Raw genomic sequence first — 239,608 nt, forward strand, 5'->3', positions numbered from 1 at the left:
CCGGATGACAACCCGATTTAAACATATTCAATTCATCGGGAATCTATTCAACTTTTCAGCTCTCATCTTTAAAACCAATGGCGCCACCTCAAGGCATAAAAGTATGTCTATCACAAGCGCTTCACGAAGCTTCATTTCCATCTTTTGGTTTTTGCTCCCCATAAGTATCGGAAATAAAACCGGGCGCGAGGGCAGTTTTTTGTCGTTGTTTTCGTCCCGCCTTGTCCCCAGATTCCCGACGTCTACGGGAAGACGGCGGCGGCCCTCGTCAAGGCTGCAGCTGCGTCTTTGCCCGGAACAATCGGCGGCGGGTTCAAGGCGGCGTTCCCTCGCCGCTCCGCCGTCTCCGACGTCTCCGACGTATGATATTTAATTAGTAGACTATGGCACTTAAAAGGATCCAAGGACTTTGCTTGAAAACCCAAAGAATCGGCCTTTTGTCCCTGGTTGAAAAAATAATAAAAAATCTCGCAGTAGATTTCCTCTAATTGCATTCAAAGAGAAGTATAGGTCTTTACGCCGCCTTTCCAAAGCGCTTTGAAAGCATTTCATAAAAGCTCCTTTTCTGCGGCGCTCGCGTTTCGATGGGCGTTATTGTCAAAAGCCCGCCAAGGCTGCTGACCCCCGCCGTTGTGCCGACGCCCACTCAGCGTCGGCCGTCCACGCGCTCGCTAATGTAAACGCTGACTTGTTTTTCCCTATTTGCATTTTTGTCGTCCCGCGCATCCCCGTCGCATTCCTTTCACTGTCCTTTTTGGCCAATCAATCGATCGATGATTGATCAATCAATCATTGATTGATTGGTTTGGCATTGATTGATCAATCCATGATTGATTGATTGGTTTTCGTCCGAGTGCGGGCGGGCGACTTTGCCCGTAACGGTTTGGAAATGTGATTTCGCAACTTTACCGTACGTTCAACTTCCAATATCCGTCTTTTTATACATTTAATTTTATATATTTAATTTTATACATTTAATTTTATATATTTAATTTTATATATATATATATATACGTGGTCTTCTTTTAATTGCAATTAAAACAAAATTACTATATATACAGTATGTGATCCTTTTTTCTGAAAAAAAAGTCTTAAAAAATGCCTTACTATACTGTTCATTGTCTTTCAGAAAAAAAAACCATCTTACAATACGTGGAAAAAAAATATTTATTAAAAAAACAAAATATTTAAAAAACCTTTAAAATGCCTTACTATATGTGGTCTTATTTTATTTCTGAAAAAAATAAGCCTTTGAAATACATGGTTTTTATTTTTATTTTTTTAAAAGGCCTTACTATGCATGATTTTCTTTTTTTTAAATGGCTTTACTGTCTTTACGCAAAGACTGAAAAAACGACTTTACATGGTCTTGATTTTTAAAGGCCTTACCATACATGGTATTTTTTAATTCAAAGAAAAAAAAGCCCTACTTTACATGGTCTCTTTTTATTTACGACTTACTAAGCATGGTATTAAATAAAAGCCTTGCTTACCATCTTTTATCTTTTTTAAACGTGTTACTGTACATGGTAATTTTTAATTAAAAAAACCTTACTATACATGGTCGTTTTTGTGATAAAAACGGCTCTTTATCGGCTTGTTTTTGTTTCAAAAAACATGGGTCATTTTCATTAAAAAAACAAAAAATCCTAACTAAAAAGTGTTAAAAAAACAAAATGGAAGCCTTTCACCGAATGAATGAATGAAACTCTCCAGGGACCGCATTTTTTGTCACTTATTTATTTCCGTTTTTTTTTCTTTGATTGTCCTTGTCACCAGTATGACGTGTACTGACACTTTTTAGAGCCACATTTGGCTAATAAATACAATGAAATGTTAAAACGCACAAATTTAAAACACAAAAATAATCACAGGAAAAAAAGTGAGCGTGTGGAAAAAAACAAAAAAAAAGTGAAATTTGGGAACTTGAATCCAGTGCTTAGGATGTGTGACGCTTGCCTTGTGGAACTCCCCCCCCCCCAAAAAAAAAAAAAATTATAATAATTAAAGAAACACTCAAGAACAGAGGTAATGAGTGTAGAATATGGAAAGCTGTTGAAAACGGCAGATTAAAAGAGACACCACAACCGGGAGGGGGGGGGGGGGGGGGGGGGGGGGGGGGGGCACGCTCAAATGGGGGCGCTTCACTCAGACCATGCCCAGGTCTAATGCTGCTTTTAAAAATTTTTATAATGCAGTTTCGGCCTTTTTTTTTTTAACTAAAAAAATAATAATTTCACAAATACTAGGAAAATATAAGCTTTTATAGTCAAAACTATCTGCTTTCTGATTGGCAGCGAGGGATAAACGAAGCCTCATGAAGCACCTGTGATATTTTTGACACCTCTAGATGGCGCTCTTGGGTTCAAATACGCAGTGGAAATATACATTTACATTGGGCTATTATTTAAAAAAAATAATTTTCAAGAGCACCATCTAGAGGAGTAAAAAAAAAAAACTGCTTCATGAAGCATAGTAAACAAAAAAAAAAAATCTAATCAAATTTGACCAAGTGGTCCCACTGGTATTAGTGTATGGGATATAGCTCGTGACCTAATGTATAACAAAAAAGCAAATAAAATAAAATACAAAATTCAAAAACTGAAAATGAGGCAGCGTCGGTTTATTTTTCACGCCGGTTTCGACAAAATGACCGTTTTGAAGCGTGAAAAACAGAAAACGAAATCAAAAATTACGCTGCGAAGATTTGTTTTGAATTTTTAAAAAAAGGGCAACATTAAGAAGTGATGTCAAAAACGGTGATGCGGTGTCGATTCATCTTTCGTAGTTTGTAGCATATAATTCGTAAAAAAAAAAAAACCCCAAAAACGATATTTCGACCACGGTTTTCGGCTCGTTATTTCTCTATGTACAACAAAAAAGACAAACACACACAAAAAAAATTGAAAATCGAAAATTTAACCAGGGGATTCTATTCTATTTGCCCGTACACAAGTACAGTGGGCCCCCGGTTTACAAACTCCCTCCCGAACTTTTCATCTTACGAATGTGAACCGCGGCGTTTTTTGTCCTCCTTTTACGCACAAAGCTTTCGTCTTACGAACAATCCAACATGCCCCAACATGCCGGTCACCGTGTCCGTACTATTTTTTTGGCTTTGCTGCATCAACCAAATCAACAGTTCTCGCACGTCACGGTAACGCCGCTATGCTATTGCTCTTACAATGTCACAGTAACTGTCTCGGTCACGGTGTCAGTAACGGAGATGCCGATACGCTATTGGTCGATTAAGTTCGCGGTCCCGGTCTCAGTCACGGAGATGCGGATATGCTATTGGTCGGCGTCGCGTCAATCACAGAAATGCCGGCCGGCGTGTTGTGAAGACTTTGCAAACTTTATCTGTTAGACGTGGCTTCTAAAATTAAAAGTAAAGTAAAAGTAAGAAGATGATGACAATAGAAACCAAGCAGGAGTTATTAAAAAAAAAGGAAGGAAATCCCCGGTTATATGTACCATTTTAGCATGCATTCACAAATTAACATGGGTTTGGATCGCCCGTCATACGAGCAATTCCAGTTACGAGCGTAGCCGCTGAACGGATGAAGTCCGTAACACGGGGGCCCACTGTATTATGTTAAAAACATCCTTGTTGATATTGTCAATTTTTTGTAAACTGCTTATCATTAATACTAAGGGACTTTTACAGTTCTTTAACAGTTAATCACAATAATACTAATAATAATAATAGCAGTGTGGAACATGGGCATGGTCTTAAAGAAAAAATGAGCGCCTTTTTCCCCTCAGCTTGTTTTAATAAATTACTTCCAAATATACACAAAAGATAGATAAAAAAAAGTACCATAAAAAAAAACACACTAAGAGCTAAGATTGTTTTTCTTTTTCGAACAAAAGTTTGGTGTAAGTCGCTTACCCACTGCCGACACATACGGAGCCAAAAAAAAATAAAGTTTTCGCACCTATGTAAAACACAATTCAAAAATAAAATAAAGAGACTTTCTCTTCCTACAGTTAGCGCCATCTTCGCCCAATAAATGTTACGTTCTCGTTCAACATGGCGGCCTTCACCAATTCGAGAAGCTTCAATGAGTAAGACTTGATTTTTTTTTTTTAGTAGTATTTTGTGGAAGTTAAGACTACACCATACTGAGTGAACGTCAATATAAGTTTGGCACATTTTTGTGGAAAAAAAAACAACAACAAAAACCTGTGGCAATAACAAGAAGTATTAATGTATGGGGGCGGGACTTGCTCCCTGTTTGATTGACAGTTCCAACACTATATATTTCTCGCATCGTACAAAACAAAACACATTCACAAGCTGGCACATCATACCTGAGCTGGGCTAGATATATCCATCAAATAATAATAAAATGTTGTGTCAGCATAATAATTATTATGATAATAATATTAATAACAACAATGTTATGTGCTGTTTGTTTGAGACATGAGACTATAATGATTATAAGAGCTAAATAACTTTTTTTATGTAGTAAAACTTCGGAAATTTCAAGTTGTGCCAGTCAAGAGATTTTTTTTTTTTTTTTTTTGTACAGGCAGCGAGCAAGCGGCCCGTCCGGAAAAAATCAGATCGATATTTAAAAAAAACAAACAAAACGCACACAAACTGTCCAAAGAACATCGAGAAGAAAATAAAAATGAAACGCGCTCACTCCTTTGAAAACATTTAAGACCAAAATAGTTGCTGAACAGTAGCCATTGGAAAACGAAGCTTCGGGAAGCGCTTGTCGTATTCCTTTGACCTTTTTTAGATGGTTGAAAGCGTGGCTCTCAAACATGCGGGCCGGAAAAAGCCCGAAGACGTTGGACCCGCTCCGCCAGACGTTTTTCGAATCACTAGAACTGATAAATTCTATATTTTCTTGTGTACATATCTGTAAAATATATTTTGGTTGCAAGTTCAATTAAGTGTGTTTCAGGTTTCCCACATTGTGAGCAGTTGGCGAACGCAGCGCTGCTGTAACTTGCTCCACCTGCCGGCAAAAACTAAAGCAAAACATAAAAAGATCTTCATACACGTAAGTTATATACTTGTTTTGTGTTAAGTGTGTTTGTGATTTCCCACATTTTGGGCGGTCAGTGAACGTCGGCGGGCATTGATTTGTAGCTTTCCTGGGCTATAATGTTCTGGTTTAAAGCTAAAGGCTAACGAAATGGAACTGCATCACATTTGGACTTTGAATCAAGAGCGCCATCTAGAGGAGTTCGAAATGATCGCAAGCGCTTCACGAAGCTTCATTCGGCAACGGCTACTGTACGAAACATGCATCGCAAAAAACAAGATAAATGAAAAAAACGCCGTCGCGCGATCCGGCAAAGTCAGTCGGCGCCGATGTCCCGCCGCGTCTCGTGCTCGCTGCTGTAGTCCGACTTGGGCTCGTCCTCGTAGTCGTCGTAGACGTCCGTGTCGTCGTCGCCGTTGGCGGGGCGGCCCGGCTCCGACTTGACGGCGCGGTAGGCGGCGGGCGCCGGCGGCTCGGGGCTGGCCGAGTTGCTGGAGCAGTCCGAGGTCAGGTGGGGGGAGGGGGTGGCGCCCGCCGCCATGGCCATGGAGCCGGGGAAAACGGCCATGCCGCCCCCCGGGCTGTTGGCCAGCTGGAGCGGAGCCTGAGGCCTGACGGACAAGAAGCCATACGGTTGCAGAGGACGGAACGGCAAAGGACAAGATTTGACGAGAAAAAATAATCAAACGCTCATTGAAGCCCTGACCCGAGTTTGGTTCCCTAACTCACTTGAAACGCCACCTTGAAACCGCAAACCCTAAATTAATACACAACTCCTTTCGAAACTCCAAAACTAATTTCAAATTCTACTTTGAAACCCTGACATTGGTTTGATATCCTACTTGTGAAACCCTAACCCTAATTTCAAACCCTACTTTACTAGGTTAACTGAGTTTTAAAACACGACTTGGAAATCCTAACCCTAGCTTGGAACCCTAACCTTGGATTGAAATCTTGCTTTTGAAAACCTAACCCTAGTTTCAAACCCTACTTTGGAATGTTAACTGTGTTTTAGAATCCTACTTGGAAACCCTAACCCTAGTTTGAAACCCTAACCTTGGATTGAAATCTGCTATTCAAACCCTAACCCTAGTTTCAAACCCTACTATGGAATGTTAACTGTGTTTTAAGACCCTACTTAGAAACCCTAACCCTAGTTTCACACCCTACTTTCAAACCTTAACATTGGATTGAAATCCTGTTTTTTAAACCCTAACCCTAGTTTCAAACCCTAACTTGGAATGTTAACTGTGTTTTAAAAACCTAATTGAAAACCCTAACCCTAGTTTGTAACCCTAACCTTGGATTGAAGTCCAGCTTTTCAAACCCTAACCCTAGTTTCATACCCTACTTTGGAATGTTAACTGTGTTTTTAAACGCTACTCAGAAACCCTAACCCTAGTTTCTAACCCTACTTTCAAACCCTAACCTTGGATTGAAATCCTGCTTTTGAAACCCTAACCCTAGTTTTAAACCCTAATTTGGAATGTTATCTAAGTTTTAAACCCCTAATTGGAAACCCTAACCCTGGTTTCAAACCCTACTTTGGAATGTTAACTGTGTTTTAAAACCCTACTTAGGAACCCTAACCCTATTTTCAAACCCTACTTTCAAGCCTTAACCTTGGATTGAAATCCTGCTTTTGAAACCCTAACCCTAGTTTCAAACGCTAATTTCAAACCCAAACCTTGGATTGAAATCTTGCTTTTGAAACCCTAACCCTAGTTTCAAACCTTAATTTGGAATGTTAACTGTGTTTTAAAACCCTACTTGGAAACCCTAACCCTAGTTTGAAACCCTAACCTTGGATTGAAATCCTGCCTTTCAAACCCTAACCCTAGTTTCAAACCCTACTTTGGAACGTTAACTGTGTTTTGAAACCCTACTTTCAAACCTTAACGTTGGATTGAAATCCTGTTTCTGAAACCCTAATCCTAGTTTCATACCCTAATTTGGAATGTAAACTGTGTTTTAAAACCCTAATTGAAAACCCTAACCCTAGTTTAAAACTCTAACGTTGGATTGAAATCCTGCTTTTCAAGCCCTAACCCTAGTTTCAAAACCTACTTTGGAATGTTAACTTTGTTTTAAAACCCTACTTGGAAACCCTAACCCTAGTTTGAAACCCTATCCTTAAATTGAAATCTTGCTTTTGAAACCCTAACCCTAGTTTCAATCCCTACTTTGGAACGTTAACTGTGTTTTAAAACTCCACTTGGAAGCCCTATAAACCCTAACCCTAGTTTCAAACCCTAATTTGGAACGTTAACTATGTTTTAAAACTACTTGGAAGCCCTTATCCTAGTTTGTAACCCTACTTTCAAACCCTAATCTTGGATTGAAATCCTGCTTTTCAAATCCTAATGCTAGTTTGAAACCCTACTTTGGAAGTTTAACAGTGTTTTAAATCTCTACTTGAAAGCCCTTACCCTAGTTTCAAACACTACTTTCAAACCCGAACGTTTGTTTGAAATCTTGCTTTTAAAACCCTAACCCTAGTTTCAGACCCTACTTTGGAACGTTTCTAGAGTTTTAAAACTGTAATGGAAGCCCTGCTCTGAAACATCAATCTTGGTTTGAAATGCTACTTTTGAAACCCTAAATCGAATAAAACTCGACTTGAAACCCTGACTGTAGTTTGACAACCATAACCCGAACTTCTCGGGCTAGTTGAATGCTTTTTCTAAAACACTTCATCTATTTTGAAACCCTACAGTGAAACTTTACTTTGAACGCCCAACCTATTTAATCATATCTCAAATAAAACGCAAGCACAAGAGTTTATTTATCAACAAAATGAAATATTTCATGCTTTTTTTTTTTTTACATTGTATTCATTTAGCTACATAATGAAACGATTGTTTCATTTCAACTGTAATCAATTTGTCGAAAATATTTCACTACATGAACATTTTAAACCATTTTTATTGAAAACGGTAAAACGAAGTACATAATCCTCAAAATAATTGAACTCATTCAATCCCAAAGACGTATTTTTACGTATATTTCATTTGTTTCTAAGATGGCCCTCATTGAATAAATGAGGTACAAAAAAGTGAAAATTCGTACCTGGGATTGATGGTCGGGACTCTTTAAGACGCATAATTACGTCTTTGGGATTGAATGAGTCCGAAATAAGGATGAGTGACTTAATAAGGATTAATTCCAGCAGACATCCCTGCTTGTATATCGAAATGATTTGTGAGACGAAGAGAGGTGGCGCAATTCATTCAACGTTTAAAAAAAGCTTGCTCCGATTGAAAGCGCAGACCTTCTTCTCTTTGCGTTAGCTTTCAAACATCTGCTTCCATTTCATATTCCGCGGCGTCTGCCTGCGTCCCATTCCAGCGGCCGCAAGCTAGCCGCCATTGTCCTCTTTTCAATAAATGACACGCCATTAAAAAAAAAAATGTCTGCTAAATCCATCGTTGAGACTTTGGCGGCTATTAAGGTGCCCCGCCGCCTGGATTCCATTAGCGCAATTGCCACTGTTCTCGCCTTAAGCTTTTGAAAGTTTACCTTTTCAATGTTAAAAAAAAACAAAACACGCAGATACTTTTAAGTCACTCACTGCTAGCCAGGTAAAAATGGATCTTTTGACGTCTATAGCCGTCATTGGCAACAAATGAGTTAAATGTTCTTTTGCGTAATGGCAGAATAAGTCACTTATTTGCAGCAGGTAATACGTCCTTATTCTTGGATATATGCCAGCGACAAGCAGAATAATTAACGTATCCGCTGCTAGCCCAGTAAAAATGGACCTTTGACGTCTATAGCCGTCGTTGGCAGTGAATGAGTTGAAATCAAAATGTGAATCCAATAAAAGAATGTAACATTTTCAGAGTTTTCCAAGATTTTCAAAGACTTCACTTTATCAATTGTGTTCTTATTTTTAACTTTAATGCTAACTTCCGAATTACAAATACGGCCACCAAAATAACTCGAGTTTAAAAGGACATGGAATTAACATTATATCAAAATTAATTTTCTTGACACTCAACCAATTTGCGTCCGCCGTTGTGTCCATTTTGTCTCCGCGGGACGACAAAGTTAATCGCATCCAGCCAAACCCTCGGATAGATCATCGTAAAGCTCCGCGTGTCCTCGATCGGGGACGCCAGTACTTAGTAGGGTCAACCTAACAAACGTCCACCACCGTGGACACGGGTGACCGAGCCGGCTCTCGGGACGACGCGATGAGATCCGCGCGTTTGGCGAAGCGCGCAACGATTGAGACGGACCCCCGATCGGATCGGAGAAGACAAAGGCGGACTCACCCGACAAAGAACTGGCGCATCTCCTGACGGCGCGAGCGCATCATCTGCTTGTACTCGCCGATGCGCAGCTTTTTGCCGTCGATGATGCAGGTCCTCTTGGGACGCGGCTTGTACTTGTAGTTGGGGTACTTCTCCAGGTGGATCTTGCTGAGGCGGGCCTGCTCCTCGTAGTACGGCTGCTTCTCCTGGTTGCTCATCGACTTCCAGCGGGAACCTGAAGGGAACGCAGCTTTGAAATTTCACACTCTACAGTGTGCTGCTTTTTGTTAACAAATTAAGTTTAGTGTTATTGTTTTTTTTTGCGTGTGTTTGTCAAGATGTGTAGGCAAAGAACTGCTTGTAGCAAATGAAACTAAAACATTTTATTTATTTCTCGTCCAGTCGTGAACACTGTGCTGCTTTTTGTTAACAAAATGAAGCGATGCGTGATTGTTGTTTTTTTTTTTTTTAAATATAATTGTAAAGATACAGTGTACTGTTTCTAGTAAATGAAACTAAACATGTTATTTGTTATTTCTTGTTAAGGATACTCAAGTTGGTAAAAATTCAAAAACGTTTTGGTAAACAAAAATGTGGGTAAACTACACGTGATTATCTTTTGCGTGTCATCCTAAATCTGTGTGGTCATGTCACTAGCGTAAGGCGCCATATCCTGTCCCGGATAATCCAAAGGACGGCCGTTTATGCGTGTTTATCACCAAGCTAACTCACGCTTTAACACCGCCGAAAAATAGCGAGAAGAGTCCAGCTGTGTTATGATGTTTCGCGGACGTTCATTGTACACATCCAAACAGCGCATACTGCCACTCTAAACAAGTCTTCAGCGGGGTTGTGAGAACCATTTTTAGCAAAAAAAATAAAAAATTAAATGAGGTGGATGCAGTAGGTCACATGACTTTGGGACACGCTCGGCTAATAAGCCAGCTAAGCTATACGCTAACCTTCCAGTTGAGCTAACTAGCTGTGAAAAACAGTGTTAAAATCTTCACGGTGTGAACAAGCGACGCCGTGTGAACTGTGGCCGCCCTGGAAGATAACATCGTCCGTTTTGACACTTTCTACCGTGGCCTCCGTGTCAGATTTTAGCCGGGTAATCGTCTGGGTGAAGCTCCCGTAAGGCGGAACTGGAAGGAATCGTGAATTTTCTGTTCGCACAAAGTTGTCGCTCTTAAATGTGAACAATCTCATGGGAAGCAAAACAAGATGCGTGTGTAAGTATGTACTCTACATTTCACATGTAGCGACACCAAAGGTTAGCTCGCAGCTCACAACAACTCCGATGGATAGAATCGCGCTAGTTCCTCGTCGCTAGGCAGAATTAAGCAGGTTCAAACACAACCCACCAATCAAATAATCGCCAGTCTTGAAGTTGTGTGACAGTGTACTGAATAAAGTGCCATTTCGTGATAAACTAGCCAATTGAAATTATTCCAACTAGCTAACTCGTTAGCATGTCTACTGTTAGCGTTTTAACAATTTGCAGACAATGCGCATGAATACAAAAGCTAAATTCAGCAAAATAAAAGTTAACGAAGTCCCAAAGTAATGGAGCTATTGTAAAAATTGGCTGATACTTTTCAAATTTCTTGACCAATTTAAACCATTTCAACTAGCTAACTCGCTATCATGTCTACCGTTAGCATTTCAGCGATTCACAGATACAATACGTGAATATAATAGCTAAATTCAGCAAGAAAACAAAACGAACCTTTAGACTGTTACCCAATTCCCAAATTAATGACAATATTGCAAAAATTGGCTAATTGTTTTCACATTTCTTGACCGATATAAATCATTCCAACAAGGTAACTCGTCAGCATGTCTACCGCTAGCATATGAATATAAAAGCTAAATTAAAAAAACAAAAACCTTTGTTGGTCCCAAATTCCCAAATTAATGGTGATATTGTAGATTGTTTTACTAGTAATTTCTTGACTGATTGGAGCTATTATAACAAGCCAACTAGTTAGCATGTCTAGTACATTATTACAGCACAAAACCTCATATCTTCAATGTGTGCACTGATTTGAGCAATTCTCGCAACATTAGAGAACTATAACTACTTTTTTTCAAGTCTGCATCAGTTCTTCAGCATTTGCAAAGAAACCTTTGCAGAAAAAGTAAATAAATAAAAAATGCCACTGGGGGACACTGTGGCCTTTCTGTCTACTCTGTCCACCATGAGGCGTCTTCAAAGGCAAGTACAGTAGCTTGACTTTATTTTCGTTTTATTGGAGACGTTATTTACTCTGGCGAGTCAGTTAATAGCAAGAGCTCACCGAGGATCTTGCTGATGTTGGAGTTGTGCATGTCGGGGAAGGTCTGCAAGATCTTCCTGCGCTCGTCCTTGGCCCAAACCATGAAGGCGTTCATGGGCCTCTTGATGTGCGGCTCGTTGTTGCTCCTGCCGCGCGCTTCCCGGAAAACACGAGCCTCCGCGATGTTGCTTCCTGTCAACAAAAGCAGCAAAAAATAAAGACATTTTGACAAACGAGAACCTATCCAGTGATCTCAGTGACCGATTACCGATTTATCAATTTATGCAATTAGTAAGTGCAACTTTGCCATGTTGTCGCCATATGGGTGAGATTTCAGCTCCCTAGTGTTATCATATACACACAATCATAAAGTTGCTGGATTGCGGATGGTGCGCATCTTCTGGTATTTAGGGTAAAATCAACTCGCTTATTTTTTCAAGCTGCGTTGCAAGGAAAAGCAAAAACAACTGCTTAGTGCAGTTAGAAGTGCTGCCTTCACTGACCGCTCACAATGTGGGAAATGTGCAACACACTTAACCCGCAACAAATATATCATTTACAGATATGAACAAAGAAAATAGGAAGAATTTCGGAAAATGAGATTCTTATTTACTAAAGCTTTTATAGTGTCGCAAAACTTAGAAAATACCAGAATTTGACCCTAAAATTAGGGGGCATCCTATACAAAGGTGCGTCCTGTATTTGGGGAATTACGGTAATGTGTGAACGTGGATAAAGCATGACCACGTCTCAGGACTACATCCCAGAATTTCTGCAACATTGAGAAAGTAAAGCAATCCAAAAGAATTCATCTGAAATTTGCCAATCATGGGTAAACCCACGCACACACACAAAAAAAAAGTCCCGCTTGCAAGTTTTTGCGTCTGGAATAATAAAAACAAAAACGTTCAAGAGGCTAATTTGTGTACATTGCGGAGTTGTGTTTGCTAAACTTGACAATAAATATTTGCGCGGTTTGAATACCTGAATGGGACACAGTCAGGCTACAATGGGACAGCGACCTTATAAGGCTCACGCATTTTCAGCTTGACCTTTTTTGGTTAAAAAAAAAAAAAAAGCACAAATGAGCTCCTTTGGAGACCAATTTGTGGAAAAGTAAATTGCTCACACTCCTGCAATTAAGTAGAAGTAAGATCATTGCTGTGCTTTGAAAAAAAACCAACAACAATCAAAAGAAGAATTACAGACTAAAATGTGCAAACGTACACATAGAAAGTAAATAATACAATGGCCATTTTGAGAACTTAATACAAGGATATTTTTAAAACCAAGACCTAGCTAGAATTAGCTCTGATTTTATGCTATCAAAACATGTGCCATGGCTTTTGACGAAAATTTTCAACAGACTAGAACTACAGGCTGAAATGTGCAAAGTTATAGAAAGAAAATAAGTGAAAAAATATTAACCATTTTGAAACAAACACAGTTTTTTTCCCTCTAAAACCAAAGGCACTAGCTAGTATTAGCTCAGGCTTTATGCTATCCAAAACATGTTTCATAGATGTTTGCAGTTTTGAATAGGCTAATAAAAAATGCAAACGTTTTTTTTTTGAGTGTTTTGGTGATCTTGTAAAAGTAGAACTACGGTTTGAGACAGGAATTAAGTAAGGAGTCACAATACTCCAGCAAAATACCTCATAATCTTAATGAATAAGGATCTTTGACTTGACCATGTTTTTGTAAATCCTATTGTCACAAAAAAAAGAGTACCAAAGCTATTTTTACAAAGTGAGGAATATTTTGAAGTTTGTATTTCGCTACGTGGACGGCGAAGGCCAAGCAATGTTTGACGATGAAAACTGACCGTCCAGATCCTCGGGTCTGGTCAGGTCGATGACTCGATGAACCATCTTCCCCGCGTCCTCCCCGAGTTTGCCCAGGTGGTGACTCAGCGTTTCGTAATGCAGTCGCTCCTGCGGAAAGCCGGAAAACAAAACAAAACGCTCAAACGCCTGTTGTGGCCTTCAAGCTAGCGCCTCTTTTCACCTTCTCTGGGGTTTATTCCAGCTCCTGTCGCAAGAACATTTTGAACGTCTTCAAATTTTCCTTGCGACAAACACAACATGACAGCAACTTCAAAATAAACTGAACATTTTACGGATGTCGTGCAAGAGCCTTGTGGGGCTTTTATTCTGAAGAGTTTTCTCGGAGCGCCTGTAGCGTGAAGACCAGACGTATGGTGCATTCAAATGCAGTCAGACATTTCAAACTTGTACAGAATAAAACACCGTTAAAGCATTAAACATCAGTAATAACTGCAATAATAATGATAATAACATATATATATATATATATATATATATATATATATATATATATATATATATATATATATATATATATATATATATATAAAACCCACACCACGAGGGAGAATAATAAATATAATAAAAACGATGAAAAAGCACATCTATAGTGAGTTAAAAAAAAGGCTAAACCTTGAGAACGCAACAAGCTAACGTTGCTTCGTTTTCCACTGACAAATTCCTTCAAATTTTGAACGAATTTTCGACAGAAACATCTCTCAGCCTTCTCTCCCGCTCTGTATCATTATACGTATGGGCTTCTAATTTGAAGGTCTTTGATGGTAACGGCGATAAAAGTAATTGGCGGGTTGATGCGGCTGCCGCTGGCCCGCCGTCCGCGCTTTCGCTTAGCATCTAATATGAAGTTCCCGCGGTAGCTAAAATGACAAAAGTGCGGTGGAAAAGACGGCCGCGGCGGGCCGCTCTTCCTCCCAGCGTCCCTCGTCCTCCTCCTTTTCTGGTGAGAGGCATTTTGTTTGACGTAAGACATGGTTGCCGGCTGAAGTCATGCTGGCAGAGCGGCTGGAACTTGTGGGCCACGCCGTACGTGAGTGTGTGTGTGTGTGTGTGTGTGTGTGTGTGTGTGTGTGTGTGAGAGGGCCAATGTCAGCACCGCGACGGGGCTGTAATCAGGGCGGCCGCAGAACATGTGCCCGGGCAGTGCCGCGTTGACCGCATGGAAGCCGGCGCCTAACAAAGGCGGCGCACGACAACGGCAGAGTGGAACGGAAAACGCTTCGAATGGTTCGCGTCTCAAATTTTTTGGAGGAAAACGTGTACTATATACAGCAGGGATGTCAAACCCGTTTTCATCCGGGTCCACGTTGTAGTTTTGGTTTCCGTCCAAGGGCAAAAAGTATACGTATACGAAATATAATTGGGAAGCACTGCCGGAACGGGACGAGCTAAAGGACGGAAGGCAGTTAGCTTCGACTTTGATGATTGGCTTAGCCTGGACTCCCGTGTTGCAAAAGGCTGCAAAAGTCACAATACTCTAATTATGACGTTCCTGTTTCAGCTTGATAAATACATAAATACAGCATAGTTACTTTTGCTATTATCACATTTTTGCACATAAATAAGGTGTAGCCCCGCCCCCCTCCCAAAAAAGTTAAATGTACGGTTAGGGTTGATGCCACTGAACATTTTGAGGGTTATTGTAAAAGTCTTCAAAAGTCACAATACTGTAATTATGACAGGATATGTTATATTTCAGTTTGATAAATATATAAATACAGCGTAGGTACTTTTGCCATTATCACATTTTTGCACATAAATGAGGCGTAGCTCCCCCCCAAAAAAAAGTTAAATGTATGGATAAGGCTGAGGCCACTGAACATTTTGAGGGGTTGAAATGAAATATATCTGAGGATGTTATGAGCCTTTCAAAGTCAGCCCAAGTTGGCTGATATTAACACCCGGGGGTTCAAAAAAATGTTAAAAAAAAAAGAAACTTTGATGTCAAAAACGATGCGTCCCATGGACGTACTTTGATTTGATTTTTGTCATGGGCCATTTTGTAGCTGCAGCTTCCCTTATTACTATGATGAAACATAAAAAAATATGAGGACGTATTTCCTCGGTAGCTTCAGGTTGTTGAAATCGCTCCTGTGTTTTTTTTTTTTTAGTCCTTTTCATGAAAAAACATGTTTTTGCTCCAAACAAAAAGTTGCGCGGCTTTTAGAGGAACTAGAAACAAACGGCGGCGGCGCGCCTCCGCCGCAGCACCATTTAAGTATGAATGCGAGCGGAAGAAATAAAAAGCCGGCGCAGAAAAAAACAAACAAGCAAATAAAGAGGAGGACTTGAGCGCGTTGACTAAACAAGGCCTCCGTTAATGAAATGCCATGAAGGACACTTTGCGGAGAGCGTTAATTAAAAAGGAGCTCACAAAGACCAGGCGGCCTTTTAAAACATTTCATAAACAAATATGTTAAGTTTCCACTCAGAAGGCTCTTCGCCACAAATTCAGGATGCCGCTGCCAACCGTCAGGCTGCGCAACCTTGTGCAAAAACCCTTTCAAAATGATCAGTGGCCCCATGAGGTCACTCCAATTTTTGGGGGCGTTTTTGGTGTTGTCACTTTCGTTTCGTCATAACTCAGCGCCGCTCAATTTATTTTCCATTTTTTTCTGATCTTTTTCTCAAAGCGCGCCTCCGTTGAATAACTATAAATGAGAAAATTATCTATATCCTAAAACATTAACAAAAGGAAAAAAGCAATATCAATCAACTTCTTAAAAATGTTAACGTTTTACAGGGTTTATTATATGGGTTACAGGTTAGTCTGAAACTGAAAAAAATATCAAAATGCCTGAAATAAAAAAAAGAAAAATTCATAAATAACTAAAAACCATTTTTGACCACCTGAATTGTTTGATACTGAAAAAAAATAAAATCAATAAATGAATACAAATCTTGATTTATCTGGAATATTAACACAGGAGAACAGGTTTTTTTTTTTATACGGGTTAGTCTGAAACTGAAAAAAGTGCATCAAAAGTGCCTGAAAAAAAAGACCAACTGAGCTGTTTGATGCTAGAAAAAAAAATCAATAAATAATAAGAAGATGTACCAATATACAAGTATATGCAGTGGTAATTATATATATGTACAGTGGTACCTCTACTTGGAACTTCTCCAGACAAAGCGAACATCTACAAAAAAGTGACACTAATTGTTTTTAAGTTATATACCATAATCGTAGCAGTTGGGTCCAGAAAACAATTGTTTTTTCTCCATGATCTAAAATGAGTTTGACCCCCCCCCCCCCCCCCCCCCCCCCCCCCCTGCACAAAAGCAGCAAGAGAGACTGCTCTTTTTTACGGTGCTAATTTTCTCCTAGAACTCAATGTTCTCTCGGTCTTGAGAGCTCAAAATTCTAAAATGGCAGATGAAAAAAAACGACTTTGATTGACAGCGCACTTTTCTTGCAATATTTTTGGAAGTGCCCCATCATATGGCGGCGCCAATCCCTTCGTCCTTACACCTTGTTTTGCCGCTGCGAGCTGCCGATCTCGACGACGAAAGGAAAGCCAAATCCGTGTTGAAAAGAAAAGGTGACATTCAATGCTAGCTAACAAAGGGCAAGCGTTTGCTCATTCGGCGCCGCGCTTGTCGCATTGTTCATGAACTCACCTTTTCTAAGCCAATCGTGAGCAAAAGCCATTCTTGACAACAGCACAAACAATCGAGTAATGGAGTGACTCTTGAGTGGGCCGGGGGAGGGTTTTTTTATCACACGCACTCACACACACACATCTGTACGGATGTCATTGTGAGGGCATCCGTTGACGTTATGCATCTCCAAACCCCTAACCCTGAACCTCTAAAATCATGTCTAGACTGTCCAGAAGAGTTCTGAACCCACGGGGACCTGCAAAACGATCACCACACGTGTATGAGGTCCCCGCAAAGGGAGTAAAACCCAGAATTTGGTCCCCAGCATGTAGGAAAAACCAAGGGTGTTTTTCTATCATACTGCACCTCCAAGCCCCTAACCCTGAAACTCTAAAATCATGTCTAGACCGTCCAGAAGAGTTCTGAACCCACGGGGACCTGCAAAACGATCACCACACGTGTATGAGGTCCCCGCAAAGGGAGTAAAACCCAGAATTTGGTCCCCAGCATGTAGGAAAAACCAAGGGTGTTTTTCTATCATACTGCATCTCCAAGCCCCTACCCCTTAACCTCTAAAATCATGTCTAGACCCTCCAGAAGAGTTCTGAACCCACGGGGACCTCCAAAACGATCGCCACACGTGTATGAGGTCCCCGCAAAGGTGGTGAAACCCAGAATTTAGTCCCTAGCATGTAGGGAAAGGGAAAGACAAGGGTGTTTTTCTATCATACTGCATCTCCAAGCCCCTAACCCTTAATTGAACCACCACAACAGATTTCTTAACATTAATCCTTACCCTAAATTCAACCAAATTCATAACTAAACACAAGTCTTGACCCTTAAACAGAGGTCTGAGCTTGTGGGGTCCACCAAAATGGAGTAAATACGTGCATGATGTCCCCACAAGGGAATTAAAATCCAAAATTTGGTCCCCAACATGTAGGAAAAAGCCAACCTTGAACCATCAGAACAGATTTCTTAAGCTTAATCCTTACCCTAACTTCAACCAAATTCAAAACTAGACTGGCACAGTCGCACGCCGAGGCTATTTCCATGCTTTGGGGCAGCCGCGAGCCAGCTGGAAGCAGCGGAAGGGTAAGGCGATACTGCGCAATGCCGCTAACTGGCCCGGCCTCTCGTCTGCACGCCGGATAGAATGACATCAACGCGCGCGCGCACATACATACATGTGTGGTTCCATCCATGGATTGTTCGAGACACAGTCAAGCCTGGAAGAATCTTTTCTTTTTTTTTTTGAAGTGTGTCAGAGGTGCGGTTGTTAGGTAACCAAATTGCAACAACAAACACGACTACGGTCGCGCGGCTGTGCGCAAACCGCGTCTTTAATGACAATTAGTGTTCCAGTTGACGCTGACGTGCGGTCGCTCCACAATGTTGTATGTGTCTGTGTTTACGTTCCGAAGAGCAAAGACACTTCTTTGTTGAGGCAAGTCTGCGATTTTAACGATGAGCTTACCAGTCCTTCTCAAATTGAACGAAAAAATTGAATTTGATTTTGCTGTGTGAAGTGTAATTGCAACTCCACGGCAGCAGGCGGTGCTGTGGAGTTGCAATGACTTATTATTACTTTTCAAAATCATATTAATGAACATTCATTATATTTAAGAGCAAAGTAGCACGGTTTTATATCTTTTTCTTCAGGTTAAAACGTTTAAGGTATTGGTGCTCCTGCGTTCATGTTCCAGATGAATTTACATGAATTATTTATTGATTGAATATTTTTTTCAATACCAAATAGCTCAGTTGGTCAAAATATTCCTAGTTTCAAGAAGGATTGGCTTGGTGAAGCTGATTCCTCTGGATGTCACTCCTGATAGAATACAGTTCCATGGCACTAACATGATCTTCAAACTAAGAGCATCATCAAAAGGAGTGAAACAAATATCACAAGAGCTTCATGAAGCACTTGCGATATTTACTGATTCCACGAGATGTCATTCGAGTACATTTCCATGGCACTGTTCTTCACCTTTAAACCAAGAGCACCACCTAAAGGAGTATAACAAATATCACAAGTGCTTCATGATGCTTCGTGAAGCACCTGTGAGATTTGCTAATTCCAGGTGATGTCATTTGAGTTCATTTCCATGGCACTAGTCTTCATCTTTAAATCCAAAAGCACCACCTAAAGGAGTATAACAAAGATCACAAGTGCTTCACGAAGCTTCATGAAGCACTTGTGATGCTTTTTGACTCCTCTGGGTGGCACTCTGGATTTAAAGGCGCACTGCAATTTGGACCAAGAGCACCATCCGAAGAGTTCAAAAAGTATCGCAAGTGCTTGGCGAAGCTCGGTTTTCACCTGACTGCCAATTGGCCCACGTGACCCACCTTGTTGCCATTGTTGAGGCTCATGCTGTTCAACGCCGACAGTTTGGCCTCCAGACTTTGGTGTCCAGGAGGCGCGGCGTGATGATGATGGTGATGGTGATGATGGTGATGAGGCGGGGGCGGAGGCGGCGGCGGAGGAGGAGGAGGAGCTCCCTGCTGGTGCTGGATCTGCTCCCTCATGCTCCTGGCCTCCTGGATGGCCTTCATCACCGCGTCCTGATCCCCGAAAAGCGCCGTGGAGTTCAGGCTGGACAGGATGTCTGAGGATAGCGATCGATAATGTCATCGTGGGATTTAGTGGTGAAAAAGGAGCCGACCAACCACAACGGCGGAATTTTGTGAGGTTCCCGCACCCGCTACCGGGACCAAGACAAATAAAAAGCGTCCTAAAACTTCTCAATTGAGATATTTACGGATCGGGGAACGCGGAAGCCGCGGGAAAGCGCCAGAAATTCCTCGGCCGCGTTAATTGCGTCTTGCGAGTTTAACGAGATCTTTGTCGCCGTCCGCCCGCGTTTGCCGGCCGGGGACGCCCGTCCCGGCCTCCGTGTTTACGCCGAGGCGGATGCCGAGAAAAAAAGAAAGCGGGCAAATAAAAGGACGCCAAAGTTTCCGTCGCCTTTGCCGTTTTAATTAGCGGACGAGCGAGGAAGCACTAAACGCTTGGGTGGCCGTTAAAAAGCGGCTAGAAAATAGCACGGTCTGGTGAAATTGTTTTCATGGGAAAAAAAAAGAAAAAAGAAAAGCGGGCGGGGGGGTAATGAGAGGCTTTAGATTAGCCGTAATAACAGATAGCGGATAGGTAGTCTCGTAAAAAGCTCGGCACACAATAACGTGAGGAAGCTCTTTAAAAAAAAAAAAAATTCACTGTTTCCGCTTGCTGCCTTTTCATGGAGGCTAAATACAGGGCTCGGGCCTCTAGTAAAAGACGCCCCGAGGTGTCTGCAGTCTAGCGGGCACGTGCCACCCGGCCTAGCAGACGGGGGCGGAGCCAACAAGCAAAACTTCTTTTTGTTACCTTTGGATTCGCCTGTTTTGGAATGCGACAGACTCTGAAAACTGACCCCCAAAAAGTTTGCAATAAAAAATATTCAGGGCCAATATGTGATTATTTTAACTGCTTCGCTGCCGATGACGGCTTTAGACGTCAAAGATCCATACGCAAGAAGTAAACCTAATTATCGATTCATCTTTAGATTATTTTGTCAATTATTCGATGAACTGGATTAAAAAAAATAAGATTCTTAAAAATTGTGTGTGTCAAAACTTTTTTTAAATTTTCAACTCATTCTTTAATTCTTCTCAAGTATCCATTTGGGCGAACAAGTTAACTCTTTCATGCCAATGTTGACCATAGAAGTCAGAGGGAATAATCGATTAATCTTTTGATAATGGCGCCGATTAATCGAGGAAGTGGATTTTTAAAAACGCGATCGTGGTCATGATTTGCAATTCTCTAAAATTGAGGAAAAGTGTTCTTACCCAGGGAAGCGTTGCGTCCCATGGCGGGAACCGGGCTGGGGATTCGAGCCTTGGCGGCGCCGGTGGGACTGCTTTTGTTGCCGGAGAAAAAGGTTTGGGCGGTGGGCGACGTGGGCGACATCTTGGACCGGGCCGACAGGTTGAGCGGCTGCGTGGAGCCTTCCTCCAACTGAAATGACACGTCCGTCCACGATTTCAACTCATTCAATCCCAAAGACGTATTCACACGTCTTTTGAAGTTCTGGCATTCGTTCCCAGGTACTAATATATATATTTTTTTTCCATAAATTTTAGGAGTGAAAGAAGATCTAAAGAAGAAAACGGATGACATTAAAAAAAGTTGCGGATAAGCAGTAGTGAAGTATTAAATGTCTGGACTCTTCAAAAACGTAAAAATACGTCTTTGGGATTGAAAGAGTTCATCATAGATTTAGAAGTTTGTGTCTTTTCATTTTTCGCTTGCTATATGGAGCGTATTTGTGTGTGTGCGTTGGTTCGACTGCGACTGCATGCCAGTGGGCTGAGTGTGCGTATGCGCACGTGTGCGTGCGGTTATGCGCGTGCTTAGTGTCTGGCGCGGAGTTCAGAAGGCGCTGCGTTAGCGTTTGAGTGCGGTGAGCGCTGACGTGCGCCCATTGTGACTCGCAGCTGCTAACCCACGCACACACACGCGCGCACGCACACATGTGGCTTCCATTACAGCGCCCGGTCGTCAAATAAAGACGAGGCGTGCGCTCTCTCCGCAGTGAAGAGGTCTGGCCCGCAGCCAATCGGCAGCCGCTGTCACTTTGTCACTGTCTGCGCGCGCGTGTGTGTGTGTGTAACGACATTTTAATATTAAAAAAAAAAAAATTGGCACTCGCCTTGACTTGCACGAGGGGACTTGACGCCCGTTTGTCGCTCTTGAGGGCGGAGGGCGAGAGCGGGCCCGACGCGTTGGGCGCCCCCGGCGGGACGGCCGCCATCTTGGCCCCCGGCGAGATCTGCATACTCGCCAGCTGGGCGGCGTACAGCTGCTACGGGGAGAAAAAAAAAACAAAAAAAAACGTCAAGAAAAACCGAGGGACCGTCAGCGTCGGTCGTGGCTTTTTCCTCTTTGGTTCCGCCACACACACACAAACACGCAGCAAATCACACGTCCACAAGTCACTCCAGTGTCCCGCTAACGGTTTGAGCCGATTGTTTCGCTTTAATTGGCGTCCAAACACCAAGTGCTTGCTGGACTATATCTTTAGAACACACACGTCGTGGCGCTTGTGCAAAATAAGCTGCGGGGAAAGCGCTCCAAATAAAAGCGCTCCGCTTTCGCTTCTCGAAAAGATCGTCAAACTTTGATGCTGCGCTCCGGCCGCGCCAAGATGGCCGCTTCCCACTAAAACGGCCGCCTTCACGTACGTAATCCAATATGGGTCCTTGAGATTTTTTCGTAGAGTCCGCTCGATTTTCCATACTGTTGCTAGAAGCACGTTTTTATTTACGCTTTTTACTGCGAATATTCAAAATGATGGGCAAACTCTAAAACGGATGACATCACGTTCCTTTTCTGACAATATATATAGCTTGCTAGCAAGATAGCTTGGTAGCGATTTATGTTCATATTCAGACGCGGGAACGTTACCGGACTTTTTCGACATGTCCGCTCAATTTTTTAAGCTGTTCCTGGAGGCACAATTTTTATTACGGTTTTTATTGCAATGCTTAAAACGATTGGCTAATTTTGACGCCGCAGAAAAATGGCTGGCTACAACTAAAACTTCATTTTCATGTACTCAGCTAGATGGATTGTTTGCTAGCGTAATAGCTAGCTAGCTTGATAACGTTTTATGTTCATTTTTAGACTTGGCACATACTTTTTAGTGCAACCTGTTAAAATGGACACAATTTTTCAAAATATTAGAGACATGTTTTTATTGCGAAAACAAAATGACTGGCCAATTTTTACGCAAAAAGCAGCTGATGGTATGTTCATACTCGTCTAAGCTCGATTGATAGATAGCTTTAGCACCATAGTTAGCTTAGTTAGGATTCTAGGCCGGTTTTGAGATCATGTGGTGCATTCAAGCAACAACCGTTTGTGTATGTTTGACAAGAAGCTAGGCTACACTCGTAAAATTAGCTTCCTTCGCTAGCTTAATGAAAGTCCCGTCTGATATCAAGGAGCTTTCTGCACACGAAAAAATGAATCCCGTTCCATCTGAGTTCCAAAATACCGTTAGCTTCTCCGGCTAACTAGCTAGCCCATATGGCTTGAGTAATAAAGCTTTTCCGAAAGCTGCGTGCTTTCACTCTTTTTGCCCTAGCATCCGTCCCGTCCCGTCTTTATCCCCTAATCCGTCTCTGGGTCGAAAAGACCCCCACTTTTCCACTCCGGGTTGGGCAGATCCCATTTCCCCGTAGTCAAAACTGCGAAGCTGGCGGCTGGTTTTCGATATTAAACACAAACAGAGAAGGGGGCCTCGCCGCCGCCTGAAACAAAGCCTGTGATGTCACAGCGCTTTGTTTTCCTTGGAACGCTTCGGCGGGCCCTCTAAATCCCCGTAAGAACGCGGCGCGAGCGGGACCTCGCTCCTGTCAATCAATCGGAGCCGTTTGGCCAGATTTCTTGACGATGCTAGCGGGGAGACTTTTAACTCTTTCAACGCCAAGCGTTATTGGAAAAGGCAACAACTTTGGTCGCTATGGGGAGCAACACTCCCCTCAAATGGTCACGCTTCATTACTACAGTGGTCAATAAGCTTCAAATTAAGAGGAGCGTCGGCCATGAGCGTCATCACGCTGGACATCAAAGAAAAATTCAAACGTAGTCACTGGCAGACTTATTTTACACGAAGAGAATAAATACCTGTCAGTAAGTGACACACTCTAAATTGAAAAAAAAATGTATCATAAAAATCAACAAATATAAAACAAATCCCTCACTCCTAATGAATGTATGATAATCAGCAAGTTTTTGTGCAAGTGTATATAAATATTTTTCTAGCACGGTATATGACACACTCAAAACTTTTCAAATGTGTCATGCATTCAAAGTCAACAAATAAAGAAGGCAAATACAGGCCTTCCCAATAATAAATGCCTCACCCCTAATAAATGTGTGATACTCTGCAAGAGTTTTTTTTTTTTGCATGTGTATATAAATATCTAACGGGAAATAACACACTCTAAATTTTAAAAAAAGGGTTATGCATTAAATATGAATAAAAACAAAATGCATTTGTACAAATACAGGCTTTCACAACAAAAAACGCCTCACTCCTAATAAATGTGTGATACTCGTCAACTTTGTTTTCATGTGTATTTATAAGCAAATGACTCTAAATAAAAAGAATGTAAAAGGTATTAAAAATCAACAAATATATAATTCATTTATTCAAAAACAAGCCTTCCCGACAACAAATGCCTCACCCCTAATAAATGAGATACTCTGCAAGTTTTTTTTGGATGTGTACATAAATATTGTATCTCTAAGGATATTTCTAGTACAGTAAAAGACACAATTATTTTTTAAACACATGAGGTATTAAAAATCGACTAATAACAAATGCATTTTTACAAGATCAGGCCTTCCCAACAATGAATACCTCACCCCGAATAAATGTGCGATAGTTTTTTGCATGTCTTTATAAATATTTTTCTGTAGAACAATAAAGAATGCATTTGTACAATATGCCTCAGAGTAAATGCCTAACCTCTAATAAATGAGGTTTAATCAAAAAGTTCTACGAACAATCCTGATGATTGCGTTTGGCGCGGTTGTTGTTTCCAGAACAATGTCCAAACACGCGGTGCCGGCCTCGCAAAACATTCCCGGCATAATCGGGCCCTCGTAAAGGCGCTCCCTGCGCTTCCTCTCTCGTTCGGGTTTCCTTCTGCAAGCGAAGACGTGTTACCGTTTCCCCGCGCAGAGGCAATGGCGGCCAACGAGGGCCCCGCTGCACGCCGCACGAGGGTTTTGTTTTTTCCAAGGGAATGCCAAACATTTTCCGTTTTTTTTTGTTGCAAATATAGGCTACTATAACCATTAGCGCTAAGTGCTATTCTTCCGACGCCGGTGTCAAGCGGCAGTAAAGTGCGTGATGAATTGCCCGGCCAGGTGTTGCGCTTTCGGGAGGGACGGAATTCCTTCGGCTGTGATTCATCGTCAACGAGAGGCTTTTGTCTGACAACGGGCGGGCGGGCGATAAAAGAACAGTCGCTCGCGTGCTAGTCGTGGCTCCCCGAGCTTGCTGGCGCATGCACAAAAGAAGGTTGTTTTCAAACACCTCAAGACCTTTTTATAGGAGGGAGGAGAAAGCCTTTCATTCTTATCATTACTCTTATTATTTCGGCCTTATGGGGGGCACGCGCTGATATTTTGGCAACGGTAACCCTTTTCTGGGATTTCGTCCTTATTATTTTATCAGCTAAGATGCCTTGGGGAGGGCATGAAATCTGCAGATGTCTGTCTGTCTATCTATCTATCTATCTATCTATCTATCTATCTATCTATCTATGCTAGCTAGCTAACGTTTTATCTATCTATGCTAGCTAGCTAACTTTTTTATCTCTCTTTGCTAGCTAAGTAACATTCTATCTATCTATCTATGCTAGCTAGCTAACGTTCTATCTATCTATCTAGCTAACTATCTAGCTAGCTAACGTTTTATCTATCTATGCTAGCTAGCTAGCTAACTTTTTATCTATCTATGCTAGCTAGCTAACGTTCTATCTATCTATCCATTCATCCACCCATCCACACAGCTTACTAGCTAGCTATCTTTTTATCATTCTATTAAAAAATATAGAACATCATAAAATTAACCACACGATTATTTTAGATTTTTTCAAAGTCTCTCATTCTCGGAAGCTCATGTGCAGTTCAGTGATACGCTAGCTCTACTGCTTGCAGAGTTGACAACAAGAAAATAAGTATGGAAGTATGAATGTAAGTATGGAATCAAAACAACTTTTTGGTGGTTGAAATGGCATTCATTTCTGGCATTGAACTTTTTTTGCAGGGGGGATCTGTACGTCGTCAAAACGTCCACAACGCAGGTAGCGCTTGGACAGCACCGCTCGACTTTTGGACTTTGAGGACCTCGGCGACAACGGCAGAGGCGGCAATGATGTGATCTTTCTTAGGTCAGCCTTGACCCGTCTCTCGCCCGAGTGGTTTCATGTAGCGGGTAGAAACTGAATAGTTTTTGTGTCTAGCTATGGATATAGAGTCCAATAGAAGCTCTTTTTTTCCAGTTTTTCGCATATCACTTGAACTCAAGGTTGCGCTTGCGCGAAGGAGTCTTGTTGTTTCCTCATCTAAACACAGTTTTTTTTTTTTTCTGCAACATGTGATCAATGTGATGGGGACGATGTAATTTTCTAAGAGGCTGCTTTTGTTTGCTTTGTCGCGCGTGCTTTCAACGAGGATGTAAAGGACAGAGAATGCCACTTCTTCTTTGAATGCGGTGCCTGGGTCAAGGCAGTTTACCAGTTCTTTTTCTTTTTTCTTTTGCAAAAGCGTTGTTGTTTAGGAGAAAAAAAAAAGTCATCGCCCATTAGCATTTAGCTACATAGATCGCTAGATAGGTAAATCTCGAGGTGGAAAGCTAGCTCGCTAGCTAGGTATCCAAGGCTTTGATGGAAGGCTTTAATTCTTATTGATATTCTTATTACAAATAACCTTTAAAAAATTCTAATTACTATTGTATACTGTCAAATATGTATGCTGCCATTTTTTTTTCCTAAATAAAACAACCTCTTCGATTTTAATTTTTTGGGGTGACTAAGCCCCTTTTAAAGGCTCTAATTCTTATTAGTATTCCAGCAACTAATCTTTACTTTTGACCCCATTACTACTGTCTCATTGTGAAGGCTTTAATTCTTATTACTATTCTTATATATTTTAAATTTCTCATTAGTATTGACTTCTGGCAAATATGGTGCCATTTTACTGTATTTTACTTCTTATTATATCAACCTCTATTTTATTAGATTTTTTTTGGCAACCAAGCCCTTTTTAAAAGCTTTAATTCATATTACTTCATATGACTTCTCATTAATATCACCAATGTTAGCATGCAGAATTTGTTCAATCACTTCTAACTATTTTATCTTTGTTCTGTGGAAATGTGGCCAAATGAACCCGTTAGAAAGAGTAAACATTAAAGTGCGAGTGAATTGCGTCTCCTTGTATGCCCAACTTTGCGGGGTGTCACCTGGAGCTGAAGCGGACTGAGCCCGGCCGCCGCCGCCGCCGCCGCCGCCATGGTGGAAGGAATGAACTGCATGGGGTAGTTGTCACCTGTAGAGAGCGCACGCACGCACACACACGCGCGCACACACACACACACACACACACACACAGCAGCTTGATGTTTCTATTCATACGGCGCTTTTCAGCGCATTCTCCCGAGGTTGCGCCCTAAAAGGCTTTCCGTGTCCGAGCCTTTGTTCCACTCAATAATGGCTTTTTAACAACTGCCCCTGAGCCCTTTAAAAAAAAAAAAAAAAAAAAGTTTAATAATAATGTTTGCCTCTCTCGGGACAAGTGCGCTCATGTAGGAGGAAATCTTTCCAAATGGTGGAACACCTGGAGGGACGCCAGCAAGAATGTGTGTGTAGCTTGCTGCGCATCTGCGTGCGTGTGTGTGAGTGTGTGTGTGGAAAAGCTCCAACTTGCTTATTTGTATCTTGCCTTTTTTTTTTTTTTTAATGAGCAATCAATCTACATCATTATGATGTGTCTTTTATCAGGTTGTCATGTAGCTGGACGCTGTCCAGAAATGTGTGTGTTCACCTTTGTTTGTTGGGTTGTTTTTCCAAGTTTTGAGAGTGTGTTGCAACATCAGTTTCGTTTTTTTGGTTTTTAGCTTTATATGTGAGGCCATGTCCTTATTGTGTGTGTTTTTCTCTGTACAAGAGTTATGTTTCATCATGTATTTATAATGTGTTTATTTCATGTAATTTCTGTCAGTTCATTTATTTTTTTTACTATTTCGCTTTGTATGTTTTTCAATGTTTTTTGTTTATAATACATTTTTTCATGTATTGTGTTTATTATATGTACATATACATGAATATACATGTTTATTATACTGTACTTTTTTAATTTTGTTTTTTACTATTAAGATTTTTTCAATTAATATCTGAGTCATTTCATTTATTTTTTGTTTGATATACGCACATTTTTTTTCCATTTATCATGTTTTATTATGTATTTATCGTTTGTATTTCTCGTTTGTTTTTGTCTTTTTGCCTATAATGTTTTATGTCTGTTTGTACATTTGTTAGGAACTGCACTTGTCGCGGTATCTCTCTGCGTATTTTCCTCAGCCGCTCTCGATAGATAGATCTCGTAACATCATCATTATTTATTTTTGGCCCGTCTGGCAGAAAATTGTGTCACAATGCGTGTCCGTATGAAGATTTAAAAAATGAAGACATGCGTTTCACTAAGGAAAACAACAAACTGAGCACCAATTTGCTTCATGTTCCAAATAATTTGCTCTTCATTTGAAAAGAAAACTTTTCCTGTAAGTGCGTCAAAAAGCTTTTTATGAGCTTTAACCGTAAAAGTAATAAAATCGTATCAGCGCTTTCTTGTAGTACCCATTACACACACTCAGTGCAGGCCCGATGCAGCAAAGCAGCCCCAGACCAGGATGGAGCCTCCTCGGATGTACTGCAACTAGTTTTGCGCGTGCAATACGGAAAAAACAAAAAAACAATGTCGTTACTGCAAATGATTGAAGATGCTCGATTATATCGTCACGCTTCAACGAGCATTTCCGGGGCCGCTTTGATACAACAGGCGCTGGACGCCTTCAATCCGCGCACACGAGAAGCAAACCTCAGGAAGATCAAGGCCTTCGCCAGCAAATCTTGCCATGTTCTCTCAGACGCTTCAAATTGTTTTTACGCGCAAAACGTGTCCGTGCCTACCCGGGAAATGTGTGTGTGCGACACGCGCCGCAGCGCAGATGTTTTGTGCAGCTTTCAGCACGCGGTAAAAAGAAAAAAAAAAAGAAGAGACATGACATTCCAAGCTGGGCTGTGTCCAATGTATTGTTGAGCGCCTTGTAAATCTCTCCGCCGGTTTCCAGAACATTCCTCACCTGACACACCTCATTAACATGGAGCGGGTTCCCAGCGCGTGCGTGTGTGAGGGACGGCGTGGGAGGTGCCGCCGATAAGAGCCGTCTTTGTCAGCGAGGCGGATTGTTTATCCAGAAAACATTTCTTTCCTGCACATTGTTGCGTGCGCGTACCTGGCTTGTAGGACATGCTCGGTGGGAAGAGGAAGCCTTGCTGCGCCGCCGCCGCCGCCGCCGCCGCCAGAGATCTCTGGTCGTGAGGGAACACCGGGATCATGAGGGGAGGCATGTGACCTTGGACCTGGGAGGCGGGCCGGAGACGCCGGCACATGTGGACGGACACGCGGACACAAATGAGAAAAAAAAAAAAAAATCCCCAAAAAAATATCAGCTCAAATGCTAGAACGGGACGTGACGTACGCCTTGTGTTGGGATCGGTTTTAGAGACGTTCGATACCGCTTTTTTCAGACCGATACCAGCGCAAGTACTCGTCTCTTGAGAAAAGTAGCGATACCGCTCGTGCTTTTCATTGACAACATTTCCCGCGTAAAACAAAGACATCTTCCCTAAAATCAAGAAATTGAGAGCAATTTGCTATTTTTATACTTTCGACTTTGTGATCGTACTCTAGTACTTTAGAAGGTAGGATATATATTTGAATTTGCCCAGTATACGAGGAAATTTTTGTCATTTTATTTGTGTTTTTCACACACATACACATAAAAGCACCAAAATCCACCATTTTTTTTTAATCATCTAAGAGTGTGGCCATATCGCCAGAACAAATCCATCCTTTTAAGGCCGACGAAAAAGAAAAAAAAACAATCGGTTTTATGGATTTCTTATATTACAAAAGAAACAAACTAAAAAAAACAAAAGTAGAATCCCTGTAATTCTCATAATTTGGCCATTTGGTATGTTCTGGAAATGTAATGAACATACCCCAGATCATAAAGACCTGCTTTTCAAATTAAGAGCAAATTAATTGAAGCATGAATCAGCATCTTGCTATAGTAAATATTATGAAGTCATCTTTATTTTGTGAAGTCTTGTGAATTTGCGCATGGTCACGGCGCTCATTTTTCCTCATCCCGAATTGCTTAGCAATTTTTTAGGGGGTCAAAATATTTCACAATGGGATACCCCCCCCACAAAAAAAGGGGGTGGTGGACTGTAGAGTAGGAAAAAAAAAGCTGCTATTCATTGTGCTCCTCGGGGAACAGCGGCAGCACAAACACACAAAGATCTCCTTTTACCCAGAAGGTGCCGGGGGTCCGGGCCCCGCTCGGCCCCTAGGAAAACACTAGGGCCCCTTCCTCACTACGCACACATACACACACGCGTGTGTACATACGCTGCTGACATACTATTAACAGCGGTCTCGTGGGCGAAGGCAACCAAGACGTCTCCATGGCGACCGCTCACGTGACTGCTTAATTGACAGCTTTGTTTCCAAAAGCTTTCAAACGGAACGTTTGGGAACCTTTGCAAACAGTAAGTGTCAAGCCAGGCGACCAATCGCAGCTCAGCTTGCAAATGTCACGTGACACGACACGGAGAAGAGGTGAGCCGCCATTGGTTGACGACTGGGAGGTAATTTTTCGTTTTTGGGACCAAAAAACGGAGTGCTGTGACATCCGCGTAGTTTTTTTTTTAACTCATTCAATCCCAAATACGTATTTTTAAGTTTTTTTTCTTTAATGAGCCCAGGCATTTTATTTTAATGTTTGGCGAAAGGAAGTTCCAAAAATAGCAGGTGCAACACTTAAATATTGAAATAGCCAACCCTAATCAATGCTTTTGGTAGGTTTGACACCTCTGTTCTAGGAGTACCGCTACTTTTTTTCTTTTCGTTTTTTTTTAACTTTTTTTTTTTTTTGAAAGCCTGAAAAGATAACATCTTTATAAGAGGATTTTTTTTGCCATCTGCGTAAAACTTACCAAACTAAAGGCGTCGGAGAATTTGAGCAATAAGTTACTTCCTGTTCCAGTTCATTTACGATTAATTAGAAAAGAAAAACGTGTATTTTCCCTTACATTGAAAAGCGTGAGATTTCCTTTTCTGATACTTGCAGAAATCCTAATTAAATTCTCACACAGACAGCGGGACGAAGCTAAATCTTTAGTCATAACATGTGGGCGGAGCCTGTGGGCCAAGTTTGACGGCTTGCCCGAAAACGCAAAACGCAAAGTCATCTCACGCGTGTGCCGATAAATTGCTCTCATAAATAAAACAAATGTTGGCTTCATCATCCGTTGCGTCATTTTTTTTTTCTTCTCCTCATCTTACGGAATCCCGCACGTGGGAGGAACCCTTTTAATTGCGTGTCAGTGCAAAGAATAACCACGAGAAAAAAAAAATGTTTACAGGTTTCTATAGTGATTGAAATAACAATGAAAATATGAAAGGATAGCATAATAACAGAACAATACGTAAACAAGCTGAGGCAGAAGCGCTTGCATGAGAGCTGGAAGCGAAGAAGAGGAGGAGCGTGGCTTTGCGGTCATTAATTAGCCCCGTTAGCTCGGGCCCCGAGCGCCTTTGCGGGTCCCCGAGGGAAACGGGCCACATATGACAACCATTACGGCCCTTACGTTATGATAAAACATTGGGTTTTCAATCTGTCCAAAATGGACAGTCTTTCCAATTTTGAATGGCAGTAAATGAGCCTGACATGGGTTAAAATTGACACCTATAGGGCGTAGCTCTTGTTTTCCTGTATGCAAACATTTAGACGGGTGTGTGTGTATGTGTGTCACTCCGAAGCCCCAAAATGCAACTTTTGTAGGAAAGAAAATATTACTGTAGGATGACTTTGGCAACAAAAGTTGGAGGATCCATTTATGAAAGAATTTCTGAAAGGTTAGAGGAAAATGGAAGGTCGCTGTGGAGCGTGTTAACACTTGACACAAGGACATCATCAATATAATAGCGCTGAGAAAAACAGCCTTTATACTTTGTTACCTTCGTCCATAGGCAGACTTCAAGCCTGCTGCAATACAAAGCCGCCGGCTCTGTGTGTTTGTGTGTGTGTTTGTGCGTGTGTTTGTGTGTGCGTGCGTGTGACCATATCCATAAGAAAAGGGGGGCCTTCGGAAGTATTTCTTTAAGCCGTGGACATCCCCCCACTGGTTCTCCACACCATTTAAAACCACATGACAGGAAGCCCGGGTCACTTTGAACTCTGCAGCACACACACACACGCGCACACGCAAACACACACACACACCATTTTACGGGAAAAACGCCTCTGAACTCGCAGTATTGTTTGTGTTGTCTTTGGCTTTTTTTTTGGTCCTGTCTCGTTTTAATCAGTCGCATCCCCTGACCCATACGTCATACCATGGAGTAGGGATGGCTTAGTACCGTAATTCCCCAAATATAGGACGCACCCTTCATTGGAGGGTCACATTCCGGTGTTTCCTATCTTACCGTTACAGTTTGGTAACAATGTAAAAACTATAGCAAAACAGAACAAATCTCATCTTTGGTAAGTGCGTTTTAGATTTCCCACATTGCCGGCGGTCAGCGAACGCTTCACCAGTGTAACGTTGAATGCGCTCCAAGCAGTTTGTCCGCAGCTCAAGTTTATTTTGCCATAAATACCCCAAGTTGCGCAGCATCTGTGTTTCATCAAGTTTATGACTTTGTGTATATGCCAAAAGGCCAAAATTAATAAACGAGTCAAATGAAATACCTTTTTGTGTTCTCTAATCGGTGCGCTATTAATCGACATCATATCTTTTACACGATTGAGTAATTTCCTACGCGTGAACAAAGACGTACTCGGACGGTGGTTCAGTCCGCTCGCTTCTTTTCATGAAAATAATGCTCAGCTAACACCAGCTGCTGTTGGCCGCAACAGGCTATTGGCTGCTATGAGCTAACCGCCCTCTAGCTCGTACCATTACGGTAATAAGGGTAAGTGAGAATACGAAGAAAATTTCCATATTGAGAAACATATGCCTGTCTTGAAAATTTGAAGCACGAAAAGCGCTAGCGGTATCTGTATCGATGATGATCCAAGAATTGAGGATTCGTGCTGCGAGACAAAAGCAAACCAAACCAAACCAAAGGATCAATACACGGCATGCGCGGCCGCGTGCATCCGACAACAGCGAGGCTAAACTTAGCTTGGGACTTTGAGGCCACAGGGAGCGAGCGTGCAAACGGGCGGCGAGAGACGCGGCCCCGACTGCGAGCGGAAACCGGGCGTCCGTTTCCCTCTGTCGATTTGATGAAAGGTGGGGGCGGGGCGGCCGTCTTCCGCCGAGCCGTTGGATCTCCTTTAGGTGTGATGTGGTTAACGAGCTCTTGTGTTTTGAAAGGTCTTTCGGCCGGGAGGACGGCGCGCCCCCCCGGAACCTTCATAAATCTGCCATTTGACTTCATTAGGCCGGGCGAACCGCGGGGGGGCAACGAGCGGGATCGCGGCGCCGCCGCTTTCAAGCCGGCTCGGAACGGCCCCGGAGGAAAGGATGGCACGCGTGGGCCCGACGGCCGAGAGCGCCGCCCGTCGTCATGGCAGCGGTCCAGGGCCCCGTCGCCGCGGGGGCTCCCGCGCCCCGCCCGCCGCAATTTATTGTTGCAAACTTTCGAGATCTGGCCCTGAGGTGGAGGATGAGATTTTTCCCCTGGTCGTCTTATCCGTCGATGGTGGCCGACAAAGTCCTGCGTTGCCTTCAGGGAACGTCTGAAATCACCTTTCCCCCTCACAGCTGACTGATTTGTTCAAATGCCCTTAAACGCTACATTCGCTGTCTGTCTTATTTACTGTATGTATGTATGTACCTATGTGTGTATGTACTGTATGTATGTATGTACAGTATGTATGTATGTATGTACGTATGTGTGTATGTATATGTATGTGTGTATGTATGTATGTATGTATGTATGTATGTATGTATGTATGCAGCTCTGTATGTATGCATGTATATTTAGTATATATGTATGTATTTATGTATGTATGTACATATGTACATATGTACGTACGTATGTATGTACTGTATGTATGTATGTATGTATGCATGTATATTTAGTATGTATGTATGTATTTATGTATATATGTATGTATGTATTTATATATTTGTATTTATGTATTTGTATGTATTTATGTACATACGTACGTATGCAGGTATATACATATGAACATATTCATGTATATTTATGAACATATAGATAGAAATGTATATGTACACATGTAAAGCAATGTACTGTATGTATGTATGTACCTATATATGTATGTATATTTATGAATGTATACATAAATGTAAATGATTTTTTGTATGTATGTATATACGTGCGTATGTACTGTATTTACATATATATTTGTATATTTTTGAATGCATACAAAGAGTAATGTATATATGTATTAATGCATGTATTAATGCATGAATATATACACGTATAGAAATGTATGTACATATACATGAACATATGCATGTATATTTATGAATGAAATTATGTATGTATGGAAACCTCTTGAATAATGAATGTATGCATGTCTGCATGTATATATGCATCCATCCCTCCCTCAATCTGTCCAACTTTTAGCAGTAGCCAGCAGTATTTTGTTGTAATTTTCTGCGTTAGTTCATAATGGCCTTATATTGTTTCAGCTTATTTAAGCATAAATCAAGAGAGGAGTCCAAAGAAAATACGCATGAAGAAAAATGCTGTTTGCCACCCAGCAAATGAAGTCTCTATCCAAAAGACGCCATGTTCGGAAGCGAGAAAAGAAAGCGGCGGAATGAAAAGAAGAGCGAGGACGAGCAGGAGGACGGACGGACGGACGGGCGGGCGGGCGGGCGGGCGAGCGGGGGCATCGATCGGCGGCGGGGTGATCAATGCCAGGGTGAGCGACCCGGTCAAAACGCCGCAATTACAGGGTCACCCGACGCGGCGCCGCTTCTCCACGCGGAGAATAAAAGGCCAGGTCTGGACCTGCCGTGTTATTAGCGCCGTCCAACAACACGCCGATCGATGCGCGGGACAATGGACGCCTTTGAAAGAAGGACAGAGGGTGAGGAATTAATCATTGGCTTCCCTGGATGTACGTGTCGCTAGCTTTTACTCGTTTTGTTTTGGGTTTTTTTTTTTGTGCGTGTGACTAATTCGTATGACTATTATGGTTTAAAATGTCCATTTACATTAAGATGTATAAAATATGAGTTGAAAGACTGCAGGGGACATTCCTTTTTGCTCGTTGGAGCTACCCTGCCTAATCCTACCGTCCTCACTAGAGGACATCTGGGCCTCTCCAATGATGTGTTCACTTTGCTGAGACAAAATGGACACAGTGGACAAGACGTCTCTGTGGTGGGGTATGGCCTTTTTTGGAGGAAATATATTGCGCAATATATTTATTTCCATGTTAAACTTGTTACATGTTAACTTTCTGCCAAAACGGAACATTGGCGCCAAGGAACGCAGCCTTTTATCGTGACAAATAGCACAGAAAAAAAGCCGGTGTCCAAACGTGTCTTTTAAGTGACGGAACTATGAGATCTCGAACAACTGACCTGAATCTGCTGTTGGAGAATGTTGATCTTGTGTTGCTGCTGCAGAAGCTGCTGCTGTTGTCTGGCAATCTGCAAACACGCACACACGAAAATACAAGTATCATATAATATGCAGATCAAGGAAAAACGTTTTTTTTTTTAATGGCGTACTAGACCTTTGTGTTGCTGAAAAAAGTAAATTTAATCACAAATAGCCTGAAAAATGACCATTAAAAATACGTAATAAACACAAAGGAGATTTTTGCTATTTTTTGACAACAACAACAAAAAAAAGCGGGCAAGTTCAGGCCAATCAGGCATGTGTAGCGCGCTAGCCTTAGCGCTCGTCGGTCATCACGCCTTCTCGGCTTTTGTGTTGCTTAAAAAAGTAAATTTCTTCGAAAATAGCCTGAAAAACGACCATGAAGAATAAATTAAATATAATTAACCAACACAGAGGAGATTTTTGCTATTTTCTGGTCAAAAAAAAGCGGCCAAATTCAGGCTAATCTGGCAGGCGTAGCGCACTAGCCTTAGCGCTCATTTGTCGTCACGCCTTCTCGGCTTTTGTGTTGCCTAAAAAATTACATTTAGTAAAAAATAGCCTGAAAAACGACCATTAACAATAAATGAAAAATAATTAACCAACACAGAGGAGATTTTTGCCCTTTTATGGTAAAACAAAAAAAAAAGCGTCAGAGTTCAGGCTAATCTGGCAGGTGTAGCGCGCCAGCCTTAGCGCTCATCCGTCGTCAGCTTCCCCACTTTGTTTTGCCTGAAACATCAGAGAGCCGTCGCCAACGGTGCAGCACCTGACGAGGAGGAAAAAAGCGAAAGCGTGGCCTCCGGGACGGCTCGTCGGGGAGATTCATCGGGCGGCGTAATTACAGGACGCCGAATGGAAGGCGGCAACCCATTTGCGCACTTGTCATATTTCATTAAAGGCAGGTTTTGTCCGCGGGGCGTCGGCGGCCTATCATGTCTCAACAGCCAGATGAGCGCTGCGTGTCAAAATCTGGCTTTTCGATCTCGCTTTCCTTTGTGGGAGGAATGTGTTGTGACGGGCGGCCCGTCGCGCGCTGACCGCGCGCTAACGCGCCGGGTGCTAACGAGGAGCCCTTGGGTTTAATGGCCGCCCGCTAATTATTTATTAAGCGTGACACCTGCAAACACTTTTCGCTTCAACTTGATGTGCTAATAACTCTTTTAGGCTAATAGCTCATTTGCTGGGACAGGAAGGAAAGAGCCAAAGTGCCACGTTTCCATTTTAGGACGGCGAGCTTTTTGTTTGCTCGTCAAGGGGCCTCACGCGAGGCGCCAAAGCCCGCCGCAGGTGAGAGAGAGACCAGATATTTCGTCAAAATAGTTTGTCCGACGCCTCCTTGACCAAATCCTTTGATCTTTACATCGAAGGTGCTTCACATCAAGAGGAATGCGTCGAAAGAAGACGCTGGGGAGCTGAAATTTCACCCCGATGGCGACAACAAGTCAAAGTTCAACATGGCGGGACCACCTAGTTATCAGACTAGCAGCAGTGAGCCATTCCTTGGAGAAAATGATGTCCAACTTGCGAGAGGTTTGGAGAATTTTTTTCTATGAGAAGACCATTAAAAAAAAACAGTCCTGTAACAATGTCAGATTTGGTAGTTTTGTTCAACAGCTGTATTTTCCAGGAAAATAATTATAAAGTTGTTACAGTTTTTTTGCGTGTATTGCTAAATAACCCACGCTAATAGAGAGAATCATTGTTGAAAAATACAATTGATCACAATTAATTCTGTGAAAATGTGTGATTAATTTATATATATATATATATATATATATATATATATATATATATATATATATATATATATATATATATATATATATATATATATATTGGTGGCGTCAAGCGATTGTTCCGTTTTAAAGGAAAACGCATTTGTACTTTGAAGGCGTAATGTTTTCCACACGCAGGCCGAAGCAGCACGGTACCTGTTCCTGCTGTTGTCGGGCGAGCTCCATCTGCTGCCGCTGCTTCTCCAGCTGCGAGGCGGCCATCTTCTTCTGCTCGTCGTGGGCGCACAGGAGCTGCTCCCTCAAACTGATCAGCTGGCCGATCATGGCGGACAGCTGGCGCTCCTTCTCCTCCAGCGACTCGGCCGTCCCTGCGCCGCCGCACAAAACCCAGCCCATGAGCCGGTGCGGAAAGGGGACGCGGACTTCTTTTTGCACGCGCCACGCAAATTCTTGCTTTGAGGTCAAATAGTTTTCGAATGTAAAATCACGGCGTTGGATCCAAAGGTTGAGATATGATGAAAAATGTGGCAAATGCGCACTTGTTTCAAGTAGCGCGCTTTCTTCTTTCAACCTTGCGTAGGTATTTCCTTTTTTAAATTTTTTTAATTTTTTGCTCGACAATCGAATTTGCGGCCGGTGACGAGACTTCGGCGGGTTTGGAGTGCTCTTCGCCTTCCGATGCCGACGCTCCGCCCGCCCGCCAATGTCACGGCAAACTCGGAACAATGCAAACTTCGTTTTCGCACGCGCTGAACAAAGAGGCGGCGGAGCCGTCATGCCCGCGCACGCCGAGCGTCGCGTTATGTCAAGCTTTATCGCTCGCATACTTGGCGGCGCGCGGGAGAAAGTTGAGGCAAAGGGACAAAAACATTTCACTGTATTCTGACATGAAAGCCACTCTTTTTTTTCAACAAAAAAAGGGAAAAAAAGACATACGTTGGTCCATGCGTCTTTGGTGACCGTGCAACTTTTCTGTAGTGTGTGAGAGGCTTTTCAGTGAGAGTTTTTTTTGTTGTTAACACATTTAGGAGATTTTTGGTGAAGTTAGGGAAAATTTGAAGGGGGGGTTGTGTTTTAGGTTGTATAAAGTTTTTTGGGTGTGAATTTTTCCTTATGTGTGAGAGGCTTTTTGGCGAGAGTGAAACGTCTTTCTGCGGGTAAAAGTTGTATTTTATTGCAGGAGATTTTAAGAGAAGTCATGGAGAGATCTTTAGGGTTAGTATACGGTAATTTATGTGTGTGAACGTTTGTGTGTTTTTGTGGGAGAGTGTTTTTCGTGAGAGGCCTTAGGTGAGAGTGTTTTCTGTTGTGTATGAGAGGATTTTTGTTGTGGTGATTTTTGTTATGACACATGTAAGAGATTTTTGGTCAGACTGGCGGGTTAGAGTGGTTCGCATGAGTTTTTTGGGGTGGGTGTGAGTTTTTTTGCAGCGTGTGAGAGCCTATTTCATGAGAGTGCGAGTGTTTTTATTGTTGCAGGCAACGTTTTATTTTATTACATGTAAGACATTTTTGGTTTAGTTAGTGTGCAGTAGTTAGTATAAAGTTATTAGTGTGAGTGTGAGAGTTCTGGTTGTGAGAGACTTTAATGAGAGAGTGTTTTTTGTTGCACATGAAGTTTTATTTCATTACATGTAAGACATTTTTGGTGTAAGCCGGGGAGGGATTTTTGGGGTTAGTGTCGTTAATATATGGTTGGTGATTTGTGTGTGTGTGAGTTTTCTGTTTGTGAGAGTGCTTTGATTTTTTCGGTACGTTTCTGTTCTTTATTATTACAACATGAATTTATAAACATTATTTTGGGTTTATTGAATAAGGCAGGGTTAGGGTTAGTAACTTATTTCTGCATCAGATTTTTTAAGGGAATATGAGTGTTTTTATTTATTTTAATTTTCTCATACATTTATAAACATTATTTTGGCACTACTTTATGAGGCACTTGACGAACGTCACCAAAAAAGTGTTTTGTTTTGTTTTTATCATCAATTTCCTGGAACTAGTGTCGACTTGCGCCACTATTTTCACCGCCCAGTTGAATCGCGTGGAAGACAAAACTGCAAATAAAGTTTGTTGCCGGAGTTTGAAGGAAAAAAAAACAACAAGTGGGATATGTGTCTTGATGATTGGAAGTTGGAGTGTGTGTGTGTGTGTGTGCGCATGTGTGTGTGTGTGCGTGGGTGGGTGTTTGTCTACAAGGTCCTGCCCTGGGGCCATGTAAGAAGACTGAAGGGTGGCCCCGACATTACCTGCATACTAACAAAGTCTCCATTGTAGTGTCCTTTTGTGGGGGCTCCCCCAGTCCAATGTGCCCCCCCCCACACGCACACACTGAGAGAATTAGCCCTTAGCGCCCCTGTATCAAAGGCAACATTCTCCTCTTCTTCTTGTCTCTTTGTTTTCCGAGCTTCTGCTGGCTTTTCTTTGGGTAGCAAACAAGCTCACGCGTTAGAATTGGAACACTGCCGGCCAAACAAACTCGCGAGTCCATCCTGTTCCGTACCGCCAGCCCAGTTAGCCAAACCCTTTTTTGTTCCTGAGTTACGATCCTGCGCACACACGATGATCTGGGCGGGCCAAGAAGATCCAATTTGGAATAAAGCAAATGTACATATATGGACCACAAGGCAATCTCAAGCTTTTCTTTTGAAGTTTTTCCTCAGAGCGTCGGTTGCGTTAGCTTGACACGTCGCGGACGTGCCGCTGACGTGAGGACGACACCACCGCGCATTCAAGTGCATTATGTTGTTGGAATGAACGTAAACAACTGTAACAATAAAAAAAATGTAATCGTTAAAAAGTAATAATCATAATCTAAAAAAATGCTACACAAAATTCAAAAAATGCTCCTCAAATTAAGTAAATGATGCCTGCAAATGCATCCGCTCGCTCTTGCTACAAAATCTCAACGTGATGGTGCACATTTACGGCATTTATTATCAGGGTTAAAAAAAAACCACTTCTTCAATATGCGCAGGTTTATATTGTCTTGCGGTGGTGTAAAATGTCAACGGGTGACGTGGAAGCAAAAGGCGCATTCCCACAAATCAAGTCGAGTGGTTGGCTTGTGTGTGTGTGAAGCAGATTTTGGTGGCGCGCCGTGCGTGGCTAACGGGCCGTGCTAACGGTCTCGAAATCATCTGTTCACACACACACACACACACAAAAAAAGCGGCTATCAGAATGGCCGGCGTTGAAAACGAGCGAGACCGCCCCATTTTTTTTTTTTTTAAGTTGTTTGGTGGGAAGACTGCCGTGTTGTCTTCAACATATGTTGCCATCTACTTTTATAGGTCGTCGTGTGAATCGCCATTTTTCTTTTGTGGATGAAGCATGTTGAGACATGAAGCAACGTGTTTTCCCCCTTCAGTTCCACTCGTGTGAAAGTAAGTAAGTCAATATTGACTTTTCGATTAAAAAACATGAATATCATTGATGCTGTACTGCAGTAGGTGTCACGTTCCGTCTGTCGTCAAACTAACGACTTTGTGCGTGTTGGGGCTTCGTTCATCATAATGTTCAAACGCAGGGCAGACACTCCCTCTATGCATACATATTGTCGCGTACGACACGTGCGCTCATCCTTCAGGATCGCGGCATTAAAATGACACGTTATGCTGATGATAACGGGAAGCTGGGGCTCAAACAGCGACATCAACAACAACAACAACAAAAAGTTGGTCAAAAATCCCCCCAGCGGCCATGCGGCTCTACAAAAACAAGGATCATTATTATTATACTTAATCACCAAAAAAGAAGAAGCAGAAGAAGATACATAATAAGAATAAGATTAACAAGAAGAAGAGGAATAATAATGAAAAGAAGAAGAAGAAGCTGAAGAAGAGGACTAAAAATAAGAGGAATAATAACAAACACAAAAATAATAAGAGTAACAATAAGATGGAGAAGATGGAGAAGATGAAGAAGAAGAAAAAGGAGAAGAAGAAGAAGATGAAGAAGAAGAAGTGGAATAATAATGAAAAGAAGAAGAAGAAGTTGAAAAAGGACTCGTAATAAGAGGAATAATAACAACAACAACAATAATAAGAGTAACAATAAGAATAAGAAGATGAAGCTGAAGAAGAGGACTAATAATACGAGGAATAATAACAACAACAATAATAAGAGTAACAAGAAGAAGACGAATAATAATAATGAAAAGAAGAAGCTGAAGGAGAGGACTAACAATAGGAGGAATAATAACAACAATAATAATAATAAAAAAAAATGAATAATGAGAAGAAGTGGAGGAAGAAGACGCATAATAACAATAAGAATAATAATGAGCGACGCCTGCGCAGAAAAGCCAACGTGACGTTGCACTTTTCCGCCATTCGTCGTCAGGGTAGGAAAAAAAAAAAACATTTTTCCGCGGCGTCCGCTTTCAAGTCGAGTGGAACGCATGCGGCCAGTACGCGCATAGAGCGGAAGAATTACGGCATGTTTGCGCTTTTTATTAGCGCTTTGATTCCCGCGTTTACATACCACCTGCCTTGTTTGTCCCAGAACACACATTAGTTTTGCTTGGAAAGACGCGAGCCACCTTTGACGTGGCCCAGCAGCTCGGCGGCGTCCAGGCGGTCCACGCGCTCCTTCCAGTCCTTGGACAGGACGCCCTCCGTGCACGTCCACTCTGAAAAACAAAGCGCCGCATTCATTCCCCGCTTCTCCACGTTTCGTCAATAGTGCCGGATGCAGAAAGAAAAAAAGGAATTCAAATCACATTTGTGGTGCCACCGTATTTTTCGCGCAGCCAAAGGCCTTCCATTTTCTCAAACGCAGAGAGTGCGCCTCATAATATATAAATATATATATATATGTATAATATTGTATTATTAAAAAATATGTATATATATATATATTAGTAATTGGCAAATATGATTATTCATAAATATTATGTATAAATATAAAAAATAGTATCGAATATCTTACATTTTTACCGCTGCATTTTAATTATGAATGGATTTTTTTACAATTTATATTTTTAACCACCACCACAAAAGAAAGCGCAATTTAATAAAAAGAATCCAGAAACGTTTTTACAAAGTTTTTAAATGAATCAAACAATATATTTTAAGCTTTTTGGTTGCGATTTGATTCAAAAACTGACGTTCCATCTTTAATTGAATCATAATTATACTTTTAAACTTTTGATTCATCTAGGCATTGATTTCAACCCAAATCTATTCCTTTACGTGGGCGTATATTACAGAGTTTTATAGTAGGTACAAATACGTATACGGGGGGGGGGCAATGGCTTAGCCCCTAGTGAACTCGAGTTAGTTATCGATCCAATAGCCACCTAGCAACAAATACGTAAACCTACACAGAGTCGTATTGGCGCGTACGTATATTTAGATTACTGAGTTTTACAGTGGGTATAAATATGTGGTATTGCTGTATATGTATACCAGGTGGTATTGGGATGTATGTATATTACGGAGTTTTACAGTGGATACAAATATGTATACCTATACCGGGTCGTATTGGCATATACGTATATTTATATTACAGACATATCATATTACAGATGGTCATATTGGCGTACATGTATATTACAGAGTTTTATAGTGGATACAAATACGTATACCTGGTGGTATCGGCGTATATTACTGAGTTTTACAGTGGGTACAAATACGTATAGTTATACCGGGTGCTATTGTCGTATACGTAAATGTATATTACTGAGTTTTACAGCGTGCGCAAATATGTAGACGTATACCGGGTGATATTGGCGTATATTGGCCGAGCGGTCTTGGCGTATACGTATATTAGTGAGTTTTACAATTGTTACAAATGCGTATAGCAGGTGGTATCGGCGTATATGTATATTACTGAGTTTTACAGAGGGTACAAATACGTACACGGGATGGTACAGGCGTCAAACCAAGAAAAGACTTTGAACTCGGTTTTGAGAGCGCTTGGTCTCCCCAAGCAGGCCGCCCGGACGAATCGGGCGGCGGACGGTGACGCGGGGAATCAAATCACTTGGAGGGGATTTATTGGCCAAACGGGGCGGCCCGGCGTTCCCGGGGAGCTCCCGTCACCGCGCCGGGACGCGTAACAAACGGCGGGCGCGATTTATAGATGCACTTAAGCGGGAAAAGGCAACTTGCGCCTGCAATTTATGATACCTCCCATGGCGGTAAACACAAGGTGCGGGGAGGCGGCCGGGCTCCTTACCCTACATGGATTTTTATCTGCCGGGATCAAGTGCTGTTTAGAGAAGCCGCCCGCATCAAAATTCCCCGCTGTCTCTTCGTCGAGCGGAGGAAGAGCGAGCCGGCTGACGAGCGCCTTTCCCCTCCTCGGGCCTACTTTGTGGACCTAAGCCGGCGGGTACCGATCCCCGCGCGCGAAAAATGCTTTCCATCAGGAAATAACGCAAAATAAACCACGTTGAGTGGACCGTAACTCCAAAGGAGAAAAAAATATGTCAGGCACAAGGATGCCAAATACAATTTTGTCTGAATATTTGAAGAATTAATGGAGTCATCCGCTCTAAAAATATTCAACATGACAAGGATTTTCACGCAGAGATACTGCTCATCTGGAGCTGGAAGAGAAAACTGGCCTATCACGCAGAACTCAGTGAATGTCCAGGAGAAAAACAGAAAATGTAATCCACTTTAAAGCAAAATATTTTTTTTCTTACAAATATTTGATGAATCAAACTAGTTTTAGCCTTTCATACAGAACCCAGAGAATGTCAAAGAGAAGAAATGGGAAAAAAAAAATCCTAATCCTACTAATGACTGCACCGGACTTTCGAAACACCTTTTCACACAGAGATGCAGCTAAACTGGAGCTGGAACAGAAAACTAGCTTGAGCCTTTCACACAGAACCCAGCAAACGTCCAGGAGAAGAAACAGGAAGCCAGAAGAAAAAAATAACGTGCTTTAATCCCAAATAAAATTCTCTCCGATTTTTCAATGAATCAAAAGAATAAGCGATTCTAAAAACATTGGATAGTGACTTCCCTACTTTCAACATGACTGGGCTGGATTTTCCTAAGCACCATTTCACACAGAGATGCTGCTAAACTGGAGCTGGAACACAAAACTGAGTGAATATGAAACAGGAAGCGAGAGACAAACAGGAAGCACGCAAATAGCAGCTGTCCTCACAGCTGTCCTGCACCACTCATGTCTGTGTCAAATCATAGCTAACATATGTCCAACAACGGGACGCACAAACATCGCAAAGTCATCGCACTGCTAATTGTGCATTCACACACACACACACACACACACACAGTGCGAGTGTTGTAAATGGGCGGCTGTGCGCTAGCGCGGGCTCCATTTCACACGCGCACTATTTTCATCTGTCAGATGGCACCCACTCTCGCTGGGGGCGTGTAAAACGGGGATATCTTAGCTCCATGCAACTTCCTTGTCCGTCACAAAAATAATAAAAAATCAAAACAAAATCATGCTTCAGTTCTTCTGCAACTAAAAAGGAATCAAACAATTTAATAAAAAAAATGTAATGTCAATGAAACAATTTGAGCAAATTATGTACTTTATTAATTGTATTGAAATAAAAAAATAGCTGATTGTTCGATGTAACGTTCAAATTTTGATGATGTAACAACCTTTCTTGTGGTTTTAATGCTCTTCGGCAAATGTAGACTTCAATTTTTTGTATCTTTTCCTCAGAATCTAATTAATGCCTTTCATTGTCATTAAAAAACCACATAGAAAAAGCGTATTTGTGTATTACTTTTTTATATTTAGATATAATAGTAATAAGGATTGGCCCATCCCTAATATATATATATATATATATATATATATATATATATATATTGTTGAATGAAAAAGTGACTTAAACATGAAAGGTTTTATGGCAGTGGCATAAAAGGGATTATCTGAACCCTGAAGCCCGACCGGCAAGATTCCGACAACATATGATAAAAATGATATTTTGTCTTTAGGAGATGAGAGCCTCTTATATCGTCGGGGGCAAAATTGCTTCTTTGTGCTGGGCGCGCTCCCGAAAACCTCAAGCGTTCAGGACCCCGGCTTCTGGTTCCACTTTAGTACTGATACATGAAACCCAAAGCGCATGCCAACACACACGCACATAAGCACAAGCGCTTGCGCACGCACACACACACACACACACACGTGTGCTGGAGACACAATACACGCGTTGTTTTGGGCCACGGGCCCTCTGGGAGAACCGCTGATTTGGGTCACGGAGGAGCGACATTCAAGGGCTTCACCGGGGCAAATTTTAACAAGGGGGGGTGTTAAGAATTCCCCCCGCCAGAAGAAGAGACAAAGAACTTTGCTGAATGTTAGCATGTTTGCAGGCTTTAAAGGGTGCGCTTATATATTTATCCAACAGGTGGCGCTACTACCCCCCCATTCAGAGCATGCAGCAAAATCTCTGTATTGGCTTTGAGTTTCTTATGAGTCACTTTTTTTGTAATTCTGTTTTTTTTCCGCTTGTTTAAATGAATTACATGTTAAATAATACATGAAATAACAAATAAAATAATAATCTTCAAATATTGTGGAAAAATTTGAAAAAAAACCTACATATTTTAGTTTTCATTTACATTTATCGTTGAATGCTATATATATATATATATATATATATATATATATATATATATATATATATATATATATATATATATATAGTCTGTTACAGAGAAGTCACAATGCTAATCTCAACACACACACACACACACACACACGTGCGCACGGGCGGAAAGTGTCAATCTGGCCGAGCGGAGGCAAACACGGCGCCCCCGAGCCAAGACCTTGTTAATTAGCCAATGAGCTTAGCCGTGGGCCCGGCCCAACTGGGCCGTTAAGCTGTCATCACAACGACTTACACCTGGCTCGTCGGACCCCTAAGCCCCGACGCATGCACGGGGGTCAACGTGGGCACGGTCCCGCTCGGGGGGGGCTTCCGAGCTAGCGTTCGTCGAGAAAAGCCACCGATAGTCAGAACCGAAGGAAACCTATAAGCCTTGTGCAGTATTTCGTGCGATCCCTGCAGCTTTGCGTCCATGGGATTTCACTAGAAAGTGAAAACGCATTGAAAGAACACAATAGGGAGCTGAAATTTCACCATGTCGTGACATGTCCAAGTTTCACGTGGCGGGCAACCACTGAGTTATCAAAGTACTGAAATAATGCATTACTTGAGGTACTGAAGTACCAAAATAATCAATGACTTTAGGTAATGTGTACTAAAGTTGTCTATTACATTAATTACTCCCGTCAGAAAGTAATCCATTACTTTGGGTAGCAAAGTACTGACGCAATCAATTACTTTAGGTACTAAAGTACAAATATTAATCAATTACTTTAGGTAATACGTACTAAAGTTATCTATCGCTTGGATTACTCACGTAAGAAAGTAATCAATGACTTTGTTTAGCAAAGTACTAGGGTAATCAATTACTTTACAAATCAATTACTTTAAGTACTCAACTCTTAAGGTAATCAATTACTTTCGGTAGCTAAGTAATGGCGTAATCAATTACTTTAGGTAATAAAGAAATGAAATCAATGATTTCAGGTAATGAGTCCTACAATTGTCCATTATCGTAAGTACTTATGCAAAGTAATCAAACACTTGAATGTTTGAAGTACTTGATTACTTTAGTACTTAATGACCTAAATTATTTGACGATTACATTCATTTGGTACAGGCAGTTTTCCAACCGAGACTAAATGCAGAAGCTGCTCGAGACTTTGCGGGTAACCGAGGGGGCGTCGCCGTATTCCGTCCGGGTCCCCAAACGTACGAGCGTCCGCCGCCGTTTGTTGACGCGGCGGCGCGTGAGTGTCACGCGGCATCAACGTCGCCCGTCCACACGCCGCCCGCTCCGAGCTCATGAAAACAAACATGAGCCGAGCGTCCATCGGGAAACGTGACAACATTTGACGTTTTCGCCTGAAATCCCCGCGAGCTGCGGACGGGCTGACGGGAGGGGGGCGGAGCTTTCCGGCCGGGTGGCGTGACTTCCCCGTCGGCCCCCGTGCCCCAACCCGACATTATTTCGGGCACTTTGATGCTTGGCTATTGGTTATTTTTTTCAGTTTTAACCTAACCTGTCACCTGTATAATGCTGCAAAAAAGTTGCTATACTTGATTTTATGATATGTAGTTATTGATTTATTTATGAAATAATAAACATCTATGTATTCATTAGAATTACTGTAATAATGATTTCAATTCTTACAATTGAGAATCCCTTTATTTAATATTAATTAATGATATTTTTTCCATTGTAAAAAGTAAAAAAAAAAAAGGGGAAAGAAAGAAAATAAATAAAAACGGAAATCCCCGCTTCAAGCTAATGCGGAAAAGTGATGGAATCTGACCTTCACCTCTTGGATTTTGAAGCCGTCTCCTCATTGAGGACGCCTTTCCTGCTGCGCGCCGCCTTAACGAGCACTCCATGGCGTAAAATCCAGCGCCCGCTGTTCATTAGCGTGCCCGCTAACAGGGACTTCGCCCACCATCTCGCGACCGCGGGTCGCGTTTGATGGCGTTAGCTAATGGGGGGCGGGCCCTTTCCGCCAAGGAGGACGCCATTGTCTACCCGTCAATCATGCGGCTGGGAAAAAAAATAAACAGCGTCTCGGCGAGAAGCCGTTTAGCGAGGGGGCCCGATGGCCGACGACTCGGCGATCAATAGCGATTGATCGGAGCGATTGAGCGACTAATGAGACGAGCCCTCGCCGGCTTCGCGGTCATCACTTTGCAGCCGCTAAATGAACTTTTAAGGCTGAAAAAATGGATCCGTTGGAGAAAAAAGACAAAAAAGTCATTAGGAGGAAGCTGAGAGTCGGGAAGGAGTCGGGAGCCGCCGTGGCGAAATTGGCACGTGACAGCTCCAATGGAAGATAAATGAGAGCGCTCGCTAATTGCGACGCAGTCACTACGTCGGGCCCAAAATATTTTTTTCAGAACAAAGTCGATGAGGGCTTTTGGGGAGGGTGATTTTTGTTTCAGTTTCAAAAAAATGTATTTCGATTATTTGCTCATTCACTGCCAATGACGTCTATACACGTCAAGTATCCGTTTCATCTGGCAGTGAATGTGTTTGTAAAACCACTTTTATTTATTTCCATTGTGTTTTCATTGAAGCACATTTCTGAAATGCTGTCTCTCATTTTAAAAATTGTTTTTGACCCATCTCAGATTTTTTTCCCCTTGAAAACATGAACAGACACAACAGTCATTTTTTTAAAGGGTTGATGAAGTAAAAATAAGCCTTAAAGTAATCCAAAAATATTTTAAAATCAGATTTTTTTTCAATTTTAAATACGATCAATTGTTGTTGTTTTTAAAATGCATTTTCATTCATTCATTCATTATTCATTTGTTTTTCATTTTCAAAATAATTGCCAACAAGGAAAGAACAGTCGTATTTATGTTTGCATTTTTTGAATTTGAATTTATGGATTGCTGTAAGTAAATATAATTACCATTCCAAAAAATATTTGCTTACAATTTTCTTGAATTAGTAAATGAGACTAAGCGGGAAGGCAAGACATTTTGCGAAAGGACAGGACGGGACACGTCGACCTTTGAACCTGCGGCGCACGCGAGGACGCCGTCTTTCAAGTCAAAGGATTCCGTACGGTATGCGGCCCGAGGCCGGCGCCTTTCACGACCGAGTCAAAGAGAGATGAAGCGGCGCTTTCATATCCAGACGACGACTTGTACGCTCGCCTCCGATGGAGGACCCCCCCCCCCCCCTCCCCCCACCACCCACCCCCCCGGAGATGGGAAGAGATCTCGTACGGCCGAAAAAGGACAGGGAGGAAAATGTCTCAAATCTCTCAGTTGAATAAAAGCCCCGCCCCGGCACCGAAGAGGCGGGGGGCGGGGCCACCGCGCGGCCTTACCGTCGGCTTCCGTCTTGGTCATCTCCACCAGCTTCTTCTGCTTGAGCGTGTCCACCACGTCGGCCAGGCTGCCCTTGCGGCGCTCCGGCGTCCCCGAGGCCGGGCCGGCGCCCGCCGCCGTCTGCTCGCCGCGATCCCGGGGGCACTCCTCCGCCTTGGGCGGCGAGCCGGACGGGCGGACGGCCGAGGAGCCTTGGTTTGCGCTCTCCGTTTCCTGAAGGCCACAAAACATGTCCTTACTCCCCGTGCTTGGGGCAAAACTTTTGCGTATTACAATTTTCTCGATTACTATTAGTATTATTATTATTTGCTTTCGTTATTACATATATTTCTCCATTCATTTCTCTGCGATAATTATATGGCTTTTATTATTATTAATACTATTATCTTGATTACATTTGGTTATACTCTTATTTTTGTTATGATTTTATTGGTTTATTTATTTATTTATCATACTGAACTTTTTTATCATCATGAATATTTTTTTATTTTAATATTATATATTTTATTTGGTTTATTTATTTATCATAATGTGAATACATTTTGATTTTATTATTATATTTATCGATTTACGAATGTGTTTATTTATATTTAATTTGGTCAGATTCTTCTTATTATTAATCTTTTTTATTTATTCATATTTATAGTAATTATATTAGATTTTATTCTTCTTATTTGATTTTTTATGTCAGCATTCTATTTTCACAGATGCATTCATTAATTTAAGAAATACAAGTAATATAATTTCAAAATGATTAGCTTTAATGTTTTATTTCCTTAAAAAATATTTTTTTAAATACAGAATATTTTTACAGTTTAAAATTTTTCAAACAAACTATAGAACACAAATTTCTACAGAAAAATTGTAAAAATAATTAAAAAAAAAGTGTTTGTTTATTCTTTTAAGTCTTTATTTAAATTTGCTGGTTTTAGGGGTACTTGGGTCCCCAAAAATTCCCATCATTGAAAAAAGTTTGAGAATCACCGGATTAATGGACGTGTACCTGTCCAGCATATTTTCTAGAGGGGGAAAAGGATCTCCCCAAAAGACACACACACGCAAACGCATGCACACACACACACACGCGCACAGCAAAGGGTGAAAAACTCCAGGAGGACCCTCACCGGGTTGCCTTCAGCAGTGCCTGCAGCACATGGCCACATCACTATGCAAGAGTTGTGCCCCCCCCCCGCCCGACTCACCATCGCAACGTCGTCCCAAGTATCGCCGTCGGCCCGCTCGTCTCCAATCGGCTGCGGGCGCTCGGGCGGGGACGGCGACGGCGTCTCCTTGGGACCGAGCCCGTCCAGCCAGGCGGCGTCGGCGTCCCCGCGGCCCGCCGCCTCCTCGTCCTCGGCCGGCGCGGGAAAGGGAGGCGATGCTCGCATGGAAGACATCATTCTGTGGAGGGAGAAAGAATGGCCCGGCCTTAATATCGGCCGATATAGAATGATGTCCTAATTAGAGTATTATGACTTTTTGCATTAAGGGAGTCCAGGCTAAGCCAATCAATGAAGCCATTGAAAGGCTTGTAAATGTCATAAGTTGGCCGCAAGTGCCACCCGGTGGATTTGGGGCGTCAACACAAAGATTTCTATTGTGACTCGTACGCAAGTTGCCGTTTAAAGGATTCATGCAAAAATCGGGGGCAAATGCATGATAAAACATAGGGGTTTCAATAAGTCCAAATGTGACAATATTTCCAATTTTGAATGGCAGTAAATGAACCCGACATGGGCTAAATTTGATACGATAGCTTGTACCTCTCCACCTCCCGTTTGCAAGCACTTTTCTTGATCTGCTTTCCCTTTAATATCACACATCAGAAAGCCCAAGTTGGGTCAAAATTTTCCCCGGGGTTAATTAGCCACTAGCTAGCTAGCAGCCTGAGAGTGCGCACGTGAGATTATCTATTATCAGCCATCGGATTTTCGATATTGGTCAGATCGCCAAATATTGGTGAAGCTCGGCCTATCCCTAGCTTGAGGCTACTCAGAAATGCACGTGACACCATATGAAGTCAAATGTTGCTAGAAAGCAAAGCGTGGGGAGTCTCTGTCGTCAATACCAACTTTGATTTATAAAAGATATGATGTGCAACATAAAAATCTCTACGTTGATTTTTGATCCAGACGAATCCAAAAAGATGATATTCTGTTTTGCGACCTTGATGTTGCGTTTCCGTCCAATCGCGGAGTGCGCCTTGCGCAAGTCGGCCAAGTGACTTCAAAGGCTAACGCTGACGTCCGAGCGGCAAAAACCAGGCTCGCTATTTTGGCAGGAAAGCTTGGTCTTACGTCCCCAAGGGAAGGGGGGGGGGGCTTCTGGAGACAAACAATCGTCCTTTGTGGGCGGCTGGGCGACCTGTGAGACAGATGAGAGCGCCACCCCCCCGGAAAAAAAAAGTAAACGTGCACAAAGCAGCATTGAAACGCCAGCTCCAATCTGCAACTTATAGAGGAAGACTTCAGGTGGGGGTGGGGCAAAAAAAAAAATTTTGCGCCCAGAGCTGCGCTCCAATTCCCTCATACGAAATGCTGCAAGGTGAAAAAAAACAAACAGCCTCGCCACCTGCGCAGCAACTCGTCAAAGTCAACATTCGCAACTGCCGCGCGAGCGTAAAAAGAAGTTGAGACTCGGTAACAATCAAAAAGCGCAGTCGGCTCACGGGAAATAAGGGAGATTCCGCCGGCTGCTGTCGATTATTGACCGAAATGTATTTCCCGCGTGGAAGACTCGGACGTTGGTTCAATCCGCTTGCTTCTTCTATTGAGAATAACGTTACCCCCTCAGCTAACACAAGCTGCTGTTAGCTGCAACAGGCACTTGATGCTAACAGCCACCTGACGTCCCGCTTCTCTGGCTCCGCCCATTACGGTAATTATTGGAAGTGAGAATACAGCCGATATAAAAACGCACACCTGGCGGCAAAACTCGGATCATGTGGCTGGCGGATCAATCTTCCTCGAATTGTATTGAATTAAAAATAAAAAGTTACCGTTAATAGGACACGCCCATAAGTGCGTCTTATACTTGGAGGATTACGGTAATTCCATTTTGCTCCCGTTTTTAGAAAATGTTGGTGCATCTTCTCCACGGTAACATAGAAACGACCAGAACTTGACCCCGAAATGAAAGGTGCGTCTTATGCACATGGTGCGTCTTATATTTAGGGAATTACGGTATCAAACTTTTGAATATGAGCACAAGAAAATATGCAGAAGACGAGAATCATTAGTTTTTGATAACGTTATCACTTATACTAACTTTTGCTAAGGTAGAAAAGACCAGAATTTGGCGCCAAAATTAATTGTGCATCTTATACATGAGTGTGTCTTATACTGGGAATTATGGTAAATTTTTTTTTTTTTTTTCAATGGGCCCAAGCAGATAGAAGCCTTTTTTTTTCTGGAATTTGCTGAAGTGATTTTTTTTTCTTTTTTTGTTCCAGGTGCGACCGAAAAGCAGCCGAATGTGCGCGCTGGACAAATAAAGACAAGGGAGACAATGGGCCTTGTGTGTCTCAAGCCTTGTTAAAGGCTCCCCCCCCTCCCGCCACTGTCACCCGAAATAGAAACTTACAACAGCGACACCTCTTTGACGCCAAAGACTGCTTTTTGTACTCCTAGAGGGGGTGGAGAGCAAACAACTTTCATGGGCTCAACTACCCCCCCACCCAGACCCCCACCCCAAGAAAAAAAATAATAATCCATTTTGATGTATGACCAGGCACAAAAAGTTGACATTTTGTGGCAATTCCCTCTAAATGTGCTAAAAATGTGCTTCAATACCAGTTTCACAGATGGACAACAAATGAACGTAACTTAAAACAGCATGCACAAAAGTCTCGTGTGAAAATTAATCGAATTAATGGATGCCACTTTTAATCACTCGATACCCTTACTTTAAAAGTGTCAAAAAATGTGAATGTTCTCGATTTTCTCTCTAATGTTCTAATTTGTAAATCCTACACGATATCGACTAGAGAGCGCCGATACCTTGAAATAAGGCAGAGTAGGACCCAACAATACTCGCCCATTCCTAAATTTCATTATTGAATACTCATGTAGCGCCATGGCTAGAAAAAAAGAAGAACAAATACTTTAATTTCATTCAATTTGAACAACTCCCCCCCAAAAAACTCCGTTTTGGGAGGGGCGTAGCAAATGCACCAGCGGTATCGATACTTGGCATCGGTCGAGCCGTACCAGCAAAACTGGCGCGGAACCCCTCCCGAACCAAATTCCGATCGAGAACGGAGAATACTGTAGGGCGGTTTTGCCGAAGGACCTCTGCTGAAGAGAGCGGCGTTTGTGAGGAACAAACGTCTTTTGATACGCGGCGGCAAAGCCGGCGCACTTGAGCGCGCGTGCAATAAAGGCCGTCTCTCATCATCTCATGAAGCGCACTTTGTTGCCTTCGTTAGCACCGGGACGGAAAAAAAACAATCAAAGGTCGGAATGTGTTTTTGCAAAGATAAATATGATGTTTGTAGAGTGGGTGTTGACTATGCCCAGCAAGCGCACGCGTTGAGCAACGCCCCGCCTTGTTTTTCCTGGCGGGGGCAACACACCCCGGCTAGCGCAAACACCACGCCGCGCGTACGTTCGCCCGCTTCCCGCCCACGCCGTTGGGGGGGCCGTTGGGGGCGGGGCGGTCGGCGCCCCCGTCAAAAACAATGAGAAAAAAATTCATATGCGATCAAGATTAAAAAAGAACAATAAGCCGTAAATGGATAAACTATTGAGGCAAAATATTTTAAAGTAAGATAAGAAAAAAAAGTGGATATAATACACAAATATTACATATCATATTATATTATATTTTGGGGGGGGGGGGATAAAAATTTTAAATTAAATACAGTAAGAAAAATATAAGGGAACAATAAACAATTCCAAAGTAAAAAAAATAAAAAAATACAAAAAACAAACTAGACAAAACATTTTTTATGCATAAAAAGAGAGCAGAAAGAGCAGAAAATAAAATACAATAAGAAAATAAATGATGGAATAATAAAAAAATGTATGTAATTACATTTTTAATTGTAATAAAAATATTTTCAAAAATTACCAAATAATTCTACAATAAAATGTTGATTTAAAAAATAAAGGTGGTGGGGGAAGAAAATTAAATAGAAAAAAAGCAAAATACAAAATACGATATACATATATATAGTATAACAGAATATCAATTAAAAAAATGGAGCACACATAGTTGTTGTTGTTTTTTTTCAACAAAATGAACTTTTGAAAGTGATTTTGTTTCCTATCCCAGACCACATGCATATTTGCGTGAACGCTGATGTAAAAGGACAAGTCGGCACCGTGGGCTAGCATGACAAATGCGCACAAACAAAGATGCCACTTTGCTCTTTTATTTTCTTGTTCGTTTTTTCTTCGGCGAAATGCTCCCCGGTCCTCAAGAAGCGTCCGCAAACAACCCGGCGCCGCCTTTGTGTCGGACCGGCGCGTAAAAGTTTGATGTAACAAAAGAATTGGCAGTCAAACAGGTGGCTTTTAGCGCGCCCGCGAGGTGCCAAAGACGGCTAATCCCAGATTAGGAGTGACAAGTCATTTCGCTGGATGCTCCCATGCTAATCCCCGAAGGCTCCGCCACGAGCCGCGCCGCTTCCGTCCCCTCTCGCGGAAGGAAGCGCTTCGGCCCGTCTCGATTTGCCCTTCAATTATTGACGCTTTTAAATGCGTAATGTGCGCAGCTGGCGCATGCGAGTCATTTTGAGGTCGACGCAACAACTGATTGTTTTCAGATACGATAAAATACCGTTGGCGGTAGTCAAGGAGGCGTTGATAATTGGAGGACAATAGCGTAATTCCCCAAATGTAAGACGCACTTTTTTTCCCAAAAATGAAGGCAAAAAATTTGCACAAAAAAAAAAAGTCAGTGAAACAGTGAAAGATGATCAGTGTTATAGCGAGGGAACACCGCACTACTAATTTTATGGCATAGTATGGACCCAACAGAAATTGTGTTGCTCATCTTCCTGATCTGGCGTTGGGCAAGTGTGGCTGCCGAGGGTGAACACACTCTCTCTTATGCGCGCGCGCGCACACACACACACACACACACACACACACACACACACACACACACACACACACACACACACACACACACACACACACACACACAGGGGGGAGGTGCGCAGGTCGGCTCTATTTACTCGACAAGGTGTCCATTGTGCATTATCAGCTAATAGACATTGTTTGGCGGCGCACATGGCCTGGCTTCAAACCGCTGCGCAAGCTAATCCGGCCAATCAGGGCGCCCGTTATTCACACCGATCTAATCCCTCAAATCGGGGCAAATATTTACAACTCAAGGACCTTGTTCAATATGACTGACGTGCCAATTGCCGGCAATGTCCGAACGCCCGTTTTTCCACACGCACATCAGCAAAATGGCAGAGCTGCGGCAGATTACAAAAAAGATGTTTTGCTTTCATACAGAGAACCTGCAAAATTGCTGCATCCTGACTTTAAGTGAAGGTCCAGTGTTTAAAACACAGAAAGAGGCTGGCAAAGCCTATATATAAAATAAGGTTTGTCTGCCTTTGCCTTTAACACAGAACACAGCAGTCCAATAGTTCATTTTTGGACAACAGTGACAAACAGTAACACACAGTAAATTTGTTTTTACTTTAACAGTCACTACCCTCACTTACACAGTTTCAACACGGATGCCAAATTAGAGCCCAAGTAAATCCGAGATTTGCCGGTCTTTGCTCAAAACTGCCAAATCAAAGCCCTAATGGAGTTGCAAGATTTGCTGGTCTTTGCCATTAACACAGAACACAGTAGTCTCAAATAGCTTTTGCCAGAATATAGCAGACACTTGCTTTCACCCCACAGCAAAACTATTTCCTTTTGATTTTGTTTTAACACGAAATACCGCTTTTCACACCGATATCCAGCAAAAATAGTCAAATCTAAGACCTGATATAAATTCTGCTGTTTATTCAGCAACTATTACTCTCAAGTAAAAAAGGCAGGAAAAAAACTTAGTAGTAGTCTTTTTCCACACAGAGCGCCTCGAAAACTGCAGCACGGCTTTGCTTTTCACACTGAGCTCAGCGAAGCGTGATACTTGCATAGGTAGTTGCGGAGGTGTACCTAATCAAGTGGCCAGCCGCAGCTCCCATTACACTGGTGTAGACCGGCGCGCTGTGATTAGACTTTCCTTGCGGGGCCAGACTAATTGATGGTGACACACAACAAATGGAGGCGGGATTACGGGATTCACGCACACACGCTTTCTCACTCAGACACTCGCGGTTCACTAACACACACACCCGCTCTCACACAAACCCTGACAAAACTCCGGCACCCAAACACAAAAAATCTCTCACGCTCTCACTAGCACACACACCCTTTCAAACACTTACTCTAACACGCATTTACACACACAAATTTGCTGACACGCACTCTCAAAAATACTCTCACATATACTCTCACACTCGCAAAGCCTCCAGTGTACTCTCACACTCTTTTGTGCACGCTTACTAACTGGGAATTTACTTTTCCTATATTTTGCACTCTCACTCTCACAGTACATGGCACACATATGCTCACATTCTCACGCACACTCATAGGCACTCACAAACTAATGAACAAACTCTCATACACACTCTCGTGCTCACAATGCCTGTGGTACACTCTCACACTCTTCTGCGCACACTTACTGGCGCGGACTCTTACACATTCACGCTCACCAACTCATATATCTCACACAACAACAGTCTGACACTCTCATGCGCTAGGACACACACCCTCTCACATTCTCACACATGCACTCTCAAAAAAACACAAACTCACAATCACTCTCAGTGGGTCATACTCACACACACACGCATTCCGTCAAATGCACTCTCACACACACTCTCATATTCACAATGTCTGCTCACCTCTACTCATGCACACATATCATGTATTTTCACACCCACTCTCACACTCTTGCAGTCTCTCTCTTCCTCACTCTCTCTCTCTCTCTCTCTCTCTCTCTCTCACACACACACTCTTGTGCTTTAAATCACAGGCACTCACGCGCACTCTCAATCACTGTTCCACACACTCGCTCAAACTTGCTTCCACAAACAGATATGACGCACGCTCACTCTCATATTGCCTCTCACCAACTCATATTTTCACACCCTCTCTCACGCAACACTCTTACACTCATGCTCTCACACACACTCTCACTACGATTAATTTTCTCTCACTAAACACAGTTAGAAAATGCATACATATTCGGGATGGGGACACAGTCAATAACATGACAATGGAGCCACAACTTTCAGCATTTGCCACAATTCAAGCTTTGGTCGCGTCGCATGAGCAAGGCCGAGGCAGGGAGTGCGGCCTCGAGTCCAAACGGGACGTCGCCCTTTCCGCTCGCGTGCCCGTTTTCGGCCTACGGCTGCAGCGTGAAAGGGCCTTTTTGATTTGACGGCCCCGCCGAGTACGCGGCAAGCTCCTTTACGCTCGGAATTCTCGGGCTAATTGTTTGACACCTGGCTTTGCCTTGACGCTAAACGGGAGCGTCTCCGTCCACAATAGAGCTAAGTGGGATCAGGACCAAGAGGCTTTGTTCAAAGCTGGAGCAAATCCCATCATGGGAGAGGAGCCGACGGGAAAATGGGCAGCTTTGCTCCCGCCGTAATGTCACCGCGGTCAGGTGGATATTTCGCATGGCGATGAAAGTGAGCTGAAATATTTACCGCCGCCTCTGTCTCGGCCGCGTCGCGCCAACGGAACGTACCGACCCGAAGTCTTCTTTACGCGCTGAGCCGTCTTCGGCTAAGCAACGGATCGGATTGACACCGGTTGTATGATTCATTGATTTATCGTATTATTAACATTAGAGTGGATTAAAAAAAATACATATTTTTATACAACTTTACATTTATACATACTTTGATCTCGTCTCGTAAGGTGACTCGATGAGGTCGGGTATAACTTAAGATGGACGGGCGCTTTGAAGAAAGGTGGTGAGAACCAGGACTAATTTTGGTGTGTGTTGGTTAGTGTCGGGGTTTTCTGTTTCTTTCTGTTCTGGGTTTTTGTTGAAGTTTGATTTGCCTTTTTACGTTCTGGGTGGTTTCGTCTTTTCTTCATAGTTAGTTCATGTTTCTGCTCCAAATGTGATTGTCCACCCGTCGAATCGAATCAACTGGGACATCCTAACTTTTACATGATTCTCTCCTGTCTGGGAACAAGGATGGACTCGGGGGTTTGTTCAGTCTGCTTGCTTCTTTTATGGAGAACAATGCCATAGCAACCCCCGCTAACTGCAACGGGCACAGGCTGCTAACAACCAACTCGTCCCGTAACGGTAATTATGCTAAGTAAGACTACAGTCCAGCTAAAAATGCACATATGTGCGTCAAAACTTGGCTTACGTGGCTGACGGCTCAATCTACATCGAATGGAGTCGAATAAAAAACAAAAGAAAATCGAATTTTAAGTTCGCGTTTATAGGACGCACACGTACTTTTCGCTTTTATTTTTGGGGGAAAAAACGCGTCATATTTGGAAGATTACAATATTTTGAGATCATGGAAGACGAGAATATAGATAAGTAGGTGGACGATTCGGAACAGGCTCCCCTGAATTTTTACACGGACGAGGACGTCAACAAAACTACGCGGAACGAACTCCAACTGAACTGATTAAGGTCCCGTAGAGAGGCAGGGTCGGAGACGAAGGGCCCCTTACGACGACTGCGAAGATCGGGCTCGTCGGCCAACGTCACATCAGGAGCGCGAGGAGACAAAAGCGCTCATCTCCAGGAAGACGCCGCTTGCGGTTTCCTTGGGGGAGAGGAGACGCGAGGGGAAAAAGTGACTCAGGCCCACGGCTTCCTTTCTTCTGGCCGCAAAAAAAAAACAACAAAAAAAACAAGAGAATATGTGGAGCAGACCCCCGCTTCCAAGGCGCTCGGAGAAACGAGAGCTCCGGCGGTTTGGGAGGAGGCCACGGGGCACTCGCCTCCACGGGTAGCGTTTACTTCCAACCGGGTGACCGAGCGCCAAACGGGAGACCGGCCAGACGGGCCTCAGACACATGCCTCGCGCTTTTTTTTTTTTTTTGTGACTTTTTCTCAGGCGCTTATCAAAGGAAGGAGCAGAGTCATGACAGGCATGGCAAATACGTCAATATTAGAACAATATTACAAGAATTTGAGTTTATTATAAACATATAATAATATACGGTATATATAATTATATATTATAATAATATAGCAAATATGATAACAAAAGCAAAGAAAATAAATAAATGTGGGACGATCGATTCGAATATACAAAACTGTGTATTAAAGTGTACAAAAATTTGACCATTTTTGGCTAGAACGGTGAGAGTAATGTAACAATCAATATTTGAAAATAATATATAAGAAAAGTAATCACCAAAACAAATGCAAAAATTATCAAGAGGCTGCATCTATAAAAATAGAATAAAATAAATACAATTAATAAAAAAATAAATACAAAAAATAAAATAAATAAATAAATAAATAAAACAAATACAAAAGTAGTAAATGAAAAATAAAAAGTTGAAAAATAAAAGTTTTAAAAATGAATTAAAACGGAAGAAAAGATTTTGGAATTTCATACAAACACATTTGACAAAAAGTAAAAAACATGTCCTGCAAAAAAAAAAAAAAAAAATTCTAAAAATGACACAAAATAACAACTGTCATGATTGTTTTTTAAATAAAAATAAGTTCTCATTTTTAGGGCACACCCTCACTTTAGGCCTTGATTTTTGAGGAAAAAATTGCATCCTATATCTGGGTAATTACAGAAGCATTGCTTTCAATTTCAATCGGCTTTTTTTCCGGCACATTGCAGCCAATCGTTTCCTGTGGGCCTTTTTTTTTTTTTTTTTTTTTTATTTAAACATATGGGACCCACGTCCGAGTCTTATTGACGCTGCTCAGCTCGCGTGTGTTACACACAAGCAAAACGGGTGTCCCTTTTTTCTCCCACCGGCGGATAATTGCCTTCCAAATGGGAACGGTTAGCCAAACGTCCAAAGTCAAAGGCCCATCTAATGCCGACAATCAAGTTCCGCGCTGCTTATCAGCGCGGCTAATGCGCGGAGTGACGCTGAAAGGAGCTCATTCTAGCCACGCCGCCAAAAACAGGTCACCTCAGCGCGCTCGTTAGCTTGTTAGCTCGTTAGCTTGGGGCGAACGAGATCGGGGGGAAAACGCCCGCCGCTTTTCCTTTGATGCTCTTCAAATAAACGCACAAATAAAATAGGAACATTCTGGAACGTTTGAAGATCAGCTGACAATGGCGCCCCCTAACATTGTAAACGTGTCGTTAGCGTCACCAACGTTGACCGCGGTGACCGCGAACACGCACGCAAAATATTTCCCTAACTGGCGCGAAGCCATTTCGATGAAAAAAACAACAGGAAAAAAAAACAGAGACTTCGAATGGAGTGCCATTCAAGCTCATTCAATCCCAAAGACGTATTTATACGTCCTCATTCCCAGGTACAATATTTTCTTATTTATTGCGGGGCTTAAATTCCCCAAAATTATACATATATATATATATATATATATATATATATATATATATATATATATATATATATATATATATATATATATATATATATATATATATATATATATAGTATTAAATTTACACTTTTTATCTAAAACCAGGAGAAATAGTTGCGGCTTATAGTCGAAAAAATACAGCGTGTGTATATATATTTTTACATACAATCGTGAGTAATTTAACATTGATTTATTTAATTCCATATTCAATTAATTAAACATTCAATCATACATTGATTTAATTCCTGACAAATTGATTTTATTAATCAAAAAATGGTTTCATGAAACATGTTTTGATTTAATTTCGGCACTTTGAGTCCTCCATATTGAAGGCGACCCGCACCGAAGTCGGCGCTGCCGTCGGCGAGGCGCGATCAAGGCGGCGAGCGCCACATGAAAGACGGCGAGAGCGTTGGTTCCGCGTGGCGCTCGGCGCGTCATCCAACAAACATCATCCCGCTATGCCGATCATTATTCAAAGCAACCCGGCTCGTTTGACCGCATGCTCATTATGGTCACATGAGCAGTGGATCAACAGGTCCCGTTTTTATCGCGCACTTAAACATTGTTTCTTTAGGGAAATGTGAAAAAAAAAAAGGAGTGAGGCACTCTTGTTAACTTTGACACAAACAATTGGTCTATTGTCTAACAACAAATAGGGTTGTCCAAACCTTTTTCATTTAAACAAGGGTGTGTAGACATTTTATAACCGCTCGTCAGGGGTAATCATGTTGTATCAAAAAACACATAAGATCTGAAGCAAACAGTGTGAAAATTGCATAGCTGCCACAATGCAAACATGGACTCAACACAACATTGTGGAGCGACCACCTGTCAGATGTCTATTGCATGGCTATTTCTCGCTGAAGCTGCTGTCTTTATGTTAAGGCCGATTCATAGCAGCCGCGGCGAAGCAGATGAGCTGTGTAGCTCAATCAGAATATTAATCATAGAGGCACACAACATTGTGCGCTGGCCACAGATCAGGGTCAGCTGGAGTGATCATCATTTTTTAGCTGTCCGCGCACTTAACAAGTGACAAGGCAGAGAAAAATTATGTGCTGCAGGCCTGATGATCAACATGAACGCACACAACGCTGTGGCACTGCTACATCAGCCACAAAAACACTAAATGCCTTTAAAAGACACTATTAGCACTCAACATAAATTCTGAGACAAAAAAAATGAGACCCGAAGCTCGCTTTCACCTAAACATGGACACCAACACAACATTGTGGAGCAACCACAATGCAAGTATATTGGACGCTAATGATCATAATGTGTCACACCATAGTGTGAGATTTGAGATAGACTGGAAGGAAGAGCTTGTTCATATCATAAAAATTGACAGATACAACATTGTGGAGCGATTTGAAGTCAAGGAAATATGACAGTTATTGTCGCTAAATATGCCATCTCTACTAAGATGCAAGTTAGACTGAATGGAATCTTGAAGTCGTGGGGACATGGTGACACACGTTACTGTGGAGCTACCACACAGTTCACACAAACACAAATTGCCTTTAAAAGACACTATGACACTAAAGACACTATATATGACTTAAAGCTCCTGACCTAAACATGGACACCCAACATTGTGGAGCAACCATAATTCAAGTATATTGGAATATTGAAAGAAGGTGTCAGAGCATAATGTAAAATTTGAGCTAGACTGAATAGAACGTCTCTTTCAGAACACAAACATCGACACAAACAACATTGTGGAGCGACCTCAAGTCAAACGTGAAACGTGTTGCTAAATATGCCGCCGCGACTACGATGCAAGGTAGACCAAATGGGATCTAAGAGTCAAGTAGTTCTATATAAACCTGGATGCGCACAACATTGTGGAGCATCTCGGTGCTGCTGTTTTGGTTAGCGACCGCCTTCCAAAGAAAGCCTCTCAAAATCCATTCAGAACTCTCATAGAAAAAAAAAACTACTTACATTTTGACTAAAGACAAGTGAGGGGGTCTATAAATCAAAGCCTTTGAAACGGAACCCCCGCTCGTCAGCGGGACGCAGATTAGCGCCCGAAACCGGACACCGCACCCCGTCTGTCGGCGGTCCGAGCGGCCACTCCGTGACCCGCCGCTGACACGGCTCACGAGCCGCGGCGGCCAGCCTTGATAAATATCCTTAAACAGGAGGATTACCCATATGGCGGGATCGCTCTTTCCTCCGACCTGCGCCATCTGCGCTTTTAGTACGCGCTAACGCGAGCTTGTGTTAGCGGTGGACTCCTGAGAGAATCTTTATGAGCGGCGTGGGGAGAGTTCATTAAAAAAAGCGCTGTGTTGAGAGCCTGCTGGCGCGGCGCCCGCCGGTCCCGCTCAGCCTCCGAGCGAAAGCCGCTATTGAGCGGGCGGCGCTAACGAGCGACGAACCGGGAGAGGAACCAGAAAAAGGCAACTCACACAATTAAGAGGCTTCAAAGACTCCGACGCGCCCTCGTCTCACTTGCGGATCGCTTCAAAATTCCTGAACATCACCTAAAAAGACAAGAAAAAATTTCTTCATTCTCTCAATTTCTCAAAGATATATGGAAATATAGAAATATACAGTGTGTGTGTGTGTGTGTGTGTGTGTGTGTGTGTGTGTGTGTGTGTGTGTGTGTGTGTGTGTATATATATATATATATATATATATATATATATATATATATATATATATATATATATATATATATATATATATATATATATATATATATATATATATATATATATATATATATATATATATATACGGGCTAACTAGCTAGCTAGATTCTCTAGCTAGCCAGAAAGCAGTTAGAAATGTTATAGATAGATAGATAGATAGATAGATAGATAGATAGATAGATAGATAGATAGATAGATAGATAGATAGATAGATAGATAGATAGATAGATAGATAGATAGATAGATAGATAGATAGATAGATAGATAGATAGATAGATAAAAAGTTAGCTAGCTAGCATAGATAGATAGATTGATAGAACTCAAGCACACATACATACACACACAAACACACACACACACACACACGAGTTTAAAACAGCTTTGATTGTACAATGTGAGCCTAATTGATAACAATGACGATCTAAAAAGCGCGATCAGATCTGTGATCTTTTATTGATGTCAAGCAAATGATTCTCTCCCTCAGAAGCGGCGCGTGGTAGGTTCGATCGGTCGCTAACAAGTTCTTCTTCATGCGATAGCAAGTTGTTCAAAGACAACAAAAAGACAAAACAAAGATTTTAGACGCTACTATACACATTGAGATTTTTTTTTTTTCTCGACTAATCTAAAAGACATCAGGCACAAGGCTGATATTTCCCTTGAACTGGATCTCCTATTCTGAGTTTGTAGCAAGCGAAGCGATTGTTGAGCATTCATGCGTGTCATGCGTGTTGCCAGCATGATGAACGTGTCGCAAGGACGACGTGCGCACTCTAACTGAACCTGGAGGCTGAGAAAGTTAGGGGGAAAAAAAATTAAAATAAAACATCCAGCCTGTCTGAATTTGTCCCATCATGTCCACGTCTGTTCTTCAGCCAAAAATATCGACGCGACTACAACTGACAGTCTTGCGTTTGTCAACTTAACCGCCGCGTGTCCGGGGATGCTTCAATGCGTGATAAAACATGGGGTTTTCAATATGTCCAAAACGGACAAGATTTCCAATTTTGAATGGCAGTAAATGAGCCCGACATGGGCTAAATTTAACATCTGCAGTGTGTACTTCTTGACCACCCGTTTCCAAGCATTTACAAGGGATGGTAGGACGAAATATTGAAAGTTGTCATGTAATATTTTAGCCTCCTTGTGTGATTTTCCTTTGATATTTTATATCAAAAACATTGAAAAGTCACTAGGCGGTGTGGATGTTTTTTGATCTTACAATAAAACAACTTGAAAATATCGACGTCGACCCCGATCACGAGATCGGAAATCGGACCTGATGATTTTCACCCGATTGGAATCAGGGTTGTTTTGCTTTGTTTTGCTTGATACGTTAAAACTACTTAAAATATTGATATCGCGATCCCAATCACATGATCGGAAATTGACCCTGATGACATCATTTTCAGCTAATCAGAATCGGAAGAATGTTTTGTTTTTTTTAAACTTATTTACAACAGATTTTTTTGTTGTGTTTTTTCAGTTTTCTCTCTCTCTCTCTCTATATATATATATATATATATATATATATATATATATATATATATATATATACATATATATATATATATATATATGTATATATATATATATATATATATATATATATATATATATATATATATATATATATATATATATATATATATATAGATGATTAAAATTAGGTAAAAAAAATAACGTAAAGGATAGACAGCATTAGCGGTTACAGAAACTTTGACTTTTATGGGCCCATGCCTAAGCGCGATATGTTTGCACGATCCATAAATAAAGGAGACCCGTTAGCGAAGGTAGCTGTTGTTAGCATAGCGGAGGTGTCAGACGGAGGGAACGGGAAGAGTGCCGCCTGCACCTGCGCCTCGACGAGGGCGAACAAACGCGGCCGGCTCGCAGCTGTCAGCGCCACTCGCGCCCGGCCACAATGGCCGCCGCCTATTTGAAAGCGTCGCCGGCAGGAAGCGCGGCGGGGATCCCGCTAATCACGCGGCCAATTACACCACAATGGGCCGCAGTTGACCCATAAACGCATCGCTCCTTGCGTTTATTTACGCCGGATGAAAAGTGGGGAAAGCGAGCGGCTTCCAACTCAGATCGCAGCGAAGAAACGAGCACGCTTTGGCGGCTTTTCACCAGGAAAAGGAAAAGCTGGAGAAAAAGATAAATGCGGTTAAAATGAATCTATTGACCTTAAGTCTTTTTGAGCCTCCAGGGCCGCCGTACTTACTGCGATTGGCAGTCCAGGGTTAAAAATGCAGGAAGGACCGTTTTGGAGTTGATTTTTTCTTTTTAGAAAAGTTTGTTCTTTCGTTTGGATGCTGGAGTTCTTTTATTGTTTTTAGAGCTGGTTCGTTGCTTTTGATTACTTTGTATTTTGAATTTATTTTTGTTTAGTGATGTCTTATTAATTCAAATATTTCAGGTATTTTTTAATTTAGTTAAACATTTATATATACATTGGTAGTAAAATGTTTTCATTTTGTTTACAATTTTTCATTTATGTTTGTTCATTTATTCTTTTTTTTTAATTTATTATACTTGTGTTTTTCATTTGTGGTTTTGTTTGTTATTTTACATTAATTACACCGTACGGCTTTTAGTTTGCTTTTTTGTTCATTAAATAAAACAATGCATTTAAATACTAAATTTTTTTTGTTTGTATACATTTTTTTCATTTGTTGTTTTGTCATTTATTATACATTTTCCGTTATTTCATTTATTGAATGTTTTATGGTTTATTGTACAGTTTTTGCGGGGAGTTTCATTGTTTTCTTTTCATGAATTATATTTTAAGCTTGTAAACCTTTACCACACATTTAATGACACTTTTTACAGGCAGGCATTTGCTCCCTTTTTAAACACTCATATCTTAGAAATGGTTGGCAAAAAAATTGCCTAGAAAAATGAAACGTTTTATTGTATTTGTCAAGTGCAAGACAAAAGAAAGCTTGACTGAAACCGTCTAACGTAAACAACAATTTGAGCCTCCTTCTTCCGCAAAGCAAATCCAAATTGAATTTGCAAAAACAATTGTTGCCACACGTATAGAAAGAACTTTATGGAAATTTTGAATGAAAAGTATTCCTTCGAGTTTTCGTTGGGTGCGAAACCCGATGACCAGCGCAGTGCAATACAGAAAAAAAAACGTGGAGGCAACTATGACAATGACAAACATGTCTTGGCTTGACGGCTGACAAAGACGGATGCTGCTTAATTACTAAGAAAGAATGCTTGTATAATTGTTGACAATGTTGGGCAAGCGCCAATGTTGAAACGGGGTTGGGCCACAAGCGCCAACTCCTTTATCTCTCGCAAAGGTTTAGGGTAGGGCTCGGCCATTTGGCACAAAAAGAAAATGGACGTTTTTCTTATTTTAACACTCAATTTTGATTGAAATGTTGGATTTATTAAAAACCAAGTTATGTTGAGACAACGATAATGAATATTGAGAAGTATGTAGTCCAAATCTTTGATCGTTCCATCAAAGGCGTTTCACATCTAAGAGATAGCGCTGAAAGACAGCAAAAGGAAGCTGAAATTTCACCCAGATGTTGACAACGTGTCAAATTTCAACATAGCCCCAAAGCTTTGTTATCACACTAGCCGAAGTGCGACATCCCTCGGCTAAAAAAAAAAAATTACATAACAGTACACCGGCAGAGATATTCTTTATCCTCTGAAAAGAATGACAAACATTGATCCATTTCATGATCACGATTTATAGATGAGAACAGGATTGATTCCCAAACGTCTGATCATGACATCAAAGGCATTTGCGGTCAAAGAGAAAGCATTGAAAGAAGACAACAGGGAGCTGAAATTTCAACCAGGTGGTGACATGTCAAAGTTCAACGTGGCAGTTATCACACTCGCAGGAATGTGCCATCCCTTGGCTAAAACACCGCCTGGATGATGTGGAACAAACTGACCCAAAAATGATCAATATTCTGCGCAAGGGTTAAGGAAAGCAGACAGTAGGGAGCTGAAATTTCACCCAGGTGGTGACAACATGTCAAAGCTCAACATCGCAGTTATCACACAAGCAGGAGTGTGTCACTCTTTGGCGAAAATACTAACAGAAAATGTCCCATAAATGATCAAAATACTGCACAGGGGTTAAGGAAAGAACATACTAGGGAGCTGAAATTTCACCCAAAAGCTGACAACAGGTCAAAGTTCAACATGGCAGTTATCACACAAGCAGGAATGTGTCTTCCTTTGGCGAAAACACTGCCAGAAGGATGTGGAAGGTCCCAAAAATGATCAAAATACTGCGCAAGGGTGAAGGAAAGAACACACTCGGGAGCTGAAATTTCACCCAGACGGTGACAACAGGTCAAAGTTCAACATCAGCTATCCCACTCGCAGGAGTGCGCCTTCCATTGGTGAACATACTACCAGAAGGACGCGGAAGACCGAATGATGCCAAAATGACCAAAAAAGGTCAAAAAAGTGCACGAGGCTTGAGAAAAGAGGTCCTGGGCTCTCGTGCGGCAGATGTGCGCCTTTTGTGAAAAGTCAAGCGCGCACGCAAGTTGCTGTGAGCACCGACAGCGCGGATGTTTGCATGAGCGCGAAAGCTTTTGTGCAGCGCGCCTGACAAAAGGGTAAGTTGCGCTTAAGTGACAGGACAGGACGCATTCCCCGCCCTGACTCGGCGGCCGGGGCCGGGGCCCGGGGCCCGGGGCAAGCGCCGGCACATACGTCCGCACCTAAGCGGCCCGAGGAGATGACGTTATGGGCGCCCGCTATTGTCCCGCGTCTGGTAGACAAAGCTGTGCAAACGCCACACCTTTGGCGGGACTGTAAAAACAAGAGGTGAATGTCAAAAGCCGCTCTTTTGTCCCGCCGCCGAGGAATGCGCAAACACGCTCGCTTGGCGTGACTGACAAGAAAAGAGGGCCCGGCCAAGGAGTCGGGAATCGGGGGAAAAAAAGGAAGCCCCCCCCCCCCCTTCAAGAAAAGATGCCATTCAGACAAAACATGCGCACGCTCCATGACCTGTGACTGTCAAGGGCAGGAGACACAAACTTTCAAGTTTGCCGCCTCTGAAATAGCACGCTTTAGGTTGTCCTGTTTATTTCACTCTTCATGAATCAAGGATGAAGCCTGCTGGGGAATCCAAATTTAGAATTCTTTCTTTTTAACAATCAGGAGCTAGAAATGATACATTGGAAAAATTGTCAATAAACTCACAGAATTTTAAGAAAATGATATCTTGAAACCGAAAGGGAGACATGTAACAATAGCACCCGGTGTATCGGTGCCTGGTATCGGTATTGATGACTAGTCTAGACATAAGAAATAATACTGCAATCAGTCTGAAAAAAGAGGTATCAAAAATCCCTGACACACACACAAAACAAAACACACAAACAAAACAACTCCAAAATGCAGTATTTTAGCCATAATTATCATTTTGCGGGCCACATCAAATGACGTGGAGGGCCAGGATTTGGCCCCCGGGCCTTGAGTTTGACACCTGTTGTTTAGATCAAAGCCAAGGCCAATCAAGAGTTTATAAGAACAGAGTTATGATTATTAAACTTTTTAGTCAAACGGTTTCTGGATAAGATAGCTCAAAATCCCCGGGCTTAAGAATATGGCTGCTATAAAAATGCACATCTGTGCATCAAACTTCCTCGAATGGCGTCCAAAAAAATATATATATATATTTTGAAGTTATTCCTTACAGGACAAAGCCATACTTTCATTTATGGGGAGAGTGCATCTTCTATTTGGGGGATGAAGTTTTTTTTGGGCCACGCTAATCAGATCGTCTGGAGCCTCCCTCCCCAAGGCAGAAGCGAGCGCCGCGCCATACAATCCCAGGCAGTCATTCATCACGGGAGTCAGCCGCCGCCGCCGCCGCCGCCGCCGCCACTTGTTGAAAATGAGGATCAGATGTGTGAAGCAGCGCCGGGGGAACGGCGGCCCGGCCCGGCCCGGCCCGGGGAGTCAACCTTGTCACCGCCCCAACAAGGCTTTAACTGTCACGCCCAATTCATATGAATGGGGATGGTGACCCCCCCCCACGCGCACACTCCAATTTACAAGTCCAGCGCCGGCCCGTAATTAATTGGCGCCCGCGTAAATGTAAATGCGGGGAGCGATCGGCGAGAGAGGCCGAGTGATTTAGACGACTGCGCGCCATAAAACAAGCGGGCTGCTCGTGGGAGTCCGGCGGCGGCTCGGGAGCCTTTGGGTATTTTCCAAATACCCACGTGATCAGTTTATTATTTCAAAGTGGACTGAGGACCTTTGTTTGGTCAATAATTCATGATAGCACTGATTTGAATAGATTCATATTTTTGGAACGAGGACAACGATTCACAAAACTTGCACTAGAACCCCTCGGGACCATAAATGGTCCCCAATATGAAAGTGCTGAAACAAATAATCAAATGGTCTTTGCTTTCAATGCATCCATTTTTTTTTTCATTAACTTATGGTCTGACTCGGGGGTGGCGAACATACGGCCCGTGGGCCGATACTGGCCCAAATTGAAAGCATTTTTATTTTTGAAGCAACGGCAATGTTCTTGAAAAATTCACACTAAAACCCCTAGGGACCATCAACATTATAAAAGAGGCTAAATGCTCACATTTTTCTTTGGTTCTTTCATATTTTTCGCAACACGTCAAACCTTGCAATATCAGATCTAACGATACTGTTTTTGTCACGACAAGCACTGCTTTTTTTCAAGGATATGTTATTTCACCCCAAATTCATTATTACGTCAATAATTTACAGACTTGCTGATTTGAATGCATTTTTGGAGCAATGGCAGTTCAGAAAAAAACCCTAAAATTGGCATTTCATTTGAATAGGGAAAATCGATATCACGCGGTAGCTAATGATCTGTTTGCAGAATCGCTGGTGTGCGCAATCTTGCGGGCTCGGTGCGCGAAAGTCGCCACGCAGACTTCTCGTAAGCAACTTAAGAGCGGGCGGGCGGCCGGGCGGGCGCGAGGAAACGCACAGCCGCCACAATAGAGTCTTTATGACATAAGCTTCTTTCCACGACAAATGGGATTTTTCCTATAGGCGCCCTCCACCAATAACAAGTGACATCACAGGCACGGCCACGTATGTTTCCCATATTAGCGCCGCGGGAGGGTGACGCTCCAGTCAAGCTGACTTAGCGTTCCATTTATTTATTTATTTACCATTCCCCGCGCACATTAAACGCATCGTTTGCATTGGCGCGATTGTCGTCCCCATATAGTCGTCTCTTTGGCTTGGACGCCAAACCCAAGTGGGGCGGACTCAGCGACGATAAAATTGTGTGAGTCTGTGTGTGTATATATATGTATGTATACACACAGCCAATCGCAGGGCAGGAAGCGTGAATGGTTGTTGCCAAACCGTTCACGCACCCAATCACAGCTAAGGACGATTCGGTATGTCCAATGCACTTGCCGAGCATGTTTTTGGAGTGTGGGAGGAAGCCAGAAAGGCCTGGAAGAACCCAGGCAGGCTCGGGGAGAACATGCAAACCCCACGCGGAATATCTATATCTATATCTATATCTCTCTCTCTATATATATATAGATATATATCTATATATATATAATTTATTTTATTTTAATTTAATTTTTTAATGCATTTATTCATTGGAGTGCCTGGTCCGCGCCAAGCTCGGATTTCACGTTGGAAACCGGAGGCAGGGGCGCAGTCAGCAACAATATGGCAGCATAGCACGCGGCTTGCGCTAATCCAGCACTATGTCCGGGGCACATTACGCGCATGTCAAGCGCTGTGTCGTTTACTAATACGGGTCGCCGCCAAATGCGGCGCGCCGGGAGGACTTCTGGAGCTGTCCGTCAAAAAGGCTATTTTGGGAGCGTGGCGTGGAGAGCGGGGCAAAAAGTGGCGCATTTTGCTCTGATGCTGACTGCGGTGAGGTCATGGAATTGATTTCCACTTGTTAAACCGAAAGTAGAAAAAAACAACTTACTTGGCCGGGATCATCAAATGTGTTTGTTTGTTTGTTGTTATTTTTGCTTATCACTTTTACATGCGCTTCACATGAAACAAGAATATAATTATTTTTTAGAATAATATAATAGAAGAATATAATTATTATTTTTTATTTTTATATTTGTTTATCACATGTTATTTATATAAAATGCATTATATTTAATTATTGTTCATGGCTTACAAAAATAAGTTTTTTGCTTCATTTTTTCACTTTTATTTTGATTTTTATGGACTGTATTTATTCAAACATTTTATACATATACAGTATATACATACTGTATACATATGTATTAGCATTTGTGCTTTTAGAATTTATTTGAATATTTTCTGTAATTACTACACACAGATATATTTTATTTTTTTGTTTTCATTTTATATATATATATATATATATATATATATATATATATATATATATATATATATATATAAATGAACATTTATTCTATAAAATAAAACCTCAGCTATACATTTACTAAAATAAAAATACATTCAAAAATACATATGTATATATAATATATCTGTAATACATATATAAATTCTGAAATAAGAATTTACAATCAGTACAGCGAGAGCCAAAAACAAATTCTATCTATCATTTACACAGCTGTACTTTTATGTGTTATGCTTATGTTTTATAGCTTTTGTTTTCAAAATTTTTCACAGTTCTGCATTTTGCAACACATCTAAGAATAGTGAAGATGGTTTTACTGCTTTTACAAAATTTACAAAAACAAGAATTGACAATAGCTACAGCGAAGGCCTAAAAACAAATGATATTTCCTCACATTAGGAAAAAAAAAAAAAGTGTCGAAAGCTGTTAGTAATATATTGGCCTGTGCATCATTATCTGGATGTGAGCGACAGCAAACTATATAAATACATTTTGTGGTCCAAAGTGGTTTTTATCGCCGGCGTGGTACTGATTAGTCAGAGTGAGTAGAGTGTGCCAGCAACAATGAGGCACCGTGACGACGGCGCCACCAATATTTCATCTTTCTTTTTTTTTTTGGGACGCTCCTAATAGAAACCTGCTGCACCACAATGGGCTCCGCAGTCTGAGTCAACAATGCGATACACAATTACGCATCACTTTCAGCGTTAACAGTCGGCCTTCTTTGTTTTGAAGTGATTCGCTTTCAAGGGACACTGTGTAAAATTTAGACCGTTTGAATGCAAAAAAGAATCAATTAAACCATTTCAAAACTTGCAAATGAATGTGTTCTTAATGACCAACCGTATGTTTGAAATATAATCATAGGTCGAGTTCTCATGAAATGATATTACATGAAGGGTGGTACTTTACCGGAGGCGGCCATGTTTATTATAGCTACGGACAATGGTAAATGCGGCACTTGCAGCATTTCCTGCTGCCCATAAATCTTACACACTATCCCTTTAAGGCCCAAGGCGCGCAGCCTTGAAAGTGGTTTTCAAGTGATCATCAAAGCCCGCACACCGCAGCATGAGAGGGGAAAGTAGAGCTATTGCGAACATGCTAACAACTGTTATGCTAACGAAGAAAGGTACTAACCTAAGTAGGGAAAAAGATGAGGACATAATATGAATTCATACAATGCTAACATGTCAGTTGTTACGTTTACATTGTCACTAACCCAATAGCAGCTCTTAAGCTAACGATATACCAACCAGGGTAGAAAAGAAGATATAATGATAAAATTGTACATTTCTCCATTGGTTCCTAACCCTAACCCTTTACACAGTACTAACACGTTATCAATTGTTATGCTATTATTACTGCTAACATGCTAACGTAGCAAAATACAAACCTGAGAAGAAAAAACATCGTCGCAGTGATAAGAATTATACATTTCTCTCTTTCTTTATGTATTATATACAAAATGAATTTATACAGTACTAACATGTTAACAATTGTTAACATTATTGCTAACACACTAACAGAGAGCAAAATACCAACGTGAGTAGAAGAAAAAGGTGTAGGCAGTGATAAGAATTGTGCATTATAGTATTTACGACATGAATTTATACAATGCTAACATACTGACAGCATACTGACAGTATGCTAACATACAGCAAGATAGCTATTAGTAGAAAAAAAATGCTGAAGTATACGTTATCGTCATAGCTGTGGGGCATTTACAATGAGAATGAAAACAATGCTAACGGTCAATATGCTAACATGTAGCAAGTTCGCATTTAGTAGAGAAAACGCCACTGCGGATTTATTAAACGCCAATATGTTAACGGCAGATATGCTACGGAGCAAGTTAGCAACACAATGGTTTTGATTAGCCGAAATGCTAACAGTTAACCCGGCGTCAACAATGCGCCTTTCTTTGCTAGTTGAGTGCTTTTCAAAGTACAGTATTTTTACTTGAAAGTCAGAATGCCTGCGTATTGTTTTTTTTCGACATTGAACCCCACCCATCTGGTTTTGGAACCGGATAAGACCTGGAGGATGTTTGCCAATGACACCCATTTTTATCATATCGCCGCACTTGCATCAATGTGCTGCTTAGGGTCAAATTCGGTTTTACTTCTTTTATGTTGTCTCATGTCGGCATTTCAATGTGTTCATGACAATCGTAACTTTAATGATCGTAACTTTAATGACAATTTGATGTTCTGTTTTAAACGAAAGATAGTCAAAAGACTTTTTTTTCATAGAAACTAACTTAAAGCACGTGCATATATATACATTAAAATATAATAATTCTATTATTTTTCCCCTGGGTATTTTCCTGGGGAGAAATGATGCTAACAGTTTAAGTGCTAACTCATAACAAAGTGAATAGAAAAAAAGGATTTAAAAAAAAATGTGTTTTGTCTTTAAAACAAAAGGTCATAAAACATTTTTTTTTCAATAGAAACTAAATGCACACGCAAAAATTTACATTAAAATATAATCGTTGAAATATTTTTCTCCTGGATATTTTCCTGGGGATAATTGACGCTAACAGTTTATAGCAACTTGAATAGGAAAAAAAGCTAAGGAAAGAAAGAATGAATGAGTTATTATTTAAACAAAAGACCATCAAAAGATTTTTTTTTTCAATAGAAACTAACTTAACGCACACATTAAAGTGTAATCATTCTAATATTTTTCCCCTGGATATTTCTCTGGGGAGAAATGATGCTAACAGTTTATGTGCTAACATATAGCAACTTGAATAGGGAAAAAAGTCTGAGAAAAGAAAAAAAAATGTTTTTTTTTGTTAAACAAAAGATAAACAAAAGTTTTTTTTCAGAAGAACCTAACTTGAAGCCCACGCAAAAATCCACAGTAAAATATAATTATTCAGTTATCCGCTAACAGTTTGCGTGCTAACATACAGCAAAGCGAATGGTGAAAAGCTGAGCTAAAAAAAAGCGGCGCTGCCTTGTGACGGCCACGTCGGGAGTCCGGCGCGCATGTGCGCGTTAGGTCTTCATCGAGCCGGGCCGCAACCATCTTTCTTTATTCTTCGTGTAGCAACGTTGCAATTTGGGTGTGCCCGAGATAAGTATACACTGTATAGGGCCGCTAATGTGCACTTAGAGCAGCCTTGGAGCGCTCGCCGCTAAATGTAAAATTTGTGTTTAGACAACACATGTAGCAGCCCTGGGCCAATCATTAAAAAAAGAAGGCTTTCAAAACAAACACACACAAGTGCTTCAATTACGCTGCCGTGTTAGCGTGTTAGCATTTCCTTTCCTCGCTTACGATAGCGCTAGACGACAAATTCAAACTCCTTATTGAGCTCATTTGGCGCCATCCAGTAAAGTGACTTCCTCATTTTTTTTTTTTTGTATGTGTGTGTCGTGTGGGTCCATATAACTCGTAAACTAGCCGCCCAATGAATGGCGGAAAGCCCAAATGCGCACTTGGTTGGTTTTAGCCGCAAGCAGGAAATCCAGACAACTAAAATGGCGAAGAAGAGTTTTAACGCTGTATCCGATTCGTCATCACGGGTAAAATCCGTCGGACTTTCTTTACCAAGGTTGCTGGCTTGCTACATGTTCGCATTTGACCAATTCCCGGAGAAAAATGCTCGCAGAACATGGGGCGAAATGGCAAATCCAAAACTAAGCTTTGTTAGCATAGCAACCCCTAGCATTTTAGCCATTTTCATCCTAAATAGAAGTTAACCGCAGCAAGATTGATCCTGCTGTTAGCTGGGATACGAATTGTTAGCATGTTAGCATTTGATCAATTCGCATTTCAAAGATGGACTCGGAAGTTATTTCGGTCTGCTTGCTTCTTTTATTGAAAACGGATGTTCCCAAATCAACACTCGTTGTCAGCATGCTAGCTGTTAGCATTGTTAAAACAGCTCCAAGGCAAAAACTGTCCAAAATGTTGTTGTTTTTTTGGCATGATCCTGTTTCCCTGACAGAGATCAAAACAACAAAGTATGAATATTTTTGCATATGCGGCGAAGGCGACTATGTGATCCGCGTCCCGGCTCATATTCGTCCACGTGCGCGGGGCGCCGACGGCCTGACGCGGCGCTTGACGGAGCCCGACACTTGCCTGTCAATCACTCCGCTAATGTGCACTTGTCAGCTGCTTACATTTGAGCGCTGCAAGTCCCAAAAAAAAAACCAAATGTCTAAAGATATTTGTTGCATTCATGTAGCCATTTTTTTTTATTAATTCATTAATTCACTTTTTTTTAAAACAGTTTTCTTTTTTGTATTGGTTAATTCAGTCATTTAGAAATCTGTTTACAAATAAATATTTTCTATTTTAAATAAAACTACAAACTATAAAACATATATATATATATATATATATATATATATTAGAGAGAGAGAGAGAGAGAGAGAGAGAGAGAGAGAGAGAGAGAGAGAGAGAGAGGGGGAAAGGAGGGAGTGTGGCAAAATATGGGAACATTGTAAACTCAGCAAAACCAAAGCATTTTAAATTGAGTGAGTTGTTTCATGTTCCAATTCATTTGCTCTTAATTTGAAAAGACATATATCCCGTTCTTCCCACGGCAATACAACTGTTAACACCTGCAGATATGCTGATAGTGACGTGCCCCTTAACGTGTCTTTGCGTACCCCCATTTGAGAACAAATAATCGAACTGAGTCCTTCTCAACCTTTTTTCAATTTTGCACCTCCTCAAGTTTGGAAATGCATTTGTGGCGGTATCTCTCGGCATATTTCATTCCTCCTTGGTCACCTCGAAAGTAAATGGTGTGGGATCAGAGAACAGCCAACTACCACTGAACTTTTAAAAAGTATTGTTAGATGAAAATAAAAAGACTTAAAACTGAGAACTGTCAACCATTAGAACTACGTTTGTAGTGCTATTTCCAAGAATATTTCCCAGGTGATAGATTGCGTAACATCTGTATTATTTCTGGGCTTGTCTGCTGAAAATTTGCGTCACAGATTGCTATGTGTATTGCTATCATATTTTAAAAAATAAAAGGCATAGGCTACACAATTTAGCATTATGTCGCTTCATGTTCCAACTGATTTGCTCTTAAGTGGAAAAGAAAACGCTACGGTTCCTGCCCTGGCATTAAAAAGCAAGTGAGAAGATTAGCTCAGAGTATCTCAAATAGTGGGGGGCGCGAGGTGATTCCAATGGGGGGGGGGGGGGGGGGGGGGGGGGGGGGGGCATTTTTGTTGGTTTTTTTTTTGTTTTAGACTAAGCTGTCAAAATATAATTGAGAAGCACTAGATTACCTGATAGCTACGGGAATTCTGTGAAAATTCTCACGGCCCCCCCCCCCCCCCCAAACAAACAGTGCATCCGTTTGAGAAGCAGTGTGTTAGCTTATCGAAAACTGAGGTCCCGCATTATGGGCAGCGATGTGAGTGGCAGCCCAGGCAAACGTTTGTCCGCATTTCGGAACCGTTTCAGGGAGGATTTTCCTGCGCTCGACTAATTGGGGAGAAGAAGAGGAGGGGCGGTTGGGGGGGGGGCTCCTTTGCTATGCAGGCCGGGGACAATGTGCTGAATTGGCAGCCTATATATAAGTCTGCCATTTGGACGCACTAATGCCACTTTACCTTATGAGGGAGCGTCGGGTCGCAGCACCTGCTCGGCACAGAATGCCGCAGGAGATCAACTTCTGACACCCCCCCGATATAAGACCCCCGCTCGGATTGTTTTACACACGGGACGGAAAGCGTGCGCGCGCTGGCCTATATTAGATTGTCTCCTGCAAACAATCCCCGCACAGGAAGTACTACAATGCACATTCGAGGGCCTCAAATCACACTTTTTTTTTTTTCTGTGACGGAAAAGACGCGGCGCCGTTATCTGGGAGCCGTAGCGAGGGGACCACCCCGAGGAGGCCGCTATCAGCCGCCTGCAGACCCCCCCCCCCCCCGCCGTGTCCTCCCGTGGCCTCTGCCGGCCGACACGCGCTGACTTGACAATATCGGGGCGCAACAATCGGCCTCATTGTCTCGTCCTCGTCTTCTTATTCCGCGGGTGTCCGCGTATCTTCGTTCGGGGGCCGCATACGTCAAAATGGAAGGATGCGGGGGGCCAATTTTGACTAACTGTTTAAACATGCCAAGGGACCGATTATATATTATATTAATTAGTTCACCTAACTCCTTCATTTCCAGCTACATATCTTTCTATCCATATTATGCTTTTTGGGTGCAGTTTAGCCTCCAGTCTGCAGTTTTTTTTAAAGTCACCAGGGGGCAATCTCCCTGTAAACGAAGGGAGGCAAAGATAACATTTCATCATCATTCAAGCTGCAGTACAAGGGAAGGAAATCTTGAAGAAATTGAAGTAGATGTGATCGAAGTATTGATTTACAGTTTGAATTGCTATTCTACTCGCCACCGGGAGGCACTCTCCACGAGTAAACGCCATCGGGCATGTTACCCTTGTGTTGTTTCCATATTCTAAAAACCCAAGCGTGTCGGTGGTATGCCGAAAATATGTTGGCGCTGCTCTTCCTTCCATGATATCGCATAAATATTGCAGGCACTTTGACAACAAAAGTTTGAAATAAAAAGAAAAATTGGAGTGATTGCGCCGTGTTACAACCTGCATCTTATGCATCCAGTGCAGCCTACGCATGACAAATATGGATGTTCCGTTGAATTTTTATCGATGCGCCCCATAGTCCGACAAATAGGGTACGCGGCGCGGGCCGCAGAAAAATGGATGGCGGGCCGCACGTTGGATGCTACCGTATTTTGCTCTATTTTTACGCGTCGCGCATGCCTTTGGAGGGAAAAAAAAAGTGAGAGAGGGAAGTTTGCGGGACAGGAGCAGGGCCCACTTGATCCCCGTGTTCTTTCCCCCCGGATGCATTGTAATATTGAAATGCATATTAGCGTGAAAATGCATATTCACACGATGCGCAGAAAAGACGGCAGTTTAACGAGTACATTTCCATGCCAGCAAACAGGCTTGAAAGAAATTCTCTTAGGTCAACAATGCATTACAAACATAACATCCACTTTGAAATCTTCTGCCTGCGTTTACATTTTCAATTTTTCATATTCATGTCACCGTTTATGCCGGATTCATGTTTATTATCAACACTTTGACATGATAGTGGTGTGTGATTAGTCACATTTTTCTCAAATGACGTATAAAAACGTTTAAGTCAAATTGCGCTCTCTTTTAATTGTTTGTCATTATTATTTTTAAATGTATTATTGACTTATTATTTGGTATTATTTGTTATTTTATTTCCAATCTTTGTCGATTTTTTGAACATTTTGCAGTGACAGTCTTCAATTTTTTTGCAGTGTTGGAGTCGTTTTTTATTGACATAATTATTGTGTAATTATTGTCTTATTGTCATATCGCGGTCTATGTTTTTTTGGTCTATTTTTAAACATTTTGTGGTGACAGCCTTTCAATAATTTGCAGCAATGGAATTATCTTATTGTCATAATTAAATGTTTTATTTCAAATTCAACATTTTTCAATTATTTCATGAGTCCGTATGGTCACGTTAACATTTTTCATGTCAAGCGGAACATTTTGCGATCTATATATTATTTTCTTTTTTCTTAAATATTCTTGTTTTCATTTTATTTTGTTTTTAATATCAATTGTTTATACTTGCATATTTACCAGCATATAATATAGGAATAAATACATATACTATATGTATTTATTCATATGCATAGTGTATATTAAAAACACTTCTACATCTAAGTAAACATCAACTTAAAAAATGCTTTCAATGATGAAAGTCATTCATCATTTTATATTTGTGTGTATATATATATATATATATATATATATATATATATATATATATATATATATATATATATATATACATATATATATATATACATATATATATACATATATATATATACATATATATATACTTATATATATATATATATATACAGAGAGAGAGAGAGAGAGATGAGATGACAGACAGAGATGTATATTTGTTATCATTTATTCATCACACACCTTATACGACTTTTTAAATTGATTTTTGCAAAATAAAGGAGCCCACGAATGATTATCGCTTCGAGCTTTAACTCATTTGAAATAAATCAATCATTTTTTACTTCATAATGATCATTCGAAATAGTTGAGCGCAACATTAGAATGTTGACTAAAATTGGAATTCATATTTGGACTTTTTATAGTATCAAGCTGCACATGGAGACTTGAAATGTCGCATTTTCTGGGAAGAAATTGCAAATGTTTGGACTCCCACTCAGCATATGTGAGCCAATGTGGCACCCCGGCGCTTCCAACTAGGATGAGTCCACCCTCACTTTGAAAGTCAACATTTCTTTCGCCAAACGGGAAAGATTTTCACGTCTACGCTTAACTCAGGCCGTCTTATGATGAAAATTAAATCCATTATCGCCGCCATGCTTTCATTTGAAATCACACCTTTTCAGTAGTCGCCAATGACAACGTATGGTCATTTTGGACAACTTTTTCAAAACTTTTGCAAGATTATTGCATCAATAGTTATTTTACAGCTACTAAAAAAAGGAACTCTTTAGCAGTATTTGTCTATAGAAAAGAATAGAATAGAATAGAATAGAATGCCTTTATATTGTCATTGTAGTGGCTACCAAATTAGGAGTGCCGATTCTGATTAACAATAATTACAATTAACAATAAACAAAATAAATAGCATAGCATACTATAAAAAGCAGTTTCACACAATATAATTGTTATTTTCAGAGTTTTTGTTGTTGTTATTCAGAGCGTTTGTATTGACATGCTGCCTTCACAGACATGTGAAATCTCTTTTTTTAATCAGCAAGAGAGTTGTTTTTTTTTATTACTAAAAAATAATAAAAAAAAGAAAGATGACTAGTTGCAATATCAACATTTTGATGAAAATTAGACGGTTGACATACTGGCATTCATCTTTTATATATTTATTTTTTTCTAAAATATGAGTTACAAAAGATATATATATATATATATATATATATATATATATATATATATATATATATATATATATATATATATATATACTCTAAATTCAAAACTTTTTGCCTGTGCCGAGTCGTTAATTCTTGCTGCAAGATTTCGGCAACGACAAAAAAAAAGTGGCTTATCATTGTTGATTGGTCATAATTTTCACGGTGTGAAGTGAATAAATGACACAGCATGATCGCTCAACTTTCTGCGTCCGACTTGACGCACGTAAAAGTCCGCGAGTGACACGTGACTTGCTTCTTACCTGCGCGCGTTGCGAGGAGACTCTCGTGCAGCAAGCGGGACTCACAACAAGTCCAAAAGGTCCAATCGGGTTCCTAAAGTCACCATCGCGCACTTTGGAGTGGTGGTGGGGGGGCACCAGAAAAAGTCCTGGGGCACCCGGAGAGAGAGAGCGAGAGAAAGTGCGTGCGTGTTTACGTGGGAGAAAGTGTCAAGTTGGGTCCCGGTCCCGGTCCCGGTCCCGTCGCGCAGTTGTGCTTGTTTTGGGGCGGGGAAAAAACAAAAGAAAAGAAAGTTAGTCCTTCCTTGCCGGTCCGGCGCCTTGCGGACCTCAAGTGAAGAGTGTGTGACCCACTGACTGATTGAGAGACACCCAGAGGAAACATGGCCCCTCCCCCCTCCCTCCCTCCCTCTCTCTCTCTCTCTCTTACTTTCTGTCTCGCTCACTCTCCTTGGGGGGGCGTTCAACAACTTTGGGAGTAAAAGTTGTCTTTCGGGGCTCTTGATTGCCATTTCCTAAAATAAAAAAAGGAAATAAAGTAAAAGGCATGATTAACTCACTTGCTATGTTTGTTTGCAAGAAAGTGAAACAATGTCCCTGGGTCCATTTGACCCGGCTCATGTTTTGTCACGCAAACATGGGCAAAATGTGAATGATATGTCATTTTAACCAGTGTTTTATGTTGATTTCTCAGAAAGAGCAATAAAGTCTCTGGGTCAATTTGACCCGGAGGTATGTTTATTCACCCAAAAGTTTCAAAAACTCACATTTACTTTTTTGTGGCAACTCACCCACAGAGTTGCACAAAGAAGCCATACTTAATTCATGTCAATGTGTTACATTAATTTCTCTGGAATAGTAAAAATATCCTGGGTCACTTTGACCCAGTGCGTATTTTGTCACCTAAACGCAACTGTCAATATGTCATTTTAACCACTGTTTTGTGCTCATTCCTCAGGAAGGGCAAAAATTGTCTCAATGACCCGGAGGTGTGTTGTGTTATCCAAAAGTATCAAAACATTTTTTTTTTTGGGGGGGGGGGGGGGGGGGGGGGCATTGACATAATAACGAAAGCAATACCTAATTTACACCCGTGTGTTAACGTTTTGTTTTGTTTTGTTTTTCCTCTGGAATGGTAGCAACATCGTAGGTCAATGCAATGATCACAAGGAAATATTAAATGTTTTAACATGAAAAAAGTAACGTGAATATTGTGTTTTTTTTATTGCACTTTCATCTAACGGCCGCTAGAAATCATGAGATACGTACATCTATGACTGAAGACTGAAAAATGCACGCGGCTTTAAAGGCATACGGTATTGCACTTACTCTGGCGACATCTATTGGTACGTTGCATGCATTACACCCAGACGGCGTTGTCTGAACTGGAAATTATTGATAACGTTACGAGGGCGATGGTCTATCAAAATGGGTGTAAAAAAAATTAAAACTTCACTCTAATATTTTATGTGCTTCTCGTATTCCAGCATGACACAAATTTGCAATGTCAAAGGCTTTTTTAAAACATTCTATTCGTATATATATATATATATATATATATATATATATATATATATATATATATATATATATATATATATATATATATATATATATATATATAGTATACAGTACAGTGTATATATATCGGAGCGGTGCGGGTTGTAGTTACACAATGTGACCACAGGAAGCAGCGGAGTTTCATTGCTGCGCAGCAATCTTTACAGGAAGTGACGACACATACACTGCCAGTCATCGCCGTTGCTACACGGCAAGATTTGTTATTTATGTAGCGACTATACTCGCGTAACACACAAGATGAGTTCTCCGTGTGAGAAACACGGCACTAAACGACCCGCTTCCTCGAACGAAGTGAGTCAAACGCTCGGAGATCGATGTTCATCGACGGGGTGAAAAAGACGCGAGATGACCGTTAGCCTCGCGTTAGCATGTCAGCTAATGTCCGGCGCACACTCGCTACCTTGAACGCACCGCGCTCGTCAACAAAAGATCCCGTTTTAAACAGTAGTATCACGAGATTCGGTCAAATGATTGCGCCCCCTCAAAATGACGCCGTTTGCACCTGCAGGAAGAGTCGACCCAGTGGGACTCCGCTGATCTGGGAAGTGACGAGCGAAAGCAGAAGTTTCTCCGGCTGATGGGCGCCTCCAAGGTGGGCCCCCCTCGCAAGCTGGCGTTTCTTGCAAATATTGCAGCCCATCTGAGTAGGCGCTGGAGCTGCTCTTGCATAAGTGCTTATTCATACTACAAAACATTTTTTTTTGTCAATGGACTATTAACTCCGCACATTTGTTGTCATCTTTTACTCGGAGTATTCGAATTTAACAGACGTCATGCGTTTGTACTTTTGTAGAAAGAACACACCGGGCGTCTTGTCATCGGAGATCACAAGTCGACGTCACACTTCCGCAGTGGTAAGGCACATCAAGAAAAGATTTCTTATGCGTTTTTAAATATACTCACAGACATTTAACTTTAAAAAAGTTGTCTCCAGTTAATTTGATGATTAAATCATGTTTCTACTGAAAATGACATCACATGCCCAATCGCAGCTCAGCTTGTAAATGTCACATGACCAACAGGTGGTCTGTGATTGGTCATTGAGCACAGGTGGTGTCGTTTTCAGATGACGAGAAATGGAAAATGTGTTTTTAAAGGAGTTTATGGTATATGGAATTTTATCTAGTTCTCAAATGTGACAATATAACCTTTTTTTTTTACCGCTGAAAATGGCTAATTAAGTGGGCCATCCATATAAAAACCTAAAGCAATTTGCAGTCCGATAAAAGTAATTTTGCATTCGTTTACGTTCACATTATAGCCAAATAACAAAATATGCAATCACGCCGATAGACACGTCGAGCACATGACAAGAGACAGCCAATCACAATTTGTAATTCATTTGCCCCTTTAGATGGTGCACAGGCGATTTTTAAAACGCTAAAATTGTAATCATCCCCCAAAAAATTTTGTTTCATAGTCCCAAAAATATGATTACATTTCGTCACTCCAGTATATCCTATCCTGTAAGAAGTCATTACTTTCCTACCCTATTGACAAAAGCAATACAGTGTTGGGACGATTCAAAGATGTAATAGCGTTTACCTGCCACTAGAGAGAGCCAACGCAGCACAATCCAGTTGCTGACTGCCGACACTCGCTGATGTTTTTGTTTTTTTTGTTTTGTTTTATATTCTAGGCATGAGGCACGATTTAACACCATCTTTTTTTTTCCCCCCGCCCGCTCGCCGCGCAGCTCTGTCCACGCGCGGACATTTGGCGCGCGCGCGGGGGCCGTGACCACTGTGTGCTCCGCAGGGACGGAAGACAAGCAAATCAGCGATCGTCTGGAGATGCAGTACCAGCGCGGCATGGACGAGAAGCTGTCCGGACGCAACCGCCGCCACTGCGGACTCGGCTTCAGCGAGGTGACCATACAACTATTTAACTGGCGTCCAAAGCCTCGTGAGCCAGCCTATTTGTGTCCACTGTAGTGGACATTTGTTTTTTGCTCTTTATCTTTGGACCCATTGGCGCTAGCCTAATAAGTCCTATTGTGCTCAGTGGAGGACATCCCGGACTTTCCACTGATGCCTCATTCGTTTTGAGACAAAATGGACACCACGGGTGGACGCAAATATCGGCCGGCCGGGTTTTAACCTCTTGCTCGCACCTTTGGCAGCCGGAGTCGAGTGACGTCCCACCGGAGACGAGAACGTCCCCCGGCGAGTCCGAAGACCCCGAGGGCAAAAGCCCGTTCGAAGACCCCGAGGGCAAAGGCCCGTCCGAAGACCCCGAGGACAAAGCGTGCGACGCGAAACCGTCCGAGACCGCGACGCAAGAAAACGTCAAAAGCATACCAGAAAAAAGCGCGAGCGCCGAACGGAAAAGTGTTTATAAAATGTCCTTTGTCAAGTCATCTTAGGAAGGATTGAAAGATTTTTTTTAAGCGTCTATAATTCAATTTTTTTTGTAGCATGTCCTAGAATCACTACTGTTTTGTTGGAGACATTAAAAATCCCAGGTTTCCACTAATTTCTTTGTTTATTTTGTAAAGGATTGATCGTCCTTGTTAGTAGCAAATACATTGTGTGACCACTAGGTGACACTACAAGCTGGTCAAAAAATTTCATAATAAAATCGTGTTGTTCTCCATGCATGTTAATTGTGCTGCAAGTCCGACAGCGGTCCTTCAGTGGCTATCCTGTAGGGGGCGGTGTTGCTGGTCACTGGCTAGCAGCAGCTTTGGCTGAGCAGAAGGAGAAACGATACATTAAATTGCTGATAATCGCTAACCAAACATTTATAGAAACAAAATCGCATGTTTTCAGTGCCAGTAGAGGGCGCCCAAATGTGATTTTTAATAGCGAGTCCAAACCTGCTACAAGTTTGCTCTTCTTGGACGCCTGTGAAGCCAGCGCCCGCGACGCCTTCATGATCTTCTCCTGCTCTTGGAGAACGGCGTCCAGCTCGCTCAGGTCCAGCGGCGCCGACTGCAGATTCTGAACACTGCACGCAAACGGCAAGTCGCATTTGGGAGCTTTGTTCCAACAGGTGGATCAAGCAGGAAAATGATTTCAACCCACTTGACGGAATGGATGGATGGACATAAAGAGGTAGGAATAAATGGACAGATGGGACGAACGAATGGACAGGTGGCTAAATCATTGGGCCGATGGATGGACAAACGGATGGACAAATAATTGGATCAATGCATGCACAAACAGATGGATTCATGGACAGATAGCTGGACCGATGGACAATCAAATGGACAGATGGTCAAATTGGATGGATGCACAAAAAGATGGATGGATGGAGGAATAGACAGACGGACAAATAATTGGATGCATAATGGACTCATTGTAGGACAGCTGGACAGACAGACAAATGGTTAGACAGATGAATGCCAGTGTGGATGAATGAATAGGGAGATGGACAAACGGATTCACTAAGATGATGGATTTGTGGACGGATAGCTGGACAAATGAATGGACAGATGGAGAAATGGAATGACGGACAAATGAATGGCCGGATGAAAAATGACCAAATGGATAAATGGATGGACAAGCAAGTAGGCAGATGGACAAATAATTGGACAGATGGATTTACATATGCATGATGGATTCGTGGAAGGATAGCAGGATGGATGGACAAATGAATGGACGATTAATGGACAGATACATTGACAGACAAATGTCACGATTGACAAATGGAGACAATGGACAAATCAAATAGATGGATGACTAAATGGATGGACTCACGGGACAAACGGAAGAATGGACGTATGGAAAGACGAATGGACGTAGGACACAAGCTACGCTTTTATGGAATACTAAGAGACAGACGGAAATGAAGGTCCTACTGCATGGACGTAGTTCTCGGCGTCCCCAACGAAGCGAGAGGTTGTCTTACTTGGACTTGGCCAGGACCTTCCTGATGCGTTCCGTACGAAGACTTCGCTCCTCCTCTTCCTGGGGGCTGAGCGGCTCCTCGGGATCCGACTCCACGTAGCGCTCCGGGATGGAGACCTTCTTGGGCTTGGACAGCTGCGGGCCGCGAGACGGAGGCGCGTCATCGTCCGCGGTTTGCGCACGGCGGGCGCGGCCCACCTCTCTGCCGATGTCCAGGCGGTAGTCCACGGGCTCAACGTCCGCTTCTCGGAGCAGCGTGGCCCTGGCCGTCACCCACTCGCCTCCTCCGTCCGCGTGACCTCGGTCGCTTTGACCTTCGGCCCCGGGACGCTCCTCCCGCAGATCCGTCACCTGCCGGAGGCGGGAACAGGCATGCGGCTCAACTTCTAAATGACAACAAAGGCACTAATCATAATAATAATTCAAATATTAAAATGAGCACAAGGCAGACAGAAAAAGTGAGTTACGTTTCTGCAGCCACGAATCATCCAATAACCCTCCTGTGATGTTTGTCCGAGAGGAAGCGCAGTGACGTGCCCGGGTCAATTTGACCCGGGGAGTTTATAGTCACACAAACGTGTCCAAAACGCGTGTAATCCAAATCCAATATTTGGTTTTGACCAGTGTTTTATGTTCTTTTCTCAGAACAGCAATAATGTCCCTGGGTCAATATGACCCGGAGGTCTGTTTCATTGTCCAAAAGTAAAAAAAAAAAAAAAAATTGATGGTGAACTCCACTCACATAATAACAAAAGAAATACTTAATTTATACCTGTGTGGTTGGTTACTTCTTTGGAATAGTAATAACATTCTGGGTCAATTTGACCCAGGGTCATGTGTAATCATCCAAATGTTTCAAAAACACTTTTATGTAGGTGTCTAATCCAGCTAACTGATAAATCTTGAAATTCCATTTTTGTCCCCTCAGAAACAGCAACAATCTCTCTGGGTCATTCTGACCCGGAGTCATATGTAATTAATCAATCCAAAAGTTTCCAAAACACTTTTTTCTATTTGTGTAATACAGCTAAAAAACAAATCTTGTTATCCCTCCCTCAGAAACATCACTTACGCTACATTCCTGGGTCATTTTGACCCGGCTTTTGTTTTTACAAAAAAGTCGTGAAAATGTGAGTGCATTGTAACAAAAATGATATATATGAATAAATGTGAAAAATGACTATCTAGATGAACTTTAAAATGTGTCAGCTTGACCCGCAACATACCAGGAGGGTTAAATCGTCCATTTCAATTTGGCGTCATTAGGCAGGCACCTGATTAGTATCTTCCAATTGCGGTGTGCGCGGCGTTGTGTAGCGTGTGCGGTACTTGTGTGAGTAATCATCCAAAGCCATGCAAAACGCCAGCTGGTCCGGGTACAGCCGGCGGCAGCTGGCCACGTCCGCGCCGGCGGCCGTTCGGGGAAGGGCAAAGAAGAAGAAGAAAAAGACAGGGCCAAGGAAAAGCGTGCAGACGCAAACAAAATGGCGGGCCTGGGAAGCCGCACACTTTTTTTGGGGACGGATAAAGTGTTGCTCCTCGCTCGCATACGCCTTTCGCCATCTACTTGAATTAAACGCAACCCGCGAGTGAGAATTGAAAGCAAATAATCTTGAACTCCTTCGCCGCCGTTGACGGCTTTAGACGTTTTTACTGTGCTGGCAATGAACAGGTTTTTTTTCTTACATAAAAAATGTTTATTTAATTACACTTTTTACTCATATTTGAACGTTACCCTCGAGTGTGACAAAAAAAATGGCAGGTGTAGTTAACGCTCACTGCCAATGACGGATATAGACGTAAAAAAAAAAAAAAAAAAAACATTTTTACAGTGCTGGCAGTCAACTGAGTCATGTGACATCATCGGTTTAAAAAAATGTTCATGTAAGACAAAAACTGGAATTGAGGACAGTCACGTCACTTTTTCCCGCATATTTCACCGGTGTGGTCAGGTCAAAATGAGACGTTTTTCCCTCAAGGGAATGTCGACATGAAAACGTTCGTATTGATTTTTTGAGATACCATAGAGAAGATTTTTTGCCACTTGCTGGCGACTGAAAATGACATCACAGGAAGGTGCGGCCATGATGCGCAAGCTACGAATGTTAATTAAAATATTATCACAATAATATTGCTGTCGGAGTGCAAGAATAATTTTAAGTTTATTATGTTGGTTGAAATCGATGAAGCTGGACAATTTCAGGCTAGTCATGTGATGTATGCATTCTGAGCCGTGATAGGCCATCACCCGAAGCAACCGTGATGTCATCACCTGTCGACAGCCAGTGTCAAAATGGCCGCCCTCATATTCCACAAACGCTGTTATGAAATCAGAATCACAAAGCTAGGTTAGCATTATTACCAATGATGCTATGCGAAAGTCAATCCTTTCACTTTTGTTTTTTAACAGCCTTCGAAGTGTGCGGCCTCTCAACATGGATGCTAATGTCATGAATACAAAACTGAAGACGGGACAGCTGTTTTTGGCCCCAGTTGACATCTCGTGTACTTTTTTTTTTTCTTCCCAAACACACAAAATACTCAAATTGTCATTTAGCCCAATGGGCTAGAGTTAGCCACGTAGCCTTGAGTCCATTTCACCTGCTTTCCATTTTGATTGCCGCAGTCGTCCGCTCCCATGTTAAAACTACTCTCATATACAATATATATATTACTTCTATTATTGCATTTCCGTCAACAAGAATACATTTCAGAATCGCCGCAAACCCAGCGTGGCTCATGTAAACAAGAGACCACAAGCTCTGCTAGCTCGTTTTTTTTCTTAAAGGCATAAAAGTATTTCAATGTTGCTGGAATAAATAAAATAAAACTATAAGGTTTCATATGCTGGAAGATGATGAAGAATTGCTTACTGTGTGGCGATTTTAACAAATTCAAAAGAAAAAAGTGCTTTTTTTAGCATGTTGTTATCATTAGCATTTAAAAAAACAAATGCTGAACAGAAGTGCCACGTCACAGAAAAGTTGAAATCACAGTGCCTTGTAGCAAATGGCGTGGCGCGGCTTATAACCGTTTCAATTCGGGGAAAGATACGCAAAAATCTGATGATTGCATGATTAGCGCATTCGTGCATTTCCTTATTTAAAAAAATATATCATCATCTCATGTAATGGGAAAAACAGCTCCCATTTTCTTTATATTTAAAATCACACACACACACACACACACACACACATTAAATATATATATATATATATATATATATATATATATATATATATATATATATATATATATATATATAGAGAGAGAGAGAGAGAGAGAGAGAGAGTCTAAGAAAAATAAATACATATGTAGCGTTCCTAGTGATATGATTTGGATCAATTTTTAGGCTGTAATGTCTGTTATCAAATTTGAAAAAGGTCATATTGGGACACCCTACTTTAGATTTTTTTTTTTTCGTAACACTACGACGTTGATTTAAGGAGTGTTATAATGTAAAGCCTTTTTCGATGACCATAGTGAAGCAGTTGCCGCACGCTAGCATCGTCAATAGACAGTGAAAGATGCTAGCTTTGTCATTCAAACGAATCGGGTGGCTAAAAGAACAAAGCATTCCGAACTAAGGCAAAAAAAAAAAAAAAAACGCGCGAAACAAGGCACTTTGTTTTGACGAAAACAATGGATTCAATCTTTAGCCAGCAGCATTTCCTGTCCAACCTGAAAACATACGAGCTATGGCCTCTAGATAATCTAGATCTATATAGCAAATCTCTACAAAACATATTCCTATATAGTGAAAATATCCCTCAGTAGATAAATATTCTCTAGTCCACATTCAAGGTCCGGTCAGCGGGCTCCGTTTTCGTTGTTCTTAACAGCGTTAACCAAGCTAGCCCGTAGCTCGTTAGCTCATGCGTCTTAGCGCGTTAGCGTCCCGGCTAAGTTACTTCTGCGGGGGGGCGCGGAGGCCGCGGCCGCCGCGGGGTGGAGGTAACGTACGGAGGCGGGCGGGGGCGCCGGCGGGGCCTGCGAGCGCTCGCCGTGGCCGAGGTTGCGTTTGCGCTCGCGCACCAGCGCCCTCTGGTGGCGCTTCATGCGCTCCAGCTGCTCCTCGGCGCTCATTCGGCTGCCGGCGCGCTGGGGGGGCGGAGGCGCGCCGCCGGGGTACTCGGACGACAGGCAATCCAAGGCACTCTTGGGACGCTCCTGCGGGGGAAAACCTGACGTGAATTCTTCCGGTGATTGTTCGGTTTCTGAATTTGTTGAAGCAAAAGCCGCGGTTTTTGCAGCTTGTCCTCATATAAATTGGAGCATATACATATATAGCATGTTAACATTTCAAACAGGGTGAACATTTTAACTGTAAAACAAATACATTTATAAATGAAATGCAGATGTAAAAATTTAAGATGGCGATTATTTTATTATTTATTTTTTTCATCCCCAAAAATAAAAACTCGCGGATTATGGGCTATATAAGGCGCACTATCAGCTTTTGAGAAACGCTTTAAGGTACGCCTTGTAATGCGGGTAATCCGGAACCTAAAAGAGTTCAATACATGAAGCGGTATCAGTGTGGAGGGAAAAAAAAAACGCACTTCCTTATTTAAAAACAATGTAAATAGCCTTGTTATTTAAGTGTAATTGCACTGTCGGCCACTGGAGGGCGGCCTAGATATTCTTAAAATCATGTGAAATCTTCTTTAATCCCGCCTACAGAATATGAGGCTGTGGGTTCCTTTTCTCATTTTCAAGTTTGGGTACGATGGTCGACGCTTTGTCGTATCCTAATGATCGGTGTCCACACTAGTTTTCTCGTGTCCACACAACGGAAGCGCTAAAAGCGGGTTTAGCAGGCGTGCCGACGACTCACCCTGTCCACGGAGACGCCGGGGCATCTCCTCAGCGTGACGAAAGACGACAGGGCGTCCGAGGGCTCGGCCGTCTGCCACGACGCGCCCGACGCACCTGCTCGGGCGCCACGGGATCAACACAAAAACTACGACGCCACAAACTTCGCCTTACCTTTATGGTCGCGATAGCGGCGGTCCGCCTCCGCGTTGTGATGATTGATGGCCAGCAGCTCCGGTTCGCTCACGTACGAACGCAAGTCGGTCTGCAAAGGCGCACCAAGTCCATACGCTCGAAATATTGAACGGACATCAGTGGAAAAGAGTGTCATTGTGCCCCGCTACCCGGAGCTGTGCCGAGACAATTGGTTTGTCGTACGCTGTCTTCGACATTCCGTTAGGAGTAAACGCGCGCGCGTTTACTCGGAGCCCGCGAAGAAAAACTTTCGAAAAAAATTTCTGCAAGGGATGTAACTGCTGGTACCTTACAGTCCCCGTTGAGGGCATAGTGCCCGCCCTCTCGGTCCCGCCTCCTCTCGTCAGACTGCCGCTTGAGGCCCCGCACCGACATGTGGCGGATGACGGCCGACGCCTCCTTGGGCAGCGGCGGCACGGCCGGCGGCGTCTCCTCGTAGTCGTAGAGGCGAGGGAGCGGCGGGCGGGGCGGGGCGTCGTCCTCTGCCTTCAAAATGGTTTCAATCGAGTCACATTTACTTACGCGCTGCAGCCCTTAATCACCACAAAGTCGAGGGGTAACAAAAAGAATAATCGGGACCGGAGAGGATCAACGGCGGTGACGTAGGACTGACTGGGACTTACCCACTTTGGCACAAAGTTGGGAGGCAGCGTTTGCGAGAAGACGCCGGGGACGGAGCTACGGGGAGGCGGATGCACGTCGGGGCCGGATGAAGGCACGCTGGGCTCCGACACGCAAGGCATTAACTTCCTCTCTGCGAGGAACCACACACAAAGGTACACAAATCGCTTCGAGACTCTCACGTGAGGAGACGAACGTGTGAGGGAGGGGGCGGGGCGTGAGCGGATGCGTGACGGGCTGACTGTGGCGACGTTCGAAGAGATCTTCATGTTATTCCGTATTTACTCTGACTGTGTTGCAAAGCATTTATTCAGCAGTATGACCTTGTTTGAATCGCGAAAGACAAAGTTGCCCGTGGAAGGAGCGAGCAGAGACGCCGTGACCCGACTACAGGACGGGACGACCTGCGGGTGGCGATTACGTTCTCGGAGAAGAAGATAGGGTGGCGACCTTTGGAACTAGGGGTACTCTAATCAATAAAAAAAATGGACGGGATGCGTCAGAGCGGTAGGAGACTGAACACATCTCTGTCCGTTCTCCTCGTGAGCAAAATAATCTAAAGCCTCTTGTCTTCCTTGCGTGTTATTTATGAAATGTTCTTGTTTGACTGAACCCGGCCCTTTAAGAAAACATACAATGCATTGTGGGGAATAGGCGAAGGGGGTAACACATACATCCAATGTGTTATGTTTAGCACTCAGCATCTAGTGCAAACTGTTGAACCTGGAAGCGGGCTCCTCCCGCCCGCGGTCCCTTCCGAAGGTTTCTTATTTGACCCTTTTTGAGTTTTCCCTTCTGGGAGCTTTGTTCAGCGAATGCCGTCGCGTGCTCGTGACGTTCCGTATGGCGTTCCGACCAACCTGGGTTGTGCACAGAGTCGACGGTGACCTTGTAGTTGGCTTTGCTGGCGCTCAGTCCCGCCGTCACGTCCTCGATCCTCCACAGCTCGCGCTTCATCTCGCTCTTTTCTTGCTGCGCGCGCACACGGAAGCATTCACGGGCGGGAATCGGGCCCCGTCGCGATCAAGCGGACCGGATCCGACCTCCGAGGTGGCGCTGTGGTTCATGCGCGCCTGCAACGCCGTCCTCAGATGCGCCACCGAATTCTCCAGCCAGCCGTACTCCTCCCAAGCTTGCGTCATTTCCTGCCCAAGATCACACCGACGCCTTGCTGACGTGAACATTTCATGTTGCGCTTTACGCAAATTAAGCTTAAATCAATTTAAAATGAAGTTGGAAAAAGAGCATTTTAAAGGGAAGTAAAACCAACCTATTTAATAAGGTTATACAATTTTTTTTTACGTTTTCAGAAGGAATTTGAAAATTAATTAAAGTCATTAACTGGAGATATACATTTTCAAAACCAAAGATAATGAATTTATAAATGTTATTTTAAGAAATTAAAACAAATCTAAGTATACAGTATATTTTATGGACATTTTTTAAGAAATAAAGTTTTAAATTTATCAAACTAGAAATTGAAAAATGGAGATTTAAATAATAATAACTGTGTTTAGGAATAAAACATCTAAAAATGAATACATTTACCCAAATCTAACAAGATATTTCAAAATTCCTCGTAAAAGACAAACAGAAACTTTGAAAAACAATTGAAATCAATTTCAAAAGTACTTTGACATTTGAAATTATTTGGTAAAGAAAAAAAATGCAAATTTAGAGTAAATAGATTTCATTATAAATATAAATATTTTTAAATTCCACATTTACAGAGATGTAAAATTATGTCAAGTATTAAAAATGATGAAAAAAGGAAATCAGTGATGTATAATTTTTGAACGAAATGTAAGTAAATTTGTAAATATATTTTAAAACAAACTGTCAGTAAGGGTTACCACAATAGCTAATAAAGAAGGGACCGAGCCGGGTGTAAATAATAATAATAATAACAATAAAAAGTAGGCGCGGATGAGGTTGTTGCAGAAGTCCATCGTTACCGTGGAGAGGCGGGATATGTGAGCCCTGATTGAGACCAGGTCCTCTTGCAGAAGCCTCTGCTGGTAGGCGATCTTCTGCACGTGCGTGGGCTGCTCGTGAAACAGCTCCATCTGCTGGTGGGACACGTCCAGCACGCTCTCCAGCTTGTCCTGAGGGTGGCGAGGGAGGGCGAGGGCGGGCGAGGGAGGGCGCGGGAGGGCGAGGGCCGTCATTTGCGTTTACGTTTGCGCTCGCGAGGCGCCTTCACCTTATCCTTCTTCAGCGAACTGATATGCGCTTCCAAGTCCTTCAGGATCTTGTCTTGCTCGCACAGCCGACTCAGCTTCACCTGCGGGGGGCAGTAAAGAGTCCTTTGGGTTACTATCGCCGCCTTTAGATGATTATTGCCATTTTAATCACAGTAAATGACTCAAAGGTGTAAAACGTACAAAAAAACGTGGGGCATCCTATTGGAAAATTAAATAGACAAAACGCAAATAAATGCCAATATTGCAATAATAGGAATTCAAGTTACTCACGTCCACGTCACTCTCCGCGACCTTGACGGGCGCCTTCAGCGTTTGACTTCCAGCGACCTGAAAGAAAAAGCGGACGGCCGGCCGCCCGCATGTCAAACGCCTTCCTCCAAAGCAAACAGCGGAGATTGCACGCAGACTGAGATGCTCTGATGCAACCTGCCGTGCAGCCACAACAACAACAATAATATGTATAGATAGATAGATTGGCTGTTGCCATGGAGACCACCACGATGGACGCTTTGAAGACCTACACGAGTGGACAGGCCCACAAAATCACAAGGACTCCATTTTCAGCTAAATGACTGACGGGGTTCTACTGTGTTAGCTCAGCTCGCCGTTAGCAAATGAGGACTGGGCACTCTTGACGACGCCCTGTTTGGGCAGCGAATCATTGGACCGAATGTACCGAATGTTTGAGTGGTTGTCATTATGATGTCACGAAACAACTTGAGTTCGAGCCAGACGAAATTGTAATGGTAGGTCCGTCGGTTTGTTGGTGTATGTCACCACTAGAGGGCGACATTTGACAATTGTTTTTCTTTCTGGTACGTCATTCGTCAGGCGCTGGTCTACCCCCTGACACGAGCCCAAGAAAATTCTGAATAATGAAAAAAAAAAAAAAAAACTGCTAGCCAGTCACCCAAAATGATCATGCCCGTCCAAGTTATCAATCAGATGTAATATGATGACACAGCAGAAATCCCTGCATCATGGCAACACAGGGTGCAGCGTTTTGAGAGATGGCGCGAGAAGCAACCGGCTTTTTTTTTTTTTTTTTTTTTTGCCGCCCCCCCACAGCCACAACACATGCACTGCCGAGCCGTCCCATGCCCATTCGGCGACGCGGGGGGGTGCGATGATGACACACGGCGGCAAGACGGGTGACGCTGCTGCTGCCTCGGCATGCACGAGCGCGCCGCATATGGAAGGACGCACAGAGCTTACGGTCAAGAGCGGCCCGAGAGGCCCAGCAGTGCAGTGAAGTAACAAACTGTGAACTGCGAGGATCAGGGGCTCTAGAGCTCTGATCTGCGAGTCAAGAAAAGAGCTGCAGTCACCCCAAAAAAAAAAAAAAAAATGAAAGAAAAAGTCTTCCGTTACGCTTATTACGGTGAGCGTTTGTGAGCCGCGTAGTTCAACGTGCGTCCGGGTTGTTAAAGGAGAGTCGGGGTGGAGGAAGCCAATAAGAAAAAAATGAAAGAAAAAAGGAAAAGGCTCTGACCTTCAGGTCCAGATACTCCAGATCCTGCTTAAGCTGCTTGTAGGTGTCATCAACCTGCAACCAAACAAAAATATTATTTGACTCGTCGCGTTAAGAAATAATCAATTGTGTGTGAATGCAGAGAGACAATGTCGCCAATATATACTTTTTTTTTTTTTAGCTTGTTGGCCCAGAAGTTAATGAGACTTGCGGAGAATCTGCCGCCTGTCAAGCTACTCTAATTTCATCAAGCGGTCACATGTTATAAGGACGCCAAACAATTCTTCAAAATAAAAGAAGGGACCTCAAGTAATGTAGGAAATGAAGCTTTTATTTTGAAGTTACTCCCAGAAGCAAGGTTGCCGCAACCATCTGCTACTTCATCGTGTTTACCTGAAGCTGTGTTTTTTTTCTTGTTGTTTTCTAAACAAACATGAGGGACCAAGTTGTGAAAAATGTTTGTATGTGGTCAATTTTTGCCGAATAAAAAAGTATGTGGATGATGATTAAAATGGGCACTAAATGTAGTCGTTTTGAAAATCAACAATTTGGGGTCTTGCAAAAGCGACTCACAACGGCGGGGGTACAGGTACTCCTGGGGGCACGTGAAGGCACTTAAGGGGTTACGCAAGAGATCGGAACAAGGTTGGAGCAGGTGTCAGCATTTTGTGTTTCAAATTAAGAGCAAATCAATCGGAAAATGAAGTACCAAATGGCTTTTGCATTCCTTTACTTTATGTGACACCATTTTCAGGCAGATGAGCCAAAAATAAATCCGAATCTACCTACACCTTGAGATACCGCAAGGAATGTACTTCTAAACTTTGTTCAATTCGATAGGACAAGCTAGGATAACGACCAATCCCAGCCCGGCTTGCGAATGTCACATGACCAACCTCAACACAATAGCGCACGTTTGGCTCTTTAATCACGTCGGAAATCACTTGGGCGACATGGAGACAGACGCGCCTCTCGGCATTCACGCCGTGGGCAAAAAGTTCGGCCCGTCCGTTTTCTTGCGCCGCCGCGGCCGCAACGCTATGAGCGAGAAGCAACGAAAACGCGGTCCGGCCGGCGCCACTTTCCACAGTTAGCAAGCCAGAGCACACGGCAGCCAGGGAAGCTAGCGTCATGCTACGTTAGCAAAACGAGGAAATCATCATAAAAAGCAGACCAGACCACAAGCCAAATAGACAAGACGCCGCTTCCTCTTTGTACACGTCCGATGAAGATTTGCAGGTAGAGGCTGCCGCTAAACGCAAGCGACTCAAACTTGCGCCAGTATGGGGGACCAAAAAAGTTTTTCACTGATTGAAAAAGATTCTGCTCATTTTTATACTTTACATTACGAAATCATCTCATTCGTGAGACGTTTCTGGCCCGCAGGCCGTATGTTTGGCACCTGAGCTTCAATGTCAGAATTTGGACTTTAAAGGCCAAAATTTCTATTTTAATGTCAGAATTCTGAGAGCAAGGACAGAATAAAAGTGAGAATCTTCCCCAATATTTTTATAAGGAAGTGTCATTTTCATTTTTTATTTTTTTTCTGCTAGGGGCAACCTCTACCGGACGCGAAAACGACGAACCTGCGTTTGGCCCGACGGACCGAGCCGCGTTAGCGCGGGAGGGGGGCCGGCGGCGAGGAGGGGGCCGCGGCGGCGCAGCTGCTCCAGCGTGCGCTGGCGGGCGGCGGCCGTCTTGGCCTGCTGCCGGCGCAGCTGAATGAGGAGCAGGGTGAGCTCGTCGGGCTGGCCGCCGTGCACCACACGCACACACACACACACACACACACGCAAACAAACACAGGATTACGCGCCACTTCCACTTTGGTGGAGTACAACTTTCAAATGGATTCAAAACTATGCATACACACGTTTGAAAAAAAACGCAAATCTGAAAAGTTGTTGAATATGTGTAGGCTTAACTCATTCACTATCAGACACTTGAAATGGAACTTTGAGGCCTACAAACCGTCGATGACAGTGACCGCATTATAAGGTGCACAGAATAGAAGCTACGATTGATTCAAGGCTTTTACCTGCACTTTAAAGTATAGAAAATACGGCTCTAATAATTGGCCCTGAGAAATGAAACCCACACCCTAGTTTCAGAACCCAACCCCAACTTGAGTCCTGCACCGAACTGCATCAAAGCAGAGGTGAGAGGATTAGTATGACATCAGAAAACAGAGCGTGCGCCGTGTGGTTTGTTCCATGTTTTCCAAGACGTACCGTTTTTCCGTGGAGGCTGGGCGCACTGACCGTGTGCGTCATGTAGTTGGACGGAGGCAACGAGCGCCTCTCCATGGTGGACGCCTGCGGCACACAAATTCACTTTCGATACGATTGCCATAAAAACATCAGTTGCTATTTTTTACCGGCCACAAGGGGGCAGTCTCCCAGTAAACGAAAGAAGGCAGAAGACTCTATGAAGCCATTGATTTTGAACTATTTGACTCGCCACCAGGGGGGCGCTCTCCACGAGCAAACGCAACAGGTGTGTTACTGTTGCGTCGGTGCAGTATTCTTACAACCCGAGTTGGTGTGTTAGTGCTGCTCTTTTTTGCTAAATGTGCAGCCCTGTTCGGTCGGCGTTGGAGGCGTGATGTTGTTGTGACTAGGCACTTAAAAAAACGTTTAAATCGCAAATATGGATTTGACTACAGAATTTGGTATGACAGAAATCGATTTCCGACAAAATTATCGTTTGTGCCGCTGGTATTTGGACAGAACCTATTTTCCACGCGAGCAAAAGTATGAAAACAGATCGAGCTGGATTTTACCTTGAAGACCTGAGACTTGGTCCGGCGAGGCGAAACGGCAAACAGGACGTCCACCGCCGAGGCGTCGGCCGAGGGCCTCACCGTCACGCGATCGGCCGGCGTGTGAGGGCGGCGGGCGGGCGACAGGGTCCGGACGGTGCCCGGCGGAGGCCCCGGCGGCGGGATGTCCTCGGGCGAAGGCGGGACGGACACGCAGCGCGGCGGCCCGTTGTGCTTGGGGGCGGCCGGAACGGCGGCGGGCGGCCGGGCGCCGAAAGGGTAGTCCGGGGCCGGCGTGTAGAGCGGCGCCGTGGGGCTGCCGTGGCGGTACCGCTGGCGCTGCTGCCACTCGTACAGCTGCAGGGCCGTGTCGGAACCCGGGCCGCCCAGCTCGGGGGTGAGGCGGAAGTGGCTCAGCCGGTCCTGGGCGTACTTGTACTCGCCCAGGCGGGCCGGCGGGGGGGTGTGGCGGGGGGTCTTGGGCAACGTATCCAGGGTGCCGAACTTGGGCTGGGCCGGCGGCGTTCGGCGGGGGAGGGTGTTGTCTCGGGATGGGGGACTGCCGCCGCGCGACACAAAAGACTTCTTTTCAAATATGTCCATACATATTTGGGATGAACAAGACCGTTTTTTTTCAGACCGATACGAGAAGCAGTCAAAAAAAAAGCTTACCCTTTGTGTTCGGCTTTCTGCACCTTGACCCAGTGCTCCACTTGTTCCAGAGTGCTCCTCCTCCTCATTTCCTGCGGGGCTTCCCTTTGGTACGTCCCCGCCGCTATCCCGTTGGGCTCCAAAATGGGGCTGGGCATCCCCGCCGGGCCGTTCCTGGGCAGCGTGGAGGCGGACCTCGAGGGCGCCCGGGACACGGGCGCCGACGAGGACGCGTGGTTCGCCGGCGAGGGGGCGCCGGCCGTCGGCTCGGCGGGGAGGGAGGCGTGGCTGTCCATCTCGCCGGCGACGGTCGAGTCTTTGCGGAGGCGGCCCGGGTCCTGACGTATGGGCTCCAGAAGGACCTCGTGGACGACGGCGGGTCTCTGGGGTTCCGGCGCCTTGCGGTCGTTGACGTGGTTGCCGTGCGGGACGCTCTGATGACGCGGCATGAGGAAAAGCTCGGACTGCTCGGATGGTCTGCGGAAATTCAAATTTGGAAAATCTCAACCCGGTCTTGAAAACCGAACTAGGTGTTTAAACGGGGACGGGACAAGAGCAAGTTCCATGAGGCGGGATGTCTCACCAGATTGAGCGCATGAGAACCGGGGGAGATTTTTGCTAAATTCTTAACAATAGTCCTATATACATTTTCCAGTTTTCATGTATTTTTTAACACGTTTGCGTGCAAATATAAACAAGCTCGCATTCGAATGTAAACTTAAAAGGAGACGATATGCAAAACCAAAATATCACCACACAGGTGGTTTCAAAGTCATCAGAAGATCAGAGGATTTCTTCAGTAGAGCTGCAACTATTTGGATTAAAAAAAAAAAAGCTTCTTTGCTGATTGAAAAACTTACCGCACTGTCTGCACTATAAGGCGTACCGGAATATTAGGCGCACAATGATTGGCCAATTTTAAAACAGTTTTCACGAATAAGGTGCACTGCATTCCAAGGCCTCCGACTTGACTTCAAAATAAAAGCATATTAAGGTTTGTTGGTGTCGTTATCCCGTATTATTTGGAAGGATAAGGTTTCTCTTGAAGTTCTCACCACGTTTTCTGGTTTTGCAGCGCATTAAGAAGCGTGACAATTAGGACAAAGGAACCTCGAAAGGCGAACCTCATTCAGATTGGGCGCTAAATGTGAGCGGAAAAAAACGTTTCCCGACCTGCCGCCCGCGTGGCCTTTCACGTTGGCGGCCTGGTTCATGGCCCTCAGCCAGGTGTTCATGTCCTCCTGCGTGTCGGCGCTGAAGTAGTACGTCCGCATGCCCGGGTGCTGCGCCTGGGAGCCGATGGCAGAGCCGGGTTTGGGAAAGAGTGAGCGGGCGCCTCCGAGAGCCGCCTGCGGGGGGAGACAGAGAGCGCGGCAAAGGCGTCACCCCGTCCCATCGGGTGGAGCGGATGACAAACCGAGACGGACGCCGCGCACCACCGACAATGACACTGACCAATGAGAGGGAAGAAACACCACAAACCACTGAAAACACTCAACTGTTGTTTCTTTTAGACAGACAGTGCGAAAGTGAAATATTTTCAAATTCAACAAGGAGTAACTTTATAATCTCAACATTTCTAAGCGGCTTTACCTGACATGATTGAACTTTTCATTTGCCAGACAAAAAAAAAACAAAACACTAATTGTCCACGCAAACGGGGCTATTTTTTGTTTGTGTGTGTGTCCTTAGTTACATGTGTACATGTTTGTGTGTATTGTCCGTGTGTGTGTGCGTGTGTAGCAAGAAGCAAATCCCTCTCCTCTCCTCGCGAGGCTACCTGCACCAAAACAAAAAAGCTATTTGCGCTAGACAGTAAAAATTCTCGATGGACTTTGTGTCTGATAAATGCAAAATTCATGCGCTGGATTCAGGCAGCTAAGAGCCATAAAGCGACTCCTTTCCGTCATGCCTTCATGCATGATGAAAAGGAGTCGGAGTATTCCAACAGGTGTCCTTAAAACAAAACCAATAAAACCCAAACTGCGCAAAAAACAATTGAAATGTGCGGCCATAAAATGAGAGTGCCCCCCCCCCCCCCCCCCATTGGCTGTCTCTGAATGGGTGTCTGTGGACGGCACCCAAAGGAGTTCACCAGAGTGCTTTTAGTGTCTGCGTGGGTGGCCGGCGCTCCAGTAATCACCGCAGGAAAGCCCATTAGTTTGTCTGTCCATTTCAGTTAACAAAAAAAAAATCAAATGCAGGGTTATTGTGGGAGAAGAATGCCTGAAAGGAAGATTGTTTATCTGCTCTGACTAAAAAAGCGACATCATGGCTCGGTTATGCAAATGCTAGGTTGTTTGTATGTCCTCCTGGAGTCAGACTATTTATTTGCGTCCAATGTTGTGTCCTTTTTGTCCAAGCGGAACAGCAAAGCGAATCGCATCCCAGCCAAACCCAAGACATGACCGGAAAGATCAGGTTGTCCTCGATTGGGGACGCTAAGACTTTGTAAAGTAGATCCAATCAAAAGAGACACAAGATGAGACGTGATTGGAAAGGCCAGGATGTACTCAATTATGGACGTTAGGACTTCATGGGCTAGCTCCAAGGAGGTACAAAACAAACGTCCATCAAAGTGGACACAAGCTGAGACATGATTGGAAAGGCCAAGATGTACTCAATTGAGGATGCTAGGACTTTGTAAAGTAGTTCCAACGAGTCAAAAGGTAGAAACAAAAAGTTCCACCACAGTGAACACAATAAGCTGAGGCATGATTGGAAATTGTCCTTGATTGGGGACGCTAGGATTTTGTAGGGTGGCTCCAACGCGTCGTAAGTGAGAGACTAAAACAAATGTCCACCGCAATGGACACAATAGGTTTTGACACGATTGGAAAGGCCAGGATTTACATCTGAAGAGAAAATTCATTTGTAAACCATGAAGGGGGCAATAACTATTAGTCGAAAAATGTAATTCGCTTCAGTAATTCTTTTGTGAACCACAAGGGGGAGCCCAGAGACCACGATGTTGTTATGGTTTACCACATTTTGACGTATAATAAATGACAAATTTGAGCTTTTTTGCTTTTTTTTTTTTTACTAATTGGAACTCGGCCTATTTCATATGAATTTTTGCTTGTCGCTTGACAGGATGACGTCACGCTCTTAGCTAATGGCCATCCCGCCGGCTTCCTTTCGCTTCCTTTTACTTTCCATTCATCTGCTTCCTTTGCGTCTTTTTCCCCCACGCACGTCGGTCTCACATGTCCTGGCGCTATTTAAAGAGCGCATTGTGCTGGTAAAGATAAGCCCGGGCGGCGCTCGGCTCGGCTCGGCTCGGCTCGGCCGGCCCTGATAAAAGGTGCGCTCTCCCAAACTGCCCATCTATTTTGCAGTAGGAAAAAAAACAAAAAAACATCCAAATGGAGACAATATTAGCTTCTGTTTGCCTCCTGTTTAGGTCAGCTGCGTTAATGGAATAAAACGCACTTTCCGTTTGCGTAAAGATGCGCAAATCGGGTAAGGGGCAAAAAAAAACTCTTTGCAAAGATTATCTTAAGCTTTGACGTTACGTCAGCGTGCTAGCATAAAGGAGTTGGACGCTGTACTGAAGAAACATTTGTTTGTTGGCTTGGCGCTAGCTAGCTAAAAGGCAAAAAAATAATGCATAGTCCTGTTTAGCAAAATTATAGATACTAATGTTTTTAATATAACTGAAGGGCGGAGACTGACCCAAACAACTGTGCTAAGACGGACACGCTGCTCAATAGAAAATTGTTGATCAGCAAAACTGCTAAAAAGAGACCAAATATTATTTGAAGCCTTATAAGCAAGATGTCCCACCAAAATCCACAAACGAGAAAGTAGAAAGACAAAGAAAAAGCAAACACCATTTTTCCGCACTATAAGGTGCACCGGAATATAAAACGCACCTTCAATGAATGGCTCGTCGCATTTCAAGGCGCATAGAATAGAGGCTACAGTCGTGGCTGAGCTTCACTAGATGGAGCTGCGCTAAAGGGAATCGTTTCATCCAAAACCTCAAAGTCAATATTTCGGGGGCCGCATAAAATGATGCGGTTGAAGAAAATGGAAGGCTTCTAGGCACGCGCGCCTTATAGTGCGGAGAGTACGCTAACACAACAACAAGCGGATCACCATCATGCACAGAGACAGGCGACAAAGGCACAATTTGTTCCCGCGTACCTATTTTACGTGAGGCGTGTCAACGCGACACGCTGGCAGGGGCGCGGGAGGGTGCGTCCCGCTCGGGCAGCCGACCAATGGGAAGAGAGGGAAGAGGAGGTGGAGGGTTGCAGGTTTAGTGCTCACAATCATCAGACAGCAACTTTTCCGCTTGCGTTAGCGCCGTCAATTAAGTTGCAGCCTGGGATTTCGTCACTTTTCTCTTTTATGACGGCGTGAAGTATTGATTGGCGGGAATAAGCAGCTGGGCTGTTTGGGATTCCTCCGGTCGCCAGCGTGCGATGTTTTGCCTTCAGCGCCGCGTACAAAAATAAGCCAGGCATCTTTTATTTATAGCCGCAGGCGGAGAATCCCAAACGTGATCCGGCGCGGCCGCAAACGCCTCCCGCCCACAAATTCAAAAATCACATAAAACGGAGAGGGGAAAATGTATGTTTTCATTTATCGCATCAATCATTTTGCGCTTGCTTGACATCCAACCGTTGCATTTTTTGTATTCATTGGTTAATTAATCATGATTAATTAGTCAAACTAAAAAGAAGAATGAATGACTTCATTCGAGAAACGAATGAGGCTCCATATGGTCGTTCTCCTTTATTTATTTAATTTTTTTGATTCATTGGTTAATTAATCACAATTACAGTCAAATAAAAAGGTCAATTCATGATTTACACAAATGAATTCGGCCGCAAATGTTCACTCTTTTTATTTGTTTATTTACTATTTTGTTCGTTCATTGGTTGATTAAAGTCAAATTAAAAAGGACAATTAATGAGAAATGAATTAGGCTAGTACATATGTTCACTGTCTTTTATTTGTTTATTTTCATTCATTTATTTATTCTTTTAATGAAAAATAAATGGGTAAATAAAACAAGTAGGAAGATAGAAAAAGAAATAAGATCCGTGGATAACTAAAATAAAATCATCTAAATTCTGGGGGATTGAAAAAAATCTGTTTGAAAATCAAATACGGCCCCCACGATATAATAACAGTGAGTGGCTTCGTGTAAGTCCGGTTTGGGAATGGGGCCAAAGGGAAATCCGTTCCACGGCGGCGGCAGCATTAGAAGCTCCACTGACGGCCAAAACAAATGTCACTACAGCAGCCAGTCATTGCCAAAATTCCCAGTAATAAAAATATATTGAATGAGCCAAGATGATCCGCAACGCCATTCCAATTATGTAAGGGCGTGATCAAAATGGAGTCGGCCGCTTCTCTTGCCAATCGGCCCCAAATGGATCTCACGATGCGGATAATCGCAAACCGAACGGTCCTCGCGTGAGGATGGAATTCTATTTGTGAATATTGATTCCTTTTCTTGCCCAACAACAAAACCTTCAAATCCAAATCTCCTTTTGTTCCCGTTTCATCTTCGTTTCCTTCGGATCCCCGTAATGCCGTTTATGGAGTTTTTTTTTTTTTTCTTTTGCATTGTGGGTAATGCAGCTGCGAGAAGTTATTTATCATCCCATATTCAACTTTTGCCCATGCCACACACATTAAAGATGTTCAAACTCCTGCAAACTCAAGCTTCATGAGAAGCACTTTTAAACAATATACAAAAAAAATACTCCGTATTGCAGCGTTGTTTAAGTGCATGAGCCTTCAAGAGGCGGGGCCTTTAAGGTGCCATGTGACGGCAGCAAACGTTTTCTTTCAGGTGAAATGATTTCTAAAATTCGACATGGCAACGGTGATGCGCCCCTTGCGTTTTTCTAAGCGCCTTCAATTGACGAAAGGCAAAAGGAAGGAAGAGAGCCACGTACCTTGAAGGCATACTTGCGACTGATGTGGTCTTCGGGTCCCACGGGTGAAATGACATAGCTGGGAAGTGGAATGCTGCCCAGGACCGCCTCCTCTCTGCTGTCTGAGGGGGGAGGGGCATGGGAACATACGTTCATAGTCATTATCGCTTGCTAGTTTCACCTCATTTTACAAACACACGTTTTGCTTTTTTCTTTGACATTCTTGCGATTCATTTACACTTAAAGGGACGGGCCACTTATTGAGACATAACAAAAAGTTACTATTTTGATCAAATTCTAAAAACACTTTTTTCCACTTGCTGACGACCGATCACGGCTCACCTTTTGGTCACGTGACATTCGCGAGCTGGGCCGTGATAGGTTTGCACCTGAGCCTTTGGCGCATGCGATGTCATCTTCAGGTGAATGCAAGTGTACTTTGAAAAGTATTCATGCAAAATAATGTAGTCACCAATTGTGGACAAAATAATAATTCTTTGTTCCAATGAAAGTAATTTGACTGTCCCATTACTTTCAGTTTGACTTTGCAAGACAGATATTCAAAATATATAAACTCTGAACCCTTGAGTTGGCGCCGATACCAATAACGGCATTAATAAAAGAAGCGAACGGACTGAACCACCGTTCAAGACCATCCTTATTCACGCGCAGGAATATTACGAAAATGGCGAGGTTATGATGTCTCCAGCTGATTCAAATGAAGATGTTGAACCCGGGAAGGTATTCCCTTTGACTTGTCTATAATTGCGGTCTTTTGGCACATACAAACATTCATGCACTTAAATGGAACACGGAAGGTGCGTAACTTTGAGTATTTTTGGCAAGACCTCGAGACCTCCAAGCAACTGCTTGGAGCGCATTCAACCTTACACGAGGCGTTCACTGACCGCTCTCAATGAGGAAAATATGAAACACACTTAACCCACAACAATTATATATTTACGAGACCAATTTAGGAAATATATACACAGCGATATAGAAAATACCAGAATTTGACCCCAAAATTAAAGGTGCGTCCTATAAACAGATGCATTTTATATTTGGAAAATTCCAGCATTCTATACAAAAGATGTAATTAATTCAACTGAGTCAACAATTTAGCCACAATGTGAAGGTCAACAATTCCCAAATATGCCAACTGTGAGTTTCTACATCCTAATTAGTTTCTATAAATAACACAGACTAAGTATTTGTCTCCACTGAGTGTGTGTGTGTGTGTGGGTGTGCTGAACCATTATCGCATCATGAAATATTGTAACCATGTCAAAAGACGCAGCAGCACCTGCCCCCGCCCACCCCCCTGACGGGCCGGGTGGCGATAAATCCGGATTAAAAGGGGAGGTAATTGTTTAAAAATAATACAAGGACCTTTGGAGGAGACATTCCCTGAACGGCGGGGGCCCTTTTTATCTGCGCTCTCGCAACACTCACGCTCGGGCCACCAGATTGGAGTCAGGCGGCCTAAAATCTTCTTGGGACTTCTGAGTCAAATAATAGAATGGGGGGCAAGTGTTTCATCATGTTGAGTGCGAGAAAAAAAAAAAAAAAAAACCTTTGAAGTGAGGAGAAAAGAGACGGAGGAATTGATTTCCCTGCTGCGGGCCAGGAGGCGTGGCCTAAAGTGTTTGATTGATATGATGAAGATGAAATGACACATCAAAGTCGCGGGGACCACATGAAGGCGGAGGCAGCGTCTAAACCAGACGTTTATGACCTGTAAAAGTTGACGTCTATAGCCGTCACTGGCAGTGAACGAGTGAAAAAAAACAGCTCCATCTAGTGGCTGCAACCCCAGCTACTACGGTAGCTTCTATTCTATGCGCCTTATAATGCGGTGCGCCCTATATGTGAAAAATGTTTAAAACAAGCCATTCACTGAAGGTGCGCCTTGTAATCCGGTGCGCCTTTTAGCGGGGATAATTCATTACTCGTGCTGGTATCGGTCTGAAAAAAATGTGTAATAGAACATCTTCGATATTTAGTCCTGACACCATTCAGAGTGTGCGTTTGTGACACTTGAGATTTTGAACCAAGCTTTTACCTTTGTAGTAGAAGAGGCAGAATTCAGACAAGACGAACCACTTCCTCTTCCAAAGGCGCATGCCGGAGCTGTCCTGCGAGGGGACGGAAGAAGAAAAACACAAGCGGAGTCAAGCAGGGACAGCAAGCGGGCGAGACAGATCGTTTGTCTCGCGTCGCTGGATCGGCGGGACTGACGTTTTCAGCCTGCTCTCGAGATACGGCTATGACGTGTCTTTACAGAGCAACAGATATGCCCCATTATGAATATAGAACATCAAATATGCTGTAAATATGCTACATTAGAGCGGAATCAAATTATGTTCTAAATTTGCACCGTTACGTGTACAGATCATGAGATAATCTATAAAAATGGAACAATAGGTGTGTGCGATCGGAATAAGCGATCCATGTGAAGGTGTGTGTGCGCACACCTGTTTGTACAGCCATCCTCGGACCACGACAGGCACGTTAGGATTCCTCTTGATGGACTGCTCCCGCTTGCCGAAAGTGTGCAACCTGCTGCCGGCGGAACGACAACCCTGAAAGCAAATCATCAATGGACTTGTTAGTTAACTTTGACTTCAATTGAACCCTCTGTCACTACAGCAACATTTGACGTACGTGACGATTTGTCTCTTCTGTCCTGCGCTTGTCTTGGCACAGGACAGTCACCATGAAATGAATCATCAATGTACTTGTTAATGAACTTTTTTTCAGTTCAATTCACTGCAGCAACATCAAATGCACATGATGATTTGTCACTTTTGTCATGTGCATTTGGTTGTAGTATGCATGGCCACAGGACATTCACCCAGTAAAGTACTGTATCATAAATATACAGTACTTTTATTTTAGTGACAGCTAGGTAAAACTGTCAATGTTCTTTTGGACCAATTGAAACCTGGAGAATATTGTTACCAGGGTTTAGATATGTTGAATGAGTAACTTATTTGTTCATTCATATGGTTTTTTACACAGCTAAGAAAACCCGAGCTAAAATAAACACACCAAAACGCTCCCCGTGTGTCCCCATTCAATGGGTCAGCAAGAAGAGGTGAGGTCAACCACGAATGAAACATTCTTCATTGAACTGAAGAAACGCGAGGGCTAAGACGCGATTTTTTTTGCTAATATCTACATCAGCGCTCCAACACATTTGGCAAGCGAGCGTAGTCCCAGCAGCGCTTTTGTCTTCAGCGCGGACCTTCGCCCACGCGGCAGGGTGATCTTTTTCAGGAAGCCCTCCTTGTTCTCGTTACATAAGCGCAGCGCCGCCGGACCCCGCATGCATTAGACCACCGGCGACTGAAAAACTCAATAGCCTATTACTGAGTGGGAGGTTTGGAGAGCGTTCATGTGACCCGCGGGCCACACTACGACGGTGCGGAGAAAGTAGCTCGAGCTCCTATTATGTCGCGCTATTTTCACATTTGCACACATTTGCGGCTAAAGCCCGTCCTGAATTTATACCAGCTCGGACCAAAATTTGGTCTAGTCAATCCAACTAACGCACAAGGAAGGAAGACAATAGACTGCGGTTAAACAGCAGTTCAAACTCAAAATCAAAATTAAACACGCTATATTTTTCAAACTCTTTTTGAGCACAGCCATTGATTTACATCTTTTCAGTCTTTAGTCCAACTAGAACGTTTAATAACTAACGCGCAAGGAAAAAAGGCAATAGATTTGATCTTCTTTTTGCTCGCGAGGAGAACGAACAAAACAGATACACATATTTTCTTTACTAAAACTTTTTGAACACCGTCATTGATTTGCATCTTTTCTGTCCTATTTAATAGTTAACTGACACCTTGATTAGATGGCTTGCAAAAGCACTGGACTAAAAACCACAGGGCTCAAACCATGAGAAAAAAGTTGCGGCTTATAGTCCGAAAAACACGGTATGTTTTATGTGTCCCTACTCAACGAAGCATCAAAATCAAGATGCAAAATTGGTTTGTCGTTTAAATCGAGGCACAGCCACAATTGTCTGTTTTTCTATTTCCATATTTCAGAATTCATCAGGTCATGGTGCCTTCCATGCGTACAAATCAATTGAGCAAACCATGATGTGTTTTATCATTTCTTCTCTGTGCGTGTGCATGCCAGGAAGTAGCGGCCTTATCCGCTGTGCACACATTCAACAAATCTCATTACACAATCTTCTGGTCTGATATGGCGGCAGAACGTGCGCTCGGGGCGCTCTATGTACACACACATACACACACTTATTAGACTGTATGATTGAGTGCCACGCTACATGAGAGCTGCGGTGGGAGTTTTCCACAGCAACAAGTCACTAATCTCAGGATGATTGCTTGGCCGAGCAGGAACACACACACACACACGCGCGCACACACACACACACACACACACACACACACACACACACACACAGAGGAAATAGTGTGACAATGTGGTGCATGCTTCATACATGCTTGCCGTCCCATTTTTAGCTGGGAATAATTGTGCTGTGCCCATAGGCTGAGTTTTTCTATCGAAGTGGGGACATCCCCGCCGCTAACCCTAACCTTAACCATCGCAACAAATTGCCTAACCCCAACGCTTATCCGAACCTCAAGAAAAATCCACTTCAGGTCTGAACTTGTGGGGAACGCTTTGATGGAGCGTAAGAAGTCCTCACAAAGATAATAAAACCTGAGACTTGGTCCCCAGCATGCAGCAGAAACCAAGGGCACACACAGTCACACACACACACCTACACACACAGAGGAAACCGTGTTGAGAATGTTGCGCGTGCTTCATACATGCTTGACGTGGCATTTTTAGCTGTGAAGAAACGTCCTGTGACAATCGCGACATGCTTACAGGTCAAAGAATGTTCTGAGGTCAGAAGTAAAAACCTATTAGTCGGGCTAGAATCCATTTCAAATAATTACCTTTAAAAACATCTGTCCATTTACTGTCGACTGAAAATGTCATCGCGTGTTCAACAGTTGTGCGACGCGCAGTCCCAGCTCAGCTCGCGAACGTCACATGACCAACACGTGAGCCTTGATTGGTTGTTAGCCTTGACGCAGGTGGTCATTTACGGTCCAAAAATGGAAAAATGGGGATTGTGAATGAAAAATAATGCAGTTTTCCAAATAACCGTGCATTCATCGCATAACCAATAGGGGAACAATGACTGGTCACGTGACCAAATCCCGAAAACAAGTGAGCAAGAATCTTTTGAAACGCGACTACTCACTGCTAAACTTGCCCCGAGCTGTTCATCGACTGCTTGGATTTTGGGGTAGTGGCTGGTTTTGCTCAGGTGTGCTTTTCAAGTCGCTTTTATGCATTCATGCAGCAACGCAAGCCCAAAGCAAACTTTGATGTCTCAACCGTCTAGACTGACATCAAATAAACATCAAGAGAAACACGCGCTAAAGTTTTTAGTGGCTGCGACGCGGGAAAAGCAGCTTATTTACATCTATTTACTCATTTATACCGTTAAAGAATGGATGATAAGCTTGTGTACTTGCGACGTTTCAAAGCAATTTTGTGCTTTTTCGAAGCGGGAAGTGAGGAAGGAAGACAGTTTTGGTTTGCTTGGAGGTCACATTTTGCCCAAAATGGCACCAAGTGTCTTCTGGATTTTGGTCAAATTTATATAAGATGCCTTTTCACAAAATGTCAGCTTATGTCGCCGAAAATAAAAAATTGAGAAATTGATATACAATTTTTGTATGTTTTTTTTGTTTGTTTTGGGTTTTTTTTTTTTGGTTTTGTTTATTTCTAAAGACCATCACTTTCGAAGCGTTCCTGTTTAGCATCTTGCAGGGAACCGATCAAAAGAGACTGCAGTTCCGTTTCCTTAGCCAAGCACAGCATTTACGTGTGCATACAACTGCTTGGGGCACGTGACACTGGTGCTGTGTTCACTGACTGCTCACAATGTGGGAAATCTGAAACAGGTAATTTAACCCGCAACAAATATACCATTTATGGATATGAAAACAAGAAAATCTGAAGAATTTACAAAGATAGGATTTATTTTCTTTTTTGCTATGTTTTCGACATAGCTGCCAAAGTGTTGGTGCGTCTCATACACGGTAAGGTAGAAAAGAGCCTAAAATTAAGGGCGCGCCCTATACACAGGTGCGTCTTATATTTGTGAAGTAATGGTAATTGGCCACCCTCAAAATGCTGGAAATCAGCTGGCACTCGGGGTTGCCTTTTCAAAAGAAGTTCTAGAAGCGCCAATGAACCCTAACATCGTTTTTTCTTTTTTTTTAACAGGATGAGGACCAATTTAGTGTAATGGCTACGATTTTGACTCAAAACGATCGGTGCGAAAAGGTAAATGGCTCATTTGCGGACGACTAATTTTTGTTCAAAAATCAAACATAGCGGTAGCAAAGTGCATTATTTTCACGGACTTTTTTCAAAGCTAAAAGCGTCTACTAAATCGTTTGACAAAACGTAGACTAATCATCCCCTGCGATGTCTTCAAAGCGGATGATTTTTATTTATTTATTTTTTTTCCAGAACAATAGCAGAGACTAACCGGGGCACAGCAGGAATTCCTAAATGGCTGAAGCTTTGATGCTTCCCGTCGAGGCGGCGCCGGCTGCTCGCCGACATCACCGAGTGCCGACGAGCCGGCGGAGAAAATGAGAGCTCGAGGGGGGAGAAGGGAGACACGTCAATGGAGGGGGAACGCGCGACGGCCGCGCCGTCTCTGATGTTTTTGTCAGAGTCGAAACGGACGTGATTTATTTCTGCCGTGGCGGCGTGCCGAGCGAACGGCGAGGGCTCGTCTTTCCTCTCAAAACTCTTGTCATAATCAGGCAGCGTGTTCCGTGGCAGAGGTGATGAGCCGCAGCACCTGGGGGGGGGGGGGGGGGGGGGGGGTTGGCAGACGGAGCCAGCAGAGGGCACGGTTTAGATGACGAATGACCGGTCGTGTAGCCGCCGCGCCCTGTGGCACCTGTTGGCTCGGCCGCAAAACCAAGTAAAAAGGGGCCGTCTTTTCACCGAAATCCACCTTTTTCCCGAAAATCCACATTCGATACCAGAGACGTATTTTTACGCTGCTTCGCATCATAGGCCAGCTGTGTCAAACTCATTTTAGCGTTCGTTTTGGCCAAGTTGGCCGGACCAATCACAACCTAACCATTACTGTATTTTCCGCACTATAAGGCGCGTCAGATTATAAGGCGCACCTTCAATGAATGGCCTATTTTATAAGTGTTTTCATATACAGCGTGCACTGCATTATAAAGCGCATGGAATAGAAGCTTAATTAGTGGCTGGGGTTGCAGTATGCATCCACTAGATGGAGCAGCGCTAAAGGGAATGCCAGCAAAACAATCAGACACATACGCGCATAGAATAGAAGCTACAGTAGTATCAATATCTAAAGTACTATCCGAAGAATGGCACCGCTCCGGAGGCGGCCATGTTTGTTATAGCTACGGACAATGGTAAATGCAGCACCTCCTGCTGTCCGTAAAGAAAAACTGCATACAAATGACGGTGGGACAAGCAAAGGACGCGAGGAAGAAGTTTTGGCAAGGGAAAAAAGTGACAAATGTCAATTGAGTGAAAATCAAATGCTGACTATAAAGAAGCACTTGACAGGAAGGAGAAGCCGACAAGCAAGCAAGCTGCCTTTGAAACCGTTTCCTTGACTCAAACCGTATAAAAGTCGCAGAGCGCGTTTTGGTTTTTTTTCCCCTCCTTTGTTATCTTGTTGGCAACAGCGGTGACGGCTGCGGGGCCACGCAGACAAAGGAGCCGAAAGAATTGAAATCAAACAGGCGCTATTGTGTCTTTTCCTCACTTCTCGTGTGTGCGCGCGTACGAGACGCGAAAAAAAAAAAAAAAAGATGCAAATGAGAACTTTCGGAATCATATCTTATTGATTTGTCCTTAACAATTTCTGCAATGGGAGCAGCATGGTGGAATTATAAAATGGAATTGTGGTGTGTGGTTATATACGGAAAAGACTCTCTGTAACACTGACGTCAACCCAGGCTAAACAAAGTGGCGTTTTTGTCTTGCGTCGGTGAAACAAATAATTCATGACATTTGTATTTATATTTATTTAATTCTGGCACTTTGGGTCCTCCGTACTCTCAGTCCAGTTGGATCATTTCATACTTTCGACATCAATTACAGTCTTATTATGTAGTGCTTTGGCGCACTGCGTATTTAAAAAAAAAAAAAATTTAAAATTGAGGACATTTGGAAATCAGTAATAGGCGGAGCTACATCGAGACTTTTGAATTTCTACCAGTGGCCTGGCACTGACCTTGGAGGTGGGGGCGGCGTCCACGGCGGAGGAGGTGCTGATGGTGGAGATCTCGCTGACGGTGGTGCTGGACAGTTGCTCCGTGCCGGACTTTGACATGACGTGAGGACACGAGAGCCTGCAAGACGCAAACATACGTGTGCGTGTGTGCACCTGCTACGCCGCAGATTTGTTTATTCACTGACGTAAGAACAAGAGAGAAAACCTTCCTGTATTTTCTGCACTATAAGGCGCACCAAACACACTTGAAATGGTAAAATAAAATACAACAAACGTGGTACTTGTATCTCAAAGTCACTGACTCTTACCTCAAGACACCAGGGCATTTTTACTGCATAGTAAGGCTGAATGATTTTAGGAAAACGTGTGAGATTCTCTTAATTTTTTCCAAATCACTTTAAGAATCACAATTTCACCCAGATGGCGACAATATGGCACACCCACTTGCTTATCACACTCGCTGAAGTGTGCCATCTCTTGGCTAAAAGAACATGAGACTGATTTGGAAGAAAATGACCCCAAAATGGTCAAAATACTGCATAAGGTTAAAAAGGCTTGTCAAATCATCATCCTTGCGCCCCATTCGTTTTTCACCTCCGGTATTGGCTCCGATTCAATCTTATGAAGTGTACTGTAGGTGTTGGCCTGCTTTCAAATGTGCACTGAAGCACAGACAGGAAATGGAATCATCCCAACAAAAGAAACAAACACTCTAAACGGTGTGAATGGCGAAAAAAAAAAAAAAAGCGGACATTGCGTGGGCTGATGCGGGCTGTTGAGTTATAAATTTATATAGTCAACATGTCCTTACCATTGGCTCATTGTAAATTCAATTTCTTTTTGAGTGACTGGAATCCTAACCAGGAAGTAAAAGGACTTGAACGAAGCCCCGCCTCTTACAACATGGCTGTCGTCCCCGCTTGACGACGTCATTGGAAAGCGGACCGCCCGTATAGATCGCGGGTGTCAAACTCAAGGCCCGCCGCATTCATTTTACGCGAAAATATGAAAATTGAAGGCTTGCGCCTTGTAGTGAGGAAAATACGCTTTTTACGTGCGAGCGCTTTGCGTCCTAGCCGGCGTCAATCAAAAGCCACAGAGTTATAATTTGAGGTATAATTTGAAGATTGTTCCGATCCACGTACCCCTTTAATAAGAAGCTAATTTTGATGTTTACGCCGCGACGCTTCCATCGGGGCCTCGCCCGGTTGCCCCCCCCCCCCTAAACACGTGTCTTTCTCTCCTCCTCCTGAGCTTGCGTGTGACCAGGCAGCACGTTGGATTTTTCCCCTGGCGCCTGCCGCTGATGGATCCGTCTTATTAGCGGCGGAGGCGTGGGCGTCCAGCGGCCCCGTCCAAGCCCCTCTGATTGTGATGCCACGGCAAAAGCTGTGCCGTTTTCCTCTTCTGTGATTGCGGTATTTAGCGTTCACAAAAATAATTGCAGTAACCAAAATCCACTCAGTAGAATTTTTTGTTTTTTGTTTTCAGAATTTTTTAGTTGTCTCTTTTGTTAAAAAAAACAAACAAAAATACATAATTTGTTTTCATCTGGTGTGATTCTGGTCTATATTATTTTTGGCCTGGTCTGAATTAAATAGCAAGCAGTAACTAGCGGAAATAGCGAGGTAAACCCAGAATAGAAAAACTTCTGGTCATAAACAAAAAGCCACGATAGAATGAAGCCACAATAATAAGGCGGCAATGTAGCAAGGGATGGCTGTATAACATTTATTTATTTAATTTTTAGCACAAATTAACTCATTGAATACCATTGACGACCAAAACCAATTTTAGCTATAAATGTCAGAATGGCCTAGCGGAGAATGAATGAAAATACTATTTGACAGGATATATTTTAAAGGATGAAAATAAATTGAAATTAGTTCTGTTTAATTCACAGCTGAGAATATTATTAAATATGAATTCTGAAAATTTTCAGGGCTCCATATGAAATGAAATCCCATAAATGACCGGAGCTGAGTCTGCACTCAATGACTTCTTTTCATGTCTGCCGTCAACTGTGACGGCTGTCAGCGGCGAGCGGAAAGTGCATCTGAAAGCTTGACAGCGGCCGCGTGGGCCGGAGTCGCAGAGGTTATCGCAAAAGAGCAGAGAGGCTCGAGTGTCTGGACTCGATAGCGCGGGCTTATTTTGGAAGCGGCGCGGACGCGGACGCTTCCGGCTGACGCGTTTGCTATATTTGATCAAATAATCGCCCAGCCTCATCTTGGTCAAAGTGCCCACTAATACGCGCCGTTGATTAAACTTCTTGAAAATGCACTCGGCAATTGGCGCGAAATCTCATCTGCTTTGCTGACTTGCACTTGACATCGCCGCACGGCACACTTGACATTATTTCATTTGTGTATGTATGTACCGTACTTCCGCACTATAAGGCGCACCGCATTATACGGCGCACAGAATAGAATCTACAGTAGTATCTGTAGTAGTACCAGTAGCTAAGATACTATCCAAAGAATGGGATAAAAATAACTCTTGGTTAAAAACACTCTTTAGCTTCTATTCTGTGCGCCTTATATTTGAAAACAGTTTTGAAATAGGCCATTCATTGAAGGTTGCGCCTTATAATGCAGTGCGTCTTATAGAGCAGAAAATACGGCAGTAAGATCAAATGAGTGGAAAGACAAATCCTCAAAATCAGTTGAATTGGAAAAAATGTGAAAGATAATAGTTGACGGGGAGACATGCTAACCTTGAGTGACCGAACCGTCAAAAATCAACACCGATCTCGAGGTGGATTTTCAACCGATAAATTCCCTCAAGCCGCGCTGTACAAGCGATGTCGTGACAGAGCGCAAGAAAGATCTTTTAACAGCTTCTTGATTACAAATAATGAGCGCTCCAGCAGAACTGCTCCTCGTCCTTGACCGACCACTCCACTTTATTTAAAAAAAAAACTAACGTAGAGATATGAAAGTGACACATCCGGAGCAGGAAAAAAAACTGTTCATGCGCGGCAGACATTGGTAAGAATTCCCGCAAAATGTACTTAACGAGCAGTCGGACGCGGCTTAAAAATAAGCAAGGTGGCATCACTCACTGTTCTTGAAGGAGAAAGTCCATGTTGTCCGGAGAAACCTGCCCGGTCACGGGATGACGGAAGGTGGTGCTCCTCTGGTTATGACTAAAACCGAAAAATAAATCAAAGGCAGAGGTTAGCGAGGGTTGGCTCCTCGCCTCAACGCCACGAAAAGCCCGACAGAATGAACACAAGTGGTTTGACAAAAGGCCCAGCCGTGCCCGTGTGGACTCAGCACAAAATACTGGCCGGAGCAGGACTGGGCCTCCACACTATTCAAAGGCACGTGAACAACATGGCCGACCGCTAATACCGCTTTATAGAGATGACTCAGAGCACCCAACGAGGGAGAATCATCAAATCGTTAGAAATTTCTAGTCTGTTTCTTTTGAAGATGGGAAACTTCTTCTATTGTAGTATTAGCGTGTAGCATTAGCCAGCGCTAACTCACTGAAACCGCTTTCTCGAGTTGACATAAAAGCAACCATTCAATTTGAGATTCAAGAGTTTTACCGCCACTGTAACCCGATTCTGTTCATTTTCTCCAACAGACTTACAGTCCACACAATAGAGCAAGTCATAAAATAGACAATAGTAGGCAATAAAAATCACTTCCAATCACTTTTTTCACCAACCTCTTCCTTCTAAGAAAATCTCCGTCACCGAGAAGTCACAACGTTATCACCATCATCTCAGGTTTGACTTCACGCGACCCGTCCAATCGCACGTGGCATTTACCAAGGTCGGGCGGTAGATATGGGGGGGGGGAGTATGTAAACACGGGGTGTATTTGGTGGCTCCAGCTCGTGTGACACGAAGTTGTCATGCTAGTCCATGCAAACACATATGCACAACACATGATCTGACATAGCAACGCTGCACCTGCTGGAACTCATGACTTCACGCCAACATCCATCATTTGACAGTTGCAAACTTATCGCAGCGACTGGTGCCGCAACAGCAGGGGTCCGCAGAACACTACGGTTAGCGGGGAAACCAGTCATTTGACTACCGTGATTCGGGCTAACGGCAGCAACTTTTTTCAACATATTGCATCTTTAAAATGATTCATCCTCCTTATTAACAAAAGGACATAAATGGCTTGATACACTTTAATTTTGCAGCAGCTCATTGCAGTGTGTTATGGCGTCACGCGTGACTCGACTCATCTGTGACGTCATCAGTAATGGACAGACGATTGTTCTTTAACAAAGCAAAGGTACTTTTCTGAGTTCAAATAACCGATTATTGTATGGAATATTTAGTATTATATCACTATCATATCCCAAAATATTAGCTGTATTAGCTGTACTCCTAATTATGCTCGAAATTTCCCAACATTTAATTTCCCGGTATATCCTGCCACCGACAGACATTTCTCCTAATAGCTTGTCCATAGAGGACGAGCCAAATGAGATACGGATGTGCACCTTTTGCCTTAATTGACGTCATGTTGTCCTTTCGTCAGACAACGCTGTTCTAAGGTTATCTACAGTAGCGGTGGGTGTTCTCCGAGTCTATTTAAAGGTTTTTCCACACCAAATGAATTTGAAGTGCAGCGAGGCGAGGCGAGGCGAGGCGACGTGTCGAGAGACAAGGTCATTCCCGTTCCTGCGCGCGCTGGCGTGTGTGTTTGTGTGGAGGTTGAAAGCCAATCAAAACAGTCAAGCAAAGTCAGGTGACATCTCAGAGGAACGTGATTTTAACTTTCAACTTGAACCTCAGGAGTAGGCTAATTGCCAGGAGCTTAAAATTGCCTTTAGATGCCACAAGATGGTGGCAAAGAACTACTTTTGTCCAATTAATGCCGGGAGTTGGTTCAAAGTGCGGATTTGCCGAGTTGTATAAAGTTGTTTTAGGGCAGTGCTTTTCAAATAGTGGGGCAGGACCCCCTGGGGGTGTGATGCCGAGGGATGGATTCACCCCGGGGAAAGGCTTTGTTCTTATATTTGGTATATTTTCTTTTCTTTACAGTTTTACATTACAGTATACCTGAAGGAGAGGTGCACTACTGACACACCTAATTTAAAAAAAAGTTACACAGGAAAAATGGCTGTCTTGAACCCTCTAATCTGTCAGGGCCACCTTATTCGAGCTGCGAAAATATTTCTCATGCATGGTTAGTGGAAGTGTCTTTTTAAAAAATTATTTTCCATTGTAATGCAAATCAGCACGCACGCTTGCTACGCCTGCGCCACTGCTAATAAACAAACCCTGACGGGACGCGGACATCTTACTGGACGCTTTGCCTTCTTCTGGGACTTCACCGCTCCCCGGTCCATCCGAGCATGAAAACGTGGCGCGGCGTACTCGCCGGCACGCTCGGAAACGGGCGCAACGTCGTATGTAAACACACGCGCGCCACATCGAGTCGACGCGCGGCGATGTGAGCCGAGCCGGGCTGTCGGCGAATTCCAGCGAGCATACGGCGCTGACACATTTGGTTCAGCTCCACATTGCCGCTGCCATCATCTCTTGATCATGTTTCACGTGGAGCGATAGCATGCATGCTTGCTCGCTTCCACACAGCTATTGAATATTTCGCTATCCGGATATCCTACCGACGGTACTATCCAATTGGGTATTCTGATAAAAATAAAAAAATAAACGGTAAAATGCAGTCGTTTTTGGGCTATAAGCCGCACATTTTTTTCTCATGATTTGAGCCCTGCTGTTGCTGACATTGGTGATTAGTCAAGTTAGCCGTTACGCAGTGACATTTGATGGGACTGGAAGACCCTGCTCGTTCCCTGGCACTGCCGATTCCCACTCAAATCCACCGGCGAGCGGGCGGCATGACCCTAATGAAAGGAGACCAAGACTTTGTAAAGCAGAGCCATCATACCAGCCAGGCTTTCAAAACGGTTCCAATGAGCCATACAATGCCTTTCTCGGTGACCTGTTGGCCTCAACAGAGCTTCCAGGTTACATAAAACATTTGAATGGCTTGAAAACCTCAGCCAGACTATGATCTGCTACACGCAGCATTACATCAGAGCCTTTACGTACTTTTTTATTACGTTATTTATCAAACCAAATAAAAAGCCTCTGTAGAAGCATGAAGGTGTCTCTCATCTTGAAAAGCATGTTTGTCAAAGCGTGTGATGTAATGTGCCGCTTCAACTAATTATTCATGAGGGATGAGATCCGCTTCGTTTCGAATTCTCTTTATCGCCTCAAGCAGATGAGGGACTGAAAGCAACTTCGCAGTCTCCGGGAAGACAAGTTCAGAAAAGTATGGACTATATCAGGAGATGAACAATTTGTAGTCGGAGGTTCACGGTGCTCAGCCGGTAGCTAAGCTAGCCAAAGCTAGCGAGGCTAACCACTCGGGTCGGGTCTTCCACAAATATTTTTGTTTCCGTGCTATTACAACCGCACTGGGATATGAAGAGCCGTTTTGTTGGACTTGTCACTGCCACACGGCGACTAGTCCGGAAACCGCAGTACACAGGGGAGTCAAAGTCCACTCGAGATAGGACAAACATGCGATTAATGATTAGTCCATTTCAAGCATTTCAGGTTGATGCCGAGTTGTCATGTCAAGTTAGCTTGATGAGTCATTTGATGACCTAGAAGAGAGGTCGGTAGCAATCTCGCTAGCAAGATTGCTGGATTGACCAATGGAGGTGCTGCAGCAAATTGGAAACAAATTATCTTTAACGTTGACACGGAGTAATAAAGTCAAGGGGGCGAATAGTCATTTCAGGACTTAGAAGATAGGTTGGTGGCAATCTAGATTGCTAGATTAACTGTTAGACTGTGTTGCAGCTAGTCAGCTAGCTAGTTAGCTAGCTTGGAAACTCATTTCCAAGTTATAATGTCGATGCGGAGTAGTCAAGTCAAGCTAGAATCCTGGATTGACCGCTGCACTGTGCCGCAGGAAATCAAGCTAGCTAGCAGAGGAACTAGTTTTAAGAAGTTAAAGTCGATGCGGTTTACTAAAATCATTGCTGAGAAACTAATAAGTAGTTCTAGTGCTTAAGCGGTTCCATAAAGAAGGTAGGCAGGTAGTTGTAATCCCGTTGAAAAAGTCACAGAAATTGAAAGAGTCCACATGAAAGCACTTCATGACGCTTGCCGCTCTCGTCTCAATGACAGGCGCGCTCATAAATTTGCTGAGCGCCGTCTTGTTAGACTCCGCTTGGCTGTCGCTGTCATGGCGCCATCATTTCCTAGCTATCTGTCATGTATCTCAGTGAGGAGACTCAACAATGTGCGAGTCAACTTGACAACAAATGAGGGGAAACGTGCAGACGGGCGTTAACGCTCGTCTCACGCCGTTAACACTTCACACACGCCGTCGCTCTGGCTGATGACAAATGACAAAACGCGGAGAAAGCGAAAAACCCCGCGGGCAATAGGTAAACACGCAGATGTGGAAGCCGCAAATCCAACACACCGTCCGGATTATTTGGAAAAATAAATCCACATCAGAACAGAAGGAAGCCACTCTTCCAACGCAACAGGAAGCAGTTATGTTCATTTGTTCATCATGTTAATTAGCGGACGGAACATACGCAGCGTTTCCATATTGAGAGGGATGCCACATGAAAGAAAAAGGTAAAAGATGATCTCCTTAATTCAAATTCATCCGTGTAAATCAGGATTTAGCGACTTCTTAAACTTAATCCCACTGTTGTTGGCAGAAAAGAAGGGATGAAGATAAATACAATTGTTTAAGGTCCAACCATCGAATAGCACTGGCTTTTCACCAAAACTTTGGAACTTGGAATCTAAACTTGTAAACTTTGTCATGTTTTTTTTGTGTCTTCTCAAAGCTCGTAACTCACCCATCTTACTGTTTCGTTTTCAGAAACGTTTATTTTTTTTTAGGAAGGGGCTCTCATATAACAACGATTGCACTGTTGCAAAACTACTTCTATTTTATGTATTGTTCATATTAAAACACTATGTGGTGCAACTAAAATCCTTCAATTTTCTCAAACGTTGACAGTGCGCCTCGTAATCCGCTGCGCCTTATACAGCACATAAACCACAAATTTTTAATTTTGGAGGGCGAAAAAATAAAATAACTTAATTTCCATACAGTTCTGAATATTTCAGCTAAAAATGATTTTTTTAACAATGTTTTTTATAACACCCTATATGAAATTTTGATAAGCTGTATACGCTGAATTTTTCAGCAATTTATAGGGGGACAAGGTGTTTTTGCAAATTGAAAATAAAGCCAGAAACTCTTTTAAATCAACAAAACAACATATTTTAAGATTTTTAGTTTGCTTTTTTTTAAAGTTTGATATTTAATTGAATCATAATCTTGGTATTGCTCGAAAGTTTTTTTTTTAATATAATGAAGCGGTATTTTTTTAAGACAGTACTTTCCACGAATCATCTTTATTGTTAATTTCTGAAGATAATGGTGAATAAAGATTAAAAACTGCAGGGACTGAGTAATCAATAAGCAATGCTGAATTTTGTTTCAGAAGATATTGCAAAAAAAAAAAAAAAAAATCAATAATATCTTGACCTCGGGGCGTATTTTAGTGTTCATTTCAAATCCTTTTCAGCCTGTCACTTTGGGCTCGGGCTGTAAAGTGCCACTTAATAGCAGCGCCGCTGAGAGGCACCATGCGGATTCTTCGACGCTGATGAGCTTCCTTGATTGCGTCTGTATTTGCGTCTGGTTTGGGGGGGGGGCAAGGGGAGCGGGGTGACCCGGTTCATTATCACAAACCACGCAAAAAACGAGCCGCCGCACTTTGCATTGCGAGACGGACGAAAACTACCCCCCGCCCCTCCCTCCCACACCCACTTACCCCTCGAGAGACTGCTTCAGGACATCTTGTTGCCATGGTAACATCTAGACGAGCCCATCTTTGGCTTTAAATAAGCCCCTCCGCTTTCATGTCCAGCACCAGAGATTTTTCCAAATAGCGATGGGATGTTTTTGCACATGGAGATTAGAGGACTTCCAGCAGCACCTCATCTGAATATTGTGTGTGCGTGCGCGCGTGTGGAGATTTTAGGAAGAAAAGGCAGTCGGCATGGCGACTGACAGCCTGGCATGCTAATAAACGACAAGTCGACAGCGCGTTCGCATTCAAAATATTTCACAGTGTCCTGAAGGGTCCTGTCTGAATCAGACCGAATTTGCGGGGGTCTGTGTGACATTTGAATCAAAGCCAAAGTTTGTATCGGGAAAAAAATAAATAAATCACATATCGTGCTACATTGGAACAAAGTGTTTCCAAAGTACATAGGAGAACTTCTTTGAAATATAAATAACTTCATTAGAAGTACTACATTTGGTTGAAAAAATTGCATTCAAAAATCTTGCATTCCCATTCACTTTTCATTCTCGTCACATCATATTCACTTTTTGAAAACAGAGTATGCTAACACCTTTCAGCCAGCACTTTAGAGTCAACTTATGGAACCTCCGTATGTTTAACCTCTACGACCCCACGCCGCACAGTAGCCAACAGCAGCCCCCCGGCTGGGTTTTCGCTTTTATCGGATTATTTATGTCAATAAATATTTGCATAGGTTTCTATGCATTACTTTAGTACTTAATTCGTTCGAGTAATACTTTAGTGCTTATATCAATTAGTACCAGTCATTTTGGATGGATGGATGGATGGATGGATAGATAGATAGATAGATAGATAGATAGATAGATAGATAGATAGATAGATAGATAGATAGATAGATAGATAGATAGATAGATAGATAGATAGATAGATAGATAGATAGATGGATAGATGGATAGATGGATAGATGGATAGATAGATAGATAGATAGATAGATAGATAGATAGATAGATAGATGGATAGACAGACAGACAGACAGACAGACAGACATAATACTGCAGGTAAGCAGGTCTTTTCATGCCACTTGGCCAAATTGGTGTACGTAATAAAGAGTGATTCCACCGCTTGGTCTCCCACTTTAGCTTCAGCGTAAGGCAAACTCCAACATTGTGTCAACCAACGTAGGCGGGCCGTATGACACACGGTTTCCCCAGCCGACACCGTTTGCACGTTTTAAGCTCCTCGTTGTGCGGCGGCGCGAGGGCTCGGCTTGTGTCCGGCATCGACGCCGAGAGCCCCAAGCGGCGATAAAAGACTAGTTACTGGCCAGCGGTGCTCCATTATGATGTAATACACACAAACACACAGAGGCGCCCCCGATTTTATCATCTGGGTGCGACGCAATAAACTATAAAAGCGACATTAAAGGCCTTGCTAATATGACTGCGGACTGCGTGTAGGAAATGGACTGAACTTGATCCAGCGCTGCCTTCTAAAGATGGAAACAGTACTTTGGGGGGTTTTAAAGTCCAGTTCGTAGAAAGCATAGAGTTTCTACCCTCAGAAATTGGAAAAGCATAAAAATCTGCAACAGTTATTTTGGAGGCGGACTATTGTTTACTTTTGTTTAAAAGCCAACCTAAAAAAAAATCTCTAGTTTACTTGATTACTGTAGGCTATGACAGAAAAAACACTCAGCTATAAAAGATGATGAAATTAATTCAGCAGGGGGGACCCCGACTTCAGTTTGCAGCGCCACTCATCTACATTCATCACTTGCCTTTGCAAAATAAACACATTACTTGCCCCATTAGGAACACAAATATATGCAGCATAATTTATTAGGCAGACATGCATTTAAAAAAAAAAAAACGGTGGTACGAATAAGTCTGGCGCAACAGTATTAACAGGATTTCTGCAGGTATCAGCAAATTTAATTGAATGCTTTTTAATGCTGTGACATTGCTCTTTTCTAATTAAGAGCAAGCTAATTGGAATATGATAGTAGTGCTGTATGCTTTTTTTCTTTGAAATACACTCTTGTGCATTATCACTGAACACAATAAGCACCATCATATTTCCAACATCCCACACGCTCAGATTGTTAGAATACTGCACCTACACAAGGGTAACATGCCCGATTGTGTTTACTGGTGGAGTGTACGCCCTGTTGGCGAGTAAAACACCAGTACAAACTCAAAATGATAGTTTTCTTCCGTTTCCTCTTGTTTACTGGGAGATTGTTTCCTGACGGCCAATAACAAAAAACACCCGCGGATAAATTTATGGAACGTGGAAGAAAAACTCTTCCATAGCGAGTACGTGAAGTTGAGAAGCACTGCAATAGAAAATTTAAAGTTGTACAAAACAGCAGACACAGTCAAAATAATCCCTATTTTTAGGTCAGCAGTTCTGTGCTCCAGTTGTGAAGCTGAGCAGACAGCGGTCACAGCGGTACTGCGCATTTGGACCTCGACGGGAAAAGCCGGCGTCTTTAAACGAGACGCTGCGCTTCATTACAAGTCCGCCAGAGGAATCTCGCGGGGGAAGACGAGCGGCACAAGCGCGTTTGGATGCTTCTGGCCCATTTCAATCTTTTCACTCGTGGCCGATGTTCCAAAAGTCTCCGGTGAATGACTTTTGATTTTGTTTCAGAGCTCAGTGCCTTGACATTTTCGGTTTGTTTTGAAAAATAGGCGGCAGCGCGACCAGGAAATTAATAACTTCATTAAATGTGGGAAAGGGGAAATAGAACAGAGATTACTTATTACCGTAATTTCCAGACTACACCTGATTCAAAGCCGCAACAGCTAATTTATTTCTTTTTTAAAAGTACCGTCATTTCCCAGATATACGATGCATTTTTTTCCCCAAAAATGGAAAGTATGGGTGCGTTCTATACTGTAAATGGTGACTTGAAAATTGGATCGAGGAAGATTGATCAAGCCTGATGAGGTGAAACCCAAACCTCATGAGATGAGATCAAAACTGAAATTTGACTGTGACGATAGGGCCGCAAATCCAACCCACTTTGTGTTGTGTCTAAACGGGCTGTCCAAGAAAACAACCGGCGCTAGCTTGGAGCTTCGGTGTCAGATGTCATCCAGGGTGAAAAAACAAGCCTTGTGTCAAGGAATGCGGAATGTTCCGACCCAGCGGACCGCCGCCGTGACCTTCGGGGTGTCTTTCCGCTAGGGGCCTCTTGTCAAAGTGTCCAGCGCACAACATCAACAAAAAAGCTCCAGGGTGAATGACAGGAGTCGGCTGGAACAAGGTGCTGGGCTTGCACAGTGCAAGTCTTCAGAGACGAGGTGCAAAAATAGCCTGGTGGCTAACGTTAGCATCCGCAGCGTTTGCGAGAGGCATAGAAGTCACAATAGCTGCTAAGTACTGATTTAAAAAAAAAAAACAAGGATGAAACCAGGCCGATTTGCGGCTTCCTAGTCATAAATTTAGCGAGGCGCTTTTTCACAAAGTCACCAGATGCAGCCAAAGCCATTCTAAAGAGGAAAGTAGGATATCAGCAAATCTGACAGGAGCAGACGTGTTTCTTTTCAACTTAAGAGCAAATAAATTGGAACATGACGCACCTACTGTAATTCCCCAAATATAAGACACCATTTTTTTTTCAAACAAACAAATGCCAAAAGTATGGGTGCATCTTATAAACGGTAACTCGAGTAAAATTGCTCTATTAGCCACAAAAGCCGAATTTTGACACACAGATGTGCATGTTGCAGCTAATAAAAATACGACCAATATAAAAATCTGTGCGTCAAAACTCGACGTAGGACATACCCATACTTTTGGCCTTCATCTTTGGGACAAAAGTGTCTTGAATCTGAGGAATTATGGTATTCTTGACCCCCATCACATTTGATTGAAAAGATAAAGCCTTAGCTGTGCTCTGCGTGAAAGGTACATCACAGCACCGATTGGGCAAGTCGGCCGACTCCCCGTGTTAAAGTGACCCCCAAGGACCTTTCCCGACCAAGCGCTTTTTTTTCTTTTCTCCGAGCATCCTTTCAGGAGCACATTTATTTCCAGAGCCGCGCCCGGACGACAGCGAAGGTAGTAAACGATTCCACGCCGGCAAGACTTTCATCTGTCACCCACATTACTCAACGGGATATCGCGCGAGCACACGCAGACGCACATACTGTAAATATTTAAAGGAATCATCAATCATGTGCTGACAGGCGTCTTATTGCCCCCGCCTAACTTGGAGAAACGACAATTGGAGCACAGCCGCAGTCTGCTAACAACAACGTCATTTGAAATAGGAGCAAAGTATTCACAAAATTCAGCGAGAAAACGCCGTACTAAGATGATTTTCTCTTAAGCGTTGCAAATTTTGCCCAAACAAAACTTGGGGCTCATACACAGTCGGGCGCTCACCTCCGCAGACGGTTGTCATCTTATTCCAGATTAGCGAAGCGAGAGTCCAAGTCCGGTCAGCTAACGCTACTTTCATTCCGACGAGCTGGATTATGGCGCCGGATATGAGCGAGTCACCTCTGGAAGATGAGGTAATGATTAACCGCGGCGGTGATCGATAAGACACGCGCCAGTCAGGCCCGGCGGCAGGCTAAATGGGAAAGCCGGCTCACGCTCACATGACTTGACCCGAAATAAGCAAATCAACGGGACTTGGGATACCGCCCGACTAAAATGTATAAAAAGCTGACCCCGACTTCGACTTGGGAGGTCAAACTTGGCGTTTGAAAGGCAACTTTTTCAAGGTACGGCGACGCTAGGCTAACGCCGCCGATTGGCTAACAGATAACCTGCTCAAACATTAACTCGGCTTTAGGTGGCCTTAGAATTGAGAAAACCAGAACACGAGTAGCAATACAAAACATTTTGTGAACATTGAGTGCAACTAACTAAAACAAGCAGAGATTGAACAACATGATTGTGACTTGCTTGAAGTTTAGAAAGGACTACGCGTGAGAGAGAGAGAGAGAGAGAGAGAGAGAGAGAGAGAGAGAGAGAGAGAGAGAGAGAGAGAGAGAGAGAGAGAGAGAGAGAGGCGTCAGAAGCATCTCAATCAACTGGCCGAAATGCAGCAAATGCCAGCCGCTCTCCAGGTGGAGCGATCCGAGTGTGACTCAGACCTGTGCGACACTGCGGTGGGCTTGAGATGTTTGGCGGATTTTTTTTTTTTAAACGAAGGCAAACATCCTGGCAGATACGGCTGGTCGGCGACCTGCCCTGCGAGGCGGACTGAGTTGTGAGTCATTGGGCAACTAAGTCCTTGTGCCCCCAAGCGAAGATCAGCGGGAACCAACAAGGCCTCTGCGTAATGTCGCTTGCTATCCGCTTCAAAACGTCCACGTTATTGTCTTACAAAACTGTGTCCAGCAAATCTTGTTATGCGAACCATTGAAACAATACAAGAGTAACTTTATATATTTCTTGGAACGTGAAGTTAAGCGTGTTTCAGATTTCCCACCTTGTGAGCGGTTAGTGAAAGCCTCGCTAGTGTCAATCGATCAATCAAATTTGATTTGTATAGCCCTGAATCGCCAAAGTCTCAAAGGGCATCACGGGTGAAAAGAGGTCATGTCGAGACTTCTTTTTTTCGGCGTAAGGTACACAGCAGCATCCCCTGTCAAAGCTCCCAGAAGGGGAAGGAAAAACTCCAAAACCCCAATTTGGAACAAAAGCAGCCGTCGGGGTTCCATGATACCGGGCAGGCGGGGAGGGAGGGGCCCGACGCCCCCCTCTGAAGGGCCACGTTGGAAGCCAACAACACACGGGATTACAACAATGGATGTGGGAGGGCCCCCCCCCCCCCCCCGGAAGACATTAACAGCTGCGTAAACTCCATGATGAAGAAGGAACAATCAACACGCTTTTCAGGTCAACTTCTGTCCCGGGTAGAACCGGTTCAGTATTTCGGTTGGAGCTGATTGTGCAATTAACAAGCCCGGAATAACCAGTTGGACCGCCGCAGTCACCGAATGACCTAGTAAACCCTCGCCGTGAACTCCGATGAATCGAAATCAGACACGCCATGTGATTTCCGGCACATTCGTTTGCGTCCGCTCTTGCGGACGTTTGGGATGTCATTTTCACTCGACAGCTAGTGGTAAAAGGGGATGGATAAAAATTAAAGAAAATAAAACAGACGGGTTTTGCTGCTCCAAAAGCACAATACTACCAGGTGAGCGCGGGTGTCAAACTCAAGGGCCGGGGGCCAGGTCTGGCCCGCCACATCATTTTTTGTGGCCCGCAAAATGCAAATTATGAGTGCAGGTTTCTGGCTAAAGTGCCAAATTTTCAAGTTGTCTTCAACCTTTACAATTTTTCTTTTGTTATCAATACACCTTTTGAACAGTTTTTAGTGGCCTCTGATTTCAAAATATGTAAATGAATGATGAGCATACTTCAAATTTATTTGACTTCACCTTCATAACGGCCCTCTGACAGAAACTATAACAACAATGTGGCCCGCGGTAAAAATGAGTTTTACACCCCAGGTTTAGAGTATTCGGCCTTCATAGAATATATTTCCCCCATGCAAATACTCGCCCACCTCTAGTTATCAAAAGTCATGACGTGATTCTTTGCTCACAAGCTTAAAAACGCCTTGGGAGTAATACTGCCTTGGGTTGCAGCTAACTTGCGTCAGTGTCTACATTGGCACACGATATGCAGATGAGCCAGTGAGGGGGCGGATCCTCGGGCGAGCGTACGGATTTATGGCTTTTATTTTCTAACAAAACTTGGTGATGCTTATTTTGTCGTATTGTTGTCATCAGTGTTGGGAGTATTGTATTACAAAAGTCATGGAATTACCGTAATGCACTACTTTTTACTGTAGCGCAGTAACGCAATATATTACACACAAAATAAATAGTAATATTGTACTCGTTACAAATGAGAGCAAAGTAATGTATTACGATGCATTTTTAGCCTGAAAGTGGTAACTTTCAATCATGACAAGGTAAGCTAACGCTAATTTTCCCTGTGCAATTGCTGTTAATAATAGTTGTGGTCAATGTGTCAAGATGAAGCATGAAAAACTCATGTTAGCCAGTACGTTAAACACCTTAACAATGCTGTAGGCTAGCTGCTAACGTTAGCCCCAGCGAAAGCATCTATTTTTGAAACATGGGTCTCTAACCTTGCCAACTGATCTTGAATTTGAATATTAACATTGAAATTGTGAAATGCCCTGTTTTTTGCCTGCAGCATAAACAATGCAACACTATGCTGTGAAGCTGTGAAGTAATAAAGGGATTAAAATGCAAAAAAATTAGCATCTTGTCTTTGACGGTTTAAGATTAAGCCAACCGTACCGGTCCGTGAATCAACTGGTACCCAGAATAATGATGTTTCGGCACTGATTTATTTCATTCTTGAACAGTTTATTCGTTTATTATTTGTGCTTTGTTTGGCTTAATCTTTTTTTTTTTTTTTGGCGCCGCCTCGTTTACGTTTTGTTGCGAGGAAGGACAATGTGGCACACACATTGTTCTGACTCTGTGAAATCTGGCCCACGAGCGTCTGTAAGTTGTACTTTCTTGGTCGCGTATGATATTATTTGGGCAATGATTGTAAATTCGAATGAGCTGAAGTGATCTATTTTTTCAGATCTACTAAATGATATGGTTTGTCTCTAAAAAAGAAAGCCAATAAAGAGGGTTTCACTCTTGCGCAATTCCAACTTGAAGATTCAAGAAATGCTCACCGTGGGGTCTGAGAACTTGTCCCAAGGAAAACAAGCACTCAGCAACCGAGTGAGGTTGGCCTGCCAGATTTTGCTGAGCATTTCAAACAATCTTCTAACAATGAAGCGGGCAATGAAGAAATGTGATTATCTGGCTTGCGTACCTGCAAGGAGCGCGGTAGAAGGGATATCCGGGCTGAGGGATGTGATTGCAGTACCCCGACTGATTCCACATGATGCTTGGTCGTATTTCCCTACGAGTCCGCGAGTGGAGTTTCTATTTCGGTGCGCTCGCATTCATCGATGTCCCGTGACGGCGACGTCAGAGGAGAGCACGTTTGCACACCTGGAATGGAAGTCCCTCCCTCCGCTCCTGTTTTTAGGACGAACCCAGCGGCAACTACTCAGCAGAGCCCCAGACAAGCGAGCGCCCCAGGTGAAAAGTGACATCACAGGCTCCCGTTGCCATCCCCCGCGCCTCCTTCTCCCCTAATCAGACGGAACAGCTGTCTTTGAGGTCAAGCCCCGCCCGCCCGCCGTCCATCCTCACGCACCCTTCCCGCTCCCTCAAAGTTTGGCCGACGCCGCAAATTCATGGCAAATCCGCGCCCGCCCGCTCGCCCGCGGGAGATGGAGAAAGAAGCGAGCGCCGGCCGGCCGGCCGGCCGTGTAGCGGCTTTCGCGCCTCGCCAAAAGAGCAGCGAGCGTCTGTAGCCGGAGGAGCGCAGGCGGGAAGTGGAGGCAAAGAGAGAGAGAGGGACGTATACGAAGCGGGGCTGCCTTCCTATTCCTGCCTCGTGCGCCACTGACAGGATGCATGCCGCTCTGGGACGGAAAGGACGAGCCGCAGATAGCCAGAGAGCGAGGAAAGGAAAAAAATAGAAAGTGCGGGGAAAAGAGAGTGAGCGAGGAAAAGAGAGAGCATTGGGGAGAGGATAAGAAAAAAAGGCGAGGGAAAGAGAGTGAGGGGAAAGGAGAAAGCAAAAGGGAGCGAGAAAGAGAAAATGAAGGAGAGAAAGAGAGAGAGACAATGGGAAGACGGGGAAAGGAGAAAGAATGAGAGAACGAAAAGAAAAAGAAAGTCTAAGGGAAAGAGTGAGAGAAAAAGAAGAGAGAGCGGAAGAGAGAGCGGACATGAAGGAAACAACGAGAAAGAGAGTTAAGACAATGGGGAGGAGGGGAACGGAGAGGAAAGACAAAAGAAAAAGAAAGAGAGAGAGGAAGGGAAAGAATGAGAAAGAGAGAGACAAAAAAAGAGCAAGGGAGAGTGTGAGGAAGAGAGTGAAAAGGAGAGACCGCAAGCAAAAGAAAAAGAGAGAGAGAGAAAAGGCAGGAGAAAATGGAAAGGAATGAAAGTCAAGGAAAGAAGAGACCGAGTAGAAAGGAAAAGATCGAGAGAGATGCTCAATGAGAAGGAGGGAAAAAGACAGATAGAATAAGAGAGAAAGAGTGAGAAAGAGACAGAAAAAAGTGAGAAAGAGAGAGCGAGCGAGCGAGCGAAGTGAAGGTGCCAATGTTTACGTGGCCGCTCGCGGAGTGAGTCAGGTGTCATTTGACACCTGAAGGCAAACACCTGAGCTCATCATTTTAAACCTCAGCAAACTATCAAGAAAAACACTAGCATCCCCGTTCAAATCTGGAGCCGCGCTATCCTCGTTAGGGTCACAGGCTTGCTGGTGCCTATCCCAGCTGTCTGTGGCCAGTGGGAGGGGGACACCCTCAACTGCTTGCCAGCCAAATGCAGGGCACACAACAACCATTTGTGCTCCCAATTACACCTAAGGACAATTTAGTATGCCCAATATACCCCAAGCGAACCCTCACGCAGGCTTGGGGAGAACATGTAAACTCTCTCTCTCTCTCTCTCTCTCTCTCTCTCTCTCTCTCTCTCTCTCTCTCTCTCTCTCTCTCTCTATATATATATATATATATATATATATAGTATATACAGATACAGTATATAGGCATATACAGTGTATATATTAAACATGTGCAGATATAGATATAAACACAGTAGATAAATAAAAAAAATAAAAGAAAATCCAGATCAACTGGGTACTAATAATAGTGAACTGGAAATACCCCTGCACGTTTGACCTTTTTTATTTTTTGCCACTCTTAATGTCTGTTAGGAAAAAATTTAGGGGGGGTAAATTGGCCCAAGATCCACACCCGATAGGAATCTTGTCCCAAAACCCGGAGGACTGTGCGCAAGTCCAATCCAATTGGCCGCTTTCATCACAGGCAACCAAGAAAGAAAGCGATTGTCGGCTGAAAGATAAGCGGCCCGCTGTTTGTTTTTTCCGCAAACGGGATCCCGGGCGCATCTAATCCGAGTTGAAAAACGCAGGGGAAGGCGGCCCGTTACAGGGCAGCGGGGGTGCCGCAGAGCCGGCGGCCGGGCTCGCCGACCCGTCGCGTCTCAAAATCCGCCCGCCCCTTTGGCGCCCCTCCGCGCTCAAGGTGACTCATTGGAGGTGCAAGCTTTCATCCAATCGTTCTTTATCCTGTTTTGCTTATCATTTTTTTAAGCTACTAGGAAATTGTTTTTTTTGTGTTTTGTTTTGGGTTTTGCAGGCCCCTTTTCCTGTCGACTATAAATCAGCATTTGACGGTTTCTTTCCTCGTTTCCTGTTTCCTTCCGTCGCTCAGTCCCCAGGAGAAGCTGATCATCAATCGCACTCCGGTCTCTACCTACAGTATTATTGAAAGCATACAGAGAGTGTGTGCGTGTGTGTCTGCAGGGTGCGTTGAACCCAATTGTCGTACGCGCAAACACGCATGAAGGCTGTGCTATTAATACACCTCCGACTTTGTGTCTTGGGGCATCATCGCACTCTCCTATCTTCCATGCTGCAATCTGACTTTTTTTTTTAATTGGGTCCAGCTGCTTGTGGATCAGTTCTTCCTTGGCTGAGAGTCCAAACAAGATAACTCAGAGTATTTAATTATCTGATCAAGAAACACTGAAGGGTATATTAGAAGACTGCTTCATTAGCATATTTTTGCATTTGTTTTGAATACCATATTAGGTTCTTTTGAATATACTGTATCATACACGTACGTATGTGTATGATATGTATTTAGCTCCACCTCGTGGATGCATAACGCTAGCCCAGCCACTACTGTAGCTTCTATTCTATGTGCCTTATAATGTGGTGCGCTTTATATATGAAAACTGTTTTAAAATAGGCCATTCATTGAAGGTGTGCCTTATTATTAGACACCATGATACCAAATTATGGATGCACAAAAAGTCAGCGTCGGGTCACCCTGGCCATCCCACTGAAAACAGTCTGGCTACGTCCCTGTCTCTAGGCACATTTTATTTCACAACCCCAGAAGATAGATCTCGTGACATCATCACTTTTATCCATGGCACTAATGACAATGCGCGTCTTCATAGAAATGAACAAAAATGACAGAAAACAGCTTCCTGTTCCAATGCATTTGCTCTTAATTTGAAAAGAAAGCAGTTCTGTTCCGTCGTGGCATTAAAAAGCATCAAATTAGATTGTCTGATACCTGCAGAAACCCCATTTGTGAAGCGCCGCATTGCTTGAACACGCATAATTTCAATCTTGAGTGGGAACCCGACTTTTGACAGGTTTGTCTGGACCCCAGTATTGTGTCTTTTTTTTTTTTTTTGGACAAAACAAGCTCCCGCCTCCACGAGGCCATGCCGCAGCTCCAAAAATAATCGAGAAGAGCATGCTCTTGACCACACATTGCTGCATTCGCACCTGTGTCCAATCTAAAAGTTGCCGTGCCACCTGCGTCTCAAGTCGATCTCCCTTTCGCTTCTCCGTGCGCACCGTTTGATGAGGCCCTCCTGATATGCGAGGCCAGCCCGCGCCGCAGACGGAACAAAGCTAATAACAATTCCGCAGCCTACAAATTGGGCTCCGGCGCTAGTACACAGCAATCGAATTGATATATATATGAAAAAAAAGGACTGAGCGGAATATGTACAGAAGCAAATGGAGGCGACGCGTAAAGCGCGGCGCTCAAATTGCGACTCTGCCGCTTTTATCGTAATGGGATGCTCTCATCTGCGCGGCTGTTGAATTGATTCAGTCCAGTAGAAGATAATAACGTATGACATGTTCTCTGCGCGAAAACATGGCGTCCTTCATGGTGCTGTGACTAGGAAGATGGATTTTTTTTTTTTTTTAGGTCTATGTCAATTTCAATATTTGCCGGAATAAAGTTTAGATAACTGATTGAATCTAAAGTTCAATGTGTTTTCACGTAACCAGACTTCCGTCTGAAAATAACTAGAAACGGGAAAATGACTCTGAAACTTGAGATCATACGTGATCACGAAACTTGTTTTTGAATCAAATTGCATTCAAAAACCTTGAAATACATTGTTTTGTTGATCGAAAAACACATTTTGGATTTATGTCTTTAGTGTTTTGTTTGACGGTAAGATTCATCTGGGAGTGGCACCATATTCCAGTTCATTTGCTCTTGATTTGAAAAGAAACTTTTACTGTTGCTGCCACACATTATGAAGCATCAAATGAAAATCTCAGATACCCTCTGAAGAGCCTTCACACACACCCTCATTTCAGTACGGCCGTTCTAATGGACTGCTTTTTACCGCTTGCGTCATTTTGTCGCCATCACAAAAAAAAAAAAAAAAAAAAAGGCCCAGACAAAAATGATTGCGCATCAATGAGTTTGGAGCAGGGTCCAAACAACACTCAGGGCCCACATTAGGTACCTGCACGTCAAAACATTTGCTGGGCAATTGGAGCAGTTAATTCTGCTGCCTTTTTGTCAATAACGCAGCAAGCATGCAGAAGGAAAATCCATATTGCTGACAAAAGTAAGCAAGTGAAAATCTCCGCTGCTCTTTTGACGCGATCCATATTCCGTCGCGGCTTTGGAGGATGGGCGGATTGGGGCGGAGCGTGACCGAGCGCCAGGAGATACGAGGCGTCTCGTTTTGAGGCCGTCGAGCAGCTCCGTCGCCGTTCGAAAAAAAAATGACGAGTGCTATGGGACACAGAAGGCGCAGCCCCGCCTCCACCCATCCATCTATCCCGCCTCCGGGTAGAAAAAGCCGCAACAAAAGACAAATCAAATATCTTGTTGTGTGATGCTGGCGGCGGCTTATTTACACACCAGCACCAGCTGTATTTCTTTTTTTGTACAAGCTCCGTTTATGAATTCATACGTGAGATATGGCACATCACGCCACGCGCTGGGATGAAATTGTGCAAAATGTGACCATATAATAAGCAGAAAACATCAAGAAAAAAGTGTACATGGAAAAACATAAACAGCAGGGGTGGCAAACATATGAAACACATGAACATATCGATATCTCAATTTTCATTTTCGGAGATATCATTCTGATTTTGTGGAAATGCATCACATTTTTTGTGTATTATTGAAACGTATAATACATATTACTGAAATTCATAAAGCAGTTTTAAAATGAAGTGTTGCTAAAGCTTGCACACTGTCCCTTTAAGGGCTGCTAGCTTATGCTAACAGAAATTGTACTCATGTGGTGCTATAACACTTTAACGGGGAAGTCACGTCACAGAGATTGCGTGTTTGGTTTTTGTTTAAAATTTAGCATTGCATTTATTTGTATTCATTTATTTTTACTGCATAAACTACAGGGAGATATTTACTTGCTTTCATGAATTTTTTAAGACATGTTTATGTACCCGGGAGCTCCCAGAACCTTGTTAGCACTTTACAACAAAAATGTGTATTTCAAAAAATGCAAAAATAAAGTAGTATATTATTGATAATATCCGTTTCTGTGGAACAAAGGACTAATCTCATAACCCAAATAAAAACATCTTTTGAACAAACACCAATATAATTTTAAATAAATCATGTAGAGCCATCTAGTGGCTTTTCTTGCAAATGCAAATTGGCACATGTCTCAACGGAGCCAAAAGACAATTTCAAGCTGAATGAAATGACTTGTTGAAGGGATGTTTTGGCCCCGTCTCCCAAATGGACAAATTGTTGCGCAGCGGAAAACTTTCAATGCATTTGATCTTGTTTGACAGCACACCTGACAAGCGCCATTCCAATGGATGCAAACAGTTGCTGGCGAGATCAAATTGTTACTGCGGGGCCGCGTTTGGATGCTAAATGTTTTACATTCCAGCTGCTTCACATTTTTGTTTTGCACAACAAGAGCTCGAGGGGGCTGAAGTGGTACCTCCTTTTGCATTCTGGACACTTTATGTAAACAGAGAAGGCAAAGTCAGACAACGCTTGAGGTCGTTTGCCTCTTTTTTTTTGTTTTGACTTTTGAGCTTGATGTTAACATACTGCTAACACAAAATCGGGCATGCGCATAACCTTAGAGTAATGGGCGGTTGAACACAAACGTTGCATTCAACTGTGCACTCGCGCTGCGTTCACTGACCGCTCACAACGTGGGAAATCTGAAACACACTTAACTTGCGACGGATATAAACAGAAGAAAACATGATGATTTGACCAAGATGAGATTGATTCTGTTTTGCTATAGTTTTGACGTTGTCACCGGTGTTGGTGCATGCGATACACGGTAACGTAGAAAATAGCAGAACTTGACTCGAAAATTAAGGGTGCGTCCTAAACACAGGTGCCTTATATTTTAATATTTACGGAATTGCGGTATTCTTTTTTATTTTTATTATTGATACGATATAATAGAGGGATTAGGTGGCTAGGAAAGTCCCCAAAACATTTTCCCCAGAATACTGTCCGATACCAATCTGATATCAATGTGATATACTGTAGGTAGAAAATGGGATTGGGACACCCCTATCCGTGGCACACACGCAACTGCCAGATCAGAGGAAACACCCATGCCGCTAAACAGCAAGTAAGCTAAGAAAATAGCGAAAAAAGAAAAGCAAAACATTCGGGCATACCTCGGATCACGGGCGGGGGGACGAAAAGTATTTGGCCCCTGGTTGGTCACGGCAAAGATAACGCGGCGTTTGACGGGAACCGGGCTGAGCCCGCTTTGGTGGCTTGGCTTCCTGCTGCAGCAGGTCCCCATCCTTGCGCAAGCCAGGTACCTCAACGCCGATAGTCGCTAGGTCGGCGCGGCGCGATGGCGACTAATGTTTTGGTGACCCGGCAACCTCGCCCATCTGGTCTGTCCCGACACAAGGCCGATTGTCTGCCGCCAGCGGGCCGCCTCTGACACGGGCTCAAGCGTCTTGTTGTTTGTCCCTCAATGGCCGCATTGTGCCGGGCCTCCTTTGCTGCGGGTTGAACACAGATGGACACCCACCCGCAATTTCCACTTGTGGACAGATAAGCTTCTCTGTGCTTTTGCTCGGAGGAAATGGCAACCTGCTGAAGACAATTTTTCACGTTTTGACTTCCGTTGAGTGTGTTTGGGTTTTTTTTTTGGGGGGGGATACCTGACTTAAGCTATGCTAAGTTTTTTTCCCACACAATAATAAAACATCAAAGAACAAGTTTCCTCAATAAAAGCGGCGTTTCTTTTTTCTCTAATTGGAGTCGTCAGACATGCTAAGCTCAATCCCCGACATGGAACCCGACATCGTTTGAGGAGCTCGCAGACGCTACGAGAGGAAATAGCTGACATACTGTAACATGGTTTTTTGTTTTTTCCCCGAGTGCTGCAGGTAAGCGAGCGCAGATGTTGTCACGCACGCAAAAGGCGTTGACATTTTGACCGGGGGCCATGAAAGAGATGCAAGCGTAGCGAGCGACGCGCGCCGCTGACATTTCCGTCCGAGCCAAACGCGCCACAAAGGTCACGCGGTCTCCGGGTGACTTCACGCTAGGAATGGGCCGATAACCGCTTGGAAAGTTTACCGCCGATACCGCCCATAATCGGTAATGAGCGCTTTTGTTTTTTGCTTAGTTTAACGAGGGATGCCTTTCAATGAGGCAGAACGTGATTGGCCGCTAGCAGAGTGCTGCCTCTTTCGAAACAATAAGACGGCAATCGATATTTTGCCTTAACGCCTTCGGACCAAAGCCTCATGCTGGAGGATACGACGCCTTTGCGTGTCTAAACCAGAGGTCCCCAACCGCGATAAGCTTTTGAGAAAATTGAAGCCTTTTAGCTGCGCCTTACGGTCCGCAAAATACAATAGATGCCAATCGCTGTTTGTTTTTGTTTTGTTTTTTCCTTCTTGGCATGCATGGAGGATAAGGAGGTCTGTGTCTGAAAATTAGCTTACAGGAAAATGTGTATTGCTAAGAACTATTAAAAACCAAGAAGAATGTTCACGTTTTGATATGCAAGAAACAAGTTACACATTTCTCTGTGTACCAAATACTCAATATATTGTTTCAAAATAAATTGGGTTGAATGAGGACAAAACCTACAACTGTAATTTTAACACTGTGACGCCGTGATTTTTTTTGCTCAACGTTATCGTACCGTCACAATCTGATATCGGCCCCATGCCTACTTCATGCGCATCGCTGAAAAGAACTGAATACGTCCAGTCAACCTTCCTGAATTTTATTCGGATCCTATTGGGAGCATGAATCCTGCCGCCTGAGGGCCAGGTTAAAAATTCAGGACATTTTATTTTCAGGCCAACTTCAAAGACACTCTCTCTCTCTCTCTCGCACACACACACACACAATGAAACACCTGAAAAGTGCCCCCCAGAATAGCATCTATGTTGAGAGACGATTGATGCTTTTTGGTCATTTCCTCACTAATGTCGCTAATTAACTTGCTTCCAGCTCAATTAGGCACATGTGAAACCAAAAGAAAAGCTGGTGGAAATCTGCCTGTGACTTTTATGGGAAAATTGGATCGCTTTTTTGGGGGGTCTATCTTTCGCCAGAATCATTAAATGATGGTTCTTTGCTGTTTTTGACTTGAGAGGTTGCAAAGTCAAAAAATGTCTCCACAATGTCTTCTATGGGTCCGCAACCGTCTAAGCACGGCATTCTGATTCATATTGCACTTGCGGAATATGAATCTAGCAACAATTCGCATTACATCTGAAAGGGCAGCCATTTTGTCACTTTGTTGATTGAAAATGTCATCGCATTTGTTCCCGGCTCAGGAACAGCCGATCACGGCTCACCTGCTTCTTGAGTTTGGACAGGTGACATTCGCAAGATGAACCACTTTCGGCGAGGCCCTCTTTCTGAAACAATTTACGACGTAGCACGTTGACAGTTGCTTTTATCATCTTCGGCGGCTATATTATTTTCACGCGTAAATAGTACTTGATATCGGTACCTGGTACCAGTATTGGTGACTACTAAAACGTTGAGTACTCTGACCAATTATTAAGCGAGAAAGTCCTCCAAAATAAGTCAATGCTGGGGAAAGGAAGTTCATTTGTGGGAGTACAACAGGATGTGTGTGAAATTAAGAGAAGCGTCATCCAAGACACGAATGAGTGAAGGGCTCCTTTGACACTCAAGTTGAGAATAAGCGGTGAGACGTTAAGAGAAGAACTTTCAAGAGCCATCCATTTTCTTAGATTATTTTGCGGCCCATTATGACGTCACGAAAAGAAGAATGTCACATGTACACTCGAGCATACACACAGCCGGCGATAAATCGTTGGCCGGTGCCGCTGCTTTGACACTTCAGTGACTCAAGCCTGAGTCATCGGCTCTTTTGTCTCACCTGACGTGTTCGAATTTCGACCCTGACATTTACATTGCTTATTTGTCAAGACTTTTGTGAAGACTTCTTGCTAATGAGGAAAAAAGCACCTAGAGTGCAGCTTTTTCGGCGCTCTATGATGACGGTTACGTGTATCTACCAACAGAGGTGGGCAACCTTGATTTTCTTTGCTGGTCCGACATTTGTCCTTCAGGGCCCCGCCCCCTTTCCGTTTTTTTAAGCCAGACGAAATTGTAATTGTCGGTCCGGTTAATCGTCAGTGTATTTTTGCCCAACCTTCCGCCACCATTAGAGGGTTAAATCTGGCCAATCTTTTTTTCTGGTCCGTACCTCGTCAGGTCTACTTGTGTCTTCACTCATACCGGTTTTTTTTTCTGTTTTTGCACTTCCACGTAAGGTTAACTCTGTCTGTGGTTCTACAGTTAGACTGTAATTGAAACACACAGCAATATAAGCGTAACACCGACACAAGGCCGTGTTTATTATCCCGCGTCTGAGGGAATGCAGGAGACTAGAGCGCAATTACCAATCATATCCACTGGATGGCATTATGATACTTTACATGATAATTCAGATGATGCATGTCAGTTCTCATTGTTAACTGCCTGCCCTACAACTATAGAAGACGGATTCGTTAACATTGGTCTAAATTTGTCTCGATCAGCGCTGACGGACTGTCCACTTCTGCTAATAAATACAAATGTGAAAAAATTGAGAACACAAGGCACTTCAGGGGGTTCATGAGATTTTAACCGGGGGGGGCACAAAAAGGGGGGAAACTGTCCAAAGGTGTAAATGAGAGTTTGAATGGTTGATTGTCTTTTTGTGCAAGTTCCACAGTGAAGTCATTCATTGGCAGAAAAAGGCCAAAACAGCGTTTGGCCTTTTCAAAATTCCTAACTAGAAATCCACAAACGATCCACATCGTTGGTTGTGTACAGGTTATTGATTGACACGAGCAGGTCAAAGTCTACCGACGTGTGACTATGCTGCACCAGCCCGTCCCGCTAGTTAAAATTGCAACACGCGGAAGTGAGAGGTTGTCTTCAGGCTTTCACTTTCTCGCGTGAAAAAAAATAGCGATAGGAAACGAGGCGTTTAGCAGCTCCAAGCAATGGAAACGAAGAGTTGTTGACACGGACAGGTGTCGTCTTCATTTTGAAGGCTGAGGGGACGCCTCGCTTTGTGTCCTGCCTGCTGCTCACCAAGCAGAAACATCAAGAAATTGCCTTTCACACAAATTTGGCGCTGTTTGGAAAATTGCCATTCATTCCATTCATAAGCATGCTACGGATGGATGGCGGCGTTTCCACGCAGAAAACACAGATGTTAAGTACATGCAATTCAAAGTAAAGAATGAAAATCAACCTTTCATATGATACCACCCATATTTTCATCGCCATAACACACACTATTCTGATGATCTTGAAAAATGAGTAAAGAATAAGAGTAAGGATTTCACTGTGTGGTTTCGTACGATACCATACGGTAACCATGGCAGATCCTTTTAATGGAAAGCCGAGCTATTCTAATGCATAGGTGTCAAACTTCAGTCCTCAAAGGTCGGTATCCCCGTTTTCAATGTTTCTCTCTCCAACACACCGAAGAGATATGGTATCAACACTCACCTGTCTCTACTTATTACTTTTTTCCTCCCATAAAAGCCGCACTTTTGCTCAGCTTCCGAGTATGTTTTGTCCCTCGCGTCTTTCCAACGCGAGTGATTCATTGTCAGTCGCAAATGGTCCATGTCTCTTAAACGCGTGTGCTTTTTGTGCTTTCAAGCCCGCGTCCCTGAAGGTCCCTTTACTCATACGTCTCCATGATGAAACTTTCCGGCAAGCTCTCTTTATTATTGCTCTCGCTATTCTTAGGAAACTAAGAATAAAATCATGTGCGGCGCCGAACAAATCCGTGCGACCTTCACCCCGTGTAAGATGCACGCTTTGAAAAAGCAGCAAACTCAAAGTTCTGTCCTAGTGGGGACATCCCATTGACAGAATGCATTTACCCTAACCTTAAAGACGCCGTAACATAAAAATTCAACTTTTTGGCGCGTTTAACCGTGTTTTAATGTTGATTTCTCACCCTAATTCCTACCCCGGGTTCGGTTGAATCCGCCGAGGTTCCGTGAGACACTTTGAGCGGTTCGACATAAGTCAGGCTACACGTTGTGTGGGTGCGTTGGCTTCCATAAAATCTTTTTCATACTGCGTTCAGGGGTAAAAAATGTCATTTTCCGATTACGAAAGGTTGACTTGAATGTGTGTCGGTAATTTGAGGGGTTTAATACAGGGGAACAGATTGGGAACAGAAACGTGACACATGAACCCACAGCTTAAAAATACAAAAAAAAAAAAAAAAAAACAAGGAATAAAAACCACACCAACACACAACAGAAAACCAACAAATCCCAACAGAACCTGACAGAAGGGGGCGAGGCAGCTCTAATATGGTGCGGTCTTCGTTTTACTTCCTTTAAATCGCTAATGTGCCAAACATAATTCATATGCACATACTGCACTGAGGAAAGTATTTAAATGTAATGCTACGACCCCTTTAAGCACCACAACCACACTCAAAATCCAATCAAACAAAGACTCCAAAATCAAGTCTGGACACTCAAAAAACGGTCTGAAGTTGTGGTCTCCACCAAAATGGTCCCCACAAGTGCAAGAAAGCCAGGATTTGGTCCTCACCATGCGGCAAAAAACAACACACACACACACACACACACACACTCCGGGCATGATGTAAGCTGATTGGAGATAAGCCTCTTTGCGGCGGCCTCCCCGTAGCATCATCGAGTCTTTGACGTCACCGCGCTTTCAAGGTTTTTCACCTTCTCAAAACGCTATTTGTTTTGAAAAAAGAGACCGGAGAAAATTGTTATGGACAGCTTAGTTGGATATTAAAGGTACTATCAGGAGCGAGACGAGTTTGGTTGTTTTTTTCCTCAGAAAAGCAACAGCAATTAAAATGTTTGGATGGAAAAAAATGTCGGGTGGCAGTCAACTTATCAAGTGTGAAATTAAATGACATGGTCTTTGATCTATTTGTAAAAATATTTTTAAGGTTATAATAGATAACAAAACTAAATGGAAAACTAATCAACTAACTATAACTAAAAGCATTTTCTTCTTTCGTGTTTAACTTAAAAAACAATGAATTCCAACAACAATAAAACTAACAATAGCTAAATAAAAAGAAGGGTCCAATTCTTGTGTTTTCTATGTTACCGTGTATGGCACACAATGTTAAAACTATATCAAAACAACAAAAAAAATCACATCTTTGTAAATTCTTCATATGTTCTTCTTCAGATTACCCACATTGTGAGTGGTCTTGAATGCTGCGCCAGCGTAACTTTGAATACGCTCCAAGTAGTTGTATTTCCTTTTCCTCACGACGCAGCTCGTGTTCTTTTTGCTATAAATACCCGCACCAATCGTGTTCCACCAAGTTTATGATTGTGTGAATATGCCAAAAGACTAAAATTAATAAATATAAATAAATAAACCTTTCCGTGTTCTCTAACCGGCGCACCCAGCTCCAAACCTGAATCAGATGGAGACGGCATAGGCTTTACATGAATATTGCCGCGCGTGAACAAGGATGGACTCAGACGTTGAATAAGTCTGCTCGCTTCTTTTATTGAAAATGGTGCCGTAACTACCCTTTCTGTGTTGTCTAACCGGTGCACACGGCTCCATATTTAGCCACTCTTCATTGAATCATTCTGGAGACATCGGAACTTTTACGTGATCCTCTCGGTTTTCCTAATATTCCCGCGTGTGAGAACAAGGATGGACCCGTATGTCGGTTCATTCTGCTCGCTTCTTTTAATGCTCGTAATGCCGTAAGAATCTCAGCTAACACGAGCCGCTGTTAGCTGCAACAGGCTCTGGCCGCTAACAGCCAAGTGATGTCCGCCCGTTACAGTAATTATTGCACGCAAGAATACGACTGATATAAAAATGCCATCTTTGCGTTAAAACTCTGCTTATGCGGCCCAGGGATCAATCTTCCTCCACTGTTGTCGCATGAAAAAAAAATTGAAAGTTTAAATTACCGTTTATAGGAGAAACCCAAAATGCATCCTATATTTGGGGAATCACGGTAGGCGATTTTAAGCGGCAGTTTTCTACTTCTGCTGGCATTATTCGCTGTGGGAAAAGTCAGCAGCTTATTGAACTGAGAGAGGTGATGAAGGCCACTGGGACAAAAGCCTTTCACTTTACACGGGATCGAATTTCTTCCTCCGCGGTCACCCCCGACTCCGGCCGTCAAGTCCTTCAGCCCCGTTCCGCCGATCCTCAATGCTAAGCTGGGCTTCGTGATTCGGAGTCTACGGCGCTCGTAAGGGCATCGGAATCCAAGACAAATATCCCCACCAATAATTAACCACACACGCAGCGCAGACGGAGGTGTGTTTTCGAGGGGCCCCGCGCGGGTTGCCAATGCGCCACGCTGAGTCCGCAAGGCGAGGCGCTTATTCAACAAGTCCGGGCAAAGTCAACTTCAGCCGCCGGCGGAAATATGCCGGCAAATAGCCGGTGGGGGGCGGGCGAGCAAACATTGTGTCACCGTGTTGATCGGCGCGGTTTGACTCGCTAAGAATCATGGGAGTCGGGGGTCATTGATTTCACACTTATACGTGCATCGGCGGACATAGCATTAGGTGCACCTGAACGCACCATGGAGATCCCATGATAGAACTGTGGGCAACAATTGATGGATAAGAATAGAATAGAATAGAATAGAATAGAATAGAATAAAGAAATGACAGCTGGAGTTACCCTGTACACCGCTAGGGCTACCGGAGGCCAACACATACTACTACATGTATGTACTGCATGTAGTACTAGTATGTACTACTATACTAGCAAGTGTAGACATACTGCACAGTTTCCTAATTAACATTTTTTTGAACTGGATGAGGAGATTTTGACACATAGGAGCCGAAAAAAAAAATCTCAAATCTTCACCAACAGAGGGTGCTAAAACGCTCCGAAACAGACACCTGTCAAATCAGCTCCAGGAAGACCTGAAGACGTGTGGGCGGGCCTACAGCTATGTTTAAGAAAGTTCCAAATGAAATGCGATAACACAGAGACACTATCAGCCAGGTATTCATTCAAGACTCCATTTAGGAATCGAACTGTAATGATTACCATCAGAAAAAAAAACATTCCATGTGGTTGTACCTAATGTTGTGGCCAGGGAGAGTTAATCATGCGAGGAATGCCATGAAAGTTGCCCGCATTGGAAAAAAATGCAGTGAATATCAAGTTGAAAGGGATTTGTCACACATTTGGCAAAAGGCGCTGGAAGCCTTTTGCATTCCATGTGCCGTAGGTGATGTTTTGCCTGTCGCTTGTGTCACTGCAGGCCACTTGCACGCTTTGAATACTGACATCGTTCCGGGGCCAGGTAACCAAATTTTGTCAACAGAACATCAAGGTGGAGAAATGTGGCACAAAACACTGCTGGCAAACTATTCACCAGCTACCGCCTAAAAAAAAAGAACCATGTATCGCTATAATGCCCAAAAAAGAAAATACGCTTAAGTCATGAAAGCTGTTTTTCATATTACAACATTATGCAACGTTTGAACACATAAACATGTCAGTAAATGATTTGACCGAAAGATATTCATGAAAACAAGTCATTGAAAAACAAAAAAACGACTTTCTTTTCACAGCCGTCAAAAGGTTCAAATTGTCATTGAGGTGTAAGTAAAGAGAGGATTAGTAGAATGTGCGCACCATTAAAAGATTAAGTTCTCCAAAATTTTAATTGTTTTTCTCAAAACCAAGATTTCAACTTGGCAATATACAAACTGCAATAACTGTCCGTTTTTCAGTTAGCTTCATGCTTTTCCATGTACATTTAAAGGGAATTAAGTGAAGAATTAGAAAATATCAATATCTCAATTTTTGGGAGACGTAAGTCTGATTTTGTAAAAGCGCATCCCATATATCACAAATATTTTAAAGTATATTATACTGTAGGTTGGAGGGATTTTTGGTGACAACACAAAATATATCAAAACAGTCCAATTTCCCATAGAAAATGCAATGCAGATGTGATAGAAATCCAGGTGTGCACTTAATGAATTGTCCGTGAATGCAGCAAATGTGCAGCGGCTTAACGAGCGGCAGCCATGACGCGTTCACGAACACTTCTTCAATCAACTTTTAGGTCGTACTTACTCGATAAAGTAGCTCGCTCCTTCGTCCGTGAAGCCTTCTTCCCATCCCTTGGGCAAGTCTGAAAAACAAGAAATGAAAACTCAAAAAACCGGAGGTAATACGTGAAAGTTGAACGCAGAGTCGCGTGGAGGGAAAGCGAGTCAACCGGGGCTAAACAAACCGCCTTGCTAGCTTACCTGAGCGGATCATATGTCCCGAGTTGACCGGCTCGGCGGAGCGGGGGTGCAGCCAGGTGGTCTCCCGCGTTCGGTCGCTGCTTACCGGATAGGAGGGGGTGGTGGAACGAGGGGGAGGAGGAAGGGCGAGGGAGGGTGGGAGAAAAAAAAACACACACACCTGTTACGCCGAAGCGAAAGAGCGAAAACGGGCGAAGGGGAAGGCAAGGGAAGGGGAGCCGACTCACTTGACGAAGAAGACCCTGCCGTCCCCGCACACGCCGTACGCCCAGCCTTCGGGCAGGGAGTCCCGGCCCAGAGGCGCCGCCATGATCCGCTGGTCCTAGTTCATCTCTCGGCGGAGTCTCCCCGGTGAGACGCGATCGCTCAGCATGGGCCGGCGATGCCTTCACGGACGCCTCCGAGAGGCGGACGTTGCAAAGCTACTCCGGGGAGAGGCCCCGGATGACTCAGACGTAAAACCTTGCTTTGAAATTATTTACGGTAAAAATAATAATACCCTACATCCACCTCCTCCGCGACAGCAGTGCAAATTACTATTACGAACTCATCTTGAGAAAGAAATAGAAAGAAATCATTACAGCGCTGCTCTGTGCGCCCCCACTAGTCCAAAGGTGGTACAGTATTGTATTCTGATTAATATCGTGTTGGTGGACTATGAAATGAAGCAGCGCAATCCACCTGTTTTTTATCCGTTTGACGAACATCACAAATTCTCATGGCTCAAATAATGACCAATCACGGCTCGGTTTACAAATGACACGTGACCAAACTCAGAAAACATGGGAGCCGTGACTGATCGTTATTGCCTGCTGTAATGCAGTTAGGATTGAGGAAGATGGAAAATACTGGGGAGAAAAAAAACACAACAGTGTTTAACAAAAAAATATAAGGATATTGCATGAAAAGAAAACATATTTGGGGGATTTTTTTTAATGGCAAAAATACAGAAACAAAAAATACATACGTCATATTGGAGTGTGAAATCCCATCACATTCCAACATGTAAAAATATAACACTTTCTGTGAACAAGAAAAGTATTTTTTAAAAATTTAAATTCGACACATAAATGACACAAAATGCTGAGAAAATATGTTTGCAGTTTCTAAAAAATAGTCCAATGACAGTTTTTTTTTTTAATCTGAATATTGGGGTCAATTTGTACAAAACATTGCCCAAAAGTGACAACATGAAAAATGTTTTTTCTTGTATCAAACAATGCATAAATTTGGCTCAAATTGACCCAAATACAGGCTTGTTCCTCTTTTGACCTGTTTTTAGAAATCTTGATGAAGAGCGAAAGAAATAAAATAATAAAATATTCCTATTAATTCTAAAACATTTATCAAAAAGTTTTTTTTTTTTTAATTTAAAATCAAAAGGTTGATTGGCTGCACGGTGTCCTAGTGGTTTTCACATCGGCCCTGACCCAGTGAGGGGTTCCTCCTCCCCATTTGAAAATTCCACTTCCACGATGGAAAAGGTCACGTTGCGGCCTGTTGTGTTTTTGACGTCCGCGCGCCCATTTCCACGTCACTCGCCAGGAACGCTGAGCTCATCGGAATCTCCTTTCGCATCCTGGACCAAACGTGTCGTGGCGTGCGGCTTGTCACAACAACCGCCGCTGCCCTGTCATTTCCCAATCCTCTGTTGACAAAAAAGACAGGAAAACAATCATTTCCCCAGGAAAAAAAAAAAAAAAAAAGACATTCTGGACATTTTCCAGGTCCCATCCCAAAGGTGAGCACATTTTCCAGGTCCAGATTCCAGTCCCGGGTTTTGTGCGTTTATCTCCAAAGTGCTTTTGCTGGCCAGGCAGAAGTTGGATCTCGCTTGTGTTTGCAAAGAATTTGTGTGGACAGATAAAGTGTTCCCCAGGAAGAAAGAATAATAGAGGGCAACGATGATATCACCGCACGCTTCGCTCGCCGCTGTGTTTTGCTCAGGCTATTATTGTCGTGAGAAAAGGAGAAGGGAAAACTTGGGAGTTTGTTTTACTCAAATAAAAACATTGCGAAATGCAGCAGGAAGCTACGCACAACACTGTGGGGCGGCCATGCGAAGGGGTGTCCATCGTGTCACAAACTGGAGCATTGTGAGACACCCTTTGAAAAATCACATAAGATCCACGGCGGGTTTGGTCAAAACTAGAATTCAGCTTAACTCCCTGGAATATATAAACATATACACACAACGCTGTGGGGCGGCAATGTGATGGCATCTCCATGGCGTCACAAACGGGAACAGTAGGAGATACGCTTTGAAAATCACGTGAGAGCCTGTCTTAGTCTTCTTTTAAAGGGAACCCTGAGAAATCCAAAGCGGGTTTGGTCAAAACTAGAATGCCACATAACCTCCTGGAATAGATAAACACAGACACACAACACTGTGGAGCCACCCGAAACGCTAATTCATTGGTCAAGATGATGTAACAAGGTAAGGCCTAATGGGCAAAACGTAGAGGTCAACAGCACTAGAAAATTTGGAGATTTTAGTAGATTTGAATAGAATTGAATAGAATAGAATAAAATAGAACGTCCTTATTCTATAGAATAGAATAGAAAGCTTTTATTGCCATATGAATAACACGAATATAATATATACATATTTGTTTTAAATGTTTATAAAAAAAACTATAAACGTGAAAATATAATAAATATGAAACAAGGATGTTCAGAAAATATCTTTGCGGAAATTAAACGTATATTGTACATTCACAAATCAGAAATGATCTAAACGCATACTGTAAAATTTAAAAAAAAAACGTCATATTAACGTGTAAAGCAAAAACTGGAATTTTTATGTCACTATGCTTCCCTCTACAGGTGGTTCTGGCGCACTGCAACAAGGTAAACAACCTGTCTTCCTTATTGCAATTTGTACATAGCGATATGTGCTGCAAATAATCAACTACGTATGATCGAACCGCCCGGTAGTCGTGTTCATTCTCGAGTGGGGGTGTCGTCTCCAATTTGTGGCGTGGACAAAGTACGGCGCAGTACGTGTCTTCGCCGAACGAGGGCGGCAGAGCGCAATTTGACTCGACGCGATCTTCTCTGGCGTACTTTGATCTCGTAGTACAGTACAGGCTGGTCAAGGGGGGAAAAAAAGATTGGAAGGAGGCTCACTTCAATTTCACAATCCTGACTTGACCCTCAGAATCCTCAATATAAGGTCAGAGTTCTCCCTTCAAAGTCAGAATTCTCACCTCAGAGTTGAACGTGAATTTGGAGAGAAAAAGTCCAAATTCTGAGAATACTGAGAGTAAAGCGAGGATTCTGGCTGTCCTCAGAAGTCAGAATTTTCACTCAGGATTTGGAAAGTAATCTCAGGATCTTGACTTTATTCTCAAGAAGTCAAAACTCAGACTTTTGAATTCTGAGACTAGTCTGGATTCTGACTTGAAGCGAGAATTCTGAAAATAAAGTCAGAATATTCACTTGAAAGTCAGAATTCTGAGAGTTAAATGAACATTTTGTCAGAAAGTCAGAATCCTCACATCAGAATTGGGAAAGTAAAGTCAGAATTCTGACTTTAAAGTGAGAATTATGACAATTACGACAAAGCCAGAATACTCACTTTAAAAACAGACTTCTGAGAGTAAAGGCACGATTCAGACATCTTAATCGGATGTTAGAGTTTGGAGGGTAAAATAAGAATTCTGGCATGAAAGTGAGAATTCTGACCTCCGAATTTAAGGTGAATTTGGAGAATAGAGTCAGAATTCTGAGATTAAAGCAAGAATTCTGACTATTCTCTGAAGTCAGAATTCTTACTAGGATGTCAGAATTTGAAGAGTACGATAAGACTTCTGACTTTAAAGTGAGATTTTTGACCTTAGAATTTTGAAGTCTCGTAAGCTGCGTTGAAAACGAACGCTAACCTATTGCATCATGGCCTAATTGCCACCCTGGAGGTTGAGCCTCGAGCTTCTTCATCTTCATCATCGTCGTCATCCTCCACTCGCTGATCATCCCGGTTAGCATCATCATCCGCAAGTGTTGCAATCCCTTGCAATCCTTACCACGCTGGTTGCTTAGCAACCAGGAGGAAACAAATTGGAGGCGTGGTTGACATTTGATTTGCATTAATAATTCATGATACTGTACAGATGTCGGCCAAATGAATTGCGATTGACTTTAGCATGATAGGAACAAGCTCCGTGTGCGTGTGTTTGCGCGTGTTTGTGCGTGCGAGCAGGCGTGAACGAGTGTCGCTAATTGATTGCGCCCCCCAGGGATGTCGTTTCATCATGCGCGCCGTTGTCTTACGACAGCCTTACAACAAGGAGAAAAACGGCCTTCTGGGAAATAAGACGTGTTGGCTCGATAGCGGGGACGCTGTGCGTACGCTTGCTTTTTGTGTATGTGACGCAACGCTTACAAATGTGACAATGGACGTTTGTTTGTTTTTTCCCGCTTGTTATGGGACAAACGAAAATCAACACCGAGTTGTTTTGCATACATTGTTTATTGACGACTGCTATTTTGCGTTATCAGTCAAAACAATGTGCATTGATACCGCAATTCCCCAAAATATAAGACACACCCCTGTGTAGAGGACGCACTTAGTTTGGTGACAATGTAAAAACTGCAGTGGTACCTCTACTTACGAAATTAATTTCATAATGTGAATCTTTCACAAGTAGACGTGCAAAATGCAAATCTGTGCATCAAAACACAGCTTACGCGGCTGGTGGATTCATCTACCTCGAATGGTGTCGAAAAAAAAGAAAATTCCAATTTTTAAGTTAGTTTATAGGAGGGAAAAAAGAAGTGTATTTTACATTTGAGGAATTACGGTAATTATAGACATTCAAGTTCACAGCATGTGCCAACAGGCCTTCTATTATATTTAGAAAATATTAAATAAAATATGAAACTAAAAAAACATCGTGACAATATTTCAGTGATGAAGACAAAAATTGCACCAGACTTTGACTAAACTTGAAAACTCAAAAAAGCCCTTCCAGTTATTTTTTATGGCGTCTACTTAAACTGCTGTACATTCATCATAGATAACAATAATAAACAAAATCGACTTTTCCTATAGGTCCAAAATGCAAGGCAACAAACAGAAATGCTCAAGTGATCACAAAGTGTCAATCAGTGCAACAAGAAATCCTAAAAAAAAAAAAAACTTGAGGTACAGAGTTGTGAAATGTAAATACAAACAAAAAAACAACGGAGTTATCAGTGTGATGGATGAGAAAGTCCTAAAAAGCGAATGCCGGCGCCTTCTGGCGAGCGTCCACGTACGTACGCATCCTGGCCCGGTGCTCCGATTCCAAACAGTAGCCCACGGCCCGCTCCGCCTCGCCCACGCGGCGCCGAAAGCGCTCGCGGTCCCTTGCCATCTCCTCCCAGGGTCCTTTGCGGGAGGCGGCGGCGGCAAAGCGCCACGCCCACATCTGATGAACCTCCACCACCGGAGAGAAGCGCACCTGGACCACACGTAAAAAAAAAAAAAAAAAAATACACACGTCAGCCTTATTTAGAAGAAATGGGACGAGACCCAAACGACGTTTCAATGAATTTGGGCAACATTAGAAAAAAATAAAATAAAATAATAATCTGCATTATTTATGATTCTTTGCTATTATTGTTATTGACTCTTTCAGTGTCGTTGACAAGAATTATTCTGAAATATTCTGCCGATCCGTTATACGCTAACTGTCAAAAACACATTTTCACTCTTTTTATTCAGGTTTTATCGAAAGGAAGGAGAATCTCACGCTGTGTACAAGATCTCGTCCCGCCCAAATGATGTATACACCCGCGTGCTGTATATGAGCTATCAAATTCATTGTAATAGACGTTGTGTGCGGCTGGTGTGTTTTGTGCGCGGCGGTGTGCGTTGAGTGCCTGTGACGCAACTCGGGCAAACAAGTCTCGGCTGACTGGCGTCCGCAGTCAGCATGACAACAAACGCTAAACAAACACGGCGCGAGGCCTTCCCCGCAACAGACGACGCGCCCCAATTAAGCACTCCCAAACTAAATGCCGCCCAGGGCTAAAAAAAAAAAAAAAAAAAGTTTAAATATAGATTCTAACCGAAACACACACTCAGCAGCACAAGTCATGTGGCAAAGTTGTTTTGAAGACGTGTTATGTCAAAATATTACCCCTAAGAAATTCCACACAGAGGGGAGAATTTGGAGCTTTCAAAACAATCACCGTATTTTCGGAACTATAAGGCGCACCTTTAAAAGTGTTTTCACATAAGCCGCATTATAGGGCGCATGGAATAGAAGCTACAGTAGTGACCGGGGTTGCATTATGCAGCCACGAGATGGAGCTAAACGTCAACAAAACAATCAGATAAGCCAGTCAAACTTTACAAATGGATGATCATAAAGATGATTTGTGGAAAGTACAGGAAAAAAAAATGCTGTCCATTTTTCAAGCTCGCATACTTTTCGCACTATAAGACGCACCGGGCTGTAAGGCGCATATTTAACAAAGGGCACGTTTTTAAAGGTTCTTCATATATAAGGCTCACCGCATTATAAGGCACATAGAATAGAAGCTACAGTAGTCCCTGAGCTTGCGTTACACACCCGCTACCCACACGATGAAACTCTTGCAGTATGTATCTTCATGTAAATATAAAATTGAAGTAATACTATAAACACAACATCCAAACAGACTAGTCCCGCAGACCCAAAAACCTGCAATACAAAGCACTCTTCCACCGCACCATATCAAAATAGTCGTGGCTACTTTTGCGTGTGTGTGTGTGGCTACATTAGCGGCCTCCTACCTTTTTCGGGGTGTTGGGGCCGCGCCTCTCAAGCGATCGACATCTCTGGGCGGGTCGTTTCCACGGCACCCGTACGACATCTTCAGAGCGCCGCCTGACACGTCGGCGACGTTTCCGGGGCGTTTTGGGCGCGTCCCGTTTGGCGGGAGCGGCTTTTTGGGGCTGCGGGTTGCTCAGGCGGGCCTGGAAGTTGAGCGGGTGGTAAGGGTCGTCCTTGCGCTCCAGGCACTTCCACAGATCGTCCTCGTCCTCCGAGGAAGAGGCGAGGCCGGCCTCCTCGCCGTCGCTACCCGCCGAGACGGGATGCGGCGCTTTGGTGACGGCGCAGGCGGTGAAGCACATGGGGTCGTAGGGGTCGTCGGGCCTGGAGAACAACCCCAGGAGGCGTTCGCTCTCCTCCAGGTCGGCCGCGGACACGTCCGAGCTGGACCAGCTGGACCAGCTGGAGTCGCTGTCCGAGCGGCGCGCCCACATCTTCGGGCCCGACGTTTCCTCGCCGACCTCGCCTTCCGCCGGGTCGGCTTTGGGCTTTTTCAAGAACAGGTCGTAAGGGTCGGCGCCGAAGCCCACGTAGACGGCGTCGTCGGGAGCCAGGCCCGACAGCAGCGCGTCCGCCTCGTCGGCGGCGCCGCCGCAGAGGTCCGACAGGCCGTTGGGGTGGCCCACCATCACGCCGCCGTCGCCGTCGAACAGCGAGGAGAAGAGGAACGACTCCGTCGGCCTGCGCTGGCCCATCTCGTCTGTGATCTGGACGTGTACCTCGAAGCGAAACATCTGGAACACTGGAGGACGACGGCAAAGTTAAAAACAATAAAATAAAAATGAAACAAATATTACGCAACAGAGATCGATGTTGACTTTTTGAAAGCGATTCCGTCACTTGTTGGGTCGTCACTTTCCCAAAGTAAAGCCAAATGTCCTATTTTGATTCAAAATTTCAAAGAAGGTTGACCAAAATACAATTTAAAAAATATATACTTGAGAGGCTGATATTGTAGGATTTGGAACATTAAACAACGGTTCTAAACAATCGCTCGATTATTAAAAGTTGATCCCTCTTTGACTTTGATTTGATGATCTTCGCATGTCAACACAAAAATGTACAACATTGTCCCGATCATCAATGTCAAAGCCACAAGGTACAAAGTGGTACATTCCAACTTGCTTGCTTTGTGAGACGCGTGGTGCGCTTAATGCCCGCCACAACGGAATTCATAAAAATGTTGTTCAACTGTTTCAGTTGGCTATTCCACAAGTGACGTATTGCATCATGTTTCCTGATGATAAAAATGCTCCCCAGACTCCCACTGTGGTATAAACACACAGCTCGGCGTGGATAAACTCAAATATTTCAGCCATTTTTAAGAATGAGTTCAAATGAAGTGTGAAATGTAGCTGAATATGATAAAACGCATATATTTATAGTTAAGGAAAAGACCGTCTCCAAAGAAATCATAAACGCGCCGTTTTAAAAATCACGGTCCAAAATGAATGGTAACTCTCTAAATGCATTTAACGAACTCAAAATTGTGTGCTATCATTATATTACGCGAGAAAGAAAAAAAATACACAGGTTAAAAAAATATTGCCCAACAAACGCTGACACCTCGTGTTTCCGAGGGCACCCTAAACGCCCCGCAAGCGTGTCAGCGTGAACATTCACCGGGGTGAAAAGGTCAAAACTTTACCAGATAAAAAGGTGCAGTAGATAACCCGAACCGCAATCCAGAGGTGTTCCCACAGCACTGTCAGCATTTGCTTAGTCCATGGCAGGAGCGCCATTCCCCGGGTACCGAACCTCTCCATGGCCGCGGTGGTGGTGGCGGTTGTCCGATCGCAAATCATCTCCGGAGTCATTTTTGTTTGTTTGTTTTTCGACGGTGCGGGGAAGGGAAAAAAAAAGTAGCTCTTATCACGTATTCTGATACTCTTCGTCGAAGACCGGTTGGCTCCGCGTCAAAAACAGCTGAATGTCGCCAAACGGACGCTTTTTCATTTTCTCCCAGATGAGCGCCATGTTTTTCTCGGTGTTTTTTTTCGGTCAGGCTCTCCAGTGAAGTAGTGTCTCCATTTTTTCGATGCTCGTATTTCTTGTGTCTTCCGGTAGTGGGGAATGAGCCGACGTGCAGACGCTCCTGGTTTAATACAAGGGATTACGTCAAACTGCTCTACGATTGGACAGAGTGAGCTGTCAATCAGACTAAAGGCGGGATCTGACTCGCCTCTGTTTGCCTTATCTCGTAGTTAAGGATCAAACTGCGTTCTGATTGGACAGAATAAATGTCAGTCAAGCTACAAAAAAAAAAAAACATTGGGCCGCGCCCTCATTTGCAACGTCACGATGACGTTTTTAAAGTTCACGTAATTTCCCGAACGCCGAGGAAATCCTCGGAACCGAAAGACAAAAATGGAAGTCAAAACTTTACCCTTGAAATACTGTACATGGAATAATCACGAAAATGTATAGGAAATGTTAGGAATAAAACAGTGTTAAACCAAAGTGGAAAATGTGTTCTGTAAAATGGTACATTTCCGAAAATCAGAATCACAAAAATTGTAGAATTATCTTTGAACCAGCAACGGGTCAAAATGCGATTAGAAATTCCAATCGTGCGTTGAGCAATTCAGGGTGAAAGTTCTCAGGCGCGTGTTTCGTTTTCCTGACAAATGACGTCATAGCCACGTAAACGCCTCGCTATCTTTAGAAGTGGCTCACGCGTCGGCACGATATATAAACGAGAAAGTGCCGTCTAAGTATAGCGCCACTGTGTTCCATTGAAACCCCGCCCTTGTGACCAACACGTATATTCGTAAACAACAAACAAAAAGTGTTTTGAGAATAACCTGTCCAGGATATCATACATACATCATTTTCCTTTTATGAAATATATTGAACAAGTTATAACTGGCTGGTGCAACTTCAACTCAAAACAGTGAAATAACGTTGAAATGATACAATTCTTTTTGTGCAACCACTTGCAGAAATAACAATGAAATTTCTATAAACTTATTTAGAGGGATTAGATAGTTTCTAATTGACTAGATTCTTTTTGAATGTTGAAATTCCAGATTTGTTGTTCACCAGTTGCTTTTGGAGTTTTTATTTCCCCTCAGGTGACACATTTTTTGGAAATCCACCATTGTTTAAGTTTTTTGGTGTTTTTATTACCCCTCGGGTGACAAATTGTTATAATTTTGAAATAAAACAGTGTAGTATGTTGAAATTGCATCAAATAATTGACGAGCCCCATTGTGTTAGGCAAAGCTACATATATCCAACCCAACCCAAGAACACATACTTCATTTTTAAAACAGGGCATTCACGTTTTAAGCGTATACCACTGCACCACACACAAAACAACCCTAAACACCACACAATTGCATTCATAGAAATGCGACGCTTAGCAATAAGTGTTCATTTTCATATGAACCCGGCCTAAACTTTGACCTAACTGGGCCTTTTTGATGTGTGACATCAAAGGAATCGCTAACACTACGAGGCTAAACTATTGCAGATTGTCAAAAGCCTGTCGAGCGTCCCTTCTAAACGCATGCGAACGGGAGGTGGAGAGGTCCACCCCTGTCAGGCTCATTTACCGCCATTCAAAATTGGAAATGGCATTTTGGGACATATCGAAAACCCCGTGTTTTATCGTGCATTTCCCCCGATTTTTGCACGAATCCTTTCAAAGGCAACTTGTGAACGGGACGCAATCAAAATGTTTGTGTTGGGACCCCATGTGTATATAAACGCACACACACAAAAAACACGGGCAACTTCAAATGTGAACTTTCATTTATTTGAAAAAGAAGCTTTTATGCCACCAGAGCAGAAGCTGTAGAAGACTCACTGCGAACAGAAAGGGGAAAGAACGCGTGTTAGAAGATTTTGAAGAAATGGGAACACAAATGGATCTTGTGCGAAGGGGACTGGCAGAGGCGACAATCGCGAGCCGCTCCGCTAATTAACCTTCGAGTTTGGCTCTGGCACAATAGAAATATCCAAACTCTCAACAGGAGGGAGAGCAGGACAATGAATTTGTGCCGCCGGCGGGAAGTTCCTTTTAAATGCGCCCGGAATACTCACTACTTCCAGTTGGGGGCCAGTACTCTCTTGGTCTTGTAGTAGCGGGCCAGCCTGTGGATTCGGCTCTCGATGAGAATCAGGCGGAACTTGGCATCCTTGTCCTGCGCGGGGACCAACATGGCGTCAGCTACTAATATTCCCCCCGCGTCATTTGCGTATTTTCGGCACCTTTCTGTTTCTCTCCAGATGCTTCCTGACGGCCACGGCCTTCTTGATGAGGTGGTATAGGTCCTCGGGCAGGTCGGGGGCCAGGCCCTTGGACTTGAGGATCCTCAGGATCTTGTTGCCCGTCACGAAACGCACCTGAGCCACACCGTGGGAGTCCCTCAAAATAACACCTTTGGAGGAGAGCAAAACATGAGGCGCGGCGCAAACGACGACTGTGTGATTACATTTACCGGCAATTATATGGACAAACGTAATTACCGTAATCCCCCAAATACAGGACGCACCTGTGTATAGGAGACACCCACAATTTGGGCGTCGAATTCTAGTATTTTCTAAGTTGCCGTGTATAGGACACACCAATACTTTGGCAACAATGTCAAAACTGTGGCAAAGCGAGTCAATTTCATCTTTTTTAAATTCTTCATAATTTCTTGTGTTTATATGCAAGAGTTGACACACTTCAGGAAAGTAGTTTTTAGACTGGGACTGTTGAAAATATTGCCTGGAGTCTTCAAGGTGATGCTTTGACCATGAAATCATTGTTCTCCAATTAAGGTCTTACACCCTTTCTACATTACGAGTACGCCTCTAACATTTTTCAATCAAGTTTTGACAAGTAAAGCCATCAAACCATAAGGAACAGCTTGCAGCATGCTACAATTGTAAATAATATTAGAGTCTGGATATTTGGCCATGCAGGAAAGGACAAAAGAATGATTATTTTCAGCAATAAATTTTGCCTATAACCAGACAACTATTTTTGCATGTATACTTAATACCTGTAAAAAACACATTTAACCGCTTGCTCTGGCCTGAAAACGGCATGACACACTTGAGGGTGGACCTGTGCATGTCAAACGACCAAACCATGTTGTTCAGTTGGTCAAATGGCTGAATATGTGTAGTATACCTTTAGGCAAAAGCATTTATTCATCTTACCAATCTGAGAGGGGGTCAGGCCCTTCTTGGCCAGCTTGAAAATCTGCTCTTTGACGTCATCTGACGTCAGTTTCAGCCACTGCAAAATGACAACAATGTTTTAGAGGATATACTGTACAAACAAATCAAATTTCAAGGGATGAAATGATTGAACACAAATGTTATTTTAACCATTTTATTAAATATTCTTTATATGTTTTATGAGAATATAGAGTATTGAACTCACAGTGGGGACACTGCGTCTGTAAGGCAGAGCTGACTGGGACAAGCCTTTTCTGTTGGGAGAAAAAAAACAAACATTTAGCCGTCAAAGAAAAGACAAATTAGCCCGGCTAGTATCGTGGCTGTTTGCTCGCTTTCTATTGCCATTTGAAGACACTGAATCGCAATTTCGACATTTGACATGTTTTATTACTTTACGGTACAGGGGTGTAAGTGCCAATTTCGCAGTACGCGTGATTTTTTATGAGTAAAAATTCAGCGTTTTAGCTTCAAGTAGGCATTGGCTAACTAGCGCTAGCATAAAGCTAGCAAACGGCGGACAGCGCGACTGCTTCATTTGTTTTCTAACTTGTGGGGACGTTTAAAAGCACCCAAGTCGACCGATGGTCGCTAGTGACGAGCTTAAATTGACTTAAATTCACCAGACGCATAGTACAAAAGTCAAAATACAAGTTTAAAGGCGAAATTTGACATTTACCCGGGAGCGTGCATGCGACCCATGATGGCGGTAGAGGAAGAGAGGCCGCACACGAGTCAGAGAAGGGGGCTTTGCGCTTGCGCCGGATGTGACGTATGACACAGGACACCGTCACATGACGCGCTTCGCCCAGGTACAGCAAAGTAAGTGAATGAAAATAAGTTACGTAAATAAAATATTTTAAAAAGATAGAGACGTGAACTGTAGATTTTGTCATAAATTGTCCATCTGTAAGTATATTTTGGCAGAAATTACCTGATTTTATTTACAATACTTTTGAAAAGGATGTCAGGTTATTAGGCTTTTTGTAAATAATAGAGAAAATGTGATTCTATTTAAATGTATCATTGTTTTTCTCAAAATACACACATTTCAATCAAGTCTTCGGCCAAAAAACAAAAACAAGGGATTTGCGATAAGTTAAACGTATTTATACAAATTCTTGTACCCCCCCCCCAGCATATTTATTTTATATATTTTGTCCACCTTTTTATGTTTATTGTTTAGATGTTTATTCTTTTGGATTCATTGTCGTTGTATTATTCTTCGATATGATCTACTATTGTTTGCTTATTGTTCAGGGTCATATATTTCTTACTTTGGACAGGATTGGAATTATTGCAAAAAACTGTATGAATAGACTCAAATTACTTCATATTCTTCGGGGGAAAAATATTTATGTAAGTTTCACACCTTGTAATTAGTATTATTTCCTTAAGCAAACTGTATTGAAAAATCTTCACTTAAGCAGTTTTGTTGGCTCAGTGGAAGCCAATTTAAAAGTCACACATACGGACATACAGTATTTGTAATATTAGATAGTTGATTTATTGCGGTTTCTTAACGCTGTACTCCAACGTTATCTTTAAACTTTATAATTGACAGGCCGTTCATGAATTGAAAATGTTACTTATTCCATACAGTTTTGCAATGCCTCCTTTTCATTTGTTGTATATAAAAGTTAAAATACTTTCTGCATAATTCACATTTCGCTCTAAGGTTTTTGGCAGACCCGTTATGACTGGCAAACGCCCCACATATGTGTAGGAAATTAATGTGGGTGTTCATTTGTGTGGTATGAGTGGGAATCAACTGAAATTAGCATGTACAGCAGTTAAAGAGGGTTAGGGTTACGTTGCGGACGTTTAGCATTTTTTTTTTTAAATGACTAGAAAACGTCCAAGTGTAACATTACAGCAACAATTTGGATAAAAAAAAAAGGACTAAAAAAAATAAGGAGAAACATTTTGTCAGACAAGTTCTCATTTGTTGCAAAAACATTTAATTTGCTTTAGGGAGTGGGAATTACAGTCCACACACTGATCCAACGAGTGGCTAAGTTACAAGTCATCAATTAAGAATAAATAACTGGCCATGTTAGCGCAAACGCTCTCTTTATACAGACAAAGAGTAAACAAAGGTGAGATTAATATTCATTAAGGTGAGTGTCACTTCTTTATTTAATAAATGGTCATCATTGACATGGTATGCGAACACACTTGCGTGGGGGACGAAAGCTTTATTAACATCTTTATTGTTTGTGTTCCCTTATATTTTTTTCTTTCTGTGCGAGGTGAAAAAGTGCTGATGGGGAGAAACCTGGAAGATTCCAAATGAACCTATAGGCACTGCAAGTGAAGCCCCGAACGTCTCCAAAGTGTGCTCTCTTGCCATTATTAGCAGCTAGTGTGCAATTTATGGACGCCCACCTTTACCGTGGGAAAAAAAACAAAACAAAACTGCTGCATAATAAATCTTGTGGCAGCATCCTAGGAGGCGGTTATGAAAAATAAATGTAGCAGTAAGGCCGCATTCAAAAAGATTGTTAGCCATCGCTAAGGCACCTGGTTAAGTGGTCGAGATCTTGCTGCTCTGTTTGGCTAAATTTGGCACTTTTTTTTTTGTTTTAAGGGCAAATGGTGTTTTGTAATACGTTGAAGACTTCTGCCAAAATACCGAAACTACCTGTGATAAAAAAACAGCAAAGTTAACATTTTGGGGAACAACCCTGTAATCGTTGCCTGGAATCTGGTGAAATCTGAAACTACACAAAAACGTCTGCAGTTATAACAGCAAACTTGATATTTTCTAGGAGGATCTTGTTGTTTGTAACCCGCAATCTGATGCGTCCAACCACCCCAAAGTGTCTGCGGTAAAAGCAGCAAACTGATGCTCCCTAAGGAAGGAGAACATGTAAAAAAAAAAAAAAAAAAAGTTTCTAGTCGTTAAAAATAAACGTGTCAATCTTTCTCTATATATTTATATTTACTCTTGTGAAAGTGAGCAGTTTTGGTCCACTAATATCAAAATGTACAAAACATTACAGGTCTTTGTTAAAGTTTCGGATGGGAAGCGCCGAAAACAATCCGGGTGGCGCGCCCCCCTCCCTAGAAGTAGGGCACGGCCGCGAGCTTGTACCACTTGACCGTCTCCTTGCCCAGGTCAAAGTCTTTGAGGCGCAGCGTGACGCCGCCCAGGAAGTAGTTCTCGCGGAGGGATTCGGCGCTCAGCACGCTGAGCTGCAGCTCGCGCAGGCCCAAGGTTTCCTTGCTGTAGCCGCTGTACACCAGCTGAGGAGCAAAGGCAGCGCCGCGTCACGTTTATGCCAGACGGACGCGAGATGGGCGCGGGGCTTTTGACTCCGGTTTGGGTCTCTTGCTTGAGCCGCTTCATTTGATGTAGAACTGGACTTTAAAACGATCCCATTCGGTCGACGGAACCATTTGAAAAACTAACATTGCACCGCGTCTTCACTGAATAAGATTAGGCTGCGATTTATTTGCGAAAACCAAAGCTTTCTAACCATTTCGTTGAAGGTTGGGTTCCTGGTTTTCCTCGAGATCTTGGTCTTCCGCTTGGAGGTCTTGTGCGGATCTGGGAGCAGGTAGGTCTTCACGTACGGGTTGGGATCCGTCCCCTCTTCCGACACCTGAAATGGAACGCGGCGGACAGGGCGTGAGCCAACAAGCAGAGAATCCCGTTTTAGCGGCATGCGGGATGTCGGCATTGTTTACCAGATCTCGGATGTGCATGACCATGATGAAGAGCGTGCTGTTCCTGTACGAAATGGACAGTTTGACCTCGCCTTCCACGCGGCCCGACGTTGGGCTCAACGGGGGCTCTGCAACAGTCCCAGCACAAAAGTCCAACTTTAGATATCTCACAGACTAAGAACAGAGTTCAAATTGTTAAAAAAATGTATTGTACCAATAATGTGCACTACACATATGAAAAAATCGTCTTAATCCAAAAACTTCCATCCACATCTGCTTACCGGGAGCTCTGGAGGTGGCATCCAAACCTTCTGTTTTGTCATCTCTGGCCACCGGATGAAAGAAGGTGTAGATCAGGTCGCACTAAAAGAGAAGCGTGCTCAATGACCGTGGACAACAATTTGCAAGCTTGTGTGTGTGTGTACCTGCGTAACCTCGGCCGAGCTCCTCATCAGGTTATGAATGTAGTTGTTCAGCTCCAGCTTCCTTTTGGCAGCCACCTCCTTGATGTGTGTGCGGCCAAGCACCAATTTACTCGGGAAACTGGAGGGGGAAAAAAAAAATCTGATGTGAAAACCAAGGGAGAAAAAAAATATTTACCCGCAGTACAAATTTCATCCACATGAGGGAGCTGCTTAGCTTTCTACAACCATCTGTGATGGGTTTTGAGAAATCTACCTATCACAAAAACAAGTCAATTAGTCGCCATATATTGGAAAAAAACATCAAATATTAAATAGGAGTAAATTAAAATACCTTAAAATTGAAATTTCTGTAAAGATTTTGTATTTTCGTCAATAACTCAAAACTAATCTCCTGACGTAACCCCGCTTTTGTGAAAATCACACGATTTACCATTTTTGACCTAACTCAAATTCAATGGAAAAAAAAAGCCATTTAAAACAACGTCAAGTGATTAGAATGCAAAAAAAAAAAGTGTCCAGTGAAGGAATACCTCGGGAGCTTCCAGAGTGGGAAAAGGATAGTGAGTTTGTTGTGGAGCTCCTGAAACTCATCAAAAGTGCGGAAGACAAACTGGGGCTCGTTCTGCCCTTCCCTGAGCAGCCTCACCACGTACGTCTGAGAAAAGGGAACAATTGGCAAAAGTGTAACAAGTTTACTAATTAAACTGGAAGCCGACAACTACCCCCACCCCCCAAAAAACCCTACATAATGCTTGTCAGGGTTGTATCTCTTCTGGAAGGAGAAGATGGAGGCGTGGAGGATGCGGCCCTCTTGCTTCATGGTGTACGTCTTGGGCGAGAAGGACAGGATGGGCTCGTCGTTGGCCGGCAGGCCCGAGAAGCGGAGCTGGGCCAGGTTGTGGATGAAGAAGTTGAACTTGGTGGCCACGCTGCCCAGGCTGGACTCGATCAGTCTGCAATCATGTTTGCCGCTGTGTGACTAAACCAAAAGGAAATGTGCGCTTTCCTATCCGACCTTAAACGCAGCAGCGAGTTCATTTGTTTTTGTTTTTTTCAAGATTCAGCCAGTAATTTGTCACTCGAGTCAAAAATCTGGGCTTTCTGAAGGATGGCGCTAGGGTTAGACGCACCTGGTGAAGAAGATGGTGGCCTCCGCGTCGGTGTTGTGCGCCCGCAGCGCGTCGTAAACGTACTTGAGGTCCTGAGAACCCGTCAGCTCGGGAAGCCCCGATGATGTCATCTTCAGACAGGGTGATATAGAGGCAGCTTAAGATAAAGATATTAACGCCTCAAAGTTTGAGAGGAACGTATTGAATTCATTGGACCGCGCAAAGCAAACACGCGATCAAAGTGGACACTGAGCCATTGTTGTTGCATCCTAATGAGCTAAGACGCATAATGAAAAACAACATTCTGTTGCCATTCCGGGCGCTCTATAAATAAAGTGTTCCGGGGCGCTGCGCAGGCGGCGCCGTGACTTATTAGTGAGGCAAACTCTGCTGGAGTTGAGCTACGTTAAAAATGTAACATCCTGTGAAAAAACAAGTAGCTCCTAATGTTTCAGGGTAAAGATTTGTTTTTTTTTCAACAGAACTATAACAAACATTCAGATTCAGATGATTAGTCTGATCGTTTAGAACTGTATTTGATGTTCATAACGGATTTGAATTCATGTGCTACCGCGTGTGGGAGCCAAGTTTGATTTTTTTTTTTTCCTTGAGATCCCCTCTACAATGCGTTACTGCCATTTCAAAGTCATGAGTTAGTAGGTACAGAAGTTGAAACCCTAAACACAATTCTGAATCTGTCCTCTTATTTTATTTCCAAAGCCGTGACGTCACAAAAGCCTCGTGACCATGGATTTCACGGCCGTTTAAGAGCGTTAGCACCCTCTGTTGGTTAAGGCTTCTGTGGGCTCATGTGCGCCGCGCGTTTGAGTCCACTTTTGAAATCTGGTAATTAACACTAAACTGTTCCTTGCGGTTTTGCGCGCCTAAGCGCGAAAAGCAAGCGTGCGTTTACCAGCGATAGCAGGTTGAGGAAGAGGCCGGAGTGCTTGCGAATGAGGTTGTAGGCCTGGCAGCAGAGGTCGACAAACAGCTGGAAGCGACTGGTGGGGCGCTCGCCGCCGTTGATGACGTACGCCATGTCAGAGGTCAGCACGAAGGGCGCTCGGTCCCTGGTGGCGGGCAAATAAATGCGTGGGGTCACGGGAAACAAAAGGCGAGCCCGCCAAAAAAAGCCACGTCTTCACTGTCACCTTTTGAAGCTTCCGAACATCTGGGCGTGACCGAGGAACTTCCCGAAGTCGATGTGGAACATGTGACCCGTGGAGCGCAGCATGATGTTGTCGTTGTGGCGGTCGCAGATGCCCAGCACGTAGGTGGCCACGCAACAGCCGGCGCAGGAGTAGATGAAGTTCTCCGACGCCTGCGGACGGGGGGAAATGCGGTTTTGGAGCGACCCAGCCACGCCGCTCCAGACGGACCTCCTGATTTGCGCGTACCTTCTCATACTCGTCTTCGGCGGGGTTGTACTTGCGCAGCCACTCGGCCAGCGGTTTGTCCTTGAAGGAGCCGGTGACGCCGTACTCCACCTGGATCTTCCTCAGGGTGTCGGAGGAAGGCACCAGCTCCACCATGCCTGCCGACAACACCGCGACATTGGCGACATTTTCCGACGGGGCGGCTTGCCGGTGTTTGGTTACCTTTGTCCTTGCCCGTGGAGATGCATTTGAAGTTGACGATGCGGAGGTCCAGGCCTTCTTGCAGCCAGATGCGGTCCATGATGCGGATCATCTGCAGCGCCAACATGTCCTGCCTCAGATCTTCTCCGACCTAACATGATCCCGGTCAATAAACACAGGTCGGTTTAAATGCGCAAATGGGTTTCATCCGGTTCGTCTATAAAAAGGAGTTTTTTATTTCCAAAAAATTTTTCTCAGTGTATGAATAACTCGGAATATTTTATGATTAATAGTAGTGTTAATGTTTTATGATTACGAGTGATGCGAAATACATTAATATAATTTTTTTTGAAGGACCCTGAAATATAACCCTAATAAAATATATGCCACGTATGAGTTCTCATACTGAAATTTTTTTTATGTATACCGATATAATCTGATACGGTTTTTTGGTTGATATTGGACCAATATCGGATCAGGAGTTTATGATATTGTCGTTTCAACTTTTGGCCAGCAGTGGGCGCGGTGCTAAGTCAACAATAAGTTCTAATGAGCACAACCGTAACAAGAGCCAGCCTTGAGATATTTGAAACACCGTTTGACATCCAGCGTGTTGCTCCTAATGTGTGTGCGTGTCGTACCTTGAACATAACATTGATCTCCTCCCCTAGTGGGTCAGCGTTAACCAGAGCCAACTTGAGAGGAACTGCGTTGGAGTTGAAGAAAGAGCAGGCCTGCCCGCACAAGCACGCTTTTACTTTATTTATTTTACATTCAAGCGAACCTCCGGAGCAAAATATTCTGACTACGAGTGCGTTACTTTGACGTTGAGTTCCTTGGCCGCCAGACTGGGGAAGAGGGGAAGTCGGCAGCTGCTTCTCTGGAAAAAGTTCTGAACGCTTTCGAGGCCTTCCAGAAGAGCCACCTGAACACACGTGTGACATTGGCATTAACGTGTGTAGGACAAGGGTGGGAAATGGATAACGCGCGGGCCGCATTCTGGCCATACTCTTCATCACTCTGGTCCACCAAGCAATTATTATCGAGGAGCATGCGATATCTCCCCGTAAAAATGAGACAGACTTACCTGTCTTGCGGAGCCGCCGGCCTGTCTCACTCTCTCGGCCACGGCCCCGAGTAGCGTGACCAGCTGGGTTTGTTTCTCCAGCTCGGCACGCAGTTTGGTCCCGCACAGGCACAGCAGGGCGCCGAGCACGCGCTCGTAACGCCGCCCCCACGCCGCATCCTGCACGGCGTCTTTCAGCAGCCTGTCAACGTCACGTGGAATAAGAGATGTTTTCTCTTGAGCCTCAAAAGGTACAAATTAAGTACCGTATCAAGGAGCAGTAAAAAATACAGACAAACGACCGGAATTCGAGCAGCACTTTCAACTGACCGCAATTCCCCAACTATAAGATGCACTTTTTTCCCCAAAAATGAGAAGTGCGTCTTATCAACGGTAACTTACACTATTGATTTCTTTTTTTTTAATTCAACACCATTCGAGGAAGACGGATCTGTCGGCCACACGAGCTGAGTTCGACACACAGATGTGCATTTTTATACCGGCTGTATTTTTACTTACGATAATTACTATAACAGGACGAGCGAGAGGGCGGACATCAGTGGGCTGTTAGCAGCAAGCGGCTTTTGCAGCTAACGGCAGCTTGTGTTAGCTCAGATTATTACGGCATTATTTTCAATAAAAGAAGCGAGCGGACTGAACCTACGTCCGAGTCTATCTTTGTTCACGCGCAGGAATATGATGAAAATGGAGAGGATCGTGTCAAAGTTATGATGTTTCCAGCTGATTCATTTGAGAGCGGCAAGGTATGCGGCCGAGTGCGCCGTTTAGAGAGCAAGTTGACTCGTTTATTAATTGCGATCTTTTGGCATATAAGCACAATCCTCAACTTGGCGAAACAACTTTGAGTACTTATGGTAAAATGAACTCAATCTGAGGCACGAGGAAAAGGGAAAGCAACTGCTTCGAGTGCATACAGTTACACTGGCGAGACATTCGCTGACCGCTCACGATGTTGGACATCTGAAACACACTTAACGTGCAACAAATATATAACTTACTGATATGAACACAAATATATGAAGAGCTTACAAAATTATTCATTCTGTTTTGCTATAGTTTTGACATTGTTGCCAAAGTGTTGGTGCGTTTTACACACAATAACAGAATAGGACAGAACGAGACTCCAGAATTAAGGGTGCATCTTATATTTGGGGAATGACTGCAATTTATTTGTGTATTTATATCATGCATTTATCCTTTATATTGTGCATTTCTTTTACTGTCCAAAGAAACTCATGAGTGTCTGTCTCCGCAAAACTTGTTTTTCTTCATTTTTGGGGAGGTAATGTTAGCACTCGTGTTGGTATAATTGAATGAAAAGTGCATGCGTAGTTCTCCGAAATGGATCTTAAAGTGTCTTAAAGACAAAGTCTTTATTTGCCCGGTATTTGCCCTTTCTCGTGTGTCTTTGTGTTTGTATTGTTTATGAGCTCACCAGTAGAGGTAGTGTGCAATGTTAATGTTTCCAAGGGCTCGAGACAGCAGCAGCATAACGAGGGCGCTCTTGAGGTGACATTCAAACTTCAAAGCCTGTGGGGGGGAGGGACCCCAAAGAACGTGAGGTGGCAAAGGTTGTGCAGTGGATGCGAGTTGTGCGCGTGTCAGCAGCTGTACCTGCACCAACTGCGGTAGGTAATCAGCCAGCTCGTCATCAGAACTCTTCTCAACCCAGCTGACGGCCACGCGCCTCACCTCGGTGTCGGCAAACCTGCGCACGCGCGTTCGGTGACTTCACAGCAAAACGCGCCAGGCGTAAATGGGAAAGGAGCGCTCACTTGGAGTCCAGCAGTTCCAACGCAGTGACGGGCGGCAGCGGGGGCCAGTGGTGAAGCAATGAGTAGATGTGAGCCATGCTGGCCCAGTCCCAACTGGGCGCACTGGCCAGCACCTTGGGCAGGCTGCTGGGGTGATCCCGCCGGCAGTGTAGCCGGTGGTCCCATAGGAGCTGGTGGTCCGCTCGCCTCAGCCTGAATGGAGGAGGACCGCGTTAGGGAATGGATTACGCCGATCGACGGTTTAGCTGCGGCTCTCCTTTTCGGAAAGATTTGATAGCTTGGAATGAGTTACCCGATTCTCTATGGAGCCCCAAAAAAGTGTGAATTCACCATAAAGCTCATTTCTTCAACTACAGACAACTTGGGGCAATTGTTATCTTGAGGCATAAAACAGAGGTGCCTTTTTTAGGTGTGACTTTGAATTTCTCTGGCGTATGAAAAAAACCCTTTTTTTTCCCTTCAGTGAGCTGCTTGCAAAATGGATGATGATGAACAATGATGAATATTAGGCATTTGAGACGTTTTTTTGTGACTGTCCGACAGCTGACCTCCCCGCCTCAGCGACACGCCGCTCTCGAGGGATCAGGCGAGCACCAAAACACAATGGGGGCAAACACAAAAGCCTTGTGCCCACACGGGCCGGAGACATGGATGGGAAAGGAGCGGTTTGGGGCGGAGGGGGCCTGATAAGAGAGCACACTGTGTTCCAGTGCCAAAATTGTGGTTTTTGGGTGGGGGTGGTGGGGTGGCTAAGACAGGATCAGTTAACACACAAACCGGCGAAGTGTACGTGACTGTAAACATTCCAGAGTAATAAACTAATGGCCGAAAAAAGGAGCATGTGGACTTAGCCCCCCCCCCCCCCACCGCTGCATTTCTTTTACCCAAAATTGGATGCTCGGCTGCAGATTTTCTCGAGTTTGCGTCGGAGGTCGGGATCAAGCTCCTCCACCGGGTTAGGCTCTGGACCGGCAGGTTCCTGAGGTCCCACATACAAAACATCCAGCGCGGGGTTGGGAAAATCCACCTGGGGGCGGAAAACAAACAAACAAATGAATTAGACGGGGCCCACAAAAACAAAGGTTTGCACATTTGTGTGGCAACTACAATGACCGTTATCTTCTCTCCAAAATCTGCGAGGGCAACTCATGCGCATGCTGTTACTATCTCACTAACCTGCAGCACGATTCTCTCCGCGGGCATCTTTTTGCGGCCGCCCGCCGGTGCAGCAGCGGCTCCCAGTAACGACGCCCACAAACACAAAAGCCGCGTGCCCCTGGCAAGTACCCTGTGAAGCACAGCCGGTATCAAAGCGCCCGCACGTCTCGGGTCTTCAATTGCGACGAGATTCATTCTTCGCTACCTTCTGAAGTCAAAGAGCGGCATGGACACTTTGCCCAGCATCTCCGGTGCCTTCCTCTGTTTGTTGGAGTCCGGGGAGCCGCCAGCGTTCTGGTTATGCACGCCATAGAGAGTCAGGCCCAGGATGGACTCCAGCGGAAGCACCGCCACGGCGATGGGGAAATTGATCCTTAAACAAAAGCACGCAGGTGGATGTGGACAACGTGCTCCTTGTCTTGGAGAGAAATGGGATATTCAACTCCTGGGATTCATGGCTTACATCTCGTCCCATTTGATGTGGTAGAAGTAGCTCTTGTATGTGCCCACTCGCTTGGACTGCACCGGCTTGAAGAGGTTTTTGCCGTTGTGGGTGAGGCTACACACCAGGAAGTATTTCTCATAACTGCAATGACAAACATGACATTAATGAACAGCTTTTTTGGCGTTACATTTTGATGCGTTGAGAAAAAGACATGTCTAGCCTCAAGAGGACATTTGCAGCCAACAACAACATTGATGCCTACATGCTAAAAGACACGGACATCCACACAAAGCCCGCTTTTGGTTCTTTCCAATACCGGTGTGTGCCCACGTACACCTGAGAACGAGTCTCTTTTTAACACACGTGTGTGGGTGCAGCAACTTGCGGTCTGGAATTCTGTAAAGCGCCGTTGCATCGACCCGACACAAAACACAGGGCGGCCCAAAAGTAGGTCGTGTGTGCACGGCACATTTCCTTTTATTACATTTATATGAGTAATTATAATTATAAAACACAAATTGAACTCAGTAATGTTGGAGATTTCCTACTTCAACATTGCTATGATGCTTTCAACTTTGAAGCTAAAATTTCAAATCATGGTTTTAAGCTATGTTTGGTTTGGTTCAGTTTAAGTTTTTTACTTCCTTAATTTAAATGACTATCTGTTTGTCCCACTCAAGATATTCATTTGTTCACACCGAACAAGATCAGACCTTATGTGTTGATCTCAAACAGTGTTACAAACAAAACAAAATGTGAACATTTGCACAGCGTGCCATCTGTGTTGGCGGCTCTGTCACTTGCCCGGGCCTTCCCTGTGGCCGCACCAGATGGATGACACACAAGCCAAATGAGCGCGCGCGCACACACACACACAAAAAAGTGACCTCAACAAGAGAGCCTCACACGACAAAAATGTCTGCTTACTCGTATGTGGTGAATGGAAAAACAGCAACAAAATTTGCCGGCGGCTTAAAATAGAGCCGGGTATGGAGTATGCAGAAGGCGGTTATTAGAAGGAAGATTGCAACGGAGGAATTGAGTAGCATGAGAAATAAAACCAAATGCAAAATAACTGACATTCATTCTCAACCTTTACGCCTTGATCAAATGTATACGTTGGGAAGCACTGGCTTTAGGTCTTCACTCAAATATGACGTTCATTCTTGCTGTGCTGTGAGATCGCACTCTGTTCTCTGAAGCAGCTTTTTTTTTTCCCCTTGTGCTATTCACGCTCATATTTTCACTTTTTCTGTGAAATCGCACTTCTGTCTCCGATGTAGCTTTATTTATTCATTCATTTTTTAACTAAATAGAAGCACACATTTTCTATGCGCTTGCAGGAGTTTATGGCCCGAAAGGTACTACTGGTTTTGTGGCTACAGATGTGCGACAAGTTGGGAGCGGAAAATTTGTCCGCGTTGGTTCCAGGCACGCACGCACGCAAAAAGAGGCAGGAGATAAAGCCAGGTTGAAACCTGACACTAACATGAAAAAACAAGCTGTGAGGAGGAACACTGGAGCTGTTTGTTAATGTGCGTGCTTGAGCAATTGACGTCAGAGTCATATCATTTTCCCTCAACTTATATGATGTACTACATACAGTACATGGGCTACGCCGCGCTAATTTGATACGGTACCATTGGGTCTGCTTACCTGCTGACCCAGTTGGCTGGAATGCCGTGCAGTGTGAAAAGGGTAAACTGGAGGTGATCCGTAGTTCCGGAAGCTTCTTTGGTGCTCCTCTGCGTCGCCGCGATTTCTCCGTTGATCGAGGACGAAATGATGGAGGCGGACGGCGCGCAGAAGGAGCGCAGGTAGAGCTTAGCCAAGTCGTACACGGCCTGGGTGAGCAGCGCCATGCACTCGTCCACTGGGCTGGCGTGACCTGAAGAGGAGTCAAACATGGACTCGGCCCAAGTGTGTGCGTTGCATTCCCAAACGGATACGATTCATTTTGTTTTTTTTTTTAGTGCAATTTATAGGTGTGTATGAGTCTTACCGTTTGCTGGTTGCCCAGATGATGGGGACCCCATCTAAAAGGCCAGGGATGATCATTTTCAAGGAGCAAATACAACTATAACAACTACAAAGTGCGCGTTTCAAATCGAACCATCGGTGAGCGCGTCCTGGGCAGGTTGACGGAGTGTCGCAACCTTTTGACGGCCTCTGCGATAGCCTGGGTCTCCACCTCGTCCAGAGCGCAGCACAAGTTCTTCACCGTCTGCACCACGCGGTCCACAGTCTTGTACTGGGTACTCTGCATTTAGATTCAGATGTGCTGTTTTGCGGAAAATAGGCCTCGATACGATGTTCACACTAGTCCCTCGTGTCTTTAGCTCTACAGTACACAGCAGCTCGTGGTGGAACCAGAAAAAAGGAGTGTCACCATTGAACTAATTCTCACAAGCGTTCCCAACACAAGTCCTGGCTTATAAGCATCCAAAATACATTTTTCTAGCTTCCTTTTCATCCTATATTTGCAGCATTACCTCATTTTGGAGGCAGATGTTGACTTGGTTGTGATAACCATCCAGGTAGTCGATCAGACCTTGTCTGCACACACAGGCAAAGAAAAAGGTGACGCAAGAGGGTACAAACAACCGATCCAAAACCTGCGAGCCAGCCAAGCGTTGGACAACTGTTTACTTAGATTTGAGTAGATGTTGGAAGAGCTTCCACGATACTGTAGTCGATTCCGCCAACATCGTATTCTGACACGATTTTGACTCACCCTAATCATTACGGACATTGCGACCGCACATAAACAATTGTGGGGGCTTCTTACCTCGTGGCGGTCTCCTTAAACGGTCGCTCCACATAGCTTAGATGTTTCTCCAAATTTATGGGCGCGTTATCGTCATCCACCTGAGTTGGCACAAAATAACAGCAAAGATTAAGTGTCTGCTCACGAAAAAAAAAAAGAAAAAGTCAAGCGAGCAGGATCGCCGAGTTGAAAATGAGGATGAATGGCAGGGTAGGGAGGGAGGTTAAGGAGGACATTTCAGCGGACATGGAAATGACTTACAGTGCGAGCCAAGTCCCGTCTCATGGTGGAGTGAGAGAGAAGCTGTAATGTGATCTCATTCTCCCACTTCCTGCAGTTCTGGACGTACTCATGGCTGCCCAGGCTGTGTTTACTGCGACGCGGGACGACACAGATGTAAGGTTTACGCTAAGCATAGAAATGAATGATTGCTTGTAATCAAGGAGGACGATGGAATGATGCCACGAGACAACTGGCGGTCAAAGAGCAATGTCGCTTGATGAAAGGAGCTCACTTCTGCAGCACTTCCTCCCGGCCGCAAACTTTCAGGAGGTAGCTGGAGAAGTCCACCTGGTCCAGGTCGTCGTGGACCCAGCAGAGGGTCTGACTGATCAGAAGCTCCACCGGGGAATTCACTGTGGGGTGGAAAAGAGCGAGTGATCAACGTTTGAAGGGAAACGAAGCAGGAAGACTCACAAAAAGGCATAACTGTAAACGTACTCAGAAAGTGCAAGTTTTAGTATTTTATATGTAGATGAATTAAAAATGACCTTTGGAATGACCCAAGTGCATTTGATGATGAACAATCTTGTTAATTTTACACTTGACAGTCAACAGTTGAGCAAAAATGCTCACTGTACACAGGCGACACCTAAATGTACAAACGGGTCATTCAGGTTTGCCTCTCGGTGCACTTTTGTGTGTTTGCAGAAGTACTTAAGGTCCATTCTTCTATATTCCACAGATACAAGACTTAACCTTACCGCTAGGTTGTCTACTTGTTCTTTAACTACCTCTCCCAAGCATATGTTTCACTTTTCCTTGGTTGGTTACTCAGGAGGATTTCGTTAATTCAACATAATTCTTTGAGCCATGGGCCGGGTCGAGGTATTCGAAATTTGACGTCCATGACACCAAACTCGATTCCTCATATTAAATGAGTCAGGCGGATGGCATCTTTTGCGTATTTGTGCTGACTTGGCAGAGGCCTCGCTTTCACTTTCCACTTTCATATTGGAATGCATGAGGAAATCCAGAAGATTTCCGACGGGATATATTGCGGTCCGCCATGTTTTTCTAGTTATCTCTATAAAAAGGCGGAATTTTCGATCCGGTATTTCGGGCACTGTGACTGGCAAACATAAACATTTCCTTCTGACCTGCTAATGGCCATGTCGTGTTTTGAATTGGCGCATAATCCAACTCAAACCTGTCAAACGGTTCGGGGAAAATACAGCAGCAAGCGTGTTGTTGAAGGGTATTAGTAGCATAGGGCACAGCGTAGGTGCAGTTTGTTGACAGTGATTTAGGAACATTAGCTTCCTTGAAAGTGCTTGTATTAGTTTATGGACGCAAAAGCAGATAAGGCTCTTCTCCAAAAAGAAAACGCGGTCGTGAGTGAGACATTGACAGAAAAGGAGACCACCCCGGATCCAGTAATAACAGCCCTCCACCCAGCAGAGGAATGAAGGCGCTTTCTTTCTTTCTCCAAGAATTGTAGCTCCCGGTCGGGGTAAGACGTGGTCATGGCCAAGGCCGGTTTAAAACTGTGCCACACAGCTTGTGGGCCCCTATGCGCTAGTGAGAGAAATCCCAGCGGGGCATTTATGGTGTGTTTATTCCACACATAATGAGTCCCGTTGTCAGTATCGAACAGGTTTAGCATTAAGAACCGACGGGGGCGGCGGAGTCACTCAACACAGGCCGATCGACCAATAAATCTGACACGATCGAACTGATTAGACAGGAAGAATCGGGCTCAGATTATAAGTATGTGTGTACCCATGCTCAAGTCACACAATAGGCCGAAGAGTGAGCTTTCTGTCGGGAGTGTGTGAGGGGTCAAATCGGTATCAGCTCTCCTGGGAAGGAAACCAAAATTGCTGAAAGACCTTGAGATGAGGCAAAAACACAGCACTTCCCAACTGAGGTAGATTCATGCGCAAGAGTAACTCGGTGTACTTCCCATGTGGAAAAAAGGGGGCGGGGGGTGAAATGGAGTAGGGGTGAAAGGTTTGGCCATTTTCCTGCTCTGGTGCTAAGTAATCAGCAAGAATCCATTTTACATGGCATACGGAGCATTTGGGGGGGCTGGCCCTCAGTATGATAAAAGATCATCTGGGATAGGTGATCTTTGGCCCACAAAACTATTTTGTCCCAGAAGGAATGCTACTTACCATCACAGGTAAAGGTCACGGGCTGCTTGGAGTCGGAGATCTCAATGGACACCTTGACGGAGCAGCTGGTGTCCCCTCCGGCGTCTCTCTGGGCGATGACTGGACTGCGGAAGTACCCGGGGTTGGTGGCCATGTCGCCGTGAGGGAATTTGGAGCGCAGACTGCAAGAAGGGGACCCAAGTATGAGTGTGTGTGTGTTTTTAATTCATACATGATTCTCAACCTGTTTTTTTGGGGGGGGGAAAATACTTTTGGGATGAAAACACATGTGCTGTGTCATCCATACTTGATTTCTTAAACTTTGGAACGACATTTGTAGTGGGATCTCTAGGCTTATTTTAATCAGCAACTCCAGAAGATGGATGTTATAAAAATCATCATTTTAAAATCTGGCTCTTCTGCCGAAAAATTGTGTCTCGGATATCAATGCATATTAGTATAAAATTTAACAAAATAAAGTAATACGTTTTGCATCTGAGTCCCGAAAACAAAACGTGGCAAAAAGTTGCAATTAATTTGCTCTTACTTTGAAAGGAATTCTACTGTTCCTCTCTCAACATTAAGAAGCATTAAACTGGATTTTCTGATGTCTGCGGAAACCCTGTTACAATCTTACGTACCCGCAATGGAGAAAAATGTTTTTAGATTCATAGTTGCACTCAAACATTATATGGCAAATTGGGAGTCAGCGATGCTGCCTGGACGTGATACCTCGCCACATCTTTGCAGAAGGCCACCACCTCCAGGTTCTGAGCGTCTTCTTGATCCAGGGCATCGTTCTTCACAAGACCCTTTCCTTTACCCTTATCCTGCATATGCCAAAACACACACATACAGGGTTGAGAAATTACACACAACAAACACACAAGAAAAGAGGAACACGGAAGAGGAGTTTGATACACAAAAGCTCTGACGCCAGCCTTCAAGGTTTTAATTCCAGGAATGTCGATAGTGCACTTCTACGACAAGGAATCAGATTGAGCGTGACATTTGATTTCCTTCCTTTCAAAATAGTGAGAAGTCATGATTTATTTGTTATTCAGTGAGAATAGAAATGTCTTGTTGGTTCACACAGGATCTTGGAAGGGGGCGGGGCGGTGGAAACGGTTCCTCTCAAACACACACACACACACACACACACACACACGTAAGATTAGCGCGTTGCTGCCGGGAACTCGCAGCAACACTTTGTGCAATTTTCCGGGACTGTTTGAGTCGAGGAATGCACTTCCCGTGGCACAGGAAATGCGGAGCGCAGGAGCCCTGGCGCAGCGATGTGCTCGGTCACAGCTTTGACAATATGTGACGAACACCAGTGCTGGCGAGGGGGAGAGAGGAGCAAGAGGAGGAGGTGGAAGAAGAGAAGGAGAAATGTTTGGAATGTGGACGTAATCGTGGTTTCCTCCCATCACAAACGTCTCGACTGTTTGAAGTTTGGACACATAAAAGTGCTTGTTGGAGCGCCGGTGCCTTCAACAACACTAAAAAGACTTCCTCAAATACTTGAACATGGGGTCATCCGGTTCATAGTGACCCCTGTAAAACACTTGACAATTGGAATGCCATGAGGTGCTGTCATGAGTCCTTCTTTTATGCTCCTTCACTGTGGCATGGATGTGATACCGGACCCTCAATGTAGAGGATGAGACCGTCTTAAAGCACTTTCGGTATCTTCAAAGTAGAAAAACACTATACAAATTAAAAGGCTAAGTGATCATCAATAGGCTGCAAAAGTCAAGAATGTTTTGGAATTTCGACAGCGGATCCGCATCTCCCGGCACGACATGCATTTTTACAGCCATCACTTCGCCGCTGCTGAGATGACAATTTTCACAAGTGATCCTGGCTTTTTTTATCAGGCGGCATATTGTAAGCAAAACAAACGCAGGCTGAATCAAACAAACAGAATCGAACGAGACAAGGCCTTCTTTGTTCGGGCGCTCATGTGATTCCCGCATTGACTAAAAAGTCTTCTCACTTTCATGGCCGTGATGTGTCATGGTGCCGCCTGTGCAGCGTGATGAAGACTATGACTGCGAGGAAGGCTCCTGTTCACACCATGAATTGGAATGTGACAAATTGGGCAAATTGTCACGGGCGGATGGTGGGACCTGTGTGCGTTTGGACACAAAAAGGCAGCTTGAAACCAACGTGGACATATTCAACCCCTTACTGGGCACAGCGGACGTTTTCAGCCGAAAGTCGAAACAGGCCTTATTAGGCACACCTTTCACTAGTTTTAAGTCCTAGACAGGCAAGAATTTTCAGGATTTTAGAGAAATTTAGGGGTACATTAGAATTCAAGCAATGGTTGGCACTTTCAGCCATTTGCCTGTTTAGACTGGGGTCACCACATTGCTTGGCGTTTCTGTTATCTGTTTAAAATACATTTCAAAAGCAAAAGGTGCCGTATTCCGAGTGAGCCAAATCTGATGAAGTTTACTGAAATTTTGAATATTGTAATTTCCTGACGTTCACATAACTTCAGAGATCTAATATTAGCCATGAGTTAAAAAAAAAAAAAGGCAAAATCAGCACTAATAGCCCACTTCGCGCACTTAGTCAGACCAGAGTTGGATATATCTCAAAAATAAAAAAAATATTGCCATCTCTAAGGGGTCAATATCTGCTTTGATAGAGGACACTAATGCCTGAAGACAAAGTGAGGATTCAGCAGAGCGCGTCTGCCTTCTGTGTGCAAACATGCAAATCAATGCATCGGCCGAGTGCTTGTTGCAAGTTGGTCCGTTTGCATCAGAGGAACCAGCGGGGCTCAAAACAAACCTACTTCCTCTTTCAATCAGGAAATGATCATGGGCTACACTGTGCTCATCCTGTACAGGAATGAAAACCTTCTCAACTAAATTTTAGCTTCATCGACAAGGATGAAAATATATCACACGTGTTCCACTTAATACGTAAGGAGTCTGACTTGCTGTTTATCTTTCGCAATGTTCTTTTGTATCTCTTGGTGAAAAGTCGGGAAAAGCTGAGGTTTCCGTCAAGTGACTCACACTGTTGTTGACATCCTCGCGGAGCGACGGCAAGCGCCCACTATGCTAAGTGCACTCACTGCAGCATACTTAAGGTGTAATTACTGTAGAGTGATAAATAAAAGAGTGTGGCGTGGGGGGTGTGCAAGACTGGAGGAGGAGAGAGTTCGGAGGGTTCGTTGTACTTCTGGCCGGCATCAAAGAGAACAACGCTCACTGAATTTGAGATTCAATTGCCCCGGCAGATAAAAATCAGCACGAAGGCGGGCAAGCAAGAACACGCTTGATCAGTCTGCGTTGGCAGAACGCGCCGGTGTGTTTGTGGTATGTTTCAAAATTTTGCTGACACGTCAGGGAGGTGCGGCATCTGAGGCAGTGAAGCATTAGCGCACTTCGGCTCGCGTACAAGTGAGCAGAACTGTTTGGCTGCACGCTTCGGATAGGAACGGGAGCTCTTTCGAGTTTTACGACAAATATGCCAGAAAAAGTCAAAGATTTTACCTACTAAGGATATGTATTGTGCACAAGTTTGACAAAACTTGAAAGTTTAAACTATTGCAAGATTCCTTGCGCGGCGTTATGACAGCTACGGTTAGCAGACATAAAGGAGTAGTAGTGGAGGACATTCCACAAGCTGGTCGCCATGGTGACCCTCTTACGTACTTCGATTCCCATGAAAGCTTCCCATTGCGACTAAATCCCTGAGCTCAAAGTTAAGGCAAGTGACTTGATACACCTAAATAGCTGAAATTCAGCAAAATAATTGTCTAACTAGCCTCAGGTAATTGTATAACTGATCATTGAAAGTGCAGTTGTGCTGAATATCACTAAGTAGAAAAAAAAAAACACGCTGGACGATTGTTGGGTGTTGACAAACTAGAGAAGAACAACGAGCTGCCTTAATTCTTTATGAGGCAAACTTTTCTTGTTTTTATTGTCGTGCACTTAAGTCTGTTTGTCTAAAAAAAAAAAAGGCAAAATGCCACCCAACAGCATATGGTGATCTGGTCTTCAGGGTTACAAAAACTATGCAGAATTGCCCTCTCCCATTCAGCTGCAGCACTGTCCTGAGGCAACGTTCGAAATATTCCTCAGAGAACTTCAGATCACTTGTGTTAGAAACCAACGATTGAAAAACAAAGAAAACCCCATTTGATTGGAAAATAAGTAAAGAGGATGTGAAGCTACAGATTGATGGGTGCAGTAGTAAGATGTTTTTGGGAGGCTGAGTGACCAGCATGGGCATTCTAGAGCGGCTGCTCTTTCACTTTGTCTGTAATGATATGTTCATCCGCATCTATGTTTGGGCTCCAGCCTAGACTAACTCATTTGATGCCTCTTATCCACGGCGCAGATTCAACCTAGCCTTTTTTTCGTCTGCACTGTGGGGAATTGGGAAAAACGACAAAAAACTGGTACTGGGATGCCACTATGAAACGGAACCGCTGTGGCAACTGTGGCTCTCCTTTTCTACGTGAACTTGTATCACAGTAAATAAGTATACAGTAAAACATTAAAAAAAAAACACAATCGAGAAGCGTGCGTATGTGCGCGCCTACCTGAGTGTTTGCTTTGTGTTGCGAGGAAGTTCCCGGGAAGTTGAGCGAGTGGCTCCTGGTAACCGCGGCCCCGGTCGACGCCCTCCTCTGCTGCGATCGGGCCGACCCCGATGCCTTTCCCTCGGGTGGGGGACTCCTACTTGTACTTTTCCCTTCGGTCTCCAGCACCGCGTCCCAGGGATCCCCGGCGGAAAGCCCCGGCGCCCCGTCCGGCTCGGCCCCGGGCGACGCGACCGCCTCCTCGCTGTCGGGTCTGCGCTTGGTCAGAGGGTCCAGATCCAGCCAGTCGAAGCGGCTGATGCTCGTGCATTCCGGCGCCGCCGCTTGCTGGGCCGCCGGGTCGGGCGCCAGGGAGGCGGAGCGCGCCGGAGCGGAATCCGGGTCAGTGCAGGTCGACTTGCCGTTCTTCAAGTATTCCGAGGTGCTGGCAATCTTATCAAAGAGTTTTGCCATCTCGGGGTCCACGGCAGGCGGCGGCGGCGGGAACATCATGGCGGAGGCGGCGGCTTGTCTGGGAGTGAAGGCCAAGAAAGCCGACTGCTGAGCGGGAAGCATGAAGGGCGACATGGCTGACGCGTAGCCGTTCTGAAAGGCGCCCGGCTTGGGGAAGGGAGCGGAGGGCAACAGGGCTGCCGGCTGATGGGTGGGCGTGGACACAGAACTTGACGGAGTGGACAAAATGGGTGTCCATTGGGAACCTTGGAAAGGGGATGAGCTACACGTATTGCCGCCGGGGTAGGAGGCGCTGAGGTTAAAGCCCAGCAGCGACGACGGGCGGGAGACTTTGCTGTTGGCCCCAAAGTTTTCGTCGAGGAGGAGCTTCTCCAGCTCCTCGTTGGTCAGCTTGTCCACATCGATGTCCTTGAACCTGTTGGCCTCCGGTTGCTTCTTGGTCTCGGGGAACACGATGAGGTCCTTTTCCGGTCTCTTGGCGGCGGGCGAACGCTGAGGAGAAGTGGAAACGGCGACAACGCTTGCAGACTTGGGCTTGTTTGACTTGGGCGAGGACGAGGAAATGGTGTGCCTCTTGTCCCGCTGGAGCTTTGCTAACGCCTCTTCTTCCATGCGGAGGGCTTCCTCTTTACCCACGAGCCCCTTCGGCTGGGGGACGTCCAGCTTGAAGCCATTACCTCTTGATATCTGGGCCATGGCGTCAACTGGGAGGTGCCATGAGCTTGACAGCTTTTTACATCAGGACTGCGAGGCAAAACCTCATATACCTGCAAGAAAGGCGTACGGTAAAAATGTGACACACACAAAAAAAATATGCATTTAATCTTTCGTACAACTTAGTTCCCAAACGTTTCCGATCCAGTCACTCCTTATTAAATCCATCTCTCTCCAAGTATCGCCATGATGACCACCACTAAATCAGCGGTACCCCCCTAGGCCTAAGGTGAGATTTAACAGGGTTTCTGCAGGTGTCAGCAAATGTAATTTATGACTTTTAATCCTATTGCAGGATGAGTACACTTTTCTTTTCCAATTAAATGCAAATTAATCAGAACATAAGGCAACCTATTGATCATTTCGCTATAGTGACTCAATTGCAGTGAATGCCTTTGAGTTTAATACGGATATGCATTGTCAATAGTGACGCAATTTATTGACGGACAAGCCAGACATAAAGCAAATGATGTGACGTGATCCAGCTAATGGATATAAAAAAAATACACCTGGAGATATTCCTACAAATCAGACATGAATGCTAAGCATGTGATTTTAAGTCTTTTGCCATAATTAAGTTGCGCTGTTAGGGGGTACTTGGCAGAAAAAGAAAAAGAAAAAAATCACAGGGTGTACATCACTGAAAAAAATCTTGGGAAGCGCTGGACTACACCCCTGTAGTAAGCCTAAACATTCATAGACAGCAGGTTTTTAGTTCTCAAAAGGTACTTTTTAGATCAGCCACTTAACACGATTTGCAAACAAGACGTCTATCAATGTATAAAACCCTTTGAGTATCAAACGTGAATCACTGAACCTTATCAATACAATGAGAACTTTACTTAAGCCCATTCTTCCGCGTGCTGCTAGTGACAGTCATACTTTGAGAATCACTGATTAAGTCCCTCTCTGCAATGGGGTCACTGTCTCATGTGGTTTTTGTTACCACAATACCACAATAGGGTGGAACTTGGGGAGGAGCAAGCAAGCAGCTGAGCTAACTCCACAACACAAACATCCCACGTCAAACATTTACAGCAGGTACTGTCATTTTACAACCATGACTCATTTCAAGTAGCCATGTGGACGTCCAGATAAGATTCGTTTGCTTCGGTGAGCGACTTTTTATTGGTCATCTATTTCCCATTTACGGTTAACAGTCAACAACTTTTGGGGGAAGGGGCGTGGCCATATACTGTATCGAGCGGCTTGAGTGACTGCAGAAAACATCAAAATTAGCTTCTCGTGGAAGCCGATAGCTAGCTAACCGCAAAATGCTTAGCTGCCAGTGGTGAACCAATCAATTGATTCGTATTTGGAGACAGCACGAGGGCGATCACAGATTCCGGATTGCTGAAGCGCTGTCGGTGTTGCCAAAGTATTTGTTGGCAAAGCATGTTTGAAACTTTTGACCCCGTGTATGCGCTCCCAAGCTGCGGCAAATGGACCGGGCGAGCCATACAGTCCCATGAGAAATGATTGCACGTTTGGTGTGCTTATGGTGTTAGTTTCCAGCCATACACGAAAGAAAAATTGCAAATTGCACGACTCCTCATAACAAACTGAGTCAATTTCCCCCAACCAGGTTGCTGCCAATTATTTAGTCAAAGACAGAATTATAAAATCAAATGCTGCTTAGCTTGGCACAAAACTCATTTTGGTAAATTTCAAAATGATTAAATGTTTAAAAATATATAAAACTTGTTGAATTGATTGCTTTATCGAATAGTCATGAATACTTCCACGATTTAATATGAAATGAAATATATATTTTTTTTATTCATAACCCAAAGCATTTCGCGGACCCCTGGGGGGGGGCACGCCAAACAACTTCCTGGACTACCTCGACCTGCTAGCAGAACAAAAAACGATTGACTACACACTCTTCAAAGCTGCCATTCATCTGGCTTCCACAGGGTTGAGTGAGTTCCTTCTCTCACCAGGCACCCCCCCCCACCCCCCACCCACCCACTTAATGTTCACCCCTCCTCCATGACCCCCCACTCCCCTCCCATTGTGGTGGACGACGCCGGCTAGGGCCGGAGCTCGCCGCGCACCATTGTGAGCCTCAAGAATTTGGCATACGAAGCAACCTGAGGGGTCTTGCTCTCGCTCCCTCTCCCCTTGCTCGCCCTCGCCTCTCTCTCTCTCTCTCTCTCTGTCTCAGCAACAAGATTGTGTTATCAGCTGCACTAACACCAGCGGGGAGCGACAACCAAACTGAGATAGGACAAAATCATCATAGTTTGGCTTCAAAATGAAAGTTGGACGTCACTCAAGCCATCCTATTGTCACATGTTGATGTAAGACAGAAAGTCAGAAAAAAAACCAAGCCTCGAAAATTCTAATTCAGAACCCTCGATCATGAATAACGTCAGCAGCACAAGATTTTCCTCTGTAACTTTTGCTCATGGGCAGTCTTTTTCAAAAATTGTAGAGAGATGAGCCTAAAATCAAACATCTGATGTTACGCAATCTATTTTCCGAAGTTGCTGAGTAAAGCACAACTAGAAAAATCATTACAAATGGTGCTCCATCATTTCATTATTCAATTTTTTTTTAAATCCCAAAACGTTTTGCACTGGTTACAGGGCACTTGGCTGGGGAAAAAAAAAAGGTGCTGAGATGTATCAACTGGCATCCTTGTTCAGTTTTGCTCCATATAACGTCTACCTATAACTATATATTATTGTGAATAGATATACCAGTTGAGAGAACACTATGCTAGAAGCTATGCTAAACTAAAAATAAATCAATATTAAAAAAAAAATAAACTTAAGAGCCGTATATGGGACCAGAAAGGGAAAAGAAAAAGTGAGTTGAGCCAGGACAAACTCCAGAACCAAACCACAGCATTATGGCAAAAAAATAGGGGGGGTGGGGGGGGGGGTGAAGACATTAAAACAGCATTGGCGCTGTCGGCCGCTGTGTTGTTTAAGTATTCAGGAGCTAGCTGAGAATGCTCGCTAGAGTGGAAACAAATGGAGAATGCATGCAGAGGTCAACAGCAAGGGGGAAAAAAAAAAAAAAAAGCTACTCTGTTCATTCACTTCCTCCGTGAATCGACAAAACCACACACAAGTGTTGTTGTTGCTGCTGCTTTGCAATCAGAATTCAAAAGTGCCAATGTTAGCAGTCTGTTGGCTCAAAGTGCAAGCAGCGCGTCTTTAAAATAGAAAATATGTAACAGGAAAATACACACGGGAATGTATGACAAAAACCAAACAACTATGAACGACTGCGTCACATCCAAGGTTCATAACACTATTTTTTACAAAGACGAATATAGTAAACCCTGACTTACTTGCCATTAATTTTGTGTAACAGAACTGAAACCTTTGGCCAGAAAACAGTCAAGTTCTCAAGATGATGCACAGAAAAGTCAGGATCGGTGGAAGCGGTAACTTAAGCGGCAAATTAATTGGAACATCAAGCAATTAATTTCTAAATTCTCAAATACTCCTTGACAAAACATTGTAGGAATTTGTCTTAAGTTTGACAAGGATTCACCTAGTCATTAGTCAAACAAATTTGACAGCGGACATGCTAGGAATAAACCAGACGACATTGCACGAGCTATCTTCTACAGTTGCGGAATAAACGACTCCTAAAAATGCTCGGCAATGTTTTGTCCATTTTTTCACCTAAAATTGCTTTGCGCTGGGGGGAGCGTGCTTGGCAGACAAAAATATATTTTGAGAACACGGTTGAGAATCCCTGGTCTGTCTGACATTTACAGCCACAGTAAATGTCCAACTTAAACAGTCATTTCCAGCATCCTGTATGCATTAAAAAAAAGTGAGTGCATTAGTTTTGCTTTGATTGGGCGTAGTTTGAGGCATTTTTATGTAAAAAATAATAATACATAAATATTTTGGGCATTTTTACCGTCCACGCTAGATGAAACAAAACACAACCGTGAAATGGAGCATACAGGTAATATTAGTAACAGCTGTAAGAATAACATTGAACATTTTCACCGTAAGCAGTTAAGACGTAAAAACACGGAGTGTTGACATTGACTGATCATCCAAACAAAATCGCGACATCAGGAACACACTGACGCACATCACTCTACGGCAAAAACATCAACACTTGAAAGTGAAATGAAATTTGTTCGGTGGTTAAACTACCCGCACTCACCTGGTAAGCCCCGTTTTGTTTCACTCCCACATCCAGCGCTCAAGCATTTAGCATCACGCCCCAAAAAGACAAATCAAGTCACGTAAACTTGAGTTCGATTACGCCGGTGAGTTTGAACAATGTTTAACGAGGCGATCGGAACTCGCAACTTGAGTTGGCTGCTAAATTGGCGGCTAGCGGAGCGGAGCTCGAAAGCCACGTTGAATTTCAACGCGCGCGTTCGCTTCGCTTCGATTCGGGCGACTAACAAGACGACGCCGGAGTTTGCCGGCGTCAGTTTCACCCTTCGAAAAGTAGTCGCCAAGTCAAGCGCTTCGGTCCCACAACAAGGAAGAAAAGCAGGTTTTTGTCAGACGGGAAGCGCTCGCTTCCAAAATCGGAGGAGGAGCCGCCGATTCGAGGCGACGACTTCCCAAAACAAAAGAAAAAGTTTTCGCACTATCTTTTTAGTGAGGAAGGGAATGTGTCACTTTCTCACCTTTGAATAGTGCTGTTTTCGGAGCCATTTTTGTCCCGCAGCTACATTTTTTTTCCATCCACTTCGCACAGCCAGACGTCAGTTCCTGTGGAGGCTGGACGAGGAGTTTTTTTTGTGGTGGTGGAGGGAGGGGGAGGGGGAGGGGGAGGGGGGGGGTGTTGGAACACGCATAAAAGCGGAAAGCAGCGCCACCCTGTGGAGAATTGAAGTGGAGCGACGATTTCACCAAACCATCGCGACAACTTCCGTTATTTCGTGCATTGAGCTACGAACTGTTCGTTTATTTTGGCATTGGCAGTCTCTAACGTTAATATAGCAGAAAGTATGTGATTTTGTTTGCAATACTTTTTAAAAGAATGTCAGGATGGTCTAGAAAAAAGTTTTGTTTGACTTTGTTGAAAATATTAGTGAAAAAAGTGATTTATTTATTAAATGTGTTTTTTTGTCAAAATACCACATTAAATGCTCCTAATGTATTGGACGAAAACCATGTTTTAATGTGTTTTATGGCGAGATTAAACAATATATTCTTTAAATGGAGTGAATGTGATAAGTTAAACGCATTTATATAAGTTCATGTACTCCTAGCATAATTATTGTTATTATTATGATTTTCTCTACCTTTAAATGTTTATTCTTTTCGATTGTTTCTGTATTATTCTTTGATATGTTCTCATATTGTTTCTAATTGTTGAGATTTGTTCTTCATACATTCCTTACTCCGTATTGGAATTATTGCAATAAAAAAAAAAAACACTGAGGTACGATTAAAAAAAAAAACTCAAATGAAATACAATCATGTTTTTCTTACTCAAGCGGGCACATTTTTCAAGCATTATGTTTCTGTCACAAATTTTAGTAAAAAAGTAATTTAGTAAAAACAACATACATTAAACAACGAAATTAAATGACATTATTGATACATGTACGCACTGTCAGTGTTTCATACATCCTAATCAACATTTTCATTTACCATATGCAAATGCAGCTTTCGGAGGAATAACATCTTAAATTATACAAATTATTCGCAAGATTCAGGAAAAAAAAACCTTCGCCAGCTCGATGACTGAACGAGCGCCACGTACCGACTGTTTAATCAGCTCGCCGACAGCCTGGTTGACGGGCGACTGGTCCAATCAGCACCCAGCGCGACTGTAGCGCTGCTCTATCGTCCAATGGGATTGGCCGTGGGTGGGACGTCACCATGGTGACCTCCCCCGGCCAGTAGGTTGCCACAAGCGGCTTGAATTGGTGGCAAGCGGCAGGTGGCGGCTGTAAACATACGCAAGCTAAGCTAACAAGAACCTCTTAAAAGTCATAAGTGCATCTGGAAGTCAGTAAGTATTATCATTGGACCTTGCTGACCTTTAATGTGTCTTATTATTACAAGTTAACAATTGAAGATTGTTTTTGGTGCATTTTGTTCTGGGCAGAATGGCTTCACCAGCCAACAGATGGTTCGTATATGAGTAAACACTAGTTGATGGTTCACTGCCTTTGGAGATTTAAAAACAAATCATAATTGTCTGATATTTACAGATTTTTTTTTTTTTTATACAGTGGCTCCGTCAGGTTGTCACAATGTTTTCATCTGTCCTTTTTGTTATATTGTATTCTTATTATTTGGTGGAAATTTAGAAAAGTTTTCTCAAGTTTTATACCCCCAACGTGAGAATATTGGGAAGCTGTACTGACATTTTTTGCAGATTCGGTACAGAAAAATAAAAACAATAATCAAACATTTAAAGTGTTCAGTAAACATGGTGATCAGGTTGTTTGCATGTGTGCCAGACAGTGGTCCCTCACTATAACGCGGTTCACTTTTCGTGCCTTGCTGTTTCACAGACTTTTTTTGTGTACAGTTTTGCTTCTTTCCCCCCCAAGAGAATATGTGTATTCCCAGATAGCAAAAGATGTTAATTCGATGTTGAATTATGGTCAAAATGGTTGATATTTAGTTAAGGTTGACAATACGTGAGATACACATGAGTTACTATTATTAACTATCACTTCAATTTCTTGTGTCCAATATAAGAAGATTTGACGTTTGGGGGTGTTTAGATAAAGGAGAAATGTGTTAATTCCCGTCTGAGAAATGTGTATAAAGTGTATTGTGAGGGAGTTACAGCCTTAAAACATCGCCTATCGCAGGTTATGTTGAGAACGTAACCCCCGCGATTAACGAGGGACCGCTGTAGATGTTGAATAATTCATACAGTTGAAATCGCACTTGATCATGTTGTCCTACTGCCAATTGCCTGTATTGTACGCAAATATGATCTCAAAAGCATACATTTCTGTTTTCCAAAGCGGATGGCAATGGTGCGAGGTAAAGCGCTGGTCAATTGCGCTCTGGTTTTGCTGAGTCTTTGGCTGTGCATCCACTCAAAGCCCATCAGTGTGGACCAGAGCCAAGAAGATGAACGAGATACCCCGCAAAGTGTAGTGAGTCACACCATGTGTTTGCTTTGAAGAGATTATAATGAAATAAATGCTTTAGGTTCAAGGGGCCGTAACATGAAAAGTCAACTTTTCTGAGCTTTTGTCCATGTTCCAAAATGTGCGTTTGGGAGCACACAGCCGGACAGTCAGGGTCCGTAGTAAATAATTCACCCGCCGGTGGAACGGTTGCAACGATTACTGGGTTCCCACGGAAACTGATTTGATAGAAGGAACGCGTGTTAGTGAGAGCGGTATATCGAGGCCACTTTACATTTGAATGCCGTTTTTGGCCCTTTGGCTCTTTTTATTCATGCTCGAACCTCGTGAGGACGATGGATGGATGCATGTTGTGTGGCCTGCTGCTTGAGCTGCAAACAAGCTGTTTTACTTCCTGGTTAGAAAAATCGATACCATTAAACTCACATTTAATAAGAAATGAAATCACCAATGTGCCAAGTGTAATTTTATGCATATATTGCACTGTAAAAAATACTTAAATATCATGTTACGGTCCATTTAATATCTACTTTGATTCTACCCAGATTAATATACATTTTATTGTCAAAATGATTGAATATGCATAGTTGTAGATGCCTACAATATACGTGACCAGGTGTCTTCCAATAATGTCCATACGCCTCATCGAAACGCTTGGATGCTGAATGCGCTAAAAGTAAAACAGTTATATAACTTGTCAGAACTGGTTGTGTTGGACTTTGGAGTTTACACTTTCCAGAAACATGAATCCAGATTTGCAAAAGTAATGCAACCCATTTGCTTCATGTCTCAGGACAGCGGGCTACATTATGACCGCTATCTCAGGGAGGTCATCGAATACCTGGAGAAAGACCCTCACTTTCGGGAAAAATTACAAAACGCCAACATGGATGACATCAAGGTAAAATGCAATGGGGGGGAGGGGGGGGGGGGGGGTGTCTGTTGACTCCCCACGCTTGTTGCGCCACTGAACTGTTGTCATCTTGCAGGAAGGCAAACTTACCAGAGAGCTGGACTTTGTCCACAACAATCTCCGCACCAAGCTGGATGAGCTGAAGAGGGAGGAGATGAACAGGCTGCGGATGCTCATCAAGGCCAAACATGACATGGAGGCAGGGGATGGTAAGTAAAAAAAAAACAAAAAAACGAATTGACAGGATGATCTTCTTACCACGTTTTGACCTGCGTCCCGCTTGTTGCGCAAGACGTGTTGTGAAGTACATCGCCTGTCGAAACATCCCGTGGGGCTGGAAAATTGAATAAGACAACACCGCGGAATAAGACGACGCGGCGGAAATCTTTCACTTGCGCAATATACGTTCTTGCACTTAAAACAGAAGACAGTTAAAAAAAAGACATATATGATCACACAATTTTGAATTTCGGTGTGATTGCAGGCTGGAAAATTGACTACCAGGCCTTACTGAAACAGTTTGAGCACCTCAACCAAGACAACCCCCACTCGTTTGAGCCAGAAGACCTGGATCGTCTCATCAAAGCGGTACGAGCCGAGATAAGGCCTATGAAGCGCGTTTGTCATACACAAGCTGTAACGCTCCCCCCGACAGGCCACGAAAGACCTGGAACACTTTGACAAGGACCGCCACGAATCCTTCAAGCGATACGAGATGATGAAGGAGCACAAGAGGCGGGAGAAGCTGAAAGCCATGACGGAGCAGGAGCGCAAGAAGGAGGAGGAGCGCTACGAGGAGATGCGGAAGAAGCACGCCGACCACGCCAAAGTCAATCACCCGGTAATTAGTTGTGCTAACCAGTGACTGAGCAATTACGCTTTTTCCAAATGTATGGGCATGGGCGAGTTTTAACGCACAGATGTGCATTTTTATATTGGCCGTTAAAAGTGCGCCGGTTAGAGAATACGCACGGATATTCCATTCGACTCGTTTATTAACTGCCATTTTCTGGCATAAACACACAATTAAACTTGGTGGAACACAGAAGCTGCTCAACTTGGAGTATTTATGGTGAACTCGGAACGTGTCGCAAGGAGAAGCAACGCCTTCCAGCGTATTTAACGTTACAAATCGGAAACACGCTTAACTTAACGCTCAAGAAATACATACAAAACTTATGGATATGAACACAAGAAAAAATCGAGAGTTTGTTTACAAATGATGAGATCTATCCCGTTTTGCTCTAGTTTTGACATTGTTGCCAAACTGTTGGTGCGTCACGGTAACATAGAAGATAGCAGAATTTGCCGCCAAAATTAAGGGTGCGTCCTATACACTTATATTTGAGAAACTGCAGTAATACAGAGTTCTCTTTTACTTTTTTACTAAATGATTAAACATTTTACATTGCAACGAGTGGTCAAAACATTTTTTGAATTACAGCAGCTAAAATGATGCTGGCAGCTGGTGAGCTGCTATATTTTGCCAGGGAGCGTTTTTGCAAGATTATCCAAAGTAGAAATCTAGCAAACTGGGTTGAGATCCTCCTTTGACATAATACAATATTGCCAATAAAGGCAGCGAGCTTTCAGCTTTAGCGCACGCCTAAGGTGACGCCGGCGTGTGCATAGGGAAGCGAAGACCAGCTGAAGGAGGTGTGGGAGGAGTCTGACGGTCTCGACCCCAACGACTTCGATCTGAAGACCTTCTTCAAAATGCACGGTAGCCCTGACGCCTTTTACCTTTACGACTACTTATATTTGCCATGAATTCCCGTATCTGGCGCGCATGCGCAGACAGCAACGGCGACGGCTTCTTTGACGAGAACGAGCTCGAGGCCCTCTTCACCAAAGAGGTACGACGTCATCGCGCGCTTCACCTGTCGTGACACCTGCACAGCGGGTATCGGAAGAGAACATTTCGCTAATATTGCCGTCAAGCTATCTTCATCGTCTGTGAACTGCGGAAAGCGAAATAGTGTATTCTGTGCCGAAGCTCGAGAAGGTCTATGACGGCAAGAACGCAGAAGACGACATGGTGGAGATGGAGGAGGAGAGGCTGCGCATGAGAGAGCATGTCTTGAATGAGGTAGCATGATTCAAATGCATCTGGAAAATATTTATATGGCTTCATTTTTCATCTCACAGCCTTAGACTAAAATGTATTCAATAGTCCCCCCCCCCCCCCAAAAAAAAATAGACATTGGAATCATTCTGTGCGCAACGGAAGTTCTGAAAGGTTTTCACAATGAGCGTTCGCGATGCGTTCAGGTGGACACCAACAAAGATCGACTGGTGTCGTTCGCCGAGTTCATGGAGTCCACCAAGAAGCAGCAGTTCCATCAAAAGGAGGAATGGGAGGTTCGTTTCGGTGTAAAATACAAATAGAATCACGATCGACGACTACTGGCGGAACACTTTGAGAATCGCTGAAGCGAAGCCTTGGAGGCCCCGTTGTTTGAGCGAATCGATGCGCGGCTTGCAGACTTTGGAGCAGCAAAAGTCCCCTTTCACCGAGGAGGAGCTGGCGGCGTACGAGCAGCAGTTGGCCAAGGAGGGCGATCTGATCAGGGAACGGGCGGCGGAGCTTCAGAAGCAGCGCGAGGAGCTTCAAAAGAAGCAAGATGCAATCAACGCTCAGAAACACGACGTTCAGCAGGTCCCTGAATGCAGCAGGCCCCAGTTTCTGGACGCAGGCACGTTTTCATCATTTCAAACTGATTTTCTTGACTCTCTTTAAGGCCATGGAGGAACTGGAGAAGAGAAAAGCCCAATCTAAGTCGGATGTCAAAGGTAAGTAAATTGTGAAGATAGGATCCCAGCTATGTCGCGAAACATCAAAAATTGCATGACAAATGAAAAACCGGCAAATGACTACTTTTCGCCACTAAAAGAATGTGCCAGTAAAAATACAAATGACCACAATTTGATCAGGCATTGATTTTTTTTTTTTAATTGCAGAGTCGGTTGCAGGAGGAGAAGCGTCGCTACACAAGCAAACGTCACAAACCCCCTCTGCGCTCTCACACTCTTGATGGTCATTTCAAGCTTCTGTCCTGTCTGCTTTTGTTCTTTGGTCATTTGTTTTCGGTATCAGTGGATGAAAGCGGGGGTACAAAGGGATGGAACATTTCTGGTAAATTTCCGTGGGAATGTAAGGCAGGGAAATTATATTATGTAATTATATTATTTGAGAATTGCTGGAATATCTGAGAGTGAGCCTAAAACCGCTGCTGTAAATCTCAGGGGGAAACGAGTTATAGTATTTATTAATTTATTTAAATCTACAGCTAGTCTCATCATGAGAACCGCATCGCCGAGGATGTTTACTTTAAATATTTTTACTGAATTTTGGAATGATCTCTCGATGGTTTGCCAGGTATGAATGCATGCGTGACAACAAATTGAACATTGGGTTAGCAAATATTGTTTTACAACAGCGTGAATAATTATTTAGAGTGCATATTTTAAATAACTGGCTTATTGTATGACAAATCGCGAGGCGGATATTTCTTAGCCCTTGTGTGTAGACCAGCAGGGATTGAAATGGGCGGGAGTTTCCAGTTTCTTCTTCTTGTCGTTGATTAGCTTGTTTGGCGTTAGGTAAAGTGCTCGTAGGCGAAACGCCGCCATCTACTGGGGTAAAGTGTGTACTAGGAAGTTAGGCTGGCAATTTATTGCACTCTAATGGCCTTCATTTATCAACAAATCATTCTCAAATTACACATAATTCATTCGTATTCCCTACAGCCCCGTTTTATAATGAACAATAAACAAAGCATTCACATCTCCAACATGGCAAGTATGTTCTTTTGCTTGGTATTTTTTATACTATTTTTTTTTTTACTTTTATACGTTTTTCTACATGGAAATATGAACGTTCTTGTCGATGGAAGTTCATGTCACATTGCATGCTTCTTTAAATTGAAAAAGGACAACACCTAGATGAATTGATGCAAATCAATATTCATTTAAATCAATGATAAAAATATTTCATGTTTCATCCCACATTGTTGTGTACATTATTACAAACGTAAGTTATATTTAAAATGGATTTTTCTGTGATAATTTCATTCAATAATAAAGGAATCATTTGATTTTTTTTGACACTCCATATTGAAGACGCCCTCTAATTCACGATCTTATTCAGTTAACCCCATTTGAAACAATATAACGTGATCATCTGTTTCCATTTTGGTTAATAGGGAACACAACATGCAAACGCCGGTGCTACATTCGACTGAATCTTCGTTCACGTTGTTTTAGCAGCGGGACGATGAAAGAGGCTGCTGGTTGGCGGCGGGAGGGCCTTCACGCCCGCCCGTAGGTGTTGTTAAGGCGCTCCATGAGATAGGTGCCGGACCGCACCGGCGGGTACTTGTCGGACCCGTCGATGCAGCTGATCACCGCCTCGTCGTCGGGATGCACGAAGAAAGCCAGGGATTGGCGGGTGCTGCTGGAGTCGCCGGCCGGCGGGAGCAAAACTCGGTGGCGCTTTTGGACGCACATGAACGAGAAGCTTTGTATGGCATCGTGAGACCCCGAGTCCCCGTGTTTACCACCTGCATACTGCCTTAAGTTCTAATCGTTTTAAAAAGTATCTTAAATAAGACTGATAAAAATGCTAGCATCAGCACTATAGTCCATATATACAGTGTATATATATATATATATATATATATATATATATATATATATATATATATGTTTTTTTCCTGAATAAAGGAATGAAATCAACACAGAAATTCTTGAAAATAGACTGCCTTTTTTCCCTCAAGGGTACCCCATGATGTTTTTTTTTTTTTCAAGCGCTCACCACCGAGACAAAACGGTCGCTGGTCCAACGCTGCATCAGGTCGGCGATGTTGATGAGAACGGTTCCGGGTACGCAAGGGGCGCAGATGAACTCACCGGAACGCTGACGCACCTCAAGACGCGCGCACACAGACACAAACAACGCACTCGCCGAGGAATCGAGGTTTCAAATACGACCTGACCTTTTTGGTTTCCGTACTTGGAGACCCTCCGTGTTCTGGAAGAGCAAGGTGATGGTCCCGTAGTCGGAATGCTCTCCGCATCGCACCTGATCCTCCTTGGCTTGCTCGCTCTTCACCGGCGGGTAGTAGAGCGAGCGCAGCGTGGTGTTGTTCTCCTCAGCTGCGAGACGCGCACGCAACGACCAGCTTAAATCGGCAAAAAAGCGCGATCGAAACGTACTTCCGATCAAGCGGTGAGCGTTCAGGAAGATATCGGGGTCCACATCCAGACTGTGCGCCATCACCCTCAAAATGCGCAGGCCCAGCTCTTTGCAGCGATGGAAAAAAGCCGTTTGGGTCTCCCGGAATCCGGCCGCCGCCTCAGCTGTGGGCCATTTCTCCCGAGGAATACACATCACAGCGAGTCACTATTTTATGGGAGCTGGTTTATTTGCCAGGATGATGCAAGCAAACATTGTAAAATAAGAGTAAACTTTCCCCACGCCGCTTACTGTGTCGGGATGCAGCGAAGTCAGATTAAAGGCCTCTTTGAGATCTCCTGGTTTTTCCGGGGTTAACCTGAAAGTGGACAAAGGAAGAGTTAAGAACTTACAGGTACAAAAAATAAATCAAAAACACGCAGAGGATAAATATTTCATTGATTGTCGAAACATGTCGACTTTGAATATGCTGTCCTGCTATCCCTTTTAAATGCTTACAAACGGGAGGCTGAGAGGTACACAGGTAGTGCAGATGTCAAGTTTAGCCCATGTCAGGCTCATTTACTGCCATTCGACTTTGGACATACTATAAACGCAATATTTTAACATGCGATATTTGCATTAGTCCTTTCAACGGCAAGAGTGCAATAGAAATTTTTGGCTTAAATGTCGGAGGAACGCTTTTATTTCGCTGCATGGAAGCGTTTTATTTTTGTTATAAATTAATATTTTATATTATATCTGCATATTCCCTTTTGCAAAATCTGCAGCATTGAATAGCTGTTTACTTTTTTTTCCTCCACAAAATGAAAATGATTCCAAACGAAACAGTCTTGGAATATACAGTATATAATGTGTATATATAAGCTACGGTCTGATTACACTGAACATTTTGAGGTACTGAAAGTAAAAATATATTTATATTTGATGATGTTATGAGCCCAAGTTGGGTATAATAAAGCCAGGTTAGTGAAAAATCCCCGGACACCCCGGCGTTAACCAGATGCTGCCTATATGTACAACCTATCCACTATTAAATTATGGATTACTGATAAGCTGTAGAGAGAATGCCTTATCAGTAAAAAAAAAAAAACGGCACTGTTCCATTTTGATCGAATCTTCCAATAATGTCGAGTCACATGACTGGATAAACGCAAAGAAAATTTGGCTCCTGATTAGGAAAACAAACACTTTGCTGTTTAATAATTAACACTGCAAAATAAATAAATAGATAAATGAAAAACCTTTCAGTCTCAAGAGCAATCCAGCCGTGGTTGGGACAGTTTGAGAAGTTATTCCTGGAGAACGGCTGCTTAAGATGCTCTGGCTGCAGGAAAAATCTCCTGGAAGCATCCATGACGTGATCAACCTGGATGAAAAAGCTTGCTAGTCATCGTTTTCCATAATCCCGATATCAACAAGTCATAACTGCACTACTAGCGCAGTTAAAAAAAATACAAAGATGCAACAAATACGACGTAAGTGAAGCCAAAACTTTTCTTGATGACATGTTCTAAGCAAGGGTTCTCAAAAACAGGTCACCACCAAAGATTTAGTGACAAAATAATCAAGCTCTTTGTGGGTCCGTTTCAAAATGATCACATTTTTAAAAGTATATTAAACTGTTTGAAAAGTTGCGAATACATCCACAATTTAATATGAAATAAAATGAAAACAACACAAGTATTCAGCATTTTTCATTAGGAACCCAAAGTATTTCCCCTGGGGTCCACGGACCCCACTTTGAGAACCACTGGTTCAGCCTAATGGGGCCTCATAGAATATATTATTGACACAAAAATGTTGGGCTTGACTTCCGATTTGAACATCCAAATTATTTATGAATATAAAGTTTTGAAGAATAACAAGACGTGTGTTTTGTTTGCGATTATTGCTTAATTCCATTCCTAGCACACATCGGAAGTGGAATTCCTCCCCCTGCAGTATACATTTCATTGTGATGTTCTTCCATTTTCTATCCCTTTTTTTAACCCGCACGATTCCAAGCGCAATCCGCGTTGAGTCTCACCTCCTCCTGCGTGATGCCAGTATTCCTCAAGAAGACGAAGCCCACTTCCATAAAAGCCACTTTTAACTCACTGCTCAGTTGCTGGAGTTGCGCGTTGGAAACCTCTTCAACGCCGAGGCCGAACGCGCTAAAGTCCACCACCGGGATGCTCATTGTTTTCATCAAATGAACTAAAAAAAAAAAAATAGAAAAGGCTAAAAGTTCGGACACGCCGCAAGCGAACTCCGTAACAGAAGACCGTTGTGTTATTTGAGAGACCGCCTTATAGTTTGACAGCTTCCAGCCATGTGATCGCCTCCGTCCAATCAGAGAGGCGGGGGCGCGGCGTCGGCGATATCAGCTGCCAACGCGCCAAAGGCAGAATGATGTGGACGCGAAGCGCACGTATTTCGCATGTAAACACAAAAATATCGAGCCCGAAGGAGAAAGAGAGCAGCACCTCCTTCGCCGCCCGCTGTTTTAAGGAAATTTATTAGGTGGGACCCTGGAGCTGTGTACTGGAGCGGTTCCCTCGCCTCATTCGAAATGCAGCCAAATTCTACGGGCCTCGGCCGGGGGCCCCGACGGCTGTACCCCTCACCAGAAATACTTTTGAGTTTCCAAAATATACTACGCCATTTTGAGATAAAAACAGTACTGTACTTGCTTCAATTGTTTGTCAATATATAAAGTACTGCTTCTCAATTCTTTTTTACAAAGCAAAACATTTCACAACATTTTTATCTTTATCTATGAAAAATGATCCTTTTCGTCATTAAAAGCAATATAAATCAACTTTCAACAAATGCTTACTTTTTACAGCGTCGGCATGACTATAGATGAGATCATCCATCCATCCTCTACAGCCGCTTCTTCTCACATGGATCGCAGGCTTGGTGGGACACGCCCTGAACTGGTTGCCGGCCAATCACAGGGCACACAGAGACGAACAACCATTCACACACCCAATCACACCAAAGGACAATTCAGTAAATCCAATTCACCGGAGAGAACCCACCCTGGCTCAGGGAGAACATGCAAACTCCACACAGGAAGACCAGAGCCAGCCGGTTTCGAACCCGAGTTCCTTGAACTGTGAGGTTCAAGCCCTCTTTTATTCATTATGGTTGGCCCTAGTTACATACTATTTGCTGCCCTGGAGGATTAGCGGACAGCTTGTGATAGTGGGGGATGTAGGTGTGAGTCCTTGTTCTATCAGTCCATGCCATCACTGCTAATTTCTTTCCCGGAAACCTAATGAGCGACTCTATAGCTTTCCGCCCTGTGGTCAGTTGCGGTGCCTGCTTTCTTCTTACAGCGGCAGGAGACATGTTTTCTCCTCACACTTTCTTCACAAACAACTTCAACAGAAAATATCCATGTCTACCAATACAACATTTTGCAAAAAACAAAACAAAACAAATATGGGCTAACCTATATACAACTATTCTAAGCTTATTCAGTTGAGTAAAAATGTAGCTGTCTACGGTAGTGAATGAGTTATTCACTGGCAGCACAATAGAAACATATCTTTGACACCTTTAGCCGTCATTGGCATTAAATGATTTTTTTTCATCCGAATTTCTGAATTGGCTTACACATTGACCTATCAATGTATCATGTGTTTACAAATTTCCAATTTATCACCTTGAGTACTTTGCTCCCGGCGGAGAAAACCAACTCCAGATTGTATTTATGAGCCCCGCTCCACCCTCGCAGTTATGAAAACGGCGCTGTGGTAAGCTGATCTGGTATGTTGCACAACACCGCCTCGTGTGTGTGTGAGTGAGTGTGTGTGTGTTTACGAGAACGAGCGCTTTGGAGCGGAGAGGATGTTTTCCCGGGACCGAGAGTGGAACCTGTCGTTTGCGGGCTGCGGCTTCCGTAGCGTTTACTACCTGGGAGCCGTGACGGGCATGGTGGCGCGAGCGCCGCATTTGGTGCGCGGCGCCTCCAAGATCTGCGGAGCGTCGTCGGGATGCCTGGTGGCCGCAGCGCTGACCGTCGGACTTCCCATCGGTGAGCCGGCCGCAACAACGATTCACCCTATCGTTTGTCACGGTAAACATAAAGCAAGCTCATAACGCTGAGATAAAGCCTCAACTCAATCAAATAGTGGGGGAAAAAACTTGCCATGTGAGGTGTAGCTGCAATAAAATAGGGATTGCCATCTTTTTTTTTTCAGGCACTTTGCCGCCCTTCTTTTTTCATTTTCAGACTAACCTGTAACGTATACAGTTAGAACAAGGGTGTCAAACTTAAGAGGGATGGACAAGGGAAAATTACATTAATTTAGCTACTTTACTTATGTAATTGATTACTTTAGATACTAAGTTAATTGCTTACTTTCTCGAGCTGCGTCACAAGGAAAAGGAAAAACAACTGGTGAAATGTTCACTGACTGCTCACAAACGCACTTAACCTGGAACAAGTATATAACTTAAGGAAATGATTGCAAGAAAATACAAAGAGTTTAAAAAGATGAGATTGATTCAGTTTTGCTGGAGTTTTGACATTGTCGACAAAGTGTTGGTGCGTCTTATACACGAAACATAGAAAATGCCAGAATTTGACCCCAAAATGAAGGCTGCGTCCTGTAAACACGTTTGGGGAATCATGGTATTTTCCCATAGCTGACGGTCAATGAAACAATGTGATGACCGAGGAACACATTTGAGGCAGCCTGCTTTGTTCAAAAGTCATCAGGGGCAACAGTAAACGTGTCAGGACGTCAGCATCAAATCGAGTCATTTGCGTCTAAAACAACCTGCCGCCGAAACAAAATCCGGCTGCCCTGGAAGATGCCGGTGCGTCTTATACACGGTAACATTGAAAATACAGAATTTGACCTCAAAATGAAGGGCGCGTCTTATATTTGAGGAAATGTGGTCATTGTTATTCCTCACTCTGTTGTTAGTTGACTGCGGGCAGACAGTACGGTAAAATCAAGATCTCGAGTCCACGGAGTCAAACAAACAAGAGTTCAAGGGTTCAGCAACATGCTCACAGTTCATCATAATATGAACGGGCTCCAGTGCGTATGCGTGAGCTTCACCCCGGTCGGCAATGCCGCATCAGCGGCGCGCGGCAATGTTCTTATTTTGACGGCGTTCTTCAGAACATTTGTACGCGGACGTGTTGACGGTGGCCAAAGAAGCCAGAAAACACCGGCTCAGCGTCTTCCACCCGACCTTCAGCCTCCTGCGAACCCTGCGAGACTTCCTGCGGGAGAAGCTTCCGGAAGATGCCCACCGCCGCGCCTCGGGGAGGCTCTGCGTGTCGCTCACCAGGATAAGAGATGGGAGCAACCTTCTGGTGTCCCATTTTGACAGCAGGGAGGAGCTCATACAGGTGGGCCGGTCGGGTCGCGTCGGATTTGGACGGAATTTCTGCTTTTTGATGCTGTGACGGGCAGAGTACGCTTTTCTTTTCAAATTGAGCAAATTAATTAGAACATGTTTTGTACAGACTCACACTGGCCCCGTGTTAGACTGATCTTGCCTATTTTTGACTCTCTATTTGAGTCACATTTTTCCCAAGCTTGACTCAATGTCTGACTCGCGTTTTGCTCGTTTGACTCTATGATTGTGGCAGAAACAGTACACTTTTTTTCAAATTAAGAGCAAAGGAATTAGAACATGATGCAACAGATTTCTGATTGGTGTCATAGTGAGTCCGTCACATGGCTTTTATTGTGTTAAGTTTTGTACGGACTCACATCGGGCCCATGTTTGGCTTCAGAATTGACTTTGAGTCAAACTAAAAAAAGAGTATTTGATTCACGTAGTGTTTGGATACGTTGTTTGACTCACAGTATAGTGTTCATGAAAACCCAATGTTGAACTCACAGAAAACATCAGCATTCGACTATGTTTGACTCCATCATTGTGGCGGGAATATTACACCTTTCCTTTCAAATTAAGAGCTAACGAATTGGAACATGAATGAAGTTATGGCTCAACTGTGCTCAAGTGACTCCTTTGCTAAATTTCACAAGGACTCAGACATCATATCCATTTTTGATGTCCATCCCCATGTCTACGTTGCTAGGTCCTGATGTGCAGCTGCTTCTTTCCAGTCTACTGCGGCTTGATTCCGCCGAGCTACCGAGGACAGGTGAGACAATTATTATTACCTTGTGTTTGGATCACTAAAGTCGGGGGTCGCTATGTACGTCAGCTATACATGGACGGAGCGCTTAGCAACAACATGCCGCTGATGGAGCATCCCAACACCATCACGCTGGCGCCGTTCTGCAGCGAGAGCGACATCAGCCCCAAAGACGGCGCTTGGACCTCCATCACCGTGCACTGCAACAATCTCAGCATCCAGGTGACCGGGGGAAACGTGCGGCGCATCTACACCTCCTTCCTGCCCCCGGCACCGGAGGTTAGGATCTCGGGCCCGCCGGCGCCCAATTTTATCGAGTCAAGGGGTTTGCCTTGCATTTTGCCCAAATTTGAAAGAAACGACTCACAATGGGACCGTGTTTGACTTTCCGTTTGACTCACATTTTCGCCCAAGTTTGTCTCCATGCTTGACACTTTATTTGACCCATAATTTTGCTTAAGTTCGACCCCACACGATATTACCTAGACTCCCATCTTTGACTCCGTGTTTGACTCACATTGTCGTGCCCAAGTTGGACTGTTTGACTAGCATTTTGCCAAAGTTGGACAAATATGACTCACAGTGGCTCCATGCTAAACTCACATGATCTTGCCCGGATTTGACTCTCTGTTTGACTCCATATTTGACTCACATGATCTTGTCCAAGTTTATCTGTGATTGACTAGCATTTTGCCAAAGTCTGACATATATGACTCCCGTTTTCGCAAATTTGACTCTTTGCCTCACATCATGCCGCAGTTTGACGTCAAGTTGTTTTTCTTTAGCGCAAGTATTAGTGTGTTTAGGTGATGTTGTGCCAGGATTCCACTCACAATTTGTCCACGGCCATGTCTGAGTTGCATTGGGCCCAAGTTTGACTCCAATTTGTCCGTGTTCGAGTCAGTCTCCACCGTATCGCATTTAATTTCCACTGTTTACAAAAACCCATTGTTTGACTTGCGCAATAAGGTCAATGTTTGACTACGTTTGACCCCCATGATGGTGTTCGCGTTCGACTCTCTGTATGCGACTCCTACTTTCTAATTACGCCGATGGTTGAATCACAGGAGCTTGCTGAGATCTTCTACAGCGGCTACACGGATGCTCTTCGCTTCCTGAGGCAAGAAGGTAAGACTTTCATATCACTCTTATGTTTTTTTTTGGTACACAAATATATATGTACGTCCCAGATCTGCTGCGGACATCTTCCCCAGAAGAGCAAGTGGACAAGGTAGACGTTAGGAAGACAACTTTGGGGGCGCAACGCTGGTGGCTGGAGCACAAACATGTGCGTCATCTCCCGCTCAACGTCAAGAGAGGTGAGGCCATTTCATATCCTTCGCACACTCATAAAGATACAACAAAATATCCGGCAAATATCTAATAAAAATTGCAAGCTAACTTGTGTATTTTGTTGCTACGATGGTGCGAACAGTACTGTGTGTGGCGTGCCGGGATGCAGGTGATGCGATGGGAAGGCCGCTGGACGCGGTTTACTACGTGCTGACGCCGCTGCTGCTTGCGCTTGAATTGATCTTGCTTCTTTTTAAGAGGTAAGATGAAAAGCTTTTGGATTTCATACCGAGGAGCGCGACATAATGCAACTTTATTGCATTTCACAGCCGAGCGGGCGTGGCCTCGGGCCGGTTACAATGAGGCCTGATGAGTTCCGCCTAGCAACAAGCCAAAAATATCAATTCTCGTCTAAAATGGTGTATTGTGATTACGATTTTGATTGGCCGCCTGCTGGGGACCAATAAATCAACAGTTGCTATGACAACAGTGACCGTTTGATTTATTTCATGAGATATTAACACGTTCATTGCCAGTCTAGTAAAGATTGATGGATATAAAATGAGTTTTAAACTCTACGGCCGTCAATGGCAGCTAATGAGAGAATTTAACTCATTCACTGCCACTGACGGCGAAAGATGTCAAAAATCAACCTTTACCTGGCTGGCAATGAAAATTGTATTAACTCATTCACTGCCATTGACGGCAAAAGACGTCAAGAATCAATCTTCACTGGGCTGGCAATGAATGTGTGAATTGCTCCTTTAGTCGTCACTACTACGAAGCTTGATTTTTTTTTCTTTTTTTTTCATCCTTCAGCGTGTTGAAGAAAAACAAGAGATTGGACCCGGACCATGTAAAAAATTCTAAGGGATCTTGATGAATGTTCTTATTGAATGCTGCTGTGTATTTGGCATATTTATAAGTTTTGTGAATAAAAACAAAATTGCAATGACGTATAAAAAAAGCACCATCAGGACATTTTTAATGGACAAAACAATCATAAAACTCCTTGTGTGTCATTTTTATAAACAGATTCTAAAAAGTCCTACAACAAAAATAAATTCATGATAAAAAGGTTGCTGAGGTAATTCCCAACGATGACGTCATCCCCGCTAGCAAGGCAGTAGTGGATTATGCTCACTTGTTTACTGCACGGATGTGCAGTACGAATGTAAACACGACGAAAAAACGGGCACAAAAAAAATCCACAAAATTAAAGAGTTAAAGCGGGTTGTATGTTGATACATTTGTCATCACTGTCCACTGTGTGGACAAAAATTTGTGGTCAGTCCCAATAGTTTTTTCCAAACAAAAGTTTTGGGACACATTTTAATTGAGGAGTCGTCATATGTTTGAATACTTTTGTCCACTCTCAGCTCAATGTCCAAAAGTATTGAGACACAAGACTGTCCCTGAACTAAGAGGCCAGTCCCAATGTATTTTTTTGCATAGTCAGTCAAACGGGAAATCAGGGGTGTCAAACATACGGCCCGCAAATAAATTGAATCCGGCCCGCAAGATGATTTTGGAACGTAGAGCACAAAAATGAGCTGAGTTTTATTCAATAATGTTCATATTTTATGACTAATAGTGATGTTGGACTTGGACTACCTTGGACAATATTGAAAATGAATAATACATTTGAAGTTGTTGTTTTAAAATTATAGAATCAATTTTCCTCTATGCGGCTCTCAAGCCAAAACAAGTTTGACACCCCCGGTGTAAATGTTAGAAGAAAATGATGCTAGCAAAATTAGCATTACCGTTCCACTTTCTGGATTTCTGCTGCCCCATGCTGGTGTGAAGTTCCAAGTACAGTACAGCCCCTATTTTCTCCATTGGCAGTCAAAACAAGTCACTGTCCCTGCATTTCAAGTGTGTATAAAATGGCTGCCGTGGAGAACATCATAGCACAACTAAAATATAAAACCAGTGCAGAAAAAAGATTCTGCAAAATGTCTACAAAGTCTATCTAGGCATGTATATTCCACTAAGGAAGATTTTTTTTTTTTTTTTACCAGTAGCATTTTGTCCTCATACGGTTGACGCCTGGCTAGTTCCTCCCCCTTCTTCTTCAACTCCTCCTCCACCTGCGCTTTTGTCTGGAATCTGTTCGCCGCACGATTGCGTCATCTCCTGTCCGTCAGGGAGTTGGGAAATCTCGGACGTGCTTGCCACTTGTCCTCCGTCTTCTGTTAGAACCGGACAGCAAATACAACATTTTTCTGAAATGATGTTCAATCGCTAATTCAGGGTGCTAAGAAGAACTTAATTACGCTAAAGATATGTTGTGAGTGGCATAAATTCCGGAAGTTGCCCAGCATCCGGGTTTCACGACGTTTAAGATTGTTAATTGCGGCGTATACACACAAACGAGTCAAATGGAATACATTTTTGTATTCTCTAACCAGAGCACTCAGCTCCATACTTGAAGCAGCTGGAGACCAGATCATAATTTTCCCGTGATCCTCTCCGTTTTAGTAATATTCTGAGAAGGGAATCGGACGTCGGTTCAGTCTGCTCGCTTTTTGAATTGAAAATAATGCCGTAAGAAGCTCAGCTAACACGAGTTGCTGTTAGCTGCAACGGGCACTTTGCTAATGGCCACCTGACGCCCACTCCCTAACTTGTCCCGTTACGGCAATTATTGTAAGTAACAATACGGCCGATAAAAAATGCACATCTATGCGTCAAAACACGGCTTGAGTAGATCAATCATTTTCCTCAACTGGTGGCAGTTTTAAGTGAATTACCAAACACATGTAAGAAATCATTTCACAAACGTTTGCGTTTCTAAAAAGCGGGCGCCTACCAGCATTGCGGTCCTGGCTCGGCGAGACGGAGGCGTGCCCGTTGGCTTGACTCTGGCCTCCCTCAAGTGACGGCGGCTCCACATAGGCGCCGCCGTAGGCGTCCTCGTAGCCGGGATCGTACTGCTCCTCCTTGATGGCCACTCTTTTGGCGTCCTCTGCGGACACGGGCAAAAATCAACGAGATCGCACAGCCGGCTCACCGGGAGACGGGCGTACCCTTGGCCAGCTGCAAGTCGAAGGAGTAGTTGATCTCTTCGATGTCGCGGGCCCGCTGGATGCCCCGCAGTTGGTCTCGAAGCTCTCGCAGCTTGATGTAGAAGTGCACTTTGTCCTGAGCGCGGGGAAACTGAGCGCAACGGGCGCTGGAGGACGGCATCAGGAACAGAGCCTGACCGCCGCACGAACAAGAAAACAATTCAAAAGACACACATGTTAGAGATGTCCGATACCACTTTTTTCTCAGGTCGATACAAGCAGAAACTCAATTCTTAAGTAGCCGCCGATACAAAGGCCCAATCATTTTTGATACGTAACCAGAATAAACTGAACACCCCCCCCACAAAAAAAGATAGAAAAATATAGCAATAAATCAAGCAATAAACCAACAAGTGAGCTGTAATTAGCCTACGTGAGCCTTGAGCTCAGTTGATGTCATTTTCAGTCATCAGCAAGTGGGAACTTGTGCAAGACAAAAGATTACGTTAGCAATTCATTCATTCGCGACCATTAACGGTGTGCGTGTATCGTGTCGCTCTATCGTTTCCGTATTTGAGCTGAGAGTGTTAGAATGAAGGGTGGGAATATGTTTACTGACCACCTCGCAGTCGGGGATCTTGTGCGGCTGCAAACCAAAGTCCAGCGTCTTTGGTTTTTTACCAAATAGTTCTCGACAGAACATTTCATATATGCCTTGAAGAAAGAGGAGAGGACATTTTTATCTCATGGCAAATTTGTGCTTTCCCTCAATGAAGGAATATAGCGGTAAAGAGAGAAAAAAAAAACATACATTTTCCGTTGAACACAGCAATGAGAGGTTTGTATTTCATTAGCTTCTCCACCAGAATTTTGCCCCCTTCGCGCAGCTCTTTGCTGTAGGGACGACAAAGAAAGACGGTCGGGCCCAGCTTATGAGCAAAAAAATGGGACGCGGTTGTGAGCTACCTTGACAGGTCTTTGCTGCCCGGCGTGGCCCTGGCCACCATGTTGGTGAAGCCCATTTTGTACTTCCCGGGCAAAGTGGTGTCGTGCATGTGGTTGAGCTGCTCTTCGGTGAATCCTGAAAGGAAGAGGCACTTCCCTAAGAGGGGGAAACAAAATGTCAGTCAACGCTACTACGGGCTGACAAACGGTAGCCGTACGTCCGTTTGAATTGAGAACATTTTTACACTTACAAAAATGATTCCCGGGACCAGGAAACCATCGTCCGATGTAAGCGGCCATCAGCCCCGGATTGATACCGATCTGTGAGAAAAACAATTTGAGAAGATTATACCAATGTACCGCTAATAGAACTTTTAAAAGCACCGACAAGAGTTGCGCTCACAATGACATAGTCCAGATTGTAGTCCAGCAGATCCGGCAGGGTCTTTTTCATCACCTCTTCCTCCGACATGCCCTTGAAACGATCCACTTTCCTCTTCACCTTCTTGAAGCTTTCGTCGATTTTCTCCTGCTTGCCGTCAGCCGCCTGGCCCTCCGCATTCTTTTTGGGCTTCGGGCCCGGTTTGCCCTTGGGAGCTTTGGGGTCCTTTGGGGGCTTGGGTTCTTTCGGCGGTTTGGGTTGCTTCGGGGGCTTGGGTTGCTTCGGGGGCTTGGGTTCCTTCGGGGGCTTGGGTTCCTTCGGGGGCTTGGGTTCCTTCGGGACCTTGGGGGCCTTTGGCGGCTTGGGTTCCTTGGGCTGAGCCGGTCGACCTCGCTTTTTAGGCGGGGCTGCGTGGGGAAGTGAAACACACCCATTATTAGAGACAGTTCTAGGGGTTACTTTGCTTCAAGAACGATTTCTAAAACCAGGCATTCAAGCAGGGATGTGTAGCCTTTAAAAATCCACAGTACGTTTTGTCAGGTCGGCGGGCTCCTGCTGCTCCATCGCAGGCTGAGGGTGAAGAATGTGCGGTGTAGCTGCCGCTGGTCCCCTGGGGTGCGCCTCCGGGTAGTGCGGCGGATGGCTGTAGCTTGAAAATTGCGCTTGGAGGGCTTGGAAGTGCTGAGCCGACTGAATCCTGATGCGTCAGATTGACAACAGCGGAGGTAAGAAACGGTTAAAAGCCACGGTATTTCGCTTGATATGCCCAAAGTAAAAATATCTCAAGACAATGCATGCAAAACTTTAAATCATAACATGAACAAAACAAATTGAAATTAATGTAAAGAAAAAAAAAAAGATTATTACACTGGGTGGTCATTTTTGGCCGAAATTCCTCAACTTACCACTGCTGCAGATATTCCGAGGAGCCAATAGGCAGAGATCCATTCATCTTATTGTCCATCTTGTGCGTGCTTTAGCTTAAATAAATAAACCGGCATGCATTATGAAAGAAAATGGAAGTGGCACATGCAACATAAGAATGAATGAGCAGCAATTTCCAAATACAAAGAAAACTGATGAAAACACAGAATACAACAATTCCGATCACTATCACTCACTTTTCCACGTCGTCAAAATGATTAGAAATTACAGTTTGAATTTCCTAACTCGGATGGCTATTTTTTAACATCTACTTTGGAGATAGATGGGGGTGGGTGAAATTTGAGTGAGAATCTAACGTCACAGTTTCAAAACTGAAAAACAGGAATAGGTTTGGTTATTCATTTTGAGTGGCGTCAATGGGTGCATCTAACAAGTGTAATTGAAGTTATTTTTTACTGTTTGGAATAAACAAATTAAATTAACACGAAGAAATCGTGAATCTGGAATTTTTCTGACTCTTTTCTGAGAACGGAAAACTTGTCTATAGGCATTCATTGTCTATGGTTATTTGTTTTGTTTCCAAATTTAAACTACAGTTTCGAATCAAAACATATCCATCGAAATAGGACCGTCACTGCGCCATCACTCATTTCCAAACATCGACTCCATGTGAACACTTGTTGATTTTTTTTATTTAAATAGCCTCCTTTCTTCCACGGCAGGAAGCTAACAATGCTAAAAAAAAATCAAATTGTATAACCGCTTTTTTCTAACAAACAACTGGCTAGTCCATTTTCAAACGTTCAACTGGCTAAACCCCCATTCCGTATTAAATTGTGGTAATTTAAAAAAAGAAAAAATATAATACTGCATATGCAAGTCCACAACTGCAGCTAACTTTAGCCACCAACTAGCAGCTAAGCTAGCACGGATGAATGATCAGGCTTATATAGTGGAACGGTAAACAAAAAGGCGCAACAGCTGCGAATGTTTACAGGCACGAGACGTACCTAGTTGTCGAGTGCTTTTAATCGGATTATCCGGGTGGGAAAATATTATTTTCCCTTCATATGTCGCTCTTTATTCTGAACATTGGAGCAGCTTCAGTGGCAACAAAGACGTGACAGCGCAGTCACAGTCAACTTTGACACGAGACGACTCCAAGTTTGAGCCATAGGGGTCAATGCAAGCGGATGTAAAAATAAACTGAATCAGTGACAGCCTTTAAATTATTTAAGAGAACAAATAAACTATTAAAGCTCTGATTCATTTATGTTAGTACTCGCCTGTTTATTTTATGTATATATTTATAGATAATTCTTAAGAAAATGAATAATCCCTCCCCCCAATCGTGGTATTGGCTTTACCATCTCGGCTTTTAAACACAAGGGATGGTTCTATTGGCTGAAAGTTTATGACGTTTATAGTCTGCGACGTATCCCGGCTGAGGTGAGCAGAGTTGCGTTTTTGAATGTCTGATGAAATTTAGTTATTCTATAAGAATTAGACGTTGTCTTCAGTCATCCACACATCCTTTTTATATTTGTAATTTGTCGCCTTTTGTGAACAAAAGCGTAGTTTTTCAGTCATTCCACATAATTTATTACACCACCAGCACCAAACATCGAAAGTCCGACCAAAACCATTCATTTATACATAAAAAAAACAAAAGCAGAAAATTGGTATTCATTACGATTTTAATATAAATCGTAGTCTAATTACTTACACAGATGATCACACAGAAAATTCCATTATTTCAAAATACAAAAATAAGTAACCAAAAAAGAAGATACCCAACGCATTAAATAGAGGAAAATATAACACCGAGTACAACACATGCACAGTGTGCAGTCCTTTTCTTTAGTGCATACCACTAAAATTCTGAAAATTCCTCATCTGTGCCAATTACAGTCAGCGATTGCCTTCCAAATGTCACTTCAGTAAAAATTTCCTGAATTGCTTTGCCTCACGTTCTCATGCTGACTACTACAGCTATCGTACTCAGGATCCATCTGTTCCTCTTTAATGGCGATCCTCTTTGCATCCTCTGCAAAACAAACAAATAGTTAAAAAAAAAAAAGGAAGGTACCGGGCAGTTGATATATGCTGCAATGGTTTACCCTTAGCCTGCTGCAGGTCGAAGGCGTAGTTGGTCTCCAACACCTCCCGGTTGGGTACGCTGCCTTTCATGTGGTCTCGCAGCTCCTTCAGTTTGATGTAGAAGTGCACTTTGTCCTGCGCGCGGGGAAACTGGGCACACCGTGGGCTGGAGGAAGGCATCAAGTAGCACACCTGGACAAAAAAAGAAAAAACATATACTATTTACTGTATTTCTGGGAATTATTCATGATTAATTGCACATTTTATATTTTTATATTTATATCAATATATATTAGCTAAAAAACGTGATGTGTCACACACCGTTTCAGTGTCTGGAATCTTGTAGGGCTGCAAGCCAAAGTCCAGGTTCTTGGCCTTTACGCCAAAGATTTCCTTGCAGAATATTTCGTAGATACCTGATAGGATAAAAGATGTACTTCTCATGTCATGCAGACTACAAGCCATCTGCAGTGTCGAGGAAGGCCAAAAACATTTTGCAATGCCTAATGTCCATTAAATTTAAAACCAAAAGACAAAACAAAAGACATTTGCACATTTTTTTAACAGTGCAGACATTCAATCCTTTTTGTAAATGATAGGCTAAAGCAGTGCTTCTCAATTATTTTTTTGAAAGAGAAACCCCCCCCCACACACACACTCGCCATCAGTGACCATTCCTTCAATCCCAATGACGTATTTATACATCTTATGTTTTAACTCATTCAATCCCAAAGACACTTATATATCTTTTGTTTGCATTCAACCTCAGATGTATTTATTTGTCTTTTGTTTGAAGGCATTCAATCCCAAAGGCGTATTTATACTGTAAATTTTCAAACTAATTTTATCCCAAAGGCTTTTTCATACGTCTTTACAGAACCCAATTTACTTTTTTCTTCCCAAAATATTGAGGTAACGAGCGTCTGAATTTATTTGAAAAAATGCCTTGATTTGAAGACTTCAAATGGTCTAACGACCCATTGAAAAATTAACATATGCAGTATTTCATGACTTGATCTTTTACCTTTTCCGTTAAACGCAGCTATCAGCGGCTTGTATTTTTGCAGCTTTTCAAGCAGCTGTCGCCCTCCTTTGCGGATCTCCTTACTGAAAAGAAAAACAAGATAAGCTTGAATGATTTTTTTTTTAGATAAAACATCAACTAGGCTTTTTTTTTTTTTTAAGTTGATCAACAATGACCTGGAAAGATCTTTGCTGCCGGGCGTAGTCCTTTCGACCATGTTTGTAAAGCCGATGCCGTATTTCTCCGGCAGACTCTCGTCGTGCGTGAAGTTCAACTGTTGCTCGGTGAAACCGGACAGAAACAAACATTTCCCTGCAATCACAGCAGGATAGAATTCTCAGTCATATTTGGGGATTTTTGTATGCCACTACTGCCCCATTATGTGCTGTAAAACTGTTAAAAATGTTAAAATATAAAAGTCAATTAAAATATGGTTGTGCGCAAGCATTTTCAGAAACAAAATATCACCATACAGAAATGGTTGCCGGGGTTGGGGTAGTGGTGTCCTTTGTAGGCCGACAAGAGTCCCGGGTTGATCCCAATCTGAGAAGGAAAGGAAAAAAAAACAACAACAAAAACGAGGGGTTACCACGAAAACGGATGCAGAGGAAAACCACGCCCTCTTCAGACAAAAACCTGACGACGCATCTTCTGACAATCGTGCACTTGATTATGGAATTTGTATACGGGATGCTCTTTACAACTCACGATCAAAATGTCAAGCTTGTAGGTAATAACGTCAGGCAGCGTTTTGGCCATAACCTCAGCCACTGACATGCCGTTGAAGCGGTTCAGCGTCCTTTTGGCTTTCTTTGCCGCCGCCTCGCTCGCATCCTCCTCTTCCTCTTTCACAATTCCTGCTCCTCCTTCGCCGTGATTCTTAGGCGGGCGGCCTCGCTTTTTCTTCACCGGTGTCACCGCTAACGAAAAAAATGAGCCAGAGGGAAACTTACTCATTTTTTCTATAATTTGCATACAAAGTTGGCTGTGATGTTTGTCCTCAGTGAATGGCTTAAAAATGTGGGGCTTTTGCAAAGGGGTCCCGGATTCCAAAAGGTTTGCGAATCCCTGACTTGACGATAGCTATGTATGAATTAGGCACGGGCTAGAATCAGATTCTGACCGTTTGATAACATCGAACATCAACAAATCATGGTCGCAGTGTTGACATTACAGCTCAAAATTCTATCATTTTTGAAAATTTTGCGAAATAAAAATATTTTTTTCCACATTAAATACCTTGTTTTATATACCTTAAGGCAGGGCCTCACACTAACATTTATAATGCTAAATCAAAAATAAATATGCAAATAACCAAAGGTTGAGTAAGCAAAACCTGCAACTTGCCAAAAAAAAAACAAAAAAACAGGACATAACTACCTTGAGAAGGTGTAGCAGGCGGAGGTTGGTGGTGAACATTCAGCTCCTCTTGCTGTGCTGCATGTGGATACTGAGGTTGGTGGTGCTGCTGCTGGAATGCATGTTCATACTGAGGTTCCTGTTGTTGCTGCTGCTGCTGCAAATTTACGGAATGCTGATCTTGCTGCTCCTCCTGCTGGTAAACGGGCTCCTGGTACTGGGCGTAGTTCTGATAAAACTGCTCCTGATAGAGCGGCTGCTCCCCGTGCACCGACAGTTCCGTCATGACGGGATCGTCCCTGGGGCCCTCGTAGTAGTGGGACATGACGGGCTGCACCTCGGGATGCTGCTGGCTCGACTGGTACCTTGGAACAACAAGAGGAAGGTGCTTGTTATGATTAATAAATGTTCAAATTGGTTACGGGAAAAGGGCACACGAGGTGAAGACACGTGACAAATGCGCAACGACACTTATGCCCATATATATATATATATATATATATATATATATATATATATATATATATATATATATATATATATATATATATGGGGATATTGGCTTTGGCGTGGAAATTCAGGATGAACCTAAAATATATTAGATCAGGGGTTTTCAAATATTTCACAAGTATATTTGTTACTTTTCAGCCATCGTGAGGTTTACAGAATAAAAACTGCAAATTTCACACCTGCTTTAAGCAAAGTGGGTCAATTTCAATTTACAGATGAACTTCATTTTCGTCAGTGAATGTGAGTGACAACGGTTTTAAAGTCAAATCAAATTCAGATATGTTTAGGTTCATCCTGAAAATATCGAGCAACCCTAACTTTTTAGTAGTGCATATTGATAGACAAGCAACATGCAAAATTAAAGGGAAAATGGAATTGCTTACACACAGTGCTGCTGTGTCCTTATTTGACGTTTAACACAATTGCTGCACGTATATGAGAATGATTTTGCCCATCGATTGCATGACACTGCATTCACAAAAATAAATAACCATTAAAAAGAAAATGTGACAAGCCGAGATGATAATTATTGCATTCCTCGGACAGCGGCCACTTCCAGCGACAACTCACCACTGCTGGAAATAATCCGTGGGCACCGTCAACGGTGTAAACTCGTTTTCCTCCATATTAACTGGCGATTTACTTCACAAAAACACCAACATTCATAATTGAGTTGCAGTGACAATTGTTAGCTAGAACATCGAAGCTGCGGAAAAGGCGCATTGCAACGCTACAGACAATAACATTTAACGATTTAAAATGTTATCTTTGCTTTGGGATAAAACAATCATCTATGTGTCGAATTTGACATACCTGTCATACATTTTCAGGATTCCGATTTTTGGATCGAGGGGGTAGAGGGAAGCGAGTCCAAAACAAAGAGCATTTAAACTTTGCGATGTGTTCGCTTAGCGCCACCCAAAGGTCGGAAGGCGCACTATTTCCTTCTTCTTCATCTTTTTGACACACGGCTATTAGGCGCATTGCCGCCACCTATCGAACAAAAAGCGACCTACGTTAGCACACGCGGACGTAACCTCTGACGTGACCCATTCGTGTCCTGATATAATATCGGGCGTTGGGGAATTTGTTGGAACTTTTTGCACGTGTAATGGTGGAAGAAACCAGCAAGGGTGATATTTAAAGGTAAATATGTGGCATCGCTTTCCCAAAAGAGGAGTTAGCTTGTTAGCTAAGCAGTTAACGTGCATTGTTGACATTGACGGCACGATCCATGTTTGTGTTATTTCCCAGTCTGCAAGTGTGCATGGTTGTTCCATGTTGAACCTGTGGAAACATGCCGGCTGGGGTGTCGTGGACTCGTTACCTGAGGATGTACGCCGCCAGTGTTTTGGCCATGTTTGCCGGGGCGCAAGCGGTCCACCAGTACTACTTACCTGACCTGGTGAGAGAGCTGATTTGATTCAAGGGAACGTCCGATGTCACAATTTGCTTCATTTCATTTTTTTTATCCACTCTCTGTCAGGCCCAGGTGACCAGCTGGCCCGTTTTTACTGGGATAGTCCCGATTTTGAGCCTTGTGTCCCGACGACCTCGTTGTTCTGTCCCGATTTTACGTTTAACGCTTCTCGATATCCCGTTTTTTTTAATTAAAAAATAAAGCTGGGCATTTTATTTTTGTCAGTACAGACGTAAAGCGAAGCAAAATAAAGCGAGTACTATATTTGTGCTGTGGACTGGAGGTGTGTTCAATGGCCACTCACACAGTAGGACATCTGAAACATCAAAAGACAACGTATTCAAAGCACAAAGTATCAAACATCAATAACTAGTCCGTGAGCATGTTGCATAGCTTACATAGAAACATTTTATTATTTATTTAACAGGCCAAAATCAGAACAATTGCTGGTCAACTAAAAATCTGGTCACCCTAGTCATATTATCAACGTCCAAATTATGGTGTCACAGTATGATGACACTGAATACGACTCTTCCCACCTTAGCTTTCTGAGCTGTTCAAGTCCATTTCCCTATAAAAGTTGTGCACATGCAAGTTGTTTGTGAAAATATGTATATTTTTTTCCTTTGCCATCAGAGTATACCAGAGATTCCCCCAAGCCCCGGCGAGCTTCGCACAGAACTACTTGGCTTCAAACTCAGAGAAGCGGCCGCACAGCAGCAGATGGAAACAAACCCCAAGATGGACTAATATGCAAATCTCACATGATGTAAATCCGTCTGCTTGGGGCAATGGACGCGAAAACCTAACAGTTGTCATCAGTTTTAACTTGCTTTAAGAAGTGGAGACGTTAACCCCTGGAGGAAATTTTGACCTGACTGGATTTTAAATGTTTTTGTTATGTGATATCAAATAAAAAGCACACTAAAAAATAGGGCAGAGATTGTCAAAACATGTCGACTTTCAGTATGCCTTCCCTTCTAAATGCTTTCAAACGGGAGTTGGGAAGATGAACCCTGCAGATGTCAAATTTAGCCCATGTCGGGCTCATTTACTGCCATTTAAAATTGGAAATATTGTCATTTTTTGACATCGTGTGAAATTTGCAATTCTTTCATTGACTTCATTGAGTGGCTTAGCCCGACTCACATAATGCAAAGTTCTTGCTATGCGTTGTGGGACTTGTAGTCGACACAAGGTTTCGATCCAAGAACTAAATTTTGCAGGAAAGCTTTTATTTTGCTGCAGGAAAGTTTTTTTTAATTCATGCAACACAAAACATCATATCTGCATATTCCCATCTGCGTAATCTGCAGTTTTGACCAGCTGACTTTCTCACAAAATGAAAATTCTTCTGAAACAGGTTAGGGTTGGGGAAACGAAACAGCTTTGGAACATATATACAGTACACCTGTATATATGTATGTAAATATATGTATGGATAAGGCTGATGCACTGAACATTATGAGAGGGTGAAAGTAAAAACATATTTACTGTATATTTGACAACGTTATGACCCTTTCACAGGCAGCCCAAGTTGGGTGAGGCCAAGTTGGTGAAAAATCCCCCGACATCCTGGGGTTGAAATGGACTTTTTCATGTATGGTGTCTTGGCTGGAACAAAGCATGTCAAAATTACAGGAAAAGCCTCCTTGAACAGAGGAACTTCGTTTGAGGTTATCTGGCATTTTTAATGTAACTTTTTTTTTTATATAATTGGTTAATACCATATAGCTACAGTTTTTGTTTTTCCAAAATAAACAGTTCTTACAAAAGACGCAAATGGATTGCTATGTGATTGTAAAAAAATAATAAAGGTGAAGGATGTAAAATTGCCCTTGTGTCTTCCATTTTTAGCTAAATGTCACATTTTTAACAAGCATAAAAAGTTTACTTTTAAACAAAGAAAATCACTGACATTCTTTAGTTGCCGTTTACGAATGTTTGTGCTCAATTATCTTTTGTAAAACGTTTGGAAGATATTGATTTTGTGGTAGTTTGTCAAGCAACATTTAGTTACATACGTAAAACCGTATTTTGGTTTTCAATTCTTCGCCACTCAACGTCGGAAAAAGCCGTAAAAAACCGTGTTGGTGAGGCAAAGTGTATCCTAGCAACCGACGTCAACAAAAAGGATGGAAGCAACGATGGCGACCGAACGAGAGAAAGAAGCTTCAGCTTACCTGGAAAAACACAAAATCTTCGACCTTATGAAAAACCTCACCAGCATGCTCTTCTTTTATAGACCCGGTTAACCTTTATATATTACAACTTTTTTGAGCGCACCTTTAGAGGTTAAACAAGTCAATTTTACCAACTAGTTAGCTTGCCAGCTAAACTAGCTGTTTGCTCTAACCCACTGTCGAATGTTTTAACTGAAGTTGTTCGTCAGAGATTCTTTTTTGTGTGTATTAACAACGTTTATAAATATTCTATGGATGCACAGAAGTACTTTGAAGTTTTGGTATACTTCCCTAAATCCATTTACAATTTTTCATTATATATTTGTATTTATCTCTTTTTTAAATCTTAGATAATTTCGCTTTTTTGAGTAAACTTAACTGTTCATTCTAGTATTTCGATATTTTTTAAACATATACATGTATAGATATTAGTTTTACTTGCCTTATGTACTTTGTTGTTGTTGTTTTTTTTTTTTTTTTACTTTTACTGATATGTCTTTTTCATATAGATGATCCCAAAGAATTCCTAATTGAGAAACTGACCCAACTGAAAGAAGCTCGAGATGGCGGCCAAAAAGCGCCCAGTCTTCTCAGCCATTCCAACCTGGACGCCGTGTTTGGTCTCGTGGACGCGGCCAATGAAAGACACGTCACCTTTACACAGTACAAACAGGGTAATTGCATCACATCTCAAAGGAAAAAAAATATTTTCATACTGTTGGGCTAAAAGAGTTGTATATTTTCCACAGCTCTCATCTCGTTAGGCATGAAAGACATCAATGAGTGTCCTGATGGTGTAAATGATGACAAAATATCTTATGACACTTTCATAACAGAAGGGTAAGAAAGAGCTTGTGAAGATTTGTTCAAATTCAATGTTGTAATATTGTGTTGTCTTGTTACAGGATGCTATGCTTGGAAAAGTGCTCAGCGACATACAAACAACCTTAAAACTTCAAGGTTTTCTTTTACACAATGTTCATGATATTATGTTTATGTGCAATTCATATCATGTGAATGATGTTTAGCAAGGTTTCCGCAGGTCTATGGTCTAAGGTCTAAGGTTTCAGCAAATCTATGAACTCTTTAAACGCTGTGAGAGTTACTGTACATTTTTCTTTTCAAATTAAGACCAAGTTATTTGCAACATTATTGCTAAAACATGTTCTGGTAACTCCATTGCAAAACTTAAGTTTTATATGGCTGCACATTGTCGTTAGCCATGCAATTTTGCAGCATATGAGGCAGAAATAAAAAACATGCTACATGATCTATTTCTCTACAGTTGATGAATAAAAATATCTACCACTACAAACGTAGTCCCAAAGTTCTTTAATTTCATCCAAAAATGCTTTGTGTTGGTTAGGCGGTACTTAGCCGGCACATAATTGAAAAAAGTTATAAGAGAATCATTTCAGTATGATATTTGTTTCTACGGTATACTGTAATAGAAAATAGGTATTTAGTAAGCATCACCATAAGTTGACTCGACTCGGATGTACCGCTTTGTTTTATTATTACTTTAATTCCGCAAATATGTACAAAACGCTCTGGTATTTTCTATGTTACCCGCTATATGACGCACCAACATTTTGACAATGTAAAAACTATAGCAAAGCAGAATAAATCTCATCTTCCTAAACTCTTGATGTTTTCTTGTGTTTATATTCGTAAATTATATATGTTTTGCTCATAAAGTTTAGCGTGTTTCAGATTTCCCACTCTGCGAGCAGTCAGTGAATGCCTCACTAGTGTACCACAGTTGTTTTTCCTTTTCCTCGCAATGCAGCTCGAGTTCATTTTACCATAAATACTCAAAAGTTGCACAGCATTTGGGTTTCACAAAATTTCTGATTGTGTTTATATCCGTTTTCTTTAATATTCCCATTTGGGAACAAAAATGGACTCGAACATTGAATCAGTCCGCTTGCTTCTTTTATTGAAAATAATGCTGCAAAAACCTCAGCTGACACAAGCTGCTGTTAGCTGCAATGTGTGCGTTACTTAACTGACCAAATATTGAAATATTCCACATCAATATCAATGCAATAACATTTATATTTTTATAGTTACCGTATTTTGAACATTTATTTTCATACGTATATGTTTCTACATATACATATACAAGCAAATGTGTGTCTGTAAAGACGTTGGATTTCGGAGTAATTATGGAATACTGTACAGTAGAGCTGAAAAATGACTGTCTTCATTGAAAGGTTTTAAAAAGTCTTACTTAAATATGTGAATCATGTATAAAACTTGATATTCTGTAGAAAATTTTGAAATAAGAGGTATGTATTTCTCTTTTGTGACATTTCATGATTTACTACATTGTATTTTAGCTTACTACACGCGAGCAACAGCCTCCTCCCTGTGGGCGTGGCCAAACTGAATTCCGGAAGTGACATGGCCGCCTCCTTGCGGGTAGCCCTTTCTCCAGTCTCCGCTTAGTCTGGTGTGTTTGCTCGTAACGTTCCGCGCGCCATCTCCCGACTGTCACCGTTTTCCACCGGGTCGCCGTCGCGTGCATCGCAGCATGGGCACCGTCCACGCCAGGGTAAGAAAACGCGACGGAAAGGCGCCGCTTTCGCCGTTTGACCTCTCGGTTTCGTGCTGCTGCTAAGGAGAAAAAAAAGGGAGGCCCTCGGTGACAGCGTCCACCCTTCAAGCACACATTGGCCATTCAAGCTTGTTATACACTAAACATACGCCTAATTGTAGCTCCTTAATCACTTTTTGTCCGCTACGCATGCCATTATTATACATTATACAGTTGTCCCTCGTTTATAGCGGAGGTTACGTTCTTCAAATTGCCCGCGATAGGCGAAATCCGTGAAGTAATAACCGTTGTTGTTTTACATTTACTATAAACGTTTTGAGGGCGTAAAAACCATAATACGCTTTATAAACTTTTCTCAGGTGGAAATGATCATTTTTTCACATTTGTCTCTCATTTAACACTCCCAATGTTCAAACCTTTGTAGATTGGACACATAATAGATTAATAATAGTAATAGTTAATTTATGTGTATTTCACAGATCGTCAAACTTAACCAAACAGCAACCGTTTGAAACATAAGTCATGCTTATCTGATTGCCGTTTTTTGTGTTGCAGAGCCTGGACCCTCTGCCCATGCAGGGTCCCGAGCTGGGAGTTCACGCCGACGACATTGAACCCCCCGATGTGGAGCAGGAGCCCAAGCAGGAAATCCTGGAAAATAAAGATGTAAGATGCACGCCGTTGCTCAAAGCGTCACAAAGCATCCTCGTGAAATCCATTTTGCTCATCCAAAGGTGGTGGTCCAGCGGGTGCATATAGACGGGCTCGGGAGGACCAAGGAGGACCTGCTGTCTTATGAGATCTCAGATGTTTTCCGGGCGAGGAATTTAATCGATGTATGAGCAGTTCAAATCGCAAACGTCGGCCCGTTTGCCGAGCTTGCTTTTTTCCTGTTTCAGGTCATGAAAAGATCCCACGAAGCCAGGCAGAAGCTGCTCCGTCTCGGAATCTTCCGGAAAGTCGAAGTTGTTATTGACACCTCCAGAGGTACGTGGAAATAGACGTTCTACACTAGTTCGGCTTCTCCTGCGAAATGTATTCAGCCGTTGTCAGCCTTAAACAGTTCATATTTTGTCTTTAGTGAATTTAATAACGTTGTTATTTTACATGTACAATTTTCTCGACAACGTATTTTGTCACTCGCTTTCAACTGAAAATGACAGAACATTCTCTTGTTCTTTGCTTGAATATTATCGCTTGATCAAGACCCTTCTAACATACAATAAATAAACAATAAAACCGAATAATAATACAGAAATATTAAGGCACGCATCTTTCCTGCTGCTATGGGACTAATATCGGTATCAGATAGTACTCTTAAGCTCCAATATCGGTATTTTACTGGATGTGAAAAAGTTGTATTCCGACACCTGATCACATGTACTCATCTTGTAATTTGCGCCTCAATTTGCGAAGATCACGTGATCAAAACCAGAAAACGTGCGATCCGTGATCGGTCGTGCCCCGAGCGTATATGATGTCATTTTCAATCATCCGCAAGTGTCCGCGCTTTTCTAAAGGCATAAAATATGATCTTTTCAAATTAATTGAAGACAGAATGTTCACTTTTCATTGCTGTAAACGGTCCCTTTAAAAAATGATCTTAATAATTAACTTTAAACGTGTGCCTCCTGTAAATAGGACACTGATTAATTTTGCATCTGAGGACAATTAATCAAGCAACGATTTCCATGCGTTGTAATCCATCTGAGGGCGCGGGCATTTCACCACTTGCCCTCGATTGAAAATGATATCATATTTGCTCAGGTATCAACCTATCACTGCTCAGCTACTGGCTGAGTTTTGTCATGTGACGTTTGCAAGCTGAGCATCCGCGATGTCATTTTCACGCGACGGCCAATGACAAAACCACCACCCCGTAGATGGGGAAAAACAGCTGGATTTTGCTGCTTAACAGAACATACTGTCATAAAGAACGTTTCGGTTGATATTTATTTTTATTTTCCCCCCTCTGAAATTGAAGGTGACGACGCTCTTCCCAACGGCCTGGACGTGACCTTCGAGGTCACCGAGCTGAGGCGGATGACGGGCAGTTACAACACCATGGTCGGGAACAATGAAGGAAGCATGGTGAGCGAGTACACGAGGGGATGGCGAATGGCGAATTTCATTTCAGTTGCCGCCACTAAAGGACCGCGCGATCGTGTCTGACGGCAGGTGCTGGGGATGAAGCTGCCCAATGTGTTTGGCCGGGCCGAGAAGCTCACCTTTCAGTTCTCCTACGGCACCAAAGAGACGTCCTACGGCCTTTCCTTTTTCAAGCCTCAAGTGGGGAACTTTGAACGCAAGTAAGAAGTGGACGTTTTGATGACTTCTTTTTCTTTGTGTTGTTCGTTTCCAAAAACAGAAGACAAAATACATTCTCCTTAAAAGAAAAGCTTTAAGCAAATTGTTAAATTCCTCTATATTGCCTTTTAATGATGCTAGTTCGCCAAATGAATTTCATTGGCTTATATACCATTGCTGTTATTACTATTGAATAATTCTGCATTTTATTCAGAGATGTTCCGATGTTTTCTGCTTTGCCGATATCGAATTATCAATCCCTTTTTCCGCACTATAAGGCGCACCTAAAAGCCTTGAAGTTTCTCAAAAGCCGACAGTGTACTTTATAATCCAGTGCGCTTTATACAGCGCATAAATCGCCAGTATTCATTTTTGGGGGACGAAAAATAAAATAATTTAATCGCCATGTAAATGTCATTTTTTACAGTTATTTGTATTTAGTTATTTATTTTATAACTTTTGATGGCATTGATCTAAGCAGTGTTTTATTGTAATCAATAGGTATTTTTATTTATTTTTTTGTTCTTCACAAATCATCTTCATTTCTGATTGAAAAGTTGGACTGATTTCTCCTTGTTTCCATTCCCTTTAGTGCAGCTCCATCTAGTGGACGCATAGCGCATATATTGTCGAGCTGATTGGCTGAGGAATGGGAAAATAATGTGCCTTTTTGTGTGTGTGTTTTTTTTTTCCAGCATCACGCTCAACGCCTACAAAGTCACCGGTCAGTTTCCGTGGAGTTCGCTGAGGGAGACGGATCGAGGCGTCTCAGCCGAGCTGAACGTAAGCGACCACAAACGTTTATATGATTGGTATTGTCGTAGTAAAAAAAAAATGCTGCATATCCATGTTCAGTTCCCCTTATGGAAGACCAACCAAACGCTGAAGTGGGAAGGCGTGTGGAGAGATTTGGGATGTCTGGCTCGCACCGCCTCCTTTGCTGTCCGGGAAGAAAGTGGACATTCGCTCAAGTCGTCACTGGCGGTATTTTGCCCTTGAGTTCCACAAACATTTCCTGCTCCCGCCGGTCGACGAATATTTTCCCAGTCCGTCCCTGACTCACCGGGCTTATCAATTTTTTTTGTCGGAATCCATGACCGGAGTTAGCCATAGTTAGCCAAGTAGCTAGCTTATATGCTATGTTTACAGGGTCATTTTACATTTTCGCAAATACTGAATCACGATCAGATCTGGCCTAATAATTTACACAGCATACAAATACATGGATACATCTACTCTAAGAACCTTCTTGGTAGAACTAACAACACCGCAAGTTTGACATCATTGTTTGTTTTTTTTTTTCCCATCTCAGCATGCCATGGTCATCGACACGAGAAACTCCTCCATCCTGCCCAGAAAAGGTGGCCTCTTGAAAATCCATCAGGTTGGTTGCAGAGAACTTCCTCTGCCATTAATCCACAAGCGTATGAATTAATTAATTCACAAAGTAACCGATGTTGCAATGTGCAGGAGCTTGCCGGTTACACAGGAGGAGATGCCAGTTTCCTCAAGGAGGACTTTGAAATCCAGCTCAATAAAAGCCTCTTCTGGGACTCTGTGAGATGTTCTCGTTTTTATATTTCAAAGTATGTGATGCAAAAATTGTCTTTATCAACAGCTGAGATGTTTTTGTCCCTTCCAGGTCCTGTCTGCCTCCTTATGGGGAGGTTTGCTCCTACCTATTGGTGATAAGCCAACAAGCATAGCAGATCGGTACAGTACTTACTACTTTCTTTTTAATAAGTGGGAATAAAGCAGCATTGAACACGCTATTTTTTTTGAGAATCCTCAAAACTACCATCAGACCTTGACCAGCCTGCTAGGTATCAGCTCAATAGCTAGCTAGCTAGCTAGACACAGTCGGTAGGTATTTTCTTGAGAATCCTCTAAACTACCATCAGACCTTGACTAGCTAGCTATATAGCAGCGAAATACCTAGCTAAATACAGTAGGTACCTTTTTTTTACGTATTTTGCAGCCCCTCCATCATAATTTTCTTTGTGTTCCATCCAGATTCTATCTGGGCGGCCCTACCAGTATCCGTGGTTTTAGCATGTACAGCATGGGCCCGCAGAGCGAAGGTGAGATGGTTGGCTATATGCCGTCAGTTTCAATGCTTATTTTTGTGTACTTGAATTGCTCGTGTTTTGGCTTATTATTGGCATGACAGGCGATTACCTGGGAGGAGAAGCCTACTGGGCGGGAGGCCTTCACCTCTACACCCCGCTGCCCTTCCGACCAGGCAGAGGGGGCTTCGGGGACCTCTTCCGAACGCATTTCTTTCTCAACGCCGGGAACCTTTGTAACCTTAACTATGGTGGGTTATCTCCTTGAGAAAAAATCAAATCAAATCGTGGATCACAACAAACTGGACCCGTAATCATAAAACTAATGTGGATTGGGTTTGTCTCGCTTAGGGGAAGGCCCTCAAGCACATTTGAAGAAACTGGCAGAGTGCATCCGCTGGTCATATGGACTTGGAATTGTGTTGCGTTTGGGCAACATTGCCAGACTGGAGCTCAACTACTGCATTCCCATGGGAGTTCAGAGTGGAGACAGGTTAGAGGCTTTTTTTTTGGTTGGCATTACAAGGCACGCAGCCATTTATATACAAGGGTTTTAAATGTAAATTGTATGTAAAAATGTGATGTAAAAACTTCACACGTTTTTTTCTTTCACTATCATCTTCCAGGATATGTGATGGGGTCCAGTTTGGAGCGGGTATACGCTTCCTCTGATGCCACAAGTCTCCGTTCAACAGGAACACCACGGCCATGTTGTTGAAAGGGAAGAGTGCTTGTAGTAGATGTTTGTTTGCGACTCATCACTTCAATTATAAATGTGTTTGCACTGAATTATTGTTGCCATGTGTTTATTAATCATTGGAAATCTCAACACCTTTTTTTTTTTTACTTTTTCTTTCATTACTTTTACTATGATGTGGAAAACTTCATCTGTCAAATCAAAGGCAAGTATTTCTTTTTCTGCCTGTTGTTTTTATTAGTTAGCTAATATCAAGGGTTCTCAAACCTTTTGGAGTCAGGGAACACTTTTAGGAAAAAATAAAATAAAAACCCCATTGCAAATGTTTGCGGAAACTAAACATTTTTTTCTGACTTTATACGTATTTTAAGTTTTAAAAAGTGTTTTTTTTTTGTTTTGTTTTTATTTAATTGTTACGTGAAATTTTAAAGTAAAATGGAAATATGAATGAATGGGTGCGCCAAAGTAGGGTAATAACCGCGCGGGACATTTTGTTTTTTTTTTAACCACATGTGTCTCAATCTGCCTCCTGATTGGCTAAACGCCTCAGCTATCACTTCCGTAGCTTTGAGCTTAGACCTCCTTGTCTGTACTACAACGTTGCTGAAACGGCGAACGTTTAGTAGGGACGGTCCATTATTCACACGCTTCTCGAAATTTCGCTACGCAGCCCCCGTTGTGTGGTGCCAACATTCACATCATAGCACCCGACTCCGCTAACCAGCGGAAAAGGAGCAGAGCGGCTTTTTTTAGGCTTAATTTTTCTTCATTTGAGCCGAGCGCCAGGCATATCGGACGCACGCTGATGGCGGTCACTATCGAGGATCTCTACCGAAGCTACGGGGTCCTTGCAGATGCCAAGGACGACGTCAGCCAAGTAAGTAAATAGCAAACGCGTAGCTTCTGCGTTGCACTAGATAAATAGCGAAAATGCTAAACGTTCAATTTGGGGCTAATTTTGCTAGCTGCTAGTTTACGTAAGCTTGTGTTGTGAGTGGGGGGGCTAAGCTAGCGGTTAGCTGTTAGCCTAGTGATGGTCTCGAGTTAATTCACAGGCGAACGTGCAAAGAAGCAAGCTTTATTTTGTTCACATTAACGATATAAGTGGATATTTTAAGTATTCGTCTCTTCTTATAGCTAACTATTTTAAGGAGTCCCCATATTGATACCAGGATGGACAGGAAGTAGTTAATGCAATGTAAAATGTTTACGTTGATTATTTTTAGTTAGTCTTTTCTTTCTTTTTTAAACCCCTTTTACTAATTATTGCATCCTCATTCCCAGTTTTGAAACTTGATTTTGTACCATTATTCTTGTTTTCGTGTCAGATTTTTTGACAAGGTTGTGATTTGACTCCCCACCTTTTTTTTTACTAATCATTCTTTTCCGCTCTCCTTCCTTCTTGCCACCTTACCTTAAACTTCTTCCTTGCTTCATTTTCCCTTTCATCGTACCTGTTTTTTTAAATTATACTTTAGTGTTTTTTCGAGTCTTCCTTCCTGATCTCAGACCATCTTTCCTCCGTGCATTTTTTTGTCCCTTGTTTGTTTGATCTCCTTTCTCCATTCCTCTATCTTGACCTTAATCCCTTCGCTTTAATTTGCTATTGTCCCTTCCTTCTCATTCACACCTGCATTCCCTTTTTACCTTTTTTCTCGCAGACCTGCACCTCACAACGGTTTAACCTTAATTTACAGCCCTTATCTGTGTTACTTTAAACTACAACATCTATCTACTATCTACTGGAAGCCAGTTAGTGATGACAATGATGTTGAATATATACCGTATTTCTCCGAGTCGAGTTTTCTTTCGTCATTTTCAACCACCATACTTAGGGGATAGACTTCTAATTGCATAACTCGAGACAGATGCATTTTTTTTTCTTGTTTTTTTTTTTTCTTGTTCTTTGCATTCTGCAGCATAAAGATGCCTACCAGGTCATCCTGAATGGTGTGAAGGGCGGGCCCAAGGAAAAGCGACTGGCAGCTCAGTTCATCCCCAAGTTCTTCAGCAGCTTCCCGGAGTTGGCGGATGCGGCCATTAATGCCCAGCTGGATCTTTGCGAGGACGACGACGTGTCGGTAAGTGGGACAACTTCGTGCAGTCTCTGACGACGGAACGCGAGGCCACGTTCGTTCCCAAGTGTCTTACGGCCGCCTGCTTACTTTGGTCCAGATTCGACGGCAGGCTATTAAAGAGCTCCCGAGGTTTGCAACTGGTGACAACATCCTCAAGGTGGCGGATATTCTCACCCAACTCCTCCAGACAGGTATTTAATTTAGAAGACAGGAAAGTGATACCTTGACATATGATTATTACCCCCCAAAATGTAGCAGGTAAAGGGATAGGTCACTTCTATCAGCCTATTTCATCAGTTAGATTGTTAATATTTTGTCTCGAATCAATTTGATCACAAAGTTATTTTTCACGTGTCAAAAACGGATTCAAATCATTATTTTTGCTTATGTCGGCTGAAAGTGACATCACCTGTGATCGAAGATCAACCATGGCTCACCTTTTGGTCGTGTGACATTCACAAGCTGGGCTCTGATTGGTCATTACCTGACCCCTTAGCTGCTAAGGCTTAGCACGTGCACAAACTTTCTTAAGTAAAGTGACTTAGAGTATCCGGCCGATATAAAAATGCACACCTGAGTGTCAAAACTCGACTTATGTGGATGACTGATCAATCTTCCTCTAAAGGTGTTGAATAAAAAAAAATAAATAAATAAGTTATGGTTTATAAGCCGCACCCTTACTTTTGGCCTTTATTTTTGGAAAAGGGGGCATCTTATATTTGGGGAATTACAGTAGTCATCAAATTAATTGTAGAGATCATAACTTTTTACTGCTGAAAATGCCTTGTTAGCCGGATTTTTTAAGGGTACAAGCCAATATTATAGTTTTAGCAAAACAAATAACGACACCCATTTTACTCGTGTGCAACTGCTGGTTAAGAGTACACAAATAGAAAAAACGGAAACAATCGGCAACTATCGGCAGATATTTGAAACCATAATTGTCCGATTTAATGCCGGTCCCAAGCAAAACGTGTTTTTCTTTTAGATGACACAGCCGAATTCAACCAAGTGAACGTTTCACTGATCTCCATCTTCAAGATTGACGCAAAGGGTATGTAGTATGTATTTATTTGTTCGGATCCTCCCCATCACGAACATGAATTTACAGAGGCGGTGTGCCCTGCAGGGACCCTCGGTGGCCTCTTCTCACAGATCCTTCAAGGGGAGGACATCGTGCGGGAACGGGCCATCAAGTTTCTGTCCACTAAGCTCAAGACCCTGCCTGAGGACGTCATGACAAAGGAGGTTGAGGAATACGTCTTTGCAGAGACAAAGAAGGTCGGCCATGTTTTCATAATGAGTTTTGCATGAATGGTGGTGACGTTACTCAAATTAGAACTTTGTACCTTTTTTAAGTCGCTTGTATTTATTGTTAACAAGGTCATTTTTAACATGATATCCATATTGCCGTCGAGTAAAATCATCCAATACAATATCAGCCTGACTGATACGTCCATTTATTTTTAGAATTAAATGTTGTAAGAGACTTTGCCAAGTAATACCCCCCCCAAAAAAAAACAAAAAACAAAAACAAAAAAAAACCACACACACGAAAACCCCACTTTGTGCTTTATCTCTCTGAGTGTTTAGCCACGTCAAAATGGAGCTGATCGTGGTCGTAGTTGAGCATTTGTTGACAATTGGCCCCCTGCCGGTCCCGCTCAGGTGCTGGAGGACGTGACGGGTGAGGAGTTTGTGCTGCTGATGCGCTTGGTGTCGGGCCTGCGCGTGCTGCAGACGGTGAGCGGGCGCCAGCAGCTGGTGGAGCTGGTTGTGGAACAGGCCTTCCTGGAGCAGGCGCTCAACTCGGCCGACCCCGACACGGTGGACCGCCTGTTGCAGTGCACGCGCCAGGCGCTACCCCTTTTCTCTGTGAGTACATTAACTGTTTTTTCTTTTTTTTTTTTCGTCTACATTTTCAAATGGGGTTGAGTTTCTTTGGTCTACCAAGTCACATAAAATGACTATCAACAAAAATTGTTCTCCTTTGAGATAATAAAAAAGAGGCAATTCGGCGGCGCCTGTCTGTGTTTTTTTGCAATTTTCTGTGCAAACGCTCTAAAACGGATGCATACTATATTGAATTAGAGGTATATCTAATCATTTTAAGCCCTGTAAATGACATTTTACTATTTTTGCATTCGAATGAATGATAGGTGGAAAAAAATTGTCCATTTTGAGTTATGCGGTTATGAGTCAACCCGCCAAATATAGGGCTTGAAAATGAAGGGAAAAAAACTCAAATTGTACTCAAATTCAAAACTCATGCGTGCTTTCACATACCCCTGTGAAGCACTGGATTATGCTTTTTATATTCAATTCTCCTTGTATAAAACATCACTATACTGTATTCTATTCTTTCTGCTCTAGAAAAATGTTCATTCCACACGTTTCGTGACCTACTTTTGTGAACACGTCCTGCCCAACCTCAGCACTCTGACGACTCCTGTGGCTGAGCTCGACATTCAACTTGAGGTCAGTTACTTTTTGGTTTGAAACTTTTTTTTTTTTTTTCAACCCCCGCATTCTGTCCACAGAGCATTAACTTCAACCACCAGATAAAGAAAAGCGTTTATTTGACATACTGTACTAGCCACACATATTACACATCCAAATAATGGATAAAAACAATTAATTGTTGAAGGTGGGTCGCGTTTAAGCTGTAAAAGAAGGAAATGACTCGTGAAAAATTCCGTGTTAAAGCAACTGACGCCTGCTTCAAATCAGCACCTCGAATCTCCTGGGTCAAGATTTGCACCAATCGTGACATCGGTACTCGCGATCCTCGCAACACAATCGATGAGGTGTTGCGCGTGTGACATTCTTCACTTAGTCATTCTGTAGCACGTGTAGGCACGTATTTTTAACGCCATGTGTTACTTACGTGCGTGTGCGCAGGTCCTCAAGCTGTTGGCAGAGATGAGTCCTTTCTGTGGCGACATGGACAAGTTGGAGACCAACCTGAACATGCTTTTCACCAAGCTGCTGGTGCGTCCAATAGCAGATTGCGAGAGCGATTCGGCATGGACAAATCAGGGTTCCCCAATATCCTGAGTTGAGGGATAACAAGACAGATGTTGTCCTGTAATGTACTAAACATAACCTTTTTAGCACTTCAAAATTAACCCTTTACTGGGCACAGCGCCCGCTTTCGCCCACAAGTTCTAACCAAGCAAAAACGGCCTTTGTATTTTCCATTTTTAAGTCCTAAACAGGCAAGAATTTTCAGGATTTCAGAGAAATTTGGGGGCATGTTCGAATTTAAGCAATGGCTCTTACGGATGCTTTTGGCCGTTTTGCCCGTTTAGAATGTTGTCCGTAAGCAGCCACTGTACCCAGTTAAGGGTTAAAATATAAACTCGTGTCTTTTTCTCCTGAGCTAAAACACGTTAGACACCCCCGCTTCAGACTGAGACCGAATGAAGTGGCTTTCTGACTCCAATTTTGCTCTATTACGACTCAATGACATTTACTGTGTGTCTTTGCAACATTATAGGTGACATTTTTTTCCCCCCCACAGGAGTACATGCCTCTGCCCCCGGAAGAGGTGGAGAACGGCGAGCAGCCGGCCAGCGAGGAGCCAAAGCTGCAGTTCAGCTACGTGGAGTGTCTCCTCTTCAGCTTCCACCAGCTGGGCAAAAAGCTGCCCGACTTTCTCATTGACAAAGTGGATGCCGAGCGCCTCAAAGACTTCAAGATCAGGTGCGCTCACGCTCGCACTTGATATGAGCCACAGCGAATGTCACCCCTTTGAATGTTGCGCCGCTTATTGCGCTTCCAGGTTACAGTTTTTCGCCAGAGGCCTGCAGGTTTACATCAGACAGCTGCGAGTTGCACTGCAGGGCAAGACGGGAGAAGCGCTCAAGACGGACGAGGTAACAAGAGGTTTCTCAATCGGTCGAAATCGGAGTGCTGAACGGGACTGTTTTTTTTTTTTTGCCGTCATCAGAACAAGATTAAAGTGGTGGCCCTGAAGATTACAAACAACATCAATGTTCTCATCAAGGTCGGTACAGATCCATTACCATAATTCCCAAATGAGTGGCTCAAAAAGAAGTTTAAAAATCTAAAAATGCTGTCTAAAAGTTTGTGACGTGTAAATTTGATATACAGTTTACAGTATACATGATGGTGTTTATATATTCGACATCGGGTTTCTTGCGCTGAAGTTGTTGAAGGTTGAATCGCAAAGGTCAATCATACCTTCAAGTGGTATTACCTGATAGCCTTCTTTGGGTGGGAGGCAGGAAGGAGTACATCAAAATGGAAGAGCATACAAGAGTTGTCGGTTCGATGAATGAATTGTCATTTTTTTCCTCCTTGTCTCAGGATCTCTTCCACAACCCTCCGTCATTCAAGAGCACCGTCAGTCTGTCGTGGAAGCCGGTCCAGAAGACGGAAGCGGCCGCCGTGGCGTAAGTTGGCGACGCAGCCCATTCTGAAATGCCGTGGCTCAAACGTCTGCTCTCTGTAGTGTCAAGCGTCCGTCCAGCGAGGACGTAGGCTCGGGCGCCACCCCCAAGAAGCCGGTTGCGCCGCAGCCTCGACGGGACGCTCGGCAAATCTACAACCCGCCCAGCGGCAAATACAGCTCCTCCCTAAGCAACTTCAACTACGGTGGGAATGCAAGCGCTCTCTAATCATGGAACACTTTTGACCTTTTAGTAGTCATTTACCAACATGATGTTTTGGCTGCTCGTCATTATAGTTGACCGAGTTTGCCTTGGATTCGGCCGAAATGTTTTCATAGCAGTTTACTAACTTTTGACAGACGAAAACTCACTTTTATTGGTCTAAAGCCTCCACACCAGCTACACCATTTTAAGAGGGTAAATGTACAGTATAATTATTAAATCAAGAAATAGATGTGCTTGTGGATCTTCCATTTGTTTCGCATAGGAGCTTGAAATGAATGAAAAACATTCAACAAGCTTTTTCTTTGTGTCTTTATTGAAATTAACAGATAAAATTGAAGCATTCTTGGGTCAAAGGTTTTTTTTTATCTGTGGCCCTAATTTATTAATTTAACTACAATATTGACAAAGCTCATGTCAAAGGACCCTTTTTCACCAATACACAAAACATTTTGAAACTATGTGAATTAAAAAAAAAAAATAGAAATGCAAAAATAAAAAGTTGCCTTTGTTTACCATCACCATAAATACTTATATAAAATAAGTATGCACTCTTAATCATTTTTTGGAACCATTTAAAAATGTTGTTATTTATTTGTCTAAATCTGGCACACGGCAAGAAATGCAAATCTTTGACTAAAATTGGCCGGTTTCATGTGAATTGTGTGCTCCGTTGCTAACATTGCGCTCTCCACCACCAATGTTGCCAACAGAGCAGCGCGGCGGGTTCAGGGGCGGACGGGGACGGGGATTCGGCGCCAGAGGCAACAGGAGCCGAGGGCGGATCTACTGAGTGGGGTCATCGGGGACCAGGTGGGCGGGGGAGGGGTTTGCTTCTCGCTTACTGAACTGCATCACATTGGGATCTGTACCGTCAACCTAAACGGATGACATACCACCCTCACACTTCCACTTTTGTCAAAAAAGATATTCTCCATACTTCTCTCTCCCCCCCCGACTCGTCTTTTCTTTCCAAGGGACTTTTCTATCCAGAGCAACTACTGTAGAAATGGTCAAGAAGCCAAGGCCCTTAGCTCTAGCCCTTCCCCCTTCGTTGTTTTTATCGATGATGTCTATTCTTGTGGAACAAAAAAAAAGACTGCAGAGTTGTCACACACAAATTGTTTTGGTCCTGTTGGGTGTTTTTCAAAAGAAAATAGAAAAGACAAAAAAAAAACGGTCCTACTTTTTGATTTGCAACGTGCTGTTGGAATGCATTTGTTTTTACCTTTTTATTTAATCTTGTTTTCATTTTTTAAAATTGTTATTAGTAGAGCTTTAGTTTGAATCGGCCGGCTATTACGACTTTGTATGAAATAGCTGATGTTGTCGGATTTTTTCATAAACTTGTATGGAAGTATGAAAGGTGAGTGTCAGTGTCTTCATCTACAACAACATATATATATATATATATATATATGGTATATGTATGTATACCAGCAGTAACTGTTGATATGTTACAGTACATTTTACACCACATTATCCATCGAGTGTACGATGGACCAAAATACGACGGTATTAAAAAATAAAATGATTTTGACAGGTACTCCCCTGTAGGGGGCGATGCAGACTAGGGGTTTCCCTCCTGCCAGAGCAACAACCAGCGCTATTTTTAGCTCTGTTGAACGTTGCAAGCTTCATTCTTTGTCTTGCATGCAGAGAAAACACTGCAGCTATGTGCGACGACGGAAAATACATTCGTTACTTTTGTTTTTAGTAACTGGTTTGCAACAGCTGATGCGATTGTCCCATTCGTAGCATGCTGCAAAATCCCGCGTTTTACTGACGTCTGCGCCCGCCCAAAATAAACGCATTGTGATGTTGGATTATCGCTTGTATGCAATACAGTACAGCGTTGTCTTCGGTTCAAAGCATGCAGCAATATTTCACGCATTTTATTCAAACTGCGCTCAAATCTTGATCCTTTGCGCTGGATCTGAACTGGTCATTGAGCACTACACACACACACACACACACACACACAATTTGTTTTAGCAATCCAGCCATCTCCCCACGGTGCGTTCTAGGTCCATCCTGAACTTCTCCCCTTTAGCCAGCAGGTGGTGGTAAGCAACCGTGGGAAGAAAGCTCTGCTGATTGATCGTGACCAGGTATTTCCCAAAACACACACACACACACACACTGCAGGGCTGAAAATAATCATGCAGCGGTAGAAGAGGAGGCGTGGGCGGACAGAGGATCGAAACTATTGGGGCACATAGCACCCTTGCCCACAATGCCCGCTACCATATGATGTGGCACGCTTTAGATCACCAACTGTCTCCTTTGTCATAGTTTTTAGGGTTCTAAGATATTTGAACACGAGCGACCGCGCGCTCTCCTAACATGGGTATGTGGTACGCTTTGGATTCTGACTTCTTCATGCTTTTTATTCCCATGCGAGACCGATTTATGCCTCCGTTTACAGCGGCTCAGAAGTATGTTGACATTAAAAAGTTAAGAAGGCATATTGAATTTGCATTCTATTTCTGCTCCCGCAATCGGGTCCTGCGTTTAACTCATGGCTGCCACACATTGGGTCATCTGTTCACATGGAAACATGAACGAGACATTCCCCCGACAGACGGGTATCTTCACTTCTTTTCGCCTTATAGTGCCGGCGCGGGTCATATGGTGTTGCCATGGCAATCACCCAAACCGAAGAAATCAATCGAAAAATGAGAATAAAATATCCGTGTGCATAATCGATGATGGTCTTTTTTTAATACTAAATGGCAATTAAAACCGTCATACTTTTATTTAACTCATTCACTGCCACTGATGACTAACGACATTACATTAAAATTGTTCGTAGCAAATTGGTTCGCATTTATGTACAAAAAATATAATAGCAAGAGCAAATACGTTCTATAGTTCTATATGGAATTGAAACAGGAATATTTATTATGTCATAATTAGAGTATTTAGACTTCCGCATTATGGGAGTCCAGGCTAAGTCAGTCATCGAAAGACTTGCAAATGTCCTAAGTTGGCCGCTAGCGCCACCCGGTGGTTTTTATTGTTTTCTATTTGCCCCGTTTGCGAGATGCCATTTAAATGGCAACATGGATTCATGCAAAAATCGGGGGAAATGTATAATAAACCCAGGTTTTCAATTTGACCAAAATTGACACTGTTTCCAATTTTGAAAATGGGTAATTGGACTAAATTTGACACTTACAGGGTGTACCTCTCGACCTCCCGTTTGCAAGCATTTCGAAGGGATAGCAGGCCGGCAGATTGAAAGTCACCATTTTTGACAATCTACGCGATATTTGAGCCTCCTAGTGTTTTTTTTGTAGGCCTCTCCTTTGACATCACACATGCAAAACCTCAAAAAGCCCAACTTGGGTCAAAATTTCCCCCAGGGGTTAAAATATAAAACAGAATGGTGGTGGTGGCGGCGGCGAGCTTTTTTTTCCCCTCCGAAAAAGAGTGGAACACTCCTTAAGACGGCGGCGCAAAACGTGGACGGAATTTGCGCTGCTTCCGAATTCCCCCATTGAAATTGTTCCTACCGAAGCCGACATTGGAGCACGTCCGTTCAAGGCCTGTAAAGAGGCTATAAAAAGCATCATCTGCGTCAGCAAAGCACTTTTTTTTTTCCTTTTGGCATCACGAGAGCGGGCGCCATATTTATACTCCAGTTAGATTGGACCCCCCCTTCTCCTCCCCACACTCTTATGTTGAAATAACGTCCTTTTTGACGTCATTGTGTGTTTTGGAGGGTCCAACAAGGGCCGTTTCGAGAGTTTCTCTGGAACTCTCCTTGGTGCTGAACCACAATCGACATAGAAAACGCTCATTGATTCTGCTTTGCAGTCATCGTCTTTTTTTCTTTTTATCTCTTAAGGACGGTTTCGTCCAGGTGCATCTCAATCACTTTTGATTTCCATTCTAATCATATTTGTTATGTGAGTGTCACACAGGGAGCTGTGTTTCCAAAATTAGCACGCAATAGGATATCCATAATCGTACACACACAGATACATTTTGAAACCAATATGAGTTACCGTTACATGTCCTCGGGTCTCCTGAAAGGCACTATATGCTGTTTGAACATTGGAAGAACCGTTGGCACCTCTACTCATTTAAAAACACCCAAATAATGATCGCTAAAGATCATTTGCAGCTTTAAAAAGTTACACAATATTGTAATTCAGATGGTTAACCAAGTGGCTAAAATACAATCCCTGTTTGATTAACCCTTGAGAGCCAGCCTGTTTTTGTCCTCTATTGTGTCCACATTGTCTTAGCAAGAGAGCAAAGTGAATTGCATACCTCCACTCAAAAACATGACATGTCCTCTAATCAGCACACCAGCGCCACGAGTTAGTGGGCCAGCTCCAATGACTCAAAAGGGCCAGACCCAGAGAAAATGTCCATTACAGTGGACAATAGGACCAAATAGGTTTGCTCTGAGTCAAAAGATATAGACCAGATTCAGTTTCTTTTCCCTTCATCCTCTTGAAGCTTAATATCAATTTTTCTGGTTCCTCTTCGCTTTGATTTATTTTTTGAAGCGTTGGTATCCCAAAAGAATAGGGAGGCGTCAATGTATGTATGTACGGCTATGCGTGAAAAGCCCAGCACCCCCTCATGCGCAATGCTGGGAATAGTAACAGTGCGGCGAGGCTGCGCTAAATATAGCAGCCAGTGAGTGTTAACATGTCAACTTCAGCCCCAGTGCGGAGGAGCGCTCGCCTCCTCACGTGTGTGTATACGCTATGCCTGTGTACATATGACATGGGGTTTCGCACAACGGGCCTTAGATTTATTTAGCGTCCTGCAGACAATCTAGTACGTTTTTTTTTTTCTTTTCAGTTAATGCGTCGCATAGAGAGTATTTGTTGACTGCCCTGCTTCAAAATGTCAAGTTGGCAGACGGCTGCCATCTTTGTGTAGTTTAAAAAATATATACTGTACATAGGATGAGCTCTAAAACAGTGGTCCTTTATTGAGATTTTTTCATTTATTTTCAAAGATAAAAACGAACATAAGCTAGCATGTTGTCTGCAGTCAAAAGTTGGACCAACAAATGACTCATTTTGGGCATATTAGCAAAAATGACAACATTCTAACGAAGAAAACACAACTCACAGACACTTGTGGGCCAGATCTCACAAAGAGAAAGAACAAGGCCTGCGCACCGACAGTAACTGCTCCCCACCACAAAATGCACTACCAACAGCGGCCAGAGGCGGCGCCAAAAAAACAACATCCAAGCCAAACTAGGCAGAAATCTGTAACTGTCTGTAAAAGACCAACTAAATCATTCCAAAACACCCAGATTATTTCACGGACCCCTTGCAGTCAGGCCACGGACATGGAAAGTGTTTCTTATATTTGGGGAATTACAGTATTTTATTGACAAAAAGGGCCATTTTTAGTCCTGATAGCCATCTACAATATTTCATTGGTGACAACCACAAAAAGCATCATGACAAGGTAGTGGCTGCTGGGCAAAGGAAGAGTAAGAAGCTCTATTTTTATCCCGGCTGCCTCTTGGAAATAGAACGCGGACAAAAAAAATGGGATGGAGCTCCATTGAAGACGCTTGTGCAGCAAAGCGTGCGCCTATTTGATTGACGGAGACTTGAAACATCTTCCTTATGCAATAGACCAGCACAATGAGCTCGTCTTACATTCTGCTTGAGTTTTACTTACCTTTTTAGTTCACGCTTGTCATCTAGGATTCCTCGCAAAGGAAAAAAAACATAGCATAAATGGAAATGAATACAATTCTACTGATGATAAAGTTCTCATAAATTCAAACTGAACCACTTTGCAAATTGTTTCCAGTTTCCCGATTAAATATACCACATAAAATCATGTATGTTAAAACAACTGTCACCATAAATAAAAAAACTTTTTTATTGCCTACTTTATTATTATGTCTATTGTGGGGAATGTAAGTCTGTTGGGGAAAGTGAACAAAATAAGCCTTTCATCGTGTGGTGTCACTACTTAACCGAAATCCCCAAAATAGATTTGAACTTGTGGTGTCCACCAAAAAGGTCTCCATAAGTGCAAGAGGTCAAAACACAGTCAAAAGCGGAATTTGGTCCCCACAATGTAGCATAAACCAAAGATGCATGCTAGTTCACTCAAACACACATGCACACACACGGGTATTTCTATAATAGTGGGGACATCCCATTGACAATGCTTTTCCTAGCCTTAACCTTAAAGCATCACAGTATATTGCCTAATCCTTACGCTTACCTCACCTCAAGACTCTGACCCACCAAAAAATGATCGACCCCGACTGCGAGGTACTCATAATGACAGCAAAAGCGGATTTTGATCCCCATCATGTGTCGAAAACCAAGGACTCGCACGCACGAGTGCAAGTCTCCTGCGTTCATTCACACTTTTGTGGCGGCAAAACGGCGTGAATGGCTGAGTGTGCAAGTGATGAATGAAGGAGTGAGTGAATGAAAAAGGCAGCCCCGCTTCTTCTCCGTCTCAATGGGGGCTTGTCCTCCCGTTTCTTCTTCTTCTGGTCTTTATAGTAATCACGCATGGAAAGCAAACGTTGGCTTTAGCATGGTGGGCGTGGGGGGGGGGGCACATTTGTGACAAAAGGCGGTCTCTGGAGATTCTTTATTGTCTTCAGCAGAGCTCCCAAACAAGCATGTGATGCCGAGGATTCTGCCCGTGTGTGTGCGTGCACGCATGCGTGTGCTCTCCATCTAAAAATAGCCCCACTACTGCTCTGCTCTTCCATTGACATCATTTAGGCTGGAGAGATGGAAAAATAAATAGTGGGGACAGAGGGAGCTCGGGAGCTTGTAAGATTCCTTTAAAAAAAAAAAAAAAAGAGGCTTTTTGTATGGTTTTTAGGGACGTCCCAAGCACATTTTTTGCAACCAAGTCACATGATTTCCACAATGTGCTGATACCCTTTTTTTTTTTTTCTAAACTTTTATTCAAACAAGTTAAGATGCATCGAGATTGACATGTTTTTTGCAAGGATGTCCCAGAGAAGAATTTACAACCTTATGTCAACTACAAGTCCCACAATGCATAGCAAATTATGGGAGTCCAGGCTAAGCCACTCAACGAATTCATTGAAAAGATGGGAATGAAATTCATCAGAAAACATTGGAATTTTAGTATGTCGAAAAAAGACAATGGCAGTAAATGAGCCCGACATGGGCTAAACTTGACACCTATAGTGTGTTGCTCTCGACCTTCCGTCTGCAAGCGTTTAGAAGGTATGGCGGCGTGGCATATTGAAAGTCATCATGTTTTGACAACTTATGTTTTTGCCTCCTGGTGCTATTTTATTTTTCCTTTTCTTTTTTACAAAAATATATATACAACAACTAAAAATTTTCCTAAGCCCCATCTGTTTCTCACCTGTTTCTGATCGAGCCCGCTTTCGTACCGCATGATCAAGACCTGGGCATACTTGGAATGACTTTTCAAAGGCGCTTGAGACGTATGACTCTAGTTACAGTTGCCGTTCCTACTGATCACTTTTGAACAAAGTAGGCGTACTCAAATGTGCAAAAACAATGGCTGCTGTAGTTTTAGATATTTGTCTAAAATTTCAGTTTCAACAGCGTAAACTAGTCTGCTGCTTTGCACAGTTTAAGTAGAAGGAAATGTTATTTAACAAAGGAAGTTTTCAAGTGTTTTTGATTGTCTTCTCTATTCATAATTGAATTCAAACAAAGACCATTATTTTGATCAAAATACCTGATTATTTTATAGAATTGTATGGAGGGTATCCAAACACCAAAAATATCAAATCGCGACTGTGTCATGGCAATGTGTGGAAAAGTGTGTCACGCTTGTGAAAATAGGTGACACTTCATGGAGTAAATGGTGTGATCGTGTGTTTAAAAAAAAAAAAAAAAGCTGCTGACGTTCATCTTCAGTCATGCGATGAGTCAAGTGCTGCTCATGGTGCATTTCTTTGTTCGAGATCTAAATCATTTATTATTTTGCCATCAAAACCCCTTCTCGGTTTTTGTTTCATAGTTGGTATTGCAAAAGCAAAAAACAAAACACACACACACAAATATATATATATATATATATATATATATATATATATATATATATATGTAACATAAAACAGTTGAAAATGTGTACAGTGACAGTGTGTATACACTGTACTTACACACACGCACAGATGCTTATTTTTCACAATAACTTTAATACAAGACCTTACTCAGTTCCTACATCATCTTTTGTATTCTTCTTCCACTACTGTGTATTTATAATCCTTTCTTTTGGTAAGTTTGTGGCTTGTTATGTCCCAAACGCAATACGGTGTTGTTTTTATAGATCAGTATGGCAAAGAATGGGAAGCCTCCAGCAGATGGAAAGGGAACATTAGAACAAATTAAAAGGGTGTGTGTGTATTGGCGTGTGTGTGTGTGCGTTTCCAAGTCACACCCAGTATCTGGCTGCGTGTCGTCAGCCTCGGCAGCCCCGCCTGAGTGCGTCGTGACGTGGTTTGGCCCGCCCCCTCCTTCTTCTGAGGGGTGGACTCTCCTCCATCTTGTCCTCATTTTTGAAGCTCGCACGATTGATTGGTGCTTCGTTACATATGCTTTATGTTTTCGACGCCGTCGAATAAAATGTTTCCCTTTGTTATTCCATCTTGCATCTTGCTCCCCACGGTGGTTTTGGGGTCCCAACACAAAATTTCTACTGCGCCCGGTTCACGAGTTGCCGTTTAAAGGATTAATGCAAAAAATTTGGCGAAACGCATGATAAAAACTTGGGTTTTCACTATATATACGAAATTGACAATATTTCCAATTTTGAATGGCAGTAAATGAACCCGACAAGGGCTAAATCTGACACCTATAGGTTTTACCTCTCGACCTCTCGTTTGCAAGCATTTCGAAGGGACGGCAGTACGGCGTATTGAAGGTCGACATGTTTTGACAACTGAAATATTTCATTCTCCTAGTGTTTTTTTTTTGGTATGCTTTTTATATATTACCGATTCAAAAAAGAGGCTAGCATGACACATCTTCTCCCATGTCTTCATACAAAACAAGAGTATTTTTGTGTGTTTGTGTCACCTCCAAAGCTCGACAAGTACCGAAAGGCGAGAAAAATGGAACCTCCCACGACACTGGAGTTGCGCTCCACCTCTCTTGGAGTGGCTGAATCATAAACAGCTAATCCTGTCCTGACGCCGTGCGAGTGAGTGAGTGAGTGAGTGAGTGAGTGAGTGAGTGTTTATTTTTCGTCTCTCTTTGTCACTCTTCACACGTGGGCATGTGGAAAAATACAAACACGCTTTGGCGGTGAGAAGATGCGCCCAAAATACAAAACAAACAAGTTCAATCACACCCGAGCGTTGTAAGTGCAGAATATTTTTCATATCGCATGTCTTTGCGCCTTATATTATGTCAATTGAGAGTTTGCTTTTCTTATGTTTTCGTTTGGCTGCGCACAAGTCAAAAATAAAACGTTCACATAAAAGACACACGGAGAGTACTTAAAACAACATCTTCGCTTTTATGACTGCTAACTTAATGCTAATGCTAACACGTAATAGAAAAGGAAGACAAGTACATGTTGCGTATTTAAAAACGCCTTAGTTTAGCCTTTAAATCCGATAGCTTAATGCTAATGCTAACACATATTGTGGAAAGTCATATATGGGTGAATGACAAGCATCTGTGCGTTTTTTACATGCTTTATCCTAACAGTGCTTTTTAATTTAATGTATTTATTAAGAGGATGAAGGATGACGCCTGGCCATTTCAGCACCACAGACAGCTCCTGTGATGTCAAGCCATTCTTTTAGCGTCTTTTGAGTCGAGTGTCCGTGACGTCATCGCCGTGACATCACCGCAAGACATCATAGCGGGGTCCATGCAAGCGTCTTCCAGATGGATCGGTGATAAGCTATTTTGTTAGCATTCATATGTTTGACCAATGGACACCCCTCTTCTATGGGTGTTTTGCTTTTTTTTTTTTTTTTAACCTTTTTTGGCTATTTTGGAAACAATTACTTTCAACAATGGTAAATGACGTTTTACTCATCGTTCCTCAACGTCAGGGGTCCTTAAGGTGTCAGCGTTCCCTTCAGCTTTAAGGTTAAACTGTTGGGGGGTCTATTTTTAGATCAGCTCGAAAGAGACGTTTCCATCGTGACATTTTTTGACCCCAAAGATAATTGTGGCGCCATCTGTTTGCATCCCAATGTGGAATCTGGCTGCTTTGCGCGCGCGCGTGTGTGTAGAATGGTGATGGTGGGCTATTTGGGTGATAAAACATTACCCCAAAACACCCCGACCTTAAACGCTCCCTCCCTCCCTCTGTCTGTCTCGCTTGTGAGCTGAATTAATTTGATACTATTTTTGAAAGTCAGTGTTTCTAAGGGATACCTAATGACGCAATGACGTCAATGCAGGTCAATAACACGCTGCCGGAGAGAGAGGCTCATGGAGAGTGACAGCTCCAGAAAGATAGTGGGTTTTTTTTTTTCTATTTTTTTTCCCCAAGCTCCGCAGAGAGGCTGAAGTCGTGCCTAACCAGCCCGGCCATGGTGCCTTGTTTCTGGGTATGATTTGAACATGAGGCCCTTTCCCTGGATGGAGGGTTCCATGAAAGCACGCTTTTTGTTTTTTGGCACAGAAACAAGTCAAGTCAAAATTGATTCATAAAGCACATTTAAAAAGACACGCTTTAAAAAAAAAGCACTGGAAAAGAAAAGCTATAAAAATATTTTAGAGCTCCACACAGAGGCTGTCATCGTTTTCCTGCAACCCAAGCGTGGAGCCTCGTTTCTGGGTAAGACTTGGTCGTGACCCCCCCCTCTTCTCCATCCCACCCCAGATGATGGGATGCTCGATTTCCATGCCCCCCCTCTCGTGTTCCATACAACTGCACGCATACACACGCGAGGTGAATCGTGCCCCCCACACACACCTCCTGTTCTCTGATTTGGCGCGCTGCCTCATATTTGTAACTCTGCCCCCCAACCAGTTCCTCTCACTGCCCCCCCCCTCCC

The 239,608-nt window shown here is 43.2% G+C and overlaps 15 protein-coding genes and 1 non-coding gene across 39 annotated transcripts; 7 read left to right on the forward strand and 9 right to left on the reverse strand.

Moving 5' to 3' along the window:
• Positions 1-1,730: 1,730 nt before the first annotated feature.
• LOC148422974 (transcription factor SOX-6-like) lies at positions 1,731-81,250 on the reverse strand. The gene is made up of 16 exons (XM_088417734.1): positions 80,933-81,250; positions 63,066-63,140; positions 50,259-50,457; positions 49,056-49,269; positions 41,716-41,805; positions 37,371-37,543; positions 35,415-35,483; positions 29,066-29,192; positions 27,014-27,099; positions 21,683-21,835; positions 20,820-20,988; positions 19,338-19,597; positions 13,364-13,472; positions 11,560-11,730; positions 9,281-9,494; positions 1,731-5,614 (listed from the first exon to the last, which is right to left on the reverse strand). Exons 3-16 carry the CDS (start codon positions 50,454-50,456, stop codon positions 5,320-5,322), a joined length of 2,328 nt encoding a protein of 775 aa, XP_088273860.1. The 5' UTR covers position 50,457; positions 63,066-63,140; positions 80,933-81,250; the 3' UTR covers positions 1,731-5,319.
• A 1,396-nt stretch (positions 81,251-82,646) lies between these two features.
• Positions 82,647-84,967, forward strand: c6h11orf58 (chromosome 6 C11orf58 homolog). The gene is made up of 5 exons (XM_088417735.1): positions 82,647-82,783; positions 83,001-83,084; positions 83,286-83,346; positions 84,251-84,360; positions 84,615-84,967. The coding sequence occupies exons 1-5, from the start codon at positions 82,730-82,732 to the stop codon at positions 84,855-84,857; spliced, it is 552 nt and encodes a 183-aa protein (XP_088273861.1). The 5' UTR covers positions 82,647-82,729; the 3' UTR covers positions 84,858-84,967.
• Positions 84,958-146,371, reverse strand: LOC148422976 (pleckstrin homology domain-containing family A member 7-like). 14 transcript variants are annotated; one of them, XM_088417722.1, is made up of 29 exons: positions 145,990-146,371; positions 145,763-145,842; positions 145,587-145,644; positions 116,328-116,411; positions 113,264-113,381; positions 107,433-107,540; positions 107,021-107,093; positions 104,980-105,080; positions 100,235-100,410; positions 99,083-99,538; positions 98,432-98,969; positions 97,881-97,964; positions 97,236-97,397; positions 95,671-95,724; positions 95,394-95,477; positions 94,449-94,505; positions 94,178-94,258; positions 93,930-94,079; positions 93,018-93,119; positions 92,835-92,946; positions 91,977-92,107; positions 91,642-91,839; positions 91,333-91,423; positions 91,181-91,275; positions 90,379-90,513; positions 86,542-86,694; positions 86,345-86,478; positions 85,311-85,441; positions 84,958-85,181 (listed from the first exon to the last, which is right to left on the reverse strand). In XM_088417722.1, exons 1-29 carry the CDS (start codon positions 146,070-146,072, stop codon positions 85,159-85,161), a joined length of 3,852 nt encoding a protein of 1,283 aa, XP_088273848.1. In that variant the 5' UTR covers positions 146,073-146,371; the 3' UTR covers positions 84,958-85,158. The 14 variants fall into 14 exon arrangements, with proteins under 14 accessions (XP_088273848.1, XP_088273846.1, XP_088273847.1 ...); XM_088417720.1 differs by having other exon boundaries at positions 90,307-90,513; positions 145,763-145,839; positions 145,990-146,368; XM_088417721.1 differs by having other exon boundaries at positions 90,307-90,513; positions 100,235-100,350; positions 145,990-146,368.
• Positions 146,372-150,214: 3,843 nt separating this feature from the next.
• On the reverse strand, positions 150,215-154,630 carry LOC148422977 (uncharacterized). The gene is made up of 3 exons (XM_088416198.1): positions 154,214-154,630; positions 152,526-153,307; positions 150,215-151,206 (listed from the first exon to the last, which is right to left on the reverse strand). The coding sequence occupies exons 1-3, from the start codon at positions 154,380-154,382 to the stop codon at positions 150,979-150,981; spliced, it is 1,179 nt and encodes a 392-aa protein (XP_088272324.1). The 5' UTR covers positions 154,383-154,630; the 3' UTR covers positions 150,215-150,978.
• A 1,673-nt stretch (positions 154,631-156,303) lies between these two features.
• Positions 156,304-158,539, reverse strand: rps13 (ribosomal protein S13). Its single transcript, XM_088416913.1, has 6 exons — positions 158,420-158,539; positions 157,946-157,994; positions 157,720-157,798; positions 156,781-156,950; positions 156,613-156,713; positions 156,304-156,375 (listed from the first exon to the last, which is right to left on the reverse strand). The coding sequence occupies exons 1-6, from the start codon at positions 158,440-158,442 to the stop codon at positions 156,342-156,344; spliced, it is 456 nt and encodes a 151-aa protein (XP_088273039.1). The 5' UTR covers positions 158,443-158,539; the 3' UTR covers positions 156,304-156,341.
• Positions 156,440-156,572, reverse strand: LOC148422979 (small nucleolar RNA SNORA19). The gene has a single exon (XR_015866040.1). It is a non-coding gene; the product is annotated as a small nucleolar RNA SNORA19 (small nucleolar RNA).
• Positions 158,540-159,678: 1,139 nt separating the features above from the next.
• Positions 159,679-184,582, reverse strand: pik3c2a (phosphatidylinositol-4-phosphate 3-kinase, catalytic subunit type 2 alpha). The gene is made up of 33 exons (XM_088417181.1): positions 184,492-184,582; positions 178,704-179,923; positions 174,863-174,960; positions 174,152-174,312; positions 172,270-172,390; positions 172,017-172,128; positions 171,777-171,856; positions 171,481-171,544; positions 171,102-171,248; positions 170,991-171,024; positions 170,645-170,876; positions 169,007-169,129; positions 168,749-168,916; positions 168,562-168,673; positions 168,270-168,412; positions 167,386-167,577; positions 167,225-167,318; positions 167,046-167,140; positions 165,611-165,791; positions 165,344-165,448; positions 165,165-165,257; positions 164,545-164,674; positions 164,344-164,480; positions 164,098-164,267; positions 163,860-164,016; positions 162,968-163,077; positions 162,583-162,790; positions 162,368-162,492; positions 161,838-161,955; positions 161,694-161,775; positions 161,434-161,540; positions 161,223-161,348; positions 159,679-160,989 (listed from the first exon to the last, which is right to left on the reverse strand). Exons 2-33 carry the CDS (start codon positions 179,850-179,852, stop codon positions 160,807-160,809), a joined length of 5,157 nt encoding a protein of 1,718 aa, XP_088273307.1. The 5' UTR covers positions 179,853-179,923; positions 184,492-184,582; the 3' UTR covers positions 159,679-160,806.
• Positions 184,583-185,723: 1,141 nt separating this feature from the next.
• On the forward strand, positions 185,724-191,637 carry LOC148422981 (nucleobindin-2-like). The gene is made up of 13 exons (XM_088417127.1): positions 185,724-185,828; positions 186,802-186,936; positions 187,724-187,831; positions 187,920-188,052; positions 188,328-188,431; positions 188,499-188,684; positions 189,476-189,566; positions 189,641-189,699; positions 189,840-189,932; positions 190,115-190,204; positions 190,329-190,502; positions 190,585-190,636; positions 190,805-191,637. Exons 2-13 carry the CDS (start codon positions 186,805-186,807, stop codon positions 190,876-190,878), a joined length of 1,296 nt encoding a protein of 431 aa, XP_088273253.1. The 5' UTR covers positions 185,724-185,828; positions 186,802-186,804; the 3' UTR covers positions 190,879-191,637.
• A 156-nt stretch (positions 191,638-191,793) lies between these two features.
• Positions 191,794-195,294, reverse strand: LOC148422982 (uncharacterized). The gene is made up of 7 exons (XM_088417128.1): positions 195,070-195,294; positions 194,285-194,409; positions 193,332-193,398; positions 193,061-193,217; positions 192,858-193,000; positions 192,660-192,770; positions 191,794-192,337 (listed from the first exon to the last, which is right to left on the reverse strand). Exons 1-7 carry the CDS (start codon positions 195,229-195,231, stop codon positions 192,155-192,157), a joined length of 948 nt encoding a protein of 315 aa, XP_088273254.1. The 5' UTR covers positions 195,232-195,294; the 3' UTR covers positions 191,794-192,154.
• A 1,545-nt stretch (positions 195,295-196,839) lies between these two features.
• LOC148422983 (patatin-like phospholipase domain-containing protein 2) lies at positions 196,840-201,464 on the forward strand. 3 transcript variants are annotated; one of them, XM_088417976.1, is made up of 8 exons: positions 196,840-197,067; positions 198,167-198,399; positions 199,099-199,164; positions 199,228-199,380; positions 200,226-200,286; positions 200,349-200,477; positions 200,594-200,711; positions 201,271-201,462. In XM_088417976.1, the coding sequence occupies exons 1-8, from the start codon at positions 196,881-196,883 to the stop codon at positions 201,329-201,331; spliced, it is 1,008 nt and encodes a 335-aa protein (XP_088274102.1). In that variant the 5' UTR covers positions 196,840-196,880; the 3' UTR covers positions 201,332-201,462. The 3 variants fall into 3 exon arrangements, with proteins under 3 accessions (XP_088274102.1, XP_088274101.1, XP_088274104.1); XM_088417975.1 differs by having other exon boundaries at positions 199,228-199,437; positions 201,271-201,458; XM_088417978.1 differs by lacking the exon at positions 196,840-197,067 and adding an exon at positions 197,978-198,092 and having other exon boundaries at positions 199,228-199,437; positions 201,271-201,464.
• LOC148422984 (G/T mismatch-specific thymine DNA glycosylase-like) lies at positions 201,409-206,812 on the reverse strand. Of its 3 annotated transcripts, none has more exons than XM_088417973.1 (11): positions 206,685-206,812; positions 205,695-205,769; positions 205,320-205,486; positions 204,811-205,196; positions 204,659-204,728; positions 204,429-204,564; positions 204,274-204,356; positions 204,082-204,176; positions 203,484-203,655; positions 203,267-203,422; positions 201,409-202,643 (listed from the first exon to the last, which is right to left on the reverse strand). In XM_088417973.1, the coding sequence occupies exons 2-11, from the start codon at positions 205,751-205,753 to the stop codon at positions 202,489-202,491; spliced, it is 1,479 nt and encodes a 492-aa protein (XP_088274099.1). In that variant the 5' UTR covers positions 205,754-205,769; positions 206,685-206,812; the 3' UTR covers positions 201,409-202,488. The 3 variants fall into 3 exon arrangements, with proteins under 3 accessions (XP_088274099.1, XP_088274098.1, XP_088274100.1); XM_088417972.1 differs by having other exon boundaries at positions 201,409-202,646; XM_088417974.1 differs by lacking the exon at positions 205,695-205,769 and having other exon boundaries at positions 201,409-202,646.
• Positions 206,813-207,353: 541 nt separating this feature from the next.
• Positions 207,354-214,928, reverse strand: tdg.2 (thymine DNA glycosylase, tandem duplicate 2). 5 transcript variants are annotated; one of them, XM_088417359.1, is made up of 11 exons: positions 211,481-211,566; positions 211,238-211,309; positions 211,051-211,135; positions 210,179-210,522; positions 209,507-209,718; positions 209,272-209,341; positions 208,975-209,110; positions 208,799-208,881; positions 208,096-208,190; positions 207,795-207,966; positions 207,354-207,721 (listed from the first exon to the last, which is right to left on the reverse strand). In XM_088417359.1, exons 4-11 carry the CDS (start codon positions 210,480-210,482, stop codon positions 207,612-207,614), a joined length of 1,182 nt encoding a protein of 393 aa, XP_088273485.1. In that variant the 5' UTR covers positions 210,483-210,522; positions 211,051-211,135; positions 211,238-211,309; positions 211,481-211,566; the 3' UTR covers positions 207,354-207,611. The 5 variants fall into 5 exon arrangements, with proteins under 5 accessions (XP_088273485.1, XP_088273483.1, XP_088273487.1 ...); XM_088417357.1 differs by lacking the exon at positions 211,051-211,135 and having other exon boundaries at positions 211,481-211,642; XM_088417361.1 differs by lacking the exons at positions 211,051-211,135; positions 211,238-211,309; positions 211,481-211,566 and adding an exon at positions 214,814-214,928.
• On the forward strand, positions 207,772-213,919 carry uqcc6 (ubiquinol-cytochrome c reductase complex assembly factor 6). Of its 2 annotated transcripts, none has more exons than XM_088417365.1 (3): positions 207,772-210,542; positions 211,922-212,072; positions 212,724-213,919. In XM_088417365.1, exons 2-3 carry the CDS (start codon positions 211,965-211,967, stop codon positions 212,835-212,837), a joined length of 222 nt encoding a protein of 73 aa, XP_088273491.1. In that variant the 5' UTR covers positions 207,772-210,542; positions 211,922-211,964; the 3' UTR covers positions 212,838-213,919. The 2 variants fall into 2 exon arrangements, with proteins under 2 accessions (XP_088273491.1, XP_088273490.1); XM_088417364.1 differs by lacking the exon at positions 207,772-210,542 and adding an exon at positions 211,154-211,813.
• efcab10 (EF-hand calcium binding domain 10) lies at positions 214,181-215,585 on the forward strand. The gene is made up of 4 exons (XM_088417363.1): positions 214,181-214,337; positions 214,780-214,944; positions 215,020-215,110; positions 215,176-215,585. Exons 1-4 carry the CDS (start codon positions 214,223-214,225, stop codon positions 215,219-215,221), a joined length of 417 nt encoding a protein of 138 aa, XP_088273489.1. The 5' UTR covers positions 214,181-214,222; the 3' UTR covers positions 215,222-215,585.
• Positions 215,586-216,654: 1,069 nt separating this feature from the next.
• On the forward strand, positions 216,655-221,992 carry samm50 (SAMM50 sorting and assembly machinery component). Of its 2 annotated transcripts, none has more exons than XM_088417079.1 (15): positions 216,655-216,827; positions 217,386-217,496; positions 217,565-217,666; positions 217,730-217,817; positions 218,815-218,921; positions 219,009-219,139; positions 219,833-219,920; positions 219,993-220,121; positions 220,450-220,521; positions 220,608-220,694; positions 220,780-220,850; positions 221,151-221,217; positions 221,298-221,454; positions 221,555-221,696; positions 221,830-221,992. In XM_088417079.1, the coding sequence occupies exons 1-15, from the start codon at positions 216,807-216,809 to the stop codon at positions 221,873-221,875; spliced, it is 1,419 nt and encodes a 472-aa protein (XP_088273205.1). In that variant the 5' UTR covers positions 216,655-216,806; the 3' UTR covers positions 221,876-221,992. The 2 variants fall into 2 exon arrangements, with proteins under 2 accessions (XP_088273205.1, XP_088273206.1); XM_088417080.1 differs by having other exon boundaries at positions 216,656-216,827; positions 221,151-221,218; positions 221,308-221,454.
• A 459-nt stretch (positions 221,993-222,451) lies between these two features.
• On the forward strand, positions 222,452-229,980 carry api5 (apoptosis inhibitor 5). The gene is made up of 14 exons (XM_088418361.1): positions 222,452-222,777; positions 223,820-223,981; positions 224,076-224,169; positions 224,967-225,032; positions 225,108-225,259; positions 225,647-225,853; positions 226,352-226,456; positions 226,880-226,969; positions 227,502-227,683; positions 227,763-227,856; positions 227,931-227,987; positions 228,311-228,396; positions 228,456-228,598; positions 229,329-229,980. The coding sequence occupies exons 1-14, from the start codon at positions 222,706-222,708 to the stop codon at positions 229,406-229,408; spliced, it is 1,590 nt and encodes a 529-aa protein (XP_088274487.1). The 5' UTR covers positions 222,452-222,705; the 3' UTR covers positions 229,409-229,980.
• Positions 229,981-239,608: the final 9,628 nt, after the last annotated feature.

Source organism: Hippichthys cyanospilos, chromosome 6 (genome assembly GCF_059441005.1).
Source record: "Hippichthys cyanospilos isolate Australia breed blue-spotted pipefish chromosome 6, RoL_Hcya_1.0, whole genome shotgun sequence".
In the NCBI taxonomy this organism is placed as follows: Eukaryota; Metazoa; Chordata; class Actinopteri; order Syngnathiformes; family Syngnathidae; genus Hippichthys; species Hippichthys cyanospilos.

What these genes read in the sequence shown, in the direction of transcription:
- efcab10 (XM_088417363.1), top strand. Translation starts at nt 214,223, where the DNA reads ATGGAAGCAACGATGGCGACCGAACGAGAGAAAGAAGCTTCAGCTTAC. An exon ending in CTTTACACAGTACAAACAGG is followed by an intron (nt 214,945 to 215,019) that starts GTAATTGCATCA and finishes TATTTTCCACAG; the next exon opens with CTCTCATCTCGTTAGGCATG. An exon ending in GACACTTTCATAACAGAAGG is followed by an intron (nt 215,111 to 215,175) that starts GTAAGAAAGAGC and finishes GTCTTGTTACAG; the next exon opens with GATGCTATGCTTGGAAAAGT.
- pik3c2a (XM_088417181.1), bottom strand. Translation starts at nt 179,852, where the DNA reads ATGGCCCAGATATCAAGAGGTAATGGCTTCAAGCTGGACGTCCCCCAG. An exon ending in GCCACCATCTTCTTCACCAG is followed by an intron (nt 162,791 to 162,967) that starts GTGCGTCTAACC and finishes ACATGATTGCAG; the next exon opens with ACTGATCGAGTCCAGCCTGG. An exon ending in TCATGCACATCCGAGATCTG is followed by an intron (nt 161,349 to 161,433) that starts GTAAACAATGCC and finishes GTTCCATTTCAG; the next exon opens with GTGTCGGAAGAGGGGACGGA.
- LOC148422974 (XM_088417734.1), bottom strand. Translation starts at nt 50,456, where the DNA reads ATGATGTCTTCCATGCGAGCATCGCCTCCCTTTCCCGCGCCGGCCGAG. An exon ending in CCCGACAACAGCAGGAACAG is followed by an intron (nt 35,484 to 37,370) that starts GTACCGTGCTGC and finishes GCGTGTTTGCAG; the next exon opens with ATTGCCAGACAACAGCAGCA. An exon ending in ATGCGCCAGTTCTTTGTCGG is followed by an intron (nt 5,615 to 9,280) that starts GTGAGTCCGCCT and finishes CTTGTCCGTCAG; the next exon opens with GCCTCAGGCTCCGCTCCAGC.
- c6h11orf58 (XM_088417735.1), top strand. Translation starts at nt 82,730, where the DNA reads ATGAGTTCTCCGTGTGAGAAACACGGCACTAAACGACCCGCTTCCTCG. An exon ending in GACCCGCTTCCTCGAACGAA is followed by an intron (nt 82,784 to 83,000) that starts GTGAGTCAAACG and finishes TTGCACCTGCAG; the next exon opens with GAAGAGTCGACCCAGTGGGA. An exon ending in GGCTGATGGGCGCCTCCAAG is followed by an intron (nt 83,085 to 83,285) that starts GTGGGCCCCCCT and finishes GTACTTTTGTAG; the next exon opens with AAAGAACACACCGGGCGTCT.
- samm50 (XM_088417079.1), top strand. Translation starts at nt 216,807, where the DNA reads ATGGGCACCGTCCACGCCAGG. An exon ending in GGGCGAGGAATTTAATCGAT is followed by an intron (nt 217,667 to 217,729) that starts GTATGAGCAGTT and finishes TTCCTGTTTCAG; the next exon opens with GTCATGAAAAGATCCCACGA. An exon ending in GCGTCTCAGCCGAGCTGAAC is followed by an intron (nt 219,921 to 219,992) that starts GTAAGCGACCAC and finishes ATCCATGTTCAG; the next exon opens with TTCCCCTTATGGAAGACCAA.
- tdg.2 (XM_088417357.1), bottom strand. An exon ending in CAACCCCGGCAACCATTTCT is followed by an intron (nt 209,111 to 209,271) that starts GTATGGTGATAT and finishes CTGTGATTGCAG; the next exon opens with GGAAATGTTTGTTTCTGTCC. An exon ending in AGATTCCAGACACTGAAACG is followed by an intron (nt 207,967 to 208,095) that starts GTGTGTGACACA and finishes TTTTTTGTCCAG; the next exon opens with GTGTGCTACTTGATGCCTTC.
- api5 (XM_088418361.1), top strand. Translation starts at nt 222,706, where the DNA reads ATGGCGGTCACTATCGAGGATCTCTACCGAAGCTACGGGGTCCTTGCA. An exon ending in GCGAGGACGACGACGTGTCG is followed by an intron (nt 223,982 to 224,075) that starts GTAAGTGGGACA and finishes ACTTTGGTCCAG; the next exon opens with ATTCGACGGCAGGCTATTAA. An exon ending in AAGCGCTCAAGACGGACGAG is followed by an intron (nt 227,857 to 227,930) that starts GTAACAAGAGGT and finishes TGCCGTCATCAG; the next exon opens with AACAAGATTAAAGTGGTGGC.
- LOC148422982 (XM_088417128.1), bottom strand. Translation starts at nt 195,231, where the DNA reads ATGAAAACAATGAGCATCCCGGTGGTGGACTTTAGCGCGTTCGGCCTC. An exon ending in CGCTCACCGCTTGATCGGAA is followed by an intron (nt 193,001 to 193,060) that starts GTACGTTTCGAT and finishes CGCGTCTCGCAG; the next exon opens with CTGAGGAGAACAACACCACG. An exon ending in AGAACACGGAGGGTCTCCAA is followed by an intron (nt 192,771 to 192,857) that starts GTACGGAAACCA and finishes GCGCGTCTTGAG; the next exon opens with GTGCGTCAGCGTTCCGGTGA.
- LOC148422984 (XM_088417972.1), bottom strand. Translation starts at nt 205,753, where the DNA reads ATGGACAATAAGATGAATGGATCTCTGCCTATTGGCTCCTCGGAATAT. An exon ending in GCCCGCCGACCTGACAAAAC is followed by an intron (nt 205,197 to 205,319) that starts GTACTGTGGATT and finishes TTCCCCACGCAG; the next exon opens with CCCCGCCTAAAAAGCGAGGT. An exon ending in TGCTGTGTTCAACGGAAAAT is followed by an intron (nt 204,177 to 204,273) that starts GTATGTTTTTTT and finishes TCTTTCTTCAAG; the next exon opens with GCATATATGAAATGTTCTGT.
- uqcc6 (XM_088417365.1), top strand. Translation starts at nt 211,965, where the DNA reads ATGCCGGCTGGGGTGTCGTGGACTCGTTACCTGAGGATGTACGCCGCC. An exon ending in AGTACTACTTACCTGACCTG is followed by an intron (nt 212,073 to 212,723) that starts GTGAGAGAGCTG and finishes CTTTGCCATCAG; the next exon opens with AGTATACCAGAGATTCCCCC.
- rps13 (XM_088416913.1), bottom strand. Translation starts at nt 158,442, where the DNA reads ATGGGTCGCATGCACGCTCCCGG. An exon ending in GGTCGCATGCACGCTCCCGG is followed by an intron (nt 157,995 to 158,419) that starts GTAAATGTCAAA and finishes TTCTCCCAACAG; the next exon opens with AAAAGGCTTGTCCCAGTCAG. An exon ending in ACAGACGCAGTGTCCCCACT is followed by an intron (nt 157,799 to 157,945) that starts GTGAGTTCAATA and finishes GTCATTTTGCAG; the next exon opens with TGGCTGAAACTGACGTCAGA.
- LOC148422981 (XM_088417127.1), top strand. Translation starts at nt 186,805, where the DNA reads ATGGCAATGGTGCGAGGTAAAGCGCTGGTCAATTGCGCTCTGGTTTTG. An exon ending in GAGATACCCCGCAAAGTGTA is followed by an intron (nt 186,937 to 187,723) that starts GTGAGTCACACC and finishes TTCATGTCTCAG; the next exon opens with GACAGCGGGCTACATTATGA. An exon ending in TGACATGGAGGCAGGGGATG is followed by an intron (nt 188,053 to 188,327) that starts GTAAGTAAAAAA and finishes GTGTGATTGCAG; the next exon opens with GCTGGAAAATTGACTACCAG.
- LOC148422976 (XM_088417719.1), bottom strand. Translation starts at nt 146,072, where the DNA reads ATGGCGGCGCCTCTGGGCCGGGACTCCCTGCCCGAAGGCTGGGCGTAC. An exon ending in CGGCGCCCCCGCCCGCCTCC is followed by an intron (nt 86,695 to 90,306) that starts GTACGTTACCTC and finishes CGCCTCCGGCAG; the next exon opens with GTGACGGATCTGCGGGAGGA. An exon ending in GAAGAGCAAACTTGTAGCAG is followed by an intron (nt 85,182 to 85,310) that starts GTTTGGACTCGC and finishes CCTTCTGCTCAG; the next exon opens with CCAAAGCTGCTGCTAGCCAG.
- LOC148422983 (XM_088417975.1), top strand. Translation starts at nt 196,881, where the DNA reads ATGTTTTCCCGGGACCGAGAGTGGAACCTGTCGTTTGCGGGCTGCGGC. An exon ending in CGCCGAGCTACCGAGGACAG is followed by an intron (nt 199,165 to 199,227) that starts GTGAGACAATTA and finishes TATGTACGTCAG; the next exon opens with CTATACATGGACGGAGCGCT. An exon ending in ATCTTGCTTCTTTTTAAGAG is followed by an intron (nt 200,712 to 201,270) that starts GTAAGATGAAAA and finishes TTCATCCTTCAG; the next exon opens with CGTGTTGAAGAAAAACAAGA.
- LOC148422977 (XM_088416198.1), bottom strand. Translation starts at nt 154,382, where the DNA reads ATGACTCCGGAGATGATTTGCGATCGGACAACCGCCACCACCACCGCG. An exon ending in CTACTGCACCTTTTTATCTG is followed by an intron (nt 153,308 to 154,213) that starts GTAAAGTTTTGA and finishes GTCGTCCTCCAG; the next exon opens with TGTTCCAGATGTTTCGCTTC. An exon ending in GCCCCAACACCCCGAAAAAG is followed by an intron (nt 151,207 to 152,525) that starts GTAGGAGGCCGC and finishes CGTGTGGTCCAG; the next exon opens with GTGCGCTTCTCTCCGGTGGT.